The 288358-nt window shown below is 42.9% G+C and overlaps 1 protein-coding gene and 2 long non-coding RNA genes across 10 annotated transcripts; 1 reads left to right on the top strand and 2 right to left on the bottom strand.

Annotated features, from left to right (window-relative positions):
• Window positions 1–26087: 26087 nt before the first annotated feature.
• Window positions 26088–46385, bottom strand: LOC143686493 (uncharacterized). 4 transcript variants are annotated; one of them, XR_013177193.1, is made up of 4 exons: window positions 46278–46385; window positions 38564–38750; window positions 37106–37303; window positions 26088–26268 (listed from the first exon to the last, which is right to left on the bottom strand). It is a non-coding gene; the product is annotated as an uncharacterized LOC143686493 (long non-coding RNA). The 4 variants fall into 4 exon arrangements; XR_013177195.1 differs by lacking the exon at window positions 26088–26268 and adding an exon at window positions 34292–34487; XR_013177194.1 differs by lacking the exon at window positions 26088–26268 and adding an exon at window positions 35579–35815.
• A 14829-nt stretch (window positions 46386–61214) lies between these two features.
• Window positions 61215–117040, top strand: LOC143689024 (uncharacterized). 5 transcript variants are annotated; one of them, XR_013178473.1, is made up of 5 exons: window positions 61215–61298; window positions 61516–61653; window positions 64712–64786; window positions 97162–97259; window positions 98042–98167. It is a non-coding gene; the product is annotated as an uncharacterized LOC143689024 (long non-coding RNA). The 5 variants fall into 5 exon arrangements; XR_013178475.1 differs by lacking the exons at window positions 97162–97259; window positions 98042–98167 and adding an exon at window positions 116963–117040; XR_013178472.1 differs by lacking the exon at window positions 98042–98167 and having other exon boundaries at window positions 97162–97361.
• On the bottom strand, window positions 100974–279812 carry FER1L6 (fer-1 like family member 6). Its single transcript, XM_077167599.1, has 41 exons — window positions 279716–279812; window positions 238877–238959; window positions 233635–233755; window positions 228962–229016; window positions 228735–228866; window positions 225574–225636; window positions 222199–222277; window positions 219744–219900; window positions 218995–219181; window positions 217833–218025; window positions 213824–214176; window positions 208380–208488; window positions 205736–205916; window positions 202519–202639; window positions 200158–200258; window positions 191874–191964; window positions 188841–188960; window positions 187154–187306; window positions 176510–176687; window positions 172259–172383; window positions 167334–167468; window positions 164303–164452; window positions 156443–156553; window positions 156015–156176; window positions 154546–154726; window positions 151844–152070; window positions 150192–150314; window positions 145747–145786; window positions 144585–144700; window positions 143439–143570; window positions 142484–142609; window positions 139268–139395; window positions 133521–133691; window positions 130991–131151; window positions 129005–129147; window positions 126811–126899; window positions 126276–126374; window positions 122819–123060; window positions 121333–121496; window positions 109072–109172; window positions 100974–107715 (listed from the first exon to the last, which is right to left on the bottom strand). Exons 1-41 carry the CDS (start codon window positions 279736–279738, stop codon window positions 107532–107534), a joined length of 5610 nt encoding a protein of 1869 aa, XP_077023714.1. The 5' UTR covers window positions 279739–279812; the 3' UTR covers window positions 100974–107531.
• Window positions 279813–288358: the final 8546 nt, after the last annotated feature.

Here is a 288358-nt window from a genome sequence, read left to right as displayed (position 1 = left end):
CAAACCAATGAATTGAGGGAGGATATAAAGAAGGCAAGGAAAGAACAAAAAGAAGAAACTGAAAGTCTGAAAAAACAAATCACAGAACTTATGGAAATGAAAGACACAGTAGAAGAGATGAAAAAAACAATGGAAACCTACAATGGTAGATTTCGAGAGACAGAACATAGGATTTCAAAACTGGAGGACGGAACATCTGAAATCCGACAAGAAACAGAAAGTATAGGGAAAAAAATGGAAAAATATGAGCAGGGACTCAGGGAATTGAAAGACAATATGAAGCGCACGAATATACGTGTTGTGGCTATCCCAGAAGGAGAAGAGAAGGGAAAAGGAGGAGAAAAACTAATGGAGGAAATTATCACTGAAAATTTCCCAACTCTTATGAAAGACTTAAAATTACAGATCCAAGAAGTGCAGCGTACCCCAAAGAGAATAGATCCAAATAGACATACTCCAAGACATTTAATAATCAGAATGTCAGAGGTTAAAGAGAAAGAGAGGATCTTGAAAGCAGCAAGAGAAAAGCAATCCATCACATACAAGGGAAGCCCAATAAGACTATGTGTAGATTTCTCAGCAGAAACCATGGAGGCAAGAAGACAGTGGGATAATATATTTAAATTATTAAAAGAGAAAAACTGCCAACCAAGAATCCTATATCCAGCAAAACTGTCCTTCAAAAATGAGGGAGAAATTTAAACATTTTCAGACAAAAAAATTGCTGAGAGAATTTGTGACCAAGAGACCAGCTCTGCAAGAAATACTAAAAGGAACACTAGAGACAGATACGAAGACAGAAGAGAGAGGTGTGGAGAAGAGTGTAGAAAGGAACACTATGAGTAAAGGTAAAAAGAAGGAAAATTAGATATGACATATAAAATCCAGAAGGCAAAATAGTAGAAGAAAGTACTACCCATGCAGTAATAACACTGAATGTTAATGGATTAAACTCTCCAATCAAAAGATATAGTCTGGCAGAATGGATTAAAAAACAGGACCCATCTATATGCTGTCTCTACTCAAAGGACTCAAGGCCAAGGACACAAATGGACATTTACACACCAATATTTATAGCAGCATTATTAACAATTACCAAGAGATGGAAACAGCCAAAATGTCCATCAACAGACAGTTGACTAAACAAACTGTAACATTTACATAAGATGGAATATTATGCAGCTTTAAGACAGAATAAAGTTATGAAGCATGTAACAACATGAATGGACCTTAAGGACATTATGGTGAGTGTGATTAGCCAGAAACAAAAGGACAAATACTGTATGGTCTCACTGATATGAACTGACATTAGTGAATAAACTTGGAATATCTCCTTGGTAACAGAGACCATCAGGAGATAGAAATAGGGTAAGATGTTGGGTAATTGGAGCTGAAGGGATACAGACTATGCAACAGAACTGGATACAAAAACTCAGAAATGGACAGCACAATATTACCTAACTGTAATACAATTATGTTAAACACTGAATGAAACTGTATATGAGAATGATAGAGGGAGGAGGGCTGGGGACATAAATGAAATCAGAAAGAAAGATAGATGGTAAAGATCGAGATGGTATAATCTAAGAATGCCTAGAGTGTATAATAATAGTGAAATGTACAATGTACAAATTTTAAAAATGTTTTTGCATGAGAAGGGGCAGAGGAGTGTCATTATTGCAGAGTGCTGAAAATAGATGATAATTGATACTTTAAAATGTCATCTAATGTGTGAGACTAAAGCAAAAAATGTTTATTTGTTACAAAATTTATATTTTGACTAGAGCATTTCCTAATATAACTCTTGTAGATAGTTTGATTGAATGTCATAAGTACTTGGAATCTCAGGTAGCACATGAGATTTTGTTGGTTTGTCCAGAGTGATGCCCCGATGAATCCCAGAGTGATTTGATCAGTGACTGGAAAAGTATTTGCTAGCCCCCTTCAGGGAATGGTGAGAGTGGGGAGAAATTCAACTTCCCCAGGTTGAATTCTTGATGTTCTCACGGGCAGTGTGGACAGCCAAAGCTATAGGCTGAGCCCCCAGTCTTGGGGTTTGTTCATATGAAACTTAACCCCACAAAGGATAGGTCAAGTCTACTTAAAATTTAGGCCTAAGAGTCACCCCCAAGAGAGCCTCTTTTGTTGCTCAGATGTGGCCTCTCTCTCCAGCCAACATGACGAGCAGTCTCACCACCCTCCCCTCTCTGCATGGGACATGACTCCCAGGGGTGTGGACCTTCCTGGCAACGTGGGACAGAGATCCTGGAATGAGCTGAGACTCAGCATCAAGCGACTGAGAAAAACCCTAGAATGAGCTGAGAATTAACATCAAGGGATTGAGAGAACCTTCTCGACCAGAGGGGGAAGAGTGAGATGAGACTAAGTGTCAGTGGCTGAGAGATTCCAAATGGAGTTGAGAGGTTATCCTGGAGGATATTCTTATGCATTGGGTAGATGTCACCTTGTTGTTTGGGGTGTGGTGGAAAGGCTGAGGGAACTGCCTGGAGGTGTGGAGCTGTGTTCCAGTATCCATGTTTCTTGATGATGACTGAACAATGATATAGCTTTCACAATGAGACTCTGTGAATGTGAAAACCTTGTGTCTGATGCTCTTTTTTTTTTTTTTTTTTTTTACATGGGCAGGCACTGGGAATCGAACCCGGGTCCTCGGGCTTGGCAGGCAAGCATTCTTACCTGCTGAGCCACCGTGGCCCACCCTCTGATGCTCCTTTTAGCTACTATATCAACAGAAGAGTGGAACATATGGAATAAAAATAAATAATAGGGGGAACAAATGTTAAAATAAATTTAGTTTGAAATGCTAGTGGTAAATGAAAGCGAGGGGTAAGGGGTGTGTACAATCTTTTTTTTTCTCTGTTATCATTTTATTTCTTTTTCTGTTGTCTTTTTATTTCTTTTTCTAAATCGATGCAAATGTTCTAAGAAATGATGAATATGCAACCATGTGATGATATTAAGAATTACTGATTGTATATGTAGAATGGAATGATATCTTAATGTTTTGTTTGTTAATTGTTTTTTAATTAATAAAAAAGTTAAAAAAAAAAGAGATAGGGGATCCATGTTTTTAATCACTGCATTAATTGCTTTTAAAATTGCCTCTACCTAATTTAAAAAGTTGGGAACTTCTTCTGAGAAGGAGTCTTTACATTAATAATTTATATATTCTTCCCAGCGTCAGGCACAGTGTGGATGCTAAAAAAAATAATATTTGTTATGCATATAAGAGACTAATTGACAGTGCTGCCAATTCAGATTTGCTGCCCTGGGCACAGTGACCAATCTTGTGACACTAGGCTTTCAAAGAGAGAAAGAGCTTTTATTGCAAAGTGCAATGCGAGGAGAACAGGAGGCTTGTGAGCCTCAGAGCTGTCTCCATGAGCTGGAGAGACTCTGAGTTTTATAGTATTCTAAAGGCAGGCAGGCTTAGGATAATGAGTGTAGTGGCTTGAGATGACAAAGTTAGAGATAATCTAGTTGTTGAGCATGCACAGATAGTTTACATACTTGGCCATAGGACATATATAGAGAAAATGGTCCTTTAACATGATTAGAGGCGTGATCTCTAGAGGTATAGGTCACTTAAAGTTTAAGGTTCGGACTATTGCACATTTCAGGAAGGCCAATTCTGGTTGAACTGGCTCTTTCTAGCAAGATATCCTAGGAATTAGGGTGAGTTAGCTGTGGGTTGACTTAGTTTCCTCATTAATAAACATGGAGGGGCTGCCTGTGTAATCACAAGATGGCAAAGTTGCAAAACAGGATAAAGGTATACAAGTGGGGCCAGTCGTGAGTTATCATGAAGCTTTACAGTTACAAAGTAAAGATTATACAGCCATGCAATAAAGCATCATCATCAAAGCGTCAATGCACCAGAGAAACAGGTAAGATATGGTAGTTACAGATATTTGCTTCTGGCGACATCAAAATGTTAACAGGCATCTGGGTTACAGTTCAGTGAGTTTCAGTAGTTTCAGGTATTTACTTTCAGCTATTCTACAATATATTAGAAAGTAAGAAAGCATGTATATAATGTTTCAATAACTATAATCACTTGCTAACTCAAGTTTCGGTTACAACAGGGAGGGTAGAACAATAGGAGGTTCTAATAGGGAATATGGAAATTCTCAGCCTGCACAGGGATTTGCTATGTGGTCCTCTTTGGAAGGATGCCTTACCTCTTTTACACCCATTTGATTAAATCCTCAAGGTCCCAGAGAATGTCTTCCTGGTCGCCCCAGAGGAAGAGGGCTGAGATTTATTGTACTTTTCTTATTTTGCTGTAGTAAAATCTTACCGTTTACAGCCTGATACCAAATCCAGAATAGTTTCTTCTCTGACATTTATTTTGGAGACTGCAGACATCTAAATGCCATCCAAGCTCTGCAGCCACACTGCGTTTTCTCGTAGGACACGTGTGCATTTATTAATGCCCTAAAAACATTATGCGCTGATGCAAATCTCATCCCCCTTCCTCCTTCCTCAACTCTCTGAATCCCATTTGATCCTTACAACCCCCTAATCAGGGATTAGGAGACAGTGAGAAAGGCTTCTGTGTGGTTAGCGAGCTGCGTGCAAGATAAAATAATTACTTACCAGGCCATGCTGTCCCCAAACCACCCTCTGAAATTCTGTTTCTATGACTGCCATAATTAGTTTGTTTTTTTTTAATCAGTCATCTTGAAATGAAAAGAGTAATGGCTTCCTGAAGGATTGTAAATAATGAGGGAATGGCTGACCTCGATCAGAAATCACTGCTATGTGTCTAATGTAAAATGTCAGGAGGAATGCACTGGGAAAGAGATAAACAGCCAGGCATAAAAGAGGATGTTCAGATGTTCATGAAAATTCTCAGAGAGGTTTTGGAAGGTTCTGAATACCCTATGGGAACCCTGATAAAAATCACTTCCTCTTTATTTTCCCTCCCAGGTATTAATCTAGGATGCTGGGGGCACGGGTTCAGAATTTCAGTGAAAAGAGAGGCTAACAGGAATTTGAGAGCTAGCCTTACCTCTTCTATGGCACCCATTAAGATGATAGGTTTAGATAGGTTTGGTGTTTGGAAAGGGGCATGGATTCTTAGAGCTAGAGGGTCCCTTTTGGCTAGTCATTTCCATTCACATCACCTTAAGGCACTTTGAGGCAATCTTCTTTCCTTCCCTGAGGCCCAGTTTCCCTTTGATCTCTTACACCTGGCTGTCTGGCAACTCAGCTCTAGGAACTAACAGCAAGTTCAAAGAAAGGGGAACAGCCAAGCACAGCGATTTCTTCTCCTCCAAGTCATCGCCTCAGGTTAACGTGCTTAGGGATGCCCTGGAAGGAAAGGATGGACTTGCTGGAAGGGATGAGTTTTAGGAGATTACTGAGTTTTGCTATCGTTACACTAATTGTGTTTGGAGCAGAGGAGGGACCCACTGGGGACTAGACCTTTGCATGTAATTATTTGGGATGAGGTATTTGTAGCAGAAATAGGCTAAGGATGAACAGGCTCCAGCAACAATCCATTGTTATAAGTTAGGGAACGACTCTCAATCTTTTCATACAGCCTATAGCTAAGGCTACTGATGAGGAAAAACCATCAAGGGAAAGAGAGAAACAATTCCTGAACAATACTGTATTCTGGGTGTTTCACATGTATCCTGTTTTTTTCAGATGAAGAAAAAGAAGCTCATCCGTTCGGGTCATTTATTGCCAAATAGGGCTAGCAAAGGAGCGGAACCAGGATTCCAACATAGGGCCACAATGCATACCCTTTTCACCCTAACAGGCAAATTAAACCCATACACGCTATGACTGAACAATGTCACTACAGCGTGCACAACAAGGATGGGTCAGGGTCTTGAAAACATCTGATTTAAATACACACACATTCACATAATTATATCTGTGCACCTGGTATGAAATGGTTAATTTCATGTGCCAACTTGGCTAGCTTATGTGTCCAGTCATTTGGTCAAGCAAGCACTGGCCTGATGGTTACTCTGAGGGTATTTCATAGATAGATTTGCATATATGGTCACTTGATTTCATCTGCAGCTGACTGCATCTACAATCAACAAAGAAAATTACCCTCAATAACAAGAGGAGTCTTCTCATCTAATCAGTTGCAGGTCTTAAAAGCCAGAACCGAGGAGTTCAGAAGTCAGAAAGAAGAATTTCTGCCTTAATTTCAGCCAAATTTCCCTGTGGAATTGGGACTAACTTTTATCAGAGTTTCCAGCTTGCAGCCTACCCTACGGAATTTGGACTGGCCAGCCCCCACAACCATGTGAGCCAATGTTTGTAATAAATCTCTTTATATATGATATACTGTCAGTTCAGTTTCTCTGGAGAACCCTAACTAATATTATATGTATGTCATTTATTTTGGGAAGGTCAAGGGGCATAAAATGAATTCCAAGCCACAGTATCCCCAAACACCATTCCACAACCTACTGAAGGAGGAGCTGGCATTGGTTATTAAAGAATAACAAAATTCCTGCAGGATCACATCCATTTGCTTTGGGGAATGCCCATTCTTCAGGTGAACAAATATGTTTTTAGCAAAACTTAATTGAGTTTAATGGAAGTGTTCTCATATAGATTGTCGTGGTGAATGCATAACTGTGTGTTTATGCCATAGGGAAGTAGAATGGTACAGCCCCTCTGGAAGGCAGTGAAGCAGTTTCCCTCTAGTATTATAGATGTAGGATGATACTGTAACATACCTCTGTGAATGTAAAATATCCTGTACCTGCTTTATGATACGTAGTAGTGACTGTAACATATCAGACGTGTTTTTAATGGCATTATTCTAGAATGTTTTCTTTCCAGATGATGATTGAGAAACTAATAAAAATGGTGCCAGGTATCATAACAGTAACAGAAAAAGATGAAAAAAAGCTTAATTGACGCTGTGCGTGACTCCATTCTCTCAGTGGCAGAAGGGCGGTGGGGAAGTAGGTGTCTGTAGGGGGCAGAAGAGAATGGACAGTTGGTGATGTGATTACCCACTGGGCTGCCTTTTGCTTGGACCTTTCTAGATGGTCTTGACAACACTGAGCTTTACCCTACCCTGTGGTCCTGGAAACAGTGTTATTCTAGTTTGCTAGTTGCCAGAATGCAGTATACCAGAAACGGAATGGCTTTTAACAAGGGGAATTTAATGAGTTGCTAGTTTACAGTTCTAAGGCTGAGAAAATGTCCCAATTAAAACAAGTGTATAGAAATGTCGAATTTAAGGCATCCGGGGAAAGATACCTTGGTTCAAGAAGGCCAACGACGTTCAACGTTTCTCTCTCAGCTGGAAGGGCACATGGCGAACATGGCGGCGTCTGCTGGCTTTCACATGGCTCTACCAGAAAGGGACTCTCTCCAAAATGTTTCCTCTTTTAAAGGATTCCAGCAAGCAACTCCACCTTCAGTGGGTGGAGACACACCTCCATGGAAATCATCTAATCAAAAGTTACCATCCCCCAATTGGGTGGGTCACATCTTCATGGAAACAATCAAAATGCTCCCACCCAGCAATATTGAATGAGGATCAAAGGGCATGGCTTTTCTGGGGCCACCACAGAGTCAGACCAGCACAAGTGTATTCCAGTAAACAGATTACTGCAAAGAATCCCCCTTCCCCAAGGGACTTATATTGCACTCCTGGATGCCCCTTTTTTTACTTACAACAAGGCCAAATATGGACCCACCACATTCCTATTCCCCCAGGGTCCTGGGCTTCAGCCACCCTCAGCCTCAGCCAGTGTGGAGTGAACTGCTACACGGCGTGTTGTGGGAACAGAAGCTCAAGAAACTCAGGAACTGTTAGCAGATTGCATGGTGCAAAGAAAGGGCGCAAAGAATGAGGAAGTGATCCCATCATGGCCAGTCTCTTAGGGCGGCCCAGAGCTGCCCAGGCTGGGTCAGTAGATGGCAGCTTTGCATGCCCCACTTCGTGTTGGAGAAGAGAGACAAATCTATGCTGTTTGAGTGTGGTTTATAATTCTCCCTGGAGAGAGGGGCCCTGCCACTGAGAATTCTTGTTCCGAAAGCCTCCGGGGCTGCTTGGTCCCAGTTTCTGGGCTTATGGTCTGCGAGGGCCTTTTCGTTAGCCCTAACATCTCCCCCCGGTTGTGGCATGGAAGCAGACCGAAGCATCATTGCGCAATGGAAGAGGAAACAGGATGCAGGCGAGGGCTGGGAGGTGGCTGCTGAAGCGTGTGTCGGTGACTTCCCCAGCATCTAGTGTGGTAGAATTCAAAGCGTGGTTGACAAATCGGAGCTGGTTCACAGATGTTTGTCACCAGACTTGGAGGAAGTAAGTGTAGAAATTGAGAGTAAGCACTTAGAAATATTTATAGCAATTTGACTTTACCATGACATTTTGCTGTATTTTACAACAGTGTCTGTCACAGTGGATTGGAAATTAAAATATCTGGTCCTTCAATCATAGATAATCTGAGGAGCTCATCTGTTATGGTCAGAGTAAACTTTCTTGCATGTAAATCTGGCCATGCATAAAGCTTTGGTGAGTGCCTGCTTTTCTCAGGAGAAAACCCAACATCCTCCGCAGAGCAAGCCTAGCCCTTGACAATTCTCCTCCAGCGACCCTCTGCAGCCTCCTTCCCACCATTCTCATTCACAGCTGCATGCCTTTGTCTGGGATGTTGGTGCTGCTGGAAATGCCTCTTCCTTTACTTTGCCTAGTGAACTCTTCTTCAGCCTTTAAGGCTCAGCTCAGGGGTCACTTGCTTTTTGCAGCCTTCCCCCAACTCCCTACTCTGCTTTAAGCATCCCCTATTCTGTGCTCTCCTAGAGCTCTATGCAGGCCTGGGTGATAAGACTCTGTGGTGTTGTAGTTATGCATCTGATCCCCATTCCATGTCCTTTCCCACCTGTGTATCTGACCTGAAACCTCTCAAGCTTCACGACTCAAGTCAAAGGTCACCTCCTCCAAGAAGCCTTACCACACCACAAGTAGATTTAACAGAAACTTCCTTGTGTTCCTATTGTGTATTGTACACAGTTCACTCTTTTATTCAATACAAATTTACAGATGTGTACAGATCTAGGCTCCAGAGAAAGGTCAGGACCCAAAAGGGCAAATAGCCCACATTCTAGAGGAAAGAGATTTTTTAAAAAAAGAAACAAAAATCAACACAATAATTTCCAGTGGTGGTAAGTTCTGTAAAGGGCATAAAACCAGGTGATATAATGAGCATGGAGGAGCCAGGGAAGCCTGTCCAAGAGGATGACACAGAAGCTGAGGTCTAAAGGGTGAGAAGGAGCCAGCCATTGCTAGAGCAAGGACAAGCATGTTTCAGGCCGAGGGAAGAGCAAGTGCAAAGGCTGTTGGGTAGGAACACATTTGCCATGTCCTAGGTATGGTAGGAAGGCCAGTAGGTCCGAGGCAGAGTGGGCAAGGAGGAAATTGGGAATAGATGAGGTCAGACAGGGAGGCAAAGGCCACGCCTGTAGGATTTTGTAAGCCACGCAAGATAAGATTTTATTTAAAATGTGGTGGGAATGCACTTGAGGGTTAAGCAAAGCAGCGAAGCAATTTGGTTTCCATCTGTCAAAGCCAGTGGTGAGGCTGAAGGAAACACCCCTAGGAGGCTATTGCAGGGGTCCAGGTGAGAGGTGGTGCTGGCCTGCACTGGATGGCAGTGCTGGAAATGGGGAGAAGAGAGAGGATTCAGGATTTGTTCTGCAGGTTGAAGTGACCCAGGACTGGGTGATGGCTTGGATGTCCTTTTAGAATATTTTAACATTTGATTGTAGGACTCTTTCAGCTATTTTCAGCTTTGAATCTGGGATTTCCTGAATGGCCCAAACAGAAAATATCCCAATTACAAAAATTTCCTGTAGGAAGGTTTTGGTTATGGATTGCGGGGATATTAACAAAACCTTATGAACGTAATTAACACCACTGAGTTGTATATTTGAGGAAGGTTAAAATGGGAAATTTTAGTTTGTATATATGTTGCCAGAATTAACATTTTAAAAAAACACATTAACCATGCAATACAAACAATGAACCCTAGTAGAAACTATGGACTACTTATTAACTATTATACTATTATCATTATCATCAATTGTAACGGAAGTACCACACTAACTCAAAATGTTAATAATAGGGGAAACTGCCCATATGAGGTATGTTTATAGAAAAACTATTTTCTGCATGACTTTTCTATAAACCTATAACTTCTCTAATAAAAAAGACTGCAATGTTGTAGGGACTTAATAAATAAGAAGTATTAACTGAGATATACATGCACAGAGAAAAAAATTCTACTAGGGAAACAATGAGAATTCGGTTCAGTGCTAGCAGGAGCTTAGGTGTTGGCATTTTCTGATCCAGAACAGCCTTTATGTCCGAGAAACCAAACACTGGCCCTCCTTGGCAGAAAAGAGTCCAAATTCTTAACCTCACTTGGAAACTGCTGTTTTGATTGACAATAAACCAATCAGTAACCTCATTTAAGTTCCATAGCTCTACCCAGATATTGATCAAGCAAATACGTCCAGAACGCAAAACAGCAAGTCTCTGGACAAAGGAAGGTTTTCCCTTGCTGTTTGTTCGTGTCTTTTCCCCAGTGTTCTGCAACCCCTTAGGAAAATGGGGGAATCGGGATTTGGATTTGCCTGGGTCCAGAGGCTGCACAGAGAACTTCAGGGACCACAGTGATTGTGGCTATGCTCATTAATCAGTGTGATGGACTTGGCCGCAAACCAGCAGCTGTGCCAGGCAGACACGAGGCCATCACACTTCGCCTTCCTGCGCTGAGTCTGCACCCAGGGAAGGGTCTGGCCGTAGCTCGAGCAACAGTGTCAGTTCAAAAATATAAGCCATCTCAAGACAGCAGATGCTATTTTAAAAATGAGGGCAGGAAAACAAAGAGGCTTAGCTGATGATGCACATAATGGAGAGTATGACCAATGCCAATTTTCTTTCTTAAAATGAGATTTTTAAAAATGCTTCTTGACTTCTTTCATCAAAATTCATCAGCATAGTATTCATTGCAGAGGACTTTTCTGGACTGTTGATGTAACTAGGTCTGGTGAGGGAAAAGAGAGGTGAAAAATATGTGGTAAGTGCCCTTGAAAAGGTCAGTTGTTCAACTGATGTATCAACCATTGGGTGAAACAAATTTGGAGTAAATGAATATAATCTAGGTGCAGGTCAAACCTTGAATGCTTTGGTATAAGCAAAGGTCTCTGGAGTAAAGACGGACACCCATAGTTTGTATGATATGCAGTGAAGTGTATCCTAGGGATCTGTGTGAATATTTGTGCTTAAATACACTAGACAACCATACTCATGTAATGTAAAGGGGCCATGACTCATTAGCAAAGATTCTGGGCCTGGAAAAGAATCATTAGATTCCAAACAACCAGAAGATAAAAGGAAAACAGTTTGGGTTTCAAGACTTGAAGCCCAGGAGAATTAGCTAGAGGTCTGCATTGTAAGGGAGGAGGGGACCATTGAAATAATCTAATTCAAACTTCTTGTAGGACAGTCAAGGGTATGGAGGCCTGAAGAGGTTGAGTAATCCAAGGCCTTTGCAGGCAGAGCTGAGGCTGCAACCCTAGTCCGTGGATTCCATTGCTCTTCCTTTTCCTGTTCTTTGTTTCCTGGAGGACCCAGTGGCATATGGCAATGGAAGAGTCAGAAATCCTGAGCTTGGAAAGTCAGAGAAGAATTTAGCTTCTGAGCCCAGCTCTTCTACTTACATGTGGGAAACCACCACTTATATTCCACTTGAGAAAAACTCTGTAGCATTCGGAGATCACTTGTTAGGTCCCAAGGCAGAAAGAAGGAAGCATTGGTCAGAAACTCTCAATTAAATGTGCCAGTTTGAGTATCTTTGAGTGATTCTATTCGTTGGTTAATTGTCTGACAAACCTGGTCTCAAAATGAAGTTAAGATGCCAGAGTTCCCTTGGTGTAATTTAGAGAAAGAAACTAAAATCATAAACATAGAAAAATGTTGGTGTGTAGTTATTATAAATAAACTACCTAACCATATTTGTGAGAGTACCAAAAGGAAATCTCTTTCACCAAGCATTGAGTGATACTTTGATGAAGAAAGAACCAGTATCTTTGAAAAATGGTTTAGTGGCTACTTTTGAAGACACTGCATGGATGAATATCTTGATTTCAGCAAGGATTTAGGGACAGCAGTGGCCACGTAAGAGCACTTAACCACCAGAGGTGAGAGGTGTGGCCACGGTACTCAGCTGCCTTGCAGAGGTGGGTCCCCAAGTGGTCTGACGTTCAGTGGTGGTGAATTGATCACAGTCCCTAGGGCCAAAATAAACAAGCAGATCACTAAGGTCCTATTTGATTTGTAAAACTGGGAAAACAAAACCAAAACAATGTATGTATCTCCTCTCCATGAATGTGGGCTGGACATAATGACTCACTTTGAAACAACAGAACATGGCAGAAGTTATGGGAGGTCCCTTCCAGGAATAGGTTACAGAAAGACAGGGCTTCCATCTTGGGCAGTTCCACTGGATTCCTCTGGCTCACCCTGGGGGATACCATGTTGTGAGGGATGGAGAAGCCCACGTGGTAAGGGGCCAAGCCTGCCAACAACCATTTGCTTGAGCTTGGAAAAGGACCCTTCCCTGTCCAGCTATGCAATGACGGTGGCCCTGGCTAACACCTTGGCTGAAGACTCATGAGAGGCGCTAAATTGGAACCACCCAGCTTAGCTGCTCCCAGATCCCTGACCCACAGGCGTTGGGAAATAATAGATGCTTGTTGTTTTTAGCTGCTAAGTTTTTGGTGATTTGATAGGCAGCAATAGATAACTAATATGTAGTACCAGGAAATCAATTCAATTCTGACTATAAGCTGCCTGAGAATTGACACACTGGAGCCTTGAGCTCATCCTGCAGTTTTGTCCCCAGTTCCCTAGTACATAATTGGAATATATAGGCTCAGTCACTACCAGAATCCCACTGGCTCCTGTGAAATGAAGGCTTTATTGTAGGAAAGATAAAATGGAAGCTCCTGGAACTCTTTTCCCTTGCCAGAATAGTAAATCAAAAGCAATAACGTATTGCAAAATTGCAGAGAATGACATTACCAAAGTCTTGAAATATACATGGGTGGTTATTTCTGTCATATTAACATTTAACACACCTGTTTAGAAGGGCTAGCCAGACACTTGGAAGTTGAAAAGTAGCAATCACTTATCAGAAAACTTTATCAGGAGGAGACTCCTATTCAATCACTGATCCAGATGTGTTTTTCTTATTGCAGCAAATCAGCATTGCCCTTGTCCGTGATAAGCAGTTGTGTATTTGGCAAATGCTTTTTTTCTCTACCCCTGGTAAGAAGAGAAAACTAGAAGTACTTTTAAGAACCCTTGAGATTAAATTAGGCCCACCCAGATAATTCCAGATAATCTCCCTAGTGTAAGGTGAGCTGATTAGCAACTTTAATGCCATCTGCATCTTTAATCACCATTTGCCGTGGAAGGTGACATATTCATAGGTTCTGGGGACTTGGGGCACCTTTGGCGGGGTGTGGGGTGTGTGTGTGTATTATTCTGTTACCACACCTGCCTTTTAGGTGGATTACTTTAGGCATATTGTTTAATCCCTTAATCCTTGGTTTCTTCCTTTGTAAAGTAGGAGTGATAGGCATGATAATGAGGTGCTGTAAGGATTAAAGGAGATAAATGTGTGTAAAGCACTTAGCACAGCATCGAAGACATACTAAACGCTTGCCTCTGTAGTGCTCTCTTTCCTTTCTCAAAATTAAACAAATACACAATGTAGAACTCTAAAGCCTGTGCCTTGAACCATAAAGTCCTTGAAGGACCTTAGCACTACCTGCGGACATGCGGAGCACAAAGGCCAGGCAAAGGCTGGGAGTTTGGTTTCACCGCCTGCTTTGTGGCTGGGCCATGTGGCTCCTCTACTGCCCTCTGGACACCCCAGGCACTTGGCAGCGATTGTCCTGGGAAGGCAGTGCTCCCCTGGTGTCTGCAGTGGGACAAATGGGTCCCTGAGTCTGTGCCAGCAAATGGTTCATTCCTCTATGGGTGTCCATGGCTATTCTAAAGGAAGCAGCGCTCAGAGCCCAGAGGCTCACTTTAGATGCAAAAACAGCAGTGCTATTTACTGTTGCAGGTGCTCCCGGATTCCTGTCGCCACTTGAACCTTGCAACTCTGGAGAGTGGGTGGGAAGGATTCACCATTAAGCCTCTGGGAAAATCAAGGGATGGACAGCATCTTTGTTGTTTAAGGCTGATGTAACAAATTACCACAAATTTGGTGACTTGAAACAGCAGAAGTGTATTAGCTCACTGTCTGGAGGCCGTCAGGCAGAAGTTAAGGTGCTGGGAGGGCCACGCTCCCTTGGAAGCCGGAAGGGGAGAGTCCTGCCGGCCTCCTCTGGCCTCCGGTGGTTTGCCCACACTCCTTGGCATTTCTTGGCTTGCAGCTGTAGCACTCCAATTTCTGTTCCCGTCATCACATGCCCTTCTTCTCTTGTGTCTCTGCGCATCCAGATTTCTCTCTTATAAGGACAGCAGGCACAGTGGATTGGAGCCTGCCCTAATCCAATTTGACTTCAAAGACCCTATTTCCAAATAAGATCACATCTATGGGACCAAGGGTTAGGAGTTGAATGCATCTTTTTGGGGGGCACAATTCAACCCATAACAAAGGGTCAATCACTTTGTTGAAGTGACACAGCTTCTCAGTGCCCTAACTTCCACCCATGGGGTCTCTCCACTACTCCCTGCCCTTGCCCTAGGCTTCTCTTACCATCAGGATGGCAGAGGGGGAGGGAAGTGGCCTGATTTAAGTATCATCTTCTCTTTCCCAGGTCCCTCCATCCAGTGAGGAGAATTGCCATAGTGCAGTTCGTGAACACACACGCGGGCTGGGCCTCTCCCTCCTCCCGCAGGGCTCCTAATGCCTGTTGCTACCACTCCAATTGTGTTCTATGGTGCTCAGTCTCATCCTCTTGGCTGTCTTGGATTTGAGTCTTATTTCTCCCACCTCTTTGGGTTTGGGGATCTCTGTCTTCTTCCCTTACATTGCTTGATAAATATTAGCAGAATTGGATTAGTGAACAGAGGAGAAGGAAGTAGGCACACCTCTGTATCAGTAGTGCTTACCCAAGGCAGAATCCTACCCTTTGGCTGGAAAACACTTGAAAGTGGTGTAGGCCATTTGGGTAGAATACAGCGGCTTGGGGGAGCCGTTGGCATATCCATGGGTGGCGAGGCTAGTCTCCCTGAAAGTGCAAGAAAGTCCCTGCAACGAGGAACTGTCCCATCCCAAGTGCCAACAGCGCTCCCACTGAGAAAGACAGCTCTGACTGGATAATCAGTTCCTACAAAGTTAGAGCTACTTTCCAGTCAATGAGCTCTGCGACTTATCTTGTAACTCTCCCTTGGGTGAAAAAAACATCTGTTAAAGGTAAAGAGCTTTTGAGATGGTCAACTCCGTGGCTCATTAGCAGGTAGCATTGGGAAGTAGACATAGTTAGGGTTGGGGACTCAGGTGTGAGCCCTCTGCCTGGGTTGATGCTGTGTCTCTGTCACTGGTGAGCCTTATGAACTATTATCTATTCTCTGTGCCTCAGTTTTCACTGTTTGTAAAGCAAAAGCAATAGTATCAGCTACCCAATTTTGCTCTGCTTGACATATAATAAGAGTCTAATAAATGTTAGATGTCATTATATTACTGTCATCACAGGGACCTTGAACAAGGTGATTCTTAGCTCTCTGCCTCAGCTTCTTCACAGGCTAAAATCCTGATGCATGCAACATGTGCATGAACCTTGCAGACATCCTGTGGAATGAAATAAACCAACACAGAGGACAAATATTGTATAATCTCACAGAAATGAAATTGTTCAAATAAGCGAATTCATAGTCAGAAACTAGAGTACAGGTTACCAGGGGCCAGGGTGGAAGGAGGGAATGGGGAGTTAATGCTTAAATTGAACAGAGTTTCTATCTCAGATGATGGGAAAGTTTGGGTAATGGATGTTGGTGATGGCACAACATTGTGAATGTAATTAACAGCACTGAAGTATATATTTGAATATGGTTAAAAGGGGAAAATTTAGGTTATATATGTTACCGAATAGAAATTTAAAAAACAGCAACAAGATAGGAGCTTACAACACACACAGGGAACCCCAATAAACCATGGACTATAGTTGATAGTAAAATTGTAGCAATATTCTTTCATTTATAACAATGTACCACACTTTTGCAAGGCGTTAATAACAGGGAGCATAGATGGGTACTATGTATTTTCTGCATGATTTTTCTGTAAACCTACAACTTCTCTAATAAAAGAGAAGGGGGTAATCATAGCGACTTCAAGTGTTTTTGCAGCATTAAATGAGAACCATGCAATGCTTACTACAACCTTATGAAGGTGTTACTTCCATTTCCACAGACGAAGAGGCACAAAGAGGTTGAATAATTTGGCCAAAGGTGCCACGTTAGTAAACAGGAGAGCTGGGATTCGCACGAAGCTGCCTGGCCCTGGATTCCCAGCTCCCAGTCTCACAATCCTTTCTGTTAGGAAGCAACTAGAACAACCCTTGGCAGCTCCTGAGCAGCCAGACAAACACTGGCTGTCACCGATGGGTAGCAGACGCTACTCTCTTGGCCCAGCACCCGCCTCTGGGGACCACAGCCAACCCACAACGGTGGACAGACAGCCGCCCCCGGCTGTGCAGGGACGACCCTGCCCTCCGCGGTCAGGGCGGGGGCCCCAGGCTGCCTCCCCGGAGAGACGGGGCCGGGAGGAGCGGCGTGCGGCCTGGGGGTCTCGTCACCCCTGCGGGACCACGGGCGGCTCAGGGACAGTGCCGGGCCCCGGCTTCCCCCGGGGGGAAGGAGATGGAGCCCGGTTTCACCCTGCCTCTCCCGGGTTGTACCCGGTTTCACCCTGCCTCTCCGGGGTTGTACCGCGACGATGGGAGACGGAAGGGGGGTCGGTGCCTCGGTGCCCCCCGCCCCGGCTCTCTGAATGGGCGCAGCACCCCGGGATGCTGTCGGCGCGACTGAGGGCAGAGCCCGCGTGGGGCAAAGCCGCGGACTGGTCCTGGGACTCTGTCCTGCAGTGACAAGGGGCTGGGCCCGGCGCAGGGGCGCCCTCAGAAGATCCAGGCAGCAGGGACAGAGCGCGGGGAGGACCCCCAGCAGGGTGCCCGGCCCCCACTCCCAGCAGGGTCGTCCCCCCCCACCCCACCCCCACCCCATCCCCCGCTAAACCACTCGGCCTCCCTGAGCCTTATTTCTCTGACTGTAAAATGCTGAGGAACCTGCCTGACCTGCCTCCTCACACACTTACTGTTAGGCCCGGTAACAGCAATTTCGTAATTACTCTTTATTCAGTCCTTATTATGTGCCAAGTACTGAGCCCTTCACAGCACAAGCTTGTTAAACCCCGGCTCCATCCCTGTTCTCAGAGGGGTCAGAACCTGACCCGGGCCAGGCAGCCCAGCGGTGCCACCCCACAGAACCGGGGGAGCAGCGTGGAAAGGACAGAGGCTGCGGGAGGATCTCAGGGTGATAATGAAGACTTTTGGGAAGTGCTGAGGGGTGGGGAGGACGGTAGTTAGTGGAACAAGACAAGTCCATGGTCAAGAGAGGGGGATGAGGGCCAGGCAGACCTAGGACTGGGTCCCAACTCTGACATTTGCTGCGAGTGGAGCATTTGCCAACAAGACAGCTAAACTCGCCAAGCCTCAGTTTCTTCTTTTGTAAAGGGTGTTGCTGGATGAAGGCCATGGGTTCTTTTGCCCCCCACACTCAATAACAATTCCTGAGAGAAAGAGTTTATTTCTAGGAACGTAGTAGGAGAGCTGATGGCCTAGCGGCCCAAAATCTGTCTCCCTGAGTTTAGGGGGTTCAAGGTTTTTATGGATTTTAGCAAGAGGAGATGACATCATTACAATGTCAAATAGCAAGTTTTAAGCAGAAAAGGAGGCAATGTTAGCAATTCAATAGGAGAAAATAAGTGGAGAGGAGGGAAGGCCAAGCTATCATTTCAATACTAAAGGCATAAGCCAAAAGGGAGACAAGTTATCTTTCACTAGCAGAGTCTAGCTAAAATGATTTGCAAATGTCTGGGGCTGGAACCAGTTAATGTCTGACTTCAGATTCTCCATGAGCATAAGGGCCTTTGCCCTGCAAGAAAATAGCTAGATAAGGGGGTAACAGTTCTTACAACCACAGAGGCACAAGATAAGGGCTTTTATACTCATTTCAGACATCAGGGAAGCTGAATTATAGTTTAGGGATTTCAGATATTTCCCTCTGTCTACTCCAATATACTAAAAAAGCAAAAAGGAATATCTATGTAATGATTCAGCAATCAAAATCATCCTTTAAATCCTAATTTCCTTAAAATGTCAATGGCTGAGAGATGTCAAACAGAGTCAAGGGGTTATCCTAGAGGGTATTCTTTACGCATTGTATAGATATCACCCTTTTAGTTAAGATATGTTGGAGAGGCTGGAGGGAAGTGCCTGAAACTGTAGAGCTGTGTTCCAGTAGCCATGTTTCTTGAAGATAATTGTATAATGATATAGCTTTCACAATGTGACTGTGTGATTGTGAAAACCTTGTGTCTGATGATCCTTTCATGTATGTTTAGGGATTAAAAATAAATAAATAATAGGGGGAACAAATGTTAAATTTAGTAGATTGAAATGCTAGTGATCAATGAAAGAGAGTGATAAGGGTTATAGAAAAAAACAGGGGAAACAAAGCCTAAACTATATTGGGTAGATGCGAATATTAGCAGTCAATAAGAGGGAGGGGTAAGGGGTATGGTAGGTATGAGGTTTTTTTCTTTTTCTTTTTATTCCTTTTTCTGAATGGATGCAAATGTTCTAAGAAATGATCATGGTGATGAATATACAACTATGTGATGATATTGTGAGTTATTGATTATATACCAAGAATGGAATGATCATATAGTAAGAATGTTCGTTTTTGTCTGTTATGTTATAAAAAAGTTAAAAAAAAGAAAAGCAGAAAAAAAATCCTAATTTCTTGGTTACAATTGCATATGATAAAGCTGCATCCTTCAAAAGTTGCTGAGATGTTATGTATGAAGTACTTACCACAGTGCTCAGCTCGGAGATAATGGTAGCTATTATTAGCTATAATTATGAGTTTCTAGGGGCAGTACATTAAGGAGATTAGGTGGAGGTTTATTATTCCCCTCCAGTCCCTCTCTCAATACTGGTCTTGCATGGCATTTAAGGTCATCAGTAAGCCCCGGGCTCAACGACCTGTCATCACAATTCCAGGGCTGACAAGGTCAGGGGTCAGTCCCTTTGACACCCATGATGGGCCAGGACTGGCTCACTGCCTGGGAATTTCAATAGCCAAGTGGGATTGGGTGGAGGGATGGGGGCGTGTTCCCTCTCTCCCAGGGGGGTGACTTGTTAAACTCGATCGGTGGTTCCCCACCTCCAGGGGGTGTCTGAATCAGCTGGGAGACTGGGGGGTTGGGGGCCCCAGGGGCTGGGAGGCCTGGGGGTTGGGGGGATGGAGGGGGCTGGGTTGCCTAGAGGCCAGAAGGCTGGGGGGCTGGGGGCTGGGGGCTGAGGAGCTGGGAGGCTGGCTTAAACAGATTGCTGGGCCCCACCCCACAGTCTCCAATTCACTAGGTCTGGGGTAGGGGCTGAAGATTTGCATTTCCAACAAATTCCAAAACTCTGCTCTTCTCATTAAGCTGTGTTGACTCTTAAAAGAATGGTAGTATATTGAGTTAACTTCAGTCAGGTGACAGAATGGGAAAACAAATACTGACCGGGGAAGCACATTTCAAGAATTCCTGAGTAGAGAAGTGGGAAGGACTGAGCTGGATCCCTCTGGTGACTTTCCCTCTCTTGGAGAAAGTGTTTGTTTTCCCTCTGAGTCACCTACTGGATCTCCAGGGTCTCAACTCCTGGGATAGTTGGGCTGTCAACTTGACCAGGTGATGGTTGCCAGCTGTCTGCTCAGGCAAGCGCTGGCCTCACTGTTGCTGCAAGGATATTTCCTGGCCGACTGATAAACCAGAAGGCCGGTGTATTAAATCATCAGTCAGCTGACTGCAGCTGTGGCTGATTACATCTGTTATAACTAAGGGCACAGCTCCTATAAATGAGGTAAATCCAATCAGCTGCATTTGATCCAGGCTGTTGAACACTTTTAAGGGAGAAGAGGCAATTTTCACTGCTTCTTCAGCCAGAGAGCCTCTCCTGTGGAGTTTGTCCAGACCCCTCATTGGAGCCGCCAGCTTCACAGCCTGCCCTGTGCATTTTGGACTCTTGCATTCCCACGGCTGTGTGACACACCTTTATAAATCTCATATTTACAGATCTCTTCTGTTGGTTCTGCTTCTCTAGAGTACCCTAACACAGCCTCTAAACCCGGCTGGGAAGCAGCCCCTGATACGGAGCCCTGTCTGAAGCGAGGCGGGGTGGGGGTCCCGGGGCCCCTTGAAGAGAGGGTCCTCCTGGCCCTCCTGCCCCCGTGGCATGTCGCCCTTGGAGCCAGGCTTTCTTCCGAGCTGGGCTACCGCACCCTGGGGCAGAGCAAGGGCTGCGGGCACTTGCCATCTGAGAGGGTTGGCACTGGACTCAAATAGGCCCCTTGAAGAATTGGCCACTTTTTTTTTTCCTTTTTCCATGGTGGCTGTTGGCAAGACACAGTGACATGTGCCCGCTATGGGCAGGGCTGGGTCATGCTGACTTTTGGACATCAGCAGCCTGACACGCTGGGAGGGGCTGGGGACCCAGCGCCCCTGATCCGCACTTCCCCGCAGCCCATCTGCCCAGGGTCTGAGTCCAGGGTGGGTCTGGTTTTCTGCTCCCAGCTCCTGGCCTGGCGCAGTTTGTGTCTCTGGACCTATTCTCTGCACCTAGCTCTGACCGCGCACCCCTTCCTGCGGCCTGTGAGCCCAGCAGGGCGTGAGGACTGGGTTGCTTTCCCATAGACCCCTTCAGCTGCCTGAGTGTGGAAATTAAGCCGCTGCAGCAATAGAGAGTCATTTCATGAGAGGACCCATGGTACACCAGTCTATGTCGGGTGAGGGAAGGTCTCCATCTGGTGGGGCAGGGTTAGGGAAGAAAAGGGAAGGGAGTTCAGGCCCCTTCTCATTTGTGGCAGAGCCCCCCCCCCCCCACCTCGTGATCAGCCAAGAGGACAGGGACTCTGCAGCAAGCAGGATTGTGTTCTGCGGAATCACAGATAAGCTGTTCCCATTTTTCTTCCAGCACTATAGAGAAATACCAAAATCCATGGCCAGAATTTGCACAGGCCAACTAGATTTGGAATGGAGCTGAGGGGTGCAAACTCAAGGGGTGGGAAATTGGTTGTAATTCATGCCACCTGCTGCAACTGGGCGTGCTGCCTGAAGCTCTGCAGCAGAAGCCCACTTTGAGCTCAGGGGAAAGGGTGGTCTCCACTCATAGTCACGTCTGCCTGGTGTGTAGGCTGGGGCGGGACTGCTTGTGGGCCATGTAGTGACCGTCCTGTCTTAGAGCACTAGGGCTGCCTTAACAAAGTGCCATGAACTTGATGGCTTAAAGCAACAGAAACTTATTCTTTCGCAGTGCTGGAGGCTGCAAGTCTAAACCCAAGAGTCACCAGGGCTCTGCTCCCTCGGCAGTCTGTAGGGAAGAATCTGTTCCATGCCTCTCTCCTGGCTTCTGTTGGTGGCTGACAATCCTTGGTGTTCCTTGGCTTCTGGCAGCATAGCTCTGATGTCTGCCCTGCTTCCACCTGGCCATCTTCCCTCTGCGTCTTTGCCCCTGATTATAAGGACACCAGTAGAGTGGATTAAGGGCCCACCCTACTTCCAGTATCTCCTCATTTTAACCAATCACATCTTCAAAGACCCGATTTCCAAATAAGGTCACATTTATGGGTCCAAGGGACATGAACATATCTTTTGGGGGGACACAACTCAACCTATAAAACTGCCCCAGTTTGACCCTCTTTGTTTTTGGCCCCAGGGGAAACAAAACACCTGTCCCAGTTCACATGACTTGTGAATGGTAGATTTAAGATTAGAACCCAGGTTTTCTGTCACCATTTCAGTAATGTTAACTCAACACATTTCCAGCCTCATTAGAGGGAGAAGAACAAAGGCTGAGTTTAGGTTCCCAATCAGCTGTGTGATTTATGGGCTGTGTGACCTTGAATGTGTCACTTAACCTCTCTGTGCTTCATTTCCTCGTCTGTAAACTGGAATAAAAACACCCATTTTTATTATTGGGAGTATTGGATAATTTTGATAATGGTAGTTGTAGCACAGGGCCAAATATATTCAATTTCTTTCCTTTTTTTTCCAACAGAAAAAAGAGATGACATCTGCATTGAGATGACAGCTCCAGGACCAGTGTGGATACCAGGTCAGTGATTTAATTACATAGTTGTAGATCTGGGAACTCCCTTGGGAACTATGGGTTTCTGACCAGATCATCTTTAAGTTTCCTCCAGCTCTTATGCTTCTTCTGACAATAAGTGATTTTAAAGGATTTGTATTTAGTTGTTTCTATGAGCCGGTACTTGGTCAGTGAGCCCTGGAAATTTTTCTCGAGTCAAACCAAGGTTTTTCCAGGTACAAAGACCAGTTTCGGCATTCTAACGTCTTGAATGCTGCACAGCTCACAGCCTGAGACCTTGGGAAGTCTCACTCCATTGTGCGTAATGGATTCTCTTCTTAGCACATGCGGTGGAGGAGAGATTCTCCAGGGCAGGAAGTGGTCTGAGTCATTGCGGGGTCCCAGTACTTTGCAGAGGGCCTGGGGTCTGAGGAAAGGTCTCCAAGGTTTAGCCAAAGCCCAGGGATTTGGAGCTCACAAGGCCCAGGACTGCATTAGTCTGTGACTCTGGAACCCTGACCCAGTCACTTCCTTCAGGTCTTGACTTTTCCCTGCATTAGATGTGGAAGCTGCTAAGTGACCCTTCTGTCCTTGAGGCAGCAGCTACATAGACAGTCGAGAAAGGCTGCAGCTTCCTTGGTCGGGAGCTGGTGGCAACCATAATACATTTATATGAACAGCTTTACCCCCTCTGAAAGCAATTCCAGGTCAACCAAAGTGGTCTGCCTCTAGGAGGAAGGAAGGGAGGAGAAAAGTAGCCCAAAGATCTGGGCTCAAGTGAAATTTATAAATAGGGACCTGGAAAGCCATGGAAGAAGCCAAGCGAGGCAAAGGAGAGTGGGCAAGTCTCAAAGAGCATGCTAAGACGTAAATAACTAATGAGAGAGAAGCCAAATTTCTTGGAGACTCTTTGAAGGCCATGAGGTAACTGTTTCCGATGACCAGGATGACAGTGACAGTTTGTTGTTGGAAAGAGACTCACCAGCAGGAATAAAAGAAGGCTTTGGTGCTTATAGTTGTTCATTTATTGATTCAGGCAACAAATGCTTCTTCATTACCTCGTGTGCACCTGACTCTATACTAAGTGTAGGGGAAATGACCTTAATTAAGTCATTGTCTCTGTTTCAAGATGCCAGACATTTAACCAGGAACAAGGACACATAAATCACTTAGAGGCAGCTGCTGTCACTATCACAGTGTCATGGCTTGCACTGCTTTGTACCATAGGCCATTCCCCATGTTGGCATCCATGATTGTGTCTGCCTGGTACTGTTCTCCTTTTGGAAATGCACCCCACTTTTATGGGGCATTGTCCCCCAGCTCCCAGTCTGAATAGGAATTGTATGTCTCTACCTCCCTGATCCCAGGGGGTGACACAAGTCAGGACAATCAGAGTTCTGCCTTGGGGTTTCTCTAGCTGAGAGAAAGCCCCATTTCCTTGTTGGAGGTGCAGCTATGATGGGAGCTTTGATGCTGCTGAGAGCCAAGCTTCTTGCCTCAGGAAGACAGTAGTTCAGAGAATAAAAGCAACATGTACGGAAAGGTAGAGATAAGATACACACACACACATACACGCACGCACTGCAAATGGGGAGAATGAGAGGGAGAAAGAAATGCATAGTTTTGGTCATTTGAGTCCCTGGTTTCAGCTTCTGCCCAGCCTTTCCTGTAGTTTAGAAACACCAGCTGATAGCTTCCCTTTTCCGTTGTCGCTTGTTCAAATTCAGTTTCTGTCACTTACGAGCAAGGGTCCTAATATACTTCCCCAGATAGAAAAAGAAGGGAACTGGCATTAAATGCCTGCTGTGAGCCAAGCAGTATTCTAGGCACTTTGCAAACAAACTTAACTCTCAAAATAACCTGTAAAATAGCAATCAATAATCCCATTTTACAGTTAAAAGGTTGACCTCAGAGAGAGGTTGAATAACTTCTCTAAATCACAGCGCTAATTAGAGCTAGTAAGCAGGGAATGGCGCTAAACCCTCAAGACAGAGGCTTTCCTCAGGGAGTTCATGGGGTTAAATGCATAATCCCACAAAAATCTTAACAAATTATGGTGAGCATTTTTGAAAATAAAGACAGGGGTTGTCCTCCTGTCCCAGGGCTGCCATGACAAAACACTGCAAACTGAGTGGCTTAAAACAACAGAAATTTATTGTCCCACAGTTCTGGAGGCCAGAAGTGCCGAGTCAGGGTGTCGGCAGGGCCGTGCCGCCTATGAGGTCCTGGCGGCACGGCCAACAATCCAAGGCCATCCTCCCCTCTGCTCCTCCTGTGCCCGGGCTTTTTCTTCACGAAAAGACACCAGTCAGATTGGATTAAAGGCCCACCTTGCTCCAGTTGGAGCTCATTTTAACCTCCCTGATTCCATCTGTAATGACCCTATTTTCAACTAAGCTCACATTCTGAAGTACTGGGGGCTGGAACTTCAGCATTTATTTTTGGAGGGACATTCAATCCCTAGGAGCAGTGAGGAAAAGATCAACCTTAACTGAAAGCTAAATGGTGGAAGGAGCTGCCTGCAGATGGGACAGGGAAGGACACAGGTAGAAAGAGCAGTGAGATGGGAGGAGGGAAAGGGTTGGTGTTTGGGCCAGGGACAACGGGACCAATTAGGAGGCAGATGTTGAGACTGGAGAGGAAAATGGCCGACTTGATGTTGGAGGTGGTGGAGACCCCGAGCAATAGAAGGATTTGAGGGAAACGTCAGAGTTGGATTCGGTAGGACTCGCTCATGGATTGGACATGGCAAGGAGGAGGGTTTTGGGTTCAGAGAAGTCAAAACAGACCTCTCCCTGCCTGGGAGGGCACAGGGGGACAAAGAAGGGAAGTCATGCCAGGGGTGCTTGCAGCAAGGAAGGGTGAGATAGAAGGAGGAAAGGAGATTCACTTGGCATTTTGATTGCTGTTTTGGGGTTGGCACCATGGGAAAAGGACCAAAAATAAATGTAGTGAAAATGGGACTTGTTGGCAGGTTAGGTGGCCCTGTTCCAACAGCAATGGTGGTGATATCTCAACATTTCACATAAGACCTGCCTTTGAGCACAATACTTCACACACACCTAAGACCCTGGGTGATTTTCTAAATAAGGGCGAGCAGAAGGGAAATGGGACAAAAATTAGTTTTCAAACTATACCTCAGTCAGTCAGCTGCCTACACTGAGAGCTTCACCATTTGTAGAAGATCAAAGCTTCTACTTGTCCCTTCTCAAAACCTCCTTGAAAGCTATGGAATTATTTTACTGCCTTCAAATAATAGAAAACACTTCACTCATCTGTTCTGCTCACAGGCATCTTTATCATGGTCTCAGCCAAGCTTTGAAAGACCATGCCTTTTGCTGGTAAAAGTGTGAATCAGTGTTCTGGGCCCTGCACAACTCTAGGGGGCACCATTCAGTGAAGTGACAATGTGCCTGGTGTCCCTAGAGTTTATTTGCAAAACTTGTGTCACTATACAACCTTGTGGTATGAGAGCACCTCAACTTGTGTTGTAGTTTGGTCGTTATGATTGCCTGATTCTCTGAAGGAATCTCTTCATCCCTGTGGGCCCTACTTCTATCAGCTGCAGAATGGGGAATGGAAAATAGGCCAGATCACTGTTTCAAGAAGTGTTTTTATTGGAACACTCACTTCTATAGACTGTCAATAGGTCTTCTGTGGAAAAAGGGCTTCAAGGCAAAAAAAGAAAACACTGGGTTAAAAAAAAATTAATATGGATTTTTAATTTTTTAATTTTTATTTTTAAGAGTCTATCATTATAAGATATTCATATACAATATGAGTAGCTAAAAGTCAGATTAAAAATGCAGAGTTTGGGGTGGGCCACGGTGGCTCAGCAGGCAGAGTTCTTGCCTGTCATGCTGGAGAACTGGGTTCGATTCCTGGTGCCTGCCAAACAAAAAAAAAAAAATGTAGAGTTTTCTGGGCAGAAAGAACTTTTTTTTGATAGAGAACCATTTCATTTTTCAGGGAATAATTGGTCCTTCACTAGCTAGAAGGTTCTATGTCACTCACGGAACACAGGGAGGCTCCCAGCAGACGGGAAGGAAGAATGAGTGAGTGTAGAAAAGTGGAATTCTGCCCCTCAGCAGTGGTCACCTTTTCCTTGGGTCATTTATGCTGATGGTGGAAGGGTAAATGCTGTGCGTCTTTTAAGGCATTGGTCTATGGCCTCTGAGAGCGGCTTCCTTGGAGGACCTCAGAGACCCTAGAAATGTCAAGGTTAACAGCAGTCGATGAAAGGGCTTTTTGGAAGATCTTTCTTTCACTCTATGAGCAAAGGTGGAGGTGGGAAGTTGGCTGGAGGAGACAGACAGATGGGGACTGGGCTGGTATCTGAGGGTCTACTGGACATGGTGGACAGTCTCTTTGAAGGCTAGAAGGACCTCCCTCCCTTTAACCCAGTGTTGCTCCAAATACAGAAAGCACGCTCTATTTCTGCTCATGATGATTTTAGATCATCTCTAGGCAAGGCGTGAAATAACATTGTACCAGAGTGAGGGAGCAATTCCCTTTTCCATTTTCATTCAGGCCTTCCAATTATGTGTAGACGAGGCAGGCCTCAGGCCACAGTGTCTTTAGCAAGCAGTACTATCTAGTTAGAATCTATTAATATTGCTCAGTTTTCATAATATCGTTTTGAGTTAACTCTGAGCTAGAAATTGGGAGACCTCTTGAGTAGCTGCAAGTATGGTAACTGAAAAATCTCCTCAATATTGGCTTTATATTTCTGATAGTCATATGAAGTTTCCTTTCAAAGTGAATCTAAATAAGCTAAAAAGTGACTAGATTTAAAGAAAACTATTGAATAAATAATGCTGTAGGTAGTACACAAATGTGACAAAAATCATGAAGGTCAAATAAAAATGACTGAAGGTGAGGAAAGAGAAATTTGGCAGTGAACATGGCCAGGAGTTGCAAACTGGAACTGCTCAAGCAGGAATGCTTCTTTTTGCTTACTTCTCAGACAGGTTTTTGCAGAAAAATAATGATGCATCTTGGGACCATGTTTCCTGACTGCTATGTACCCCAGAAAAGCCATGTCGTTTTTTCCTGATCCAATGTTGTGGGGGCAGCCATATTCCTTTTAATCTAGATTCAATATTGTACAAAGGGAACCTTTTTATTAGTTTATCTCCATGGAGATATGGCATTCCCACTTGTGGGTGGGACCCTTTGATTGGATTGTTTCCGTGGAGATGCGATACATTCAGTTGTGGGTGTGGCCCATTCAAGGTGGGCCTTGATTAGTTTACTCAAGTTCTTTAAAAGGGGAAACACTTTGGAGAAAGCTCAGAGCCAACACGAGATTCAGATATTTGGAGATGCAGAAAGAAAATGCCTCCAGGGAAGCTGTTTGAAAGGAGAAGCCAAAGGACCAGCAGATACCAGCCATGTGCCTTCCCAGCTGCCAGAGGTATTCCAGACCCATGAGCCTTTCTTGTGTCAAGGTATGTTTTCCTGGATGCCTTACTTTGGACATTTTTATGGCCTTAGAAACTTGTAAACCTGTAACTTAATAAATTCCCTTTTTCAAAGCTGTTCCATCTCTGGTTTACTGCATCCCAGCAGCATTAACAAACCAAAACAGAGGAAAAGACACTTCTCTGTGATTCTCAGGTACCGTGAGACAGGAGAGTTAAAACGGACCTGGGGCATGGGGGTGGAAGGAGAAAAGGGAGGTGAGGCAGCTGGCAGGGCAGTGGTAGAGCTATTTATGATGCCTCCTTGGGGAGATCAAGGGCTCTGAGTCAAAGCCTCCTGGTGCCTGTGTCCTTGCGTCTGTCCTGGAGAAGGGTGTAATAACCTCGGTAGAAGCTTGGTGGTGGATTCTGCTGGTTAATGCTGACATCATTATGGGCAAACCATCAGGTCTATGAAACGCTTTGAGGAGAGGGGAGCGAGCCTTATGGAGCAGAGCATCTTGAGGTTCCCTTTGGGTTGTCCACCATGTTTTCCCTGGAGTCCCAGCTGCTGCGTGGAGAAGTGAGAGCCCAGATGGTCCATCACTGGCAGGACCAAGGTAGTCCATCACTGGGCCCCTTTCAAGGTGGCCCATGAAAAAACAGAGCAGCCCAGCCAAGCCTGTGACATTTCAGTTTGGCCATAAAAGCTTGAAGTAAGTAAAATCTCTTTTCCCATTTTCAGATTGCATTCATTTACCTTAGCTCACATTTCTGAAAACCACGGAAAACAGTGCCTGAGGCATATTAAGCATCATTTAAATGTCAGTTTTGTTGCTGCTATTCTTATTATTATCTTCATTTTCATCCTCACCCTGGGAGGTGGACTTGGGCAGCGGCCACATTTATGGATGAAGAAAGAAACTCAGAGAGATGTAATAAATTGTCTAAATTCATAGGGAAACATATGGCAGAGCCAGACTTGATGCCAGGTTTGGGGGGTATAAATCTCAGATTTCAAAATCTGATGGAAGCCCTGAGCTCATCAAGTGCTCTCACACATGACTTCTTTGTCCCCTGACAACCCCCTTGGGCAGGTAGGTGCCAGTGGCAGTGACAGGTCAATGGCCAGACATGGATGTGATTCTGTTGCTTCTGGCATTGTGGTTTTGGCAGTTTCTGAGCCTCTCTGAGCCCCCAGGTTTTCCATGGTGAATAATATAACAGTAGTGCCAGCCTCAGGGTCATGAGTGAGGATTGAGAGACCTGAGGTCTAGTGTTCGCACACAATGGTAACTTGTGTGCATCACAGCAATGTCATTTTTCAAATGAGAAAACCAAGGCCCAGAGAACAAGTGGTTTTGGGTTTCCCAATTCCTAGTTCAGCATCCTTTTTTGCCACCACTGGCATCAGGACAGTAGATTTTACTCTCTGGTTGAACCGTTAGCTTAGATCTACATTGACAATAGCCAAGCAAAGATGCCCCCACCCCACCCCCCGCCCCATGCCTCCAAATATACTAACCTTGTATGGAGCAGTGTTACCAGCTCAGTGTTACCAGCTCAATGAGTTTTTTGGACACTTACGCAGTATGGTAGAGTTCTTTTATTTCTTCCTCATGAGAAACAGCACTCACAGGAACAAAAGGCAAGTGAGTTCAGAGTCGGGAGTGCTCAGTCTCCTTTCATCTTGGTCCCCAAGGCAAAGGAGTCCCTCAATGCCCCTTGTTCACCATTGGCTGACTACTTAGGCATGGCAATCTAGTCTCAGAAACTAGCAAAGTCATAGGTGAGTTTTCTAGACCTTATTATCATAATTATTCATTTAGTTTTTAACTAATCACAGATTAGGGTAGGTTACATCCTTCATTTGCATATCTGACTGCCCTTAGAGGGGATCAATTGAATAAGCTTTCTGCCCAAAGCACCTATCATATTCTAGTAAACTTAATCCTTCATATACTGATGTGATTTGGGGGGAATGTGGGCCAGGTTAGGAGGACGAGACTTAAATAAAGGGGCTTTCATACTGCCTTATTTGAGTGGGAAGAGCCTACCCATCCCTTACAACTTCCCACAGAAAACACAGAACCGTCACTCAGAAGGCTTTCCTGACTAACCCTAATCTTATTCTAGTGTCATCTCTGTTTGGGTTTAAGTTCTACCAATTATTTCTGTCTTCACCTGGATTCAAAATTTCCCATGTTCACACATATGTTTCCATGCACATGTATCTTGTTTCTATAGTTATTGCAAAATAAGTGAACATGTGATGGCTAGTTGGACCACACTTCTCCCACGCTGCCTCCCACGATGCTTGCCTCATTCTTGGGTGTGTGTTTAGTGGCCACCATCTTCCCCTGTGGCCCAAGCAACAAGTCTTTATTGCCTCCCTTTACTTCTTTGTTGGTTAAAGTTTGCAGTTGTAGACAAGAGACTCCACTCCAGTTTCGGAAAGAAAGTTGTTTTTTCTTCTCTCTTTCTCTCACCCCCACCATTAGGTATCTCACAGAATTATTGGGAGGAGGTAAAAGCTGTAGGCTAAGCTCCCAGATCCACACTGCAGAGTTGTCCATTCACGAAGCTGCTGGGGACCCTAGCCTGAGACTCCACCCTTTGTGGCCTCCTGTACCAGCAAAGTGGCTGTCCATGCCCAACACAGCTCACTGCTGAATCACAGACTCAAGGCGGTGCAGCTGATTAGTAGAGACAGGTGAATATCTGCAAGAGAGGTGGGCATGCATATAGGTTGTCTTCTTAGTTCTCCCCTAGTAAGAGGAGATTCCTGCTCCTGCTGTGAGGGGAACACCAAAGGGTAAATGGAGCACTTACAATATTTTGAGAACACAAGGCAAAGATAAGCTGTTTACTGTGTCTCCAGTGTCCATGTCAGCAGTGTCAGCAGTTTGAAATATTAGCATCTCTAGCACTACCCACTTCTCTCCACCCCTTTGCCCTCCCTTGGCCAAGTGATTCTTGCCTGGACCATGACGACGTGGATTGGATTTCCCTGGCTTCAGTCCCCTCCTTCCAGGCTCATTCCTTCTTGGTCATTCATGACATTGACATTTTTGAGGAGTACAGGATATTTTGTACAATGCCGCTCCTGGTAGAATGGAATACCAACAGAAGTGTGCTCTGTTCTTTTTAGTAGATAATCTCAGAAGGCATTCAAAGTCTGTTTCTCCCATTCCTGATGATGCTAGCTTTAGTTAAGATGGTGTCATTTTCTCCATTATAAACTTCCTGTTTTCCCTTTCATAATTAATTATCTTTTGGGGAAATTCTTTGAGACTATAAATACCCTCTTTCTCATCAAATTTTCAGTCACTGATTTGAACATCCATGTCAACCTCACTTCCATAAAAATCAATTATTATTATGATAGTTGCCAAATGGTGGTTTTATATTTTTACCATGTCTTCTACTTTTATTGGTTGGCTTTCTAATTTGAGAAAAAGCTTTCCCTGCCCCCTATTTATTTTTTTTATATCAGTATGGACTCATGGGTTCCTACTTTATTTGATGGTTTGATCCCATTCTCATTATTTATTGTGATGCTCAAATGATCCCAGATTTGGCTGGTGGGAACCTCTTCAAGCTGGTTCTTAATGTCTTCTTTACAGATTCCAATCATTCTTTGAGGATTTCCTCACTTTCTGGCAAATAAAGATGTTCTGACCTGACGGCAGCAGCAACATGGTGGTGTATCCAGTATAGCTGTAAATTTCTCAAAACTCTTCTTGGCATCTGTCCCTCTCCCTGTTCCCTCCCACCCTGCCCCAGAGCAGAATGTTCTGGGGCACTTGACCATAGAGTACACAAAATGGGGCTCAAGATTCCTGGCTTTGGGACTGGTAACCTACCAACCAGCTCTCTGTGTCGTTCATGGGCCCTCGCTCCTGGCTGAGGTCATTGCCACTGCTTCAGTGATCATGTCACCTCCCCTGCCCTCTCCTCCCCTGCTGCCTGGGTGGGTGTTCAAAAGCCCTGACCTGGCCTCTACTCCCAACCTCTCTTCCCTGAGATGGTTCCCATGCCCCAGACTTGGGTTGGATATTGATATGAATTGAATTTAAAGAAATTAATTGATGAAATACTAAAAAGTGAGGCTTACTGTAGCGATGATTGTATCCTGAGCCACAGAATGGGGAGGGTGTTTGGATTGTGGAATTCTGGCTCTGCCATGTTCTAGTTTTTGTGTCTCTGGGCGAGGTGCTTTCCCTCCCCGAGCCAAGATTCCCCTCATCTGTAAAATGGGAACAATAAACACTCATCTTTCAGGTGCCTCATCAGGATGAGTCTCCAATAATGCATTTACCTGGTAATAGCATTGTTAAATATGATTTCTCCTCCTTCCCATCTTCCTACTTCCTCCTCCCTCTTTCCTCCACTTTCACCTCCTCCCTCTTCCAGCTCCTCTTCTCCTCCCTCTCCTTCTGTCACCACTGTCACCTTTTCAGATTAGCAGGAAGTATTTGTAAAGAAGGAGGATGAAAGTGTGACTGTCCATTTCCCCAGATTCAGAATGTTGAAAGGAGTGATTGTGTAGACGGGGCACTTCCCAACTCTGGGTTCGTTGTCTGGCTGGGCTAAGACAGGTGACACTGAGGAGGCCTGGGGATTTCCCCACTCGGCCTCCCTGAAGTGATTGCTTAGTTGGGTTTTTATGCACATCAAAGACAGAGAGATAATCATTTTAGCTAACAGATATTCTAGATTGCTGGCTGCCAGATTGCAATATACCAGAAATGGAATGGTTTTTAAAGAGGGGAATTTAGTAAGTTGCAAGCTGACAGTTCTAAGACTGTGAAAACATCCAAATTAAAGCAAGTCTATAGAAATGTCCAATCTAAGGCACCCAGGGAAAGATTCCTTGGTTCAAGAAGGCCGATGACATTCAAGGTTTCTCTCTGAACTGGAAAGGCACATGGTGAACATGATGATGTCTGCTAGATTTCTCTCCCAAGCTTCTTGTTCTTGAAGCTCCCCCAGGGGTATTTCCCTTCTTGTCTCCAAAGGTCTCTGGCTGCATGGGTTCTGTGGTTCTCAGGGTGCTTAACTTGTTCCACTCTCCCGGAATCTCAAGCCTTTTACCAAAATGCTTCTTCTTTTAAAGGATTCCAGTAAAGTGATCAAGACCCCCCTGGAATGTGTGAAGTCACATCTCCCTCTAATCCAGGGTTAATTCCCACAATTGGGTGAGTTACATCTCTGTGGAGATAATCTAACTGAATTTTCAACGTATAGTACTGAATAGGGATTAAATGAAACAGTTGCTCTCACAAGTTTGGATCAGATTTAAAACGTGGCTTTTCTAGGGTACATAACTCCTTTCAAACTGGCCTAATAGGTAACACAGAGGTCTGAAGAATTTCAGTAGTTTCTCTTAGTTATTTCCTATTTCCTTCAGGATTTGCATCCTGTGACAAAGGTTCCTGGGAGCCTGGGGAGATAGATGAAAAGCTTGTTCATATCTGGGAGGTCTGGGCCAACAAAGCTTATTCAGGTCTGAGGGCAGACTTGACATTTACATACTGCTGCTGATGTCACATTTACATACTACTCCTTTGTGAGGCTATGGCTGCATTAACAGCCTGCTTCCAGCTTTCAAGTAATATTCAAAAGTTTCAAAGGTTACAGTCTAAGGCTACTTTACAATTTCCAGCTTGCTTACAATTTTAAGATTATATTTGAAAGTTATTCTCACAATTGTCCTAAGCCTGGCAGTCCCTGAGAAGGACTTTGGGGCCAGGAGGGGACAAGGGTGCAATCTCATAGCAGCCCACCCGCCACCCCCAATAAGGTTAGGGGATCGAGGTCCCTCAGAATATATGTTTCTGTTTTATGACTTTTCTCTTTGAGGGTGACTTTTTTCCGTTTAAACCAGTGTTTCTCAACTAGAGGCCATATCAACCTCCGGGACATCTGGCAATGTCCAGAGACATTTTTGGTGGTCAAGATGGAGGGTGCTACTGGCATCTAGTGGGTAGAGGCCAGGGGTGCTGCTGAATATCCTACAATGCCCAGGTCAAAGAATTATACAGCCCCAGAGGTCAGTATAGTGCCACTGTTGTGAAACCCTACTTTAAACTGATTTCCACTCCAGTATTACACTTTCCCATAAAAACGTGCAATGACTGAAGAGGGAAGCTACAAAGTTTTAGCACCTATTGTGTGGCAGGCTACCAGTTTTCCATCTCATTCAACACTGGCCACAAAATTACGAGGTGGAAATTAACTCTATTTTACCATAATTTACCTAAGGTCTTCCAGGTGCAAAGGCTGGTGAGGTGGGGGGTGGGGGACGGGGGCAGGGGTATTTGGTCATGAGGGGACCTGGATTCGAACCCTGGGCTCTTTAACCCCCTTTCATACCATGGGGGTCATCCCGTGTGGTTTGTCCCAGTCCTGTGTTCTTGGACACTCTCAGGCTGTAGAGACACATTCAGAGGCAGCAAACCCCAAGGAAAAAGGCTCACCTTTATTTTCAATCCCTGGAGGCCCAGAGCACACGGCGTTTCTCAGACAGCCACCCAGGATGTTTTTACAATTTCCCTTAATCCATCTCCCTTGAGAAGACTATAAACACGGCCTAGCTTGGGTTTTCATCCATGAGGGGTCTGGGAGTCGGGGAGTAGGAAGTGAATTAGACTAGAGGCTGGCAGTGGTGGTTCAAGTAGGACTTTCTTAGGAGACACAGACCTGAGAAGAGGTGGAGCAGATATCATTGGCATACTATCGTGTCCATCTTGTTGAAATAACTCCTTAAAATTCAACCTGACTGCTCTGGCTTTAACTGGAGACTCTCTGTACAGCCTAGAGCTGACCTACAAGGAGCCACTAAAGTGCTGTCTGCTGCTAGCCGCAGCCATTTTGCAGAATGCTCAGATGACAAAGATAGCATGCTTTGAAAGCGAGGGCAGAGGTGAGGAGTGGACGAGCGGAGAGTATCTCAACTTCCTGCTACTTCTCTGGCTGCCCACTGCACCCAGCCAATATGTCCAACTTCTTGTTTTTAAAAGCTTCCTACTGAGGTCTCGATTTAGTTGACCCCCATGAGGACGTTAGACTGGATTTATGTAAGTTTTAGGCTCAGGACCTTAGGAAACTGCAGCCCTCTGGCTGGGGTCAGAGACAAAGACGCTTTCCATCAGCCCTGCTCGGTGGGGATACCTCTTCTGCTCTTTCTGAGGTGGGTTTGGTTATGTTTAGGCAAGGGAACACTGGATCCGAGAGACACACAGACTTCCCTGGGCATATAAGTCTGAAAAATAGAGGTGTTCAGGTACTAACCCCAAATTTGCTGCTGGATGCATTTGAGAATAAAAACACTAGTAGTCAACTGAAAATGCTCAGTGCCAAGCATTGTTCTAAGGGCTTTGTCATAATTATTTACTCCTTACAATAGCCCTATGACATAGAAATGGCAAATATGCCCCCTTTACAAAGGTCATCATTGAGGCTCAGAGGAGTTCAGTGACGTGCCTGAGGTTGCCCAGCTAGGAAAGGCTGGAGCTGGCCTCCTGAGTGATTCTGTCCTAATCAAGTTTAATACCCATAATTGATTGAGTCACATCTCCATGGAGATAAGCTAATTGAAGTTTCAACGTACAGTACTGAATAGGGATTAGAAGAAACTGTTGCTCCCACATGGTTGATTAGGATTAAAACGTGGCTTTTCTAGGGTACATAAACCTTTTCAAACCAGCACATAAGGTTACTGGAATACAGCTCAATAGTTTAGATATTTCCCTCCAGCCCCTCTAATACACCATAAATTAGAAAGGGATAGCTATATAATGCATAAGAATAACCTCCAGGAGAGTCTCTCGACTCTAATAACTCCCAGCCCCTGGAACTTTATTTTGTCTCATTTCTCTTCCCTGTTTTGGTCAAGAAGGCTTTCTCAGTCCCATGATGCCTGGCCTCAGCTCATCCCTGGAAGTCCTGTCCCATGTTGCCAGGGAGATTTACAGCCTGGAGTCAGTCCCACGTAGTGCGGAGGGCAGTGAGTTCACCTGCTGAATTGGCTTAGAGAGAGAGAGGCCATATCTGAGCTACAAAAGAGATTCTGTGGGGGTGACTCTTAGGCCTAATTTTAAGAAGGTTTAGCTTTTTCTTTGCAGGAATAAACTTCCTAGGGGCAAACCCCAAGATTGAGGTTGATTGTCCCCACTGGTTGCAAAAATATCAGGTATTCCCTAGCTGGGGAACTTTAATATTTCCTCCTTTCTCCCCAGTCTCCCAAGGGAACTTTGCGAATACTTTTTATTCACTGCCCAGATTACTCTGGGATGTATCAGGACATCACTCTAATCTACAGAAACAAAAAAGATCTCATACCCTCTTCAAGATTCTATGTGATTATAAACCCATCCATTCTTAACTTGGTCTGCCGTCTTGCGCCTCTACCATGCATTAGCCTTTTAACTAGTCATACTTGCCCCCCTCCGACCTGTACCCTGGGTGATTTTTTAAAAAATATTTATCAGATCACATCCCTGCCCCTGTCATTTTAGGCAGGGCTTCCCTGCAGATTAAAGCCCAAAATCCTTCTTGGGTCTTCAAGACCCTTCTGGATCTGCCCCTACTGGCCTGGCAATAGGGAGGAGCTGCCTGGTTCCTCCTCCCTTCCTCCCGCCAGCTCTCAGTGATGCCCTTACGAAGCCACATGCAAGTCCTAGGCACTTTGACCTGTTCTTCCTCCCTGGCCTTTTGTAATGATGTCCCCACTGCCTCCTCCCCACCCCTCCTCCACTGGAGCAATTTCTAGAGCATCCTTCAGGGCCCTGCTTGGAAGCAACTTCTAGAAAACCTTTATGACCCCCCAGGTGAATGAGGTGCCCCTCCATGGTCTCCACAGCCCCTACGTGCCTCTTATCCCAGCACTCAGCACTCTTAGGATTGAACTGCTTATACTCATTGTCCCTCATGGGGCGATGAACCCATCTGTGCTGACCTCCCCTCCTAAGCCCCGTATGTCCTGAACTCCCCTCCTGAGTTCCATCTGTCCTGACCTTCCTGTCTGAGGTCCATCTGTCCTGGCCTCCCCATCTGAGGCCTGTCTGTCCTGACCTCCCCTCCTGAGTTCCATCTGTCCTGACCTTCCTGTCTGAGGTCCATCTGTCCTGGCCTCCCCATCTGAGGCCTGTCTGTCCTGGCCTCCCTGTCTACTAGAGCCTGGCACAGTGCTGTTCTGAGGAGCTGCTCAGTTCCTATCATCTGAGTGGATGAACAATGGATGTGGGCTGTGAGGTGCAGTCAGGCCTGGTGGTTCTCCAAACCTTCCAGCCTCCTGCCCAAGGCCCCCATCTACTCACTTGCAACCTGGGCCTGTGACACCCTATTCAGCAGCCCAGCAATATGCATTTCCAGCAAGTTCTGTCAGTTGATATGGATGTAGGTGATTCACAGATCCCACTTGGGGAAATGCTGCTGGCCCACGTTCATGCAGAGCTGGGGGAGGGCCTTGTCCTCTCTGTGGAATGGGGACAAGCTTCTGACAATAGGCCATGGAACTGCAGAAGAGAAGAGGAAAGGATAAAAGGGCATAGGTGGTTCCTGTGGCTTGTCCTGATGTTGACACTGAGACAATAATAATAGCTCAGGATACAGAATGCGGGGCTATACCCTGGGCTGCTGGTGGATGATATCCTTGGGTAATATAATCCCTTTTTACAGATGATGAAACAGAGAAGATTTAAGTAACTTGCCCAAGCTTCTAGTGAGTAGCTGATCTCAAATTCAATCTTCCCAAGACACATTTCAGAATGGCAGCATTGGGGGGGGTTGGGGGGTGAAATGGTACTTTGGGAGTAGAGTACAGGTCCAAAGAGTAGAAAGGTCCAGGGCGAGGTGAAAGGCAGAAAAAGAGTTGGGTGGGAAGAGAACTAAGAGGTAACATCCCTGTGCATCAAAGGTATCCTTCTGGAGTTCTCAACTGTAGGATTCCATTACCGCATAATAAGTCCTGGGACTCAAGCTGGATAGGACTCACCCCACCAACCTTAGACCACAAAGAATAAACCTGCAGTGTGGCAGTCAGGTTTCCCAACCTATTGCAGTGAGGGATAGCACATGTCAGAGGAACCATGGAGTGGCTCACCAAAGGAAACGATAGAGTTTTATAGGATTTGGGGGGAAATGCGAGAATTGAGGGTGAGCATATACCAGCAGGGTCCAGCACAGAACCTGGCATGGGTAAATGCAAAATGAAGGGTGACTGATGACACGGGGTTGGGTCCAGCTTCGGAGGCAAGGAAGCTGGAAAGGGCAGGCCAGCTCATTCAGTCATTTCTTTATTCATTCAACATTTGGCACCCACTATATGCCAGACACTGTACTAGGCACCAGGAGCACAAAGAGGAGTAAGTCCTCCAGGAGATCACGACCAAACGGTGGAGGCAGGTTTCTAGGGCACTGGCAGTGCAGGCCGAAGCAGAACTTCTCTTGGTTGAGCCTGATGGGGACCAAGTGGGACCCTCCAGAGCCCCAGTTTGCAGCAGGCACTAATTCCAGACCTGGTTTCACATTCTCCACCATCTTCCTTCTCATTAATCTGCTTCAGAAAAATGGTGCACCTGAGGCTAGAGCTGACAGATTTAGTGACTCTACCAGGTTAACAGCAGCCACAACCCACCTTCAATTTTGGGCAGCTCATCATACGCCAGGTATTATGTCAACCTCGGTCTGAATCCAGGGTGACTTTGGCAAGCTACTTCACCTCTCTGAACCCGAGTTTCTTCCTCATGTTTCAACAGGACGATAATGGAACCTACCTGAGTGCTTTGCACAGAAACCTTAGGTTTCTGTCGGATTGAAGTGAATTTTTTAAGTGTCACTGGCAAGGAGACTTCTAGCCGTATTTCCCTTTGGGAGAGTGCCCCCACTCCAAAAGATGTACCCCCAGTTCTCAGATGTACGCTGGACGTGAAAGAGCTCTTGCAGTGCTGTGGCATTCAATCGCTGGATTGCGGGAGAGAAAGAAGAAACGAGCCTTTCATTTCAGAGTTATGAGCAAATTGACATTTCTCAGCATTGTTTCTAAGCCTTTGCAAAGACTCAATGATGTGTGCTAATGAAGGGAAATGAACACCACGTGGGAATGACTTTGGGCTCTATCTTCAAACTGATCCTGAATTTGGGCTCAGGAACTAATCCAATTGGCTGACAGAATTTGTCTCATTTTTCTTTGTTTCCACCTGCTTTCCCACGGAGGGGCTAAAAATGTCTAGAATGAGAGGAGGAGGGAGACCCAAGTTGTGATAAAAGCAATTTGAAGACTCTCCATTGCCCTGCATTAGTTTTTTTTTTTTTTTTTTTTTTTTTTTTTTTTTTTTTTTTAAAGGAAAGACAGAGAGAAGGAAGGAAGGAAGAAAGGGAAACATCTTTAAACACTTTCTTGTTTTATTGTATTTTGTTTTTCCGTTTTTTGTTACATGGGCTGGGGCCGGGAATCGAACCGAGGTCCTCCGGCATAGCAGGCAAGCACTTTGCCCGCTGAGCCACCGCGGCCCGCCGCCCTGCATTAGTTTTTGTCAGCCCTTCTCACTTTCTGGAAATCACAGTTTATTTTCTGCCTCTGCCCCTCCCCCTGCTATACTCTAAGCTCCATGAGAAAGCAGCTTCGTTTGTCCACTGCTGTATCCCTGGCACCAAGCACAGTACCTGGCACATACAGGCACATACTGTATAAAGATGTCACATGAGTGACATGCTAAAGCATTGTTCTGGATGCTGTCTGGGTTTTTTTATTTTTTAAACAATCCAATTTCCCAGATTCTCCATCCTGGACATTCTGATTCAAAAAGTTTGTCTTGGGACCCTAGAAAAGACTCTTTAAATATCTGCCCATGTGATATCTATGGAAGGATCCTCCCAGAATTGGGAATGTTTGTTGCTGGGCAAAGACGGTGGATTCTTTTGCCCAATGCACTCAAATGACCAATTCCTGAGACATCAGGATTTCAAAGAGAGAAAAAGTTTCTCACGAGGTACCTGGTAGGAGATCAGATGGCCTGTCAGCCCCAAAATCTGTCTTTTTTTTTTTACACTGCAAACATCTTAATGATTATTGTTGAGCATACATTTTGGAAATTTTTTTTATTTCAAACTGCAACAAGTTAAATAAATGTTTATAATACACAAAGAAAATACAACCAAAAGTAAAACTTAAGCTTTAAGTGTGTCTTGCATCTAGACCAGTGTTGTTTTTTTTTCCTTAATATATCTTTATTTTTGAGCTGCACAAACACACTTAAGAATTTGATCTTTATAGTATGCATTTAGGAAATAAAAATATACTCCCACCTCAAAGAAATAAAAAGGTTGTGCATGATTATATGCCAAACAAAAGAGAGAATGCTAGAATACTCTGATAGTGCAGGCATCATTAAAAAGGAAAAGAAAAGGCTTGAGATGCTCATCAACTCTCTAGGTTTTAAGGAAGCAGGATTTTTGACCAAGTAACCTAAAAGCCAGAAAAACAGGGATCAGTGATGGCAACTGCATGAACTGCAATAATTTTGATAGTTTTATAGCATCAAATGACAGGCAGGAAAAAAAAATGGGCAGGGTTTAAGATATTGGGCACAATGGCCCCAGATGATGTAATTAGAGCTGATCTAATTATTCAGCACATGCGGGTTGATTACGACGTGCTTAGTCACAGAACATATGTAAGAAAATGGCGGCCTTAATATGATGATGGGCATGATTTTTTAAATATGATAATGAGGTATAAGTGACTTGTAGGTTAAAGTCTAAGCTATAGCCCATTTTAGTTAGATCCAATTTTGGTTATCAAGATAACTTTGGACTGGGAGTGGGTTAGTTCTGGGCGGACTCAGGACCTTTCATTCATAAATATTAGGGGCTGTCTTTAGTAATCACAAATTGTAAAGTTGAAAAGCTGGATAAATGGGTACAGGTGAAAGTTAGTCACAAGTTTTTTACAATCATGAGGGCACAAGATAAAGGCTATGCAATCATTATCAGAGATCAAGGCAGCTGGGTTACAATTCAAAGATTACAGGTATTTCCTTCTGTCTACTCCAGTATCCCAGAAAGCATAAATATACCTATATAATAATTCAACAATCAAAATCATCCCTTAAATCCTAATTTCTTAGTTACAAATCCTCCCTCTCAAATGATAATTCTCTCTCAATTTTGAGGGATATCCGGGCAGCCACTCATCTAATGTCTTCCTGGCTGAAAAGAGATATTGTCATTAAGGGGTGGGGGATAAAATGATGAAACTTGTTGTTGTTCTTGGATAGTCCAATATTTCTGGGTTTCAGAGCTTGTCTGGCATTGGAACAATCTGGATTTTGTTGTTGTTGTTTGTATGGGCAGGCGCGGGGAATCAAACCCCGGCCTCCAGCATGGCAGGTGAGAATTTTGCCATTGAGCCACTATCACACAGCCCAATCTGGGGGTTTTAAGTCTTTGAAAAACAAACATAATAAGTAAAATTTTATAAAGCCCAGGATATTTTTCAGGGTTTCTAGGAATGCTGTTCATTGGGGTTTGCCATACTGTGGCAGATTGCAATATCTGACTGAAATCAAGTCAAGAGGTCGTTCTGGTGGTTACTCGTAACCACCAGAACAACCTCTTGACTTGATTTGAAATCTCTTAGCTATTGAAACTCTATTTCTTTGCACCCTTTTGGTCAAAACTAATCCCACGATGCCAGGGCTAGGCTCATCCCTGGGAGTCATATCTTACAATTCTAGGGCCAGAACTTATCCCTGAGATTCATGTCCCATGATGCCAGGGCCAGGCTTATACCCCCAGAAATCATGTCCTACATAGGAGGGAAAGTCAAAGTTTACCTTAGAGAGAGACCACATTTGAGTAACAGTAGAGGTTTTCTGGAGATGACTCTTAGGCTGTAATTATAAGTCAGTTCAGTTTGCTATTATAGAAATGCATTTCATAAGGGAAAGCCCCATGATTGAGGCCTTGGCTTATTAAATCAGGAGTCCCTATTGCTTAAGAAAATATCAGGAACTTCCCAGATGGGGAAGTTTAATAGGTCCATGTTTTTCTCCAGTTTCTCAAGGGACTTTGCACATACTTTATTTCCTGTCCAAAATACTCTGAAATGCATCAGGTATAATATTAACTTGTACAGAATATTAAGATTTTATTCTTTATGCTAGGTTTCATATAAAATAAAGTTGGGTTAAATTGTTTAAATAAACTGACCAGACATGTTAAATTAGATAGTGTGCTACAGAAAATTTATATTTTGGACAAATATTTTCTTTTTTGGTCTCACACAAAAGTTAAAGTTTTAAAATTCAAACAATATTATTTTTTACTTTGTTGATTTTCCTTAGTTTTAACTAGATCAATTTCAATCACATCTTTAATTGGAGTTTGATCTTTTTCAGTTTTTTGTTTTTAATGGTTGCTGTATGGAGTAGTGCTGACTTTCAGAGCTGAAGAACTAAGTCTGAGTCTCAGGTGTCATACAGATACTTAAAGTTCTAGGGAGCTACTAGGTTATATAAAGAGCAAAACATTTCAAAATTTAAAGATACCAGTTAAAGCCTATTATCTTAGCTTCATAGCATAGGTTTGTTCTGTTTTACTTTTACACATTTATTAGTTATGTTACTTAACAGATAAAATATAATTTGTACATTTGTCCTGCCTCTTTTTTAAAATCTCTGTTGCAGATGAAGCTCTTACCTATAGCTGACAATGTATACTTTTAGAGATGCATTAGAGCAAAGCAGTGTGACTGACATGGAAATTTGGTTCTTTCTATGTTCTGTAGACTTTTCCTAAGAAAAACTAAAACTATGACCAACAACATTATACTACTGTTTAACATCATGCAGATTAGTATCAGAAACCTCCCATGCAATATGTTAACTAAGTTAGCACCTTATTTTTATGTGGTACAAGAACAAAATTCTTTGCAGAAGTTTTTCCCTTAACAGCAAGTCTTATCTTCTGAAATAAAGAATGATAAGGCCAACATGAACACTGACAAGGATGTCATTCTGATGTAAAATGTTTGTTTTCTGGGCAGAGTACTCAGACAATTAAGAAAAACTTTTTAAAACTTTACATTAAGAGCAGACTAACAATCCACATTATTTTAACAGGGAAAACTAAACTTTAATTTTGTAAGAATAGCTGGTTTGACACAAAAGCTTTCTATTTTGAGTATGATAGACAGGCTTATTAAATTTTTGGTCAGCATTGACTATGACAGACAGAATTCACTTTTATAAACTGCTGGTTTGAAAGGATGTATGTACCCTAGAAAAGCCATGTTTTAATCCTAATCCCATTTTGTAAAGGCAGCCATTTCTTCTAATCCCTATTCAGTATTGTATGTTTGAAACTGTAATTAGATCTTCTCCCTGGAGATGTGATTTAATCAAGAGTGGTTGTTAAACTGGATTAGGGGAGATGTGTCTCCACCCATTTGGGTGGGTCTTGATTAGTTTGTCAGAATTCTACAAAAGAGGAAACATTTTGGAGAAAGCTGGAGACTCAGAGGGAAATTCTGAGAGAGCAGAATGACAAAGTCATGAGAAGCAGAGTCCACCAGCCTGAGATCTTTGGAAATGAAGAACAAAAACGCCTCCTGGGGAGCTTCATGAAACAGGAAGCCAGGAGAGGAAGCTAGCAGAGGACACCATGTTTACCACGTGCTTTTCCAGATGAGAGAGGAACCCTGAGCCTGTTCGCCATGTGCCTTCTCACTTGAGAGAGAAACCCTGAACTTCATCAGCCTTCTTGAACCAAGGTATCTTTCCCTGGATGCCTTTGATTGGACATTTCTATAGAGTTGCTTTAACTGGGACATTTTCTCTGCCTTAGAACTGTAAACTAGCAACTTATTAAATTCCCCTTTTTAAAAGCTGTTCCATTTCTGGTATATTGCATTCCCGCAGCTAGCAAACTAGAACATAAACCTGTAACTTTCTATATTCTTTCAGGGCTTATAGTCAGTATAAAAACAGAATTCACTTTTAATCAGAGAATATGATCTTCCTAGTTGGGACATAATAAAGATACTCTTTATCCCACCTATAGTTTTTATTTATCTAGACTGCACATAATCAGAAATAAATTTGATAACAAATTTACAAAGCTTTTTGAATATGCATACTTCCTTCCAATAGCAGTATTCATGAAGGGAGGAAGAGACCGTGATACTACAAAATAATAGAAGAAAGAAGAAATTTATTCTTGGGTTTAGATCACAGCCAGGCATTTATGTACTTTATACTTACAACACACAAATGGTTACTTTACAGTATACGTATAATCTCTCAGCACAATTCAGCAGTACCTTCAAAGGTCAGAGAGATCCAAGTGGAAATACAGTCAGCTTCTTAATATTTAAGAAGATAAAAAGGGTTTATATCCAGAAAACAACCTCAAAGTTTTTCAACATTATTTTTAAGTGCTAAATAATACCAGGAATATGTTGGTTTATAAAATTAAATTATGGCTTAAAAAAATTAGTTCAGAGCTCTATTCATTCAAATGCTATTTCCTTATTTAAAGGTCTTATAGGTATAATTTTAAAATTATACGCATTTAAAATTCTTCCAGCATTTTTATTCCTTTATTATTATTGTCTTACACTACCCTGATATGAGTGTATTTTAAGTGGAACATAAACTCTCTGAAGCTCACAGTTAATAGTGAAAAGTTTGGTCTTCACTACTCATGACAGCATTTACTAACAGCAATATGCTGATTGACATTAACAGAGCCACTACAAATTCATATTCTTCTACATATTGAGATAACAAATGGTAAAGTAACTAAAAAGCCAGATTCTTTGAAATCCAGGTAATCAAGGTTATAAAGATCTCATTTGCATTTCCTACTAGACTTAACTGATCTCTTAAAAAGAACATGTTTGAAGCATTAGCATAATTTTCTATTTTATTATACTTGATATATGTTATTATTACCAGGCATGTTGCTCAGTTTATGTAACTTAACCTGTCCAGTTAGGATATTTTTAAGAGGAATTTTGAGAATGTACATATAATATTAGCTTATTTTATCAGTAAGTTAGTATAAATTTAGAGAGAACATGTCCAAGCAGAATGAAATTGCATTTGTTCCATTCAAATTTTCATCATAAAATTCCTTTTATCAGAAGTTGAGAAAATCTTTGTTTTCATAATATCTTAAAATTACAAACACTTTTAAAGGTACATTGGCTATCAAGTTCTGGAAAATATACTGCAATTGTTTAATTTGTCCCAAATCTAAATCCAGGAAAACTTCCATATTTCTCAGAGACCTTTCATTATCCTTCCTGAAATTTGGTAATTAGATTTTATTCAGTTGCTCCTATCCCAAGGCTTTTCAATTTTAATAATGATCTAATTACTATGATTACCATTGCAAAGGTATCATTGGAAAAAAAAAAACAAACAACAAACGTGGCTTATTCTATAGCATTTTCTATGTTTAGCAATTCTAATCTCCAGACCCAGTAACAAAGAATTCAAAACCACATCTCTCCATCTTCCTTCAAGACTGCCTTGGGTGCTCAAGCCTGAAGGCAGGAGTGGGTGGGATAGAAGGAAACCTGGTTTCTTCAACTTGGATTTGAAAGTTTTAGGTGAGGGTGGGGTGGAATTTGAGAGTTCCTATCCCCTTCTTTGAACTATTTCTAATTATTAGATCCATCTCACTAAAAGCTGTGACTGGGACAATTGCAAAAGGTCTTTGCCTTTCCCAGAGGCAGCTCTCCCGCGAACTTGTGGAGTTAGGGAAATTCCAGGACCATTTCTTTCTAATGCCAAGGTTTGTTTATAGGAATCATAAAACTAGGCTTTTGAATCTTGCCACCCCAAGGGTTTTTCGTTTTTTACTTCAGAAGTACCAATTTATATATATTTATATAAAGATACCTATTTATTTCTAAGCAGTTCAAATAGAGCTCATTAAGAATTATTTGTTAATTTTCTATTATCATCTGGTGGTATAAAAATATACATTGAACAGGCAGACAGACACAAGTAGAAAGTTAGTCATACAGGAACACAGAAATATTTTTGAGAGGGACAAATAAAAGATTGAATGTTATCTCATTCCATTTCCACCTTTTTGCAAAACAATATTCACTGTAAAATTTCTAACTTTAACTATTATGGTAGCATTTTTCATTTTAAGTCATATTGAGGCCAGATTATGTTACAGAAATAAGCCTTTTTCCCATAGATGCATAAGTAAAATCTTTCCCCTTTTTCAATACGGCCCAGAGGTTCCCTTTTCAAATAATTTCTGTAATCAGCAACCAATTAGGAACACTTGACCCATACAAATGCAGTAAGACACTAATTAGCAAATTTAACAGACACTTAACACTTATTATATTCAAATAAAACACCAATTAATAACTAGAATGAACACACCAACTAACAATTAAATGGGTATTAAATGCTTCCCCCATGGATTAACAATTAAACAAGCATTAAACATTTACTATACCTACGTAGCACACCAGCTAGCAGTTGAACAGGCCTGCTTAATTTCATGGAACACAGATTACTTATTTTCCAGAAGTACACGCAACAGAAAAACCCAGACGAGGGCTCCACACCTCGTGCAGAACGGTGTCCAGCAAGCAGAGGGTGCAGAGGTCAGAGCATGGGCATCATTCCAGGGCAGGACCAGGCCTCAGTCTGGCGACTTGAAATGCTGTGTTAACTCCCTGATCCCCTTTTACTCCTTGTTGGCCCACTCACCCACTCAGATGTCCGGACTTGCAACTAGAAACAGTTTCTCTTTATGAAACTTTTTAAGGGGCCCAAAGTCTCCAGAGTGCTGGCAGAACACAGACAGCCCAGCTGCCCACTAAACACATCCCAGCAGCCACAAAAGGCTCAGTTACCGTGCTGGCCTGCTCTGCTGGGGCTCCACAGTCTGCAGCATCATCCCTTCTGGAGGGTCACCAAATTGTTACCAGAATAAGGTGGTGGATTCCTTCGCCCAATGTACTCAAATGACCAATTCCTGAGACACCAGGTTTCAAAGAGAAAAAGTATTGCTAGGTATGTAGTAGAAGATCAGATGGCCTGTTGGCCCAAAATCTGCCTCCCTGAACTGCAGCAATTCTGATAGTTTTATAGCATCAAAAGATGTGCAGGTTTTAGGATAATGGCACAGTAGCCTCAGGTGATGTAATTAGAAGGGATTTAATTATTAAGCACATGCAGATTGATTACATGCTTATGTAAGAGAGAAAATGGCAGCCTTAATAGGATGATGGGCATGGTTTTTAGTATTGCAGGGAGGTCTAGGTGACTTATAGGTTAGTCTAAGCTGTCGTGCATGTCAGGTGGGCCCATTTTGGTTAGACCCAGCTTCATTTATCAAGATAACTTTGGACTTGGAGTGGGTTAGTTCTGACCCAGGACTCTTCATTAATAAACATTAGGGCCTGTCTTTAGTGATCACAAGACTCTAAAGTCAAAACACTGGATAAATGGGTACAAGTGAAGGTTAGTCACAAGCTTTTCATAATTACAAGGGTACAGAATAAAATCTAGGCTATCATTATCAGACATTAAGGCAACTAGACTACAATTCAGAGATTTCAGGTATTTCCCTCTGTCTACTCTAACATACCAGAAAGCAAAAATGAATATCTGTGTAATGATTCAGCAATCAAAATCATCCCTTAAATCCTGATTTCTTAGTTACATGTTGGTTGCTTCTGAGGGGGATGGGGGGAATTGGGTGTCTTGGACCAGAGATAAGAGAGAAATTTTGAACTGAATACCCTGTGCATTTTTATTGTGAATCATATAAGAAAATAAAATTTAAAATAAAACCCAAAAACTGCCTAAGTGATTCTGTTGTGTTGTCAGGATTGAAAATAAACCATTGAAGACAGGATGTGTTTTGGTCTTCTCTAGAGAAAGAGAACTTTCTCTCTCTCTCTCTCTCTCTCTCTCTCTCTCTCTCTCTCTCTCTCTCTCTCTCACACACACACACACACACACACACACACACGCTTATGTATCTGTCAGGGCTGGCAAGTCTGAATGTCCAAATTTCATAGACAGGCTGTAGGCTGGAACCTGTGGTATTGCTGGAGTTGAATGTCCAAGGGGAAGAGGCTGGCTGGCTTCTTTTTGATTTCAGGAATCTTGAGTTTTAACCTTTAAGATCTCCAGCTGATTGGATGAAGATACTCCCCTCCCTCTGAAGGCAATCTTCTTTGTTGATTGTAGATGCATTCAGCCATAGATACGATCAAATGACCATAGATGTAAATCCATCAACGAAATACCCTCAATGTAAAAACCAGGCCAGTGCTTGCTTGTCCAAACAACTGGACACCATAACCTAGCCAAGTTGTCATCTGAAATTAACCATCACAGATTATTTCAGAAAAAGAGCTGAAGGGATCAATAATGGGGTGAGGGAGTGTAGAAGGGGTACAGGATGTTTTGGGTGTTCTCTTTTTATCTTTTTGTATGTTTGTTAAGCTGCCAGAATGCAATATACCAGAAATGGAACAGCTTTTAGAAGTAGAATTTATTAAGTTGCCAGTTTGCAGTTCTAAGGCCATACATATGTCCTAACTAAGGCATCCATTGGCTCAAGAAAGGCTAATCTGGGAATGTACATGATGTCTGCTGGTCCTTGTTCCCAGTTCTGTTGCTTCCATCTTCTGATGCCGGTAGTTTCCTCTCTAAGTGTCTGTGGGTCTTTACTTAGCTCCCCTGGGACACAACTCTGGGTTCTAGCTTGCTTAGCGTCTCATGGGAAGGCACAATAGCGATATCTGCTGGACTTGACCTATGTCTAGGCATCTGCTCTCTCTGTCGACACTCCAAGCATCTCCAAACATCCATGTCTCTGTCAGCTCTGAAGCAACTGTTCTCCAAGTGTCTGCATCTCCAAGCTTCTCTGTTGGCTCCAAACTTTCTCCAAAATGTTTCCTCTTTTAAAGGATTCCTGTAAACTAACCAAGACCTACCTGGAATGGGTGGAGTCACATCCCACCTAATTAAAAGGTCACACTCACAATTGGGTACACTACATCTCCGTGGTGATAACCTAATCAAACATTTCCACCTTACAAATTGGATCAGGATTAAAGGAAATGCCTGCCCCCACAAGGTTGAATCAGGATTAAAACATGGCTTTTCTGGGGTACATAATACTCTCAAACTGGCATATTTTTATTTTTCTTCCTTCCTGGAGTAATGAAAATATTCTAAAATGATTGTGGTGGTAAATGGTAAATGCACAACCATGTGATGATTCTATGAACCACTGATTGTATACTTTGGATGGATTTTATGATGGTGTGAATATCTCAATAATATTGCATTAAAAATAGTTAGTAAGTGTCCATATCTTAAAATTTCAACTTCTGTGTGGGACTAAAGGGAGAGACGTTTATTTGGTGCAAAATTTATATTTTGGGTAGTGCATTTCCTAATTTAACTTTAATGGTCAGTTTAGTTGAACACCACAAGTATAGGGAATCTTGAATAGGGCATGAGTTTGTTGGTTTGTCTAGGTCAGTGTGATGCCTAATAGATGGCTTTTCAGGGGTCCACAAGAGATTCAAACCAGCACACCACCCTTATTTGGTAACCAAAGGCTTACAAATGAGATGTTTTCCTTTTTGGCTTGTCAGATTGGCAAAGATTAAAAGAATAATATCCAGCTCTTGGGTGGCATAGAAAAACTGGGGACATCAAGCCCTGTGGGTGAGAGCACCCAGTGCTGCAACCTTCCTGGACAGCGATCTTGCAATTCAACCTAAAATCCTTAAAGGCATTTACATGTAACTTTTAACCCAACAATTCCACTTTTAGTTTATCCTATAGAAGTATTCAGTGAGGTGAACAAATTCATATACATAAAGATGTTTGTTATGGTATTTATAATAGTGGTAATATGGGTTAAAAACTATAAACAATATAGAAGTCACCAACATCAGGTGACTTAAATGATGGAATATTCACACAATGGAATGCCTTGCCACCATAAAAAGAAAATGAAAAGAACATCATGATAAAATATTAGGCTAGCATGCTCACAAATACAAAACAGATTACAAAATAAGGAAAGGAGTATGATGCCAGTTTTGTAAAATAAATATCCATATATATCCTGGGGAAAATATCTGGTAGGCTATAAACTGGAATATGAAAAATAACTATATGGTGGACCTATTGAAGATTAATTTATAAATACAATTTTAGTTTTGCTTATGACTCTATAATGAACATGTGTTAGTTGCTAATTTTCAAATAACCATTAGCATTTTAAAACATATAACCTGGAGTCTTTTCCTCATACCAGGTAAGAGGGTTTGTGTTGCCAGTAACAGCAACCCTGATTAAAAGGGGCCCAAGAAGTTGAACATTTAGTGTTTCACTGGGTAAGTTGAGGCAGGTGGTTCCAGTTCGGTGCCCTATGAGAGCTCTGGGTCAGCTTCTCAAGGGCGTGTCTTCTTACCTGTGTCACAAGATGGCAGCCATAATTCCGACCATTGCATGTACAACTCACCATGAACTAAGCAGATAGGAAGGGGCTTCTCTTTCATAGTCTATCCTACCAGGAAGGAAGAGTCTTTCCTAGAAATTCCATAACAGGTTTCCTCTGTGTTTCCCTTGACCAGAATTTAGTCACATGTCCATGGAGAATAGAGGGAGCCACTCTTCCTAATTACCCTGACACAGGTGTAATTGGGGACCGTCCCAGACCTCTAGGACCTGCCGTCTGTTAACTGAAGCCAGAGCCATGTAACTGCATAAGTCACTTACCCCTTCTGAAGAGGAGAGGAGAGGGGTGATGGTCCACCGGCAACACTAGAACATATCCCTAAACCCTTTTAACAACCCCTCCAAAGTCCCATTCATCATGATATCCCCTTCCCGGATTTCTCATTCATCATGAAGTGGCTTCTCCCTGACTGTGTTTCTGTTGCACTCCCATACTCTGCCTGAATGTAACCCTACTTTCTGCTTTCAGTATTGATCCTTTCTTCTGAGCATAATTCTGAGATATTTCTTCTGCTTATCCTTTCATCCTATTCTACAAAAAGAGCTCAAACAAAGACTCCTCCTTAGAGAGCAGGGATGTAAGAAAAGCTTTGAATAGCTATTGTAGTTTTTTTTCTCTAGCAATGTTTACAAAGTGGCAGTATTGTGCCTGGAACAAAGTCATTCTCCATAAATGTGAATTTCCTTCCCTTTTTCTTCCTGATGCTCCTTTGCTCTCCACTAGTCCCTCTGTTTCCTCTCGTGGGGTCCAGTGCCCTCAATTTTCCTGTGTTACCCCACTCCAGGTGGTCCTTTCTGGCCAGGTCCCAGGGTCCAAGGTTCTCTTTTAGTTACTTAGTTAATAAGGTGTGAGTTTAAATGTAATACCTGACTGTGGAGAGAGGAAAAGAGCTCTGATTTTGGAATCAGAAATCCTGGGCTCCAGTTAAGATTGGTTTTTAGTTGCAAACAACAAAACCAACTTGTGCTATTTTAAGCAAAAAAAGGAATTTATTAAAAGGTATTAGGTAGGTCACAACATCTTGGGAGGCTCAGAGAACTTTCAAGCTACACAGCCACTTTCAGTGTGTGGCAATACCAGGAGCTGCTGTGTCACCATCACCATCACCATCACCACCGTTGCTGGACACCACACCACTGGTGCCAGTCCCCAGAGCCCCCACCACTGTAGTGCTCATGGGACTGGGCATCTCTGGCAGCATACTTCCCAGCACGAGGATGCCTCCTTGCAGTGCTCACTTCTGAAGCCTGCCTTTGTGCACATCTAATGGGCAGGAGGGACCTTGGATGTTGTTTGCAATGTAGTTGCAAGGGATTCTGGGAATGTGAGAGTTTGGGGGTTTTATCTGGGACTGGCAGGACTCATTATGTAAAAAATTATCAAGGGGTAAGACAAGGGGTTCAGAGAGTTGGAGAGTCGCAAATGACAAATGCTTAGCAACAGTCTCTCCCCTGATATTCACGGGTGGTGCCATTGTGGACCAGATCCCCCCGAACTTTAGTGTCATCTGTAAAACAATTTAAATAAAACCTAGTGAATGTGGATGTTGTGGGATGAATAATTCACTTCCTCTGCTTCCGGGTTCTAACCATTACAGCTCAGTGAAAGAAGCCAGACAAGGATCTGTCAACTTTGGAAATGACAGCTGGCAAATGATCAATAGCCCCAAGTTCCAAGCTCTCTCTGGTAACTTCTGAATTATGATCGGGCTGCTTCTCTCTCTTGCAGAAATGAATACCGACCCACTCACAGGTGGAGGATGTCGGGCTTTATTGAACCACAATCAGGAAATGTGAGCTCCCATCATACCTGGACACCAGAAGCTCAAAGGGCTGAAGAAAGCAAGGGGGGCACCATGAAAGTGGCAGCTCTCATTCAGAGAATTAGACCCCAGGGGCTGGAATATCAGCAACAGTTTCAACCTACAAAAAGTAGAGACCAGCCTGTCTCCAACATGCAACAGTTTCAGACTACAAAACGTGGAACACTGCCTGTTTCCAACACACCCCTGGCAGGGGGAACTGCGGACTGCTGGATAGACCTGTAACATGTCCAGCCTTCAGGGAAGTGCTAAGGAGTGACTCTTCTTCCCCAAAATAAGAGTAAGGGCAAGGCCCAGCACAGGTGGTTGACTGTTATTTACAGAATTCAGATTGCACTTGCTAGAAAACAGAAACAGTTTAAGCCTGCCTTCAGTCTCAGCCTCTGTCTCAACCATGCCCCTGGCAGGGACGGTCTGCTGAGAATTAGAGGCACTTCTTTACACCAGTGGGGAGCAGTGGACTGACAAGCTCCATCTGCTGGGCAGGACAGGAAAAGGACAGGGTAAAGAGGCTTCACAGGAAAGATTGGCAACCCACTGGGTCTCATCCTCAGAGGCGCCTGATACTGATTACACTCTCCTCCTGAAACCTGGGCCTGCCTTGTCTGGGAAAATCTGATTTGCATCAATCCTATGTGGAGAGAACTTCCTAAGAGCCAGATTTCCAGGTAAAAGTTGCTAGAGGCAATGAAATGAGTGTTAAAAACATACAGAGGCAAAAACAAAAACAAAACAAACATCAGATCAATATTCCCTAAGGAGGAAGAAGATAGAGAGAGCATTTTCCTTGCGGTGAAAAAACTGCACACATACACAAAAAGGGCAAATCTCTCAAAACTTCCATATAGGCATGGGAAGAACTAGAAAAGCAAGAACTTAAAATTGTGATCAGTTAAACAGAAGCTATGCTAGAGGTCTAGAATAAGTTGAACCAAGTGTCAAAGAACAGATAGAGAACAAAGTCAACTAACAAGAAAACTCTAGGCAAAAGAGAGAAAATTACCTTAAGAATAAACTAATCAAGAAGATCAAATCCCTAGACCCCAGCAAGAAATCACGAATCATACTAGAAAGCACAAAGATATGGCTCAAAGGAGCAAATTAACACTTCAAATGAGATGCAGGAGTTGAAAAACTAATTAAAGATGTTCACACAAATCTTCTAAATCAAGTGAATGAGTTGAAGGAAAATGTAGCAGAAGATATGAAAGATATGAAGAAAACACTAGGTAAGCATACAGAAGAACTTGAAAGCTTGAAACAACAAATGGCAGAACTTATGGGAATGAAAGATGGAATAAAAGAAATGAAAAACACAATGGAAACCTACAACAGCAAATCTGAAGAGGCAGAAGAAAGGACCAGTGAACTGGAGGGCATGACATCTGAAATACTACATGCAAAAGAACAGATAGGGAAAAGAATGGAAAAATATGAGCAAGGTGTCAGAGAATTGAATGGTAACATAAAGCACATAGATATTCATGTTATGGGTATCCCAGAAGGAGAAGAGAAGTAAAAAGAGGCAGAAAGAATAATAAAGGAAATAATCACTGAAAATTTCCTACCTCTTATGAAAGGTATAAAATTACAGATCCAAGACATGCAGTGTACCCCAAATAGTATAGATCCAAATAGACTTACTCCAAGATACTTATTAATCAGATTATCAAATATCAAAGACAGAATTCTGAAAGAAGCAAGAGGAAAGCAATCCATCACATACAAGGAAAGCTCAGTAAGACTATGTGTGGATTTCTCAGCAGAAACCATGGAGGCAAGATGGCACTGGTGTAATATATTTCAGATACTGAAAGAGCAAAAAGGCTGACCAAGAATTCTAGACCCAGCAAAACTGTCCTTCAAAAATGAGGGAGAGTTTAAAATATTTTCAGACAAACAGACATGGGAATAATATGTGAACAAGAGACCTGCTCTACAAGCAATACTAAAGGGAACGCTACAGGCTGATAGTAAAAGACAAGAGAGAGAGATTTGGAGAAGAGTATAGAAATGAAAATTATCAGTATGGGTTCAGAATAAAGTCATGAAGCATGCAACCATGTGGATGAAACTTGATGACATTATGTTGAGTGAAACAAAAGGACAAATACTGTATGGTCTCACTCATGTAAACTGACATTAATGAGTGAACTTGGAGAGTTAAAGTTGAGAACACAGGTTATCAGGAGATAGAAAGAGAGTAGAGTTAGGCATTTGATGCTGAAGTAGGACAGAATGTTTGTAAAGATCCAGGAATGATTGTAACGATCCAGAAATGGAAAGCACAATACTATCTGATGGTAGCACAATATTGTATGTACACTGAACAAAGCTGAGTGTGAGTATGGTTGAAAGAGGAAGGCTAGAGGCATGTATGACACCAGAAGGAAAGATAGAAGATAAAGACTAGGACTGTACAACTTAGCAAAATCTAGGGTAGACAATGATGGTGATTAAATGTACAAATTTAAGTGTGTTTTTGTATGAGGGAGAACAAATGAATGTCAGCATTGCAACGTGTTGAAAATAGGATGGTATATGGAAAAAATACAGTCAATGCAAAGTAGGGTCTGTAGTTAACAGTAATATTGTAATATGCTTCATTAAATGTAACAAAGGCAATATACCAAAGCTAAATGTGAATAAGAGGGGGATATAAGGGAGAGGGATGGGGTTCCCGGTTGGTCATATTGTGTCTCCATTTACTTTATTTTATTTTTTATTCTTCATTATTCCCCCCTCTTCTTTCTTTGTGGAAGAAATGGAAATGTCCATATAAGATAATGATGGTGAATGCATAAATAAGTCATTATATTGGTAACCATCGTTTACTTAGGATGGAGTGTATGGTGTGTGAATAAAACTGTTTAAAAAATAAACAGAAAAATACAAGATACTTAGCTACTTGGATATTCACTTCAGTGTTATTCATAATAGACGAAATCTTCTGGGGCAAATAAAAAAGCCCTGTGTGTCTGCAGTAGTTAGGTTCAGATTTCAACTTGGCCAGATGACAGTGTCCAGTTGCTCTGTTGCTGTGGACTTAAATCATCAGCATGTGAATTTCATCCAGGGCTGATTACATCTGGGGTCAGCTAAGGGTAATGCCTTCTGCAGTAAGTTAGGCTTAAAAGGAGGAGTCATAAGAGAGGAGCGCAGAGCCAGCTAAAACCCAGATATTTGAAGATGCAGAAAGGAATTACCTTGGGGAAAGCTGTTTGCACCAGAAGCCAGGAGAGAAGCCCAGCAGACGCTGCCATGTGCCTTCCCATGTGAGAACACCAGAGGAAGGCCAGCTGCCTTTCCTCTGAGGAACTGTTAATTTGTAATTAGACAAATCCCCTTTATAAAAGCCAGTCTATTTCTAGTGTATTGCATTCTGGCAGCATTAGCAAACTAAAACAGATTTTGGTACCAGAGGGGTAGGTGCTGCTGCATTTTCAAATACCAAACAAGTTGAAACAGCTTGTCTGGTGTGTGTCCTCCCTGACACACCAGAGTAGGATCACTCTATGCTGTTTTCCTGTACCTTCCTTTTTGTCTTCTCCCAACATTATCAGGGACATCCTTCCATTCAGATTGACCTGCCATTCAGGTGGAGGGATTTGGGGACACTTGGTCTTGGGATATTCCCTGAGAACAGTAGTGATGACGTGTGGAGAAAAACAGCTTGAGGGAGACAGAAATAAGCAATGACAGGGTTAGTGCCCTGTTGACAGCTCAGGGCTGCCAGGGTGGTGAGGACTTCATTTGGGCAATGCACCTCGGTGCAAGCCAATTCATTTCTCTAAGTTTCACTGAAGAGGTAACCAGCACCCTGTGCACAAATCCCCTGGGATGCTTAAATGGTAACTTCTATACGTACCATCTGCTTTAAGTGATGCACCTGCCTTTGCTTGAGCCCTGGACACTTTCAGGGTTCCCTGGACAGCAGTGGAAAACTGAGAGTCTCAACAGGGGTTCAGCAAGTCATCTCCACTATTGGTTGCAGGGTCGGGTGACACTGTACAGAGCTGTGAGGACAAGAGCAGCAGAAGGAAGGCTGCCAGCTGCAGTGGCAAGGAGCAGGGAGTAACACAGCGGGGTGGAAGAGAGGGAGGTGGCTGGGGGGAGATGGGTTTCAGAGCCAGATAACCTAAGGAGATACAAAAGGTTCTTGCTCAGAGAAAAAAGCCTTTGGGTCCCGTTTCCCTTGGGTGGACCAAAGCTCCCTCCAGCTTTGGAAAAGGTGCTGTTTTCCGTGGGAGTCAGCCAAATTATAGTGGGTTGAAAGCAGTTGTGAATCCATGACGTTGCCAGGAGAAGAACAAAACTTGCAGCATTCCCAGCAGGGAACCTGACGCCCACAGCATCACAGACGGACAGGAGGCAAACATACCACGCACATGCTAAGTGCGCAAACACGGCGTCTGAGTAATTAGCAGTGTCAGGTTTCCTGGAAGGCTCATGCTTTGGGGTTGAGTTGGTTGTCAGGAAAATAGTCTAGAGGTGGTAGAACCAGAATTAGCATGCTGATCTGCATTTTCCAAATAGCTGTTGGGAGCAGATTTCCACTGAGATTTCTGAACCATTTTTTTAAATGTGTATTTTAGACTTTCACATAGAACTGCTGAATAAATGCATTCAGTGTGGAGAAAGTGGCACTTTTTTTTTTTCTTTTTCGTAAGGAGCCTCAACCCCCCCAGGAGTCTCTTATTTTAATTCTGATTCTGGAATATCACCAACAACCACTGCATGTGTCAACAGCAGGGTGCTTTTGAACAGTTTGTACTTCTAGAGTTTGTGATTTTACTTGTGGCATATCTAAATAATTAATAAGAATTTGGCTTTGGGAAATCTGAATTTGTTGCCCACTATTAGCGCAGTTTTAGAAAAGGTTTCTGATGTATTTAAACAGGCCCCTGATGTTTTCTTTTTTTCCATAAAGTCCCCCATGTATATCAGTTGGAAGGGAAAAACAAGCCTTTTAGTGGTGATAATACACAAGACAATATTCATTGAGTACCTATTATAAGCTAAGTGCCTGAGATAAATGATTTCTAACCTTTATATGACCAGATACTGGCAGGAGACTCTTCCTAACGCAGTTTTCACAGGGGCATCAGTGCGTTGGAGGTGTGGATGCCAAGGGAAGTGGGAGAGAGGCCTCCCCACGCGGGGTTTACAATGGAACGAGGAAGAAACTGCCCCGTGTTTAATGACTCCCTTGTCCAGTGTGAGGCTGAGAGAATTGATAAAGAGAAGTCCAGGGACCCCCTCACGGACTTTAGCTCGTGCTTTCCCTGCAGTCTTGCCTTCCTGCCAGGGCCTGAAATTTCAAAGTCACCCTCTAAACAAAACTGTCCTCTGAGCTTACCATCGCCCCACCTCATGTCCTCTGAAACTGCAGCTCAGAAGCAGGAGAGGGGAGATGAGGGAGCAGAGACACGAGACCAGCCAACCCAGCCCCACTGCCCTTCTCCTTGCAGAAGGGAAGATTGAAAGTTAAACCAAGTTCAGAAGTTTGGATTCCTAAAAGGGTTTTAAAAGAGGTTTTAATTGCTGAATTGGGACTTATCTGTCGCCTTACCACTGTCCCCTGCTGGGGTGAGCAGAAGAGGCATTGGGTGAGAGACTTGTCACTCACAGGCTCTGGGAGACACCTCCCCTCCCCCAGCCTCCAGCCCAGGAATGGAATTTCTTTGATCACAATGTACCATCAACTAGGTGGGGATTATTTTCCTTGTTGTATAATTGGGAAAATAAAGGCCAGGAGGTTCAAAGAGTGAAGCTAGGAATCAGATTCAGGTTTCACTGTTTTTTAAAGAGGAAAATTAAGTTTCCTTTAATAATTGATTTTAAATACTTTCTATTACTTTTAACTCACTATGGAAAAGCTCACTGTTAAAAAGGTAGACTTGATTTAAAAATAAATCTAGGGGTGTTTCATTTACTTTATTTTGGTCTGTGTGAAGCTGCATACAGGTATATCTTTTCCTCTCCTTCCTCAGCCTCCAGGATAGCGTGGAGTTACTTTCCAACCTGAGGCTCTGTTTTCTTTGCAAAAACCTGAATTTACAAATCAGAGAAATGGCAAGCTGAGTCTTTTCTTTACAAAGTAATTCACTGTAGGTTTCTTTCCTTCCTTCCTCTTTCCCTCCCTGCAACCTTTCTCTCTCTCTCTTTCTTATTTCTTCCTGAATAGCAAGGATACCAAGTATATTTTGCAGTTCATCTGATTTACACAAGTTGGAAATGAGGAGGACTTTTCAGGAATCCATCCACCTCACAACCTCAGGCTGATGCTGTAATCTACGTCACACAGTTTCCTGGTGAGGCCAGGCCCCAAGTCCTCTACTGCTAAATTGAAAACAGGGGAGTTAAATGAAGTCCCCCTCCTGTCCTGCAGTCCTATTTTCCTGTGCCCGGGGCAGAACACGCACGCTCACTGAATGAACACCTTCCCAGTATCCGGCACAGATGCGCCTTGCTTTGCTGCTGTGTGGTTTTCAGTCGGGGAGAAGGGTCTCTAATCTGGATTTGGCCCAAGTCCCTGTCCAAGGGCAGCTCTTGTCCACCCACTGCCTCTGCCCACCCACCTCAGGCTGAAACCCTCCTCCACCCCGACTTGAGTTGCATGCCCTGAAATCCTGTGCTTCCTGCTCTCATTGCCCCTTTCAGCATGAAACATTTCCCTGTCCCTCCCCTGCAATAAAAACAAACCCTGTCTCACGCAGAGCCCCTGTGCAGGGTACTCCCCGCTCCTGCTTGTACTAGAGTCAGCTGTCAACTCTCGGCCTCCCCCACAAGAAGGGGCCGTTGTGGCTCCATCTCCTCTGCTGTGCCAGCATCACGTACGAATGAATGTTGAATGAATGAATGAAATCCTGCATGAGTGAATGAATGCATGGGTGGAGAGATGAATGGCAGAGAAGATGAGTGGCGCTGAGTCACCCTAACAGTAATAGCTGCCCTTCTGCATGTCTACTTGGTGCCAGGTGCTCTAGCTACATGATTACCTGGAATCCTAATAGGAATCTCAAATAGCTCCCATTGCCCAGAGAAGGTTGGGAGGCCCAGAGGCTCGGGCTTGCCCAAGGCAAGGGTTTACTCTCCCTCGGTCCACTGCATCATGCTGTCTCTTGTGACTCCTTGGGGATTCAAGTCAAAGCTTGGCTGGCCAGGTGAGAGGGACGCACTCTGCCGGCATCCCATATGACCAAAAGCACACCCCTTCCTCCCCAACCTAAAGGACCCAAACACACCCTGTTATGCACAGAGTAAGCATTAGCCCGACTTGCTCTTCCAGCCCCCCTTTAAGATGTGTAAATGGGCCAGCCTCTCCTCTCCACCCCAAATTGAAGTGAAGGTTCTAGAAATGCAAATTGAGCTAAAATTAGTTTAGCTTCATTCTCCAAAGGGCATCTTTTCTCCTCCCTGCTGTGAATGAATTTACATAATTTTATTCTGAGAGAAAGAGTCACTTGCCCTTTTTAAAAATGAGCTTCTCTTAATATATATTTTTACCCTCTTCTGTCACCTTTTGCTAGCTGAACAGCTATTCTGTTTTATGTTCTTTGTTCTCATTTAAACATTGGTAGACACAACAAATCTCAGCAAAATGGAGTAGTAGGTAAAGCAAGAATGATCAGGGGAACTGGGATGTAAAAGCAAAGGAAAAGGGGGTACGCGGGTCTTCAGTGATAGAATTCTCACCTGCCATGCAGGAGATTCGGGTTCGATTCCCAGTCCATGCATTTCCCAAAAAACAAACAAATAAGAATTCAACAAATGGTGCTGCAATAATGGGATATTCACATGGAAAAATAATGAAATATGACCCCCCATACAGGATACAAAGAAAAAAAGCAAAGGAAAAGCAGAAGCCCTTTTGCAAATGACTGCCCTTCCTGCTTGTTAATCCAGTTGGCACTGGAATTAGACCAACTGAAGTAATAGTTGATCCCAAGCTATTTTTTTCAAAAGTAGGAAAACAGTGTAGGCAGGTGTCATACAATATCAGGCAGCCTGGGCATGGTAGGTTGAATTATGTACCTGTGAGAAAAAACACGTTCTTAATCTTAACCCCAGTCCCCCACCATTTGAAGATGTTCTTTTTAGTTAAGATGTGGCCAACTGACTCAGAATGGGTCTTAAATCTTATTACTGAGAATCTGATAAAAGAAAAACCACAGGGAGGAGCAGAAGCTGGAAACTGAGGGAACCTGGAAGAGAAAGGAGAGAACATTGCCACGTGATGGAAAAACCAAGGAATGCAAGGATCGTCAGTCAGCCAGCCAGGATACTACCAACCCTGGGAGGAAGCAAGCTATCCTGTCTCTGGAATTGTGAGATAATAAATTTCCATCATTTAATTCAATCCATTGTGCAGTAATTTGTCATAGCAGTTGGAAAACTAAGACACTAAATGGACTTGGACAAGTCACAGAACCTCTGAGTCTGTGAGTTTTCCTATCTTGAATATGGGAATATTAATATAGAGCATGTTCTAGTGACCTCAAAAAGGGTGTTTTTGTTTGTTTGATTTTCAGATGGCTTCAGTTTGGGGACACGGCAGAGCTTTGTCAAGTGTTAATACTACATGATGACGGATCTGGCTCTACTGACCAAGGATGGCTCACCCAACTCACAGGCTGCACTTGCTGGGTTTGTACACTGGTTGATCTCAGTATGTTATTAGATCCACATCATTTATTTTGTTGTACATTAAACCTCATGGCGACTTGGAAATTTAGGACTGGTTCTCTATGTGAGCCAGACAACAACATTGTGAGTGCATAGGGAGTTTTTCTTCCCACATGCAACCAGTTGCAGAAGTTGAATGATTCTGGGACTGTTCTCTGGATGGAGTGGTAGGTGCTTCTGGGGTGATTGCCTGGCATGTGCTGCTTCTCTGGGAGCCCCCTCCAGTCTTCAGGCACAGGTCCCTGTGTGCGGTCAGAGCTGTGTTACTGCCCACCCACTCCATACCCTACTGGCCATGGATGGTTAGATTTTTCCAGAATTTTCTACCTGACCCTTGCTGGGCTGATGGAATGGGCTTCTGGAATTTAGAATTTGGAGTTGAGGGGCAGAGGCTGGGAGTCACGTGAATGGTCATGCCACCCAGGAAGGCCAGTGTATTGCTGCTGAGTCCATTTAACCGACACATGGTGAGGGTTCAGTGAGAGCTGCCTTATTATTATTATTGATATTATTATTTATAATCCATCCCCAAATCCTGCTATATAATTATTATTTTCTCATTCTGAAGATGAGGTGATGAGCCAAGAGAGATTTAAAATCTAGCCACATGCCAGAATAGTAGAGCTGGAACTCAAATCCAGCTCAGACTGTTTGCAAAGTCATCCTCTTTCCATTTTACACCAGGGCCACATTTGGCAGCCTTAGGATCACCTGCCTTTACGCCGCTACCAAAAACAGGACGCAAGCTCACCAACGTAATGTTGAGTGAGAGAAGCCAGACATGAAAGTGTTCATACTGTATGCTTTGCAGTTCAAAACCAGGTAAAACTTAACGACAGTGATAGAACTTGGAATACGGATTGCCTTTGGTGGGGGGTGGGTATGAATGGAAAGAGCACAAGAGAAGCTTCTGGAATGCTGATAACATTCTGTTCCTTGATCTGATTGCTAGTCACACAGGCATATTCACTTGGTAAGAATTTATTGTGCTGTATGCTTAAGGCTTGTGCATGATGTTGTATACTATATATACAAATTCATCAATACAAAATGAATCCTAAGGAAATAGGGAGAAATAAATACATAAATGAACTGAATTTGGGAAACAAAACCCTTTCCACTCCATAGCTTACAGTAATAAGTCAGACTGTTTTGACTCATGATAAACACTTTTACTAATTTCAAAAGAAAATCTTAACTTGATTCATTTTTCTGTATTTTTATTCAGACGCCATTCTCGAGCATATATACTTTTATACAGTTGCAGTCATAAGCTAGGCGTGTCTTTTTATTTCACTGTTTCCATTTCATAGTAATCATAAGACACGTATTACGATGTACTGATCAGCTGAGTGGTTTACATTATCCCATCCACATACTGGCAATGATCCAATTTGTCTTCTTTTATCTCATAAATCAGACCAGAAAGTGGTAATGACAGTGAATACTTCAGAAATCATCATTGTTATTACTATTTTACTCTTTGTTCATTATTTAATGCAGTTTAAGGAACTTTTGATTGAAGTGTACTGTACCTAAAGAAAACAGCACAAACCATGAGTGACAGCTTGATGGATGATCACAAAGTGAGCATACCTGTCTAACCACTACTCAGGTCGAGAAACAGAACATTCCCCGCTGCCCAGGAGCTCCCCTTGTATCATCATTACCCAATCACACCCCTTCTTTCTCCCCAGGGCACCACCATCCTGGCTTCCAACACCACAGATTCGTTCAGGTTGTTGGAACTTCATGTTGAGAACTGAAAGCTCCCGCAACCATAGAGCTCACAAGTTACATTTCTATGATTTTATTGTTCTGGGAAACTCTTGTTCAAGAAGATGAAGTTTTAAGTAATTTTATTATTTGGCTCAGGTTTTTTCAAAAATCCACTTATTCAGACAATAGACCACTCAAGGCAAAAACTAGGCTCATCAAAGGAAGAGGCTTTGTAAGTGTGATGGAATTTACCAGTAGAATTGTCTGTTCTTTGTGAGAACATTTTTTACTATGAATTCAATTTCTCTAGTAGATATAGCAGTATTTGAGTCACCCACTTCTTCTCTCATTAGTTTCGATCAGTTGTGTTTTCAAGTAATTTGTTCAGTTGCTATCATTGTTGTTATAAACTTGTCTCTGATGCTGTCTTGTGAAAATCCCTGAAGTTCTATTCACCCTCTCAGGCTCAGCTTTTGCTTTTAGAATCAGTAACCAAATTGAGCAGTAAGGGAGCTCCACTCTCTAGCCTCATTTCCCCTGGCTTTTCTGGGTCTTAGACCTTCAAAATCTCTTTGCCTATTGGCTTTGTGATGCCTTTCAATAGGCATTCTTTATATTTTTCTGGGTTTTCTTAACGTCCTCAGAAGGATGGCTGACCCAATACAGCCTTGGTTGTCCAATACTGAAAGCAAAATCGCATATATATTATTATTTATAGAAAAACTAATTCACAGCTCTCGTGGCCTTATCTGGAAATCTAGCTTATACACCTTACTTCTGTGTGACTTAGGTAAATCATTTATCCTGCCCTGAAAGTTGGCTTCCACTACTGGCTAAACACTCAGAAATGTCTTATCCTTCATATGCTTTTGAGGCCTTGCAAAGGGTAACCCTGAAAGGGTTTTGTTGTTGCTTGTTTGTTTGATTTTTATTTCAATTCTACAAGATTCATCAATCATTATTTAATTAAGCTTCAGAGGCAGTTCATTTTTGCCATCAGGAAGGGTCAGTTCATTTTGGTTGAATTACACTGTGTTATCAACAACAAAACTTAATTTTGTTCTATGCCCATATCTCTCCATAACTATTTTTATTTCAATTTATTTTACCAGAATAGAGATTAACCCAAGCCTCTAGTGACATGAATAGGACATAATCTTAAATGTCACCTGCAAGCAAGTTCCATCAGCTTGTCATATTTATGTTATTGTGTTTTTTTTTTTTCAGGGTTGGAAGGAATGACATGCCATGATTTGTTTATTTACTTATTTTTAAAGAGTTTGGTTTGGGGAGCATGACACTGGAAATAAAGAAGTAATTTTTGGTTTCAAGCAAACAAATGTGAAAATTGAAATTTTCAGGGGTGGCATGGGAGTGCTCTGCCCCACCCAAATTGGTTTATCAGTTTATGAAATAAAATTTTAATTCCTTTTTAAAGGAGGGAAGGTATGGGAGACACCCAGAGCAAGGCTGGGAAGAAAGAAGTTAGACTCTAACAGGCTGGCTGGCAGAGTGGAGGGAGTGGTTTAAAGAGAACTTAGGGGTAAAATTTGTCCTGGAAACAGCAATGGGCTGGGAGTCAGGTGGCCTGGGTGCAGGTCTCAGAGCTGCTGCTGACTAGCTGGGAGGCGTTGGGCGCTCACCTGTGCCTACAGGATGCTCAGGAGGACAAGCATAGGGAGGAGAAGTTCTGAGCAAGGCTCATGCTCAAGAGAGGTGGGGTGTCCTTTCCCCAGCTAATTCTGAGGGAGACCTCCAAACAGTAGGTGTCCCATGCCTTCTCTGCATGTACTGCAAAATCAGTTATTCAGTAACTTCCCTCTTTGGTCTTTTGTCTACGTAACTGTGAGATGAGGAAGTTGGAATCAATGAGGTTTAAGGCCTCTTCTAAATTTCAAGATTTTAAATGGGAGTTTTAAGTTTGAACTCAAGAAAGATTTTTAGGAGCTCTGGGAACCCTTTGAAATTGATGCAAAATTGTGCATGTGAGTGTGTATATGCAGAGACATGCATTTTTTTTTTCTGGGAAGAGGGTCCAAATGCTGTTGTTTGATTCTAGGATGTTTCATGAAGGCAGTAATATTAAGAAACAAAAGGATAATTAAAGTAATGATGGTAATCTAACATAGTATTCTTTTAAACACCTTCTTTATGTTCCTAGGAGCACAGAGATGAGTAAAAGGCACCGTGGCTTTGGGCAATGTGTTGTCCCTGGATCACTAACAGAAGGTTAATGGTATGTGTTGAGTTGGGACAAGTGTCAGAAGACTGGGTTCTCGAGCTAGCTCTGTCATACCTGTGACTGTGACTCTGACCCGCCGTTTCCTTAACCAAAAAATAACTGCAATAAAATACACCCTGCTTGCTTCTCAGGTTTATTCATGTGGTTGATAAACTGATCAGATACAGCTGCTGTGTGGTAGATGCTGTGTTAGGTACAAGGGACATCTGTGAATGGTACTGAGCCTGCCTCCATGAAACACACAGGCCAGTTGACAAACTCATGAATTTGCCTTCCCTGGGGTAAACATGCTACAGGGGGGATGAGAGGTGGAGGCCATTACAGTTATTCATCTCAGATGGGAACCTGAATGAATGCTTACTTCCCCCCTCGTTTTCTTGCATATATGTTATTAATTCGAAACCAGGGAATTGGCATGCTTCCTGAATACACAGAGAGAATGGAAATCATAACTGCTGGATTTTTCCAAAAATAAAGAGCTATGTGAGTTTTGCAAATTGATCTCTGGACTTATGGAGCTGCTGTGAGGCCGCTGGAGGCAGCTGCTGGGAATTGAAACAGATTGAGAATTCTGGTTCTCTATGGCAGGCTGAGCATGGAGAAATGCCTCATTTCAAAAATACATAGAAATAATAAAAACATTACTAAATATGTAAAACTATTCTAAAATAAGATAGGGAAATTTCTATATGGCATGAGCAGAGTTGAATCTCAGAGTAGTAAATAGTAGGTTCATGTGTGTGAGGCACGAATGAATATATTTAATAGACTAAGAGTTAAAGAAAGGAATACAGTGGTTATTGAACAAGAGCAGTGGCTATTATGAAGCAAGAACAGGAAATTAATTCATTCTCAACAAGTACAGCATTCTGGAGATTGTCAAAGAGTAAATCAGTGAACTGTGAGATTAAGCGTGAAGTGATAAAGAGGTAAAAAAAGATGAGAGGAAAGATAAGAAATAGAGAAGACTGAACAAGAAGCTACAACACACCTCTAATAGGAGTTCAAAAGGATAAGTTGAAGTGTGGAGAGGTGACATTTGAAGATTTATTACCTGAGATATTCCCCAGTTCTGAAAAAGGCTTGAGTCCTAGGAGTGAAAAACCTCTCCTGAGTGGACTAGAAAACAAACAAAAACCCATAAAACAAAACAAAATAGCTCGTCAGTGCGTAGCTGTGTTTCAAATAACAAGGAAATAAAGGGAAACCCCTGAGCTACCGAGAGGCAGGGCAGATGACTTCCACTGGGGTGCAAATCAGCCCCTCAGTAGCATCACCGGATGGCAGGACACAATGGACCCCAAGGTTCAATGGGCCGAGCATATGTACCATTGAAACTGAAATCCTTTCTCTAGCCAAGAGGAAGCTGGGCAAGGGGATGGGGCATTGGGCAGCAATCTGTTTCCACATGGCCCCCCCGGCGATTCTGAGGTGTGCTGAAGTTTGAGAACCAAGGGCTAGAGCGTTCTCTCGATAGACATCTAGGAAGGGGCTTCTCTATTCTGACTACCTCAGTGTCAACTCCTCTTCCCTCCTGCAAATGCCTGGGATTTGGTTTGCTGAATTTTGCTCCCTTTCCCCAACATCAGGACTGGGTTAGATAATAGGGCAATGTCTTAACCTAAAAGAATGAAATGCAATGGGATTGGGATTCAGACACTCATAAGGCAGGCTGCAGTGGGAAAGGAGGGGCCACGGTGGATGTGGGGGCCGGGCTGGCTTTCTAGCACCCACCTCTGTGTACCACATGGGATGTTGCTGCTTGTGAGGCAAAGTTGGTCCCTGGGGAGGTGAGCATCCTTGCCTGCCCTCAGCCTCTGTTTGCTAGGAGGGATGGGCCCTTTGCCCGAGTGTTCTTCTGTCTTCATATGTTTAATGATTTCTTTGCTCCAGGACACAGCTTGAAGCAGAGTTTGCTCTAAACTTAAGTGAAGGAGACCAGACTCTTTGTGTGTTCTTCAAAGGGGTTTATTTTCAGCCTCCTCAGTGGAGACCTTGTAGAAGCTCTTTAGAGAAGACATTTTCTCTCTGCTACTTTGAGTGTTTACTGTCTGGCTTTTCTAGACTGAGGCCAGTTTCCCACCTGACAGGAAGGCCTTTTGCCATTCTCCAAGTATTTCTCTTCCCTTCGAGTAAAAGGAAAGAAAAATGAAAGTTTCTATGAGCTACCAGTGGAGCAGTGGTTGCTATCTAACCCTGGCAGTGATCACACTTCCTTAAATGGTCCTGGGTCCTGGAACTAAGGGGAGTGGATGGAAGATGGTTTCTGTCCCTAAAGCTTCTCAATATACTATACCCCCTAGACTCAGTCCCCAGTGAGAGCCTGTCTTATTTATCTCCGTTCGCTCCAAGCACAGAACCTGGCATATCACGGTGACCAGGGAATGGTTTTTGAGTAAATGAATGGACGAATGAATGAATGAGTTCCTTTATTTTCTAGCTGAATGTGTTTCTGTGTTTCCTGGCACCTAAGGCAAAAGGGGCACTCCCTTGTTGTTGTAGTTTACAACCTTTGGACACATCCTCCAGCGTACAAGCACTTCTACCATCATCGTTTTTGACCGAACCTCCCAAGGGCACTCTGAGGCTTGGCAGGAAGTGCTGCCCAGCTCTGCTTTCAGGAAGAAGAACCTGAATCTTGTGGTATTTAAGGTCATACATTCAGAAAGTGGTCCAATCTCACCAAATATCCAGTTAGATTTCCCTTCAGTTAGATGGGCTAGAGAACAAATTTTATCTTCAATCATGCTTGCTCAAAAGGTACAAAATGCTATGTAAATGGAGCATAGCATTAAATCTGAATTCCAATTCACTGAAGGTCTCTGGAGAGGAAGAGGATAATATAATCTGTGTTTGACATGATCTGGAGAATCCAGATAAATGCTCAGAGTTGATTTTGACTCAGGAGAAGAGAGTAGCAAAACAGATACTTCGTAGAAATTGGGGTATTATCACCAGACAATCCAAAGGCCATCCAGGGTAAATTTGGAACGCATTCTCACTTTTTTTATTCATTGTTCTCTATCAGATAATTAATATAACTTTGCCTTTCAGAGTATACTCCACCCAGGGTATAGGAGAAATGATCCAAGGATCACATTTTTTTTTCTGCAATTTTTTTCTGCTTTATTTCCTATATGGTGGAATGCAAAGAAACATAGCTATTTTTCAATTATTCCATAGTATTCCATAGTATGAATACATACCATTCTTTATCCAACCATTTCCTTATTGACAAGCAGCCAGACTGCTTGCAGTTTTGCAATTACAAATAATGCTACAAGTATCCTCCTATATATATCCTTTTTTTGTTTTGTTTTTAAACAGTTTTATTTACACATCAGACAATCCGACCTACGTAAAATATCACTGGTTCCCAGTATAGTCACACAGCCATGACTTCACCATCACAATCCATATTAGGATATTTCCTTTTCTTCCACAAAGACTCCCATATCCCTTTCCCATATCGCCTATGAATTGACATTTAGTTTTGGCATAATGCCTTTGTTACATTCAGTGGAAGCATATTACAATGTTACCGAAAGCTGTAGACCATAGTTTGCATTGATTGTATTTTTTCCTGTATACCATCCCATTTTCAACACCTTGTAATGTTGACATTCATTTATTTTCCCTCATGCAAAAACATTCTTATATCTGTACATTTTAATCACCGTCACTGCCCACTCTAGGTTTCGCTAAGTTATACTGTCTCAGTCTCCTCTGTCTTTCCTTCTGGTGTCATACATGTTCCCAGCCCTCCTTCCTCAACCATACTCACACTTAGCTTCATTAACTGAGTTTATGTTATTGTGCTACCATCAGATAATATTGTGCTATTTCTGGATTTTTACAGTCAGTCCTGTTGAACATTCTGTACCCCTTCAGCACCAAATGTCCAATCTCTACCTTCTTTCTATCTCCTGAGTTCTTAACTTCAACTCTCAAAGTTCATCATTAATGTTGGTTCATATTAATGAGACCATTCAGTATTTGTCCTTTTGTTTCTGGCTAATTACATTCAGCATAATGTCTTCAAGTTTCACCTATGTTATTACATACTTCATGACCTTATTCTGTATTACAGAATATAATATATATGTTTATATATATGTGATGGAATATTAAGCTTGTTTAGCCTTAGCATTGCTCATCTGTTGATGGACATTTGGACTGTTTCTATCTCTTGGCAATCAATGCTGCTATAAACATCGGTGTACAAATTTGTGTACTTGCCTTCAGTTCCTCCAAATAATATATCTAGTAATGAGATTGCTGAATCATATGGGAATTCTATACTTTAGCTTCCCAAGGAACTGCCAAGCTGCCTTCCAGAGAAGTTGCACCATTCTACATTCCCACCAACAGAGGATAAGTGTGCCCCTTTTCCACATCCTCTTTAGCACCTGTTGCTTTCTGGCTTTTTTTATAATGGACATTCTAGTTGATGTGAGATGATTTCTCATTGAGGTTTTGATTTGCATTTCCCTAATAGCCAGTGAACTTGAGCATCTTTTAGCTATTTGCATTTTCCCTTCTGAGAAGTGTCTGTCCATGTCTTTTGCCCATTTTTAAATTGGGTTGTTTGTCTTTTTTATCCTTAAGCTGTAGAATCTCTTTATATATACTGATTATTAAACCATTATCTGATATGTGGTTTCCAATTATTGTCACCCATTGCAAAGCCTACCTTTTTACTTTCCTGAAAAAGTTCTTTGATGCACAAAAGCATTTAATTTTGAGGAGATCCCACTTATCTATTTCTTTCAATTGCTCATGCTTTGGGTATAAGGTCTAGGAAATCGTTTCCTAATTCAAGATCTATAAAATATCCCCCTACATTTTCTTCTAAAGTTTTAAGGTTTTAGATCTAGTGTTTAGGTCTTTGATCCATTTTGAGTTTAATTTTTGTATAAGATGTGAGATTTTTGTCCTCTTTCATTCATTTGCATGGGGATATCCAGTTCTCCAAACACTGTTTATTGAAGAGGCTCTGACCCAGGTGAACTGGCTTGACTGCCTTATCAAAATCAATTGTCCACAGATGAGAGGGTATATTTCTGAACACTCAATTTGATTCCATTGGTCAGTATATCTATCTTTATGCCAGTACCATGCTGTTTTGACCACTGTAGCTTTGTAATATGCTTTAAAGTCATATAGTGTGAGACCTCCCTCTCCATTTTTCTTTCTCAAGATATTTTTAGCCATTTGGGGCACCTGCCCTTTCAAATAAGTTTGGTTATTAGTTTTCCTATTTCTGCAAAGTAATTGTTGGAACTTTAATTGGTATTGCATTGAATCTATAATCAATTTGGGTAGACTTGACATGTTAACTATATTTAGTCCTCCAATCTATGAACATGGTATACCCTTCTATTTATTTAGGTCTTCTATATTTCTTTTATCAATTTCTTGTAGTTTTCTTTTTAACTTTTTTTATTGCACAGTATAACATATATGCAAAGCAAAGAAGCAAAAAAAGCAATAGTTTTCAAAGCATTCTTCAACAAGTGGTTACAGGACAGATCCCAGAGTTTCTCATGGTGTTCTAGTTTGCTAGCTGCTGGAATGCAAAATACCAGAACGGAATGGCTTTTAAAAAGGGAAATTTAATAAGTTGCTAGTTTACAGTTCTAAGACCGAGAAAATGTCCCAATTAAAACAAGTCTATAGAAATGTCCAATCAAAGGCATCCAGGGAAAGATACCTTGATTCAAGAAAGCCGATGAAGTTCAGGGTTTCTCTCTCAAGTGAGAAGGCACGTGGTGAACACAGTCGCAGTTTCTCTCTCAGCTGGAAGGGCACATGGTGAGCATGGCGTCATCTGCTAGCTTTCTTTCCTGGCTTCCTTTTTCATGAAGCTCCCCAGAAGGTGTTTTCCTTCTTCATTTCCAAAGCGCTGGCTGGTGGACTCTCTGCTTTGTGGTGCTGCAGCATTCTCTACTCTCTCTGAATCTCCTGGCTTTCTCTTTTGTTCTCTTTTATAGGATTCCAGTAAACTAATGTAGACCCACCCAAATGGGTGGTGACACGTTTCCACCTAATCCAGTTTAACAACCACTCTTGATTGAGTCACATCTCCTGGGGGATGATCTAATTACATTTCAAATATACAATACTGAATAGGAATTAGAAGAAACAGCTTCCTTTACAAAATGGGATTAGGATTAAAACATGGCTTTTCTAGGGTACATACATCCTTTCAAACCGGCACACATGGGCTACCTCTCATATTTTTCCTTCTAGCTGCTCAAGGACATAGGAGGCTAGAGGGCTTAAATACTTTTTTATCATCACAATCAACTTTTTTTTCCTTCTTTTTTTGGTGAACAATAATATATATACAAAAAAGTTATAGAATTCAAAGCACAGGACCACACTTAGTTATAGAACATATTTCAGACTTTGACGTGGGTTATAATTTCACAACTTTAGGTTTTTACTTTTAGCTGCTCTAAAACACTGGAGACTAAAAGAGATATCAATTTAATAATTCAGCATTCATATTCATTTGTTAAGTCCTATCTTCTATGTATAATTCCACCATCACCTTTGATCTTTCCATAACTCTCTTTAGGGTTGTTTGGGCTATGGCAATTCTAAATTTTTGATGTTGGAAGGGTCTGTTACTAATATGGGGTAGGGAGATGGAACTATCTGATGTTCCAGAGAGGCTGGGCTAGGTTTCAGGCCTTATCCGGACCAGGGACCCATCTGGAGGTTGTAGGCTTCTGGAAAGTTACTCTAGTGCCTGGAACCCTTGTAGAATCTTATTTATTGCCCTAGGTCCTGGAACCCTTGTAGAATCTTATACATTGCCCTAGGTGTTTTTTAAGATTGGCTAGAATGGTCCTGGTTGGGGGTTGGCAAGTTATGATTGGTAGCAAGGTTTATCTGAAACTTGTGTAAGAGCAACCTCCAGGGTAGCCTCTTGACTCTATTTGAACTCTCTCTGCCATTGATACTTTACTAATTATACTACTTTTCCCCCTTTTGGTCAGGATGGAATTGTTGAACCCACAGTGCCAGGTCTGGATACATCCCTGGGAGTCATCTCATGTTGCCAGGAGGACTTTCACCCCTGGATGTCAGGTCTCTTATTAGGGGGAGGACAATTATTTCACTTGCAGAGTTGGGCTTAGAGAGACTGAGGCCACATCTGAGCAACAACAGAGGTCCTCCAGAAGTAACTCTTGGGCATGCCTATATGTAGTCTAAGCTTCTCTGCTACTTACAGAAGCTTCATAAGAGTAAGCCTCATGATTGAGGGCATGTCCTATTGATTTGGGTGTTCCTAAAGTTTGACACAGTATCAGGGGATTCCCTGATGGTAAGGTTTAATAGTTCCATATTCTTTCTCCCCTCCCTTAGGGGTCTTTGCCAATACTTTTTGATTATCTGCTTACTATCCTCTAGGATGTTTCCAGGTATTACAATAAGCTATCCAGGCTTAAAGGACCTCTTTCTTATTCTGTGCTTCCTGTGTTTCAGTTGTTCAAATGAGCTATACAAATAGGTTGAATTAGATTATGCACAACAGAAAATTTCACTTCCAGATCAAATAAACCTTTCTTCCTTTGGTCTCAAAGCGTATGTGTGGTTCTAAAATACAGATACTGTCTTCCTTACCCCTGTGTTCTGAATCACTTTAACCCCAACCTGTTTGGCTTCGTTCTTATCTCTAAATATCAGGTTATATATGTAAAACAGCCTCTCAAAATCCAGAAATAATAATCACCACTCCAAACTTAATGTGTCCACTCAAAGCTTACAATCTAGGCCCCTGTTTTCTTATAAGCATTTTCTAAAGGTGCCCATACCATTGTTGTTTTTTTTGTTTCTGGCTTATTTTGTCTCACCAAATATCCCACATGTTCATTCACATCGTTGTATGTCTCACGACATTGCTCCTTCTGTAGCATTCCAGCCTTCGTTCATAAGCATACACCATCGTTCACCAATCTACTTCTCCATCAGTGCGTCCTTCAGCCACCTGCATTCATTGGGCATCATGTTTAGGGCCCAAAGCCCGCAGTCCATCAACATTCTCAATTTTAGATGATTTCATTGTTCCCAAGAGACAGAAAACCAATAAACACACCCTTGCCAAATAGGAAATCTAAACCTCCTCTTAACTCTTGTCCCTCACTCCATTATTTACCTCTGTTGTTGCTGTGGTAGTGCTGATGGTTTCCTTTTGAGCATACCACATAGCATGCAATAGCAGTTTTCGTCCTGTACCTTGAACTTAAACACTCTTTATACAAGAATCATATCTTTGAAGTAATTCTTACAAGAACTCATTCATATTTCTAGTGTGAGTCAGTGGGATACGTAGGTCTATACAACCCCTTTCAATCTTGTTCATCATCCGTATGGTAATATTACTTCTAGACCCACTAGAGAATCACCTTCGCTCCTATCTATTCCCTTGCATTGGAGTTCAGCCTCATTAGCTAACGATTCAACCATCTCTAGCTTCTATATATCTCTAAGTCCCCTATATTCTGTATTATAAGAATTATAATATTCTTCTCTGATTATACCTTTATGCTGGTCATAAAAGTAGATTCATACAGTATCTATCTTTTTGTGTCTGACTAACTTTACTCAGCATTATGACCTCAAGGCTCATTCATCTTGTCATGTGGTTCAGGATGTCATTTTGTCTTACTGCTGCATAATATTCCATCATATGTACATACTACATTTTGTTGATCCACATGTCTGTTGATGGGCATTTGGTTTGTTTCCATCTTTTGGCAATTGTGCATAATGCTGCTATGAACATTGGTGTGAAAATGTCTGTCATTGCTTTCAGCTCTTCTGGGTATATATCAAGTAGTGCTATTGATGGGTCATAGAGCAACTCAATATTTAGTTTCCTAAGGAACCGCCAAATAGTCTTCCATAATAGCTGCACCATTATACATTCCCACCAGCAGTGCATAAGTGTCTGAGTTTCTCCACATCCTCTCCAACATTTATAGTTTCTTGTTTGCTTAATAGCAGCCGTTCTTATAGGTGTGAGGTGGTATCTCGTAGTTTTGATCTGCATTTCCCTTATAGCTAGTGAAAATGAGCATCTCTTCATGTGCTTTTGAGCCATCTGCATTTGTTCTTCAGAAAAATGCCTATTCATATCTTTATCCCATTTTATAATTGGCATGTTTGTTCTTTTGTTGTTGAGTTGTATGATTTCTTTGTATATACAGGAAATCAAACCTTTGTCTGATATGTGATTTCCAAATATTTTCTCCCATTGAGTTGGCTGCCTCTTCACCTTTTTGACAAAGTCTTTTGAGGTGCAGAAGCATTTGATTTAAAGGAGTTTCCATTCATCTGTTATTTCTTTTGTTGCACGTGGTTTGGGTATAAAGTTTAGGAAGCCACCTCCTATTACTAGGTCTTGAATATGTTTCCCTAGTTTTATTCTAAAAGCTTTATGGTGCTACTTCTTACATTTAGAAGAAGTAAGTGATCCACTTTGAGTTAATTTTTGTGTAGGATGTAAGATGGGGTCCTCTTTCAATCTCTTGGCTATTGATATCCAGTTCTTCCATACCCAATTATTGAAAAGATTATTTTGCCCAGTTCAGAGGATTTGGGGGCCTTGTCAAAAATCAGTTGACCATAGATTTGGTGGTCTATTTCTACACTCTCAATTCGATTACATTGGTTGATGTGTCTGTCTGTGTCAAAACCATGCTGTTTTGAGCACTGTTGCTTTATAATAGGTTTTAAAGTCAGGAAGTGCTAATCCTACCACTTCATCTTTCTTTTGTAGGGTGTGTTTAGCTATTTGGGGTCTCTTTCCCTTCCAGATGAATTTGGTAGTTAGCTTTTCCAAATCTTCAAAGTAAGTTGTTGGAATTTTTTTGGAACTGTGTTGAATCTATAGATCAACCTGGGGAGAACTGACATCTTAACTATATTTAGCCTTCTAAGCCATGAGCAGAGAATGTCTTTCCACCTATTTAGATTTCCTTTGATTTCTTTTAACAATGTTATATGTAGTTTTCTGTGTACAAGTCCTCTACATCCCTAGTTAAGTTCATTCCTAAGTGTTTGATTCTTTTTTTTTTTTTTTTTTTTTTTAACATGGGCAGACACCGGAAATCGAATCCGGGTCCTCGGGCATGGCAGGCAAGCACTCTTACCTGCTGAGCCACCATGGCCCAGTGTTTGATTCTTTTAGTTGTTGTTTTGAATGGAATTTTTTCCTTAACTGGCTCCTTAGCTAGCTCATTGCTTGTGTATAGAAATGTTACTGATTTTTGCACATTAATTTTATATGCCACCACCTTCCTGAATTTATTAGCTCAAATAACTTTGCTTTAGATTTCTCAGGATCTTCCAAGTATAGTATCATATCATCTGCAAATAATGAGAGTTTTACTTCTTCCTTTCCAGTTTAGATGCTTTTTATATCTTTGTCCTGCCTAATTGCTCTAGATAGAACTTCTAGCACAATGTTGAACAATAGTGGTGACAGTGGGCATCCATGTCTTGTACCTGATCTTAGGGGGAAGGCCTTCAGTCTCTCTCCATTGAGCACAGTGCTAGCTATTGGTTTTTTATATATTCCCCTTATCATATTGAGGTAGTTATTTTGATTCATATCTTTTGGAGTGTTTTTTATCAGAGAAGGATGCTGAATTTTGTTGAATGCTTTTTCAGCATCAATCAAGATGATCATGTGATTTGTCCTGTTTGATTTGTTAATGTGCTATATTACATTAATTGATTTTCTTGTGTTGAACCATCCTTACATTCCTGGTATAAACCCCACTAGGTCATGGTGTATAATTCTTTTAATGTGCTGTTGGATTTGATTTGCTAATATTTTATTGAGAATTTTTGCATCTATGTTCAGTAGGGAGATTGGCCTATAGTTTTTCTTTCTTATAGCATCTTTACCAGGTTGGGTATTTAAATGATATTAGCTTCATAAAATGAGTTAGGTAGAATTCCTTTTTCCTCAATTTTTTGGAAAAGTTTGAGCAGGAATGGTGTTAGTTTTTTCTGGAATGTTTAATAAAATTCCCCTATGAAGCCATCTGGCCCTGAGCTTTTCTTTGTAGGAACATTTTTGATGATCAATGAATCTCTTTACTTGTGATTGGTTTGTTGAGATATTCTATTTCTTCCTGAGTCAGTGTAGCTTGTTTGTGTGTCCCCAGGAATTTGTCCATTTCATCTAAGTTGTCTAATTTGTTGGTGTATAGTTATTCATAGTAGCCTCTTATGATTTCTTTTATTTCTTCAGAGTCTGTGGTAAAACTCCCCTTCTCATTTCTGATTTTGTTTATTTGCATTCTCTCTCTTTTTTTCTTTGTCAGTCTTGCTAGTGGCCCATCAATTTTATTGATTTTCTCAAAGAGCCAACTTTTGGTTTTATTGATTCTTTCCATTGTTCTTTTGTTCTCCCATTCATTTATCTCTGCTTTAATCTCTGTTATTTTTCTTCTCCTATTTGCTTTGGTGTTAGTTGGCAGGTCTTTCTCAAGTTCCTCCCAGTTTGCTGTTAAATCCTCAATTTTTGCTCTTTCTTGTTTTTTAATATAGGCATTTAAGGCAATAAATTTCCCTCTCAGCACAACCTTTGCCGCATCCCACAAGTTCTGATAAGTTGTATTCTCATTTTCACTGATGTCCAGATAGCTATTGATTTCTCTAGCAATTTCTTCTTTGACCCACTGGTTATTTAAGACTGTGTTATTTAATCTCCATGTATTTGTGAATGTTCTCATTCTTTGGTGATTATTGAGATCCCATTGTGATCAGAGAAAGTACTTTGAATAATTTCAATACTTTTATATTTATAAAGACTGGTTTTGTGCCACAGCATATGATCTAAACTAGAGAATGTTCGTGAGCACTAGAGAAGAATGTATAACCTTGTGCTTTGGGTGTGTGCTGGTTTAAAAGGATGCATGTCCCCTAGAAAAGCCATGTTTAATCTAAATCCCATTTCATAAAGGCAGAATGATCCCTATTCAATACTGTATGTTTGAAACTGTAGTCAGATCATCTCCCTGGGCGGTGATTTAATCAAGAATGGTTATTAAGCTAGATTAGGTGACGACATGTCTCCACCCATTTGGGTGGGTCTTGATAAGTTTCTGGAGTCCTATAAAAGAGGAAACATTTTGGAGAATGAGAGATTTGGAGACAGCAGAGAATGCTGCAGCACCATGAAGCAGAGAGTCCATCAGGCAGTGACCTTTGGAGATGAAGAAGAAAAATACCTCCTGGGGAGCCTCATAAAACAGGAAGCCAAGAGAGAAAGCTAGCAGATGATGCCGTGTTTGCCATATGCCCCTCCAGCTGAGACAGAAGCTCTGACTATGTTCACCATGTGCCTTCTTACTTGAGAGAGAAACCCTGAACTTCATTGGCCTTATTGAACCAACGTGTCTTTCCCTAGATGCCTTAGATTGGACATTTCTATAGACTTGTTTTAATTGGGATATTTTCTCGGCCTTAGAACTATAAATTAGCAACTTATTAAATTCCCCTTTTTAAAAGCCATTCTGTTTCTGGTATATTGCATTCTGGCAGCTAGCAAACTAGAACAGGGTGCAATGATGTATATGTCTGTTAGGTCTAATTCATTTATCAAGTTATTTAACTTCTCTATTTCTTTGTTGATCTTCTGTCTGGTTGTTCTGTCTATAAAGGAGAGTGGTATCTTAAGTCTCCTACTATTATTTTTTAAACATTTATCACTCCCTTCAGTTTTGCCAATGTCTGTCTCATGTACTTTGGAGCTCCTTGATTGGGAGCATAAACATTTATGATTGTTATATCTTCTTGGTGAATTGACCCTTTTTTTAGTATATAGTGTCCTTCTTTGTCTCTTATGTTGTCTTTACATTTAAAGTCTATTTTGTCCAATATTAGTATTGCTACTCCTGCTTTCTTGTGGTTATAACTTGTGTGGAAAATCTTTTTCCATCCTTTCACTTTCAATCTATTTGTATCCTTGTGTTTAAGATGAGTGCCTTGTAAGCAGCATATAATTGGATTATGTTTCTTAATCCATTCTGCCAATCTGTATCTTTTAATTGGTAAATTTAGTCCATTAACGTTCAAAGTTATTATTGAAAATTTGTTTCTTGATTCCACCATCTTATCTTTTTTATTCTGTTTGTCAGATCTATATATGCTTTTCCCTCTTTCTCTTTGTATCCTTTAAATTACCCTTAGTGGTACTCTTCAATTCTGTGCCTACCTCCAGACCTCCCTCTCCTGTCTGTTTTTTTCAGCTGGCAGAACTCCTTTTAGTATTTCTTGTAGCACCAGTCTCTTGTTGACAAATTCTTTCAGGACTTCTTTGTCTGTGAAAACTCTAACCTCTCCATCAATTTTGAAGGACAATTTGGCTGGGTACAGAATTCTTGGCTGGAAGTCCTTCTCTTTCAGGATCTTGACTATATCATACCACTGCCTTCTCTCCTCCAGAGTGCTAGTTGAGTAGTCTGAACTCAGTCTTATTTGATTTCTGTTGTATGTAGGAGATTGTTTTTCTCTTGCCACTTTCAGGATTTTCTGCTTCTCTTCAACATTTGACAGACTGATTACTATGTGCCTTTGGGAAGGCCTATTTGGATTTATTCTGGTTGGAGTATTTGGGCTTCTTTCACTTGAATGTTCATGTCCTTTATGAGGGTTGGGAAGTTTCCCCCATTATATCCTCAACTACTCTTCCTAGCCCTTTACTCCTCTCTTCTCCTTCTGGGACACCAGTGATTCTTATATTTGTGCATTTTGTTTTATCTATCATTCCCCTGAGTTCCCATTCAATTTTTTCCATCTTTTTTGTCATTTGCTGTTTTGAGTCTTCGAAGTCAATTATCCTGTCCTCTATATCACTTATTCTTTCATCTGTCTCTTCATATCTGGTGTTGCATGCCTCTAATATGTTCTTCATTTGGTCAACAGAGTTTTTAATCTTTGTGATTTCCACTATTTTTCTATTTATTCTTTCAAATTCCTCTTTGTGTTCATCTACTGTCTTCTTGATCTCCTTTATGTCATATGCTATCCCACTTATTTTATTAAGTAGAGTTGTACAACATCTTTGATAATTTGTTCCAGCATCTGTGTCTCCTCTGGTATTTTAATTTGGTCATTAGGCAGGGCTACATCTGTCTGCATTGTGATATGCTTAATGATCTTCTGCTATCTTTGTGGCATGTAAATATCTTGATTGATTTACTTTGGGAGTTGATTTCTTTCAGTAGTCTAAGGACTTGTGTTTGCGGGATGGTTGTACAGCAGGGCATGGGGTAAACACTCAGTATGGTAATTTGTTTCAGGGCAGGTATGGGCACAGGTTGGGTATGTTACACTTGTGAATATGGGCACCCAGAGGTCAGGGAGGATGCAGCTGTGCAGGTGCACTGGTCTGGGGGGCATAACTCTGGTATGCGCTGGTCTAAGGCATGGGGTCCTTCATGTGCATGCATAGATCTGTGGCAGCAGGTCGGCATTACACCTTTGTGGATTAGGGCAGATGTGACCTGGCTGTGCAGATTGGCACTTTCTCAGAGCTGGGAAGTGTGGCTGAAGGCCATGCACATGTGTGGTTCTAGAACTGCTGTAATGTGTGGTTCCCAGAGCTGAATGATATGATTGGGGGCCTGTGCACATTCTTGGGCCTGGGAGTGCCATAAAGGGCTGTGCTGAGCTCAGGGAGGGTGGGGTGAGGCTGTGCAACACTATGGATGGGGGTTGGGGGTAGCCTAAGGTATGGAAGTCAGTGCCCAAAACCTTTATGTGCTGGTAACAGCCTGCAGGGAACAGGGAGGGGGAAGTAGTGCTTGGGAGGGGTACAGGAGAGGTGGGTTGGGCTGCACTTGGGGTGGGGGTGTGGGGCAGGTACATGCACTGGGGGCTGGTGGGAGTGGGGGTGCCTGGATCATGGGGAATGGGAGTCAGACTTCAGGTACATGGGGTATGCAGTGAGTCACCAGTCATGGGGCTGCGCTGGTGAGGGTAGTGCGCCCAAGGAACGCGACCTGGCTTACTTCCTAGTCCTGTGTTCCTGTTCATGTACTCCCACAGGCTCTGCGGCTCCACGCCAGGCTCCAGCTTTCTGCCTCTCAGTTCCTCAGGCTCTGCAGCCAGGGCTGTTGCATGTGGTGCAGAAGGCTCTCCCAGGTCAGCTACACTCTGGAATCACCACCTCAGTAGCCCTTCTGTCCCTTCTCTAACTTTTCCATGGAGCAGGGCTGGTCTCATCCTACTTTAATCAGCCATCTTCCCAGAAGTCCTCTTGTAGTTTTCTGTGTATAGGTGTTTTGTGTCCTTTGTTAAATTTATTCCTAAATATTTCATTCTTTCGGTTGCTATTGTAAATGGATTTCTTTTCTTGATTTCCTCCTCAGATTGCTCATTACTAGTGTATAGAAACACTACTGATCTTGTACCTTGCCACTTTGGCCATAGTAGCTTTGCTGTGGAATTTTATTTTATTTTTTTTGCATGGGCAGGCACTGGGAATTGAACCTGGGATTCCAGCATGACAGGTGAGAACTCTGCCTGCTGAGTCACTGTGGCCCACTCTGCTGTGGATTTTGACATATGTAGTCATGTCATCTACAAACAGTTTGAGTTTTACTTCTTCTTTTCCAGCTTGGGTGCCTTTTATTTCTTTTTCTTGTCTAGTTGCTTCAGCTAGAATTTCCAGCACAATGTTGAATAATAACAATGGTGACAGTGAGCCACCTTGTCTTGTTCCTGATCTTAGAGGGGGAGTGCTCACCCTTTCTCCATTGAATATGTGAGCTGTGGATTTTTCATATATTCCCTTTATCATGGTGATAATAAAAATTCCCTTCTATTCCTATCCTTTGAAGTATTTTTGTCAAGAACGGATGTTGAATTTTCTCAAATGCATTTTCTGCACAATGATCACGTGGTCTTTCTGCTTTAATTTATTAATTTGGTGTATTACATTAATTGATTTTTTGTGTTGAACTAGCCTTGCACACCTGGAATAAATCCCACTTGGGCACAGTGTACAGTTCCCTTAATGTGCTGCTGGATTCAGTTTGCAAGTATTTTGTTGAGGGTTTTTGCATCTATATTAATTAAAGAGAGATAACTTTATTTTCTTGTAGTATCTCTTTGTCTGGCTTTGGTATTAGGGTGATACTGGCTTCGTGGAATGAGTTAGGTAGCTTTCCCTCCTCTTTAATTTTTTTGAAGAGTGTGAGAAGGATTGGGACTAACTCTTGAATGTTTGGTAGAATTCACGTGTGAAGCCACTCTACCCTGGACTTTTCTTTTGGGGGAACTTCTTCATGACTGAGTCAATCTCTTTACTCATGATTGCTTTGCTGATGTTGCTTATTTTCTCTTTAGTTGTTCATGCTTTTCTAGGGAGTTGCCCATTTCAACTACGTTGGCTAGTTTATTAGCATATAGCACTCATAGTGTCCTCTCATTATCTCTTTTATTTCTGCAAGGTTAGTAGTTATATCCTTTCTCTCATTTCTGATTTTACTTATTTGCATTTTATTTTGTCAGCTTAGCCAAGGGTCCATCAATTTTATTGATTTTCTCAAAGAACCAACTTCTGGTTTTGTTGATTTTCTTTACTGTTTTCATGTCCTCAATTTCATTTATTTCTCTTCTAATCTTCATTATTTCTTTTCTTCTGCTTGCTTTGGGGTTAATTAGCTGTTCCTTTCTCTAGTTCTTCTGGGTGAACAGTTAATTTGCTCTATTTTTGCTGTTTTCATTTTCATTTGCCTTGAGATATTTACTGATTTCTTTTGTAATTTCTTCCTCGACCCACTGGTTGTTTAAGAGTGTGTTGTTTAGCCTCCATGTATTTGTGGATTTTCTGGTCTTCCACCTGTTGTTGATTTCCAACTTCATTCCATTATGAGCTGAGAAAATGTTTTGTATAATTTCAATCTTTTAAAATTTATTAAGCCTTGCTTTATGACTGAACATATGGTCTACCCTTGAAAGTGATCCATGATCACTTAAGAAAAATGTGCATCCTGCTGTTGTGGGATGAAATTTTCTGTAAATGTTGGTTAAGTCTACTCCATTTATTGTATTATTCAAAATCTCTGCTTCCTTATTGATCCGTTGTCTACATTCTATCCAATGATTAAGGCGGTGTATTGAAGTCTCAAACTTTTATTGTAGAGGTGTTTACTTCAGTACTGTCAGTTTTTGCCTCATGTATTTTGGGGCACTCTGGCTCAGTGCATAAATATTTATGATTGTTATATCTTCTTGATGAATTGTTCCTTTTATTAACACAAAGCATCCTTCTTTGTCTCTTTCAATTGTTCTACATTTGAAGTCTAATTTATCAGATATTATTATAGCTACTCCCAGTGTTTTTCTGGTTGTTGTTTGTATGAAATATTTTTTCCAATCTTTCACATTTATTCTGTTTTTGTCCTTGAGTCTAAAGCGAGTCTATAGTAATCAGCTTATAGATGGGTCCTGTTTTTTAATCCATTTTGCCAGTTTATGTCTTTTGACTGGGGAGTTTAATCCATTAGCATGTTATGTTATTACTGTAAAAGCAGTATTTTCTTTCTTCATTTTGTCTTTTGGATTTTTATATGCCATTTCTATTTTTTTTTCTCATTTTACCTTTACTGATAGACTTCATTTCTGTGCTGTTCTTCAGACCTCTCTCTCCTGACTTTTCCTATCTGCCTATAGTGCTCCCTTTAGTATTTCTTATAGAGCTAATCTGTTAGTCACAAACTCTCAGTCACTGTCTGAAAATATTTTAAACTCACCGTCATTTTTGAAGGAGAGTTTTGCCAGGTGTAGAATTCTTGGTTGGCAGTTTTACTCTTTCAAAATCTTAAATATATCACTGCCATCTTGCCTCCATGGTTTCTGCTGAGAAATCTGCACATAGTCTTATTGAGCTTTCCTTAAATGTGATGGATTACTTTTCTCTTGTTGCTTTCAGAATTCTCTCTTTGTGTTTGATATTTGGCAATCTGATTAGTAAATGTCTTGGAGTAGGTCTTTTTGGATCTATTCTGTTTGGGTACACTGCACTTCTTGGATCTGTAATTTAATGTCTTTCATAAGAGATGAGGAATTTTCAGTGATGATTTCCTCTATTAGCCTTTCTGCCCCCTTTCCCTTCTCTTCTCCTTCTGGGAACCACAACATGAATATTTGTGTGCTTCATGTTGTCATTCAATTCCCTGAGACCCTGCTCATATTTCTCCATTCTTTCCCCATCTGTTCATTTGTGTATAGGATTTCAGGTGTTCTGTCCTCTAGTTCACTAATCCTTTCTTCTGCCTTTCAAATCTGCTATTATAGGTCTCCACCATATAGTGCCTTTCATTCCTATAAGTTCTGCCATTTGGTTTTTCAAGCTTCCGAGTTCTTCTTTATGTTCATCCAGTGTCTTATTTTATCTTTCATCTCTTTTTTCATATCTTCCCCCAACTCGTTGATTTGATTTTTGATGTGATTTTGCATGTCTGTTCAAATACCCTGAATTAGTTGTTTCAACTCCTGTGTCTTGTTTAAAATGTTAGTTTGTTCCTTTGAATGACTCATTATTTTTGCTGGTGCCTAGGTATCTGATCGCCTTGATTAATTCATTCTGGAGGTCATTTTCACTATTTTACCTAGAATTTTCTTTTTGGTGGGCTTTGTTTTCAATCATTCTTTGGCATTCAGTTCAACTAATTCTAGCATAGCTTCTGTTTAACTGATCAGAATTTTTCAGCTCTTGTTTTTCTTGTTCTTGCCCTGTCTACATGAAAACCTTTTTTTTTTTAGGAGGGTCTTCTCAGATATGATTGACCCCAGTCAGATTTTCCCAGACCAGAAAGACCCTTTAATGCAAGGTGTAATCAGTATCAAGTTTCCTTGAGGGTGAGACCCAGCAGGTTGTCAGACTTTTCTATGAAGCCTCTAGACTTTGTGCTTTTCCTGTCATTTCCAGCACGTGGTACTTGTTGGCCTGCAGCTTCCCACTGGCATAAAGTGGCGTGGAGCCTTTACTTTGCAGCAAGGCTCTCTGCCAGGGCTGTAGTTGAGACAGAGGCTGAAGTAGAATGCAGGTGTAGGTTGCTTCTGATGCCCTATCTCTGCCCTTTTCTGGGGATTGATACACCCTTTAGGGAATTACCTCCCCCACATGGCTCATTAGTTTGTCTCTCAGGCCTATCTTAACTCAACCCTTGCCTGGGTCCTGCTGACAATTGAGAATTCCTGGGGCTTTCTCTAGTGAGCTACTTGGAATAGTTTTAAATAAAATGAAAAGAAAAGAAAAGAAATGAAATAAAATTCCCTTTTCAGAATCAGTCCTCTGGCCCCCAAAGTTCTACTACTATGAGCTTGGCCAACTCCAAAATGCTCCGTCTTTATTCTATTTTACTCTACTTCACTTTTTTATTTATTTATTTATTTCTGTTAGTCCTGCCTCCTCTCTGCTGGGATTAAAGCCATAATTGGAGCTTGATTGATCTACCTTCCCCTGCTCCAATAGAAATCACTTGCAGATATACTCTTTAGGGAATTGTCTCCACTCACCTGACTAGTTATTTTGTCTCTCAGACAAACAAAGGCTTTTCAGAGCCAGGCCCCATCCCCTGGCGTTTGCCAATCAAGAGCCAGAGTTGGTACAGGGCTCTATGTGCCCCTTTTCTGGGGGCCTAGCCCTTTTCCAATATTTTGTGCTCTTCCAATTCAAAAAGCCTCCGGTTTGTTTTTTGTTTGTTTGTTTTTGCTTTTTTTTGTTTTTTCTGTCAGCCCTGCCTCCTTTGCTGGGGTGAAAACTCCTTTAGTGCTTACTCTAGGTTTATCTGTGTTGGGCGTTGTTTTCAGCAGTCTGCATTTGTTAATTAATTTGGCAATTGGAGCATGGTTGAGCTACCTTCCTTTCTCCTAGTATAATCTTCTTTTTCCCTCAGGGAACCAGTCTCCTTAGCAGCACCTAAGGCAAAAAGGCAAAGCAGTGGACTGGTTGATAAATTAGCCCTGCTATGCTGGCTCAGCTGCCTTCCATTCAGGGTAGGGCTAGGGCACTGGAAAATCAGGACCTTGAGCATTATGGGGCATTTGCTGCTATTGATACAATTGCTTTCTGGTCCCCATTTGGTTCCTTATGACCATTGCCAACTGGTTACCACCTGAAGGGTAGGGGAATGAGTAATTGGTTATCCTGTTCTCCAACGAGCAGTGCCTTGGTGGGTGACCTTTGGAAGCAATGTGGAGGTCAAGGTTCTTGGTGGGTGTGAGGATAGGCTTTGGCATAATTTCGTTTATCATGTTCTGTCATGGTTAGGGACACATGTCAACTTGGCCAAGTTGTGGTACCTGTTTATCTGATTGGGCAAGCACTGGCCTGTCTGTTGCAATGAGGACATTTCATAGGATTAGGTCATGATCACGTCAGCTGCATCCACAGCTGATTCCATTTGTAATCAGCCAAAGGGGAGTGTCTTCTGCAATTAGTGATGCTAAATCTAATCATGGGAAGCCTTTTAAGGAGGACTCAGAGGAGACAGGTTCCATTCCTGCTTTGGCTGGTGAGCCTCTCCTGTGGAGTTCATCCAGGCCATCCATCGGAGTCGTCAGCTTCGCAGCCTGCCCTGTGGATTTTGGACTCTGCATTCCTGCGGTCACATGAGACACTTTTATAAATTTTATGTTTGCAAGTGTTCCCTGTTGATTCTGTTTCTCTAGAGAACCCTAACTAATACATCTTGGTACCAGGAGTGATTCTTAAGAAACGGAATCTTAAAAATGAGTTTTTATAAATGGTTTTCTACTTTGACTGGACTCAGAGACATGAAGGACTCTGATTCCCATAATCAGAATGACACTCCCAATCCATGAAGTGAGTTGGCAAAGGAGATAGTCAAAATATCATCATTCGATTCTCCTAATGCTTCGCTTGTATGAAGCCAGACTTTGGGGGATAATGTTTTTGACACCTTTACAGAGTTTTGTAGAAATAAGAGTTATAGAGATGTTGGTTGGTTGTTGTTAGATACACTGTCTACATTAAGGGGTGAAAGGGATGAGTTTAAGGCTTCAAACAAGAAGCTTAAGCGCCGTCTGAAAGATGTAGACATTTCTATGAGTATCCTGAAGGAAAATCTTATTTCCTGTAGCCGTAGACTTGAGATCTCTGAAAATCAGACTCAGAATCTTATTGTTAGAGTAGCAACTTTACAACATAAACTGAAATCTCAGTCTTGCATGGTGTCTGCCGTTAAAGTGAGGGCATTGATTGGAAAGGAGTGGGACCCTGAAACATGGGATGGTGACATATGGATTGATAATGATGTTGGGGGCGAGGTTGAAACCCTAGGCCATGCTGAGTCTTCTCTAGATAACCCTGTAATAGTCTGCCCTGAGGACATAGCTGCCCCACCTCCAGCCTGCCTTGAGGAATTGGCCACCCAACCTCCTCCTGAAGGGATTAGCCCTAGAGTGATTAATCCTGTTTCACCAGATGAAACTGCAAATGAAGGCCCTGAAGCAAATGGCTTGGAAGATATTTCTAATTCTTTTCATGACCCACCCCCACCACCCCTCATTTCTTCTAGACCTATAACTAGACTAAAGTCCCAACAGGCCCTTAAAGGTGAGGTACAAAGTATCACACATGAGGAGGTACGTTATACTCCAAAAGAACTGTGTGAGTTTTCCAATTTATATAGACAGAAATCCGGGGAATATGTGTGGCAATGGATTTTAGGAGTGTGGGATAATGGTGGGAGGAATATAAGGCTGGATCAGGCTGAATTTATTGATATGGGCCCACTAAGCAGAGATTCTGCATTCAATGTTATAGCTAGAGCAGTTAGAAAAGGTGTTAACAGCTTGTTTGGGTGGTTGGTTGAAACATGGATCAAAAGGTGGCCAACATTACCTGAGGTTGAAATGCCAGAACTGCCCTGGTATAATGTAGATGAGGGGATCCAGAGGCTTAGAGAGATTGGGATGTTAGAGTGGATTTATCATGCAAAGCCTGCTCTTACAGCCCAGGAATGTCCAGAGGCTGCACCTTTTACCAGAACAGTGAGAAATAAATTTGTGAGACTAGCACCATCATCCCTCAAGAGCTCTGTGGTTGCACTTCTCTGTAGGTCAGATATTACTGTAGGAACTGCTGTCACTGAGCTGGAATCCTTAAACACAATGGGGATGACAGGATCCCGAGTTGGCAGAAGCCAGGTGGCAGCACTTAATCACCAAAGACAGGGTAGATGCGGCTATTATAATAGACAGCAAACTCAAAGAAGGTGTCAAAATTATATGACACGCAGAGATTTGTGGCATTGGCTAGTAAATCATGGGGTACCTAGAAATACAATAGAAGGGCAGTCTACTAAATTCTTGTTGGAGCTGTATAAACAAAAGAGTTCTAGGTCAAGGGAACAGAAGTCTAACCTGAATTACAAAAATACAGAGTCACGGCCCCTTAATCAATTTCCAGACTTGAAACAGTTTACAGACCCTGAGCCCCTTGAATGAAGGGGACGCCAGGTCCCTATTGGGGAGAAACCTGTTACACTGCCACAAATTTATACTGTTAATCTTCCTCTAAGTCTTCCCCAAGGAGACCGGTGGCCTTTTACCAGGGTAACTGTGCATTGGGGAAAAGGAAATGATCAGATATTTTGGGGATTATTAGACACTGGTTCAGAAGTGACATTAATTCCAGGGGACCCAAAACGTCACTCTGGACCACCAGTCAGAGTGGGGACTTATGGAGGCCAGGTGATCAATGGAGTTTTAGCTCAGGTCCGTCTCACAGTGGGTCCAGTGGGCCCCCAGACCCATCCTGTATTTATTTCCCCAGTTCTGGAATGTATAATTGGCATAGACATACTGAGCAACTGGCAGAATCCCCACGTTGGTTCTCTAACTCATGCAGTGAGGGCTATTATGGTGGGAAAGGCCAAGTGGAAGCCATTAGAACTGCCCCTACCAAGCAAAATTGTAAATCAGAAGCAATACCGTATTCCTGGAGGGATTGCAGAGATTACTGCCACTCATAAGGCCTTGAAAGATGCAGGGGTGGTGATTCCCACCACATCCCCATTCAACTCTCCTATTTGGCATGTGCAGAAAACAGATGGGTCTTGGAGAATGACAGCGGATTATGGTAAATTCAACCAGGTGGTAACTCCATTTGCAGCTGCTATTCCAGATGTAGTATCATTGCTTGAGCAAATCAATACATCCCCTGGTACCTGGTATGCAGCTATTGATCTGAAAAATGCTTTTTTCTCAATAGCTATTAGTAAGGACCACCAGAAACAGTTTGCTTTCAGCTGGCAAGGTCAGCAATATACTTTCACTGTCCTACCTCGGGGGTATATCAACTCTCCAGCCCTATGTCATAATCTTGTTCGCAGAGAACTTGATTGTTTCTGCCTCCCACAAGACATCACACTGGTCCATTATATTGATGATATCATGTTGATTGGACCTAGTGAGCAAGAAGTAGCAACTACTCTAGATTTACTGGTAAGGCATTTGCGTATCAGAGGATGGGAGCTAAATCCAACAAAAATACAGGGGACTTCTACCTCAGTAAAATTTCTAGGTGTCCAGTGCTGTGGGGCATGTCGAGATGTTCCTTCTAAGGTGAAGGATAAGTTGCTGCATCTGGCCCCTCCCACAACCAAAAAAGAGGCACAACGCCTAGTTGGTCTTTTTGGATTTTGGCAACAACATATTCCTCATTTGGGTGTGCTACTCCAGCCCATTTATCGAGTGACTAGAAAAGCTGCTAATTTTGAGTGGGGACCTGAACAAGAAGAGGCTCTGCGACAGGTCCAGGCTGCTGTGCAAGCTGCTCTGCCACTTGGGCCGTATGATCCAGCAGATCCAATGGTGCTGGAAGTGTCAGTGGCAAATAGAGATGCTGTTTGGAGCCTTTGGTAGGCCCCTATAGGAGAATCACAATGCAGACGCTTAGAATTTTGGAGCAAAGCCTTACCATCTGCTGCAGATAACTACTCTCCTTTTGAGAAACAGCTTTTGGCCTGCTACTGGGCCTTAGTAGAGACTGAACGCTTGACCATGGGCCACCAAGTTACCATGAGACCTGAGTTGCCTATCATGAGTTGGGTGTTGTCTGACCCACCAAGCCATAAAGTTGGGCGTGCACAGCAGCACTCTATTGTAAAATGGAAATGGTATATACGAGATAGAGCCAGAGCAGGCCCTGAAGGCACAAGTAAGTTACATGAAGAAGTGGCACAAATGCCCATGGTTTCCACTCCTGCTGCCACATTACCTTCTCTTTCCCAGACCAGAGCTATGGCCTCTTGGGGAGTTCCTTACAGTGAATTGACTGAGGAAGAGAAAACTCGGGCCTGGTTTATAGATGGTTCAGCACAATATGCAGGTACCACCCAAAAGTGGACAGCTGCAGCATTACAACCCCTTTCTGGGGTGTCCTTGAAGGACAGTGGTGAGGGGAAATCCTCCCAGTGGGCAGAACTTCGAGCAGTGCACCTGGTTGTTCATTTTGCTTGGAAGGAAAACTGGCCAGAGGTGCGTTTGTATACTGACTCATGGGCTGTTGCTAATGGTTTGGCTGGATGGTCAGGGACTTGGAAAGACCATAATTGGAAAATTGGTGACAAAGAGGTCTGGGGAAGAGGTATGTGGATAGACCTTTCTGAGTGGGCTAAAAACATGAAGATATTTGTGTCCCATGTGAATGCACACCAGAGGGTGACTTCAGCAGAGGAAGATTTTAATAATCAAGTGGATAAGATGACCCGTTCTGTGGATACCAGTCAGCCTCTTTTCCCAGCAACTCCTGTTATTGCCCAAAGGGCTCATGAACAAAGTGGTCATGGTGGTAGGGATGGAGGTTATGCATGGGCTCAGCAACATGGACTTCCACTCACCAAGGCTGACCTGGCTACAGCCACTGCTGAGTGCCCAGTCTGCCAGCAGCAGAGATCCACACTCAGCCCCCGATATGGCACCATTCCCCGAGGTGACCAGCCAGCTACATGGTGGCAGGTTGATTACATTGGACCACTTCCTTCATGGAAGGGGCAGTGATTTGTTCTAACTGGAATAGACACATACTCTGGATATGGGTTTGCTTTCCCTGCACACAGTGCTTCTGCCAAAACTACCATCCGTGGGCTTACAGAATGCCTTATCCATCGTCATGGTATTCCACATAGCATTGCTTCGGATCAAGGAACACACTTCACAGCAAATGAAGTGCAGGAATGGGCACATGCTCATGGAATTCTCTGGTCTTACCATGTTCCCCATCATCCATAAGCAGCTGGATTGATAGAACGGTGGAATGGCCTTTTGAAAACTCAATTACGGTGCCAACTAGGTGGCAAACACTTGAAAGGCTGGGGTAATGTTCTCCAGGAAGCTGTGTATGCTCTGAATCAGCATCTGCTGTATGGTGCTGTTTCTCCCATAGCCAGGATCTATGGGTCCAGGAACCAAGGGGTGGAAATGGGTGTGGTACCACTCACTATTACCCCTAGTGATCCACTAGGAAAATTTTTGCTTCCTGTCCCTGCTACCCTGAGTTCTGCTGGTCTACAGGTTTTAGTTCCAAAACGGGGTGTGCTTCCTCCAGGAGAAACAACAGTGATACCACTGAACTGGAAGTTAAGATTGCCACCTGGTCACTTTGGGCTACTTATGCCTCTGGATCAACAAGCCAAGAAGGGGATTACATTATTGTCTGGGGTAACTGACCCTGACTATCAGAAGGAAGTAGGACTGCAACTACATAATGGAGGTAAAGAAGAGTTTTCTTGGAATATAGGAGATCCCCTAGGGCATCTATTAGTACTACCATGCCCTGTGATTAAAATCAATGGAAAACTGCAACACAATCCAGGCAGGACCACTAATGGCTCTGAAACTTCAGGAATGAAGGTTTGGGTCACCCCACCAGGCAAAGAACCACGGCCAGCTGAAGTGCTTGCTGAGGGGAAAGGGAACATGGAATGGGTAGTGGAAGAAGGAAGTGATAAATATGAACTTCGACCACGTGATCAGTTACAGAAGCGAGGACTGTAATGCTGTATTGTTCATGTTATACTATTTAAGTTGTAAGATATCAGGTTTAAGAATTATTGTTGCCCAAGGATTTGCACCCTATTCTGGAGAGATTTAATGTGTTTCCGGTTATATGCAGGACAGTTGAGTATTGTCAGGTAAAAGAAAAAAATGTGTGCTTATTTGTTTTTATTTGGAAATTAAGTATGGTTTAAGGTGATATATATATAGATGCCAAGTTGACAAGGGATGGATTGTCATGGTTAGTGTCACTTGGCCAAATTGTGGTACCTGTTTATCTGATTGGGCAAGCGCTGGCCTGTCTGTTGCAATGAGGACATTTCATAGGATTAGGTCATGATCACGTCAGCTGCATCCACAGCTGATTCCATTTGTAATCAGCCAAAGGGGAGTGTCTTCTGCAATTAGTGATGCTAAATCTAATCATGGGAAGCCTTTTAAGGAGGACTCAGAGGAGACAGGTTCCATTCCTGCTTTGGCTGGTGAGCCTCTCCTGTGGAGTTCATCCAGGCCATCCATCGGAGTTGTCAGCTTCGCAGCCTGCCCTATGGATTTTGGACTCTGCGTTCCTGTGGTCCCGTGAGACACTTTTATAAATTTTATATTTGCAAGTGTTCCCTGTTGATTCTGTTTCTCTAGAGAATCCTAACTAATACATGTTCCTACTACAGCTAGAAATTCTGAGCATAGACACTATGAAGGGAAGACATGAGAAATATTCTTTTTTGTCTTTTATGGAGAGGCCAATTGGAAAATCAGTGAATTGGACTAGTAATGACCTGCGATTCCTGTAACCACTTAGTGAAATCCCTGGGGGCAGGACCTGACACCTGTAGGTAGCTCTGGCTCAGTGAAGGTGGAACCAAGATCAAATGAAGATGAGGCTTCTAACTAGACCCAGCCTTGGAAACTGTGAAGCAAGTATGCCGATCTTTACTGTCTTCCCTCTCCAAGTGCTTTGCCATCCTTTGGCTCTACCCTTCAACTCTACTCTTCTTTCCCTACCCTACTCTTTATCTAAACACCAAGCACCATCTTTTGAGGTGCTCTTTTGTGTCCCAGCAACCCACCCCATCAAAACTGACCCAACCTGAGGGTTTCCTGTTGGGGAACAAAAGGCCATGATGGACTAGACCCACCCATCTGAGTGGATTCACTGCCTGGGTTTTCTGCCCTCTTTTAAAAGCCCCTGCATTGACATCTCTGTGTAGGCATCTCTGAGTTCTGACTCTCATCCTCCCTCCACTTTGGCTCTTCCACATTCTGTTCTCCCCAAACTTTACCTTCCCTGCCTGGAATCTTCAGATTCAAACTAGTTGGATGGTCTTCCTAAGTTTTGTTTTGGTCTTTACCCCACTTTCCATGGGCTTTTTACCAAAGCACCTCTTGGTTTCTACCCAACGTCCTAGAAGCTGCCCAAGATGAATAGCTCCTGGCACCACTGAATCCAGTAGAGCCCATTTCCATCAGCCGCACGAGCCTGCCTGTCCTCGAACAAAGCGTGGATTTTGCCTGGTACCCAAAGCAGCCATCTCCAGGTCCAGCAGGGGAAGCTGCTCAGGAATAGGACAGCAGGTTTGCTGGCTCTTTCCTTCCGTGAAGATGTGGCAGGTGGAGAGGCAGGTCCTAAAGGGAGGGCAGATAAGGAACCAACACCTGAGATCAAAGAATATCTGACATATTCTCTGACTCTTTCCAGGGAAGAAAGCAGTTTCCTACCCATAGTCTCTATGTTCATACCAAAGCCCTGTGGGAGGGACAATATTGTTAGCCCTATAGGGAAGAGTGTGACACACAAAAGAGCATTTGCTTTGAAGCCCAGCAGTGCAGTTAGAATTTGGCCCAGCTAGTCACCAGCTGAGCAAAGTTGGTCAGTTATTAAACCTCTTTAAGACTAATTTTATTCGTTGTGTAAAATGGGGGAAATGCTTCTTCATGGGATTAAGAAGATCAGATCATATATTATATTAATACTCCCTAAAAGAGTGTATGGTCCATTAGATAACTACTATATTTCATATAAAAAAAAGCCTGACTCTTTAAGAGGTAAAGTCACTCATCCAAGGTCACATAGTTAGATGGCAGCTAAACTGGAACGCAAACCCTTGTATACTGATGTCTCATATTTTGAGAGGGGGAGAGAGGGAGGGAGAGAGAGAAAGGAAGGAAGGAAGGAAAGAAAGAGTTAAGAAAAGGAGAAAGACAGTAATAAAATAAGAAAATGCAAAAAAGAATATAAAAAATCAAAAAAGAAATTAAAAATAAGAAAGAAAGGCAATAGTAAATAACAAAGACACATGGGTTTTCAATTCCTGGACAAACCAGTGAACACTGAGAAGATTACCCTGTAGGACTCAAGTCACAGGTCTAGGGGATCTTGTCCTTTATGAGCCCTGCGCTGGGCCAGCAGTTTGACTTTAGCCTCACATTTATCTTCATGGATGTCCTATGAGTTTGGGACTATTCTTCCCACTTCCTGTGTTTGACCCTGGACTTAAATCAGGTTTCTTTGGTATTGGTGCTGTTTTCCTTCCTGTTGGGGCCCCAGTGCCTGTGCTCCAGGTCCCAGCACTTCCCCTGACCCAGGGCTCGGCCTCTCCTGCCCTTGCTCGGCCTCTCCTGCCCTTGCTCTCAACTTGATCTTCAGCCCTTCGGTCACTGGCCCTCCCACCCATTAGTTTCCAAAGACGTTTGAGTCATCTTTTAAGGTCCTGCCTTGACCCTGTGTCCTCTCCACCCGTGGCTCCGATTGTCCCCTCCCTTCACAGCCAACCTTGTAGCACATGCTGCCTCTAGTCTCTGTGTCCCCTCACTTCTCACCCAGTCCTCAGTTTCCTTTTGCCACAGTCACCAAGACCTCTCTGTGGCTCAAAGCAGCAGACACTTCACTTTGCATTTCCCTTGACCCCTCTGCAGCTTTTGACAGTGCTGCCACCTTTCTCTTTGAAAACGCCTTCTTCCCTTGCATGCCCTTCCTCCTACTCCTTGACACCCGCTCAGCCTTCTGTGCAGGCTGTTGGCCCTCTCTCCTTGAGGCGCAGTCCCTACCCTCTCTGCTGCTGCTGCTGCTATGCTTTTCCCAGGTGGACTCCTTTCTCCTACAACTTCATTTCCCATCTGGCTGCTACTGCTTCTAAACTTGCATCACCAGTTGAGCTCACTCCCAAGTACCACATTCACACTTTGACTAGATTTTGCATACATCCAAAGGAAGGTCATGTAGACACCCAAACCTCAATACATCCAGAAGTGAATTTGCAATGTACTCTGAAAGCCCCAAAGTGCTTTTCTCCTAGTGTTTCCTCACTCACTCAATGTCCCCATCCAGGGGCCTAAACCAAGAACTTACCATCATCTGTGTCTCTGAGGAATTTGGGAGACAAATACATTTGGAGATGGAGGGCAGGAAAATCAATGCTTCTGTGTGATATATGTTAAGCATAGAGATGACTCTGCCAGTGGGACCAGAATATGTAAAATCAGTCAGCCAATCTTCTCTCTGGAGAGCTCTCTCAATGCTCTGGTCAGATCTACTCACCATTTTCTGTGGCAATCTCAGCTACCTCCTGGTGACAATTCCTATTTTTTGTCTCTATTTCTGCACTAGTCTGGACTCCTTTTGTTACATTTCAACTCGATGAGCTGAACACAAAAGAAAATATATTGGCTAGCTACCCATGAAGCTTGTGAGTAGGTGCGTATTTCAGTTTTAGGCATGGCAGGATCCAATTTTCTCTGTGTCTCTTGTCTTTGTCTCTCTCTCTCTGACTCAATTCTCAAGTTTGCTTTCTTCCATGCTCAGGCAGGCATTTACATAGCTTGTCATCCTAAAATTAGTCCCAGGAGGATTCTAATCAACATGGGGCACGTGAGTCATGGTGCCCTTGGGGCTGGACGCTCACTGACGGCATCTGGACCCGTGTCTGCTCCAGGAGCTGCTGGGAGAGAAATAAAGTCATCTCTGCCTCAAACCATGTGGACTGAAGGTGGGAGGGAGGTGGCCCCCAAGGGAAAGATTCAGAGCAGATAAAAGCAATAGCAGATGATTTTGACGATGTTACTCTCATGCCCTAGCTAAGATCGATTTTATTTTGCTTCAGCCCCATTCCCACCTGTTTTGAAGCTGTTGGTGAGGCTGACCAGCCTCTGATGGACCAGTTTCCCCCAGTGAATGTTATCCTAATTTAATTCTCAAAGGGCAATTTTATTTGCCTTGTTCCTGCTTTCTAGGGTAGGGGGTGGGGTGGTTTACTCTAGACTCAGGTGACTGCCTAGAGTTGATAACTTCTAGGTAAATAAAGCATCTGGCTCAGTGCAGGGAACTCAGTGCTTGTTTTAATCATTTATTCAGCAAATGTCTGTTGACCTGTGGCCACCTTCGAGTGCTTCCTGGATGCACAGGCCCTGTGTATTCAGCCTGAACCTCAGCTGGGGTCGGTCAGAGCAATTTCTGAGTAAAAGTGGCTCAGGCCACATGTGGTTCTTTCTTAGGGGCCCTGGGAGCCTCCTGGGAGAGAACTCAAGCTGGGGGAGGAGGGGACACACCCCGAGAGCTTGACCTGGCCCTAGAATTCAGCTCTCAGAGGGGAGGGTCAGGTGTGGGGAAGGCCAGGCATCCCCGCGGATTTGCCTCTGTGCTTGGCTCCCGTGACTGACTCATGCCACAACCCTTCAGAGAGGGTGGAATGCAGTCTGAATTCCCAGCCCTCGCCTGGAGCCAGCAGCAAATGGGGAGAAAGGCAGGGCCCTGCCTGGCCAGGCCCCCGCCCAGCTTTGGCAGGAGGAGCTGCTCAGCTCCCTTAGGAGCTGTGGTGGCCCCGGGAAGTGACAGTGGTTCCAGCTGCACACAGGCTCTCGTCTTTTGCTGAAAGCTAATTTACTAAAAACCAATTACCAAATGACCAAGCCACTGAATCATGGAGGAGTTTTTATGACATCCTAGTTTGACTCCTGTGCTGGTCCTGTCCTTGCCTCTGCCTTGCTGTGTGATGTGTGTGTTGTGTGTGTGGGGGTGTGTGTGATGTGTGTTGTGTGTGGGGGGGTGTGTGTGATGTGTGTTGTGTGTGGGGGTGTGTGTGTGATGTGTGTGTTGTGTGTGTGTGTGTGGGGTGTGTGTGATGTGTGTTGTGTGTGGGGGTGTGTGTGTGATGTGTGTGTTGTGTGTGGGGGTGTGTGTGTGTGATGTGTGTTGTGTGTGGGGGTGTGTGTGTGATGTGTGTGTGGAGGGGGGTGGGAAGGGGTCCAGTGTGAGGTTTTTTTCTTATTGTGAGAATAACATATATACAAAAAAAGCAATAAACTTCAACGCACACTGCACAATTAGCTGTAGAGCAGATTATAGAGTTTGGTATGGGTTACAGTTCCACAATTTTAGGTTTTTCCTTCTAGCTGCTCCAAGACATTGGAGACTAAAAGGAATATCAATGTAATGATTCAGCAGTCATACTCTTTTGTTAAATCCTATCTTTTCTGTTATAACTCCTTCTTTCTCCCAATCTTTAGGGGTATTTGGGCTTTGCCCATTCTAATTTTTTCATGTTGGAAAGAGCTGTCTATAACACTGGATAGGGTTGTTCTTAAAGGGAGTTGCTATAATCTATATATTTTTGGGCTTCTGTCTTCCCCTTGTACCCCAATCTGGCCAGTCCCTACATTTTGCTCTGCCTTTTACCTGCCATTTTGATTCAAATAAGTGTATTTTCCCTAACAGCAGATTAATAACTTCTGTATTTTTATGTAGACATGCCTTGCCTCTGTGTACCAGTTAGGATCACAGTTGGCTGCAAACCACAGAAAAGCTAACTGACATTGGCTTAGGCAACAGAAAGGGGCGGTTTCCTCCATGTGATAGGTGGTCTGAAGGGAGGCAGTACAGAGCTAAGGCTCCTTCACACTTTTTGGTGCACTCGTATTAGCCCTGGCTTTAGGCCTCATTTGGAAAGGTGGCTGCTGAACCTCCATACATCACATCCACATTCCAGGCAAGAATCAGGAGAAAGAATAGAGGGCAAGAACTGTGGCACACTTTTAATCAGTGAACCGGAGCTTTTCAAAAGCCCCAGCCAGCAGAGTTCTTATTACTTATCATTGGCCAAAACTTGTCACGTGACAACCTCAGTCTCTACCTCTGCCCACATGTTTGGAGGTGAAATGATTGTGGGAAACTGTTCTAGGCTTAGTTTAAGGTTTTATTTAAAAGCTTCTGGGGCTAAGTGATGAGGCCAAGGTCCTCTGGATCAATTTGGGTCAAGAGAGTCCATGAATTTGGGTTAATATATTACTGTAATTCCATTTTTACCCACCAGCTAACAAGAACTGAAGAAACTCTGTGTACAGAGATGAATAAGGCACATCCATGTTAAATTCTAGCAGCAGATAAATTGTGTCCTGGATCATAGGAGAGGTATGAAAAAAGTGCATTGGGGTTTGGAAGGAAGGAAAGGAAGCACCCCGGTCATGGGCTTCTAATACTTATTTTTGAAATGGACATTGATGCATTTTAAATATATATTTATGCATATTTACTTCTACTTAATGCTTCTACCTCCCTGGGTCCTAAACATTAAGATTCCAGCTGAGCCTCTGGAATGACAAAGAAAGAAAAAGGCTGCTGGGGTATTTTTTGGAAACCCCAGGGAGGCTTTTAGGAACAGTAGATGATTCTGGTGAGGGAGCTCAAGAAAATCATTAAAATGATTCACCACAATCTGATTTCAATTATTTTATTGAAAACCAGTTGGATTACAGTTAGGCAAGCAGTTTCAATGAATCATCGTAAACATCCAAAGGCTGGTCCTTGCAAAAAATTGAATAATTCCTTAGGGAGGAATAGTCTATAGCTAGTAATACATAATGCAACAAATACTGTGTTGGGAATAAGGAGAGAAGGTGATTTAAAAACCAAACAACTTCCTTCTAATTAGCTCTGGGGCCCTAATGTTTTGATCTGTCAATTGGGAATAATCATACCCACACATAGAAAGCTTTACTGTTATTCACCAACATTGGTTCTCCCCTACGTCTGAGCACATGGCAGGATTCCATTTCCCTGCTCCTGTGAAGTTGGGCATGTCCAGGTAACTTATTTTAACCAATGAAATGTAAATGAAAGAATTGTGTGTTGCTTCAAGTGGAAGCATTTAATAGCCACTGTGGAGACTCAAAACTTTGTTTTCCCTGCCCCAGTAATTGTAGAATTAGTGTTGAGATGGAGGGGCCATAGGATCAAAGAAGCCTGCAATCCTGGGCCCCCACAAGGAGAGTTGCACAGACCTACAGTCAATTCTGCAAGTGAGAAATAAATAAACTTTAGTTAAGCCTCTAAGACTTGGAGATTGTTCGTTACTACAGCAAATCCTAGCCTATGCTGACTATGGACTGTTCATAGGGTCATAATGGGGATTAAAAAAGATAATGTATTAAACTAGCTAGTGTACTTGCTGACAATAAGGAGCTGCTAATAATAATAAAGAGCTGTGGTATGTGTTAATGAAGTACAGGAAATGTTTAAAAGGTGAGGTTTAAGAGAAGCTCAGGAAGGAAAAGGGGAACTTTCATTTAAAGATTTTAACTGCTTGATTTGTACCTCACAGACAGAGTTATCTCAGGATATGACATTTTCACTGGGTCTGGGTCTCAGCTCCGACTTCAAGGAAGATAGGATGTCTTCACAAAGAAAGTAATATCTTGTCCCTTCTTAGTCTGAGGTGAATTGACCCAGAGAACGTACTGGAAGAAACTGACTCCACTTCTGTAAGGTCAAAGCAAACGTCTCTGTAGCAGTTAGAATTCAATGTGGCTGCATATAACAATCCCAAGTACCGTGGCTTTAGAAAGACAGAAATTTGTTTTGCTTTCATGTAGAAAGTCCAGAGATAAGCCCGTCTGGGAATGGTTTTGTGACTCCAGAATCAACAGGGACTGAGGCGCCTTCTGTCTTTCTGCTCCACCATTCTTTCTGGTGGTTTCCATACTCAGGTAAATCTCATAAACCAAGATAACAGATGGAGTTCCAGCTATCACACCTACAGTTCAGGTGGGATGAAGGAGAAAGAGGAAAAGGTACAAGGAATCTAACAGCTCAGTGATCCTCCTTTAATGAGATTTCCTGTAAGCCCCACTCAGTAACTTGTACATATATATTCTTGGCTAACCCTAATAGCAAGAGAGATTGAAAAGTGTACTCTTTTAGCTAAGCACATTGTTGCTACCCATACGGCTGAGGTTTTTTTACCAAGGAGGAAGGAGAAAATATTCAGCACACAGTTAGGAGTTTCTGAGATAATTGAACGCCTTCCATTCTGGTCCCTCACATACCTAATTTCCAAATTAAAGTTCTACGCCGGCCTATGGGGAGCTAAGTTAAATGTCTGCACTCCAGTGGCTGAGGCAGCTGGGAAACAGAGGTTTATTTCTACATTGGGGATGCAGGGATTCCCCCTACAAGAAGTGGTAAAATGTGAAAGGAATAGTTAAAAGATGTGGGGTAGCACAAATAAGAGGTGCCCACCACATTCTGGACACGTCAAGCACAATAGTTAAGTTTAAAAAAAAAAGAAAAGAAAAGAAGAGAGTCTTCAAACATGCATCCACAGCGTTGTGGAAAACACACTCAAAATGTTTCAGGAGTTCTAGAATCCTAAGGGCAGGAGTAAACCTTAAAAATAAAACCATTGAGAAATTTTCTGACTGGAGATAGCCCCACCCACCTTACATCAAGCTTTAGACAGGCTCTTATGGAGCAGAGCGGTGGGTGGAGAGGGCACAGGCTTGCACCTTAGGTCTCTTACAAAGGAGCTGAGTGATCTTGGAAGTCCCTGAAGCTGTTTCCTTGTCCATAAAATGAGGTTGTTGGGAGAATTTGGGAGAAACTATATGTGTTACTTTGTAATCTATAACAGCACTCAATAAACATTAGTTGTTTGTTACATTGTCAGTGATACTTAATTCGAATACCCATACTATAATGACAGTATTCTAGATGCACTATAAATGCTCCTTTCCCTTCATCTCCTCTTAGCACAACTGCGGCACTGTGCATATTGAAGCACATGTCATCCCACTTTATAGATCAGCAAATGAGATTCAGAGTTGTTAAGTACCTTGCTTAAGCTCACACAGGTACTAAGTGGTTATGCCCACATTTCAGTGCTGTTGTCTCAGTCTCCCAAGCCCGTTTTCTTTCTAATAGTACAGCAATTCAGAGACCACACTGTGCTTCAGAAAAATAGTGCTCTTTTCTCAAATTGCTCTTTAAAAACTAAAGAGAGCAGGGACGTATGTTTTCTCTTAATTTGGAAGGAAAGCTACTGACGGGTTTAACGGAAAGCTGAGCCAAAGTGGTTTCTTTGGAAACTCCTGAGGCAGCGATTGAGGCGGACATGGAAGCTCTTTTACACCCAGGGGGGAAAGCACATCCTCTTATTCCTGAAAACTTTAATTGGTCAGGGAAGGCTGGAATGGATCTTCTTTTTCTTTTTTCTCAGAGAGGGAATTGTCTCCTCAGAGGCTTCCAGAGAAAAATGTGTCTGCCACGCCCCTTCCTTTCATGTAGCAGAATCACACCACTCACTTTCAAAGCTCTACTGAAATGACTTCCCAGTGGGGCTGAATCACGAGGGCTGGCTGACAGTGTGGGAGGCAGAATATCCACCCTGCACCCCAAGGTCTGCATTCTCAGAACCTACAGATGCCTGACTTTGCATGGGAAAAGGATCTATACTTGAGTTACAGACCTTGAGATTGGGAGCCGATTCTGGATTATCTAGGGGGACACACCTATTCACATGGATCCTTAAAAATCAAGACCCTTTCCCAGCGGTGCTCAGAGGGAAACACGATGATGGAGAATAGTTAGAGAGAAGCAGCCCTGCTGGCTTTGAAGATGGAGGAAGGCCCCAGGAGCCAAGGAATGTGGGTGGTCTCTGGAAGCTGGAAAAGGCAAAGAAACAAATTCTCTCCTGGAGCTCCCAGAAGGGAGTGCAGGCCTGCTCACAGTTCAGCTTTAGCTCAGTGAGACCAGTATCAGACTTCTGACCAATGGAATTATAAGATAATAATTTTTAAATTTTTTTATTGATATATATTACATATTCACATACCATGTAATCATCCAGAGTGTACAATCAATGGTTCTCAATATCATCATATAGCAATGCGTTTATCATCACAGTTGACTTTTTTTTTAGTGAAAAATAGCATGTATGTACAAAAAAGCAATAAACTTCAAAGCACTTTGTAACAATTAATTGTAGAACAGATTTCAGAGTTTGGTATGGGTGACAATTCCACAATTTTAGGTTTTTACCTCTAGTTGTTCTAAGATACTGGAGACTAAAAGAAATATCAATTTAATGATTCAGCAATCATACATGTTTGCTAAACCCTACCTTCTCTGTATAACTCCGCCGTCACCTTTGATCTTTCCCCCACTCTTTGGGGTATTTGGGCGATGCCCGTTCTAACTTTTTCATGTTGGAAGAGACCTTTCATAACATGGGAGTAAGATAGTATATTTGTATTGTTTTTATTTCTAAATTTGTGATAATTTGCCACAGCAGTGACAGAAAACCAATATACTTGGGAGTATTATTGGTTATAAAGTTTCTAAGTCTCTGTGCTGGAACATTTCTAAAACACAGGTCTCATCCCTTTTCCTCATTCCCCAACCCAGCTGGGCTCCTCCTTGTGTTGACTGTACCCATGGAAATGATCCTTGTGACACCAGCTGCTGTCGTTTAGGACTGTCTTCGTGCCCGGCACATGCTATGCACTTTTTCCTCTTCTCTAGTCTTCACAATCACTCCTGCCAAGTAGGTATCACCTCCTTTTAATCAGATGAGGAAGCTGAGATCCTGAGAGGGGAAGTGAAGGGCCCAGATAGAAAGGATGGAGTGGGAGGGACACGCCCCTTTCCTCTCTGGCAGGCACCTTCAGAAGTGAACCTCACCGGCATCCTGGAATATGGCTCTTGCTCTCCATCCCGTGGCCTGGCCCTGGCACAGGCTCCCATCTCCAGCCGGGGTGTGGTCACTGCCCCCCCCAAGCTGTCTCCTCTGGATCGCCTCCCTGTCAAGTCCACCATGCTTGGCAGGAGAGCAACTTCTCGAATGTACAGATGGGTTCTTGCTTCACCCCCTCAGGAATCCCAGGCTCTGCTGCAGAAAGCCGGACCCCCTTAGCCTGGGATTCAAAGTCCTTCATGTCCCGAGTCTAATCTCTCCCTCAAACTCTCCATGCTCCAGACCTGTCAGCACATCACTTTGCACCAGTGTGCTAGTTTGCTAGCTGCCGGAATGCAATATACCAGAAACAGAATGGCTTTTAAGAAGGGGAATTTAATCAGATGCTAGTTTGCAGTTCTAAAGCCGAGAAAATGTCCCAATTAAAACAAGTCTATAGAAATGTCCAATTTAAGGCATCCAGGGAAAGATACCTTGGTTCAAGAAGACCAATGAAGTTCAGGGTTTCTCTCGCAAGTGGAAGGGCACATGGCAAACACAGTCATAGTTTCTCTGGAAAGGCACATATGGTGAACACGGTGTCATCTGCTAGCTTCTTCTCCTGGCTTCCTGTTTTCATGAAGCTCCCCGGGAAACCTTCTCCTTCTTCATCTCCAAAGGTCACTGGCTGGAGGACTCTGCTTCTCATGGCTATGTCATTCTGCTCTGCTCTCTGAATCTGCTCTGCTTTCTTTCTCCAAAATGTTTCCTCTTTTGTAGGACTCCAGAAATTTATCAAGACCCACCCAAATGGGTGGAGACATGTCGTCACCTAATCCAGCTTAACAACCACTCTTGATTAAATCGCATCTCCAGGGATATGATCTGATTACAATTTCAAACATACAGTATTGAATACGGATTATTCTGTCTTTATGAAATGGGATTTAGATTGAAACCTGGCTTTTCTAGGGGACATGCATCCTTTCAAACCAGCACAACCAGTATATGCCATAGACTTTTCTTCACCCTCTCCAAATCCTCCTTATATGACAGGGAAACTGCAGCTCAGAGATGTGAAGTCAGCTGCCCCAAGTCACCCAGATTGCATGAAGCACACTTAAGCTAGATGCCAAGTGCCCCATTAGCCCACTCGGGAGCCTTAAAGAAATTATCTCTGGACCTTCCACTTCCCTCTGCCACCATTACTCAGTGAAAAAGAGCATCGTCTCTTGTGATGAGGATTCTAGTAGCTCCAATCTGCTTTCCACATGGAATGGAAATCTAAATATCCACTCCATTGCTTGAAATCCTTCAATAGCCATCTACTGCCATATAATAAAGACTCACAGCCTTAAGGGTGTGGCCCGTACATGACTGACCAGCCCCATCTCAGGGACCTCTGCTCTCACTGTGACACTTGCCCTCTTTCAGATCCCTCCCTTCCTCCCCACCTCAGGGCCTTAGCACATGCTACCTTCTCTGCCTAGAGCACTCTTCCTTCTCTTCATCTCTCTTCCTCATGCTTCATCTCCTTTCAGCCACCACTTCCCAGGGAGCCATCCTTGACTGCCAGACCGAGTGTGGGCTCTCCATGAGATGCTGTCTCAGACCCTGTACTTTGTCCCTGTCCAATCCATCAGTTCGTAATTGTCTATTTATGTAGTTAGTTGATAAATGTATTTTCTCCAACAAACTATGCTCCATCAGAACAGGGACTTTATTTAGTTGTGCACTTTTGTGACCCCAGGGCTGATTACAGCACCTGGAATGAAGATAGATATCAATCATTAGCTGTTGAATAAGTAAATACTAAATGGTCCCAGCTATGAATTCTTTAATTCCCCTTTTATGTGTCTTATAAAGAAAAGAGAAAGAACGTTAACCAAATGCTTCAATTGGAGGGTTGAAACATTTGATCTATGTCTCTTCTGGAGACATAGAATGGCATAGCTTATTCCTTGGGCTGTTTGTTTATTTTTGTGGTGGTGGTTTTTATTGTTGCTGGTATTAATTTTGTTTTGCTTTGATTGGGAGCAAGAATTCAAGTATGGTAAAAAATACAAACAACCCCACTCTGAAACGAGATTTAAACAAATAGGAAAACTCTGAGCTGTCAAGTGAATAAATTTAAATTCATCTTATCTAAGAATGGACGACTCATGATAACTTCTTGGGAAATGGCATCTCTGCTTTTTTACTTTAAAACTGTAACATCTTTAGGGCCAGGGCTGCACAATTAGACCTAGAGATAGATACATAAATGTATTTATATTTTATTTCACATGCAGGATGGGCCATAAGTGATAACATATGTATAGAACATCAGACATAGCTGATCCCAAAATTATCTTTGATTACCACTTTTTCTCTCACATTTTTTATGATACCATCTGATCTGAAAGTGTTTCAAATATTTCTGGTAAAGATTTCAAAATCTTTGACATCAAAGGAAAATTGATGCATTTTATTTAATCTAGGAGGATTTTAAATTTTTCATATTTTTTATTATGGATTTGAACAATAAGCATTATTTTGTTAAAAGTTTAGATTTTTGTTCTAGTTTGCTAGCTGCCGGAATGCAATATACCAGAAATGGAATGGCTTTTAAAAAGGGGGAATTTAATGAGTTGCTGGTTTACAGTTCTAAGGCCGAGAAAATGTCCCAATTAAAACAAGTCTAAAGAAATGTCCAATCAAAGGCATCCAGGGAAAGATACCTTGGTTCAAGAAGGCCGATGAAGTTCAGGGTTTCTCTCTCAAGTGAGAAGGTACATGGCGAACACAGTCAGGGCTTCTCTCTCAGCTGGAAGGATACATGGCGAATACAGTGTCATCAGCTAGCTTTCTCTCCTGGCTTCCGGTTTCATGAAGCTCCCTGGGAGGCGTTTTCCTTCTTTATCACCGAAAGTCCCTAGCTGGCGGACTCTCTGCTTTGTGATGCTGCAGCATTCTCTGCTCTCTCTTAATCTCTCGTTCTCCAAAATATTTCCTCTTTTATAGGACTCCAATAAACCAATCAAGACCCACCCAAATGGGTGGAGACATGTCTTCCCTTAATCCAGTTTAACAACCACTCTTGACTAAATCACATCAACCAGGGAGATGATCTCATTACAGTTTCAAATATACAGTATTGAATAGGGAGTATTCTACCTTTAAGAAATGGGATTTATATCAAAACATGGCTTTTCTTAGGGGGCATACTTCCTTTCAAACCAGCACAATGTTGTTTTCCTGTCCAGAACCCAACAGAGAGTTTAATACCTTAATTCCAAATTTATCCTGGAATAATGCTGCTGTTTTCCTTTTCAACAGTGCCATATATGTAAGTTGTGTTTATTCTTAAACCTCATCCATGAAACCCATTCCTTAACTGGTGCCCTTCTTGAAGACCCATAATTTAAAGCTAAAACAACATTTTAGGGTGCTACTAGAATGCAAAACCCATGACAACAGGGCTGTGTTAGTCTTAGCTCTGCTACTCTCACTGCCTAGCACATAGGAGACACTCAAATATTTTTTGACTCTATGAATGAACACATTGCAATAATATTTATTAAGAACATTTTACATTAAAAATACATGTTTATTTTAGACATTTAGGAAAATAGAAAAATAAGAATGAAAATAAAAGATATTACTACTTATAGATAATCACTATTAACACTTTGGAATAGTCCTCCAGACACTTTTTCCCTGCCTATAGATATTTTTTTTTCTTTTTACTTCCTGCTATCTATTGCCATTTTTAAATATAAGTGTATAATTATATCTAATGTATATTTTCCAAGCCATCAAGTATTTTTCTGCTGTGTCATTATAGGCTGTGTGTTATTGCAGAATAAGAATGAACCATAGTTTATTTAACCAGTCCCGCAAGGAAACATCGCTGGTGGAGCAAATGGCTGTTCTTCAGCCCTTGGGGAAAAGCGGGCATTATGCCCTATCATGGTCAGGTTCAAGTGTCAGCTTGGCCAAGTGGTGGTACCTGTTTGGTTGGGCAAGTGCTGGCCTGTCTGTTGTGATGAGGACATTTCATAGAATTAAATCGTGAGCATGTCAGCTGCATCCACAGATGACTCCACTTGAAATCAGCCAAAGGGGAGTGTCTTCTGCTATGAGTGAAGCTTAATATAATGACTGGAAGCCTTTTAAGGAGGATTCAGAAGAGACAGGCTCTATCACTGCTTTGGCTGGCGAGCCTCTCCTGTGGAGTTCATCCAGACCCTCCGATTGGAGTCATCGGCTTCACAACCTGCCCTGCAGATTTTGGACTCTGCGTTCCTGTGCTCATGTGATACACTTTTATAAATTTTATATTTGCGAATGTTCCCTGTTGGTTCCGTTTCTCTAGAGTACCCTAATACAGGCCCCTAGGCAGGGAGCAACGCTGACATCTAAAACCACAAAGAACACGCTTCAGTCTTTCTCTGATCACCCGGGAACATGCACGTGGAAGCACACACCCTTTGCTCTAGAAGAGTCGCCCTGCACAAGGCCTTCCAAAGGAAGCAGCACACCTGGGCCTTGTGGTGTTGAGACAGGGTTGCCCCGCTTGGTCTCCCCACCTCCACCCAAAGGGCCCCTGATGATACAAAGAGGAAATGGTTGCCGCATTTCTTATGATGATCCCAAAATTCCACCTTGGAATTGAGGCCCACATCCTGAAATTCTTTTGTTTTCTTATTTAAACTGAGAAAACAGCCCCTCACTTCAAAAGATCTGGACTGTGTCATTTTGAAGATCAGCAGGTTTGCTTCTACGAAATACCAGCTCCATCTGACAGGTGCAGAGGGTACTGTTTCAAGACTGCCTTTGAAATGAATTTGTGCTTGAAGTGAAGGTCATGAGGGAGCATGCCACGTCGGAGGGTCAGGCTGAGGGACGGGCAGCCCGGCCACTGGCGTCATCTTCCATGGGTGCACTGCACTTGGTGGGGCCTGTGTATGTGGCTATAGAGAATTACTACTAGTAGTGAGGACACACACACACTCACATGCATGTGTGATCATATTTCATATCTCTCACAACATTTTGTCAAATTTAGAAATTGCCATACAGCATAAATCAAAACGCATTTTTCCAGAATTCACCTCTCCTGCTGAATCTGCTCTACAAGTGTGGATGTTAATGAAAAACCAGCAACAGTTCATCTCTCTCCATGGGAATTTTAGCAGTGGCATATTCTAGGTGATTGCCACCAGTGTCACAGCCTGGATAAGTGAATGTGTTCTGTAAACTGTAAGGATTAAACGAGGTTAAGCTATGGGGGAGCAGGTTCAATATTTAGACATGCGCTAAAATGCTTTCAGTCTATTTGCTATAAAATCTTATTTTTAAAAAGTACTTCTAAGAAAATCTCAGACCTAGAATTAAATCTCTCAGAATAAAACCAACAGCATTAAAAAAAAACCAAGCAAGTCAATTTAGGTCATTATTGATCGTCTGGAAGCGAAGGAGTTATTATTTCCCGCTGCCACAGGCAAAAGCATGACTTGAGGTTTCCAGGTTTGAAAGCTGGCGTCAAGGTGGGGCTAGGAGGGCATGCGCCTTTTCCATCTCTTCCGGGAAGCGCTGACCTGTCCGCGGACATAAGAGGCCGGCGCCTAAGCCCTCTGGCCCATCCTCTTGGCTCCCAGGGCGGCGCCTGCCTACAGCGTGAGTTTTCAGGTGTTGCAGGAGAGGGAGAGTGAGGACTAGCGGAGAGCGAGAGCCGGGTCCTCGGCCGCCCTCTATGAGCCCACGACGATCCTCCGGCTGATGGCTCCGGGCAGCGTGTAGACGAAGAGGACCAGAAAGACAACGAGGGCGATCAGAAAGAAGCCGATGATGATGTACTTCTTGTAATTCTTCCAGATGAGATGGTACAGGCACTTGAAGGGGCTCAGAAACCAGGAGAAGGAGGTGTTGGGGCGGCTGGGAGGGAAGTGAGAGAAACAGGGAAGGGGGCCATGTGAGCAACCCTCCTGATTCTCAGGAAGTATTTCTGGCTCCCACCTTGTGGGGGGCCACACTGTCAAGGTGAATGTGGGGAGAGGCCTGAGAAGGGGAGAGGAGGGCCATGTTGCTTGAAGCAGGAGCTAGCGAACAGGTTAGATGGCATGAGTCCTGCATCATGTGAAGGGTTGGGCTGGAGGAAGGCAGGAGGCTGGTTGTGACCCAGCCGAGGCCTGCCCCTGCCATCTGCCCACCCCTCGCCAGCTCCAGCACAGCCTCTTCCATGAAGCCTCCCTGACCACCCCGCCCATAATGACTCATCTTGCTCCGAATCCCGATCCCACTTCCCACTGGACTTTTCCCCTTCTGGAACCTAACATATTTGTCTTCCAGGCTCTAATAACTATTTTGTGAGTCTGTATGGTTTTTTTTTCTCCCTAATAAGCTCCTGGGAAGCAGAGGCTATGTCTTCTATTTCTTCTGTGTTCCTCAGACTGCCTGTGTGCTAGGGGTACACGGCAGGAGATCAATAAATGATCGAATTCATGAATAAGCACCCATCGTGTTCCTTACACTCTGGTAGATACAATGTAGGGACAGGTAAGACTGCTCATGCTGAGTCCCTTCAAGTCTGCAGAAGGACAGGACAAATGCAATTTGAAAAAGTAGTTTTGTATGCTTATTTCCCATCTATCTATTTATATTCATGTTTTATTTGATATATAGACATGGATCAAATTGAATAGGGTAACCCTTTCTCCAAGTAATTCTATTTCTGGTGATGTATTTTAATATAATAATTTAAAAAGAGAAAATGTCTTCATCATATTAAAATAATGGGAAAAAATTAGAAGTTAATTAAATATACGATGATGGGGTAGGGAAACCAAATATGGGACATCAAGTTTATGGACTATTCCAAAGCCATTAATAATTCTAATTATGACAAGCTGGCAGCAAAGCAAAACTCTTCAGGAAGGGATAAATGAAGCATTAAGGCAATTTTATATGTGTGGTTAAAGATTGAAAAATAATTATGTGAAATTCATATTCACATGAAAAATGAGTGGAAAAGAATATATATGAAATTATTCTAAAAATGCTTATGTGGCAGAATAATAGACAAGCCCTTCCTCCTTCATTTGCCAAACATTCTGGAATGTTTTCAATGATAGAAACAAAAGACCATATAAACTAGCTGGTAGCTATTGGTGGCCTCCTTGATTCTCAGATCCCTCCCCACAGAACCCCGAGACAAATGCCCTGCATCCCCTGCTGTGTGGGCCATAGAGGGTCACCCCCATTTCCAGTGCTCCCATCCATGACTCCACTCACTTGGGTTTGGCCAGGGGCTCTGGCTCCTTTCGGGCTTTTCCAACAGGATTTTTCTCAGCTTCTTCTGCTGTAACCAGGTGAAACTCAGCTTCAACCTTGCCCTGTATAAAGATTAGAGCTTTAATTTCTAGTCACAAAGACATCGTGGGGAAATGCCAACCACCTCGAAGTGTTATCATGTTGGAGGATGCTAGCAAGTATTTTGACCTCTCTGCTATTTTAATTTTGAGAAATCTTATTGCCTGTTTGGTCCCAGGGGAAGTATTATTTTTATTCATTTATTTTTATGAACAACAAACCCTCTGAAATGATATTACTGTTAAGTTTTGTGAAAGAAAAGGGACCCACATATACAGACACATGTATATTCAGTCACATGTACTATTTTGCATGTAATCATTTAATATCTGAAGAAATAATATTATAGAAATGTAGTATAATTAGAAAGGGGACTAATTACTTGAGTGGCAGAACCCTTTTGAATTTGCTTTCTTCCTTCTCTGTCAAGGATTCTCAACAGGAAATTGGTGGACATGGCCCCACCTGTGTCAAATGGCTTTTCTGTCATTACTTCATTCGTTTTGTTGTCCCCACTAATTGTTTTAGAATTATCTTTTTTTTTCATAGAATTATCTTTTTATCCTACCGTTCCCTCCCATGTCTTCTCCCCTCAATAGGAAAGAGTGCTCTGATTTGAAATTATGTAATGTATTTCTTCAGAGCACTAAGCCAAAGTTATTGGCAGTTGTGTAAGTCTTGGATTATCAAAGCATGAGTCAAGACCCTCCAGAGAAGGTAAAAGTCATTCTTTGTTTTCCTTCATTCATTTGCTCACTATGTTTTGAGGGCCCCTTGTATGCCAGGCTCTGTTCTAGGCTCTGGAGATTTAACAATGATTAAGAAAAACAGGCTCCCTGATCTTCTGGTGTTTACCTTCTTGGTGGAGGAGACCTCTCTCCTCTGGTCTGTTTTGGTTTTGTGGGTTGAGATTCAAGATGACAGGAGGGAGACAGAACTGACAGAAGGCTGGAGGATCACCAAAGTGTTTAAGCATGTGTATGATCACTGTTAAAGCTCCTCCCCGACTCACACACAGATGGGGACATTATCTGACTCCATCTCATTCCAGTAAATAGGTCTACGGTTCCAAAGAACCAATGGTCTTGTGTTAACTTACCCAATCAGCCTGAACAGGCCAGGGCTTCTTAACAAGAAGGTCTGGTTGCTGGGAGCCGTAACAATGTAGTCACAGGAGAAATTAGAGAGAAGTGGAGTATTTTCAGGGAGAACTAGTGGGGTAGGGAGATGCAGAGAAGAGAGAACGTGGCATCGCTGCCTGAATTTCTAATGAAGCTATGAGTTCACATATAGGTAGTCACATCCATTCTTTGGACTGGAACCCTGGCCCAACTCAGAAGAGCATGTAATGTCCTAGGATTCAGAAATGTTCCTAAAAAAACATCTATTTATGTAGTCTCTTATGCTCCTTGAGAAATCATAGGTGATGACTTGCACATTTAGGCACTCAGGAGATATTTGACAGCTATGGGAAGAGAAGGAATATGGAGTTTCTGGCTATCATAGTCGCTCCTGTACACATCTGTAAACAGTAATAATAAAACTGTGACTAACCACAATCCTTATTGAATTCCTACTTTTTCTATTGTATTTATCTGTCTACATATCATCTATCATCTATCTATTATAAAAATAAGAAAGGCAGGTCTCCCTTTTATAGAGAGAGAAATGAAGTCATAGAGGTCAAATAACCTTCTAAAGGACACAGACAATAAGCCAACCCACTGGAATTTGAACCTAGGTCTGTATGTCAAAGCTCATGCTCTTTCCATCCCAGCACACTGCCTCCTCTTATTTATTCACATTTCAGATGATAGACGAGAAGCTTTACAAGGCCCTTCCTAACGCTAACATGAGTTGACTCTATGGTTATCTGCATAACCACATCTTGAGGCACTTGTCATCTTGGTCCTCGGTTTTCTCATCTTCCAACTGGCCATATGCTCTCTAAGGCTACTTCTGGCTCTAACTTCTAGAATTTATGAAAGGCATAGTTAAAATCCAAGGAATCCCAGCAAGACGTGGTGGCTGGAAGAAATCCAAGAAGCCAGCCCAAAATTCATGGTCGAGGGGCTTATTTCCAGAGGACTTTCAGAGGTGACGTCAGCTCCACTGAGCAGTATATATATATATACACACACATACACACACATATACACACACACATACACACACACATATACACACACACACATTAGGAGTTTCATCTAATTCTTCTCTACTTCAGAAAGATGCCCATTTGCTCACTGGTCAGTTTAAATGCATCTATTTAAAAACTTTGCAAAAGAGAGCACGTATTCATTCCCATTTACAGTCAAGGAAACCATGAGGTTTGTTAACTTGTGTTACAAACCAGGATTTGCACCCAGGCTCTCTGACACAAAATTCCATTTCTCTGCTACTTTATGTGCTCAAGTGGACCTTTTTGTAGAAGTAGGCTGTTTACTTAACAATGAATAAATATGCCTTTTCTGAAATATTCTAGAAGAACCCCATACTTGTTGCCATTGGCTTATGTTTTTAACTTCCATCTAAGGTCTGGCTTTGGGTAGCTTAAGGAAGATTATAGCTAGCACAGCACAGCACAGCACAGCACAACACAGCATGATGGTGCAGCAAGAGTAGAATGAACAGGATTTGTGCAGACAGATCTACCATTTACCAGCTGTGTGACCTTGGGTAAGTTACTTGTCCTCTAAGTCTCACTATCCTGGGACTATTAATAGCATGAATTGCAGAAGGTTCCTTTGATATATATATATATATATATATATATAGTGCTTAGCCTAGTACCTGATGGTAATAAGTCCTCAAAAAATGGAAGTTGTTATCCTTCAATGCTATTTCATGGACAAAACACATAGTTTAATAGGAAACATCATCTGCCATGGACTCAGATTTCCTCTGAGCAAAAAAAAAAAAAGTATGCAAACAAAAGAGAAAGAATACAAAATGAATTTTCCCTAGGCATAGGAGTCGTCGATTATTATCATGAAGGGGCCCCTTGCTGTGTCACCTCCCTGCCTGGGTGATTGCAAAGGTTTTATGGTGTCCAGAAGGCGGCAAGTGGAATGCTGCTTACTGACTCATCCTGATACACGCAGGCTGCTCATCTGCATCTCTCCACCCAGAGGCTTCCAGGTCCCATTTCAATCATTAGTACTCAGCCTAGCACCAAGTGGAGATCTTAAGCTAATAATATCCTCCAAACATAATTTTAAATCGGAGCTAGAAAATAATCAACCACTTCAGCTGCTATTCATCAAATGAAATCTGTGCATGGAAGGAAATGAAAGTGGAACGCCACAAAAATTTTCCAGGTTTGTTCAACTGCACATATTCTTTATGGGCTTCAAACTTTAAAAATAGATGTCTGGGGGAAGCTGTGAAGTGATTGGGTTCAGAATGGACACACTTTCATCAGCAATAAATATTGCTTATTAAAACGCAACCCTCACTATAGAGATGAGACATTCTTACACATTATTGGTGGAATGTATTCTAGCAAAATACTTTAGGAAAAGGAATATTGTATAAAATCTCATGTAGCCATATGCTGAACCTAGGAATCCCACTTCTGAGTATGTAAATTGAGGAAATAACCTAAAAACACAGAAAAAACTATGCACAAACACAGTTATTATTCTTTTGGATGCTCAAATTGTCCTATTTGTCAAAATGAGATGTCCAGACTTATCTTGTATTTTCTCTGCCCTAGACCTGGAGTAAGGCATTTCTCTAAAGTTTTCTGGTTTCTTTCAGTAAGAAATAGTATTGAGACACCAGGAACTGGGTGCTAAGTGTATTCTTTGCTACTGGGGTGATTTTCATTTCTAGGTCCTTTCAATGCAAAGAGCTAGTAAATATATTTTTGAAAATCCATGGGTCCATAGTGATACCAAGAAAAAAGGGGGGAAATTTTATTGGAGGTGATTCTTACACTAATTTTTTATTAGAAAACTTGGTAATTAAGAGAATTAAATATTTATCCTGTCCTTTTTGGTGGGGGGCACTGAAATTTACTTCCACTTGGTGAGGAAATACTCTTCTTCATCAATAACTGCCAACTAATAAATGGGGAAAGAATGATAGAAGCAATAATAGATGATAATAGATAGGCAGACAGACAGATGAAGGAAGGAAGGGAGGGAAGAAAGGAAAGAGGGAAGGGAGGAATGAAGGAGGGGGAGGAAAGAAGGGAGGAGGGAAGAGTGGGTTAGAAAAACCATTTTGCAATCCCAATGTAATAATTAAATTAATCAAGATCACAAGTGGTTGCTAAAACCACTGTGTGAAGGTGGAGGCAGAACAGGGGTTTCCCACAGCACCAAAGTGTCACCCCACAGGTTACCTGCTAATTGTGAAGACAAAAGTATAGCCTTATAATAAAGACATCTCATGGTCACTGATGTAATCCAGCAAACAAAGCATCACTGTTGGTGAGCCCGTCTGATAACACGCGCTTCCTGACATGCGCATTGCAGTATGAAATAAACTGTATCACATATTAAATATTCTTGCCAAAAACGTTTAGCCTGCACCTGATAAAGCTATGGTACCTAACTTCCAGCTTACAGGAAATCCAGAGGATGAGGGAATAAGACAGGCAACGTCATGAGAAAACCACCAGAGAAGTCAAGTCTGATCTCTTTAAATAATCGGTGTCATGGGAAAGAAAGAGTGGGCAACTGTTCTAAACAGACCAAAGAGATAGAGTTATCAAAAGCACATGTGGGGGTTGCAAGGGTAGTTCCGTGGTAGAATTCTTGCCAGCCGTGTAGGAGACCCGGGTTCAATTTCTGGTCCACGCGCTTCCAAAAACACAAACAGACAAAATTCAACAAATGGTGCTGCAATAACGGGATACTCACATGGAAAAATAGTGAAATGTGACCCTGCCATACAGCATTCAAAAAAAACAAAAGCACATGTGAACCTTACTGGACTCTGTTTTGGGAAAAGAAACAGCTATAAAAGACATTTTGGGAACAGTAGGGTCTCCCTTTCGTAGCTGGAGAAATGAATAAGCTGTGGATGTCAGATTATGTTAGGCAATCATTATTAACTTTCTTATGTGTGATGATGGCACTGTGGCTATGTAGGAGAATGTCCATATTCTTAAGAGACAAATGCTGATGTATTTAGGGGTGAGGTGTCAGGATGTCTACAACTTATTCTTAGATGGTTTGGCCAAAAGACCCAACATTGATATACATATATATACACAAATATATATACATATATATGTCTATGTGTTGTGTATGGGTGTGTATGTGTGTGTATATATATACACACACATCCATACACTCAAATATATAGACAAAATAAACGTGGCAAAACTTTAACAAGTGTTGAATCTAGGTGGTAGATATATGGCCCATCGTTTATTCTTTCAAGTTTTCTATGTGCTTAAATTTTAACAAATAAATTTTAAGGAAAAATACAATGATTAAACCATTTTGAGATTACGAAGACTTAATAATTGTGTATGAATAATTAATTAACCACAATTATTGACTAGTAATGGTGATGAGGATGATGTAGGGAAATGTTCCTTGTCATTCTGAGTGAAACAAGGAGAAGATGCCATTTTAAATACAGAATGACCACTACTAGGCAAAGTTAAAATCTATACACGGAAAAAAATACTAGTCTTTCAAATTTCCTATAAAAGATTATTTTTCCATAAAGGCATATTACATACCCTATCTTAAAAATGATCTTCACATGAAAAGCCTCTGCTTTTCATGCCTTAGGAGCACGTCTCTGCTCCTAGAGAATCTTAATTTGGCACATACTGTTTGGATCATCTGTCTGTTTCTGCCAGCTCCTCAATTAAGCTGTAAACTCCTGGATGCCAGGAATTCATCTTATTCCTTGTTGAGCCTTTAGCACCCAGCTATGGGAATACAGCTACAGCAGATCTGGCAACTTTTTCACACTAATCTCCCTTTTAATTTCAGTCGTTGATATCCCCGACTTCTCTGGACTAGGCAACTGTCAATTTGAAGGATTAATCCCAAAGTCAAATCCCGATTTCCATCTCCTAAAAGAGCAATCCCCCTAAAAGCTTGCTTTTAGGAGTCAGAGTAATTGGGATAAGGCCTATAAAATGTGTAACACAATGTTCTAATGGTGGGCCACGGTGGCTCAGCAGGCAGAGTTCTCGCCTGCCATGCCAGAGGCCAGGGTTTGATTCCCGGTGCCTGCCCATGCAAATAAATAAATTTAAAAAATAAGGAAAAATGTGTTCTATGAAAACATAGTCAATACATATATCCTTTCTTTCCCCCAAGTGTACATGTTCCTTGGCAATGTTTTTCACTTACTATGAGGACAGCTTCTGTCCACACCAGACCTGTGTGATCCAAATGTCTAAATGACACTGCCTGAGGGTACAAATAAACAGCTTTAAAAATAAACCTGGCAGGTAGCAGTCCCCACAAACAAACCTCTTCTGGCCTGCTGGAGACTGAAACAAGAGGTCAGTGGCATTCCTATGACTGATTTCAAAGGACGGCAGGAAAGGCACTTGGAGGCCCCAAGTCCAACCTACCCATTTTACAGATAAAGAAATTGAGACTTGGAGACTTGAAGCATCCCAAGGAGGGGCAGAACCTTGGCACAGGTTTTTCATCACATCTAATTTCTATGGGACCAACTTTCTACCACATTGGGAAGAAAGTTACTGATGGTTTAGCATCTTCCATGTGGTTACTGGTTTCTTAAGGAGCAGAGAGGACCGGGGGCCAGAGAGGGCTGCCTGGGCCACACATCATGCTAAGGCCAGCCCAGGCTCTAACCGTGGGCTGAGGATGTGGGCTAGCACGAAGTTAATCCTTATTTTCCTTTAGCATGTCAGCTCAGACTTCACCTCCATGGGGAAGCTTTCCAATGCCTCCAGGACCAGGGTGGATGTCCCTTCTATCTATTCCCCCAACTCTCTGCCAGAAAAAGTGCTGGGCTTGAATCCTGCCCTCCCCTGACTAGCTGTGTGACCTTGGGCGAGTTCCTTAACCTCCCTGTGCCTTAGCCTCCTGAATTATAAAATGGGGTTGATAACATATACCTAGCTTATGGGGTTTCAGTAGATGAATGAATTAATATACCTTTAGCAGATAAATGAGAGTTTAGAGCCATGCCTGGCCGAGTCAGGACATGTTAGCAGTCCTTGCTATTGTCATGGTTAGAGCACTGTCAGAGCCCTGGCCACTCTGCAAAGTGGTGGCTGCTGCTCTTGCTTGTCTTCTCATTGAGGGCAGGGGCTGCAACCCACCCACTGGTCTCTGTATTGTGGACATGCCTCCCAACGCCCACCCCAAGGGCTCCCTAATTGTTGAAAAAATGAGTAGCTGAATGAGCAACCTGATAACCTGTTCTCAGAGGAGGCAACTATACATTGAATGGAGACAAGGAGCATTTAATTCAGAGCTCCTATACTTCCTAAAGAAAGAGCCTTTAAAACAATTTTCTGTGGAAGTCAACCATCCTGGCCAATTCACCTAGAGATTCATTTGTGAAGTGATTTCAAGTATACTGATAGAAGTTCTACCTTTCTCCTTCCCCTTTTCTTGTATTTACCAAAAGTTTAATCCTTAAAGACTAGAGGCTGTTTATTAACTAAGGTATTTCTGTTCTGAGGCATTTCTCTCTTTGGGAAATCAGAAGGAGGTGGGAATGGGCGAGAGCACAATCAGAATTCTGACATTTATTGAACACTTACTGTGTTCCGCGTATAGAGATTGTCTCTCATTTAAGCATCACAAGAGCTCCATGGAGTGCATACTTTTTCTTTTTTCTCTCTCTTTCACAGATAAGGAACCTGCGGTTCAGACAGGTGGAATATGTTGCCCAAGGTCACACAGTTGGTAAAGAATGAGGATGAAGCCAGGCTTTGAACCTAAATTACTGCTAAATGGAGGCCATTCCAGGCTGCCCCCCCCCCCCCCATTGTTACTGATCACACTACCTAGGAAGAGTCAGAAAGCTTCTGAAACTCTTAACACAAAAGTGGTGGGGTTTTTTTTTTTTTTCCCCTGATGCACAGAAACCCTCTGGGGGATTCTAAATTATTCAAAATAAGCACGTCTTCATGAAGAAGGTTCCTCTCTTCCGATAGGACTGTGAGAGGCCAGCTGGCCTGGGGGATTCGTGAGACCCAAGGCAGAGGGGACTCTAATGGACTCTCCAAAGCCCAAGGGCAGAGAAACTCTGCATCAAGTTCATCAAACTGGGAAGTGAATTTCCCACATAAATGTCTCCCTGAAGACCCAGCCATTATGAAGCTATTAGCCATATGCATTTAAATCACAATAATGAGCTGACATGGCCACCTATGGTGATCAAGGCCCAGTGATGACAGCAGGAGAGAAGGGGACGCTCCTGGAGATGACCCCTGCTCTGGGACCAGCGGGTGGGTTGGGATTATAAACTCAGATGCTCCCACAGTCTTCATCTGGCCTAAGAAAACAGAGTCACAGCCTAATGGGCCTTCATGCATTCGTCACTGCCCCTGAACAGCCTGTATGCATCTTTGATCCTCCCTCCATCAAAACCCACCTGTCCTCTGTCCTATTTCTTTAAGACACTTCTAAAGTAACACTTGGAAACTCTTATCAACCACTGTGTCCTAATGTATTCATTCATTCAAAGGAAATGTACTAAGCATTTACTATGTGCTCAGTTCACCAAACGTACAAAGACGGAAGCCATCTAAGCACTTTAGTGTTAGTGTCAATTTCTTAATTTTTTATGAATTTATTGATTCATTCAATAAATATGAATTATTTATGTAAAGGCACCAGTGAGACACCAAAAATTCCGCAAGAGAACAACAAAAAGAGAAAGCACACTTTTTGGTCTCAAGTTTCTCCCAGTGGGAGAGCCGTGAAGTTCAGACCAAGTAGCCCCTCAGTGTGATGACGGCAGGCCCACCGCAGGCTGAGGGTGGAGAGGGCCTCCCAGAAGGGTGACTGAAAAGAATCTCAAAACCCTGAAGGAGTAAGAGTTCTCCTGGAGGGGAAGGGGGCTAGGGCATTCCAAGCAGGAGAACCAGTCCACAGATCAGCAAGCCCCTGGGGAGACCAGGGAGTGGCTGGGAATATCGGAAGTTCAGAAGGCTGGCCGGGCACGAGGGAGGAACCTGTGGAGATTTCCTAAGCGTCTGCACAAACTGTCTCCGCCAATTTCCTTCCCATTCCTTCTGTAATCCATGTCAATGTGTTGCTGCCCTTTTTTTCCACGAATATCACTTTTTTTAAAAATTTAAGATACAATTTACATACCATGAAATTCACCCTTCTCAGGTTTACAATTTAGTGAATTTTAGTACATTCACAAAGTCATGCAGTCTCTACCATTTTCATCACTCCAGAAAGGAAATCCTATACCCTTTAAGCAGTTGCTTCCCATCTCCCCTCCCTAGGCCTGGAAACCGACAATCTACTTTGTATCTTAATGGCGTGGCCTGGTGTGGACATCTCATCTAAAGGGAATGATGCAATAAATATGTGGTCTCTTGTGTCTGGTTTCTTTCACTGAACATAGTGTTCTCAAGGTTTATCTATCTTGCAGCATGTATTAGGACTTCATTCATTGTTATTGCCAAGTAGGATTCCATTCTGTGGATATGTCACATTTTGTTGATGGACACACCAGTCGGTGGACATCTGCACATTTCCACTTTTTGGCTCCTATGAACAATAGCTGCTATGAACATTCATAAGATGTTTTCTAAGGTGGCCAATAACCTCCTTGTTGCTAAATCCAATGGACACGTCTCATTTCTCCATTCAGGAGCACTGACACAGTCACCCAGCGGCCCTTCTCAAAAGAGTCTCCTCTCTGGGTTTCTGTTTCAGTGCACTTTCTACCGATTCCTTCCCACCTCTCTGTCTAGTCTTTCTCTGTCTTTCTTTCTCCATTTGTGACCTTCTCTTATCCACTCACCACAGAGACATGCACCAGGTCCCCTCACGTCCCTGCAGACATCCCATGCTCTGAGAATGAAATCCAAACCCTTCGGTGTGGCCTCTGAGGCCTCTGGTTTCCTCTCCACTTCACAGGCCCTGTCCTCACTCACTTGGCTCCTGAAGGAAGCTTTTGTTTCTCTGAAGCACCAAACCCATTCATCTATTTTCTGATGGCTCCTTTTCCTTCCTCAGGCCTTGATTTAGAGGTCAGAGGCACAGAAAGGCCTTCCCCTACCACCATGTCAAATGGAAGGCCCACACAAGAAGAGCTCTACTTCAGCATTTTTGGTTCCTTCCAGCCCCTTGTTTTAAATATTTGCTTTCTGATGTGTGTGGCACAGCTATGGGTGCCTTTGTGTGTGTGTGTCTGTCTATGACATCAGACTGTAACTCCATGTGGGCAAAGACTATCCCCATGTTACTCACACTTTATTCCAAGGCCTATCATTTAGTAGGTGCTGAGTACCTGCGTGTTGAATGAAATGAAGAAATAAATAAATGACATGGAAAATAAAAAGTCAACAAGAATCAAATGAAATAACAAATGGGGTCTGAATGTACACACTTAGCCAACTCAGAAGGGCTATAAAGGGTGAGCCACAGTGGCTCACTGGCAGAGTTCTTACCTGCCATGCCAAAGACCCGGGTTCAATTCCCAGTCCCTGCCCATGCCAAAAAAAAAGTTTCTAAAAATGTGATAGATGACTGCCAATTTTATAACCATGCACATAGAATTACCTACTGCCTATTATTTTACAGAAACAGATCTTCTGCCAAAAGATAAGCATTTGGATTTCTGGCTCAGCCATCTCCAGCTCCCTACATCAGCCCTGACGTTTTTTGACAGTTCTGGCCTGTGGACAGCATGCCTCCACCTGAAGCTGTTCCGGGCCTCCTCACTTTGCTCGCCTTGGCTCCTCTGCATGGCATACATGCCTGCCTCTTCTTCACCTAGAACATGGCTTTTCACCTCCCATCGTTCCTTAGAAGTCATGCTCTGACCTGCTCAATCCTGTGTCCCTCAGAGGGAACTGGGTCCCTCCCTCCTCTCTGTCCCTTCTTGCATCACTGACACTTCCATTACTGGATGCCCTACACATTTGTACCTCTCACTCACTGACCAGGAACATGTTGAGGGTAGAGGCTATGCCTAAATCATTTCTAAATTCATTCTTTCACCCAAGACATACTTTTTGTGCAGCCATTAGGTGCTTGGCACAGACGCCCAGGACCTAGCACCGAGGCTGGCACATAGTCAACCTTTGGCAGGTACTTGGGAAGACCTGGAAGAATGAGCCTGCCTGGAGCCTCAATATCGTCTTCTAATCTCACCAAATCAGAGGGGATTAAATTAAGAAGGGAGAGGAAGAGAAATACTCCCAGATAAAATAATAAAGCTGGGCACCAGCAAGTTGGGCTAGCAGCCGTCATCTATCTAGTCAGGTTCAAAGGGAATCTTTGGCTCGCACCCCTGGGCCCCTAGAGCAGGGAAAGGGATAAAAGGGTCTCCATCCAGACCTGCTCCCTGAAGCTCCTGACTGGGATGTGTTTGCACAAGTCACCAGGGGCAGAGATAAGGCCCTGCTTGCCCCAGGGGAATCTGGCTGCAAAAGCCCCTCTGCGCAGTCTCAGGCCCTCCTCTCAATCTCCCCCTACCACAGGAGTCTGCTCCTACCTTCAGGAAGAGGGATGGAGGGGCTAGAAGAAAAGGCAGGAGACACTTTCCTCCCAGTATAGGGAAAGGGCAGAAATTCCACAGCATAGGCCAGTTTGGACCAAGCTCAACTTGGGGAAGGGATAAATGGCTCTTCCTGCTAACACTCTCAAAGTTTTAAAAAGATGGATCATTTTGTAAATTAAGTCTTCCATTTGAGGAAGAAGGGAAAAGGTGGTTACAGTGAAATTGCACATGAGTTAGGACCTCATGCACAATTTCAAGAAATGTTGAGAAAAATAACACTTAGGGCATGAGTTCAAGCCAAGAGGTTAGAAAACCACCCAACACAGATAGCTACAAAATGAGTATGCTGAAATATGGGAGGCTTAATGCATTTAGAAAGCTTTTAAAATTCTTGTTTCTCAGCAGAACCTTTGCTTTAAGGCGTTTGACTTGTCAGTTCAAGGCATTTGATTTTACATTCACAAAACAACTCATTTAAAGAGAATGATGCCCCGACTGCCCCCTCCTCACCGCCTATAGCCTCCCACTTACTGTGAGTTCTTTGCTTTTAGCAAGAGGCCACCAGCCCCGGACACGTTTTTGCTGGAATATGGAGATTTTGCTTTCCTCACTTGCATTTTCAAACTTGGAAAGCTCGCAGGCTTTGGCAGACTTAGCTGCTCGAGGGAAACTATTGAGATTCATTTCCAGGGAGCCTGTGAAGAGATGTCCAGATATCTGGAGCAGTTATGGAAAGGCTTTAAAAATCAATCACTTTCTTCATTTATTCACCCAGTCATCCGCTCATCATTCAATCAGGACCATTTGGATTATCATTATGTGTTAGATATTAGAGGTACAATACAAATATGATTGACACGTTTGGGGCCCTCAAAGAATTAATAATGTGGTAAGAGGTAGAAGACAGGGCAGAAATACAAGACTTAGCTTTCAAGCCTGAGTTTGGTGTCACCACTGACCAGGTACTATCTGCTCTATGAAAGCAGTCTAGAATATGCTGTTCTGAGAAATTTCTTCTGGCTTAGCACTATCACTCTATGAGATTCCCACACACACACCCCCCTCCCGCCCCCGACACACACACCTCACTTCCAACTTTGAGGCCAATAAACGACTCCAGGTCAAAGAACAAGTCTTATTGTCTTTGCATCTACTCTCCAGGACAGAGAGAGAACCTTGGTGGGCTCTCAAAAATGTTTCTTGAGCACTTAAATACAAAGCAGGGTAAGATACATGCCATGAGAAAGTTACATGTCCCTTTCTTTAATAACTTTTTTCCTATTACAAAGGAAATATTTTCACTTGTAAAAAATTTAGGCCATATACAGAAGCAAAAAATAATAAGTTTCCATAATCCCACCCCCCAGAAAGCTGACCACTGCTATATGTATTTGGTGTTCATCCATTAGTCTCTCTCTCTCTCTCTCTCTGTGGCTTAGCCTATCCCTGACTCTCCCATTCTCCTATACATATTAATAAATAATGTAGAGAACTGGAATTTTCCCCACACTGCTTTTTCACCGAATGCATGAAATGGACTTCACAATGTCCCGAGTCATTAAATACCCTAATATTTTTAATGCCCATAAGTTATCACTCACCGAATGCCTATCTTGTGCGAGGCATTGTGTTCTTTAATTCTTTAACGATATTATCACACTCATAGTTCCAAACACCCCCTGAGATAGTAATATTACTCCCCCCATTTTACCACTGAAGAAAACTGAGGCACAGAGTAGACAAGCAATTAGTTCAAAGTTTAACAGTTTCTTTAGTGGGAGAGCAAAGATCAACTTAAGTCTGTTTGATTATGTAGTGTTCCACCACATGGACGCACAATAACTCACGTAGACAATCATTTATTAACGGCCATTTTGTCTGTTTCCATTTTTTAGCTATCATAAGTAGCACTGAAATTATTATCCTTGTAGCTAATCAGACCAAACTCTCTGAGAGCTGGAAACAACACCTTACATTAACATGTGCCACGAAGTGTTCGATGAAGCCAAGGGCTTACCCAGGAAATCATCTGAGGACAGCCTTTCAAAGTCCCAAACCTGCAGCACCAAAACAGCTGGAGTTTTACACTCCATCTTCTCCAAGGAAAAGATATTCTCCCTTTTGGTAATGACCATTTGCTTCTCAGCTGGGAGATACTGAAATGGAAATAGGAAGCGCCAATTGAAGTTTCCTTCTCCAGTCAGGGAATTGTAATGCACATCTGTCTCTTGCTTATCATCTTCCAAACCCTTTATCCACCTGAGTAAAGACAGGAAAAAATTCAACACTCAGTGTAAATTATTCATGCATCAGTATTACCAAGATTGAGTTAAGTTGTTTCAATGTGGTCACAGCTTACAGTTTAATGATTATTAGATTCCAATGGAAATTTCCACTGAATCTGTAAAAATATGGAGTCAAAAGATCTAGAACAGAAATATGACTCTCATTCCAAGTTAGGTTGGGGAAGTGTTCCCAATTGTTCTTGGGTAGACCAGAAGCCCCCTGCAATAAAGAGGGAAAATTCAGGAAATGTGAAGGAATTTTGTATCCAAGAGCCTCTGAGAACACAGTTCCATTCTATCCTTTTTCTCCTAAGTATGCAATGAAAGTATAATCTCTTTCCTTTCACCCTAAGAGCTCCTTTTGTAAGGGGTTGAATGTTAGAGCAAGATGATGCCCTACACTAACGGTGAGTGAGGCCTCTAAATTTGGGTTAGTTTAGGCCTTTTTCTAGTCAGGACCTATTAATTGGCTCCCTCCTCTCTTCTCCCTAGTTGGTTACGATCTTTGGTTCTGAACCCCACATTCCCAGCAACCCTGGACCAGCGTAGCATGGAAGCTAGGAGTGCTGACTCTATAGGTAGCAGAACACCTGGGTCACAATCCAGGGGTTTACTAACTATGCAGCTATAGGTAAGTTATCTAACCACTCTGTAGCTTTGTTTCATCTGTAAAATAGAAATAATTTTAGAACAGATGTCATAGAGTTGTTCTGAGGGATCACATGAGATGATATCTGTAAAGTACTTTGGGTATTACTAGACTTTCTATACCATTGTCTTATCATACTATTTGGTCTTCCTTCTCCATCCTCAGCATAAAGTAAGCTACAATGAACCCATTTTCCTCTAGTATTTTATCCATTGTGAAATAATTATTGAGAAAGTAGACACTTTTTATCTAAACTAACTGATAATTCCAAACCACTTGCTTTCTGGAATCAATATTCCTCTTCCCCAGGGGGTAGAAGACAACCCTACTCTTCACAGAGAAGTGGTACCACTTGGAGCAAGGACCCAATAATTTAGCTAAAAATGGTGCTCACTCAACCAATATATATGTGGTATCTGTTATGAGACAAGGAACAAACTAAATGCCTTGGGAAATGATGGGAAGCAAACACACATGATCCCTGTCCTCATGGAGCTAAAATCATGGGGATAGAGGGGTGTTGGTCAGTGGGAGAGGTCATCAGAAGGACATGTACAAAGGCTGTATGGAAGAAGGGGTAACAGAACATTAATAAGAACGGAGAAAGCCAGGGTGAATAGAGAGCAGAAAGCAAGGGGGAATATGATGTGAGATGAAGACAGACAGAGGCAAGTCAGACGGGATATTTTAGGTCACATTAGGGTTTTGTCCAAAGAAAATAGACTGGCATTGAAGGGTGTTAAGTACAGGACTGTCATGATTAGATTGTATTTTGAAAAGCTAACCAAGTTATTAGAGAGCAAGAATAAATGTGGAGAGCCCAAAGCAAATGACATTGCAGAGGTCCCAGCAAACGATGACAGATGAGACTATGGTAGGGTAATGATGGGGAAGATGCTCACGGCCATTTAGGAGGTAAGACAGATAAGATTTGATAGTATATTAGAAATGGGGGAGTTAATGAGGAAGAAGTTTCTGTAGACCTGTAGTTAATGATAAAGAAGTTCTGACACTGAGTGGATGGTAGTGCCAGTCATTGAGACAAGGAACTCTGGAGCTGAAACAACTTCGGGGTGTAATATCATCATTTTGGTTTTAGACTTATTTCGTCTGAGGAACTGCTTTTGGGAAATCCAAGTATACATGTCAGGAACAGGAGTTGTCAAGACTGAATAAGATGGTTATTGAAGCCATTGGCTATTCAAACCATTTTATTTAAGTGAAACATTAGATGAAAATTATAGAGAGACAAAAGTATGTAAGATGAGAAGAGGGCCTAAGACAGCACATGAGCTAGTTAACAGTGGAGGGAGGGAAATGAGCCTTCAAAGGATACTAAGAAGTCATCAAAGGGCTAAGAAAAAAACCAGAAGAGTGTGCTGCCACAGAACTTAAGGCAAAACAAATGACAAATTCTCCTGAGAGGGCAATTTGATAAGGACTAACTCTAAAAATTCCAGGACCATTGGATTTAGTAACATAAAGGACTCTGTCAACTTTAGCAAGAGCTGCTTTAGTGGATGTTGGGAGCAAACACCAAAATGGAGTTGGGAGACAAGTAAGTGGGACGAGAAGAAATTTAATAATATGATATGATATGATATGATATAATATAATATAATATAATAATAATATAACATAATAAACCTCTTTCCATACATTTAGTGAACCAGAGCTCTGGAAGTCCCAACCTGAACTCTTCCAGAATCCTCCCATGTCTTGAACCACGGTAAAAAACTCTCTTCACAGGATGAATTAGTCTTTCCTGAGTTAGTCATAAGACAGCAATTTTAGAAGATCTTAATTCTACCTTTAAAAAAGGGTTTATTTGGGATCCTTCTCCATTGTAACAGTTTAACTCACTCTGATATTCTTACCCTGAGAATTGATCATTTTGAACCACTGGACATGCTCTGACTGCCAAATGTGTTGTTAATATGGATTTTGAAGAAAAGCTGTTTTTTGTTTGGAGAAGCAGCATGAGGTTTAGATAAGTTTTCTACTTCTGTATCTTAGGGAACAGGCTTAAATTACTTTTGATCCTGATTCTCCACCACCTTACTTCCCTCTCTAACTAGAGTCTAAAAGGAAGCATACAAAAGCACTCTGTGCAGAGCCAAGATGTAAGAGAGGGATCTAAAATGCTAGTTCTCTAGACCTAGATTGGCATCTGTTTTTATCAACAGAATGAGCAAAAGGGAGGGTCTGAATTTTAACTTTTGGTTTAACATTATAATGTACTAAATATAATCTTTCATCAATAGCACCTTATCTCTCTACTTTCTTCAGATTTAAAAGGTGGATGCATTTTGAATGACACTCAAAACGTTTAGATATCCAACATTTAACTAAGGAAAACATGAATAGGATTTGCCAACAGGAAATATTTTCATAAGATAGTAATTCTAGAAGAATGACCAAATAAGAAAAAATGCTTCACAAAGAGATAAGGTGGACCCTTGTGGGACTTAGATTTGGTCAGGCATTAAACAGTTGAGGAAGTTAAGGAAAGGGAGGGTGGAATTTGTTGATGATCTTACCCTTTAACATAAATATCACTTGATTTTTGTCCTGTGAATATATTCTCATCCTCTAAAATGACATCTTCAGTGTTCCAAATGGTCACCCTCAATTCATACCTGGGTAAGGGGTGGCAGCATTAGTTCTTGAAAGCTGAGTCAGCTGGTGCCTATGCAATCCCAGTATTGCCTTAGAGTCTAAAAACTTCTCCAAGTTCGCCAAGCTCAAAAATATCAACACTCAAAGTCTTGGTTCCATTGGCACCAAGTGTTCCAGCTGGAGACCCCATAATCACTAAGGACCCAGATTACTTTAAGTAGATCCTCCATCCATTAACCAACATTGTTTTCAGATAAGGAACTTTAAATTCAGAAGCCTCTACTATAAAACAGGGGCCACCATCCCCACCACCCCTGTTATAATTGGGCAGGTGAAAGTAGGATTATTAGGTGCCTACTGACCAATGTAACCAGTCAGGCACCATATTAAATGTCATGATGGTTGAGTGTGCCACCAGGCTCTCTTCCCCTAAAGATGGGGTATTAGCTGACTTACCCTTTGGGTTGTCTAGGCGAAATGTCAACAGGTGGTCCAGGCTGAGCCATATCCTTGGGAAACATGTCCACCCACATCTGTAGGCGGCCCTTGTTAAGAAAAGAAAACTTCCTTTGGCTTTGGGAAGGGTAAGGGAAGAACCATGGGCAATTAGCCAGGCATAGTTTTAAAAGATCCCTTTACTAAAAATGGGAGCTTGGGAGCTTTATAAATGTTTAGCATATTTGTTGTCAAAGACAGAACTTAAATTTTATTATGAATTAATAAGAGCATAAATTAAGGGCATGAGAAGGAAGAACAAACCCTCGTTAAGCACCAACCATGTGGTAGAAAAAGTGCTATACACTTGGCATACGTTATCTCATTAACTCTTGCAACATTCCCACTGGGTAGATGTTATTATTCCTACCACAGATGAGAAAACATCTTGCCCATCCTAACACAGCTAATACGTAGCAGAGTCTGGATTCAACCCTTGTATGTTGACTTCAGAGACCATGCTTTTGCTACATACTGTCAAGGATTAAAAAGATAATACTATCTGACAAATAATCACACTGATGGTTCTCAGTGTAGCTTAACATTCATTACGACTTTCAGTGCTCACCCCAACCATATTTCTGTTTTACATATAAAGAAACTGAGACTGAAAGACGGCAACAAAGTTGCTGAGGTTCTATGGCCAATTAGTGGCAGATGAGTGTCACCCATGGCCTTGAACTCCACACATCAGACTTTACCCAGTTGCAAAGGACTTTAAGGTCTCATGCTGGGAGAAGGCCAGTGGACTCTGTGCTCTGTGGTGTATATTCTAAGAGTGATTCATGACAGCTGGGATGGTTAGGGAAGATTTTATACAAAGGAGGGGGAGCTTCCACCAGGACATGCAAGATATGCCCTATTTGGATGAGGGAGGGGCTTTGGCTAGAAAGAAAGGCTTTCCAGGAAAAGGGACAATACAAACAAAGATTTAACATTTGGGAAGAGGAAACCTACTCAATGGAGAATTACATTTCCAGGAAAAAATGGAAATGATCTATTCTCTAAAGAAACATTTATATTCACCCTTAATGAAAAAGCCACATCTTACAGGCAAAACAAAGGATCCCAGTAACCAAACTACTTCAGGTTTTCGGTAACACATTCCAAGGAACAATCATATGCTTTGACATTGGACAATGGTTTAGCCTTCCAAGGTCCTTCCGCACAACACTATCGGTAGGTCCACATCCAACACTGAGCCCATAGGCTCTGCTAAGTTATACAGTGAATGAGTGCAGAGCTGGAGCAGGCCTTGCTGGGAGTTGAATTCAGATCATGGGCTATGGACTCAAAGCCCAGCTCTACTTCTTACTTCTCACCAATAACCTTGGGTGAATTACTTAAGCTCTCTGGAATTCAATTTCATCTTCTTACAGTGAGGACCATAATAACTACATCATGAGCTATATTAAGAAATAAGGGCAAGGTGACCCAAACACTCTGTTTGACTAAGAATTTCTGGCATATGCCCTCGTACCAGCATAATTATTAATAGTACCTTCTTTCACTCTCAAAATAGCTCCAGTTTGGTAAACAACTATATGGCCATCCTACTTAGGTGAGATAGTTTATGTAAAGGCCTGTTATATAGAAGGTTTTTAATAAAGTTTCTCTTCTCTTCTCCTCTCTTTTGACTCCTAGTCATTTTGCCCAAGCAGTCTCCTCTTGCCAGTTTATGGTAAGCCTCAATCTGTTACTCCACTGGGAAAACCAATGGGCCATGTGGTTAATGTTCGTGATTGGATAAAGTCTTGGGCATATCAGGTGGGTTTTGAAGTTTCTCAAAAGAGTTTGATAACTCAAATCCAAAAAAGGAAGAAGCACTAAGTCCCACTCTGACTCCAGAGTCTAGCCTTGGCCCTGCTCATATTGGGGGCCAGGTAGTTCTGTGTCATGGGGGCAGCCCTCTGCCTGGTAAGATGTTTACAGTGTCCTTGGCATCTACCCACTAGACGTCAGTAGCACCCCCCACCCCCACCCCTTAATTGTGATAACCAAAATGTCTCTAGACATTGCCAAGTGTCCCTTGGGGGAAAGTTCAACCCTGGCTGAGAAAATCTACTCTAGGGCACACAAGATTTGTTTTTATAGGAAAGGCTCATTCCTTGGCGTTGAGTATTCTTACTGGGGCCGGAACCATCTTGCCCGCTACCTGCTCCATTCCTGGTTTATCTTTGTGGAACAAGGGCCGAGTCTCTATGTGCTCAGGAACCAGTCGACACCCGATCTCTGGGATGTCCTCCCAAGAGTGCAAAACCTTCAGGGCCAAGTGCTCATAAGACTCCACTGCCTCATCTGAATGGAAGGGGAGAAATAGAAACTTGTCAGATGGCAGGGGTGGGGGGGGTTGGGGTGGGGGGAATGGGGTGCTGCATGCATATTTGCAAGGAGACAGTGAAGGGGCTGTCAGATGCATTTGTAAAGGCTCCTTCAAGGGTGATTTTAAAATGCTGAGGTACAGGAAGAGGGAAAAGACATCAAAGAGAAAAAGGAAAAAGAGAGACTGGAAAGAGGTGGGGTTTGAGTGATGGTAGAGGTAGACGGAAAGTTCAGAGGGAGGAAAATGACTGGGGTCCACAGGAGGACCTATACTGGGCTCCCTTCATCCCCTGAACCAGATTCACCAGCGTCTACAGTCACAAGCTTGGCTTCAGTGTACTAACAGGGTACGTTTCTGCGAGATCTGAGAGTGTTTGCTAATGCCTGAAGGGCCGAGGAACCAGGCATGGCACGAAGCAAGGTGGAGAATTGTGCAAAATATGTGTTTATTCTCTCCTTTGGCACCTGCTCTCAGGAAAGGTTCTATGACCTGTCATATCACCAAAGCAGGGCACTTTGACTGGCCATTTTGATTCAAAGGCTATTTCAATATGACCTTTAAATCAATAGTTCAGAAAATCTCCAGCCTCCTTAGTCCTCTTGCTCCATTCCTTTCTCTCTCTCTCTCTCTCTCTTTCTCTCTCTTGCTCACTCATTCTTTCATTATTTCAGTTTTTAATCTTTGCATCTTATAAAACTGCTCATGGTTTTCTCATGGATTTGCTAAGAAATAAGCACAAACTGGGATTTTTTCTATAAATCATAATGAAAATTACTGGTAGAAACAATGCATACAAACTAAGATAAAAACTGTTGGAAGAATAAAATCTTCCTGACAAAATTTAGGAGGACCAAAGTCAATGTAGGGAAACTAAATTTAGTTTAAAAGTGAAGGTGATGGCAATCAAAAGCGGTGGGTTCACTGCCCAATGAGTTCAAATGACCAATTCCTGAGACACTGGGACTTCCAAGAGAGAGTTTATTGCTAAACTCTAAGTCCCATCTTGCATTAAGTCCTTAACTGGGTTCTTTGCATTGTAAGCACTGCACCATATACAGGGTATTTTAAGCATCAAACGGAGAGGAGAGTACAAAAATTATTCTGCATCACTGAGTAAATGTAGCTTTTTTCTTATCCCAAGTTTATGGGAAGCCTGCCTGGCATCTTTGGGGTCTATATCTCATGATGCTCATGTGAAAAATTTCTTGATGTTGAAAAAGGAAAGTTAAAATTGACATAACATTTATAGGGATAATTTGGTCATGTCCAATTATTTACCTTATATAATATTCCTTTTAAGGTTTTTGCTCTCTGAAAAAATAATTTTACTTCTAAGATCCATACCATAGAAATATCAGAAATGTGCAAAACTATGTATACGGAAGTTGTCACTACAAAAAGTGGGCACAGTGTAAACATGTACAGATAGGGAATTAGTTAATCAAATAATGGCATAGCCATAAAATGGAATACTATCAATGATCTTTTCAAAGAACAAAGGAATATTGTTATAAACAACTGGAAATAGAAAAACCAGGTTGCAAAACTGTGTATATGACACATTTATGATTCTGTAAAAACGTGACACATCACACACACACACCATAAAGACTGTAGGAAAACATACCAGCATGGTTATCTTTGATTTTTTTGGATTATAACTGATTTTCAGTACTTACTTTATTTTTCCATATTTCCTACAGTGAGCATATATTACTTTTTTATAATTAGATGAGCCACTGTCTCCTTGCCACAAATACCACTAGAAGAAAGTTTTTCAGAAAAAGAACATCATCAGGACATTTTGTGGGGAGTTACCAGTGTCCTCTTCAGTGAAAACTGTTTTTCCAGAAAAGATCTTGTTTCCTATCTGGATTTTCCCGGGGCGAAAATAGGGTCCATCCAGCTTGTTGTCTTTGCAGAGCTTGGTGAGAATTTCCGTGGGTTTGGATGTGTCTCTCCAGGCATTGTATCCTTCTCTGAAGGATGAGAAAGGACAGATGCAGTGAGGGCAGGTTTCCTACCTGGAGAGGACACAGTGTGTGCTCCCTGTTAAGGGCTGCGCAGACACGACCTGTGTGGTTTCCACCAGATGTGAGCTGGTCATGTTCTACTGTTTTTTTCTTTCATGGGCAGGCACCAGGAATCAAACCTGGGTCTCCGGCATGGCAGGTGAGAACCCTGCCTGCTGAGCCACCGTGGCCGGCCCTGTTTTTGTTTTTAACTTGTTTCTTCTCTTCGGGAGAGAAGAGTATACCGCAGTATAGTCCAGGTAAATGCTCCTCACATGCCCAGCTTGCCTGTAAGGCAGGACTTCATCAGAAACAACCTTTGCGGCAGTATTTGCTTACTGTTTGTTCTGTCCCAAGCAGGAGCGCTAACCATTGGTTTCTACTTATTCTAAGATGGAAGCCAAACTCCTTCTTTGAATTTCTCTGCTTCTCTCCGTCCTTCTCTGCCCTCCCTCCAAATCATACTATAGGCTGATGTCACGGGCAAAAAGTCTTGATGTGATATTTCTCTAAATACTGATTTTCCTGGTGGTGGGTTTCTAAATCTTTCCAATTAGCTATTGGTTGAAAATCACTGATTTACAATGAAATCCTCCCTAAGAGCCAATGACCAAGACAAGTTTGGATGACTGTGCTCATAGGCACACTGGATTCATCAGAACTTAAATTGATGCAGCATTTAAATAAGTCAAAACATGGCTCATAAAGCAAAGCAATAAAGCTGTTTTTTCTACATCGTTCTCAAGAGATAGAGATGCTGTCTCATCCTCCGTCACCAGGTAAGTCACACACAGGCCTCCCCAAAATAGGGATTTTTTTTAACTTTCCAGTGAAATAAGGGTGCAACTTCCCTGACTAAGCTGTTCTACTCACTGGCAATTCCGCTGGCAGTAAATATTTCTGAACAAGGGATGTACCAGGCTTGCCTGTGGCTTCCTTCCCAGACTTCAATACAAGACCAGCTGATCATTGCCTGAACAGCCCCCTCTCAGGACCCTAGAGAGGATGAAATTCCCCACGAGGCTTTTAGGTTATCTAGACTCCCGACCCTGAACTGGATTTATAGGCTCAGAGAGGATCAGGCCAGAAATAGAGACTTGTCTAAACTCACGCCATGGGTGAAAGCCATGCTCACACTAGTTAGTGAGAGTGTGAATTGGCGCAAGCCTTTTGGGGGGCCATTGCAACGTACATATATTAAAAGTCTTTACAACGTGCATTCCTTTCAATTCATCCACGCCTGTGGATGAATACCAGGTGAATTATCAGAGAGGTGGGCAATGCTTTTGACATAAGAATGCTCATAACGGCATTATTTATAATAGAAAAAAGAAGAAATAATATGAGTCCTCAAGTTCAGGAAGGCAAATTGGTTAAATCATTTTTTAATAAATTTAAATGAGGAATACAATAAAGCTATAAAAATAAAATTTTCAAAGAATATTTAATAGCATGATAAAATGCTTTTGATATAAGGGTAAGGACAGTAAGCAGGTCACAAAACTGCATGGACCATGTTGGGGGAACATGGCATAGAAAAAAATACAAGAGAAAATACACAGGAATGTTTGTATAAATTATTTCTGGGCAGAATAACCTGAGCATTTTTTTGTATTTTCTGGATTCCCTAGATTTTCTACAATGAATCTGTATTATTTTATATTGAAGAAAAATATTTTTAAAATTATACCATGGGACTCTAATGAGTGTCTTTATATTGTTCTGGCTGATATTTGAAAGAATTGGGGTTTTTTTTTCCTCTTAAGATATCAGATACAACATTCTTTAAAAAAAATAAAGCTGGTATCATATTTGTTAAAATTAAGCAGAATTCAAAATCTTTCTAAAGAGTGAGAATTGGGGCCCACTCTTCCCTCATTTGTAAGATGGGGGGCAGGGAGCACCTCAATAGATTGCTGAGAGAAATGAATGAGATAATCCACATACAGCTCTTAGGACAGTGCATGATATCTAGTAAACACTCATGAGTGTTAGCTATAATTAGCTGAGATGTTGGCATTTGAATTAAATTAATCATTGTCCTTCTAGCATCATTCCCACCTGGGAATCCTGCCCACTGGGCCCAGCTGATGGAGCAAAAACAAACAGTTCAGTCTTGACTCTTGAAGAACCTGTCTTTGGTTCTTAATCAGAGCTGTCTTCCCAGCCCCAACTACCCTCAAAGCCCTGAAATGAGCTTCTGCAAACAAGCCCTGCTGGCATGAAGCCCACATGGGACATGAGAGCTGAGCCTTACCTGGCCTTCCTGGAGCATGGGCAATGGGGTCACATCGTTCAGAGACACCCACAGCGTCTCCATGGGGGGAAGGACTTACATCTCGTACCGGCTCTGCAAGCCGCAGACGGCTCGGTGTTTGCTGTAGAAGCGGTTCTCCAGGTCTATCTTTGTCTCGCCAATGAGGTCATCTGTCCCAATCATGTCGTGGTCATAGATGAGGATGGACAGCAGAGACTCCTTGGGGAACGTAGCCTGGATCTCAAATGACCTGCAGCCCAAGCAGAGGCTTCAGGAGTCAAAAATGATCAATGACAGAGGGAACCTCTTTCCCACTTTGCTTTTAGCTAGCCTATGGGTCATAGGAACTCACTAACTTCTCAGCAACTCAGTTAACACCTAGTGTACATTTGTTTCATTTAATTTTGCAAGATAGCATTAATTTTCCTTTGCCAACTTCCAAATAGCCCATAATCTCCCCTTCCAAGGACCATGTCTTGCAGTCTTCACCTAGGGGTGACAACATGAGCGGAAAATCCTTGCATTTTGATTTCAAACAGGACTGATTAGCAATTTTGGTTTTGAATATTCAATTCTCTGGCTATATAACTTTGGGGAAGTTACTGCCTCTCTCGGCCTCTTATGTGCAAATAGGAATAAATCTGTCTTCTTTATAATACAGTACAGTGGGCAAATGTGATACTGTTTATATAAAGCACACATTTTGTTGCTGGGCATTGAACACCCACTCAATTTTCACTCCCTTTCCCATCCATTGTTGTTTTATCAGAGAAAGCCAGAAATGAAAATCTTATTGAGGCTGGAAAAATATAGAATTGTAGGACTAGAGTGTTGTCTTTACAAGATTTTGGACTCCTTGAAAACAGGGGCCTGCCTTGTAATCTCTGCATTGATGGAGGCTGCAGCGGGTCTGCCAAAAATAGACACTTAATACGCGATTACTTAAATTATAAAGGATCTCAGGACCTGCTTGTTTTACAGATAAGGAAACTGAAATCCAGAAAGTGCCAGTGACTTGCTCGGGATCATAAATCAGGCCAGACTGGGATAAATCCCCATTGCCTGACTTCTAGTTGGGTGCACTTTCCATGCTGTCACATCAATGCAAGGTGTCTCGGGGGAAGAAATGTCATTGGATTTCCGGTGACAGTGGGTTATGCTGCATTCCTGCATTAGAGCGGATACCTGAGAATGAACTAATGAGCAGAACCCTGTGAGTAGGGAATTATCTCCCTGAAAACAAAAACAAGGACGCACCAGTGTTTTCCCAGCTGTTTAGGATTCTGGTAGCCCTGGGACAGGGTAGGGAAGGTGACCTGGGAGCAAGGGATTGAGACGAAGGGGGGAGGACGGGAGGATGGTGGGCCTGTTATTTCCCAGCATGTCCACAGTGTCTGGGCAGCTGCCCCGTGGGTGCATCCACTTAGCTCTGACACTCGCTCTCCAGCGAGGCAGGGACTATGACAGTCGCATTATCTGGAGCCATTGGAACCTCCCCAGAAAGGAAAAAGCAGAGATGCTCGACAGACCACAGCCAGACAGAGCTACAGCTGTGGGACGTAGCAATGTGTGTCATTCCACCCGAAGGCATTACATCGCCTCCCTGGGGCGCCAAGATTTGGACTCCAGGCTGTAACTGAGGTGTCTCCAGAGCCATAGCAGTCATGGGGGAAGGATTTATTAAGTGCTTCACTGCCCCTGGTGACCATGGCAGAGGACTCTGTTGCTCTAGTCCAGCTTTTTGGGGTGCACAGCTTAACTTTTCCAGAGTTTTCAGTGGAACTGACATTAAAAGAATTATCAAAATCAGCCCACCATGATTAGACTTCCAGTGACCAGGGGCAAAACTAGGTTTATCCCCACCACTTGTCAAGGAGATGTTATCGGTAGAGGCAATGATAGTTTGCGACAAGATAATGCTTCCTGAAAAGAGGCAAACTCTGAGCCTTGGTGAAAGCATGAGGCAACGGTCAGCTTCAGAGCAGAGCAGTTTCCCCCTGGTTCCTTTGTTCATTCATTTGACGTTTATTACACATCCATTATGTACCAGGCATTGCTGTTTTAAAAATTTCCTCATTTTAAAAATGAGGAAAATGGTTTTTATGTTTGTTTTTAATTTATTATTCTTATGAACTAGAGGCTTGATTGGCTCTCTGGATCAGCTACCTTATTGGAGATTTTAAATTTCAATAGAGGAAACTCAAGCAAATTCAAAGGGAAAGAAAGGCATGGGTTTGGGGTTTTTTTTTTTTAAGCACTGAGGGATCCCCAAGGCTTTCTCTGTACAATTTTATCTATTTCTCTCCTTTTGTTCATTTCCTCAGTTAAGAGGACTTGACCAAATATGTGGCTAGTCTCTCATTCACCACTAAAAGTCTGTCGTGTTTCATCGCCAATTTCAAGGGTTAGCTAAAGTTTGAGATTTTCATCATCCATCCACTCAGGTTTTGTGTCCTCGTTGTATCATTTATTGAGTTAGTGGCTGTGTAACAGTATTTAAAAGTAGAGAGATCCGACAACCACAGAGGGACATTATAAATCTGGTTAAGAAGATAACAAGTGCTCCTGCAGGACGTCTCTGAGCCAAGATCACCATGACTCTAGAAGTCAACCGAGGAGACTCAGACCAATCATATTTGGGAGGTGTGTAAGACGATTTCTCTAGCATGGGCTTCTGCTGCCACTACCTCATGGTAAACATCCTCTCAACTGTCTCTTACAAATACACAGCACTTGGTCCCCACCAGTGCACACATGTCCTTGGGAAGCCAGAATATAGTCTGATGTTAATCAATCTTGTAGAGTCATTCTATGACGTTCCAATATTTCATCAGCTAGTGAGCTGATGGCCTGCCTAGGTTGGAGATAGATTTCTCTAACTCTAAAGCTACCACTTTAATAGAAGAGGTAATTTGTAATCTTATCATATATCTTCCAATACAGGAGATACCTGCCCCAGTGACAAGGAGAACAATATCTAAAAAGTGGCAAAGACAGATAAGAAAATGGCTAAAGAGAGGTGACAGGTGCTCAGACAAAGTTATGGACAGGGTGTTATAAATAATCCTGTTTGGGAAAAGGTGAGTGAAAAAGCTGTCCCAAAGATGACACTGTAGCTGGGATGTGAGCATAGACAGGAATTTTTCCTGCCTTAGATACAGGGAATTTCTAATCTTAGCCATCCCTGACCAGGTCAAGTTCCTTCATTATACATGCTCAAAGACCATGCGCCTCTCCTTCATTGTTCATCACACAAGCAATTTATAGTTCAATTTATTTGGATAATGCCTGCCTTCTGTATGAGTCTCTAGGTTCCATAAAAACAGGGCTGTGTCATTTCTGTACCTGTCCAGTACCTGGCAGTCTCTCACTGAAGGGCTACCTGATTATAAGAAACTAGCGTTAGCCAGCTACTCACAGTCCAGCCACTTCACATCCACTCTGGACTTTGCACCTGCTGCTCTCAGAGAACCCCCACCCTTTGCCAACCCCAACCTGCCCAGGATGGTCCCATGTGTTCTTATAGGAACTGCCACCCTCTGGTAATTGCCCAACTAGTTGATTTTCTTTCTCAATATTCACAGGACCCTTAAAGGTACAGACTGTGGCTTGGTGACAGCTGTGTTCCAGAACCCAGCAGAGTATCTGACAGATGGTAACTCTGAGAAACTGCAAGTAATGAATGAAGTTCTCCAGGTAAACGAGGAAAGGAAGGCCATGACACGGCACAGCAAGGGTGAATGAAGGCCCTAGGTGTGAATGAGCAAGGGATGTGCTATAACTGTTTAATAATCCTTAGAACAGTTCCTTGGGATTTCATTATTTTTCTTTATGGCTAATTATCAAGGCAATGGAGAGGGTAGGGAACATTCTGGGAAACAATAAGAGCTATGAGGAGCTGCCAAGGCCCACAAATATCTGTACCACCTCAGAACTATGCATAATGGTACGGTCCCATTGAATCCCACTGACAACTGACTGAAGGTCCATTCATCTGTCTATCCATGCATCTGCCCGTTCATCCATCCACCATTCATGCATCCTACAGATACTGAGCATCTACCCTCTTCCAGGCCCTGTCATAGGTGCTGGAGATGTGGCAGTGAACAGACTAGGACCAAGTCCCCACTGGAATGGAGCTTCCATTTCAGTGAGGAGACCGGAGTCAGGCAATAAATATGTACATATGTCACCACATATCAAAGTCTCTGGTAAAAAGTAAAGCGGAGCAAGGTGTCAGGGCAACAGGATAGAGCCTGTGACATCCCCATACGAATATCAAGTTGATGAGGTCTGCAAAGGAGGATTCCCAAGACCCCGGGCCGGGTAAGGCACAAGAGCACTGCAGGACTTAGCAGGGAACTTTTGTTCCTGAGTAACAATCAAGTACACCCAACAAATGTGAATCCCACACATGAAGGGCTTCTGGGAACAGCTCTGAAATACCAGAGGTGGGAGGGAATATTACATCATTCTCTTCTTTTGTTTTCCATCGCCATAACATGGGGGTAATAAAACCAGTCGAATTCATGGTACTGTGAAAATAGCTAATAAAAAGTGACTGCAAAGAACTTGGCAAAATGAAGTGCTAGTTGCATAAACAGTAGGTGATGAGAAAGGTCATCTCTAGATGCAGGGAAGCAAGGGTAAGTTTCCCTGGCAATATCATTTTAATCATTCTCATTAATTTGAACAAGCAAGATCATTTATTGCTCCATTTCCTCAGGAGCAATAAAATGTAAGAGGCTGGTGCTGATCAAATGTCAGAAGGTCCAAAGTGATCACCAACTTGTAAATGGATTTAAATGAGGCTGATGGAGATTACATCCCATGCTCCTAGTTATTCAGAAAAAATATTAAATACACTCTAATGTATCCATTGTTAAAATGATGATCTAGGGAGTAGAGAATGAAGCCAACATGTTTTGAGTATCTACTCTGGGCTAGCATGGACAATGTACTAATTGCCATACATAGCCAATCTTCAAAAGGATTCTGAGAGTCAAATGTCACTCTTCGTTGCTTTTCAAATGAGGAAACCAAGGATCAGAGAGGTCAAGCCACCTGCATAAGGTTACACAGCTTGTATGTGGCAAAGCCAAAATGAAACCCAGGTCTGCTTAGCTCCAAGTGGATGGTAGCAAGGATAGAAACTCAGAACTCTTCAGGGTCAAGCAGGGACCACAAATGTATGACACACTCTGATATATGACACATGGGGTTGGTAGGATAGCTGTGAACTAGAGAAAGCCCAGCCCACCTAAGCACATACACATGCAATGGTCACAAGCATTTTAAAACCACCCTGCAGAAAAACAAAACCCTAGTGACCTCAGGGTCAGCTCTACTGAGCTTCAGGATCTTATAGTAGAAGAATTCTTTGGCAGAAGAAAAAAGACCAAACTTCTGACCCCTTTTTGTCCACTTAATGAGCTGTGTGAACTTGAAAGGACCTTGGATGCCTTGCCTGTAAGAGAAGGTCTTTGGAAGGTGTCCTACCTTTCCAAAGGCGGGAAACTGAAGCTGATGGCCCTTCAAGATGCTTCTTAAATCTAAGAACTAGGAAATCATTATTGGAAACTATGGGCCTAAAAACCATCATAATACCATGAGATTCCTGTGGGAACCAAGGAAAGGATTCCACTCTTCTCAATAAATGTAGGTTTGGTTGGCTATTATCAAGTTTAGAAATAAGCATTTATCCTCCTGCCATCGTTTACCCAGAAACACACAACATACAACACATACACACACACACGCATCTCAGAAACACAGCAGGAGTAGACACCAAGAGGATGACACAATAGAGCCCAGGTGGTCACTGACCTTCCAAACACTGGGTTCAGTTGTTTGGGGATGTATTTGTCCCGGTCTTTGATTTCGGTTTTGCCAAGCTTGACCACAATGTAGGGATCTGATTTGCCATCTGGGTCAGCTGGGCTGAGATTAAATGCCTGGGCAGGAAAAAGAAAATCCCTTTAGTCCAGTGGTTCTCAACGCTGAGTGCACATGGGACTTACCAGGGAACTTTAAAAAATACCAAGGCCTGAGTCCCTTCCCCAGATATTCTGATTTACTTGACCCTGGCACTGGGAATTTTAAATGCTCCCTAGATGATGCCAATGTGGAACCATAGTTAAGAACCACTGCTTTAGCCTCCCCATTTTTCTGTTAAAAGAAAAATTATCAGCTTTTTCCAATTCAACTTTCTCTGAAGTCATCTCCCCAGTGAAAAGCACAGTGCAATGAGGAATGTGCTGGGTGAGAAGGCGGAAGCCAAGAGTTTGAGTTCTAGTCTAGACCTAACTAGTCATGTGATCTGAGAATTCATGGGTGGGCCTTGAAGACTCCTTCCAGAATGAATGGTCTTGGAACCCATAACGCTTTTGGTCTTGCATGTAGTTCAGGCCAGTTGAGTGGAGATCTGTTTCTGAGAGTAAAGTCTGATTCCAGAGAAACGGGGCCTTAAACTCTCCATCAGAAGCAAACACTGTCTAAGGAAAGGCTGGGACAGAGGGCTGGTCAGGGATGGTGTTGAAAAGATGGAGAAACGCTACAGAAATAAAGCTGAGTGAGAAGCAATCCTGTTTCTATTCTTCAGAAAGACTAGCATAAACATATAAAGATATATATGTGTGTATATATAATATACACATATTTTTTTTTTACATGGGCAGGCACCGAGAATTGAACCTGGGTCCTCTGGCATGGCAGGCAAGCATTCTTGCCTGCTGAGCCACCGTGGCCCGCCCATAAAGCTATATTTTTAAGGATGTTCATTAAAGTATCATTTGATAGCCAAAAATTGTAAACAACATACATGTCAACTGCTTGGGAAGAAATGCAATCCAAAGTAGATTGATCTGTTCCCCTTTTTACTCTTTACCACATCACCCAATTTTAATGATCTGCATAGTACTTATCTCTGACATTCATCCCGTTAGTTTCTTTGTTTATTTTCATATTTATTTTCATTGATGTGTTTGCATAAGCAGAGGAAAAGTAATTTGTTTCTGGGAATGGAATTGCAGAGGTAGGAAGATTTGATTTCTTTCTTTATGCAACTTTTATGTAGTATGATTTTCTTTTTTTTTTTTTAATTTAAAAGATTTTTTAATTAACTTATCATTTAGCCAATTAATTAAATCCTAGTGAGAGGGAAAAAATACACGTTAGAGCCCTATTAATAATGCCAATGAAAAATACTGGCTGTGCATAACCTGGTGAATTTACCCAAGCACACCACCCTTTTGGTTAAGTCTTTCCAGTCCTCAAGTTTCAGCCCAAACTCTCCCACCTCCCCACTGCTTTGTAATCAGGGACCTGATTTACATCCTTGGCCTTTGTCTAGGGGGTACTGGAAACATAAAAGGGGCACAGCCGAGATTTGCTGAATGAATAAGTGAGTAAAGGACAAACCTTCCCCAAGCTCTGCAATCCCAGGAAATTTCTCCTTCTTCTTCTTACTGTTCATGTTCTATTTCTGAGTTCCCTAAATTGTGTCCCATCAAACATTAGTTCTGCAGAGGCCAGCAGGTTTAGAAAATACTATTAAGGATTCAATAGTTAAATATGTCTCTTTGCTTCAGGAATTCTCAGAGCCCTGAATATGCTAATGAGCTTTGTGAATCTCAGTGTTCAGAGAAGAGAACTGGACATAACATGCACCATTTCCCGAACTTATATAAACACACAGACCTTTTCCTGAAGAATGTCTATTAACTGTCACCCAAGAAAAGAGTGTCCTCTAGAACAAATTTTTGGAACATCTGGTCTCAATTATTCTGCGGACAGGTGTTTAATATAGACTACATGGCATTGCCACTGATTCTTTACAAGTGCCTCTAACCTTTCCAACTAGACTGTGACTCCTGGAGGGCAGAAGCTGTGTCCACTCATCACAGCATCTCTCATGATTAGAACACACTTGGAACATGGTAATTGGTGAGGATGATGATGTTGATGGTGGCGAGGAAACACAAGTACTGCATGATGGAAAGAGAACATTCAGTTCTCCCTTGAGTATTAGAGAATAATTCATTTTTGTTTAATGTTATTTAATTTATGTTTCTAAAAGTGGATGTAAGCTATTTATGCAAAGAGCAAAATAATCTTACTACAATCAGCTATGACTATTAAAATCAAGACCAAGGTCAGGAGATGGAAACAAATACATGACTGCTAAAGTTTACTTAAGTTGCTTTGATTGAGCATCTCAGCCCTGAACTTCCAGGCAATCAGGCAAAAAAATTCTAATTAAGGTTTCATAATCTTATTATAGGATAGAGGAAAGCTTAATGGAGATGAAGTTTTGCTTGGCAATACATTTGAAATGAAATTTCTCACTGCAACAGTGCAGAGGGTGGTGGATTGAACTGTGTACCCCAGTTTGGACATATTCTTGGTCTTAATCTACATTTTGGTGGGTGTGGACCCCCGAGTCAGGTCAGGCTTTAATTGAGACTATTGGAGTCCTTTATAGGCAGAGTGAGAGTCAGACAGAGAGAGAAGCCAGGCGAGGCTGCCCTGTGCACTGCCACATCAGAGAAAAGCCAAGGACCAAGGATCACCAGCAGCCAGCCCCAGAGCACCCATCGTTGGGAAAAAACATTGCCTTTCTGATGCCTCAGTTTTGGATTTCTAGCTTAAAAATTGTGAGCCAAGAAATTTCCATTTAAGCAAACCCATTGTATGTTTTTTTTTTTTGTCTTTGTTTGTTTGTTTGTTTGCATGGGCAGGCACCAGAAACCACTGCATAGTATTTGTTTTAGCAGCTGGGAAACTAAGCAAGAGGTACGGCCGTGAGGGAGGGGGTTCACAGTGGTCACTGCCCTGAACTTACTCTGTCTTTTCCCTTTCACTGTTTTGCCTGTGAGCTTCCTCCTGCAATCCTATTATTTTCCTTCCCATCCCACAAGCAATTGCAGAGGACAAATAAAGCTACCTGGGAAGTATTTTCCCTGCCAGCCTGGGTAAAAACCAAGAAATGTTCATGTTACCATCTAAACTTCCTGCCCCTTCAGAGTAAAAAGGACGGCTCACCGCGACGATGTACACCCTGATGAGGACCTTGATGGGGTGGTTGGGCGGAATCCCTTGCTGGATTCTCAGCTGCCTGCCGTCCTCAGTGCTGGAATCCTCCGGGGTTTTATAGATGCAGAAAGAGCCCTAGAACAACCCAGAGCAACCCACTGAAACATGATGGTTATATGCCCCACCAAAACCATGTAGGACATAGTGTTGGGAAAATGCGCACAGGCTAGAACCCAACCTGGACTGGTGCCACACTTTTCAGCTAATTGTCCTTGACAATTCATGTAACATGCTTGCATCTGGGCTTCTTCATGAACTGTTATATGAGGGGCATGGCCAGGAGCCTTAGAAGGGATATTGAGTGGCTTTTACATGGCCAGATGCTGTGCTAGTGCTTTCCCCCATTATCTCATTCAATCCTAATAGCAGTATCCCTATCTCCAGATGTGGCACAAGTAAGCATTAAAGCTAGGATTTAAATCCAGAAGGGTGAAACTGCAATGTCCGTGCTATTTCCAACACAATCCATTGCATCCAAAGGGCCCTGCATGCAGTAGGTTCACAGTAGATGTTAGGCTGATACCCTAAGCCTGCCAGTTGACCAGTTTGTGTTGTTTAGTTAATCATCCAAAAGAGATATTTGCATAAATTGTACATTTGGGATAGCAGGGGCAGGAGTAAGGGCAGTCTGCATGGGGAGAGCAAAGTGAAATTCAGTGTTCCTTTTAGGTAATGACTGCCTCATTGTATTTCACCAGACTGAGTCCCAACCCACTCTACTGGCCCCAAACCAAAAATATCTCAAAAGACTAGAGCTAGGTCTTGTGGAGTTCCAGAAACGATCTTGAGTAAAGATGAGTTTCTTTATGCCCACCACACCTCATAATCCCATAAACAGAATTGAGCCATGGCTGACATTTAGGGTCAGGGAGAGACAAACGAAAGGGTTCATAATGGAACTGACCTTAAACTTCCCAATGACTCGCCCTCCGTCAAGGCCTTGGTCATCTTCCATAGATTTGCCTCTGAAGAGCTCAAAGGTTTTTACCCAGTCTTGGAAATCGTTGAATTCACTCTCGAGATCCCCATCATATATCTTTAGGAAGAAGGGACAAGATTGAGATAATATGAAGGGAAGCTGAGGATTGATTCAAGGAGAAATGCTGAGATTCTCCAAAAACAGTCTTGACATATGCCCCTGGGAGAAATCTAAGAGGCTGCTGTTAATTTATCTTCAGCAAAATAAGAAACATGATTGGCTCAGCATTCCTAGACCTAACTAGTATTCTGAAATTTATAAAACCTTTTTGATTAACTTCAAAATTCCAAGTATAGTCAAACCAAAAATTGTAAAACATCATATATAGGTATAAATAGGATAAGTTTCTTTGTCATTCATTGATGACATTGATTGTTGGCTATAGACTAAAATATTTTGAGGAAATTCAAATCAATAAATGCGCATGAAGCATCTAATTCTTTACATATATAAAGTGATGGGATATGCGTTCTTATTTTTATGCAGATAGACATGAATTTTCCAAGTGGGAAATTATATTACTTTAGTAATATAAAAGTGAATTCAGTTTGAGGTTTAGTAATATAATTGAATTACTTATTCAAATTTCTTATCCAAATTACTTATCCAATTTGCTTATCTAGATACACAATTGTCATACTCCTAATTCTCATATCCATAACTATGCCTCTAGCTAATAGCCTGTGGCTAATGTTAAGATTGGTCTGACGTAACCGAATGTAGAGTTAAAACTCCTGCTTTTTCTGAGTCAGTGCACATCTGCAGGGCGCTGTCTAGGTCCAAGAAGCAAACCAAGGAGAGTGTACACACTGTAGATTCCCTTACCGGGTCAAGGCTAAACAACTGTAAGCTATTCTTCATAAGAATGTAAAAAACGAAAAATTGGCAAATGCCATTGTCTGTTGACATGCTTGTTAAAGTGCTGTTTATTTCTCTGTATCAATGATTGCAGTGAAGATAAAGTGAGGCTGCTCACTCAAAGGCACTGCTAGGTGGGACGGGAGCACTAACAGGACTCACTCTTTTGAACTTCCCACACCACCCACCACTGAGATGACTGTGTCCACACACCTTCAAGACGGCCAGGTTGGGGATTTCGTCTTCTTTGAGTTTCTTCTTGAGCATTTTGTCTTTCTTCTTTTTGGGGCCCTCTTCTATATTCACCATTACTTCATCTGTTTTAGCCTCTGTGGATATTCAGTTGAAATTGTTAGACTTCTCATGACTGTTGAGATTAGAAGGAATAAAGCCAAGCTCCCTCTTTCCTTTTACTCTGGCATGTGTTGTGACCCTTCTTTTTGAAAAGACATAGCAGCATTTCACTGTAGGGTCGCTCCATACAACCTACAGGCAGTGCATTATACAACCCAAGGAGGTGCCACTCACACAGGCAAAATACATGGATTCCTGGGGTTGGACAATGTGGACCTGCCCCTATACTTGTAAGAACAGGGCAAACCAGGCACAGAGAGGGTGAGCAATTTGACCAAAGTTACCCAACTAGGAAAGAACAGGCCAAGGTTTGATTGAGACCTCAGATCAGACACTGTTCAGGGAGTTGAGAATCATCTAGTTCAACAACCTGAAGTTAAAAGTATGTTAAGGGACATGCACAAAGTCAAAGTTACTGAGATTAACCAGTAAACATTTAGGAGCAGGCTCTGGAGTCAAACTGCCTGAGATGGACTTCTGGCCTGACTATCTTTCTGTGTATTCTTGGGCAAATTTCCTGGCCTGTCCATGGTTTCATTTCATCCCTTACAAAAAATGAGGATAATATTATCTACATCACAGAGTTGATTTTAGAACTAAATATGCTAATTACAAGTGGTCTGAAGAACTGAGCCTGGCTCTCATTTTCCTACTTCTATCAATACCACCTGAGACAGCACTGGTTGCTTGGTATCCCTGTTGTTTTTAGGTCAAGATCTACAGTTAGCTTGAAATGAGTTTACTGTCATTTCAAATCCCAGGTTTCTTTCAAGTTCCAGTATACCTCCCCATGTCTTCCATTTTATAATTTTCTCACAAAAATGGCCTTATTTTTATGCCCAGTTAAAGTAACTGAAAAAGAGATCAGGCCACAGTTAGGGTTAAAAACGAAGCCAATCTGGCTGGGTCTAAAGTAAATCAGAAAATAGGGTAAAAGATGATAGTTTTTATATTCTAGACTATCACCTACTATATGAGACCAAAGGCAGAGTGGTTTATTATGTCTGGAACAGCTACTTACCTGGATTGCCTTTTTTCTCTTTGGAATTGCTCTTCTTTGCCTTTTGAGAAAAGAGGGAGATAAGATTGCTGACATTGTCATGCCTAATTTATTAAACCTGTTTGCTAGCAGTTCTAATTCAATTATCCCAGTCCTCTATATTGAGATGCCATTTTAAAAGAGCATCCAAACTATAAACAAAATGTGGTATATACATACTGTAGAATATTATGCAGCAGTAAGATGAAATGAGGTCCTGAAGCATATGACAACATGGATGAACCTTGAGGACATAATGCTGAGTGAAATAAGTCAGACACAAAAGCTCAGGTACTGGATGATTTCGCTATTGTGAGTCTGGTAAAGGTAATCTCAGAGGTTACACTGTAGAATAGAGCAGAACTAGAAGCACACAGAAGCTGGAGATGGAGGACAGGCTACTCAATGAGGTTGCAACTAAATGCAGGGGACAGATAGAAGCGATAGTAACTAATTAGAGAGTGTGCTGGTTTGAAAGGATGTATGTGCCCTAGAAAAGCCATGTTATAATCCTAATCTCATTTTGTAAAGGCAGCTGTTTCTTCTTATCCCTATTTAGTACTGTATGTTTGAAATTGTAATTAGATCATTTCCTTGGAGATGTGGCGCAATCAAGAGTGGTTGTTAAACTGGATTAGGTGAAGATGTGTCTCCACCCATTCGGGTGGGTCTTGATTAGTTTACTGGAATCCTATAAAAGAGGAAACATTTTGCAGAAAGCTGGAGACTCAGAGAGAGCAGAGAATGCTGCAGCACCATGAAGCAGAGAGCCCACCAGCCAGTGACCTTTGGAGACGAAGAAGGAAAACACCTCCCAGGGAGCCTCATGAAACAGGAAGCCAGGAGAGAAAGCTAGCAGATGATACCATGTTTGCCACATGCCTTTCCAGATGAGAAAGAAACCCTGAACTGTGTTTGCCATGTGCCTTCTCACTTAAGAGAGAAACCCTGAGCTTCACTGACTTCTTGAACCAAGGTGTCTTTCCCTAGATGCCTTTGATTGGACATGTCTATAGACTTGTTTTAATTGGGACATTTCCTTGGCCTTAGAGCTGTAAACTAGCAACTTATTAAATTCCCATTTTTAAAAGCCATTCCATTTCTGGATATTGCATTCTGGCATCTAGCAAACTAGAACAGCGAGGTTATAAGTAACATTGCCATATTGAAGGTGAATATGATTGAAAGGGGATGTATAGTGCCATGTTTCCCACTGATTAAATCTACAATTATAAATAAGTTCTTGCATGAACTATTTCAAAGGTTCTATAGTAGACAAAGAGTCTATAGTAAAGGGTTATGGGGGAAATTCGTGCTATGGCCAATAGTTAAGAGGAAGACATCAATAGTATCACAGCAATACCAGAGGCAACTAAAATGGGTGTGTGTGTGTGTGTGTGTGTGTGTGTGTGTGTGTGCAAGGAACAAGTGATAAGGGATAGTTTTGATTTGATAGTTGGTGATGCTGTGTTTTTCAGTTGCTTGTCACTATAGACCAATGAATATTGCCTATAATTAAGAGTGCTACTGGTTGTACAATCAAGTGAGGATACTGCAAGACATGGTTTGTTTATTTTGGACATTATCTATAATCCCCAATAGCTTGAGGGAGCCGAAGGGTACAATGACTGGAAGCAGAATGGTGAACTGTCATACATTTATGTGATGGAATATAGCACAGTTACAAAAAAGAAGGACATCGAGAGGCACACAACAAACTGAATACACCTTGGGGACAATGTGTTTTGCAAAATAAGCCAGAAACGAAATAACAGCTATGCTAAGGTCTCTTTCAGAAAACACTTAAAGAAAATGGGAGCCTAGATTGTAAGCCCTGATAGCAGCCACACTCAGTCTGAAGTTGTACATGTATATCTGGATTCTGAGACACTGAGCTGTATGTGTATCAGCTGGCATTTCCCTGGGACTTTGAATAACTCTGTGACACCTAGGACCCAGAAATGGAGTGCTACAGCCCTGAAAGTTAGCATAGCTATCTATAATAGCTGTTAAAGTAACTGAAAAAGGAGATCAGGCTTCAAATAGAGTTAAAAATGAAGCCAATCTGGCTGGGTCTAAAGTAAATCAGGATACAGGGTAAAAGATGATCGTTTATGTATTCTAGACAGTCACCTACTATATGAGAACAAAGACAGAGAGGTTTATTATGTCTAGAACCTAAATTTTCAGTGCACATAGTCTAAATCCACCTGTCTGGATAGCTCATTTAAACAAGCCAAACTCTTAGAGTCCAGAATGGGAACAAGGCCTTGTAATTCTTTATAGCTTAATGTGATACTAGGATACATCTCAGTCTATGGTGGGATGATAATTAAAAAGCATTTGTAGGGTCCCTTGGGGGTCCAAAGAGAAATTATATGTATATATGTAACTATTAAACTTTCCCATCTGGGAAACATCAGATGCTCTCTCAACCATTGGAACTCCCAAGAAAACAGATTAAGCCCTTGATTTTGAGGCTTGCCCTTATGAAACTTATTTCTGTAGGGGAGAAGTTAAGATTACCCATAATGATGCCCAAGAGTTGCTTGCAGGAAACCTCTTTTGTTGCTCAGTTGTGGGCCCTCTCTTTCTAAGCCCAACTCTGCAATGAAAAGCATTACCCTCCCCCTTACGTGGAACATGACATTCAGGGGTGAAAATCTCCCTGACAACATGGGGCATGACTTCAGGGGATGAATCTTGTCCTGGCAATGTGGGATCCACAATGCCGTCTGGACCAAAAGGGGGGAAAGATGTGTAATAAAATAAGGCATCAGTGGCCAAGAAAGGTCAAGTAGCATCAAGAAACTATTCTGGAGGCTACTCTTATGTAAGCTTCATTTGGATAGTGCTAATTGCCATGGTTTGCTAAACCCCAACCAACATCACTCTGTTGACTCTTGAGAACACCTAGGGCTCAAACTGAGACTAGTTCATACACTATTTGCTCTCCTGGAATCTATAATTTCCAGAGCATTTCTAGGTCAGATAAATCTTGAAACCCACAGGGACCAGCCTCTCCAAGATTATTGATTGATTACAATCCACCTATCCTTAAGTGTAGACTCCTCTTCTCAACATGAAAAAGTCAGAACGGGCATTGCCTAAAGATCCTTACAAATTGGAAGAGGGATCAGAGAAGAAGGAGGAGGTATACCAGAGAAAATAGATTTAACAAATGAATGTCTGCTAAATCACTATATTAATACTCCTTCTAGCCTCCAGTGTTTCGGAGCAACTAGAAGGAAAAAATTTGAGATGGTGGAATAGTAGCCCATGACATACTCTGGGATCTGTTCCGTAACTACTCGTTGACGTGTACTTTCAAAATTATTGTTTCTTTGCTTTGTACATATGTTATATTTCTTTGTATATATGTTAGATTTTACAATAGAAAAAGGGCATCCACACTCCCCTCCAAGTAGCCCCCAAAATAAAGCCTCAGTGCAAATGCCTCAGACCTAAATGCAGTGAGACAATCCCTGTCACCAAGTGATAGAATTCCTGGACCACTAAGTGCAGGCTGCTCTTAGTCACTGGGAAAGCACACTCTTCCTCCTCCTTCTCCACCCTCACCACCCAGCCTGCACTGTGAGTTTTAGCTACTGGTGTGCTGGGTCAGTACCAGGAGGAAGGGTAAGGTTAGCAGAGAAAGGGTTAAGGACTAAGTGCTCACCAGAAGTGGCTGTGTCTGTCATGGCAAAGGAAAGGAAAACTTGGAAGTTGAGACTAGTATTTTGTTTACTTATTTAACTATACTCCAGTATTTGTGATGCAGCCCCACACGAAGAAACTATAGTCTTCTAAAACTAAAGCATCACATCCTTCTATCCAATTAAATATACTACTCGACTTGTTTTCCTTTTCTTTCTTTACTTGGGCATGAGAAGTCTTGCCAAATCCGGTCACTGAGCTTTCCCCTGAATCTCCAGGCCTGCTCTCCACTGGTTCTCCAGTTTTATAAATTGATCCCTTTCTTGTTCCCTGTGCATGATTCCCTTCCCTGCCGACCTGTCACACACACCCACTTTCTAAATCCAAGACCTTTGCCTTTACTTTGCTAGTTACTCCTTTGAATTGAGAATACTGCAGGAGACCTGAGGTCCCCTCGCTGACGCCCACCTGCCCAGAGATCCCCTCTCTTCTTGCTGGACCTCCTGAGTCTGAATGGTGAGTACATCCTCCAGACACCATGTTGGGCTGAACTTTCTTCCAGCCTTTACTAGATAATCCATGTCCTAGAGCTAGCTCCAGAGCCTTTGTAAGTCCCGGTCCTTAGCCCTCCCAGCCTTTTTGCCCCTCCTCCATGAGCAGAACCACATCTAGGGGCCTTTGTTGAGTAGAATTTAAAAGAAGAGGACTTGGGGATTTGGGGAGGTAGAGGGTGTCTGTTTTCTTATGGAGACCCTTGGCTCTCACACTACCTTCTGTGCTTTCTTCAGGGAGGCATAATACTTAGACCACCAGTCGATGACGTTTTCAGCAGACTCATCAGCTATGGTCCTCTTCCTCCTTTTCGTGGACCTCCGGGAAGGGTTCCTGGTGTCCTGGCAAGGGACAGGATGGGTTATTAGTTAAGGCCTCATGGAGCTTCCTGCTGGTGGCCCATCGGTTTACTGAGGAAGAGAACATATAGGTGCCCCCTGGGAAGTGGGTATTGGCTTTTAGTAGCAGCTCTCTGTAACCTTTAAACAGACGAAAGTGTAACAATCCATTTATTCATCCAGAAAATATTTATTAAGCAGAAGTCAGTATTGCATTTGCATTGGGGATGTAAGGGAGTTAGACACAATCCCCATGTTTGGGAAGCTTATGGTTCAGTAGAGGAAACAGGTGTTCAGACTGGGTACCTGGCTGTATGATGAATGCAATATAGTAGAGAGGGCAGCGGCTTCGGAAAGACCCAGGTTGTTAACGACGGCACCCCGTTAACTGTACATTAAGTGATTAACATAGCTCCTTTGATTCTCACTTTCCTCAAAAAGGACAATGCCTGCCCACTTCACTGTTGTGAGGACTAAGTGACAGAATGTAGGCAAAGCCCTTTAGCGTCCTTCTAATTTTAACAGGTGTAAATTCAACAAATTTTAGCAAGTGATGGGCAGTAGGGCTGGCAGTGGTAGGAGAGGAAGAAATACACATGTGGCAGAAAGGAGACACTCATGGGAGAAGACAGTTGTCTTGTTGAAGGCTGTCCAGGCAAAACTCATCCTGCACTCATCATCTGTTCACTTTCCCAGAATCTGTTGAGTACCTACTATGTGCCAGGCACATAGTGCCTGAGGGCAGGGTGTACAGAGATGTCAAAAAGTCAACCTGGCCTGGTAGAGCTCACAGTTTCATGGGACCAACAAATACCTAAACTGAGAATACCAACATAAAGTGCAGGTATAAAGCTGGAGGGATGGAGAAGAATGTGGCGAGGAGCTATGGTGGGTCATGCTGAGCATGGATGAGGTGGGAACAGGCTGTGCAAATATTCTTTAATTTATCTCACTCTGCTTTTTATTTCAGCCCTTACCATTCTTGGATAAGCAGTTCCTTAGGGTTTTCTTAAAACTGCCTCCTCCAAATTTTAGTCAATTGATAAGCCATGATTCTATATTCAAATATATGAGTTAGAAACATTAATGACATCCTTATTTTATGATTCTTTGCATACTTGTCCAACTCCCCTTCCAGAAGCTCTGCTAACTGAGGATGAAGAGTATTACTCCTCATTAGAATCTAGAAGGCAAATCCTTTTGGTCCCACATGATCTTGTACAAAGTTGGTTCAAATATTTGTAGAATAGTTCTGGATAAAGAAACCATCATCTTCCCAAGTTAAAAAATCAAAAGAATTTCTTTTCAATTAAATATTAGTGCCATATTTGGCTAGCATTTTAACATCATATTAACTGATCCTACAACAATGCTGAGTAGGATTCCTTTTTATAAATAAGGAAAGTGATGCTTGTAAATATGAAGTTGCTTGCCCAAGATCACACAGCTAGTGGGTGGGAGAACTAGTACATAGGGCCCCAGTGTAAGGCCCCAGTGGTCCTTGTCAAATGAAGAAGGAATTACATTCTGACCTTAGCTTTCCCATCTTTTGGTGGCTCAAGAGCTGCTGGTTTGAGTTCGGGCTCCAGCATGGGAGACGAGTCGGGAATGTCAACCAGGTTAGCCGGCTGAGCCTGGTCAGGGTCATGCACTACTGTGGGCGGTGCCTCAATATCCACGTAGATGTGATCCTTCTGGGAGTCCAGGGAGAAGCTGAGGGGCTCGGGGGACTCAGTGGCCATTAGCGAATCTGAAACAGCTGAAACGAAACTAAGTAGGGTCAGGCAATCATGCAACCACGGCTTTGGTGCAGAGTGATCATTCCAGGGGCCCGATATTGGGAATTCGTTCTAAATTCAAATCTGGAAAGTTCCTAATATCTCTGAATCTCACTTTCCTTATTAATAAAAATACCCATCTCATCAGGGGATTAAATGAAACTGTGATAAACGGTGACTGGTGCATAACAGGTAATTATTAAATGGTTGCTCTTATTGGTCTCTCAGCTTAATTTTTATCAATTGTGGTCATCAGGATTATACAATCAAGGTTAAGGGCACAAGTCCTCTGTGTTGGTTGTCTTCTCCTGGTGTGTTGGAGCCTCCAAGGGCTCCAGAGGTCCGTGAACTCACCAAGTACAGGCAGAACTCTAGGCATATGAGTGCATGTGCTTGGCAAGGGGTGGAGGTTATGTTCCTGGTTTCCATGAGCTTCTAACTGGGCTGTGGATCCAACAAACAAGGTCATAAAGATGTCCTTTCTTGACAAGGATCCTCTTCTCTCCATTTCATGCTGTAGAATTCAGTACTTACGGACATCTCCCAAACTGGAGACATCTCCCAAACTGGCTGTTGTTTCATCCAGAGTTTGTCTCCTTCAGCTACTGACTCCTCGACAGTGAATTTTGCCCCAAACCATCTATAGGCATCTACACTGTGCTGAGCACAGAGAAAGTGAGACTAGTGGGACAGAACAGAAAGCTCAGAAAAAAGTTAGGGATGTATGGGAACTAGATTTATGAGAAAGTCAGGAGTACAAATCAATGGGGAAATGAATGGCTGGTTTGTAGAGTCTTTGGAGAAAAATAGTGAACAATATTGAGAAAAATGTAGCTGGATCCCCACATTAAATCAAATCTACATTGAAAGATAAAACCATAAGGCTAAGAGAAGAAAATGTAAGTTAATACCATTGTGACCCATGGGTGAAAAAAGTTTCTCAGACAAGATCCTTAAAGAATAAACCATAAAGTTTAAAACATGGATGGGTTTGATTACATTAAAATTAAGTTCTGCTCAAAGATGGAAACCATAGACAAGGTTAGCAGTCATCAGAATAGGAGAAGATAAGAGCAACATCTACAATCTATAGGGTATTAATCTCTTAGATTCTACAAATAACTTGTGAATCAAAGAGAAAATTAAAGGAAACATAGAACATGGGCAAAGGATATGAACAAGAAAATTAGAGAAGGAAAAATCAAGATTGGCAACCAAGATATGAAGAGTTATGCAAAATCACTAGTAATCAGAGAAATCAAGCTAAAATAAAAATGAGATGCTACTTTACCTACATCAGAGTGGCAAAACCCCAAACCCAAACCAAACGAACAAAAACCCAGAGAGTTAGATAGTAGTAGATGCTATAGCAGGTGACAAAATGGTGCTCTGGAAGCATTGCTGGTAGGAGTGTAGACTGGCTTAGACTTGTACAGACTGAGGTTGACTAGTATAGACTGATTTAGATGGGGTAGAATGATGGTGTAGACTGATGAAGACTGGTATAGACTGGTGCTAACTGGTGTACACTGATGTAGACTGGGTGTAATAGTATAGACTGGTGTAGACACTATAGATGGATGTAAAGCGATGTAGAATGGTATAGACTCGTGTAGGCTAATGTTAAATGGTGTAGACTGGTACAGCCCTTTGGAGCACCCTCTAGCAGTACTTAATGAAATTAAATGCATAGATACCCTGCAAGTCAACAATCTCACCCTGGGTGTATATTCTAGAGAAATCCCCACAAAGGACCCTTCTTTGGGGGAATATACATAAGGATATTCATCCCAGCATCATCTGTGGAAGTGGGAAATAGCGAGTCAGCCTAGGGATCCAAATCTAGGCGAAAGGAAAAGACAATATGGCAGCAATAGCAGGTAGTGATAATAAGCTAACATATAATATAGCAACATGGATAGATGTTAAAACATAACATTGTGTGAAAAGAGAAACTAAATGAAGATTAGAGCACCATACCATTTACACAAACTAAACACACAAGATAGCTCCACATATTTTGCAAGGGTTAGTGGTTCAGGATCTATAGTGGAGAAGGGATTAAGATTAGGCACAGGGAATAAGACATTGGGTGGGGAGGGATGGATATAATGAGAAAGAAGCCTTGAACACATCAGTGTTAACAAGTCAGCATGAACTGAGAAGTGCAATTAACCCAACTCTCTGCAACTGATATGCAAAACAAACCAAAACAAAATGAATTCAAGCACAAAACCAAGTAAAATGTCAAGGAATGGAGGCAGGAGGAGCTTAAGTAATGTTCAGGGAAGTGTTCTTAGAGTAGTTAACCTTGACTTGAGTCTTAAAGTAAGAGTTTGGCAGCTAGAGAAGGCAGAGGGGCCTGGGCCTGTTCCTTGTGCCAGGTTCCACAGCACACAAGGTGTAGGCACCGCTACCTTCCTGTGCAGCTCCAAAATCCAAAAGGATCCTCCTACCTGGCTCAACCTGGATTCCATCCACCTGAGAGATGAGAGTGGGGGGCTCCCTGGGTCTGCACAGAAACTGCTTCAAGCAGTTGATGGTGTAGGTGCCCACGAGTGTGCTCCTGCCGAAAGCTCTCCAGTCCACCACGCAGATGCTCAGGGGTGGGTGCAGAAGCTCATTCTCGGGCAGCTCCTGGGGGCAGAGAAGGAGGAAAGGGAGGGTACTTCTTGGGGTGGTCTGTGCGTCAGGACCAAAGCCTGTCAAGCACCCATCCCCCCTTCGTCCATGCCTTGCCATTCTTTCTAGTTCATCTATTTCAGAGACACATCCTCCCTCCAGGTCATGCCCCCCACCCCCACAGTTTGCAAAACACTTTGGAGAAGTCTTCATTGTCCTCCTGACCCAAGGAGTAATTACCCAAAATATGAGGGATGGCTTATTAACAATTCCACTCAGGTTTAGATTGCAAGTGGCAGCCTTCTAAATTCTCTACGGAAGTATTTTTCAAATCTCTTTTGTTTTCATTATTTACTTCAGAGCCCTTACTTCAAATGATAGTTTGCCCAGGCCTAATATAGGAAACAATGAAAGTCAAGCCACTAAAAATGGAGCTGGGGGTCTGGGCCCTGCCCACTTGCTGAGTGGTCCCTGAGGCTCTGTGAAGCCTGATGTGAGAGGTTTGCAAGCACTGCATGTTCATTAATTCTAGTCTTCGTTAATTTAGAATGTGTCCTTTGCCCCTGAATGGGTTGGACAAAGCAAACTTTGTCTTCATAATTTGTTCCTAATAAAAGCACAAGAAGTATTCCAAGGGAATGTTGAAATGTTGAAGTAAACAAAAGCACAGGTGCTCCCAAAACATCACTTTAGAAGCCCATGTTTATTTGTAAACTACTGCCATGCTAAGTACAAAGGATTTTTTTTACAAATCTAATCATTAAAATAAGTCTCCTTAGGGTAATTGCTAGGCCAATGGGCCCCCAAATTTACAGTGGATGAGAATCACCTCATACAGATCTCAAACAGAGATTCTGGGCCCCACCCCCAGATTTCTCGTTTGGTAGAACTGGAGGGAGCCTAAGGCTTTGCATTTCTTACAAGCTTCCCCAGATGATACTGCTGAACTGGGAACGCATTTTGGGAACCACTGTTCCAGGCATTATTTTGCCAACCTCCTTGGAGTTACAGTGTGTTCTGCACTTGAAACCTTTACAAATGAAGCAAAGCAATGCAAAATAATAATAATAATAATAATAATAATAATAATACAAAACAAAGATTTGTTTGATCCCACTCTGAAATTATGGCCTCTTACTAAATTACACCACTCTTTCGTGCAGGCAGTGGACATCTGAAATTCCCAGACATCTCCCCAAGCCAAGTTAACCAAGGACAGGGCCCCGTGGTGGGAAGAGAAGGGGGTGAGCGGGGGTGGGGGTGGAGGGTCGGGCGGAGGGTGGGGGGGGGTCGCGGCTCCCACCACTTCGAAGGTCTTCGCCTGGCTGCTGAAGTTGGGGTTGCTCCTGTAGCTCTGGATCACGCAGGACTTGACTCCTTGGCCCCCACACTCAATGAGAACCTGAGGTCGGTCCACGGAGAGAAGCTGCACCTTCTTCATCTCTCGGACTCCCCAGAAGAGGACCTGCGGAGACGCCCAGCGGAGCTGCCACTCAAGGGGGAGGTGGGCGAGGGGCGCACAGCCCCATGCCTGCCCGGGCTTCGGCATGGGCAAACGAGACCCGCTGCAGCGAAGAGCCACCCTCCCTGAGGGCTCCCTCCGGTTAAGAGCGAGCTGGGCCGGGGTGGTCTCCGGGTCTCCCGCCCTTCCATCGCACCCCACGTGCAGCGAAGGGAGGAGTGCGGCCCCTTAGCCCTGAAGAGCGACTCGGGGCCTTCTCCGCGCCGTACCTCCACTCGGTATTTACTCAGCACCGGCCGGATGCTGGCAGGAACAGGGTAGATCTGAGCCGCGTCTGGCTGGTCGATGGGAGGCAGCCCTTGCGGCCCGGAGGCAGGGACCTGCCGCACAAAACCAGTCGGTTAGAAGGTGGGAGAGAAGGAGCTAGGAAGACTCACAGGAGCCGGCTGTCACCTCAGCAGTAAGTGTTCACAGTTTGGTTAACAAAGACGTCTCCAGGTTGAAGTGTCACAAGGACCCTGCATTTTACCACATGTACTTATTTATTGTGAACAAATGGATTAGTTCGCCAGTTCAATCAACATTGAGCATTTGTTATGCCCCCAAGACATTAATAAGACACCTTTCTGGAAGCTCGCTGTATAGAGGAGAGAATCACAAAGACATACAGATAAATCTTCATGACCTGATAAGATCGCACAGAACCTGCAGCAGTGGAAGGGAGAAGGAGCTCAGCTCGGACACAGAACCTTTAAGCCTTAGCCGTTCCCCTCTTCTGGCTTGTCAAGATCGCCAGAAAAACTTTAATGAACAACCACAAAAAGAGATTCGTATTTAAAATCACAGCAGAGACTACATCTTAATCAGTGAAACAGAAAATGAAGTCTTTTAAAGGCAGAACTCCAGGGTGAAAGTTATCACTTCATTTGTGATTTGGGTTAACAAAACTGCCAGAAGACAATCGTTCTGCTTTATTAAAATCTCACGCAAAGCATTCAGAGAGTTCCTCTAAGGAAAGGATCTTTCTTACTGTGTGCACAATCCCTCACTGCCTCCAAGACCTGTATCAAGACATCTGTCTTTCAAAGAGCCTTGCCTGGTTTCATCCCAGCCACTGCAGCTATCCCTGCCCCTAAGTCCTGTGAATGCAGAGGCTGAGTGATATATGGTTGAATCAGGAAACTGGGCTCTGCTGTGTGACCCTGCACAAGGCACTTGCCCTCTCTGAGCCTCAGATACTGGACCAGATGATGCCCGAAGCCCCTCTGGAGTCGAACATTCTATTAAACATTGCTTTGAAGCAGGAAGCTCTCCTCACTGGGGTTGTTTTCCAGCCTGAACAATTTCCAGAGACTTCACCAACAGGAAGCCTTTGTTTACTTCATTTTCATTCACTGAGTCCCTCAAGCAATGCTCCATATACAGCATGTTCTTGATAAATGTTTATTGACTGACTGACACATTAACTCCTCCTGTTTCATGTGCTAGAAAAAGCCTAATTGCTCATCAAAATCTGCAAAGCACAAACATATCACCATTTCTCTTTCACAGACATATTCTAGTTGGCAGTAGCAGATGTGGTTAAGCTAATTATAAGAAAACATAGAAGTGAAAAGAACAGGCACTGCAAATGCCAAATAGTCACGAGATAAGCTGCAGATGAGCCCGGTCAGATGAAGGAGCAGAGAAATGATGAGGACACATATTCATTACTGCTTGGCATTGAAGAGGTGAGCAATTTGATCTGCAAAACATCACTTCATTGGGAAAACGAATTGCTCCTCTGTCTTTAAAGGAAAAGCCTCAAAACTGCTGTGATGGGGCCATTGAAGAGGCTGCCTCTGGGTGTGCTTTTAAAAAGCACCACATGTTTCCTTATCCTTATGCTGGAATGTTGGCCTGGGAAATGCCTGGAAAAGGCTTTGCTCCCAAAGTGCTTGAAATCCCACAGAATGGTAGAGGTTGGGTGACTTTGCTCCCAGCCAAGATACAGCTTTTTCATGGGGGACTGGGTTGGCTCTGGACCTATAAAACCACATGACACGGTGGTTCAGTGGTAGAATGCTCGCCGGCCACGCAGGGGACTCAGATTCAATTCCCGGACCATGCACCCCAAAAAACAACAAAAAACCCCCACATGATATGCAGTTACTCCACACCTGGGCCAGGGAAAAATAAAATCATTTTGAAGGTAAAACTGTTAAGAATTGGGGGTGGGCAGAATAAGCAGGTCCAAAAGCCAGACTCCTCTAGTATTCCAGTGGAGAGAAAATAGTAGGCTTTTAACCGAGTCCCAGCTACAGGGCAAGGACTAGGGTGAGGCAGGTGAGGCATCTAAGGTGCAGACATACAGAGGCACCCACAACTCAGGGACACATGGCCCTAGTCCTGCCCATCAAGCTGAAGAAAACCACTGACTCTCAGAAGCCTTCCTCCTTTCTCTATCTCCATCAGTCCATCATCTGTACTTCTTTCACATCTCTTATTCAGCACAGTGGTTAGGGACCAGGCTTGTGCTCCATCACTTAGAAGCTGTGTGAACTTGGAGAAGTCACTCGGTGCCTCTGAGTCTCAGTTCCATCATTTATCATATGAAGATAATGACAGTTCTAATTTATTAGCTGCAGGAACGCAATATACCAGAAACGGAATGGCTTTTAAAAAGGGGAATTTAATAAATTGCTAGTTTATAGTTGTAAGGCCGAGAAAATGCCCCAATTAAAACAAGTCTATAGAAATGTCCAATCTAAGGCATCCAGGGAAAGATACCTTGGTCCAAGAAGGCCGACGAAGTTCAGGGTCTCTCTCTCAAGTGGAAGGGTACATGGTGAACACAGTCAGAGTTTTTCTCTCGTCTGGAAAGGCACATGGCAAACACGGTCAAGGTTCCTCTCTCATCTGGAAGGGCACAAGGTGAACACAGGATCATCTGCTAGCTTCTTCTCCTGGCTTCCTGTTTCATGAAGCTCCCCAGGAGCCATGTTCCTTCTTCATCTCCAAAGGTCGCTGGCTGGTGGACTCTGCTTTTCGTGGCTAGGTCGTTCTGCTCTGCTGTCTCTGAATCTCTCATTCTTCAAAATATTTCCTCTTTTATAGGACCCCAGAAACTTATCAAGACCCACCCAAATGGGTGGAGACATGTCATCACCTAATCCAGCTTAACAACCACTCTTGATTAAATCACAACTCCAGGGAGATGATCTGATTACAGTTTCAAACATACAGTATTGAATAGGGATTATTCTGCCTTTATGAAATGGGATTTAGATTAGAACATGGCTTTTCTAGGGGCATACATCCTTTCAAACCAGCACAACAGTGAACACATAGGGTTGCGGTGAGGAACTGCTGAGACAGCATGCAAAGCACCTTCTGGAACATATTAAGTCACCTAGGAGGAAAGGTGAACTGGAAGCAGACAGATCTTTGCAAAGATCAGAACACAACTTTAAATCATCTTAATTTCTGGTTGATTCAGATTATCTAAGATTGCTAGCACCCCAAGCTTCCTCAGAAGCAAATTTAAATCTTTTCTAGAGAAAAGTAACATCAGGATAGGCTCAAATTTTCTGCATGTGCTTTTACATACCGTGTCAAGCATGCAATGAAACATAACCAGAGAGATAAGACAATATGATAAAAAACCAAGAGAAGCAACAAGTCAAAGAAACACACACATAGGGAATTTATAAACGTAATAATCAGATATGAACTTTAAAAAGAAAAAGCTTAATCTGTTCAAGGAAATAAGTTTCAATGGAGACTGAAAACTATAATAAAAAAAAGAAAAAAATGGAAATTGTATGGCTGGAAATACAGTCACTGGAAAGAAGAACTAAGTAATTGGGTTTAAGAAAAGATCAGGTGCACAGAAGGCAGAGCGAGTGAACTGGAAGATAGATCACTATTTTTTTTTTATCATCACAATTGACTTTTTTTCTTTTTTGTGAAAAATAACATATACAAAAAAGCAATAGGGGCCGCGGTGGCTCAGCGGGCAAAGTGCTTGCCTGCTATGCCGGAGGACCTCGGTTCGATTCCCGGCCCCAGCCCATGTAACAAAAACGGAGAAACAAAATACAATAAAACAAGAAAATGTTTAAAAGATGTTTCCCTTTCTTCCTCCCTTCCTTCCTTCTATCCTTCCTTCCTTCTCTCTGTCTTTCCTTAAAAAAAAAAAAAAAAAAAAAAAAAAAAAAAAAAAAAAAAAAAAAGCAATAAATTTCAAAACAAAGCACCACAATTAGTTGTAGAACATATTTCAGAGTTTGACATGGGTTACAATTCCACAATTTTAGGTTTTTACTTCTAGCTGCTCTAAGATACTGGAGACTAAAAGAGATATCAATTTAACGATTCAACAATTATATTCATTTGTTAAATCCTATCTTCTCTGTATAACTCCACCATCACCTTTGATCTTTCTACCCATCTCTTTAGGGGTGTTTGGGCTATAGCTATTCTAACTTTTTCACGTTGGAAGGGTCTGTCAGTAATTTGGGGTAGGGAGATGGAGCTGCTGATGTCCTGGAGAGACTGGGCTCTCTGGGTTTCAGGACTTATCTGGTCCAGGGACCCACCTGGAGGTTGTAGGTTTCTGGCAAGTTACACTAGTGCATGGAACCATTGAGGCATCTTACATATTGCCCTGGGTGTTCTTTAGGATCGGCTGGAATGGTCCTGGTTGGGGTTTGGCAAGTCATGATAGGTACCAATGTCTAACTAAAGCTTGTATAAGAGTGACCTCCAGAGTAGCCTCTGGACTCTATTTGAACTCTGTCTGCCACTGTTACTTTAATAGTTACACTTCTTTTCCCCCTTTTGGTCAGGATGGAATTGTTGATCCCATGGTGCCAGGGCCGGATTCATCCCTAGAAGTCATCTCCCACACTGCCAGGGAGACTTTCACCTCTGGAGGTCATGTCCCACATAGGGGAGAGGGCAATGATTTCACTTGCAGAGTTGGCTTAGAGAGAGTGAGTAGGCCACTATTAAAGACCTACAGAAAAAGGCTCAGAGAAACAAAAGGGCACAAAACACAGAAAAGACCAAGAGAGGCATAGAGCATACAGCACGAAGGTGTAACATATATGTCATCGGAGTCACAAGAGAGAAGAGGAGAAGAGAGAAGAGAGGAGGAAAGAATGGAACAGAAGCTATATTTGAATAGATACTATCAGGGAATTTCTAAAACTAATTGAAAACCACAGTTTAAGAATCTCTACAAACCCCAAACAGGTTAAAAACAAAGAAATTCCCTTTTTACAGAACATAGTAAAATGGCTAAAAGCCAACAATAAAGAAAAATGTCTTAAAAACAGTAAGAGAATGAGAAAAGACAACACAAAGACAGATCACTCATTAGAGAACAATAATAATGATAACCAACGCTCAGTAGGAACAAGATAAGTCCAAACAATGAACTGATGTCTTCAAAATGCTAAAAGAAAATAATTGCCAACCCAGGCAATCTAATGAGCCAAAGTCAAACAGTGAGATGATGGCGAAGCCAAAGAGGCTGAAGAGCTTCGCTGAGCTCACATTGCAGCAGATACGGCGACTCCAACAGCAGCAGGAATAAAGAACATGCCGACTTGCTGCCCTGAACTACCAGGAGAGATAAGTGACCTCCACGATAAAGTTATTCATCTGCCGAGAGTCTCTTCCAGGATTACGCAGGGTATCTGCTAGAATTCTTAATAATATGTAAGGACAGCCTGCTTTTCTCCACTGGCCCCTGACTGAGATGGTGCCTGAAACTTTCAGTGACCTAATTCACACTCTAATGAGATGATTTAATGAGTGCCAAGCTAGAGGGAAGAATGTCTCAGTTTTTCAAATTAATAGAAACTTTGGTTAAAGACAAAAAGGAAATAGGGTTACCTAAGTCTACACCACAAAGACAGAGAGATTAAAATATGAAAAATCAGAGAGCCCTAATATGATGGTGAAGGAAAGAACCCAAGAAAGGTGAAAGAGAGAGAAGAGCGGGTTCTAAGAAGGCAGGGTTGCCACCTAAGTCCATGAAGGCTGCGTGCTGTACAATTCCAGGGGGTGCCAGGCACAAAGACCAAATGAAAATGGCCCCTTCTGGAGGTGTGTAGTGCATGATCCCTAAGAAACGTAAGGAGACAATTCTAGGAGTCAGCAAGTGTGGTCAGCAGATGTGTAGTTCCCCAAGCACGTCCACGTTGTAATGCCCAGTACCTGTGACAAAGGACTTTGCAGATGTGATTAAGGATCTCAATAAGGAGAGAGGATCCTGGATTATTTGGGTAGGATCAATGTCATCACAAGGGTCCTTATAACAGGGAGGCAGGAGGGTCAGAGTCAGAAGGAAATATGATGGTGGAAGAAAAAGTTCACGAGAAAGAAAAAAATTGATTGACTGGTTGGTTGGTTGATTTGTAAAAGAAGAAGAGGCAAAGTGCTGTGGATGGGGAAAGAACATTTCATTCTGATTAAGAGGGGATGTAGAAAACTTCCTTGAGAAGTCGTCTCTTGTTCTGAGCTTTGATAATCCACATTTTCATGATGGATAAGTAGGGTGGGTTTGGGGGAGGGAAGGTGGAGACATGTCATAATGGGGTAACATCATGACTAAAAGCAGAGGAGTAAATTTGTGTGGTGAGGTCAGAGAACTTGGAGTAGTCTTGCATAAAACAGGGCATATACTGTTTTTAGAGTGATATGCTGAAATGCAAGGCTGAAAAAGTGGTTCGAAGACAAATTTTAGATCTTAAAAGCCAGGCTATGGAAATTTGACATTTTCTTAAGGGCCAGATTTTCTCTTCCTGGAAATATTAACAGTTATCATGCCAAAAAAAAAAAAAAAAGTTCTGTAGTCAAACACATTTAGGAAGTATTGGATTTCAGAAAAGAAGCTAAAAAACTTTCTTTATTGCAGGACTTCTGAGTCTTTACCATGGAAATAAACATTTCAAATCCCCAAGAGAGATGTAAATGCAGCATTTCTCAAACTTTCTTTTCTTTCGGAGGGGTTGGTGTTACACAAAACAGACTTTGGGAAATGTTCTCGCAGATAAAAAGCAGGAGCCACAGATGATTTTTGAGGAGGAGAGTGGTACGGTCCACCTTGGGTCCTGAGAAGGTCACTCTGGTTGGAATGTGGGCCATGATGTGCAAAGGAGGAGGATAGGGGGCAGTGCACCAGCAGAGGTCGATACAAAAACCCAATGAGAAACAGAGCCTGTGGGAACTGAAAAGGTGAGAACTGTTCAAGGAGCCATCAGTGGGAATGGTCTGGCTACAGGGATAGACAGGTGAAGAGTTAAAACTGACTGCATTTTCAAGCCAGAGGAGGACATGGGGCTAAGAACTAGGATGGGTAGGTCAGGAGGAGAGCTAGCGTGGGTAGGGGAAGGAAAGAAAGATAAGGAATTCACTCTGGGGCAGAAAAGAACCAAGGCACTAGATCCTTCTCCCAAGACAGGGAAGTGTTTCCATAATGGAGATGGAGAGTCTGAAGGAAGCCCTCTGCAGATGAAAGCTGAAAGCAGCTGGTGACAAATGAAGGCATTTTCCAGCCCCAGTCTTCTCAGCATGTACGAGACTGAATGCTAAGCAAGTCATGCTGATGATCAAATTACTTTTTGAACAAGTAATCAAATGAGGAGTGTCCTGACGAAACCCTAATGAATTGTATCTCTTAGGCTACATAATGCTTCCTCTATGAAGTCAGCTGTCAGGAAGCAGATGTCGGGAATAATAAGCCTTACCATAGCTGGATCAGGGCAGGTCGGGTGTGAGGAAGAGTAAGTGAGACCGCTTACACAGCGTGGGGCTCCTGGTAAGAGCCCCACAAATGTTTGCTCCCTTCCTCCTTTGTATTCTCTCGTGGTCTGGATAGGTGAAGTTCAGGGAATTAAATGCACATATGGAGGCACAAGCATTGTGGGTCAAATCTGCAATGATTGTTCCTCCTGGGACTCAGATTTGTAACATAGGGGCTCTGGGGATAGTCCAGAACCCCAGAAGAAAACTTCCAGAAGAGGGAAAGCAGAGAGGGGCAAGGCATGGTTTTCATTGAAGTAGCCCCTCTAGCAAGGCCACTTCTCTAACCAGACAGACTGGACAGATGTCTGGGGCAGGTATACCTGAAGACTTACCTGCAGAAGTTCAAATACAGCAAGGAGGTCTCCTCCAGAGAGGTTCCCACAAAAGATGGGGTGATAGGTCAGCCTGGGTGGCTCATAGTCCTGGTCTGCCAGCCTCACAACAGGGGCAGCCACTGTGGCACCCAAATATTCTGGTTTCCCCTAGGGCAGAAAGAAATGAACTTCTGTCCCCTCATTGTTAGTGTACCTGGTTCTGCCCACACAATGTGATTTTGCAAATAATCTTCACAAGAATGCTAACATCAGTGCCTGCCTCTTGCCCACTGTCTCATCCTCTACCTCTGCCAACCCCCTCTTAACCCTTTCCACAGACTTGGGGAGCACTGAAATCCATTCAGGCTCCCAGAGAAAACTCTAAAATGGTCACTGGAGCATTAGGACCTTCCTGGCCCAAGGTTATCTAAGGGGGCATCTCTCTGCTCAACATGTTGGCTCAGCAGGGTAAAGTTAAAATGTCCATCCAAGATAGACATGAACAGGAAAAGGAAAAAAATAGGTGCCATCAACTGTTCTGAAGGAACTCCAAGGTAGGGCATCACTGCAGTTGGAGACATGAGCTTTGGGATCCAGAAAAACTGAATTTTGAGTTCCATTTCTAGCTCTGTGGTCTTAGGGAAGTTACTCAAACATTTGAGCCTCATGGCTGAAAAAAAAAAGGATAAAAATAATACCTGTTCCATAGGGCCATGAGGACCAAATCTAATCATCTATGTGATTTTCAGTGACAGGTATACAATAAGTGCCCAGTACATGGTAGTATGATAATAGTGGTGACCATGATGATTAGGGTCAATATGTTTAAGTAAAGGGGAAGTTTGCCCACTTTTCTTGGTAGCAAAAGAGGATATATAAATATCTTCAGAGGTATGTATATGGGCCTTAAGTTTCTTTAGGAGCCATTTGTTGGAGCCACCTCCTGCCTCTAACCCCAGGCTGGGTCCAAGTTCCCCCAGGAAACATCACTCCACCTTGCTCTTTATTTCTGGGACTGCAGGAGGTCAGCTCCATGCAGGCATGTTACCTGCTTCATTCATTGCTGTGTGCCCTGGCGCATGGCAGGCACTCATTACACACGACTGAGTGAAAGCAGAGGGATGACTGGCCTCTGCAGTCCAAAGACATGCCCATCTCAGCAGCCATGCTGCTTTATTGCCTTTGGACACATGAACCCACTTGCGTTCCCAGCTGCAGGAAGAAGTTGGTGGTGGAAATGTGGTTTAGGTTTAGCTACACTTGCAAACACACAGAGCTGCCCACTGGTATCCACCGGAGAGGTCAGACCTGTTCTGGTCTGGGTGGAGTTAGGGCAGCCGGATAGAAAAAGCTGATGGATCTGCCCAACAATTCTTTCATGGACCCTGCTGGGAATAGTTAAGTCAATTAAGCCTGGAACCAGAAGTGTAAACAGAAACCCAAGCAGCCAATTTGCCAACCATGAATTCCTTTCTGACAGAGCCAGAAGGCCTAATTAGGGAACAAGCCTATAGTCTGGGACCTTGGGGCCAGGAGAGTCAGATGATCTAATCATCTGATCACCACTCTCAGGTGGTGGGCCCCGTTTAGCTGCAGCCACAGGTGTGAAGGAAATCTTTTGCATCTCCACACATATCTTAGGAGGAGAAAAGTACAAATCCAAACCATTCCTATTTTCTTTCTCTCCCACATTTCGTTTTCTCTTTATATGCAAGGATTGTAAGCTTGATTTTTCTACGATGGGTTTGGCTTGGGGTGGAGACTGGGAAACCATCACTGAATGCAGGTCTGGACATGGTTCTGGAAAGCAAAGGGGGCAGCCGAGGGAAATTGGTGCAGTCCAGCCAGTCGGTTTAGCAGGAGCTTTTGGAGATACTTGATTGCTGTGAATGGTTTTCAGTTAACAAATAAATACTTAGGATCGGAAGCAAATTGTTAGGAAAAAAATTGAGAAGGTATTTGTTTTGCGACCTTCTCTACAGAAAATCTGTATTGCATGCAAAACAGTAAAATCATATTCCATAAATACATACATTTAGCCCCAACCAAGACACGGGGACACAGGGTCCACGAGAAGGAGCGACACGGAGAACCACGTATAAGTCTAAGTTGATATGGCCACACGAACCACATATACCCACAGGCACAGGAGACCTGTGTTTGAACCCTTGTTCTGCCTCCAGCTAGCTGGGACCTTGAGCAAGGTATTTGGCCTCTCTGGATTCAATGTGGGCTTAATGCTCCCTTAATGCCCTGTGGGGTCCCTGCTCCTGTTTTATGATTCTTACATCCCATTTCCCAACTGACCCTGGACCAAGGCCTGGGCTCCACGGGTGGCCTGAGTAGGGAAAGTTTCTTGGAAAAACTGTTGTACTTAATATATTTTTGCTTCTATAACCTCCTGTGGTCATAGAGACATCAAAGAAAACAAATAAGGTCTTTGCCATTCCTCTCAGTCTCCTTAATCAAAAGAAGTATATTTGTCTTAGAAAAAGTATTCTACAGTAAGCTACTGAATCTATGCAAGCTTTCAGAACACAAACATCTCTGGAGGAGAAGAGGTTTGGTTTTCATCGTGGCAAAAAAGGGAGATGAATGCATTGTTGCAGGGTTTGGATGCAATTAAAAAAAAAAGTCCCAGTTATAAAGGCTGAGTCAGTGACAGTTCCCAGTCAGATGAGATGACTAAAAACTTCCTGTTCTCAAATGGCATGGGCATTTATATTAAGCAGCGTTAAGACCTAGAACAAGCTGTAGGATGGGGCAGCTGCAGTTGCTGTATATGATGAGGATCACAGACTCAAAGAAGTGTGTGCCCTTTTGTAAACCAGATTCCATTTTAATCGCAATTTAAAGGGGAAATTGAAGTGAAAACTCTTTAGTGAAATAATCACTCATCATCAATTTTCCTGGTTCTGTAAATCATCATTTTCCTAGACCAGATTTGCCTCCAGGCATGTCCAGAGTCCTGACCAGTCCATGCTATAATAAAGTAAGTTAGTTCAATGTGGTGACGAGGTGCAGCCGCACTGCCCTGGGGGACCCTTACCACCGCGTCGCTGTCATAGAGCTCCACCACCACGTGGGGCGGGGACTCCAGCAGCTCTCGCTGGTCTCCGTGCAGCACCAGGTCACTGAATACCAGCATCTGGTTCCAGGTTGGGGAGAGGGTCTGGGAAATGACCTGGAAGGCGGGGCCAAAAGAAAACAAAACATCATTCAATTGGGCTGTAGGGCACCCCACCCCCAGGTGTATTTAACAGATACTTTGGGGTGAGGGGCACAGATGACATCATTGTCATCATGACTCATTCAACATTCAAGCAACAATGTAAACCAAACAGCTACTCTGGGCTAGATGCTAGGGTATGCACGGATTCCCTGCCATCCAGGAACTTACATTTCAGAATGTAAGTTTAACCAGCCTATTTGCATGTTTACCAGTCTATTTGCATGCATAATTTCAACTCAGTTGTCACAATAGTGCTGTGATGATGACACTGGCACTATGCTTTATTGAGCACTTGCCGTATGCCAGCTGCTAAGCTTTACATTCATTGTCTCATTCAAACTTCAAGGTGGGTACGGTTATCTACTCACATTTTACAGACCAGGAAACAGAGGCTCACTTGTCCAGAGCCAGCAAACAACAGAACTGGGATTTGACCCGTGTCACCAAAGCCCAGACTGCTAACCTCAACCACACTCACCAAGTAGATGCTATAGTATCTCCATTTTATGGGACAGCAAGCCAAGGATGGGGTAGATCTAGTGATTCTTCACTTATGAGCAAGCTGCTATTCATCATCAAATCTCCTTCAGTGGGGCTTAAAACTAACATCCCTTCTTTCCAATTCTACTATTTCGTGGATACTTAACTGCCTTGAACCAGGCTCTTCAAAGCACAGTCCTAGACTGTGATATCGGCATTTGGCAGGAGAAATCAAAGGACAGAAAAAGACAATAAGCTGCATGATGGTCCAGAATTACCAGGGGGTCACCCAGAAGTGGCTCCGAGCCACCCCCTCACCAGGCCATTCAAGCCTGCCTTTGGAAGGGAGGACGGGCTTGGACTTGCATCCTTACCCCTCTTTATGCGTGTTTGGAAACATGCCAGTTTCCCAGAGCTAAAGGGCCGAGGTTGTTTGTAGGGTGGTGGAGCCACACCTGAACTGAGGCCCCATTAGCGCGCAGGTCGGACTGCAGGGAGGTCAGCCCTGCAGACCCCAATCACATTTCCCTCTGGTCAGGCTGTGCAGGTGGAAAGGTGATTTCACAGGTGAACACGCCACTGCAGCAGCTCTCTTACCTCTCACTCTTCAAAGTGGGAGGGATCAGGGAGAGATCTGGTTGGACCAATTTTCTAGACTAAAAAACCCAGATAAATCCATCACCATCTTGGAGGATTTTTACATTAAAAGTTATCTCCAATCACACCATTAAATCACTCGCACCGTTACCACAGAAGAACAGTTTTACTGCTTTTCTTTATGTGAGTCATAAAAGTATTGTGCATCTTCGCCTTTTCCTTTCCTTCTTGCCTTTAGAACATTTTATGCCTTAGAAACAATGGGGTTTTTAATATAAGAGTTCAGAGAAAAATCTCTAACTTTTCTGGCAGGTAAAGAAAGCCTTCACCCAACCTACCAGCAAAAATTATGGAGTTGCATTGAAAAGTTACCCCAGGTCAGTGGCTGGCATCATAACGAACTGAGTGCTTTTATGCTATTTTTAAAAACAGAAATGTGATCACTTTGCAGGGTGGACCTGCTACAGATGATACTAACGTAACCCATGACCTTCACCACACCTTTCTTGTTTAGACATTTTGTTGACTTCCTTGGCCCTTTGGGTTGTGAGGTGCCACTTGACAAGCTTCCAGGAGCCTTCATCTATTTGTTTGTTCATTCATTCATTCAACACATTTATTCAGGACCTACAATGTGCTGGGCACAGTATTAGGCACTTGCCCATCCTCACACACTTGGAAGGTATTCAATAAATATTCATGTGAACCAGCGAGTGGGCATTGGCCTGTCCTCAGAGCTGGTCCCATGAATAGAAGGAGCACGGAGTCATCTTCAAGAGGTATAGAAGGGTTTGCTCAACCAAAATACTTCCCCCCAATGCTCTGGAAAGGTGCCTGGGATTTGCCTAATTTAAGGGTTTCCTTAGGAGAGATGCCATATATCTAGGTTAAGTGACACTGTTTGGGGTCACATTATTCATGATAACAGTTGCTAACACTGAAGAGGGAGTGAGATATAGACAGAGCATGGCTTTCAAGTTGGAAACCCCATGGAGTGGAAGCCTACTCTCATCACTTGCTCTATGTGCAATTGGGGCAGGCAATTTAACCTCTCTGCATTTTAGCCTCCCTCCTTTAAATGCAGATAGCACCTACCTTGGAGCATTGTTAGGACAATTGTCTGAGACACAGCATGTAAACGCTTGGCACATAATAGATGCTCAATAAGTGCTTGTTGCCCACCCCACCACACTCCTGCCCATGTTCTTTTATAAGTAAACACACGAAAACTGACTATATGCTCATCTTCGTGGCCTGGGGTAATAGCACCCAACAAGACACTGTCCCTGTCCTCAGGACTGAGCAATCTATCTAAGTGCTTGAAATCTCCAGATCCACGCTTCCTTCCCTCTAAGGTCCCCTCTCCTTCTCTACCACTCCCCACCCACTCTTAGCCATTTATTCCCTCTCCCTTTCTATACCCAAGCCTTTCTCCTTGGGAACTTTCTCCCTTTCCCTTCATCCTTCTGTTGCCATAAGACTTCTAAGTCCCAAATTCCTAGTGTTCTGGAATAACTGGCTCCACCTCCCTGAAATATTTTGTGCCATTAAGTCACTTTATAAAAGGTTGCTCTGCAGAACTAGCCCTTACAGGGGCTTTTCCTTAAGCACCATGTGGTTAATTCAGATGAATGCTACCATGGAAAACAGTGGAGCTCAGATATAACTGCAAGGGTCACCAGGCTCAGCAATCCCCATCTCAAACAGCGAGGCGGGATTGGTGGAAACATCAGACATGGGTCAGTCCCCCATAAGCAGAACAACTCTGAAAAAAGAGAGGGAAACTGGAGCCCTTTCTAACCAAAATGAAAGAATGGTTAAGCCAAGTGGCTTTGGGACCAGAAAAATCTGGGTTTCCACCTCGGCTCCTCCCTCTTCTAGCCACCTGGTCTCTAAGCCCTCCTCACCTGCAGAACAGGGACACTAATTCTCTCCGCCTTTGGGCTACAGTGAAACGCAGCAAACGGGGCACATCGAATTCTTAGCACTGTGCCTGGCACATGGGGAGCTTTTAACAAGTTGCAGTTATTATCATTTATAAAAATAAGGTCCTCTCTTCAAATGATAGAGGCAAAGTCCAGGACTCAACAGAGCCTGCTTTCCCTTTCAAATCATTATTCGATCATTTAAAAAACATCTGTTCCTTTGAGATATGAGTCTAGATTAAACAAAGATCCCATCAGGAGATACAAAGACGAAGGATCATTACACAGCAGCCCAGTGAACTCACTTAACCCCCCACCCCAGCCTGGACCCTGAGATCACTGGGAGGCCCTGGAATTCCACAGTGATTGTGCAGCTGGAGGGTCTCCAGGGTCCAAGCTTTAGGGAATCTGGCTTTGGCCTCAGTGATAAAAAGAACAAGTGCTCACACAGAGGTTGTTGCGAGCGAGGCCCTGTCCTGTGTGTTTCACCTTCCGGGGTGTCTGACAATGTTATTCTCCCTCTCTACAGATGAGGACACTGAGGTACAGAGAGGGTAAGCGACTTGATTAAGGTCACACAGCCAAGAAATGGCAGAGTCCAGATTTGAACCCAGGTAATTTGCCTCCGAAATCTGTAACCTTAGCCTCTATGCTGTACACTAGCCCCAAGACCCAGGAAGAGACAGCAGCCTGGCCACTTCGCATTCAGTCACTGAATGAGGGTGCAGTCACCTTCCCTCTGGGGCCTCTCCCGACTCCCCTCCCAGACAGGACGCCCCTCGCCGCCTGGCTCTTATAGGACTTCGCACAGGCCTGCACCACGGGGCTTACCACCGGATGGTAGAGCCGTCTGTGTAGGGGGACACGTCCCCGCCCCGAGAGAGTGCCACGCAGGGGTAGGGACTGGTCCCCACTTCCCCAGAACCAAACATGGGACCTGCCACAAGCGCCCACGGGGCTGGCTGAAAGGACGTGACAGAGCTGGGCGTCGCAGAGATGAAACCTCAGCCTGACACCATGGCCCGGGTCACAGGCATCACCGGATGTAACGCCGCCATTCGCCGTGCACCCGCCTCAGCCTCCGCTTGGGCACGACGACCCTGTTTTACGATGATGAGCCTCTTCGGTAGGATTGTGCTATCTGCCCCAAAGACCCGCGGCTAGACACGGGATGCGTGTGCGGAGCCCGGGCCTAGACGGCCAAATTCTTTAGGGGGCTTCCCTCCGCGGAGGGGTGGAGCCCGGGAACCCCAGCCGACGTCCCGTCGGGTTTGCAGATGAGCCTGTGCTGGGAGGGAAGGGAGCACGCACGCAGCAAGCATCCCAGCCGCCCAGAGTCCTCAGGCCGGCCCCTTCCAGGGTGGGCGCGGGGCGCTGGGTGCTCTGTCCTCCCAGCCGGCCGCCCAAAGCGGAAAACCCTCCCCCAGGTCCACTCAGAGCCTCCCGAGGGCTGTTTTCCCGGGTGGTCTTCTCCTTTGTTCTTTCCCCATCACCATGGGTGCTGGCTCCGCACTTCAGCGGGCGCTGCGGGAGGGCCAGGCGCCGTTTCCCTCCTCCCGCTTTCCTCCCTCCCTCCCTTCCCCTCGGGCACCCGCGGGGGAAGCCACAGCCCCCCAGCCCTCCCTTGCACGCCGTGCTCTGAGTCTGACACGCCCTCACTCCCAGGGCTACGGCATTTGCAACGGGCCGGTTTCTCTTCGCGGCTTCGGGTGGGGGCGCGGGCCGGCGGGTCCCCGTTACCTTGGTGGTCTGGCAGTGCGAGAGGAACGAGACTTTGGCGAAGGGGTCGGAAAGCCCGGAGCTGTCGGCCGCGATGAGGCCCCGGGCTTGGTACATGTGAGCTCTCAGCTGAAACACATGCCGGGCTGCGCACAGACATAGATTAATTAATACACTTAGCCCCACTTTACAGATGAGGAAAATGGGCAAAACGCTCAAAATACCTGGCCCGAGTTTGCAGTTAACCAATGCCAGAGCCTGGATTTGGACTGACTGCTGTCTGATTCCACAGTCTGCTTCTCTTTCTAAAATACCAGACTTTCCTCCCTACTAACTCAGAGTATGTCTCCCGGTTCCACTGATGCGTGTATGTGTGTTGTGTACTGTGCGTGTATGGTAAAAGGGGGTCCTACCCAAATAGTTTTTACGTCAACAAACTCAATGAATATATGAAGCCATCATTCATCCATTCTTCCATTCACCCAGCCAACACCATTTTGAGTGCCTGCTGTACACCAGGTACAGTCCCGGTCCCTAGAATTCCAAGATAACTGAGTCATGGTCCCTGCCTTCCGGAGCTCTGGGGAGAGGGTTCCAACTAAAGAGGCAAGCACCCAAATCACAGTGACAGAAGCCAAGGATGACAAGTGTCCTGCGAGAGATGCAGGCAAAGGACATGGGAGGCTAAAGGCAGGGGCGAGCACAGCTGTTTAAAGGGATGGGAGGAAGGAGGGAGGGGCTCAGGTTGGGCCAGGTAAGGGCTCAGTAGGGGAACCTCATCATAGTCCTTAGTTTGTGATATTTTATGATTGTTGGCTGTTGTAAGGCTCTCCTTGATTTGTATATTCATTTATTCCCTGATACCTATTTCCCTCCCCCTCTGAAAGGCCGCCATTGAACTGCGTTCATTGTGTATCCACATGTGAGTGTTGACATGGGGACTGGTCTACGGCACCCTTGTGCGCTGATCTGAACAGCTCTACTCAGTGAAAATTAAGTGCACGGATACTCTGTGGTCCACAAAACCACTCCCAGGCGTACATTACACATGTCATAAGTGGACTCCTACAAGGTTACCAAGCCTCTCTTTGCCTTGGCTTCCTTATCTGTAATATGGGGGCAATAATAGTTCCCCCGTCATAGGATTGTTGTGGGGATTGCAGGGCTGGGAACGGCGCCAGGCACCTGGGAAGAGCTTTACAAGTGGTTGTGAAGATGTTGGGTGCCACCGTCCCCAGCGTCCTTGGCAGCGTTACTGGTAGTGGTGGGCAGTGGGGAGAACCGGTGCCCACTGCAGGAGAGAGCGGTGGATGTACGTTAGGAGCAGGTCCGGTGGTTAGAAACAGTGGATTAGAGGTTTACAGAGCAAAATGGACAGCACTCAGTGAGAAATGACAGGAGCAGCATGGGCTACATAAGACACCACTCTTCACATACAATGTATGAATATCTACCCACAAAACAAAAATCCACATTTTGCCAAAACACACTGAAACGAAAAGGTTTTGGCTCTCGGGGAGGAGGCACTGACCCTCAAGGATGGCGGCATTTGATAAACAGGGTTGGAGGGTAGTGGATACAGGAGACCTGAGGAGACCTTTCTCGGCATCTGGAGCATGGTGGGTCAAGACGAGGACAAAAGGGTCAAACAGAATCTGGTTCGGTTCGGTAGAGTACAGAGTCCTAGATAATTATGGTCACACAGCCCAGGGCTTTGCAGGCCGAAATGTACCTAGGCTAATGGGCAATAGGGAGCACAGGGACAGAGGATACCAGAGCAAAGCCTTAGGAAGAAGACACTGTGAGTCAAGTGTGCAAGGGAGACAAAGAAGAGATGCCAGGTAAACTCCTGGGAGGGAAGTCTTAACACCCAGCCTCTATCCTTCAAAGGTAGAAATGAGAAGGAGTGGGAGAAAGCTTGTGGAGGACTTATGGGACTTGGCTCTCCGACTGGCAGGGCAAGGGGAAGGAAGGCAGCAGGTGTCAAAGACGACGCCTTGCTTGATGGACAGGAGGCCTGGACATGTTCCTGCCCCTCCACCCTGTGCCTGGCTACATGGGATAAGTATGGAGTCTGAGAATATAGTAACCACCTCAGTCTCCACTCTGATCCTGCAAAGGTTTCAGAAACATGAGTTCTCCACACTCCCAAACCAAGTGTAGATACCTGCAGTGCAAGGTGCTCCAAGATCCCACCAGGTCTCTCAGGAGACCCAGAGAAGTGATTCTTTGGACCCATTCCAAGTCCTCACATCCCCACCACAATCACCAGTAGACACTGAAGTGGGCAGGATGGGCCCTGCTGATAAGGAGCTCCCTAATGATGGCAACAGCAGATGGGCCAGAGTTTGCCGATAGCAGTATGTTTAGAGTTGACTCGTATACCCCTTAACATGTGTCTAGTGAGGCATAGTTCTAAGCTGGGAGTGAACTTGGGAATGTCTCATCCCCTGAGAACATCCGCTAGCTGCTCCTTAAGTAACCAAGCCAAGAACTTCAGCAGGACTCCCAAGTACTGCCACACAGGCAGCACACTGCACAACTCTGGCGGGGATGGCGGTGGGTGCCAGATATTAGTCCAGACTTCTGTTTCTGTGAAACCTTGAGTCTCCCCAGCTCTGTTCCCTGGATTAATGAAGTCATTCTCCTCTGGGCTCTCCTTATACTTTGGTGATTCATCTCACTCTTTACTTTTGGGCAATGGGAGTTCTAATTGCCCCTGCTTGAGGACCAGGGTCGCCTCATACTCATCCCCAGAACTCCTCACTAGATCTTCCACCATGCATTCTACAGAGTCAGTACAAACTAATTATTTGTTAAATGGATGTTTTCCAAAGCATGAAATGGCTAAAGAAACAAAATTGTCCAGGACGTGTGGAAGGCAGCCATTGGCAGGCCATAGCAAAGGAGGTTTATTAGAACATTCCATGAAAACAATATGCTGAAGAGGATCAGAAAACTTTGGGAAAAGGCCTTCCCCTCCTCTGAATTATTAGTAGCTGGAACAGCAAACATGTTCAGGTCCCTAGGATCTACAAAGATCATGTCTGTAGAAATAGTAAGATAACTCAGTGTAGGTATACTCTAACTGAAGATGAGAAGTCTCTAAAGGCAGAATGGAATGCAGTAGAAAGAAAGCAGGATTTGGAGATAGCTCACTCCACCATTTACTAGATCTGTGATCTTGGACTGTTTCTGAGCATCTCTGAAACTTTCTCCAGCTGTAAAATGAAGAAAACTCCCAGAGCTGATGGGAGAAGCAGACGAGATCTTATGTATAAAGTACAGGGCACAATACTTGGCATGTGATAGGGGCTATGCACTTTCCAAAAAGAAACAAGACTTGGAGCAGAAACTATGAGCTAAGCCATTGGATAAATATTTCCAGGACCTTGTCTTTGCTAACTATTAAGCCTCTTAGATTTCAATGGCAGTCAAGGGCACCAGTATCAGAGAAGCCTTGTGCAACACATTCCTGGGTATGTAGACAGTTCCCCAGTTATTCCAACACTGGCTTGATTCAAAGCTCAACCTCAGGAGAAATAAAGGTAAAGTAGCAGTCTGCTTCACTTGGATTCAGCAGCAACAGATCATATAAATTGAAGTAATTTGGAAATGAGGCAAAAGGCAACTGCAAGTCATTTATATTTATGATAAAATTTTAAAATGCATGAAAATTTAAACATGGGGCATTCCTAGAAGATAACTCCATAGGAGAAAAGATTACACAAAGCATTTTGTATTTATACAAGCAGACAAACCAAGAAACAAGCTGGAGAAATATGTGTGATCCCATAATATCCTTTTCAATTGGGGCATTACTGGGAAATTAAAATGCCTGCTATTTGTAGATCAAAACCCCAATGCCAAAACCAAAAGGAAAAAGAAAAAAACCCAATGCCATATTAAAAGAAAATCTGCTTCAGTTTCACCCAGGTGACATCAGCACAGGAACTTACTGACATTTCACTAAAAACATTTTTTGCTTAAAATGAAAACTCAACCTGTAGAGTCTGCCAACAAAGAAACACACATGGCTTTCTCATGATAAACATAAAAACAAAAGTTTTTATTCCAGAGTTTTTAAGGACTTCATCTCATTCTTTTTTAGCTGAGACATTGAAAGAGAATTTAGAAACTGTATTAAAAGAAGGCAAATAAGTTGATCCTAAGAGAGCATGCAGACAACTCATCCCAGGCTGCCCTCCTCCCTGTTTTCTCACAAGCCCACCAGTGATGTCTAATGACCCTCTTGCCCAGTGGGCTTCATACCTTGGTAGAGCAGGCTGGCTGGGGGGTGGTTGGCGCCAGTCACTTTGGAGGGCATTTCTACCTCATATCCTGCTGGCAAGTTGTCCAAAATGGCGCCCGAGTATTTGGTGGAGCCCAACCACAGGTACACGTCGACTTTGGCTTGTACCGACCAACCAGCTGGCCGTTTTCCAGGAAGCTGAGGAAAGGAAACAGGAAGTCTACCTGGTTAGCAGGAGCCAATATTGGGCCTCACTCTTTGAGGAAAGACGGCCTCTCTGGGCACAGGGCCTGGAGGGGGTGTTTGGAGAGCAGGTCTCAGGGATGTGTCTTATCCCAAGATGAGAATTATGACCCCATGTGGCCATGATGCAGGAGTTGACAGGAATGTCCAGAGTCAGTGGGGCCTGAATCTTAAACAGGCCCTGTGAAAAGCCCTCTTAAGCACTGGACCATTGTATCTAATCAGGGTAACAGGATTATCCCTGTTTTACGGATGAGGAAACTCAAGGTCAGAGAGATTAAATAAGTTGCTTATGCTCACTGAGCTTTTAGGTGACAGACTCGGGACTCAAACTCAGTAAAGATGATTCCTAATTCGGACTCTAGACTCTGAGCCCTCATATTCTGCCTCCTTCTCTTTCTCACACCAAGCTGAAGTCTCCTTCCCTGGAGCCAATCACAGTTCTGCCTCTTTGGTTCATTCAGAAAAACTCAAATGCTTCTTCCACATATCTTCACGTACCTGAAGAAACCTACCACATGCCCACCACCTCATCCTTTCTGCCTTAGTTAAAAACCTTGAGTTGCTTTATTCCTTCTTCGTGCAACATGGTTTCAAATTCCCTTACTAATCACCTTTCTCTCCTTTGAATGTGCTCTGACTTGTATGCATATCTATGTTTGTTTGAAGTTCTATGTTTATGTATGTAATAGTATGCGGGGGTGTGAGTGTGTGCATGGGGGAGTGTGTGTATGTACATATGTCTGTGTGTACACATATGTATCCTTGTATATACATGTATCCTCAAGATGTGAAGGACACAACTCAATACAGAGAGTGTGACTACTTTATTTCTCAGTTGCTAGGACTAGGGAACCCCCTGCTTCCATTAAGGAGTCCCAGGTCTGTGGTCGTATTCAGGATTGCCGACAAGGCCATCACTCTGAGAGTGGCCTGTGGCACTTGAGACTCTCCAAATTTTGTTGACGCTTCTAAGTGCCTCTTCACAGTTACTTAGGATTGCCTCTCAGTAATTTCCCCCTTTCTCCTGCACCACTCCTCTCCCAGAAAGAATCACAAAATCCTTACTGTGAAAGGCTAGAACTTGCTCTGATGATTTCCAAGGCTTCCATGGAGACCCCCTGAATTTGAAATGGGGCAAAGTTTCTTTGTCTTTCTAAATTGTTCTGTGGATTTCATAAATGGACTTTGAGCCACTCAATTCAGCAACTACTACGAGTGTTGCTGGGCCCTTGCTGAGGGAGTGAGGCCAAGAAGGCATCAGGATGACGGAGACACAGTCCTTGCCCTTCCTAGGACCAAACCTGTGTTCACGAAATGCAGTGTCAGGTTTAAGAGATAAAATGCTAACGGAGCAGTGAAGAAGTGGCCACTATTTCTATTCTTTCTTAGCTGGGCTAAACTTAAAAGATACTTTGGAGATGGACCAGTCAAAAGGGATCCCAGAAACATGAATAAAGATACAGGGGCAGGAATAATAGTGATAACATGAACTAGCATTTAGCGAGTTCTTCCCATGTGCCAGAAATAATGATCAGAGCTTCCAGAAAAGAAGGAGTTGTAACCAGCGAGTATGAGAGTCATGATGGATAAAGGCACAGATGAGATTGAAAAGTCGAGCTTCCAGAAAAGAAGGAGTTGTAACCAGAGAGTATGAGAGTCATGATGGATAAAGGCACAGATGAGATTGAAAAGTCTTGCTTGTTACATGGAGGAGTTTAGGTTTTACTTTTTAGGGAGGAGGATGCCATTATTTATTCAACTCAAGAAAGCAAATAATGATTGAGAACTTAAGTCACGTTGTTGATAAAAGCTAACACTCTGCAACCTGTCATTTTTAAAACTATAATAAGGCAGGTTATCCTCAATTCATCATTTCTACAACAATAATAGTAGTACTAGTAATAGATAAAATGTACTGAGCAGTTTTTCAATAAGACAAATATTTATTAAGAGTCTAAGATTAGGAGCTATAGACATATCATCAGTGACAGTGGGAGACTTCAATACACCAGTCTCTGCTATAGATAGAGCAACCACACAGAAGATCAACAAGGAAACAGAGAACCTAAAAAAAGATAAATGAATTAGAGCTAACAGACATATAGATCATTACATCCCAAACACCAGGACACATTCTTCTCTAGTGCATATGGAACGTTCTCCACGAAGGATGATATACTGGGACATAACTAAGTCTCTATAAATTTAACAAGATTGAAATTATTCAAAGCATTTTCTCTGATCACAATGGAATACAGTTGGAAACTAATAATCACCAAAGAACCAGCGCTTTCACAAATATATGGAGATTAAACAACACACTCTTAAATAATCAGTGGGTCAAGGAAGAAATTGCTAGAGAAATCAGTAAATATCTGGAGATGAACACTAATGAGAATACAACATATCAAAACTTATGGGATGTGGCAAAGGCAGTGCCAAGAGAGAAATTTATTGACCTAAATGCCTATATTTAAAAAAATCAAGAATGAGCTAAACTTGAGGATGTAAACTGCTCACCTGGAAAATTTAGAGAAAGAACAGCAAACCGACCCCAAAGCAAATAGAAGAGAAATAATAAAGACTAAAGCAGAAAGAAACAAACTATAGAACAATAAAACAACAGAAAGAATCAACAAAAATAAAAGTTGTTTTTTTGAGAAAATTAACAAAACTGACGGTCCCCTAGCTAGACTAACAAAGAAGCAAAGAGAGAGGACATACATAAATAAAATCAGATGAGAGGGGGTTGTTTCTTGAAGATGACTGTATAATGACATAGGTTTTACAATGTAACTGTGTGATTGTGAAAACCTTGAGTCTGATGCTCTTTTTAACTAGGGTATTGACAGATGAGTAAAAAATATGGATAAAAAATAAACAAATAATAGGGGGAAGAAAGGTTAAAATAAATTGGGTAGAGGGAAATACTAGTGGTCAATCAGAGGGAGGGGTGAGGGGTACAGTAGTATGAGTTTTTTCTTTTTTACATCTTTTTCTGGAGTGATGCAAATGTTCAAAAAAATGATCATGGCAATGAATACACAGCTATGTGATGATATTGTGGGCCACTGATTGTATACATTGTATGAAATATTTGTATGTTAAGAATGTTTGTATGTTGTTTTATTAATAAAAATATTTTTAAAAAAGAAATGAGAGGGGGGTTGCTACCACAGATCACGAAGAAATTAAAAAAAAATCATTAGAGATATTATGAACAACTATATGACAACAAACTAGATAACTTAGATGAAATGGAAAAATTCACAGAAACACACAAATTACCTTTAAGGTAGAAGAAGTAGAAGATCTCAACAAACCAATTAAAAGTAAAGAGATCCAATCAGTCATTAAAATCTTCCCACAAAAAAGCCCAAGACCTGATGGCTTCACAGGAGAATTTTCGCAAACTTTTCAAAAAGAACTGACACCAATCCTGCTCAAACTCTTCCAAAATATTGAAGAAAAAGGAACATTACCTAACTCATTTTATGAAGTTAACATCACTCTAATACCAAAATCGGATAAAGACAATACAAGAAAAGAAAATTACAGACCAATTTCCCTAATGAACATAGGTGGAAAAATTCTTAACAAAATATTAGCAAATCATAGCAACACCACATTAAAATAATGATACATCATGATCAAGTGGGATTCATACCAGGAATGCAAGGGTGGTTCATCATAAGAAAATCAATCAATGTAATATACCACATTAACAAATGGAAAGGGAAAAATTCCAACAACCTACTTTGGAGATTCAGAAAACTGGTTATCAAATTTGTATGGAAGGAAAAGAGACCTTGAAGAACTAAAGATATCCTAAAAGAGAAGAGTAAACTAGGAGATCTACCATTTCCTGACTTTAAAGCTTATTATAGTGGTGGTCAAAATAGCATAGTACTAGCACAAAGACAGAAGGACTGACCAGTGGAATAGAATAGAGATACAGAGATTGACCACCAAATTTATGGACATTTGATCTTCTTTAAGGCTCCCAAATCCACTGAACTGAGACAGAATAGTCTTTTCAATAAATGGGCATGGGAGAACTGGATTTCAATAGTCAAAAGAATGAAAGAAGACCTCTACTTTACACTCCATGCAAAAATTAATTCAAAATGGATCAAAGACCTAAATGTAACAGCCAGTACTATAAAACTTCTTGAAATAAATGTAGGAAAATATCTTCAAGATCTAGTAATAGGAGGTAGCTTCTTAAACTTTACACCTAAAGTACAAGCTGTGAAAGAAAAAATAGACAAATGGAAACTCCTTAAGATCAAGAGCTTCTGTGCCTTAAAGAACTTTGTTAAAAAGATGAAGAGGCAGCCAGCTCAATGGGAGAAAATATTTGGAAACCACATATCGGAAAAAGGCTTAATATCCTGTGTACATAAAGAAATTATACAGCTCACCAACAAAGAACAAACAACCTAATCATAAAATGGGCAGAGAAAATGAATAGGCACTTTCTGAAGAGCAAATACAGATAGCTAAAAAGCACAAGAAGAGATGCTCGTCTTCATTGGCTATAAAGGAAATATAAAATTAAGATGACAATGAGATATCACCTCATACCTATAAGAATGGCTCTATTAAACAGACAGGAAACTATAAATGTTGGAGAGAATGTGGAGAAACTGAAACACTTATTCACCATTGGTGAGAGTGTAAAATGGTTCAGGCGCTGTGGAAATCAGTCTGGTGATTGCTCAGAAAACTAAATACTGAGTTGCCCTAAGGCCCAGCAATACCAATACTCAGTATATACCCAGAAGAGCCGAGGACAGTGACACAAACAGACATTTGCACACCGATGTTCATAGCGGCACTATGCACAATTGCCAAGAGATGGAAACAATCCAGGTGCCCATAAACAGATGAATGCATGAACAACATGTGGTATATACATATGATGGAAATTATGCAGCATTTAGATAAAACGATGTCCCGAAACATATGACAACGTGGATGAACCTTGAGGACACAATGTTGAGTGAAAAAATCAGATACAAAAGGACAGATACTATAGGAGTCCATTATTATGATTCTGATAAAGCCACTGGTGTTTTGGAGCAGCTAGAAGGAAAAATCCAAGTTGAGGGCATGGTAGCCCATGACAAACTCTGGGAGCTGTTCTGTAGCTGCCTGTTGACGTGTGCTTTGAAAATTCTTGCTTTTTTTCTTTCTTTTCTTTGTATATAAATATGATATATTTTACAAAAAAATGGTTAAAAAAACTATAGGTAGTTTTAGCAATATGAGATAAAATAAATTCCTGAAATAAAAAATTTGAAAATATTTAGTAACATAACTCACTACTATAGCAAAGTTGATATTTGTAATAAGTTTTTACTTGATATTTTGAGAATACACACAGTTTTGATAGTTAATCAAATGGTATTTAAGATACTGTTAATATTTAGAATTCAAGTAACTCTCATATCTGTATTTATAGATTTTTTTCCTTCCTTGCTTTAATTTTAAATTGGTTTGTGAAACATATTATACAAACAGGCTTCATGATGATTACTTAGATTTTTTTAAATATGCCTATGGATAAGCTAACTTAGATATTCATTTTAGAAGGTTAAGATTTCCATATGTTAACTGTAAAAATATTTGTATCTTCATATATAGTAACATAGGTCATTACTATAGCAATGCAGGTATTTGTAAGAACTTTCTACTTGATATTTTGAGAACATTCACAGTTTTAACAGCTGACCAAATGGTATCTAAGTTACTGTTTAATACTCAGAATTGAAGAGCTTTGCTATCTGAATATACAGATTCTCTCTTTGTTGCCTTAATTTTAAATTGGTTTATGAAACATTGCGCAAACACAAGCTTTACAATGATTATATGGATACTTTATTTAAATATGCCTATGTTTAAGCTAACTAAGATATCCATTGCTGGTGGTTCTGAGTGTATTGTTTGTTTTCGTAAATAAAAAAAAACTAACAACAACAAAAGGGTCTAAGTTTATTTTGTTGTAATCAAAGCAACCCCTCTGCCATTTGTAGCTGTGACTAGGGCATCAGTTTAGAAGGGCAAGGATTTCTGTCCTGTCCCCAGTGCTGTCCCAATGCCTAAAAGAGTGCTTGGTGCCCAGGAAGCACTAGATGAATATCTGTTGAGTGAATAATCCCTTTTTTCCCCTAATAGTGATACTATTGAACACATGTTGAGCACTGCCATCACTCCAGGCCCTGGCCCAAGTTTCCTCCCTTCAGACAAAATGTTCTATCATCTGAAACTATTAACAAGTTCTGACTTATCATCAATCCTCATAATGACTCTATAAGGTATATCGTTTTATCATGTGCATTTGAAAGGAGAAACAGAGGTGTGGAGAGGCTGAAACAATTGCTCAAGGTCACAGCCAAGGCAGAGAGAGACAGAGCCAAGCCGCAACCCCAGCTCTGCCCGGCTCTCAGCCAGTGCTGCCCACACACTCATCAGTGCCTATAATTGCCCAAGCACCTGGCTGAACTGCAGATTCTAATCCAGCAGGTGTGGAGTGGGGTGTGATCTTCATTTCTACCCATCGACGCTGATCCTGCTGGCTTAAGGATGACAGTTTTAAGTACTTGAGCATCAAGACTCTTAACTTACTATGCTACACTGCTCCAAGAGAGTCTCAGGTTCTTTGCCTCTTGAAGTAAAATAAAAGCAGCAACAAACAGAACCATCCATTTCTGCTACTAAGAAAGCAAAGTATGTGTGTGAACTCATGGCTCGACCTGGAACTCAGCTAACATCTCCTCAAAGTGTTAGACAAGGACCACGCCCCCAACCCTAAAGTTAGCAGCTTATGCATATTTTTATAAAGACACAAATTTAAATTGCTTGCAAGACAATGCAGAATCTCTCACTTAAGTGTTCTGATTGGGATTTGACCACCATTATTGAGAACCTTCCTAGGTGCTTTCAGAAACAGATTCCCACTTACAATTTCATGTGCACTTCTAGACGGGTATGTGTCTCCCCCTGCTTTCCTCTACCTCTCCCCACTCTCCTTTCTCTCTCATGTGTTCCTGCAGCCTGATCAATCATAGGAAATTCTTTTCTTTTAAGAAGAGCACAATAAGGTAGCTTTAGAAAAAAAATTAATGACAAAATGCAAAAGTTTATTGAAACTATGCACACTGATATATAGAAATTATCTGAAGCAGAAGGCTGAAGTCTTAGCCTCTTCCACCTTCCATCCACCTTCCCCGGGGGTCCTGGTCCATGCCAACTAGCTTAAAAGGAAGGGACAATAAAGGTTTCCTTGCCGTGTAGATTATCACCCCTGTGGAAGGACTCCGAATGGTGCTTTTCAGCCACCACTTTCTGCTGTATGTTAGGGAAGGCTGGATGGAACCAATTTAATGACTGGATGGGACCAACTAATGGAATCAATAGAAGACCTGGGGTGGACTCAGTTGAGCCGTGACTCAAGGAAAGAGAAAATTAAGTGCCACCCTCTGGACTCCAAGTGTATCTGGCTCCTTCTTCAGGAAGGTTTTCCTTTTGGTAATGAATGTTCTTTTCCATCTTCCAGCTATTAGAGGCACACCAGGGATAAGATTAAGAGAGGATAACTCTAAATTTTTTAGATGATGAGACTGGGCTGAATTCTGCAAATTCTGTTCCAATATTTTTAGCAGCATTATAAATATATTTAAGTTAGAATAAAAGAAAGATCAGGGAGCCAAGGAGCATGAAACCCCAGGTACAATCAAAGATTTCCCATCATTGAGCCATGTGCCTTCAAAGGTAAATAAAGGAAACAACTCTAGATTAATATTCCCCAAACTGGACCCTTCGGAACAGCCAGTTCCTAAAACTTGTAAATAGCTGTTCTGGGTGAATATGCTTGGAAAACCTGGGAATAAAAAAATTAAAGGTGTTTCTTGACTGTAGCATTTCTCTGAGTCTTAACGGACAATGTGGAACTCCAAGGAAGAGAGACAATCGCAACCTCCTACCTGTGTTTGAATGGGGAAAGTTTTATCCAGCCACCTAAAGGACAGCTGTTCCATAAGAAACTAGAGATTTGCATCCTTGCTCTGCCTTAATCCACTTCCTAATTCCTACCTAAGAAACCCAAGTTGATGTGTGAAGACACGTGGATGCAGCCCTGGCCCTTTTCAGACTTACCAATACAGTGAGGAGAAAAAAGAGATAAGGGGAGGAGGTGAGTGAGGGCTAAAAGCAGGGGTGACAATAAAAAAGAAATGAAATTAATTTCATTGAATCATCTTATCAAGAAGTTTCATCACATCAGTGCAATTGAATTCAACAGGATTTAGAAAGCCATCACTCAAAGCAATCCCGATGGCAAAAGGAAAACACAGATAAAACAGTAATTCAAAGCTTACAGGCCAAGTGCTAAGAAATAATATACACATGATGAAAGCCACAGGGCAAAGGTTCTGTATTCTCAGTCTATCCTCAGGCTTTTTTTTTTTTTTTGACAGTTGTTCTTTGTTCTAACTTTAAATAATGCACCGATCCATTAAAATATTTAGAGGGAGTAACGTTATACCAATGTTCTAGAATTTTTAGCACAGGCTCCTCTGATATGAATTGCTATTTTTAAGAAAATTTTTCTTGCAATTCTAGCATTCGTTGGATAAGGAGTTGAAGAAAAACCTTGATATGTGTGGTAAATGACTTGGGTGATTTTCTATTTTTCAGTTATAGTTTTACAGGGATGGGTTTAAAAAACATTTTAGTATGGTATGTATGAATTTTTTTCTGTTATCTTTTTATTTCTTTTTCTGAACTGATGCGAATGTTCTAAGAAATGAGCATGATGATGAATGTGCAACTATGTGATGATATTGTGAATTACTGATTATATATGTAGAATGGAATGATCATAAAAAAAACACTTTAAATAGATGAAAGAAAATAACATACAGAGCCATGAACAACTCAGAAATGTCCTCTGGGAAGTTGGATGCCCACTTTTCTTAACGCTAACAGTTGCTGAGCAATTACATTGCAGGGTACACAATTCTGTGTACTTTATATGCATTTATTCACTTAATCCTCACAACCATGTCTGTTTGACAGATGATGCTTGGATGGCATAGGGATGCTAAGTTATTTGTCCAAGGTGATATTGCTAGTAAATATTAGCCCTGGAATTTGTCCTATGTCAAAGCCCATGCTCTAAACCATTACTCCATACTGCTGCATATGCTCAATAATCTGCACCCTCTGTCTGCAACATTTGACAATCACATCTGTAGCAGACTCTGGAAGCTGGACAGCCCTTAGAGCCATCTAATCTAGTTGCTTTCCATCATTGTTATTTTAAGAAGATGTCCAGCCTCAGTCAACACTTCAAGGAATGGGGAACCCATTATGGGTTTCCCATTAGGGAACTATTTCTTTATGTTCGATGTTCATGGTGGCGCCTGGTTCTATCTTCCGGAAACACACACACTCACACACACACAAACACTCAAATATTCCTCCATTTGACAGCCCTACTTAAAGGTCTCTACCATGTGGTCAAGTCTTCTCTTCTAGGCTAAGCATTGCTATCCCTTCACCCATTCCTCAGATAGTTCAGTTTTACATATTCCTCCTCTCCCTTTGAGTCAGTAGAGGAATAATTATGTTTTAGCAAGAAACCAGAAGTGAGGACAGTCTACCATGAGGTGGAAAAAGTTAATCAATTAAACTATACAGTTGTTGCCAGTCCTGGGGCGTATTAAACCTTGGACTGCTTTTCCCCCACATTGCTCATGTCTACTTGATGGGATAGGAATTTCTTTATAGCATAAGTAAAATACCCAGGATCTCCAAGAAAGGCTCAAATCTGCATTAGAGACAGAAGAATCCATCCAGAGAGAAGGTCTATGAGGGGCCATTCATCCCTTCATCGGGGAATTGGGGACCCTGTCTGCATGGAAGCTGAGGGACCCCAGGTCGAAAGGACTGTCATATTTTTTCACACTTCAAAGTTGCCAAGAAACCTGAGCTAGCATCTCTGTGGAATATAAACCTCTCCTCTTATAATTTTCTTTGAAATCTATAAAACAGATAGCTATTAACTCATTTGAAATGATGCCGTGGCAAATCACACAAGAAGAAAGATGGTGAGAAAACTAATAGAAAAAATGTTCATTCTTATTAGTAAGAAAGAAATAAAAATTAAAGTAACCTTGTGGTACACTGACTAGATGAAAAAGGGACTTGTATGTATCTGGTAATGTGGTCATTAGAAAATAGCCTCAAGAGAGTGCACTGAATTACAATTTGAATCGAAAAGAGGCAAGGTCTTCCAGTTGTCTACACGACTTTGAAAGTGCTGGGGGAGAGTCAGGGATATAGACACATACTAGAAATATGGAGCATCTCAGAGAGGACCCTTCTTTTAGTCTAATCTAGTGCGGACTTACTTTGAGGAAATGGGTTTTGATCTTCCCACAGTGTTTGCCCATCTGTGCCTTGATGGGTGAATAGAGCAGGTCTTTGGCGGTGATGCGGGCATAAGCCACTCTCTTGTTATTGCTGAGCATCCAAATGAAGACATCAGGGATGGTGTGCTGTGGCTGCAGAAATGAAGGGGAATAGGGTTTGGTAGGCTGGTATTAACAAGCGTGGTTCCAGAGTTTCCCATTCCTGGAACAGTCCTTCCTCCCCTGCACAACAAATTCTGTGATATAAAGCATCGATGTAACTAAATATCTATGTAATCAAGCAAGTAAGTGTAGCTTTCTTGAGAAGAGAACGCTTTAGGTCATGAACCAGTAGTGCATTTAACTTCCTTATGTCAAATAGCTCTTACTCTTTGCGGATATGCAAGTTGGACCCATGATCTGGCACTCCTGGTGACTAACTTTTCTCCATCTGTAAAACAGATATTAACTCTACCTCTCCATGGATTTATTTTGTGCATGTCTGCAGGGTGGGTACTCTTATAATAATGATCTAGCCTCAAGAATTAGACCTTCTCAGAACCAGGTACATTTCCAGAACATTCAAATTTAAAAAAGGAAAATCCATGATTGTCTTTCCATCTGCTCTTTAACAGCTAGAAAACAACTCTGTGAGGGACTTTATATGTAAAATATGATTGCCAAGGATTGTAGCTCCGTTTTAGGTAGTTATTTAGGAGAAACTCAACTAAGTTGAATGGAAGATAGGACTTTAAAGTTCAGCTAAACAATATGGGAATTGCAGAATTTCCTGCCAAGTTGTTGATTATGTTGTGCGTGTTTGAAATGCACATTTCTATACCAACATAATTGCCAAAACAAAAAGGAGATATATTATCATAAACTAGGCTTTGTCATTCCTGGACAAGAAGCAGATGCTTTGTCTTTCTAACCCCATAACACTGGTGCCCAAATAGGGTCTTCCTTTCTCTCATGATATGGAAACAGAGACGCTGGTATGGAGGTGTCCCTGGCCGCAGGGCCCACTGGTCTCAGACCTGTGGCACCATGCCTGGTGTAAACTTCCTGAGTGTATATTAAAATTCCAGTGACTGCCTGCCTGACTCACTGCTCAGTACGCCTCCGGAGATGACTGATATGTGACAAGAAGTACAATTTACGAGAACAGCAATAGCAATAAATCTGTACCTCTCCCTGAAGCCTTCCCCCTAAAACCCAATTTAAGAAGTTTGTATGCATTTTCAGGATTCAGGCTTCAGTACCTGACAGACGCAAACATGATTGCCTTTTTTTAGATCATTCTAGTAGTCACCAGAAGGCACTGCTTACAACTAACTTTAAAAAGAAAGGCTGTTTTAGCCTTTGCTGGACATGGGTTAAAATCTTCTTATAGTTACAGTGCTTATGACTTTTCTTGAGTCCACCAGGGAAAATGCTTTATATTTCTGCTGAACACTCATGCTTGCAAATAAAAATCAATAATGTAAGAGCACATGTTTGGCTTCATTTAAAAATCTCCTTTCTCATCCCCTAAACTAAGTGTCTTCCCAGCTCAGCAGGACTTGGGGGAGTGGGGGGAAGCAACAAAACAATGCTCCCTCCTTCATCCTTACTGAAAACATCAGGCCTCACTAGGAAGACACTTAGCCTGGTTTTGTGAATGAGGTTGGCCTTTAGAGTAGATTACCTCATCGACAAGAAAGCGAATTTTGTCCACAAAGTTTTGGGTTTCGTGGATCATTTCATTGAGGGAGAACTTCTTCTGCTGCTGCTGAATGATGCCCGTGGCCTCCTGGGCCATCACCTCCTAAAACAAGAAAAGAGCCAGTGAGGACTTTTCTGTGGCTGTAGACAAAGAACACTGCTGTGGCTGGAGGGTCCTGAGTGCTGGTGAGCGCCACATGGCACCACCCATGTTGGCTGGTCAGAGCCCGTGGGACACCCGCTGCCCATCGCATAGAAACGTCCTGGGAATGTGCTGCAGGGAGTACCACCTCACCTTCGCTTGGCATCTGAGAAACTGAGATACCCAGTTTTGTTAACTCAGACTGAAATCCAGGCTTTAACAAGAACAATGATAATATTTCATTATTATGAAGAAGCAAGAGGGATAACACAGAGGTATACTTGACGCCAAGCTGAATCCCGAGTCCCTTCCCTTCATCATTGCACCAACACCTCTTTGTAGAGGCATGGCAGATGCTTCCAGAACAAGGGTCATCATTTGACGAACACCACCAGGTAGCTCAGAATGGGTAGTTGGAACATCCAAAAGTATTTCTTTTGATTGGTTCATTCAGCTTACATTTATAAGCATGGGGGGAAAAAGCAACCAAACTCTTGACAGTGACTTCCAGGCCCTGTGTGAGCTTGTCCCTATATACTCTCCACTTTAAATCATAGCCTTCCTCCTCACTCATGGTGCCCCAGGCACACTGGTCCTCAGTAAGTCCTGGATTGTGGCAAGCTCTGTTCATCCTAAGACTAGTAGGCTTGGTGTTTTTTCTTGCTCAAATATCTTGCTAGACTCCACGTGGCTGGTACCTTCTCATCCTTCAGGTGTCAGCTTTAATGTCACCAGTGCCTTATAGTCCCCTAAAATTTCCCTTCAAATCATAACCTGTAATCATTTTATTTTATTTTATTTTTTTTACCTGTTTATCTTCTGTCTTTTCCACTAAAACTTAAACTTCATAGGGCAGGGACCTCTTCTGTCTTGTTCTTACCTTATGTTCTCCAGGTCTGGTAGAGTTTCTGGCACATGTGTCAAATGTTTGTGGAATGAATGAACCAATCAGTGTTACTAAGTTCCTCAAAGACAGGGACAAAGTGTTTTCAGCTTTGTGTCTCTAGCATCGAGCACAGTACCTGACACATAGGAAGCATTCTATGAATGTTTATCAGAAGAGCTAAAAAGCTGCTACACATCAGACACTATACTAGGAGCCAAGGCCTAGGACGGGGAGAGGGCACAAGGCTTCTTCCTCCTGAGACGCTGACATTATGTTAAAGTGAAAGAAATATAGGCAGATAATTTAAGTGTACAGAGCATCATGGAATTAGAGGGGGCAATGCCAGGTTTCTCAGAGGACATGATCTTGGAGCTGAAACTTTAAAAATTAATAGAATTCATCAGGAAGTAAGAAGGAAAAGAACAGATCAGCCAAAGAGCACAATTACATGTGAAGGCATGTAATCAGTGAGGCTTCAAAATGGTTGAAGCATATAAATATGGGAAGACAGTTATGGGAGATAAGACTGGGATGTTAACATGGAGTCAGATGGTGAATAGGCATTCTAGACTTTATGCTATGAATGATTTAAACAGTCCAATGTTTTTTTTTTTTTTTGCATAGTCAGGCACCAGGTATTGAACCCAACATGGCAGGTGAGAACTCTGCCACTGTGCCACCATTGTCCGCCCAAGTCCAATGATTTTTAAGCAGTTAAGTAACCAGGTCAGATTTGTGTTTTAGAAAAACAATACTGGTTGTAGTGTGGAAGATGTTAGAGGAAGGCTATTGCAATATTCAAGGCCAGAGATGCCAAGGAACTAAGTGGAGGCAGTGATTCTGGGGACAAAATGGAATAAAAGTTCCAGAGTCTTTAAGGGGGCAGAATTGACAGGACCTGGGGTCCAACTGGCTGTTTAAGATGAAGGATAGGAAGGATTCAAAGCTGATTCTTTCGCTGCTGATTGGAACAATAAATGCAGTTGGCTGTGCCAATGCAGGATGTGGGACAAGTTTAGGTGGAAAGATGCTGGGGTCAGAAAGATATATTGTGTTTCAGGTGCTATGAGACAAACAAGTGAGAAGTTCACCAACAATTTGGACATACAGATGCAGACATGGGCCGACAGAGCGGAGTCACTGCAAAGCTATTAATGATTGTTGAAATCATGGACTTGTTCTCATAAACAGAAAACAGTTCTCATAAATGGTGAGAATCTAGCCCCTACATGTCCTGGGGGAAAGAGGAGAGGATTCTGGTCTAGTGGAAAGAAGGACAAACCAGGAACTAGCAGACTTGGATCTTGGTTTCTGGACGACCATTAATGAGCTGTCACCTTTAGAAAATCACTGTCTGGGGTCCCTCTTACATCTTTAACATGTCCGTTACAACTCAAATACTGCATGATTTTCCCTTGCAGTGGAAAGCCTCACCCCAAATGTCCCTTGGTGCCATTGCTGGAGCTGAAGTTTCAGGGCAAGATAAAATCCAGGATCTGACCTGGTCTGATGCTTCTGGGCCACCACTCATTCAACAAGGAATGAGCATCTACAAGGCACTACAGGGGCTCAGGACACAGAAAGGCATTCCAGGAGCTCAAAAGCGCATATAAGCATGGCTTTTCCACTTTTCACATGATCCTTAGAGGGAAAAGAGCAGAGAGGGGGAAGATAGAATTATTTCCTTGGGTCGCTCAGCTTTGGGGGCAGGTGGCCAAGTGAAAGAGTCTGCAGTGTTTGACAAATTACAAATTCGAAGAAAATAAACAAGGGGGAAAGCCATTAGAATAAGAAGTAGGATCCTGCAAGCATTCAATAAATGCTAGTTCTTTTCTAATTCACCCTTTTCACTCATGCATCCAAATGGCACAAGCGGACAACCTTCAGAACTTTATCCCCATCTGGTCTGTGACCTATGCCTCATCCTTGATGTTTATTTTTAAAGCACATTTTAACTCTGTTCAAAGTATAAATAGATTTTCACATACCAGCTCCTGCCGACAGAGTGTAAGCCGTTTCTTATCTAAAGAGGTTTGATTCAACATCTTGGGCTTTTTTTCTGCTTCAGAGATAAAGGCACTATAAGAGAAAAAAACAATTTCGTAGCTGACTTAGGTAATAATTCATTCATATAATTAAAGAGGATTACAAATACACTTTTTTGCAGTATATTGGGAAAACTGATGAAGCCACAGAGGCAAGATTTTTAATTTAGGATTAAGCAATGTTACACTAACTTTTCTAAGAAAGAAAATGAGAATTGGAAATGATGCTTAGGCCCCAGGTTAGTTTCGAAGAATGAATTTTCTTTTTCCATTTTCTTTCCATTTATAACTATAGTGATTACTGCTAAAATTCATAACAAGAAAGACAAAATAATATATTTAGCTTTATTTGAAAAATTTAATATATACCAAAAGTTTCCTGAAAAGTATGTAAAGCAAATATTTTAGAATCAATACTAAGATATGTTTCCACATTTTAAAAATATACAAAGGGGAGGACAGATGTCCATCCACAAGTGAAAAAAATATATATATACAAAGGACTGAGTAATAGCATTTGGGGATAAAGTTAAAAATGTACTCAACAGGAAAATGGTAAAAGTTATTAATGCAGTCCCTAGAAGAAGAAATATAAATGGCCAAAAAAACTCGGGGATAAAGAGTATTGTCCTCCTTAGTAAAAACTTAAAGGCAAATTAACATCAATATTATTTTCCTCTATCAGTTAGAAAAATGTTTAAAAAGGGATAGTATCTCTAGGGTATGGACAGATGAGTAAAATTATAGATAAAAAATAAACAAATAATAGGGGAAACAAAGGTTAAAATAAATTGGGTAGATGGAAATACTAGTGGTCAATGAGAGGGAGGGGAAAAGGGTATGGTATGTATAAGTTTTTTCTTTAATTTTTTAATTTCTTTTTCAGGAATGACACAAATGTTCTAAAAAATGATCATGGTGATGAATCCACAACCATGTGATGATATTGTGAGCCATTGCTTGTACACATGGAATGTGTACAAATATGGAATGTTTGCATGTTAAGAATATTTGTGCTTGTATGTTGTTTCATCAATAAAAATATAAAAAAGGGAAGGGGGAGATTGTATCCAAGGTTGGTGAAGATGTCAGGAAATATTCTATCTTCTTTTGGAGAAGAGTGTAGAGGATTACAGTGTTTTAGAGGCTGTTTGACAGCACCTATCAAAACTTAAATGTGTATATTTTACCCCACATGACACTAGAATTCTAATCTTCAAAAATACCTGAACAAGTTCGCAAGAATACGTTTGCACAGCAGTGTTTGTGGTAGCGTTGCCTGTCCTGCAAAGCGTGCGGAAACAATTTGAACACCGTTAGGGACCAGTCAAGTATATCGTGGTCCAGCCACGCAATTGAATATTGAGGATGACTGTGATGTCCTACGGTAGAAGGTGCCTGTGATAGAAAGTTGAGGGAAAAGGCACCCTGGTGGACAAAATGCAAAATATGATGTCATTTTTGAAGAAACGTAATATTTTTAAGTGTGTGTATATAAATGAATGAGTGTTTACAAACGCACAAAAAAAGGCCCAGGGGGGTAAAGGAGACTGTTCTTTCTGGAGAGTAAGGTCAGAGAGAATAGAGTTATCCTTTTCTGCATTCATTTTTACTCTGAGCATGTACTACTTTTTTAAGGAAAAAAATTAATTTTAAAAAAAGGAAGTCTGGAAAAAAGCCAGCCAAGATGGCAGCTTGGCATTGTGTGCGTTTTAGTTCATCCTCCAGAACAGCTACTAAATAACCAGATACAGTACAGAACAGCTCCTGGGGCCACATCAGTGACTGGACACACAGCGTACCCCAGTCTGGACCAGCTGGCCTGGCTGCGAGCCTCCCCAGAATCCCGAGTTCCCCAAGCTGCTGCAGCTGGTGCCCCTCCCCCACAGGCTGCTTCCCAGAGGGGAAAGAAAAGAGACTTTACCAGCAGCAGGGGCTGAGCCCAACCAAACACCAATTGTGGCATTAATTAACAAATTCTGACTACTAAAAATAGGCCCCCAGCTCAGGTGAACCTGGTCAAAGTGAAGGTTGCTCATTTTTGCCCCAGTGCCAAGGGGGCAAGGCTGATAGAAAAAGAAAAGAAACAGAGGTTTTTGTGGCTGTGTTTCTACAAAGGCTTGACTGCCTCTGGATTCAGCGGCAAGGCTTCTCAGGCTGCAGTTACCCCAGAAATAGGCAGAAACAAGCTTGTTTGAGGGCTTGTCTGGAGCCTGTGCCTTCCCCAGGGGAGGGATGAAGCCCAACTCAGGTGGAATCCCTCCATCAAGAGATTCAGACACCAGAGCTTGGTAATTTGAAGCCATTAAAACCAGCCTACAACCTCTCCTCTGTCTCCACCATGTCCCCAGCAGGGAGAGTCTGCCAAAGTTAAAGGTACCACATCACCTTATGCTGGTGGGACCTGCAGGCAGACAAGCCCCACATACTGGGCAGGATAAGAAAAACAGAGTCCAGAGACTTCACAGGAAAGTCTTTCAACCTGCTGGGTCTCACTCTCAGGGAAAACCGAAGCAGGTGACTCCTTCCCCCTGATAGGAGGCCAGTTTGGTCTGGGAAAATACAGCTGGGGTCTATAATACTTATGTAGGCCCTCCTAGGTGGGGGTGGGGCGGTGGAACACGACACCATGCAAGCAGGGCAAGAAACAAGAAAACAAGAACTGAAAAATTCTCCTCTGTTAAAACCGAAGCTAGAGGCCCAGAAAAAGCTGAACTGAATGTCAAAGAACAGATAGACAACAAATTCATCCAGCAAGAAAACCCTAGGTAAAAGAAGTGAAAACAATCTCCAGAATAATCTAGTTAAGGTAATTAAATGTCTAGACACCAGCAAAAAATAACAAATCACACAATGATTGTTGAAGATATGGCCCAGTCAAAGGAACAAATCAACAATTCAAGTGAGATACAGGAGCTGAAATAATTAATTGCTAAAAGAGAAAAACTGCCAACCAAGAATTCTATGTCCAGCAAAATTGTCCTTCAAAAATGAGGGAGAAATTAAAATACTTTCAGACAAAAAATCACTGAGAGAATTTGTGACCAAGAGACCAGCTCTGCAAGAAACACTAAAGGGAGCATTAGAGACAGATATGAAAAGACAAAAGAGAGAGGTGTGGAGAAGAGTGTAGAAAGGAAGACTATGAGTAAAGGTAAAAAGAAGGAAAATTGGATATGACATATAAAATCCAAAAGGCAAAATGATAGAAGAAAGTCCTATCTGTACAGTAATAATACTAAATGTTAATGGATTAAACTCCCCAATCAAAGGACATAGACTGGCAGAATGGATTAAAAAACAGGTCCCATTTATATACTGTCTACAGAAAACACATCTTAGACCCAAAGATAAACATAGGTTGAAAGTGAAAGGTTGGGAAAAGATATTTCATGCAAATAACAACCAGAAAAGAGCAGGAGTAGCTATACTAATATCCAACAAATTAGACTTCAAATGTAAAACAGTTAAGAGAAACAAAGAAGGATACTATCTAAAAATAAAAGGAACAATTCAGCATGAAGACATAACAATCATAAATATTTATGCACCAAACCAGAATGCTCCAAAATACATGTGGCAAGCACTGAAAACACTGAAAAGAGAAATAGACACATCTACCATAATAGTTGGAGACTTCAATTCCCCACTCTCATCAATGGACAGAACGTCTAGACAGAGGATCAATAAAGAAGCAGAGAATTTGAATAATACAATAAATGAGCTAGACTTAACAGACATTTATAGAACATTATACCCCACAACAGCAGGATACACCTTTTTCTCAAGTGCTCATGGATCATTCTCAAAGATAGACCATATGCTGGGTCACAAAGCAAGTCTCAATAAATTTAAAAAGATTGAAATCATACAAAACACTTTCTCAGATCATAAAGGAATGAAGTTGGAAATCAATAATAGACAGAGTGCCAGAAAATTCACAAATATGTGGAGGCTCAACAACACATTCTTAAACAACCAGTGGGTCAAGGAAGAAATTACAAGAGAAATCAGTAAATATCTTGAGGCAAATGAAAATGAAAACACAACATATCAAAACTTATGGGATGCAGCAAAGGCAGTGCTAAGAGGGAAATTTATTGCCCTAAATGCCTATATCAAAAAAGAAGAAAGGGCAAAAATCGAGGAATTAACTGTCCACTTGGAAGATCTGGAGAAAGAACAGCAAACTAACCCCAAAGCAAGCAAATGGAAAGAAATAACAAAGATTAGAGCAGGAATAAATGAAATTGAGAACATGAAAACAATTGAGAAAATCAATAAAACCAGAGGCTGGTTCTATGAGAAAATCAATAAGATTGATGGATCATTAGCAAGATTGATAAAAAGAGGAAGAGGGAGGATGCAAATAAATAAGATCAGAAATGGAAGAGGAGACATAACCACTGACCCCACAGGAATAAAAGAAGTAATAACAGGATACTAGGAACAACTTTATGCTAATAAATACAACAATGTAGATGAAATGGACAACTTCCTAGAAAGGCATGAACAACCAACTTTGACTCGAGAAGAAACAGACGACCTCAACAAACCAATCACAAGTAAAGAAATTGAAGCAGTCATTAAGAAGCTCCCCCAAAAGAAAAGTCCAGGACCAGATGGCTTCACATGTGAATTCTACCAAACATTCCAGAAAGAATTAGTATCAATCCTGCTCAAACTCTTCAAAAAAATTGAAGAGGAGGGAAAGCCACCTAATTCATTCTACGAAGTCAACATCACCCTCATACCAAAGCCAAACAAAGATATTACAAAAAAAGAAAACTACAGACCAATCTCTCTAATGAATATAGATGCAAAAACCTCAAAAAAATTCTAGCAAATCGAATCCAGCAACACATTAAAAGAATTATACATCATGACCAAGTAGGATTCATCCCAGGTATGCAAGGATGGTTCAACATAAGAAAATCAATTAATGTAATACAACAGATCAACAAATCAAAGCAGAAAAACCACATAATCATCTCGATTGATGCAGAAAAGGCATTTGACAAAATCCAACATCCTTTCCTGTTGAAAACACTTCAAAGGACAAGAATAGAAGGGAACTTCCTTAAAATGATAAAGGGAATATATGAAAAACCCACAGCTAATATCATCCTCAATGGGGAAAAACTGAAAACTTTCCCCCTAAGATCAGGAACAAGACAAGGATGTCCACTATCATCACTGTTATTCAACATTGTGTTGGAAGTTCTAGTCAGAGCAATTAGACAAGAAAAAGAAATATGAGGCATTAAAATTGGAAAATAAGAAGTAAAACTCTCACTGTTTGCAGATGATATGATGCTATATGTTGAAAACCCTGAAAAATCCACAGCAAAACTACTAGAGCTATTAAACGAGTACAGCAAAGTGGCAGGTTACAAGATCAACACTCAAAAATCTGTAGTGTTTCTATACACTAGTAATGAACAATCTGAGGGGGAAATCAAGAAACGAATTCCATTTACAATTGCAACCAAAAGAATAAAATATTTAGGAATAAATTTAATTAAAGAGACAAAAGACCTATATAAAGAAAACTACAAGAAATTGTTAAAAGAAATCACAGAAGACCTAAATAGATGAAAGGGCATTCCCCGTGTTCATGGATTGGAAGACTAAATATAGTTAAGATGTCAATTCTACCTAAATGGATTTACAGAGTCAATGCAATACCAATCAAAATCCCAACAACTTATTTTTCAGAAATAGAAAAAACAATAAGCAAATTTATCTGGAAGGGCAGGGTGCCCCGAATTGCCAAAAGTATCCTGAGGAAAAAAAATTAAGTCGGAGGTCTCACGCTGCCTGACTTTAAGGCATATTATGAAGCTACAGTGGTCAAAACAGCATGGTATTGGCATCAAGATAGATATATTGACCAATGGAATCGAATAGAGTGCTCAGATATAGACCCTCTCATCTATGGGCATTTGATCTTTGATAAGGCAGTCAAGCCAACTCCACTGGGACAGAACAGTCTTTTCAATAAATGGTGTCTAGAGAACTGGATATCCATATGCAAAAGAATGAAAGAGGACCCATATCTCATACCCTATACAAAAGTTATCTCAAAATGGATCAAAGACCTAAACATTAGGTCTAAGCAGTTAGAGGAAAATGTAGGGAAATATCTTATAAATCTTATACTTGGAGGCAGTTTTATAGACATTACACCCAAAGCAAGAGCACTGAAGAAATAAATAAATAAATGGGAACTCCTCAAAATTAAACACTTTTGTGCATCAAAGAACTTCATCAAGAAAGTAAAAAGGCAGCCTACACAATGGGAGACAATATTTGGAAACGACATATCAGATAAAGGTATAGTATCCAGAATTTATAAAAAGATTGTTCAACTCAACAACAAAAAGACAGCCAATCCAATTAAAAAATGGGGAAAAGACTTGAACAGACACTTCTCAGAAGAGGAAATACAAATGGCCAAAAAGCACATGAAGAGATGCTCAACTTCCCTGGCCATTAGAGAAATGCAAATCAAAACCACAATGAGATATCATCTCACACCCACCAGAATGGCCATTATCAACAAAACAGAAAATGACAAGTGCTGGAGAGGATGTGGAGAAAGAGGCACACTTATTCACTGTTGGTGGGAATGTCAAATGGTGCAACTGCTGTGGAAGGCAGTTTGGCAGTTCCTCAAAACACTGAATATAGAATTGCCATATGACCCAGCAATACCATTGCTAGGTATCTACTCAAAGGACATAAGGGCAAAGATACAAACGGACATTTGCATACCAATATTTATAGCAGCATTATTTAAATTGCAAAGAGATGGAAACAGCCAAAATGTCCATCAACAGACGAGTGGCTAAACAAACTGTGGTATATGCACACGATGGAATAAATTAGTATCTTTTAACATCTCATAAAAAAAAAAAGTCCAAGACGCCATACACTTCCATCAGAAGTTCCACATCAGGACTCAGCCTGCTGGCACATGGAAGCTTCAGGGGTTCTCTTTGGGTATACAGAGTAGAGTTACACTGTATCTTAATTTTTAAAAGTAAAAATTTTAAATGTTATATTTTGAATAGGGAGTCCAATTGCCCCAATCCTGCCTTTCTAGAGGCACAAGGAATTCCATTCCACTCCCGGATGGATCAGCTTGGGAGACACAGTGGAACTTTCCATTTCTGAGAGTGAGTGGCCCCTGCATGCTTCTGTTCATTCTCCAGCTTTAGACCCAGCTGCCTGCGGGCTGTGAGCAGCCCCTCACTCCACCTGCTCAGTGGCCTCACCTTGCTCGTGGAAGCCCCAGGAGCCCAGCTGCTCAGCCATGAGCAGGAAACCTACTTTGACCTCTGGTCCAAGGTGCCTTCTTAAATCCACATTTTCCAAATATAAAACTAACGTTCTGATCTCTGTCTGACCCTCATGAATATTTTTTCATTGGTTGTAAACTTGGAGGAGAAAGGGGCATGATTTATTGTCACCCCGAGCAGCACCTAATACAGAAAAATTATTCAGCTATTCATTTTTTAATACATAAAGAGATTATGAAGTGTCAAAAAGATGCCTAAAGAGAATTAGAGGTGGCACTTTCGGCCCACATAGAAGTAGCGTGATGTTGATGTATTTGCATATATCTTTTAAAATGAAAAACAAAAAGGAAAAAAGAAACTACACATTTTTCTTTTTCTACTTTCTTTTTAAATAAAAATGGTTGAATAGTTGAGACTAAATTCTAAGACGGAACTTAGAAAGCAGAACTGTTTTTTTTAAACCAGCTAAGTTTTGGGTAATTTGTTACTCAGTAATAGGTAATTAATATGCCCTATTTTTTTTATCCTCTTATCCTAATATTTATCACCTGGAATAGAGTTATTAATTGATGCTTACCATATGCTCTATGAAAATTTATATGAAGTAATATTTGATATAACTTATCCATCTAATTGTCAAATATTTGTTGAGTGCCAAACACCATACTGGGTGCTGACACTTCTCTTATTTCATAAAGAGTCTCATAAGTGAGTCATTCTTTGCTTTGCTTTTCTGTTTCCTTTGATTTACGTTTTAGCTGTTTAAAGCCATAGTAGCTAGCACCACCAAACAAATTCGAGATAGATACAACACCCTAAAATGTCCATCTGAACGCATGTGAAATTGACTATTTTTTCAAGGTAATTTAAAGCTGATTTCATATAAGCTCAGGCCCCCATAAGCCAGCCGTATTTCCTGATACCTGCTTTGACTGATAAAGTCGCTGAGTGTCAGTTTCATTTTCTGTTCTGATGTGTCCTCTGAAATCTTGATCAATTCTCTCACTTCTTCTATACTTTCTTCCTGGAAACAAACCACAGAGGTGGAGGGATAGGTAGTCGGGGTCAGACGTTGTAATAGAGCTACTGATTGTAAGAATGCAGAAATGGCATTTGGCTATTTTTTTGTTTTCAAAGTGGAGGAAAATCTCCCTCATTTTCTGGTGCCTGAACCAGGAAGGCCTTCTGCATCCTCAGCAGACAAAGGATTCGAACTGTGAAACTTCCTTTTCTTAACTGGAATCGATCATGCATTGCCCAAACTCTTCTATTCTGTCATAGATCCATTTCCCATCTGGGCTCCATTTATTTAGCATCTACCCTGTGGAGAGACCTAATGCAGTGGGGGAATAGCTAATAAAGTAGAGTAAATTAGATCTAATTATCAAAAACTTCAAAAGCAATTTTCAAGGCAATTTGCTATATAGGAGCATAAACATATTGAATAATCCCTGAAATTAATTCTTTTGATTACATGTGCTTTTGGCTGGGGATGGCGGTGGGTGGGGCGGTAGCTGCATGCTGCTTTATCTAACAATTGCACTTTTCCTTTTGGGCCTAAATGCCTGGGTGTCATTCAGTGGCTTGAAGGAAAATGGTGCCCAGAGGCAACGGACACAGTGTTGCTGCTTTGCAAGAACTTACAAAAGCAACTTCCTCTACCACTTGCCGAAGCCTGGCGCCTGGGGACCTACATACCCTCTTCCCCTCCTCACTATAAGAACAGCCAACAGGATGGAACTGTTAAGAATTTGTGCCCTGGGATCAGACTGACTGGTCAGGGTTCACATCCAAGCTCAGCTACTGAACCCTTTAATGCCCAGTTTCCTCAGCTGCAAAATGGGATACAACAGCGCCCACCTCCCACAGCGCTGGGGGTGTGGGCTTCTTCAAACAGTGCTTGGTACCCAGCAAACATTCAACCATTTTAGCTATGAGTGCTGCAATGCCAAGCATGAGGGGTTCCTGGCACTGAGAAAGGAACTAGAGACGAGTGCCAAGGGCTACTATGGCCCTAGGAAGTTCTGATTTGTTTTGTCCAGTCTGTTAGAAACAAGTGATCTTTTTGGTCTGGAGAAGAAGCAAAACCAGCCTCACAAAGACTAGCCCCGCCCGTGGCCTCCGCTATGACGTCAGCGCAGCCCTCCCTGCCTCCTTTCAGATTCCCTGGGAATGCCCAGGCGAGAGGACAAAACACTTTGCTTCACACAATTAGAGACAAGGATTATACAGCAAACAAGGGAGAGAAATGTGTTCTTCCCTTAGGGTAGGGTTTAGTGGAAGGGGGGAGAGAAAATAAAAGTCATCTGGTATAGCATGATGGTGTGATGGAGAGTAGAGGACGCTGCCACTGAGATGGGTGGGGTAGAAAGGGAAATCTGAGAATAGGAGGAAAGGGATTCACAAAGTGAAGGAAGACAATGCCAAAGAAAGGAGTTCCCAGGTTTTCTTTCCCCCTGGAGGTTGGGTGGGACAACCTAGTGTTAATTGCACATTGGCAGTGTTCAATACTCTCACATATTCAACTTCACAAATAATTTAGTCTCTACCAGATGCCAGGCATTATATACCACCACATCAGTGGGGATTAGATATTGAACGAATGAACACACAAGTAAGTAGTAAATTAAGTAGGAGCTCAGGGGAAAATAAAGAATAGGGCATCATAGGAGAGGATAAGAGAGAGGGGGAGGCTTTAGAAAGTTTCTCTGAAGACATGCATTGAAGTGGAGTCACGGAGGCCGTCTGGGCCCTGCAGGAGAAGAATGGAGAGCGAAGCCTGCCCAGGAAGGGGCACATGCTGGTGGTTTGGAGGCTTAAAAGAACTCGGGTTCCTCAAGAAAGCAAAAGGAGACCAGTGTGATTGGAACAAAACAAGGGAGGAAGTGTGTATAAGATGCTGAGTTAGTGAAGCGGACAGGAGCGCAATCATTTGGGGACTTAGGATTTTATTTTAGGTGCACCGGGATCTATCCATTTTATGAGGAGTTTGTCATCACCCCGCCCTTTGGAGATGAGGAACCCGGCTTAACTCTAAGTCCTATAATAGTAAGAAGCTGAACAGGGATTTGAATTAGAATAATTTAAAGTCCAGGGATTTTGAAAAACGTGTTCTCATTCTCCTGGGTCCACCTGTGAGGGTTCAATTGTCCTCCAAATGCGATGGCCTCAATTCATTTCAATTTATATTGAGGTCAAAACCCTCTCCTGGGTGGGCAAAAAAAAAATCCATTTTATCCCCAGCTTCCCGATCTTCAAATCTATCACCTACCATACTCACTTACCAGGAGGTCTGCCATTTTCTCCAGCATGTTGGACCAGTGCAGTCTGAAGATCTGGTCTCCCCAAGAACTGATGAAGTAGACACAGGGCTTCCTGGACTCAATGGGCAAGTAGTTGTAATTCCTATGAGAACATATTAGGCCTGAATGTTAGTTGTCAGTTGGTGTTTTTCAGCCAATCCAGCCACATGTTCACGTTTGTGCATTCTGGGAGACATATGGGGGGTGGCGGTGCCAAAACCATCAAACAGTTAACTCTTCGATTTAGCCTCTAATGAATAGGCTGCAATAGAGATAATAACAGCTAATAATATAACAGCTAATAATAACAGCTAATAATAATCAGACCTAAGGCAAAGTTTGCAAATTATCACTAGAGGGCAGAATTTATCTGGCAAACCTTCCTCAAAGAGGAAGGTCTTAAACTGAGAGGAATGGGAAGAAAACTTAACGTTTAAAAAAAATTGTCTCTTGCCCAAGCACTGTATAAGGATCAATGGAAATAGCAGGCATGGGTACATTTTGTAAATTGAAATTGCTAGAGAAATGTAAGAGGGTAATAACATTATTAATAAAGGTGAAAGCCCTGAGATAAATGCTTCCATCATCACCAAACACATCTTCAGTGTTCCATGTTTTGTCCACCCATCCACCTATCCTTCCATCCATCCATCCATCCATCTACCCAGCTTCCATCTGTCCTTCCTTCCTTCTATCCATCCATCCTTCTTTCCTTACATCCACCCTTCCTTCAATCCATCCATCCATCTATCCTTACATCCTTACACACATACATCCACCCACACACCCATCCATCCATCCATCCTTCCTTCCTTCCTCTATCCATCCATCCATCCATCCGCCCATCCTTCCTTCCTTCCTCTATCCATCCATCCATCCGCCCATCCTTCCTTCCTCCATCTACCATTCCTTCTGTCCATCAGTTCTTTCTTATATCCAGCCTTCCTTCCATCCATCCATCCATCCAACATATATTTATTGTTTCCAGATACTGGTGCTAATTATGTAGGTGGCTGTCTTAACTAGGAAGAGAGATAATGAAGTAGATAGAAGGAAGAATGTGGAGTCAAAGGAAATCTTTGAGGATTACAGATGGATATATTTAAACATTGATGAGAAAGAGGCAGTTAAAATGGGAAAACTAAAGACAGAAAATGAGAAGCTTATTTGTAGATTTTGATTCCCAAAAAGGAGGTGAGGATGGAGACAGGTAAGATAGAAGGTATAGCAAAAAGTTGAAGAGGTTTCCTGCCTAATGGCAGCTATTTTCTTGACTAGTTACTTGGGACGTTCCTACAAACACTGGGGCAGCATGTAGAAAACTGGAAAGAAAGCCAAGGCAAAACCTTGTAATGAGCATGGTGATACATGTAGGCAGGGTTTAAAACAGTGTTGTATGATACGGAGAGAGAAAAGAGAGCAAACTTTGATTCCATTCCGAAAAACTAAAGAGAACTTCAATCTGAAAAAGTAAACAGTTATTTTTAGCTCTCTAACACAAATTCCTTCTGAAGGAGACAATAACGTTAGCAAAGGTGTCCTATCGCCTGTTCTGCAGAAAATAAACCAGCAGGTGTCCATTCAGAAGGGAAGACAAATAGGTTCTTGGCAGAAACTGAGGTTGTTATTGCAGCAGAAGTACAAAAAAAGGTTTGAAACCAAACTTCTCTTTGTTTTCCCTCTTTTAATATGACTGGGAATTCTGCAACCACATCAATTTTCAGCCCATACTGAACTTTGTTCCAAGGTTTCTTTGGTTTGGATGATTTTGTGCTAATTATGTTCAAGACCTCTGTGTGTGTGTGTGTGTGTGTGTGTGTGTGTGTGTGTGTGTGTGTGTGGTTTTTTTTCTCAGGGTCCTCCTTGTCTTACTGTGTTTATGAGGACCAGAATTCTGTGGCTGCTCAGGCACATGGCACTGCAGATGGAGGCCAGCAGATGGGAGGTGCCACATGCCCATGGAGAGAGAAGACTGCCAGCTTGAATGGATGCCCTGACACAGAGCCAGGCTTGTGACTTTGCACACAGGTAGGTTTGCAGCCTTAAGAATTAAATGATGACCCTCTGCTCCAAATGTGTCTTCAGCTCCAATCTCATTCTTGAACTCCAGGCCAATACGTAAATGATTGCAAACGTACATGCTTTGGAGACTGGGAAGTGCAGAACAAATACAAGGCAATATCTGAATGGAGGCAAAAGAGCAATGCTGGCGTTGAAGACAATGAGTCTGGAGAATCATTTGTGGGACACCCAAGTGGAGGTATCTGGTTCTGCTTCTCAGGCAGGAAGGCTGACTAGGGACATAGATTGGGAAGGGAAAGGGTCCGTCTCCTAGGAGAGTGTCTAGAGTGAGAAGAACTGAAAGAATAAAGAACACAAGCAATGTGACACCGTCGGGGTTACATCCTGTCTCTGGACCTCAGTCTCTGCACGTGTGAAATGGGGAGAGCCATGTGCTATTATGAGCACCCAGTGAGACCACAAGCTTTTAACTCACAGCACAAGTCGCAGCACATGGAAACCTCCTACTGAGTGCGGCTTGACGGTGTGCCTTGCCCGTCCTCTGCAAATCACTCGGAAACCTTGACACTACTTCCCTAAAACAGAATGCTATAATGTCACAAAGCAGAATTCTATAATGTTACTTCTTTTTGCAGGTTGAAAATTTACAAGGATTAAAGTGAGGATCCAGTGAGAATGCATGTAGGAGCCTGGTTGTTTGCTGAAATGGTCTTTCCTTGATGACTATCATTTTCTGAGTTCTTCAATTTGCAAATGACTGTGGCAAAAATAAGACATGATGTACTCAATAACCCCACCAAATGGAGTTTGCATAATAGTCCAGCGCATAGATGAATATGTTAATAGGATTTGGACTGAAGCTTTAAATTCTGACCTTCCTTACCTTGTTACATCTCAGAGTTATAGAAACAAGGGGGCCTCCAATATGACAATAATAATTGTCTGTGTGCTGCCCTTAAATGAATTCCCTGGTTGTGCCATTTGGAGAGCTGCCAAAGTGTTTCTGAGGTTTCAGTGAGAGGCACTTATTAGGCTGCCTGTTTGCACCTTGTACCCACAGCTGAGATAAAAAATGATGTTTCTTATTTTAGGGAAGAACCGAATCATATGGTCCCAGAAATTGGACAAAAATTCCACTGCAGATCTACTGGCTGTTCTCCCCTGCCCTGTCCCCTACCTGTTCCCTTCTGTCACCAGGGGCTTCTCAGGGTGAGTGGTGGAGACCATGGGGATGGCAGCATCGTGCGCCGGGTCCCCTCCCTCCTGCAGCAGCGGGAGCATGTCCTCTTCAGCTGGCTCAGCTGACTTCTTCTTACTCCCGTGATGGGACCCTCCATCAATCAAGTTTCCAAAATTCCCTGCGGAAGCGGGAGCAGAGGGAGAGGGACGAGGTGTCAGCAAGCAGAAGCAGGCTGCCTGGCATCGGGGATCCAAGTTCACGTCCTCCCAGGGCAGGGCATTAGGTCTCAGCATGGAGGTGGCAAGGGCGACCATCAGACCAAAGCAATGGCATCAACAGTGACGATGAGCCATTGACTGCATTTACCTTACTTTCTCTTTTGTAAAAATGACATAAATTATATATTAGAAAATATAGTGGAGGAAAAAGGAAAAAGATCATTTGAAATCTCAAAACCCAGTTATAAGCATTTTTAATATTTTAGTGTATATCCTTCCAAAACTTTTCATGTAAACATTGATGAGAGATTACTAGTAGATAAGTCATTTTGTAACTTGCCTTTTTCATTCAATAATATACCATGACATGCCTCAGAATTCCTACAGTAGATGCTGTTGGTGCCCCACCCGGATCCCCTTTATCAGACAGGGGCACCCAATCCCCAGGGGCTGAGATGGCTGTTAACAGCACACAGCTACCAGATTCTCTGGGGAATTGCCCTCCCCTGATGGATACTGCCTCTCCCTGGAGCACATAATGCCCCTTATCCTTGCGGGAGGCCACTGACTGACTGATAAGGGGATGCAGAAGCCCAGCCCCATGCCTCAAGGCAGGACCAAGACTGTTGTGCCTCCTATGCCTGAGCTCCCGTGGGATCAGGCTGATTCTGGAAAGCAGTTCCGAGTGGGGCCATCCCCACTCTTCTAGGAAGACCTGCCCTCTCCTCCTTGCACTCCCCATCTCCCAAGAGCACAGCACCAAAAACTCACACAAAACCCCAGCCTCAGGCTCTGCTTCTTGACCCAGTGCAGGTTCCAAAGTATCAAAAGTATATTCCTACCATTCCTCTACTCTCTTGTTTTTAATTAATTTATTTAGATGTCTGTAAACTTTCTGAGGATGGAAATGGCATCCTGTTAGTGTTTGTATCTTCGGTGCTGTCTGCAGGTCATGGCACAAATGCAGGTTCTCGATACATGGTTGGCCAATCCATGACCTCGGTGTGCTGCCACGCCCACAAGCCTTTCTTCCCAATCTCATTCCAGTTCCCTCCTCCTCCTCTTCTCCACTACTCCCACCTTAGCTTAGAGCCTAACAGGAGACACAACGGTGTCCTAGGAGGAGGAGGGAACTTACACTTTGAAGACCTGGTCTGAGTCCTCTTTCTAATGTTCACCAGCTGGGTAAATTCAGATGATTGTTCAACCTCTTTGGATATCCATTATGGTTGAAAGCATTAGGTTTGTGGTAAACGAATCTCAGCCCCAGACAGTGTGAGCCCAGGAGGGTAACTGGGTGGATCAGGGTTAGGGTTGTTTAGTCATATAACAGGGAAAATAATTGAGGCAACTTGGAGGAGAGCAGGTGAAGGGAAGCGCCACATGGTCTGAGATGGACAGAGAAGGAAGTGAAACGGGAAAGGAGACAGAGGAAAGGACAGGATGCCTCCATGAGTCAAGGGAAAGATTTCATACTAAAAGGAAAGGAGAGGGCTAGAGGTCAGATTAGAGAATGGGATTCTGGAAAGTAGGAGTTTAGAGGTGGGGACACCCCCACTTAGGCAGCTCACTGCCCTCCTGCATAGCCAGGTCCACTAAGAGACCAGCCTGCCTAGAGGAAACGTCTTCCTTGGAGACACCCCAGATCATCCCACTTGTCACATCTGCCCACACATCCTTGATCTCTGCCTTGGAGCCCCCACTCTCAGCCTCCTTTCTATTCCTCAGTTTTTGGATACCTGAAGCCAGCTGTCAAGTCTCTCTCAGCCCCCAACCAACCTCTTTTCTCAGAACTAGCCTCCTAGGTCCTTCTACTTTCCTTATAAAGGCGCACGTCCCAAAACACATCAGCCACAGAGTCACCCTCTGGACTCGCAGCTTGGAAGACTTGGGCTCCATCTCCATGTCTTCTGCTCTGTTGAAAGAGAGCTGCTCAGCTGTGACCCAACACCTTCTCAGACGGAACCTTCTTTCTTGGAGTGGTTTTCCCAGCTGCACAGGAGCCCAGGAAGATGGCTGGGAGTTCTAATAATAGCACCTACAAAATGCCTGGTATTTTGAATGCATTAACTCAAACCCTTGCCACAATTCCATGAGGAGCTAGTCATCTTTTTTTATAAGTGAGAAACTGACACCCAGAGAAGTCAAGTGAGCCCAGGGTCACAGAGCCAGGATTATTCATCCAAGCCTGTCTAAATCCAAACCTACACTCTTAATAATTATTTTGCTCATTTTAAAAAGTATATGCATATAAATCTATCCCTTACATATTGCTGAGAGTGGACAAGGTGTAGTTAATTTCTTCTGTGGTGCCCCCTTCCTACAGAGTACTGTTTTCTTCATAGAAGACACACATTCACTTACTCAATAAAGAGTTACTAAATCCACTATTTATGCGAGGAGCCAGGCTTGTCTGCACTTACCAACAGAAACTTCAAAGCTAATGGGCTTATCTCCTATCTTCCGGTCAATCATGGTAGCTTCGAAAAATGTTCCAAAGAGTAAAAATTCCTCATATCTTTCTGGCACGAGCTATAGAAAGAAAAAATTGTTAGCTAGGACTGGCTTTTTCTTCATTGTCTCCACAGGAAATTAAATTAGTGATATTAACCTGATCAGATTTCTATTCCTGGACACTATTTGGGCATTTGTATCCCACTTTCAGCCTGACACAGCACATTTCTCTCCTAACCAGACCGGCAGGGATCAGGGCCAACAGATTGCAAATCCAAATGCAGCCATGTATCTAGAATGATGCAGCCTCAACCTTCTGATTTTCTACCTTACAATAAATCGCTTAATTTTAAAGGCTAAGTTTGGCCTCTGTACCTTTGTAAGATGCTGTTGGGGAAGCAAAGGCCCGGGATCTCCTTCTGGTGATCAGGCATTTAGAAAACAAAATCAGAGACCAGATATGCAGAGTCAAAGATTCAACCCTCGCATTTGAATGGGGCTCTATGGTCACATGCATTATGTTACTCGGTCCTCTTAACCTTGAGACATGAAAATTAGCATCATCCCCTTTTGCAAAGAGGAAAACTGAGAAAATTTGGTTGTCGAGTAACTTTCCCAGGTTTCTGGTATTTTTAGATGCTAAGATCCAGTGCTCTTTAAATTCTAACGTGTTAATCCAGTGCCTTGGTGCTGACATAGTCAACCTGTACTCCCCGAAAAAAGAGAAACCTGGATAAAACGAGAAGGGTGGGGAGGCATCCGCCTGAACATCAGGCAGTCACCACGCATCTAGGACGCGCTAACTACTACGCTGGCAGGGCGCCGTGGCTGACGCAGACAGGGTCACCTAGGCCCTGGAATTACTTGGGCTATGGCCTTTGAAAAGCCCTAGAGGGCATCTACTGCAACCGCCACCTTTCAATTGAACAAACCAAAGCCCAGAGAGATGCAGGGACTTCCCAAGGCCACACAGCAAGATAAAGTCAGTTGAGATTTGAGAGCTGATCTCAGGCAAAGCTGCCGTCTCAAGGAGCCTGTGGTCTGGAAAACAGGATGTGACAGATCCCAAGACAGGAGCCATCACAAGGTAATTCACAAGTATTTGCCAAATGATGCTGGGAGGCGGGGATGCAGCCTCGCATGTCCAGCAAAGGGGCCAAATGAGCCTCACCACGCAGGCTGTGCGCCCCGGTTTTGCAGCTGGATTTGTCAAATTCCACGGAAAGGGCAATGCGAATAATCTAAGGCAATAAAGCAGCTGTGGGCCTTGGTGGACCTGCTACCCATTCAGTCAGGACTGAACTCTGCCCCTCAGAAAGCCAAAGGGTTTCCACGCCCTTAGAGCAAAGTGAACCCTCCGCTCTCCTGAACAGCAGGAAACATTCCTATTGACCAGGAAATGTCAGGAGGGGTGGCAGCCCGGGGCTGGGGCTCAGTCACAGCGCAAACACCTCCCGCCTGCTGCCACCCCATCCACTGGCTGTGAATTACCCTCTTGTCTGGCCTTCCGGAAGCTGAGTTAACTATCTGGGAGAAGGTGGAAAACTATTTGGAGACCTGGAGGAGATGTGAGCTGGTGAGCAAGGAAGAGGGGCCACAGGCCCCACAGCCAGACAAACCTTCTTCAGATCCCAACTCCACTGCTTCCCAGCTCATTGACTTTAGGCAAGTCAAGCCACTCACTGGGTGTCACTTTTCTTATCTGTGAAATAAACGTCAAAATTGGGCATGCGAGGGAGAAGTGAGCTCTTCCACCCAGAGTACCTCGTCCAAAGCCTGTACATAAGAAGCCCAATAAAGGGGAGCCATGATAACTCGTCTCTCAACAGGTCAGAATGTCTGTCTTAATCCTACCCATCCTTCAAGGTCCAACTCAAATGTCTCTTCCTTCTGGAAGCACACCGTGATTTCCCAAGCTGGAAGAATGATGATGGGTTCTATTTATTGAGTTCTTATCATGTGTCAGATGAGGTACTAAGAATTTTACCTACATTATCTCATGTCACCCTTACCACTCCCATAGGAAGTTGTTTTTGTTATGCTCATTTATAGATGAGGACACACAGACCAAAAGAATTGTCCAAAGTTACTAATCGCGGCTAATATTTATTGAGCACTTACTCTGTGCCAGGCTATGTATTAAGCACTTGGCATGTATTAATTCATTAAATCCTTACCTTGAGCATGTGAGGTCAGGGTTATTATTGGAAATAAGCATAAAGAAGTTGAGTCACTTGCCCAAACATTCAAATGGAGACTACGTTAATCCGTAGCCTAACCAGGAACCACGGTTTAAAAACAGGTGGCTTATTTGAGGGCCCAGCTTTTTAGTCATTATGTTTCACTTCCTCTGGGAAATAAGAGCACTTCATGTGTACCTTCTTAAAGTCCTTTTCTCCTTCTATGTCCTGTTACATTTATTTGCATGTCCACTCCATTCTACGTCATCCATTCTACTCCATGCATTCAGATTCAATTTTCTTTCCTACTAATCTAAGGATGATGTTTAAACAAGAAGCAACTCAGTAGATGTCCACAGAATTTTAAAATTAAGCACACTTATTTGATTACCTTCGCTTTACAGAAGTTTGGCTCAGGGTGACTAAGCTGTGCTGGTGGTGAGGTAGGAGCAAAGAAGGCCTGGCTGCAGCTGGGGAGACTGGAGCATGAGGGCGCTGGGAAGCCCCAACAAAAGATGCTGCAAGAAGGGACCTTGCCATTTTGGTGAGGGCAAGCTCTGAGCTGCTCGGACTCTGCAGAAGGTTGAAGTCTGATGTAGTGGTTTTAAAATAGGCCCACAAATTCTTGAACAATCCTCTCCTTAAAAGTTAAGCCTCATTCCTCTTCCTTTGAGTGTGGGCTGGACTTGGCTCATTTCTAACAACTAGAGCATGGCAGAAGTGAACAGTGGCTTCTGAGGCCAGGTCAGGAAAAACACCATAGCTGCCTTCCTGCCCCCTTTTGGGTCCCCCATTGTGGGGAAGGCAGCCGCAGGACCATGAGGCCACACCTGCAGCCTGTGGCGGGGGGTGGGAGGTCCACGTGGTGAAGAAGAGCCGTATGGAGTGAGCCACCCTAGAAGCAGATCCTCCAGCCCCAGTGACACCCCAACCAATGTCTGCACTAAACCTCTGCAGAGATCCCCAGCCAGAAACTGAACTGAGCTATTCCCAATTCCTGATCCATATAGAAAATAAAGTGTTTGTTGTGTTAAGCTCTAAATGTTGGGGTAATTTGTTATGCAGCAGTAGATAGCTTATCAACCCAGAAAGAAACTGATCACAAACAAGGAGCCAAGACAAAAAGAGAAGGCAGGAGAAGTAAGGTGTTGAATGATGTCTGGATTTCCCTCTGCTACTGCCTTTTACAAATAGTCAGGATGGCTCCCTGACCTTGTAGACAAATGCACTCTGTACCCCACGTGAGTTCATAGTCACCTTGGTGTCTGCTAGAATTTAGTTCACAGATGGCCTCAGCAAAGCATCTGAGAGCTAGGTATTGACTTGGCCTCAGAAGATCTTCTTCTAGACCCTTTTTTACTTGCAATCCCTGTTCAGGAAAGAATGGCCAGCCTGAAGTCTCAGCAGGGAAGACTGCCAGGTGGACAGATACCCAGGATATTAGCACAGTGGCTGCTAAGCTACCCGCTATCTGGCAAAGTCCAAAGTCAAGTTTCAAAAGTTGGTTATCTTTTCTTTTGTTTCGGATTTGCTATTTGGTGAGGGTGTGTTTATCCGTTATTTTTCTCTTTGGACTAATGGAAATTGTCCAAAATTGAGAGTGTGGACAATTGTACGACTAAGTGAGGATGCTGTAAGACATGGATTGTTTATTTTGGACATTATCCGTGATGCCCAATGGACAGAGGAGGCCAAAGGGTACATTGGCTGAGAAGCAGAAAAGCAAACTGAGGTGTGTACATATGATGGAATATTGTGCAGCTACAGGAAAGAACGAAGTCATGAGGCATACAACAAAGTGAATGCGCCTTGGGGATGTTATGTTGTGCAAAAAAGGCCAGGAAAAAAAAAAAAGAACAAATATTGTATGACCTCTTTTAGAAAATACTTAAAGAAAATCAGGGCCTAGATTATAAGCTCTTATAGCCATCACATTTAGTCTAGAGTTGTAAGTGTTAATTTCTAGAAAATTAAATTTATTTTTAAAAGTTGGCATCTATCCTGAAGAAATATGAACACATGCACGCTCACACAAAATCATATAAGGACGACGTCAACTCTAACCACAACACATATATCCAGAGAGAATATTTCCAACATCGGGTTCAGCACAGAATACTGAGCAGGGCCACAAATCCGAAGTCAGCCACCAGGAATGAGGACAAGAGCTCTAAACAGCTGCCCACTGGTGGTGAAAGCGAACCAGAGTCACAACCTGACTAGTAGGAAAAAAATAAATTGCACGCTTACTACGTGTGTGCCGGGGGTTAAGCTGAAACTTTTACATGCATCCCCTCAGTAAGGCTCCCGAAAAAATTTATAGCAGAGAGACACCATTGCCCCATTCTGTTGATGGGCAAGCAGAAACACAGACAGGGGTTCGGGTGAGGGCCATGAATAGAACCAAAGTCCTCAGGTTTCCTACCCGGTGGGCCAACCTCTCCCCAACACTGTTCCTTAGGCTGGATCAGATTCCAGCAGTGAAAAAAATATGGCTCTTCTAAGGCGAATTGACCCCCCATGTTATAATCCTTTTACCAGCCTAGTCCCCCAGGAATGGACAGATCCGGAAAAACAACCATCATCATCTTCCGACCAGAAAGTATGGTCTGGCTGATCCTAGAAGCAGAATTAACCAAACTGGGTTGGAATCTACCCACTTCTACTATTAACACAACAGGAAGCTCTCTCATCTGTTTAATTATGACTAAACTAAACTCTTGAGAGGTCATTTACAGCTTATATTCATCCTGGAGCCCAAGATGTCCTTCTCATAATATGTAACTGGGCTGGGGAAAACTGTGAATGTGCTTTATGGTGAATAATAAGGGAGGATAAGAGTTCCCTTGGGTTGTCATGTCCCACGGGCTTGGGGCAGGGGAATAGATTTCTCCACTTTTCAAGTTCCACCTTGCACCTACTCTCATTATCTGGCATCTGAGCATACACTAAACTGACAAAGCCAAACCAAACCAGGCACGGTATAGTTTAGTCCTTTGCCCCACCACCCACTCCCACCTGGCCCCCAGAATAGGAAACATTTACAGGATAGTTTCAGTTTTTGGTTTCCATGGGAATCTGGGATGGAGGGGGGGATGCAGAAGGAATTTATCCTGAGCAGGCAGCTGGGATGTGTACAAGGAGATGGAGACCGGCTGCAAAGGGCAGGTCTGGGCCAGTGCAGATTCTGCCAGGGGGGTTCAGGCCAGTGCTCACAAACCGGGGCCACCTACCTCGGGCCGCACATCAAAAGGCTCCACCTCGACCTCGGTCGAGTTCATTTTGCCGGAAGCCTGCTGGGATTTTCCGTCGTCCGTTTTGTCTGCCTTGTCCTTACTCAAGCCTTTGGAAGATTTGGAGTCTTTGTCCTTGGAAAGCAACTTGAGATCCTTCTGGGCCTTGGAAAATTTAGACTCCTGGGCCCCTCCGGCGAGGATTTCCACAGCGATTTCCACCAGGATCCTGCCCCTGAAGGACACGCCTTCCCCAAAGCCTTCGTTCAGTTCCTGATAATCGTCCATCAGACTCTGGTTCCTGGGGGCGCCGTACAGGTGGATCCAGGCAGGCCCAAAGGTGGGGAGGAAACCTAGGGAGACCCAAGCTGCTGTCATATGATTGTGGCTTCAAAGCCTCTTATTTTTTGCTTTATGAGAGTTGGGCACAGTCATTTCAAAATATCGGATACCAAGAAAAGGCAGAAAGCAAACATTTACAGGATAGGCCATCACCCAAAGACAGCCACTGTTGTCTTCCTGCTCTATTTTCTTCCAGCTTTTCTTCTCTGCCATGCTCACACTTGCTCACAGTTGCAATAATACTGGAATGCCAGTGGGCATCCTTTTCTGTTTTTACCCTTCACCAACTGTTTAGTGACTCCTGATAAGATCTAAGTTTACCAGGCTGACACTAAGCACAGCGCAGTGGAGAACTGAGCAGGAATGAACCTGGGACAAACAAATACATATTTCCACTACGAATGTCATGAAGGAGATGTACTTTGTGCTCTAAGAACAAACAGACTGATGGAGTAAGGAGAGGGATTAGCCAGACAAAAGGAGAGAGCAAAAGTGTTCTCAGCAGAGGGAACACCACCTGCCAGGTGGAGAGAGCTTGGAGATAGAAGGGGCTGAGAGAAAAGTTCCTGTGGTGGCAGTTCAGGGAGCAGGCTGTGTGTGAGGAGTTTGGGCAAGTGGGCAAGAGCTCGCTTTAGCAGAGTCTTGAAGCCTTTGATGTGGATTTTGGACTTTATCCTAAAAATGGTGGGGAGATTTAAAAAGGGATTTAAGCCAAGATGTGACTTGAGCATTTCTGTTTTAAGATCACTCTGGCTGCTGTGTGAAAGTTACAAGAGAAAATGTGGGTAAATTGGTTAGGGGACATTTCATCGTCAAAATGGAAGCTATCAGTGGCTTGGACTACGATGAAGGTAATGGAGACTGAGAGAACTGAGTGTTCTGAGAGCAGCTTTGAATTTAGACCTGAAAAGACTTGATGATTTGAACCCATTTTTGGATACGGATTTTTCCTTTGTTACTCTATGCCATCTACATATAGAGAGTGTCTATAGAACATTCTGTTTACGTTCTATGTTCAGGCAGCTCAGGATGGCGGAGCTGAAGCAGGGCTGCCTGGGCTCGGATCTCAGCTCTGCCACTTTCAGGCTGTGTGACCTCAGGCAAGTTTCTTAACTGCCCTATGCCTCGGTTTCCTCCTCTGTAAAATGGAGATAGTAATAATATCTTTGTCATCTATCAGGATTAAAAGAGATAATATCTATTAAGTGCTTCACACAGGACTTTAGAATATGCTAAAAAATATTAGCGATTACAATGAATAGGTGTATGTATCATAACTTGTTTACATCCCGTTGGTGGACAATTACATTTCCATATTTTTAATTGTTATCAATATTTTTATGTCTACATTCTTTTTTTGCTGTGGATTGAATTTTATCCCTCCTTTATTCAAGAAATGGAAATATTATGTTAAAAGAGATAGAAAGGTTTAATGGTCCCTGGTATCTACTTTTTAGCCCACTACACATCTTCCTAAATACCATCAAGAGATTTCCGATTGTGTAAAGCTTGTTTACATCTTGTTGAGAAATCGTGTAGAAGGGCTGAGTGTGCTTTCTGTGCAAAGCAATCCCACGGTAAACACTTCTGTAAAGGAAGAATTAGACAATAGATATTATTGAGGTCTGTCTAGGGTCATCACCCTATAAAGAACTGTAAGTCTTGCTCTCTGTTCTAGTTTAACTGGGGAAGAAAAATAAAGTAATTATATATCATGCTAATTACATATATAAGATATATATGATGCATATGTATATGTGTGTGTATATATGTGTATATATATATACACACACGTATACATATACACACACATATAATCAATTAGTGCAAATTTATAGTTCAGAGAAAGATTGCCTTGAGATTTAAAGGCAGGAGGACTTGTTGCATTATGTCGGGAATTATTACCTACAATTCAGATTTTGCAAATAAAGAACTATATACTGAGTGGATGCTCATTTGCCTGTCTCCACCTAACTGACAGTTTATTAGCTGGGACTCCCCTTTCGCTTCCATGGCCCCCGAGTGTGCTGTCAGCAGCACCTCTCTGCTGTACTCGTGTTCTTTCTATGATCATTTGGAAATGTGTAGTTCTATGTATTTTCCAATCTGGTTATGCCCGATGTTCCTATTATTTTCATTATGTAATGTATTTAAATATTATAGAAACTTGTAGATACAAGAATTTCTCTCTCCATAAAGTAAGTTGAATATTTTGGAATCATTTAACTGAGTCAAGTTGCTAAAAAACTACTACTGAATAAGATATAGGCAGGACAAATATAAAAGACTGGGGAAAAAAAGAAAACCTAGAAGGATTCCACTTTTAATTACCTTTGCAGGTTTTTGGTTTGTTAGTTTTTGCAAGCAAGATAACATGGAACTCTAATCAGGAAACCCAGGAACAAAGAAAAGCACTTGGCCTAACGTCAAATGATTAGAGAACGGATTCAAATTTAGATTAAGTTAAGGGGAAATACATAAAAAGTATATTTATCATTTCTATGAGCTCCTTCTTTAATCATTTTTAAAAAATTAACTCACCATACTGTAGGAGAAAGTGTCTCCCCCTAAACAAGAATCATCTCTACTATAAACCTAAAATTTATATTAACTACCATTTGCTAAAAATTGCTTTTCTTGTCCCCAGTGCTATAAAATTATAAGAATGTCCTAATGGTACAGGAATCTAAAAGAATTGGCTCAGCATGAAAACTATCACACTCTCTCCTTTCAGCTTTTCATGGCACTAGCAAATAAGGGTAGGCAAGATTTTTTTTAAGTCCCTCATTTATGCTAAACTTGAATGTTACATGTTTCGGGAGAACCAGAAATCACATAGATAACCGGTAAATGGGAAGGATCCACATGCCCAAATCATACAGGACATGATGCTTGCATCTTTGGATTGGGGAGAAAAGAGAAAGAAAGGTGGAATGAGAAGGGTGATGTGAGTTTTCTGAAAAGGATGGAAGTTTTCCCTGAAAACATTCCGTCTCTGAAAGGGAGACTTTGCTAAGTTCCAACCAAAAACTGTAACTGCTAGAGATATTACTAACCATGGTAGCTTCTGTATTTTTCTCCTCCTCTGGGAATGCTTTGTATTTATCTCAGTGCATCATATAATCCTAACACTAAAAGAGACCCTAGAGTTCATCTAATCCAGAGATCAGCAAATGTTTTCTGAAATGAGCCAGATGATAAATAGTTTAGAATTTGTGGGCTAAAAGGCAAAATTAAGGGTATTATATAGGTATTTATATACCAAGAGAGAAAACAAATGTCCACACACTTTTTTAGACCATTTATATGCATAAAACCCATTCTTAGCTTTTGGACCATGCAAAAATATGTAGCATGATGGATTTGGCCCATGGACTATAGTTTTGCCAATCCTGGAGCTCTTCTAAACTCCTCATTTTTCATTTAAGAAACCTAAGGCCCAGAGAGAGGAATTGACATCCCCAAGGCCACACAGCAATATCTGAGGAAGACCTGGGACAAAACCCCCTGGCTCCCAGAGCTCCGTTCTCCCTGCTGGTCTGCACCTAGCCCAAACCACAGGCAGCACAGCGGCACAGAAGACGCCTAGCACATGCTGGCTTAAGGCCTCCTGTTTCAAAGTGAGGGCTCTAAATCAACAATCTCCAAGTCAGACGTCTGACTTCACCTTTGTCTCCATCCTGTTCATTGGAGATTTTCTTCAGGTCGATGAAATGGGTTGCCAGCGCCACGTCATTCATGCTGCCTTCGTCCCACACCTGGATTTTCACCCTCCGACACAAGGGAGGGAACATTTCCTTGAAGATCACCTGCTCGTGCCACGCGGGGTCAGCGCAGTTCTTCTGCACGGTGGTCCGCCCCTAAGAGCACAGCCGGGAGGGGGGGAGCCGTGGGAGGGGGAGAGACACTTTAAACCAGCTGGAAACGTCAAGTGAGCTGCTGAAGTAGATAGAAAACCTGCTTCCCACCCCCGTGAAAATCGGATGAACGTTACTGACAGCTACTCAGTGCCAGGCACGGTGGATGAAGCTGAATAACACACGGGCCTGTCCTCAGGAGGATTTCATCCTCCTAACGGGATTGGGGTGCAACTAAACCCATGGTACAAACAGGAGCTTTTCCATGCACTTCTGGGAGTGCAGAGTATACGATGAGACCCTTAGTTCGTGTTTTATGAAAGTGTGATCTTATGTGAATCACTTCCCTACTCTGAACCTCAGTTTCCTCATCATAAAATGAAGTTGATATTCATATGTCCTCCAAAGTACTCCCAAATCCAAAATACTACAGTGTTCACATCTGCCAAGGGAGAGGTCAACTAAGCAGATGTGTTGAGGAAAGGGAACAACGTGTGTGTTGGCTGAAGCGTCACCATCTAGCCAACAAAGACGAAGCTCTGATCGTGGACCCAGGCCTGGAACTTCGATGACTCTTGAGCAGGGAACAGCAGGGAACAGAGACATCCAGGTCTACACTGGACGAAGACTAACCGGGGAAGGCTGTGGAGCTGATTGGGAGGGAGGGAGGCAGTGTCTACAGGGCCTGGGGACGGGGTCACAGCTTTAGACAAGTAACCAGAGATGGGAGAGGCGGCCTCTCTGCCTGGGTCCAGCAATCACCCGTGGCTTCTCTTCATCAACTCCACTGGAGAGGGGATGGGCAGCCCCCCCCCCCCGATTCCCCCATCCATGGGAGTCCCTGCCGCTTTCTGACAAGCTCTCTTTCTCGAGGCACTTCCCATTTTTTAATTTAAACTGAGCTCCAAATGCCCTGGGTAAAGGGAAGGCCTCCGGCCCAGGCCTGCCATGGGGGTGACAATGGTTCCTTACCATCTGCCCCGCGAAGGAGACCTCCACAAAGGGATCCACAAGGTCCTTGCTGTCACCCACAAACGCTTTGGTGACATTTGCCATGATGCTGGAGTTCATCTTGGGCAGTCCCTCAGCTTTGTAGAGCCTCACATAGAACCTGGCCCAGGGTCTCTCTGAGGGAAACCCCTGAGGAATCAAAAGGTTCCTTAGAGGGGAACAAAAATAAGAAAATTAAAAGCTCACTTCAATAGACTAGAAGCAATTTAGAGGTTGAAAGGAAGATCTGAATAGATGAGAAAATATACAGAAAGATTAGGATTCGTCCCTGAAAGTAGCTTTCTTCCTGGGGTAAATGGCTGCAGAGCCTCTGAACGGGGAGAATGCAACCACGTTCAGGTCCTGGGGTCATGGAACGAACGCTGTCTCTACTCTGGACCTGAAAGGAGGTGCATTGAGACCTCCCACCACACCAGTCAGTCTTGAAATTATAATCCCTTCTAAGAAAGGTCAGCTAAGCTCAGGAATAGCTCTCTATGGTGGCTTATTACAGGAGGACAGACTACTCATGTCCTACGAGCTGGTCCCCTGAAGAATACAGCTTTGATGAGACCCATCTTGGTGCCTCTGATAGAGCAGAAGCCCAGGTGGACGTGCCATGGACTTGGCAGTCTAGAGTGCCCATGAGGAAAGAGGTGGAGAGAAGGAAAGACATACTAAAATCGAAACACATGATTCTTCTTGTATGGCCCTGGAAGGACCTGTCTCACTTTTCAATCTGCTCCTCGGCATCGGAGGTTTTAGGGCTGGTCTTTAAGACGTCACCTTTCCCGACCACGCTAATGTCACACTTCAGGTACCCCTTGGTGCCAGTCCTGATGTCAGCAGGGTCGGTGAGCAGGGCCCACTTGTCACAGAACTGGTGGCCTGCAAGAGTGTCCTGACACTCAGGTGTCCTGCACAGATGGGCTGGGCAGCTCCACGCCAATGCTCCCCCACACCCCAGGGTTCCCCCACACCCCAAGGCTCCCACACCCCGGGGCTCCCACACACCCTCCTCCCTCCTCTGTCCAAGATCATAGCTCTCCTTGGGTCTCAGGCCCGCCTCCCCCTCTTCTGCCCTCCTTTCCCTTTGCCGCCTGCTCAGTCCTCTGACTCTTTCCCAACCTCCCATATGTCTTTGAGAAGCCTTCAAATCAGCAGGAATCACCTAAGCAGGATTCTAGCTTGGACCAGATAGGGAGATACTAAAGGAGTGTAAAAGTCACACAAAATTTTCCCTCGGGCCATAAATGTGGCTGATGGATATTGTTTTTTTTCTGATGGATATTTTTGTTTGACCTATACTGTGTATCAAAATTTCAAAAGTTTTTACAAAAATCTAGGCTTCAGGCTGACCTTAAAAAAAAAAAAAAAAAAAGGAAGATCTGACAATGCCGAGTCCACATTTCCAGATGACAGCAAGTGGCAGAGGGAGCTGAGAAGCCACCCCTCCTTTCCTCTGGGGATAAGCCTGCCGTTTCCCACAGACTCCCTCACTCAGTGATAACCACTGCTTGTGGTCCATGAGCTGGGACTCACTGGTGAAGAAACGGAGCCTTCCCAAGGGGAGATAAGTTTGTGCTGATGCTGTTACTTATTAGCTCTTGACTTTGGACAAATGACCTACCTCTTTGTTTTTCAATTTCCTATTTATCATGAACAATAACAATCATTATAGCAAACACTTCCATGGCATTCCATAGTCATCATTATGTGCTAGTTCTGTACTAAGCACTTTATACATATTTGTTATTTTACTTAATCCTCCTACAACCCTGTGAAGTAGGAACTATTTTCTCTCTGAAGACAAAGCACAGAGAAATTAAGTCATTTGCCTAAGGTTGCATAGCTAGAGAGCAGCAGAGTGGGATCTGAACCAAGGCAGTCTGGTTTGAGTCCATAGTCTTTTTTTTTTTTTTTTTTTTTATCACTCTGGGATTCATCAGGGCATCACTCTGGACAAACCAGCAAAATCTCATGTCCTACCTGAGATTCGAAGTACTTATGGTGTTCAATCAAACTATCTACATAAGTTATATTAGGAAATGCACGAGTCAAAATATAAACTTTGTAACAAATCATTTTTTGCTTTAGTCTCACACAGAAGGTGACATTTTAAAATATTAATCACCATCTATTTTCAGCACCCTGCAATAATGACATTCCTTTGTTCTTCCTCATGCAAAAACATTTTTAAAATTGTATCTTGTACATTTCACTATTATTATACACTCTAGGCATTCCTAGATTATACCATCTCAATCTTTAACATCTATCTTTCTTTCTGATTTCATTTATGTCCCCAGCCCTCCTCCCTCTATCATTCTCACATGCAGCTTCATTCAGTGTTTTAACATAACTGTATTACAGTTAGGTATTATTGTGCTGTCCATTTCTGAGTTTTTGTATCCAGTCCTGTTGCACAGTCTGTATCCCTTCAGCTTCAATTACCCAATATCTTACCCTATTTCTATCTCCTGATGGTCTCTGTTACCAACGACATATGCCAAGTTTATTCAATAATGTTAGTTCATAGCAATGAGACCATACAGTATTTGTCCTTTAGTTTTTGGCTAGTCTCACTCAGCATAATGTTCTCAAGGTCCATCCATGTTATTACATACTTCATAAGTTTATTCTGTCTTAAAGCTGCATAATATTCCATCGTATGTATATACCACAGTTTGTTTAGCCACTCGTCTGTTGATGGACATTTTGGCTGTTTCCATTTCCTTGCAATTGTAAATAATGCTGCTATAAACATTGGTGTGCAAATGTCCGTTTGTGTCTTTGTCCTTATGTCCTCTGAGTAGATACCTAGCAATGGTATTGCTGGGTCATATGGCAATTCTATATTCAGCTTTTTGAGGAACCGCCAAACTGCCTTCCACAGCGGTTGCACCATTTGACAACTGACTTAACTTCTACACTGCACTATCCGTGCTGCACATCCTCTCTCACAACACAAAATGAGATGGAATTTATATGCTCAGAACATATAAAATAATTTTATCATTAGATTGTAAACTGTTGCAGGCAAGAGCCACGTATCATTTAAGTTTGTCTAACTGGTGTTCAATGTTATTGAATGAATGGTTAAGCGGATGGATGGATGGATGAGATGACCACTGGGTGCCATAAACCCAGGAAAGAGAAAGAAATTGGGAGGCAATGCTCTCTTACCAGGTTGGCTGTACACAGTCCCCAGGTCTACTTTGAAAGAGCCAATCAGAATGCTTCCTATCAGTTTGTGATGAAACACCTGAGGAGAGATGGAGCGGTGAGTCCCACTAGCTGTACCTTTGAGGATGAATCTGTGAAATGGGTACTGCAGAGAAGATTCTAGGCCTTGAGCCTTATCTGGAGAACAACGGATTTTGGTCATCAAACCTGAGAGATGTAAAAGGCCTCCAGAAGTATCTTACCTGTACCTCTTCCTCCCAGCAGGTGTCCTCTCTATTGAGTGACACACAACAATTCTGCTGCCTGGAAGTTTACTTTAACTGAAATGAACCCTAGTGCACGCAGCCCACACTTTGACACCCATCTCTGCCCACTGAAACTCTACCCATTCTTCAATGCCCAGAGCAAATGTCACCTCCTCTAAGCAGTCCTCCCTAACCCCCTGCAGCCTTTTTCCTTGAGTTCCCACAGCACTTTGCTCAAAACTCTCTTGGAGAGCTCATCATGTATTGCTTTAAGAAGATTTGGACACAAGCTATATTGAGAAGAAGGGAGGTGGTCATCCTCCACACTCTGTGTGGTCAGAAGGCAGTGGAGTGCCAGGGTCGGCTCTGACAGCACATCTGAATGCCAATGTCGTAAAGATGAGGAAGGACGAAAGGGAGGTGGCAGAGCTGGTGCTGTGCCCAGAAATCACCAGGAGTAGATTAACCTTTAACCCAGAAAAGAGAAATCCTGAGTATGTGGAGAGAGGGCAATGGTTATTTGTGTCTCCAAATCTTGGGGCTGTGGAGAGAGGGAGTAGGTTCTCTGTGTGAAGATAGATTTCAGCTCAATATAAGGACATTTGATAACAATTAAAACTTCCTAGCAATGGATGGATTTTCCTAGTGGTAGTGAGCTCCCCAACATTGGATGTAATCAAGGTGTGCCCCAAGAACCCAAGGTGGTGAATTTCTACATGAGCTGAACATAGATAGCCTCTGAGCTTCCTTCTAACCATAAAATTCTATGTGTTTCTTGAATCAAGGACAGTTTCCTATGTCTTCTACCTTCCATAAGATATTGTTCATAATAGGTGTTCAATAAATATTTAGTGCATTACGGATAATTAATTGAATGACGGATGAATGGAAGACTTTTGTGGGTTCTAAACAGCTCCTTTTGGCAGAGACAATAAGAAACAATAAATTTGACTGCCTTCAAGAAATGACAACCCTTCCCATTTCCCTTTCCACTCTTTCCCATGTCCAAACGTTCCAGATATTAGAGAACCTAGGGGAAGTAAGGACAGCCTTACTGAGGAGCTACGAAGGCCACACACACAGAGCTCACACCAACCCCTCCTGCTTGCAATTGCCAGGGCAGTTCCCGAAGGCCCAAGCACGAATGGAAGCCTGTCTCAGGCTCTGTCTCGGGTCACAAGCCTCTAGATCCCATGGGCAAGACAGGAAGCAAGAGCCCCAAATGAATCTTTAAATAACACGAGGCCTCCCCAAGTCAGTCACCCAGTGGTCGAGATCCAGTCAATCTTGCGTGGCCAAGCATCATGTCACACGAGCTCCAGGACACCTTGCATGGAGGGCTGGGGGTCCTGCATGTCAAGGGAAGCTGTTCTTTGGCAACTCCAGAGTCTGCTAGAGCCTGGCTGTCCCTAAAGCATCTGCTTACAGCCCTCTCCCCTTTTCCTCCCACATCAAATTTATTCTGGGCATGGTGACTTTCAGCTCGTGAACCAGCAGAAAACTTGTCTCAAATGCCCCTCTCTGAAGAGGAGTTTTCTCTTTAAAAGCTCTGGTCTCTGGCCCTACAGATCATTTAGGGACACCAGAGTCTCATCTTCTTCCAAGTTGGAGGAACAGCGATAGGAAACTCCAGCTTCAAGCCTTTGTCTGCAAACCCACATGCCCCAGAGACAGGCATGACCCTTTACTGGCTACTAACTGCTCATCTGAAATCCAGCAAGTGCCTTGGGAGCCCACTGTAAAGCCAGCCTTATGAATAGGCAGTGGCCTGTGTGACGCAACTTAAAGTCCTGGACAATGCCTCAGGTCCTAAAATATCTTCTGCACCACTTGTCATCATGCTTGAAATTCAAACATTAAGAATGTTTTGCTCTGGATGTTTTATTGCATGCTTCAAGAGTCACATTCTTCAAGTGCTTCTGGCAAGGATAATGTCATAAGTCTACTATCAGCTAAGCTTTTAATCCAGGACCTTGCTGACGGCCAGCTGTGGCTAAAGCGAACTAACTGCTGAGATTGAATGAGTAACAAAAATAGGCAAAGGGGTCTCTAAGACAAATTTTGCCATCTTCACAATTCTGATTAAAGGTGGTGCTTCAGTTGAGGAAACCATTTCCTTATTCTCTACACATCTTGCATTGGCACATAAAGTAGCAATTCTTCCCTTTCAGAACTGTTTGGAAGAAAGCACTTACCCTTCCGCCCCCACCCTCACCCCCCCCCCCCCCCCCCCCGTCCCTGCTTTCAGGCATATACACTCTGAAACCCCTCTCCCGGGCAGAAGCAGTGATTGATTGGACTGGTAGATAGAAACGACCTGTCATTCACTGGGCTCTGTCTTTACAGAGAGGCGTGCAGTTGGTAACAACTTTACTTGGCCTGCCCTTCCCTCTATTTGGGGGCTAGTAGAGCTTCAACATGGACATTTTCCCTTCCCATCTCTGTTCTCTATGCAGTGGCAAGACAAAGCAGCTGGCTAGACCCGGAAGCTCTCTCTGTTTCCACTCTCCAGATGTGATCTGAGGAAGGCAGCAATTCCCCTGGGAGGGCTGAGGAAGGGTCTACCCAGCAGATCCAACCCCCCTGGGCAGACACTAAGGTCTACACTCAGAGCCTTCCATTATGAAGCCCAGGGATTGCTGCTGATCACTGCTTGCTTCAAATCACTCTCCGGTCCACATTACCATTGATGAGGCGGATATATTTGTTTCCTTCCTGATTCTTGTTTTGATTGCTCTATTTATCACCAACTATGAGGGGGAAGGGATGTGATTAATTACCACTGATGTGCATATCATCCCAAGAGAAACACTAACATTCCCTTGATAAAAGGAAGGAAACCAACTGAATGGCAATCCATTAAGATGTCACCTGAAAGTATATGTTTCACATCCACATATCAGGAGGCTGCACAATTCAATTCATAATTGCTTCATAGTAGCTTACAAAAAGCATAGATTTTTCTTGAGACGCTTTTCTTTCCCAAACTTCTTTGTACTCATTATTTCAAGTTCTAGCCTGTTGATTTCAGACTCACCAACCCACACTCACCCTCCTGAGTCTATTCTTCCCTTGCTGAGCTGTCCCAGCTCCCTCCTACCTTTCCCCACCCCTCCAATGGAATACTTACTGAGATTTTAATGATCTTATCAAAAAGATGCACTTGGGGTCCAATGAAGTCGAAGACAAAGTACTGTAAAACACAAAGTTTACTCTGAGCATCAACTCCAAGTTGGCATCTAGAACCTGGGTCCTATTCCTGGAGAGGACTTAGATCATATGTGTGTCTGCAAAGGACACAATGATATGAATGGATTGACTCCCCTGTCGAAGATCACTTAGGCTGTTTTCAATTTTTTTTCACTTAAAAAAAATGCCACTATCCATATCTTTGGGCAGATATGTATAAGTAGTCTCCTGACATGGACATCATAAGTAGAGTTTTTGAGTCAAGGGTTATGTGCATGCAAAATTTTAGTAGACAGTATGAAATCTCTTTCCAAAGGAGCTAAGCCATTTTACATTCCCATGGGCAGCATATGAAAATAGCCACTTCTCCATACCTTTGTCAACCCTTCGTATTGTCACTTCTTTTCATTTTTTGCCTACAATGATCAGTGAAAATGGCATCTCGATGTGTTTTTAATTTGGAGTGAATATGAGTAAAATCTAATTGTCTCAGAATTTTTCATACATCCCTGTGAAATTCCAAAGAATGAGCAGGGAGAAAATGAAAACAACTTATAGACATGGAAGATCTCAAATATTGAGAAAGTCATTAAACTTTAGAGTTGGAGAAATTAGCTAGACCAGTCATTGTATTTTATAGTTGAGAAGCCTGCAGACCAAAGAATTTAAAAAGACATGCCTAGGTTTACAGAGCTTGTTATTACTGGACTTGGGACCAAACCTCAGTTCCCCTGAAGTTGCCTCACAGGAGTTCAAGTACATCACACCATCTGACCTTTAAGTCTAGTTCTTACCAATTGAGAGCTTGGAAGGCTTTTTCCTAGAAACTGACTACCAGGTTTCCCCCAGGTTTCTGCTGACCAGGACTGAGTCACACAGCCATGCTGTGGCTACATAAGAGGTCTCCTGCCTTTGTGATTGGAGGTCATCTCCATCAGGAAGAAAGATCAGGAATGGAGTTTTGTTGTGAGCTGGGTGTTCTGAGAGCCAAAGGGGTGGGGGCTTAGGGTGGGAGGACCCTGGCTTGTCCTGTCTCTGAGCAGCATGGTGGAGGAATGACGTAAGGATAGGATTGGGTGTATCGGCAATAGGGAAGGGGGAAGTGATGACTCATAGCCTGCTTTCAAAGGGGTAGATAGTAAAACCAAAATGTACATCCTTTAGATATCATCATCCACTATAATAAGAGATCTTCAAAAATGGAGGTGCTTAGATATCAAGGAAAAGTTACATTATATTCAGTGTCTTGCCTTTAAGAAAATAGGAAAATACATATTTTAGGAAATTTTTTCACTATGTATGTTCAAACTCTTTAAGAATTTTAGAGTTCAAAATTTCTTTTAGGAGGAAAAATCAGCAATATTAACTTCCTTGTTCTCTGATAAGGCTAAAATGTATGCGATGCTACAGGTTGCTTTGGGCCTAATAAATTGGTTCCAACATCATATTTATTGCCGTACACTGAGTTTCACATTTCCAAGCATCTGCCTCAGGTTTCCTAGAGCACTGGACAACCCCTATCCCATTTTCCTAATGGGAAACGATCCCTTAGAGCTCTTCCAAACTGGTGCCTGTAGTATTTGGTGGACTTTGGACATAACAGTTAGGCTTAAAAGCTGTAACAAAGGGTTTTTAGTTCATTTTCTATGCTTTTATTTGATTTCCTACTGATTTCACTCTGGCCCAATCTAATATCATTTAGATTCAGAACTTGTATGCCTAAATAAATACTAATTATAATAATTAACAAATCTGTAGGGCTTTCCAGTTTCAAAGCATTTTCACACACAGGATCTTATTTGCTCTTTCTCAATGTCAAAAGGTTTTTAGCAGGCGGGAGGAACTGCCACCTTCCCCTCTGGGTAAAAGGCTTAGAGGCAGGAGTGATAAAGAGGTAAGGCGTTAGCAGCCCAAATGGAATTTGGGTATTTTTCTCTTGATTTCATCATCCACGATGTCCCTGCCTTCCCCTCTAATTATCGTTCCACATTAGGAAATAATTAAGAGTTACTGCACTTTTGGTAATTCACGGTGTCCAAGTGCCTGTAGGGAAACAGCACTTTCCTGCACTGATAGTACGAATCTAAACTGTCACCTCTTTGAATGGCAATTATGCCATATTAATCAGAACTTTAAATGTGCATACCCTCTGCCCCAGTTATACCATGTAAAGGTTATTTACATAGCAAAAGGCTGGAAAAATTATGATATCCATCAACAAGGGACTGAGTGGTAAATTATTTGTCTAGTGGAAGACTCTCCAGCTGTAAGGGAAAAAAAATGAGATTGACCTCTATGTTTTGATAAGGATTAAGCTCCGCTCCAAGATACATTGTTTTGTGAAAAGAGCCAGGTCTAGACAGTGCGTATAAAGTGCTACCATTTTTTATTTGTATTCTTGCACATGCTTGAAATATCTCTGGAAAGATACACAAACACCAGGTGAGAGGGGATGTCTCTAGGGAAGGGGCAGAGGCAATCAGGGGACCAGAGCTAGGAGGGAGGCAGTTTCCATTATGTCGTCCTTTATACACCTGGTATCTTTAACCATGTTTGTTTGTTTGTTTGCCATGTGATATCATTTTGATTTTAAAATGTGAGTTTAGTGTGATTAATATTTGGAAGCTTTGTGTCTCTCTTCAATGTTTTCCCTCCCATTTCTACAAAGTTTTAAAAAAATACAAATGGTTTCCTTTCCAACCCTATCTCCCTATTTCAAAATTCCTAACTAACTTTCAAAGAACAACCTGTATCTTCCATCCAACCTTTTTTCTTTTTTTTTTTAAAGGATGGGACCCAAATTTATATCAGATGAAGATAGGCTTAGAAGAAATCAGATAATGGGGTCTACCGGGATTTTGGAAGAGAAAAAAAAAAGCAATGAGTTTAAAATCAGGAGCTGTTCCTTGCCTCCCCTTCGCATGATCTTGTCGTTAAAACGTGCGAGGCTGCGATCCTAAGGGGAGCCTGGTGTTACATGAGCGAGCGCGTGGGCAGCAGTGGACCGGACGCTGCCCTTCCACTTGGCTGCAGAGAACCCGGCAATGAATGGCCGTGAACTGGGTGTGGCTGAAGAGAATGCTGGTGGCCGCTGTGACTCACCTCGTTGTAAAATGGGCTGTTGGTCCCTTCCTTCACCGAGCTTTGCTTCTTCTCATCCCCAACCTCAACGATCACGACGGGGTCGATATTCTCGCCCACCAGCTGGCGGGCCTCGGTGACGGTGACGGCAATCTGCAGCGCGGGGCAGGGTCAGGGTGGTCGCCGCGCCGGAGCACGCGCGCAGGGGGAGTGGGGGCAGGCCGAGGGCCCAGGGGTCGCTCACTTACTTGGTAGTTCTGAGATTTGGCCTCCCCATCATGGATCTTAGCCACCAGTTTTGACCTATCAAAAAAAAAAAATAGATCAGTTTTCTATCAGTTGCCTGTTTGACCAAGCAAGTATACACTCTAGATTCCATAAGCCTCAATAATATTCTCCCAGGTAACTCCAAGTGCTTGATGTACCTGATCAAGTGTACATCAAGTGATGTACCTGATCACTGATATCATGCAACATATTCTCTCTGCATTTCCCGGGGAGCCACACGTTGAGTGGACAAGTGACTCTCAAGGCCTCAGTTTCCTCAACCCAATGGAGCTAATGGACAGCACCTACCACCTTAGGGACAGCTAGAGTCAAGTGCATGCAATGCATGTGAAGGTTTGACCCAAGAATGAATTATAGCTCTTATTACCAATATGATCATCAGTACTGCTTATTTTTTACTTGCTGAAGGAGAGACGGTGGTGGCTCAGTAGTTCAGTGGCACAGCTGGGTCTACATAAGGATCTCCCAGTCTCCTGCCTGACCCTAGCTACAGGACTATTTTGCCATTTCTAATAGATGTGACAATTCTGAGTGTCATGGTTGCTTTTTTTTTAATGGTTATATGATAGGCATTTTAATTATTTAAATATGGAAGTTACTTTTGCTCCTTGTTAATACATGGTGAAAAAAAAATTCCAATTGTATAAAAGAATTTACAGTGGAAGATGAGTCTCTCTCCTCCCACAGATCCCTATGCCCCTTTTTAAATAGTTTCTTAGTTGGGCATTAAATATTTGAACACCCCCACCCCACCATGGCCTGTTTTTTTTTTAAAACTCCTTAGAGAGAGATCCTCTAGTAGTGTTCAAATTTTGCACAGCTTGATATTTGTGAAATGTCAGGATCTGAGCCCTTATCTCAGTCTCCAAATATTTGGGGATTTTCTAAATCTCTTATTAATTTCTCATTTAATTTCTTTATAGTTAACAAACATTTTTAATGATTACAGTTTTTTAAGAATTTATGAAGACTTGTTTTCTGGCTCAGCATACAGTCTAACTTGGTGACTAGTACATGTGCATTTGAAAAGAATCTGTAATTTGCAGTTGTTGAGTGTAGTGTTTTGTAAATGTCAATTAGACCAATTAAGTTGATGATTTCAAATCTATATCCTTTCTGATTATTCTCCTCCACCTTTTCTTTCTTTTTTGATCAACTTGTTCTTTCCATCACTGAGAGAGAAGTGTTAAGATCCTTAGCTACGATTTTTAATTTGTCCTTTTATCCCTTTACTTTTGACAGTTTTTGCTTCATGTGTGTTGAAGCACATTATTAGGTGTACACATGCTTAGAAATGCTATGTGTTTATGTTAAATTAACTCATATTATCTCTGGTGATACTTCTTGATTTGACATTTTGTCTGGAATGTTAATGCAACTATACAAACTTTTTTGGGGGACTTCCTTTCAAACTATCTGTGTCTCTATGTTTGAAGAGAGTATCTTATAAATCACATAAAGTTGCTTCTTAAATTAAAAAAAAAATCCAGTCTGACAATATTTACCTTTTAATAGGGGTATTTTCTCTTACAGGTAATTTAATTATTGATACAGTTTTCTTCTGGCTTTGTTGTTGCTTATGAGAAGTCAGTCAACATTCTTATTGTTTCCCTATGTAATATGTCTTTTTAAGAGATGTCTTTTTTTTTTTTACATGGGCAGGCACTGGGAATCGAACCCGGGTCCTCGGGCATGGCAGGCAAGCATTCTTACCTGCTGAGCCACCGTGGCCCAAAAGATGTTGTCTTTACTCTCGATTTTCAGCGGTTTGAGTATGATGTGCCTAATGGTGATGTGTTGTGTGTTTTTTTTTAAACTTTTTTTATTGTATAGTATAACATGTATACAAAGCAAAGAAATAAAAAAGCAACAGTTTTCAAAGCACTCTTCAACAAGTAGTTACAGGATAGAACCCAGAGTTTGTCATGGGCTACCATACCATCGTCTCAGACTTTTCCTTCTAGCTGCTCCAGAACATAGGAGGCTAGAGGGCTTAATATTATTTGTCATCACAATCAACTTTGTTCCCTTCTTTTTTTGTGAAAAATAACATATATACAAAAAAGCTATAATTTCAAAGCAGAGCACCTAAATTAGTTGTAGAACATATTTGAGAGTTTGACATGGGTTACAATTCCACAGTTTTAGGTTTTACTTCTAGCTGCTCTAAAATACTGGAGACTAAAAGCGGTATCAATTTAATGATTCAGGATTCCTATTCATTTGTTAAATCCTATCTTCTCTGTACAACTCCACCATCACCTTTGATTTTCCATCCCTCTCTTTAGGGGTGTTTGGGCTATGGCCATTCTAAATTTTTCATATTGGAAGGGCCTGACACTAATATGGGGTAGGGAGATGGAACTATCTGATGTTCTGGAGAAGCTGGGCTAGGTTTCAGGACTTATCATGATTGCTTTTGAAAGAACTGGCAAAGGAGAAAATTGGAAGGAGCAACAAAGATGTCATCTCAGGGAGATTTTATATTCCAGGGGATTTAATTTATTTGGACTGTCACAGGTCATTGAAACCAGATGTATAACACCTGGGCAGTTAGAGATTGGATAATAGCATAAAGAAACGAAGAATCCCTGCTGTCACAGATGCAGCAATGACACAGGAAATGAAGTGAGCTTGAGTGAATTTTGTGGTCCGGGTTTCTAACAATGCGGTCTTGCATTTGCCTTCATTTCATTTCTGCTGATTGTAATCGAGTCCAGCAGAGAATAGAGTAGAATAGTCAGAATCTCAAGATATTTGGAGTCAGACTGATCTATGTTAGAATATTTGTTCCCCCCAAGTTGTATACTTTGAGATGGTTTTTAGCCTTATTTTCCTCATCTGAAATTGGAAATAATAATTTCTACTATATAGGGTTGCTTTAAGTATTAAAAGGGGCAGTGCATGTAGGAGAGGGTAGATGTCATTTACTACGCTCATCAATAAAATGACAAATTCATATTGATCATTTGCTGTCTTAAAACCCTGTGCTAGGATCGTTTAGGGCAAAAACAAAGATGAATACACTTGGTCTTGGCCCTTGCAGCACTAACAGTCTATCCAGGAGAGAAAGAACCAAATTTAAAGAGAAAAACAGTATGAAGGTTAAAACAGGACACCGAAAACATATGCTAGGACTTCAGAGGAGAGAAAAAATGCCTGAGGGCTGAGGTGGGCAACAAAGTTTTTCCTGCAAAGGTTAGAGTTATGTTGAGCATTGGTGGGTGGGGAGAATTTCTTTTGTGGAGAAGGTGCTATTCCTTTTGCTGACTTCTCTTTCTCCGGCCCTCCTCCGCTTGGCGCTGTTATTGTTGTGAAGTAAATGTCAAGGGATCCATTGAAGGATATTAAAAAATAATCAAAATCTTCATTCTGTGGCTGGGGGGAGGGATCATCATGGCACAGCACAAGGAGAAAGAATTGTGGTTTGTGCATACACACTGCATGTCTTTCAAGTATCAATCTCTAAGCTGCAGCCTTCTCTGATTTACACCTGTCCCCCTACGCCCCTCTGCCCCCAACATGCATACATTGTCATCCTGTTACAGCCCAGTACCAGGGCTCAGCATCTGCCACTTAGAAAAACATTCATTCCTTTTATTACTAGAAACAACCCTAAGTGGGAAGATAAGGGAAGGGCATGATGGATTATCATGAATAAAAAGCTGGCATGAATAAATATGGTAGACTGATAGCATTGCTAGCCCTACATTATTGGTTACTCTGTAGGCAGATTCCCCCATAACGTTGTAGCCTGCTTTGACAAGGACTGGCCTTATGACTTCTGTTAGCCTATGGAATGCAGCAGGAGTATCTTTTGCTAGTTCCAAGACTAGACCTACTGAGGCCCTGTGCACTCTCCCTCTCGAGCGCTGCCTCTGCCTCCATTGGAACAATCTCCAGCTGACCTGCCGAAGGATCTGAGACCAGGTGGTAGCAAGCCCAGTGGTCCCAGCTGCAGTAATCCTGGACCAGCCTACAACCAGATGACCCCAAAATAAAATCAGCAGGGCTGCCCATCTGACCCATAGCTGACCAAAGACATGTGAATGGTGAATCTGCAACTAGCTGGGAGCAGCAAAACAATCAAACTGATCTGCAGACTTGTGAGCAATAATAAATACTTATTATATTAAGCCTCTTGATTTGGGAACAAGCCATTACACATCAATAGCTAATGGACACAGCAAATCTTGTGCAGAGGGCCCATTTGTTTTGACATCTTGTGGGGTAGTAGAAGAACCATCTTCTCATTTGGGACAAATGACCCATTAACACCTTGCTAAAACTTTTTGAAGAGTAGATAAGGGGAAGTTCTTGAATCTGTCTTCTGCTGTGCTGGCATTCCTGAACTAGGAGGGACATGAGGACCTTACTCAAGGCACGTAAGACCACTAGCTGATTGAGTCAGGACCCTGGCCTGCTGAAGGCTGACCAGTGCCGAGAAAACAGGGCCCTGCATTGCCATAGAGAAAACTGAGCCAACAAAGAACCTGTCTTCCTGCCTTAGACCTTTGGCTCTTAGAAGACAGTGACGAGTCTTATTCTCCTCTGTTCTCCCAGTGCCTGCAGGGTCCACGGCACATGGCATGCAGGGTAAATGTTTGTTGACTGCCTCCATCCAACACTGTACCTTCTCTTCAGAGGAGCTGAGGGGACAGGAGTGGTAGACGTGTCATCAGAAATCAAATCTCCTCCCAGTCCTTCCAGGTGGGAAGACCCCTCCTGGGGGGCTTGTGCTCCTCCCTGTCCATCTGGAGATGTAAAGAAACAAAGAAAATCCTGTTAAATATGAAACACGGTGGCAGTCTGAGTCCCTACTCTGTCCAGCACCCTAAGGGTGCAGGAAAGTACAAAACAGCCCTTGCCTGCATGAAACTTAACATCTCATTGCAAGAAAAGCCAGACACATCTTTAACAAAAAATAGCAATGCATCTTCTGTTTTCAAAATAAGAAATGGTGCAGATTTATATGCACGGCATTGCGGAAAGAAAATTGGATTATAAGCTTAAGGACATCCTGTCAAATCATAAACCCAGCCACTTACTAGAACTGGAACTTAAAACAAGTAATTTAATCTCCCTGAGCCTCATCAGCAAAATCTAATGTGCATAGGAATCACTGGAGAGCCTGTTAAAATGCAGATTCTGATTCATTAGGTTGGGGATGGGGTCCTAGATTCTTATTTCTAACAACAAGCTACCAGATGATGCTATGGCTGGTGGTTTGAGGATCTCTTTTTTTTGTTTTATATTTTTATTGATAAATCTTCACACACATACATTCCAACTATGATGTACAATCAGTGGCTCACAATATCATCACATAGTTGTGTATTCATCACCAGGATCATTTTTTAGAACATTTGCATCACTCCAGAAAAAAAAGAAATAAGAAAAAAGAAGAAACCCCTCCCTCTCATTGACCACTAGTATTTCCCTCTATCCATTTTATTTTACCATTTGTCCCCCCTATTATTTGTTTATTTTTTATCCATATTTTTTATCCATATTTTTTACTCATCTGCAAGAACCTCTTTTGAGTAGCAAGGTGTTTATAAAACTTAAATGAATGGACAGGAAACACTGTTCACTGCCGCCAGCACCCCTCTCCCTGCTGGGATTCTCACTGAGTGGATCTGGGATGCTGCCTGGATAGCAAGAAATTATAAATTCCCACAAGTGATTCCAACATATGGCAAAGATTGAGAACATTTTCCCACCAAGTGTTTGGCAAAAACTAAAGAGTGGATGGAACTTTCTACAACAATAAGAGGCTTTCACAGTGCAGCTCAAAGATGTGAATCCAAAAAATTGGGGTTTAAATCCCAGCCCTGCTACTTTCTAGCTCTGTGACTAGGGGCAAGTTACGTAACTTCTCTGAGCCCTGTTTTCTTCATCTATAAACAAGGCCCATGTTATTTATTCCAGAGGGTTTCTATGAAAATCAAATGAAACGAAATCTCTAAAGCCCCTAGCCCAGGGCCTGCCTGGCCCACGGGTATGGTGGGTGTGGGGAGGGGGGAGGGGTGTGGAAAGGGGGAGGGGTGTGTGGGGGGGAAGAGTGTGGGGAGGGGGGAGGGGCAGAAGGGCTCAAGCCGTGTTGGACAACTGGAGCACGTCACCCAGAATTCCCTGGCATTGTTTTCTTCACCTATAAAATGAAAGAACTGGATGATAAAAGTGGTCTTCAAACTTTTTAAAGCAACACGGCCCTTTTATAAATGCAATTTCATACTGAGCCTCAATAGGTGACCCAAGTCTATTCACAGCAGGCCTGTTTGTCACGGGTGGAACCGGTGGCAGGAGCCTCCCCGGGGCCCCCTGCCAGCTTCTTCAGGCACCTCTGAGGCCATTTCTCAGAATCCCAAGACTCCATGGGGCTCAAGTGGTAAACCAGTCAACTGAATAATCTCTAAGATACCTCCCCACTGTGGCATATGTTGGTTCTCTAACTTTACTTGGAAAGCCATGCAAAACTGTGCCCGATTATAAGACGGGCTAAGGTCCCAGGAGCTCAGGGGAAGGAGGATCGCGTGACCGGAACTCTGTTTTTACCATTCGCTCATTCAGCAAACAAAAGACAAGCCCAGCGCCCATGCCGCAGAGCCACAGGAGTGCCTGGGCCCTAACTGCGCCCCAGGACTCGGCAGGAGGAAGTGGATCCTTGCTCCCCGCCTTGACTTTCAGGGGCCTCTAGGATAAGGTTTTCAGTAGGCGGGATTGCGATGTCTACACGACAAAAGCTGTGCGCAGCTGGGTGCTAAGGAGAGAGGAATTAACCGAGCAGGAGCCTCTCCCCCAAGGGGAGGGTGAGACAGGCCCCGGGGCAGAAAAGCAGCCAGCTTCTTCAGTAGCATTCATTCATTCATTCATTCCATCATTCACTGAGTTCCTATTGTGTTCTCTCCAATCCACTCACCCCACACACAGCATCTCTAGTCACCCTTTTGAAAAATACAAACTGGGGCATATCCCTTCTCTTCTTAAAACCCCTCAATGACTTTCCTTTACACTCAGAATAAATCTGAAGCTCAGCTGGCTAACAACGCCCTGCTTTCTGTCTGTTCCAGGCCCCCTGGCTCTCCTGGCCCCAGCTCTCTGCCAGCAGGCCCCTCCATCCCGCTGCCCTGACAAGCTCCCTCCTGCCTGGCATGTTGCTTTCCCTGCATCTCTCCCCTGCCATACCCTGCTCAACTCCCTCTCCTGCTTGAACTTTTAAATGTTACCTCCTCGGAGACCCCCTGTGTGACCCCAGTAAAAGAGACACCCTGACAACCTCCATTTCAGCAGGTGATTTTCTCTACAGCACTTTTCTCAGCTTGTGAAAAGTGCACGTTTGGAAGCGACTCCTGTCAGGGCCGCACAGATAACGGACGGCACATTCAGAACAGGGTGATTTGAGGAGCGTTTATTTCCAAAGAGACTTTTTACAAAGGTGCGGCTGCAGGGCAACCTCCACGGGGAGTGCAGTGTCTGGGGCGCTTACACTCTTGGGCCACCAAAACCAAGGCGCGCGAGCAGCCACCTGAGCCTGGAAGTTGTGTTGCATCAGCTCTCCGAGGAGGAACACACCTGCCCAGGGTCTGACCGCTCCCTTCTCTGTCCCTCAGGCCCCCCTGCCAGGGCACCACGCGGCCAGGCCCGCCCTGACGCCAGAGGGCGAGGAGCCTGGGCCCTCTGTCCTCAGAGGTCAGGGCCGGGCTGTGGGTGGAGACCAGCGTGGGAGGGGCCGGCAGACGAGTCCCACCCAGACTGCCCTCCCACTCGATGGCCCAACATCCGCCTTTATACTCCCAGGACCTAGCACAGGACCCGGCACTTAGCAGACACTCCACCAATATTTGTTGAATAAACAAATAAACGAGTGAATGAATGATCCTGGGAAGCACCCAGTAAACATATGTTGGGATAACTAATTAATGGATGGATGGGTTGAGGGTAACTGGAATGTTAAGAAATGAAGACATAGCTACTGTGACTCAAAATACACAGATAAAAGAGCCAGACACTTTGAGAATCTCCAGATATTCCACCCAGAAAATCCCTAGCCTCCCGGGCCACACCAAGAAGGAAAGGCCAAAGTATCCCCTGTTCTAGCAACTTCGATTTGTCACTCTCCTACAGGGCCCGCCCCTGGCCAGCAGGCTGGGTGCTATTTGCTTTCTAGGAGGGGCCTGATTCCTCCTTGCTCTGTTTGCTTTGTGGGCTGGAGACGTGAATTGGAATGAGCCACAGGAGTCCATGTTTCTGAAGAAGACTGTGGTTGACGGGTTGTTCTCTTCTCCACCAGTTTGTCCTCTTCTCCCTTGTGCTGTCAGTAAGGACTCTTAGCTGGAAGCAGCCCAGACGAGAGGAGAGCCCAGGTCAAGACTGAGGTGGGCTCAGGAGCCAGCTTCTCCACTTATTAGCTGTGTGGCTTTGGGCAAGCTGCCTACCCTCTCTGAACCTCAGTTGTAAAATGGGGGCGACAGAATCCAGGTTTCAGAGTTGCACATGATGTCTATCAAGTTAGTAAGCAGCAGGAACTTATGCAATGTGGCAATATTATTATTTTCCATGTGGTCTTATTCAGCCCAGCATCCCCCTGTGCCGTCATTTCAAGGACACCAGAAAGGACCCCGAAGCCTTTTCCACCCACTCCCTGATGTCTTCAATTTGATTGAATAAACAACTACACCTAAATGGCTTTAAGCCTTTTCCACACTTAAATTGTAATGTCCCTCCCTTCCCGTTCTAATCATTATTAGTTGTCAACGGCTTAGCATGCATGAGCTTCTAAACTTTTCTACTGTGGGAAGAGATTTTACCTGAGGGCAAGGAGTGGCGGTAGGGGGCACAAGGACGCTGCAATAGGGGGCACAGTGAAGGTGTCTCCCCAAGCAGATGAGGGAGGCAAAGATAAAGCATACCCCCGACCCCACTTTAGTGTAGGTGAAAGGTCTAGAAAACTAACCCTGCATGGGTCACAGTCAATCCCTGGTCTCCAGCAGGACAAGTCTCTAGGGGACTGCCCAGACCTGTCCCCTCACACACACTTGATGCTACTTGAGTTGATAAGCACCAGGCGTCTGTCTGACGCTGGGCCTGGCCTGCACGGCCCTCCCTGTCCCCTGGGCCTTTCGTCCTCAGGGTGTCGGTTCTCGGGCCACCTGGGCTTCCTCCCCGGGCCTCGCGCCTCCGCAGTCAGGGCCACTTCGCGGCCGGTGGCCCTGGGCAGGTGCCGGGGGTGGGCCCACGCAAGGACCCCTCAACTGGCTTCAGGTTCTGCCATCCCCATCTCGAAATTCCTAATAATTTTTGAATAAGGGTCCCCACATTTTCATCCTGCACTGGCCCCTTCAAATTATACATCTGGCCCTGCCCACCCTTGATTTCATCTCTCTGAGCCTCTGTGCCCTCGCTGGAGAGACTGAGCTGACACCAACCCGGGAGGCCCCGGGAGAAAGTGAGGCGCCGTCCGCACAGGGTCCAGCAAGGCCTCCTGCGGGGCAGCCGCTAGCCTCGCTCTTCCTCTCAAGGTGTCGCTCGATCCTCCCCTGGCTGTGTGTGGCCAGCCCAGCAAGCCATGTCAGGTCCAGCTGACAGAGGGAGGAACTGAGGCTCAGAGCCACCGAGAACGTCAGAGCCCAAACCAGAGCCGACTCCTGTCGCTGCTCCCCCGTGGCCCTTGCCACTGGCCCCAGCCCACCCTGTTTGACCCAGTGACCAGGGGCAGGTGGCTTCGGGCCTCCACCTGTGAAGGGCCCAGTGTCTGAGGACCGGCAGGGGCACATTTCCTGCCTCGGTCCTTCTCGGGCAAGGAGGGTCCACTCTGCCAAGGGCGGGCCCACTCGCTCAGGCCCAGGGGAGCCGTGGCCCCCGGGAAAGCCCACCTTGTGCAGACTTGTTGGCTAGGATTAACCCCTTCTCTGCTTTCTTCTTCTTCTTCTTCAGCTTCAGCCCAAACATCCCCTTTCTGAAAGAAAAAAGAAAAGCAAACAGTAATGGTGACTTGTTTAGCCACAGCAGGGAGAAGTAAGTGCAGACACATGCACAGGGTTCCAGGCCCTCCCAGGACCGGGGTCAAAAGGCAAGTGTTAGGAGGATCCGCCAAGCTCTCCAGACAGCTCAGCTTTTGCAGAAGCTAGGAAAACTTAATGAGGTGTGACACAAATCCTATGACAATACATTTAACTTCTCTCTTCACCTCTCCTGCGCCAGGCACTGTGTCAGCACACAACAGGGTGACTTTATTTAATCATCACAGCTCCCCTCTCATGCCTATCTTACAGATGAGAACCCAAGGCCCAGAGAGGGTGGGTAATGTTTCTACAGTCGCACAGCTCTGGGCAAGCAGAGCCATTGCTGGGACATGGTGCTATTTGATAGTTGCCAGTGGGCGGTACTGAGTCTACTGTTTCCCCCAAGCAGAGGGAATGAGCTCGCCACAGCTAGCTCCCAGATCTTTCCCAAGGTCAGGAGGCCCTTGGACTTAATGAAGCCACACACTACAAGCTCACGGCTCAGCTGACCCACGGTATATGCCCACATGTCAACTGCTCTTCTCATTGGCCATGAGCAGGAAGCCACTCTGAGCCTCCCTCTCACCCCGGGAGAAGGCCTCCGTCCACTCTGGCAGTCAGCCTGAGCATGCCCAACCCCGTGCCAGCCTCCCGAGGAAACCCCTTTCTGGAGTTGAGGGGCAGGAGATCCTGTGTGGAAGGACAGACGGACATGGGTCGGAGGCAGTCCCAAGCCCTGCATCAGGCCGGCTCAGGGGCTGGCCCATTTGAGGAAGGGAAGGAGGACAAGGACATGTGTTTTTGGAGAAGTGAGGAGGGCGCAGCAAAGGCTCGAAGCCTTTTCAGTGAAGAGCAGTGGAAGGACTTAAGGTTTCTTCTTTGCTCACATATTTAGGCCTCGTGAGGTAGTGCAGTGGGTAAGAACAGGGACTCTGCAGTGAGGACGCCTGCATTCTAATCCCAGCACTGTCCACCTGGAACAGGTCACTTAACCACTTTAAACCTCGGGGTCCCCATCTGTACAACGAGAATGGTGATCCTATGCACTTCCTGGGAAGATAAGTTGAGATGATAGGTGCAAAGCAATCAGCATGGTACCTGGCCCATAGTAATTGCTCAATAAATGTTAGTCATCCTTGTTAATATTCTAAGGGTTAGGACTAGGACCCATGAGTGGAAGCAGCCAGGGGACAGATGTCCACTCAGTTCATTCAATCATTTATTTACTTATTTATCCTTCATTCTGTTTATGTTCTGTCTTGATCAGAATGAAGAATTGAGGGGCTGTGTGAGTGATGGGATGGGCCCCACTGGGAGGTGGTGAGTTCCCTGTTCCCGGGAGTGTGCCAGCAGAGGCCCGAGGACCCCAGTAGAGGATGTGAGGGAGGTGACAAGCACAAGAAGGGAGGCTGGCCGAGGGGAACCCCACCACACAGGCTTGGATCGGACTCGTGGCTCCTCGGGCAAGGCGTGGTCTCTTGCTGAGCCTCAGTTTCCTCATGGGTATAGTGGCGATAATAACCCAGTATCTGCTTTACAGAGTTGTAGTGAGAGTAAAATGAGATAAAGGAATTGAAGCACCTGAGACAATGTCTGGCATATGGAAAATAAGTTCCCAGGATCCTCCCCAGAGGCAGCATTTATTCCTCATGACTCATCATCCTCCTACGGTAAGAATATCATCCTAAGTCCCCCAGGAAGCTCCGGGATGCACAAAGGGCATTCTCCCTTTCCAAAATGTCCAAAAGGGAACTTTCAGCCCCAGCTCCTGCTATCCTGTTTTCAAAGGAATTCAGCAGAGGAATCATAGGACAGAGGCCAGAAGCTACCAAACCCTGGGTCAGGGTTTGCTGTCCCCAAGCGCTCAGCACCATGAGCACTTTCAAGAGGCAGAATCTGATGGTCCCCAAAACAAGCTCTGCAGATGCGCAACGGCTATCTGAAAAGGCCGAGTTACTTCCATATCCACAAATAGAAGTTGCTACTAATAATGACAAAATCTCCCAGAAAGATGCAACTTTCCTTTAGGAAGCTGGCATCCTCATGGTGGAGGGGCCAAGCACTCCAAATTCACCCCATAAGAACACTAGTGACTGAGAGGATGGGGTATGGCCAAAGTTGCTGCTGTGAGCTGGAGAGGAGAGACACATGCCCCACCTCTTAGAAAGAGGCACACCTGCTCCTCTGAAACTCAGAGTTCTGGAGCCTGGCTGCATACTACGGCCCCCAAGGGAGCTTAAAAAGGACTGGCGTCCAGGTCCCATCTTCAGGGATTCTGAATGATTTGATCCAGGCAGAGTCAGGGCTCAGAAGGCCTGGTCTGGGCATAGCTTAGACCCTTCCAAAGAGTAAGCCAATAAACTTTCCAGTAGCACCCAAAGGATTTACAATCAGCTCAGCCCTCTTGGGCGGTGGGTGTTTGTTTCACAAGCACACAAGGTTGTTTGCCTGGAACTGTGAGTCAGTGCTCAGGGGCACTCCCAGCTCGGCACCCAGGATGAAAAGGCTTCTTCATAAAATCCGTTTCTCCCCCATGCCCCGCGACATGGGGCCATGGCCAGGCCATGGACAGACTGGACAGCAGAGAGTCAACGGGTGACACAAGACTCAGCTCCGGGGGACCCAGACCCAGGATATTTTACTCAGATGAGCAGGTTTCTTCACTTGTGACACAAGGACATTTCTTACCCAATTCACGGAACGAGGTTAAAATATGGAATAACACTTATAAAGTCTAAAACTATTACACTGTTGATGACAAGGAAATGTGCTACAACAGTCCCCTGAGTGAGTTGAAATATTTTTACACAACTGTAGAGCACTCACTATGTGCTGGAACCCTGTTTTACATGCATTCTCTCTTAGGATCCTCACAGCACCCACGAGGTAAATGCTAACATTATCTCCATTTTACAAATGAGAGGTGGTCAGATGTTTCCAACGAGCAGATTGGCATCTGCCAGTACATTGGGGGGACTTCCCTGGTAAGTCTCCCAGGCAGCAGGTATCACGCAAACCCTTCTCCAGTTTGCTGAGAATGCCAGCTCGGGTACTCCTCCAGGTTCTCTGGTTTAGGATCTATTTACTCTCTTCCCAGGGCCACCCCAGGATAAGGCAAAAGACACACGGAAACCCACATACCAACCTGGTCTCCTCAGGATGAAAGCTACCATAGCTCTGATATCTGTATCCAAATGATAAGAACATTGAACACGGCATGCATTAGATTTGCTGCAGCACATCAGTTTAAGGTGGTCCCGTGTGGAGCCATGGGTCCTGAGATGCCAGGGGGACACACAGAAAGAGGAGCTGGACAGCTGGAATTTGGGCCTCATCCAGACCACTTTCAAACCATGCCACTGGGGGCTGGCCACCTGACTTCTCTGAGCTTCAGCTTTTTCTTCTTTGCGAAGTGGCAATAAGGTTAACTGCTTTCCCCACTGGGATATAATATCAAGCCCTCATTTAGTCCTCATGCTAAACTGCAAAGAGTTCTACAAATAGCTAATTTGATGTCACATCCAGGGCTCAGTGGAGCCAGATAAAGAAATGGCCCACAGCCGGTCTCCCACTCATGTCACCAGATTTCCTTTCTGGAATCACCTTTTCTACCTCCAGGGCAGACTAGAAGCAGCTCAGGCCAATGGGCCAAATAGTAAGTTAATTCTGCTAATGGAGTGTCCAGTACTGGCCTCTGCTGTTTCATCCCCACCTATGAGGACTATAAGATACAGATTACGTGTGCACCTTACCTTCCAAACCCAAGCCACAATACCCAGTAGGGAAAAAAAATGGTCTGATATGCAAATTTATGTTTATGAAAACTTTCAGCTACTTAAAAAATTAAATCATATTCAATATATTTTTAATTAAAATCCTTTATCAAAAAAATTTGTTTGCATGCCATCAAGTCCATCTTGAAAAAAAAATCCATTCCAAATGTTAGCACATTCTAAGGTTATCCAAGAGTTTTATATAAAACCCCAGTGGCCTGCTAGGAAACTATTTTGTGGGCATATCCCACCAATGTACTCATCTTACTCCTAACACTGGGATACATTCATTAAAGGCAAACCATTAAATATATAAACAGCTGTAATGTGGGCTTTGATAAAAGATTGTTAAATATAAAAAACGATGTAACATTCCACCTTGTCAATGCTCTGAAATTTTTCTTGCTTTCTCCCTATGTTCTTCCTATAAAACTTGTAAGTTTTGTGTCCAGCCTTGGCTGCCCATCAGAATCATATGAGGAAGCTTTCTAAAAATGTCCCACACATCATGTCTAGATCCCATCCCAGAAATGCTAATTCTGTCGGTCAGTGATGTCTCAGCAATTTCTAGAACTCCCTAAGTGATTCTCATTTCAAACAGGGTTGCAGACCCCTGTGTTAACTAATCATCAGTGTTGCCTTCTCAAAACAAAGGTTTCTATTTTGAAAAAGAAATTTAAAAGATAATTTCGAAACCAAAGGAGCAATGAAGTTTAGGAAATTCAGAACAGTTGGTAGATATTTTTGAGCAAGCTGGACTTTGTAACCCAACCTCCACTCTGCTCCCACTCAATCCCCATCCCTGCAGTTCGCCCACAGAGTTGGCTGCCTCTTCTTCTTAGGCTTAGGATCAGCCCAAAGTTGGAGCATTTCAGGTTGAGAGAGAAAAAGCAGTCCCCTGTTGGGTCCAAAATGTCCCAGGCAATGCTAATAGGCTAAACAGATCGGGTAGTTCCTCCCCATCTCAGGGGAGCCAATTTGTTCTTGTATGCTGTGATTTGGAGTCTCTAGCCTCACTGAAATGGTGAATGGCTGCTTCTCTTCTAGGTCCTCATTTTGTATTCCGGCCATCATAATAAGATTCAAATGTCACCAACTATTGTTGGGAAACTTGATATTGCAAGAGTCAGCCAAGCCTAGGAAATGCACCTCCAAGAATTCTAATTTACTAATCCCTCCTCCCATAGTTTCTCTGAACCAACAAAGACTGAAGAACAATTTGAAGCCACATCATGCAGATCCAGTCCTGCTTTAGCCAGCTTCTGACAACCCTGCTGAGATCTTTGCCAAATGTTCCAAGGTGAGGTGGTTGGAGGGTGTTGCCCCAGGAAAATGGAAGCTTTTTCCTTGCATGCTTCTGTCTCACCCCGTGGCACCCTCAACAATGCCTCCTACTGTTGCCATTGTCCAAGGTTTGGGGGCACCATCCACTCTTGCTCCTCTTCCTCTATAGCTAAGCTCAGCACATGACTCATGACTCCTAGTTAGAGAGCAAGGAAAACAACGAGGCAAATAGTGGCAGGTGAGACAATGACCCAGCACAGTGAAGGTGGCTGGATCTCTGCTGCCCCAAAGCTTTCTCTCGCCTGGGCCCCTGATAAGATGGTTCATTGTGTCCTATTCCATCTTCTTTATATCCTAGCTAATCAGAGCCCTGATCTCCTAAACACCAAGGAAGCAAGGTCCTCTTATCAGCCTTTAAGCCAAACACTGATGATAGGCATCTTCCCAACAAGTGGAATAAGCAGTACCCTTTCCCTCAATCCCAGCATAAGCAAGTCTCCAAACTCCCAACCTTTTTAGGCTTCCTTCCTCTCCTCACTCCCCAAACCCTCCTTCTCCCATATATTTCTTGATTATCTCTTGGTGGGATGGTGAGATTATGGCATCTGTTGGTTGGTATTTTTTCTCTTGGGTGGAGTTCAGGTTCAAGGCTCCTACTCCGATATGGCCTTACCTTCTTCGTGCCAACCTGCCCACAGAGCATTTGTATTCTACCCTTTGCTCCTACTGCCAAGTGAAAGTAAGTCATCGAAGCAGGGCTTCTCCTGTCTGCAACTGGGTGGGTGGGTCTAGCTGATTCACAGTGAAGTATTTGAAAATCAATCTGGACTCTGTTTCATACAGCTTCCTCCATTCTAACTTTACCCACAATAAAAGTGATGATTTCCACCTCTGTTTAATGCTTAGGTCTATTCCTCAATGGTTGTTGAATCTATGGGGAAGGGAGGTGTACGGTTACATCCAGGACACCAGTACACTGACATATAACAGATTTTGTTGCATACAAAAATCATTAAATTCCATAATTGCTAAAGAGAGGATCTATGAAATTCCTCTGAATCTCATTTGGTGTCATGGGCATTGAAGATAGGAGGGTTAATTAAAATATTCAGTTTAATAGCTACTTTTACAGTAGGACTCTCAGAGCCTTGAATATGCTGAGTGCCTTATTCAGGCACATATTCATTCAGAATATGCTGAGCCTTGAATATGCTTGAATATGCCGATGCCCATTGTGACTCTGGAAAAGTATGTCGATTTTCCCAAATGGATTTCACCGCAGAGGTCTTTATATAAAACATCTATGAAACTCACAAAGAACACTGTGTGGGAAACCCATGGAAAGAGAACACTGGGAACTTTTAGTGCTCTTTTCTCTTTTGAGACTTCTATGAGATGAGCAGGGATCGAGAAAGAACCACAGATGAAATAAAGATCCTGGGGCATCTCTCGCCTGCACCCCGTCTCAGCTCGCGCTCAGCTCGCGGCTCCTGATGGAGCTTAGAACACTGAGCTGGTCTCTCTGCTTCCATTCTCCTTCCTGCACTCTGTCCTCCATTCTGTAGCCATATTTACAAACTAAAGAGGGGCAGAGAATTTCCCTAATCTGATAAAAAACGTCTAAAAAAAACCCTAGAGTCAATATCATACTCAGGAGTAAATACTGAAAAGATTTCCCAGAAATTTCTTTTAAAAAAAGAGGAGTCAAGGATGTTTGCCATCACCCCTGCTATTGAGCATTGTGCCGGAGAGCCTCACCAGTGCAATAAAGGTTGACTGTTGATTTAAAAAGTGAATTTACCAAGGGACCTACAGGGAAAAAAAGTTGTATACAAAAATCAATTGTACCTCTCCATACTGAAAACAAAGAATTAGGAATTATAATTGTAAATAAGTTATGTTATAATAGCATCATAAAGATGAAAAACTTAGGAAATGAGTCTAAGAGACATGTGCAAGATCTTACAATTAAAATACGAAATAACATAAGAGGAGGACCACACCATGTTCATGATTGGAAAATGCAATATTAGAAATCTGTCATATTTCATCAAATTGATTTGGAGATTCAATTCAAACCAAATAAAATCTCAACAGATTTTTTTTTGTAAAAACTGACCATCTGATTTTAAAATTTATATAAAAATCTTGAAGAAGATTTACAAAGTGTTGGACTTCCCCTAAAAGGGAAATCTATATAAAGTAAGACTGTGGGGTATTATGCAAGGACAGACAAATAGACCAATGGAACAGAAAAGAGAGTGCAGATAAACACTGTCACCTAGTTTATGACAAAGATGACACTTTTCAATCTTTCAACAATTGATGCTGCCTAAGTGGGCTATCCATATGGAAAATAATTACGTTTTGACCCCTACCTCTTACCATATGCAAAAGTTAATTCCAGATGGATTGTAGAAAACATGGGAGATACCTCCATAACCTTGTAATAGGCACAAAATACATTAGCTATAATGGAAGAGATTGATACATTGAACTTGTTCATCAACAGATATCACTAAGCAAATGAACATATTAGTTACAGAATGGACAAAATACTTAAAATACGTACAACTGATAAAGGACTAATATTCAAAATGCATCAGAAACTCCCGCATAGACAGGCTGATAGAAAAATGGACAAGAACTTTGAACAAATTCTTCACAATAGAGATATCCAAAGGGCAAAAACAAACAAACTTAAAAATGTATTCAACCTCTTTAGCCTCCAAGGAAAGGCCTAATCAGAAGCCACCATCACCACCAGAATGCCTAAAATTACTACGACAGACAATGCTAAGTGTTGACAAGGATGCTGGATCCAGGAATGCTCATACACTGACGGTGGGAACGTGCGTGGGTGCAGCCTCTTTGGAGTTTTCCAGTTTCTACTAATACCAAATGTGCACATACCCAGTGTCTCAAGGATTTCATTTCTATGAATATGCCCAACAGAAATGCATACATATAAACACAAAAGGATATGGACAAGAACAATCACGGCAACATATTAACAATAGTAAAATATGGAAACAATCCAAATATCCATTAATAGTAGAATTGGTAAATTATGGCACCTACACGTAACGGAATCCTTTACACAAATGTGAAAGGATGAACTATTGCTATGCACAACCAAAGGGGAAAAATCTCAATATCATGTTGAGCAAAAGAAGCCAGTCACAAGAATACATTGTGTGTGGTTCCACTTAAATGCAGCTCAAAAACAGGTAAATCAAGTCGAAGGCTGTGGATGTTAGAACAGTGATTATCTTTGTAGAGGAGTGGCGGCTAGCGAGGAACATGAAGAGGCGTCTATAATTCTGGTATTGTTATATATTCTGATCTGGATGGTTGTAACATGGAAATATTCGTTTTGTGAAAAATTTTCAAGTCATACACATAACAATGTGTGTGTGTGTGTGTGTTTTCCTGTGTATGCATTATGCTTCAATTAAAAGCTTAAATTTTTAAAAGCATAGATTTAGGGATCAAACATCCTGTCTTCATAAATCAGCTCAACCACTCTCTAATTACGCACCCTTGTGCAAATCCCTGACACTTACATCTGTTCCTCAGTTTCCTTATCTATAAAATGGGAGATACATGCCTCTCCCATGGGGCTGTGGTGAAGATTAAATGATACAATAGAGGCAAACTTCTGTTTGTAAACACTGAAGTGCTATATCCCACACATGTTAAATGTTAAAAAAAAAAACAGGATCAACATTCTGTGAACGTAGGACTCTCTACAGTAGAGCCCAAGCCCACCCAAAACCCCACCCTCCAGGCACTGGACAGCTCCTCCCTGAACTCATCCTACTCCCTTGCCTTTGAAACTTCTCACTCTCCATGAAAAGTATGGGACTTCCCCCATCTCCCCCTGACAACCTCCAAATCTTTCTTTCATGCCCATGTCCACTATGACAGTATTCTCCAGTTTGGGAAGGATGAACAAGCCACTCATTCCTCCAGACTCCTGGACTTCATTCCATCTCTGTTATAGCACTTATCACAGGGTTATAATGGTTACTTGAAAAATCATCCCCCTCCTCTATTAGATTCTGCTTTTGAAAGCAGAAACCATGCTGCGTTTATATCTGTGTCCTCAGCATCCAGCACAGCGCCATCTGGGCTCAGTGAGAGCTGTATGGATGGATAGACAGACGGACAGGTGAAGCATAATGATAGAAAGCACCACAAGAGCTCAGTGGTGGTTCTTTGATCCTATTTTAAAATGTATCATATCAGAAAGAAAGGATTTAAGGCCGTTCCAAGACTGAAAGCACAGACAAAAAAGAATAATCTAAAATGTCAGTTGCTGAGCTTTGCGCTAATATTCACCGTGGAGCTTGGAAGAAAGAGAAAAGCATTCACTCTGGGGCCTGGTAAACCATTTGTGCCCTGCTAAATGGTGATCAGTTCTACTTAACCCAGTCTTGATTTCTATCCATTTCTACCCTTAAAATCACTCCCTTCTCTGATGCAGTCTCCTCTTTCTCTTTCTTATGTCTAAATATCTGTTATCAGTTGAGGATTTCTCTACCACCAGTCCCTTAAGTGGTCATTCAACAAAAGTACGTGGAAATAGTGGTGCTTCCCTGCCCTAGCCATCAGAGAAATGATACTAATATCTCTCAAAAAATAAGTGGGCCGACATGGCAGCCAAAGCCACAGCCCGAACAATCAAGTCCCCTCTAAACCTCATTCCTGTACCCCTGAACTTGCCTCCTGTACCCCTGAACTTGCCACATGCACCCTCTTATTCCCTAGTTAAGCAGAAATGAGCTTCCCAGCCCAATTGAGTCTAGTACTTGAAGAATGGTTATTTTCTTCCCTCTTCCCCAGTCTCACCTGGCTAATGCCTCTCCTAGGCCTGGTCGCTTCTATCCTCCAATTGCTATTAATCGGCCTTGCATTTTTAAACTTCTCACCAACTTTATTTCATCCATACTAGAAGCCTTTCACACCAAACCAATGTAGATGTGAGGGATTTTAGCCATTAAAACCGCCCCCTGGTCTCCATCCCTCTTGACCTAAATGAGATTCCCAAAAAGTTCTACAGCCCGTCAGCAAGGCCTACACCCCCTGACAAGCAAGAAGCAGCTACAGAAGACAGACCCTCATCCCTCAGCTACCTTTAAGATTAGGGGGTGAGAGGGGAGAAAGACTATGAACTATTAAACCTTACCATCAGGGAGTCCCCTGATACTGTGTCAAACTTTAGGGACACCCAAATTAAGAGGCCATGCCCTCGATCTTGAGGTTTACTCTTGTGAAGCTTATGTAGATAGTAGAGAAGCTTAGACTGCCTATAGGCATGCATAAGAGTTACTTCTGGAGGACCTCTGTTGTTGCTCAGATGTGTCCTCAATCTCTCTAAGCCCAACTCTGCAAGTGAAATTATTGCCCTCCCCACTACATGGGACGTGACATTCAGGGGTGAAAGGCTCCCTGGCGACGTGGGAGATGACTCCCAGGGATGACTCTGGACCTGGTACCATGGGATCAACAACTACATCCTGACCAAAAGTGGGGAAAGAAGTGTAATTAATAAAGTGTCAGTGGCAGAGAGAGTTTAAATAGAGTCGTGAGGCTACTCTGGAGGTTGCTCTTTGCAAGCTTCAGGTAGACCTTGCTACCTATCATCACCTGCCAGCCCCCAGGCAGGACCATTCCAGCCAATCCTAAAGAACACCTAGGGCAATATATAAGATTCCACAAGGGTTCCAGGCACTAGAGTAACTTTCCAGAAACCTACAACCTCCAAATGGGTCCCTGGTCCCGATAAGTCCTGAAACCTAGCCCAGCCTCTCCAGAACATCAGATAGTTTCATCTCCCTACCCCATATTAGTGACAGATCCTTCCAATATCAAAAATTTAGATTTGCCATAGCCCAAACAACCCCAAAGAGAGGTATGGAAAGATCAAAGGTGATGGTGGAATTATAAGAAGATAGGACTTACCAAATGAATATGAAAATGCTGAATCATTAAATTGATATCTCTTTTATTCTCCAGTATTTTAGAGCAGCTCAAAGTAAAAACCTCAAATTGCGAAATTGTAACCCATGTGAAAGTTTGAAATATGTTCCACAACTAATTCTGATGTTATGCTTTGAAATTTATAGCTTTTTTGTATATGTGTTATTGTTCTCAAAAAAGAAGGAAAAAAATTCAACTGTGATGATAAAAAAGTATTTAAGCCCTCTAGCCTCCTATATTCTGGAGCAGCTAGAAGGAAAATTCTGAAAGGATCATATGATAGCCCATGACAAACTCTGGATCTGTCTTGTAACCACTTTTTGAAGAATGCTTTAAAAACCATTGCTTTTTTATTTCTTTGCTTTGTATATATATTATACAATTGAAAAAGTTAAAAAAAAAAAAAAAAGATCAAGGGGTGGGATCTCTCTGAGGGGGAAGTTGAGGCAGGCTAGCCCGGGGACTGGAAAGGGGAGAGAAGCCCTTGAACAAGGACAGTTACTCAAGGTCAGGAGGACAATGTCCCCGCAGACACCCTGGGGCGGCCAACCCATCTGAAGCCCCATGAGCCCCACCTGAATGAGTCATCTACGGAGAAAGGCGGAGCCACAGACCCACCCAAATGTGCTATTTACCACCAGACGCTGCCCTGGAGAGAAGGGAGGGGGCGTATGTAAAGCTGGGCTATAAAAACAAACGGCTCCACGTTGCCTCTCGCCTCTTGCCTTTCTCACCTCTGTCTGTGCAAGAGTGCCCACGTCCTCTCACGTGTGTTCTCAATAAATTTTCTTCCTGCTTTAAGAAAAAAATAAGTATATGGAGCCCCTGGTAGGTTGCAGGCACTGTGCTGAGCTCGAGAATACAGAGATAAATGCAGCAGGGTCCTTACCCTGGAGACGGTCCCGCGTGGCTGGGAAGGCAGCTGCCCACACCATTACGAGCACCATATGAGAAGGTCTATCGTGCGGGGGAACCTGGGACACTGGGCCAGTTGAGGAAAGAACAACTTACATGGGAACAGAGCGGTCAAGAAAAGCGTCTCAGAGGAGGGAAGATTAGCATCTTAAACGAGGAGTAAGATTTCGACAAGCAGAGAAGAGATGGGGGAGTGGGTGGAACACTTACTGAATACCCACTATGTGTCTTTTACATTTGATAATTCATTTAGTCATCATCACAACCTTAAGAGGAGATCATATTAACCTTGGTTTAAAGAGGGAAACTGACCGGGGAGGCCAGGCTGCTCAGGATAAACAGAGGATGCAGACAGAGCTCAGGTCCAGGCCTGTCTGGCTAGAAAGGAGCCCAAGAAAGGAGGCTGTCTGTGCAGAAATGCCTCAGAAGCCTCCATCTCGACAGCTGTCGGGGGAGGAGGGGTCAGAGAGCCCTCCCCTTTCGCCGACTCTTGGCCAAGCACTCTTGCAGTGCCTTTACTGGTGCTCCCCTGTGAATACTTCAGACCAGCACCTCATGCCTGTCCTCAATAATACCCAGTCCATAAACAGAGGTCCCACTAAAGGCTGCCATCGTATTAACCATTTACCAAGCCACACCCCAAGCCCTTCTCCCCACCTTCGCAATATAAGAGATTCCTTAAGGGCCTCTCCCAGTATTAAAATATCCAAATATCCTATTGAGAAGTGTAAAGTGAGATTTGAGAAATAACCTCTCTGACTACAATAGATGCTCTGACTTCAACTCTAGTAGGGTTGGTTTTTGTCTGTCTGTTCTTTTTTTTGGCCCCACATCTGTCTGGCTTGAGGCTCCAAAACAGGACAGCAAAATAAACAACTACATTGTAAAAGTTCATGCATTCTGCCTAATCTTCTGGAAATTCATAGCATCTCAGAGCTGGGAGGGTTATTTAAGGCCCTCCATAAATTCCGCTGTTCAAATCCCTTTACACCATCCCCATTAAGTCCAGCCTAGTATATGCCTTGAATATCTCTAGGAATGAGGAAGTCACTACCTTCCTAGCAACCAATGATTGTGGTCACAGTTTTTTCAAAGTACATAGAGATTCAGGAGTAACTTTGGTTGGATACTTGCCACTCCACCAAGAGAAAGATCTAAAGTCTCAGGGTGGGGGTGGGGGTACTTTAGAGCTTTGCACGTAATAGTATTTAAGATTATTTGTCTTCTAAAACCCTGTCAACTGAAAAGCCAGCCCATGCTTGGTATCTCCACTGATGAAGAACTTACTCCCTCATAATGCAAAAAGCTGATGATCACAAATACTCCCAAAGCATGCAAAGAGGGGGAAATAGGAATTTATATGAGTTTCTCTGAAAGACCAAAAATAAAACAGTTCAGAGTGCATTGTAACAGGACTATGTTATTTTCATCAAGAAGACATGAAATAATAAGGTCATTCCCACATCTACCTTTGAGGAGAGCGATTAGCATGAAGAGGCTGAGCTAAAGGTAGGATTGGAAAAAGGCTATTAGATATTTGAACTTGGATGTATCAGGTCCAGGAGTCTGGGTTTGGGGGAGTGAGGAAGTGAGGGAATCTGTCCACCCCCTCCTCCCACAGTCTCAACATGAGATCTATTTTGTATCTGTTTCACATACTGATGAGTTTGAATAACCATCAAGACCAATCAATCAAGACCAATCAATGCATTTAACAAGTAGGAAAATGGAAGCCCAGGAAAAAAAAAGGAAGAATCAGCTCATGGATCTGTTTCTTGAAAGAGTGGGAAATTCCACATGGCCACGTATCCAGTACTTTAGCTCCAGGAAGGCTAAGACCTCAGCAAGCATGGCCCCCACAGCACTTCTACTCCAAATCCAGGCCAGGCTAAGGCTGATTACAAATGCACCTTGAATTCCATTCATTCAAAAATTGATTTTACCTTCAGTGGCACTTCACGTCAAGATTCCTATGCATTACATAAAATGTTCCAGGGGATTAAAATGATGGCTTAATTACTTTTCTCCATATATTCAAAAAAGAAAACGAAAGGAAATCCACATTTGTAAAAGCACAAGCAGTTCAACGCTGAATGAAAGACTATGGTATTTCAAATACGAACCTCCTCTGTATGTTTGAATTCCTAATGGGTTCTACAGCCAAGAGGAGGGAAAATCTACTTCACTCAAACTGATTTGTTCCAAGGGTAAAAACTTTAATTACAGCAATCAAATGGAGATCTCCAATCAGTTAAAACTTGAAATATAATGAAGCAACTCATTGCAATTATTCACAAATAGCTTCCAGTCATCTATAATCCAGGCACGATCTCAGAGGGAAAAAAGTCCCCTCAGAAATGATTGTCACAATTCTCGTTAATGTTCTGCATAGAAGGAAACAAAACCCAAAAGCTCATCCATCAAGCCTGCACAATCAAACAGCATGCTGGCTGCACTGTAGAGTGGCTTGATAAAACAACTTGTCTCCAGTGAGCCTCCCTGTGAGATTTACAGAGTCTCAAAAACAACAGAAGCTCATCAAACCTTCTCTCCCTTGCTTACGTGGACACTGCTCAATTTTCTTTTAAATGATTTTGTGAAAGCTGAAGTTTGAGATTCTGGAGCAGGAGAAGGAAGCTCTTGGTCCCACGAACTTCTCCCAAGAAATCGTCCTTAAAGAGTTTCCCCTCAGCTCAGGGACAAACTGACCAAGTCCCAAACGCCCAGAGGCTTCACCGCTGCTGACCCCCCAGGCTCAACTTGGAAACATCCCAGCGAAGGGCTCTAAAGGCCTGCCTTGTCCACGGCCTCAGACCCAGGAGCCTCTCAGTAAATATCTGCTGCTGAAAATGCTGATTGTAAACTCACAAACCTCACAAGGAGGAAGGACTCATTGACGCCCGATCCATTACGATGGGAGCAAAATCAGCAGCGGAGAAAGTTTACATGTCAAGCTTATATACAAACAGGATGCATCGCTCCCTGCACCTGCTTAAAATTCCCAGTTCACACAGTGGCAAGTGCCACATGCATAAAACCAGGAGAGGGGAGGAGCCAAGATCCCGAGGAGGTCAACAGTGGCCACAGGTCTGGTGTTTTTTCCTTATATAAGTTTCCCTCGATTTCTAGTTTTTTTCCTGAGTGGGTGTTAAATTTTGTCACATGCTTTTTCTGTATCTATTGATACAATTATAGGATTTTCTTCTTTATCCTGTTAATGTGATAAATCAATTACTTGATTTTAGAATGTTGAACCAGCTTTGCATACGTGGAATTAAAGCTCACTTGGCTGCAGTATATAATTCTTTTTATACATTGTTGGATTCTACTTGGATAATATTTTATTGAGGATTTCTGTATTTATGTTCATGAGAGATACTGTTCTGGTATCTTCACAGGTCCTATTTGCATGATGCTTTGCCCTTCTCCTAGCACTTTACCATACACACAGGGCCCTCACAGAAGCCCTGCTAAGGCAGGGAGAAGCGTTGCATTTGCACAGCCCCCTGGATAAGACACAGATCAAGTCTGACTTTGATATTTACCTACCATCTGTATGACCTGGAGCATCCTGCAAAACCTTTTTGTACCTCTATTTCCCCCTCTGCAAAGTCGTACAAAATAGTGCCTACCTCCTAGAGTGGTGAGGATTCAGTGAGTTCATATGTGTAAAGCACATGAAAGGAAATAACTTCTATTTTTCTTATTTCAGGATGAGAAACTGAAGGTCAGTGAGGTTAGACAACTGGCAAAGTTACCTGAGTACAAACCAGCCAAGCTGAGAACAGAGTAGGATCTTTAGATGGCTGATTGCCTTTCCTTCTAGACACACCAGGATTAAGTCAGCATATAGCAATCCATTAGGCAATTTATTATATATACTCATCCATTTTATTGTCATTTTTCAACGTGCTCTGGACAGTCATAATAGCTGCCCTCCACTGACCACATTGGGCCACACGCTCTATATACATTTTTCATTTAGTCTTTCCAATGCCCATCTAAGGAAATTGGGATCTAAAATGTCAAACAATCTCCCTAAGGTCCCACAATCATAAGCAGCCGAACTGGAGTCAAACCCTAGCCAGTCAGATCTCCATCCTGAAATGGTGCCTCCCTAAGACCAGTCAGAGCCACCATTTTTCAAGCACCTAAAAAGTGGTGCTGTACAAACTTTATGTCTCCGATGATTAATGCCCTGGCTCAGAGAGGTTAGGGAACCTGCCCATGGCCACACAGCAGTCTGAGACCAAAGTCCATCCTCTTTGCATTCTGCCTGGGGCCTCACACAGGATAGTGCAGGTCTCCAACGACAAGCATGGAAGCAGCATCCCCAAGGGCTTGGCAGACATACAGACTGCAGCCGAAAGTGGGTTAGAACTCAGTAATGAGTCACACAGCAATGGGCCTCCCCTTGACCAGCAAGGCTCCCTGGCCCCAGAAGCCCTCAGACTCACCAACTTCTTGGACCAGGCAGAGGTCAGCAGGCAGCAGGTGCAGCATCCAGGAAGAAGGAGGAAAGCTCCCATCGGGAATCCACCAGCCCAGGCTGCCTCCCAGGAAAGGCCCTTCCTGTGTGTATCTACCTGGCAGCTGCCTATCTTTGGGTGAAACTGAGCACCCTCTGCTCAGCTTGGCCTCCGGAGCCCAAGACTCTGATCAGCAAACACAGAAGCTCAGAGCACGTTCTAAGAGGAGGGGCTGCCAAGGTGCTGTTATTCCACCTCAAGTAGCCACAGGCAGATCAAGACTCAAGGGCCCTGGCTCCAACCTTTTGTCGCAGCCCTGATCACCTTCCAACACCATCTAGCCTTCAAACCTGGATTTTTAACCACTGTCACCATCCCTGCTCATTTGTAATACTTTTTTGTTCACCTAATAATAATAATAAAGCATATTTGTTGATTGCACCACTATGTCATGGAGAAATACCAAACAGACCACCTTACAGGTTTATTTCTCTGCTTCACCTCAGGCTGCGTCCATGTGGCTCTCTCTGCACCAGCCCCATGTTCTGCCTTCAGCGACTTGATGGGGACGTGGCCCCTCCCTGCAGGTCCGTGCACATGCTCTTCTCTGCACCTGGTGTCCACCTGCCCCTGACGCCTGCTAACACCGTCCATCTTTCAGGGTCGGGTCGCATCCCATTTCCAGAAGGGCCTTCCCCGACCCCCAAGAGCCCTCAGGCCCCAGGCTCTGTGCTCTCCTGGTCTCCGGTGCTCTTTCTTTTCAACGTTTCTCAGAATTTGTCATTTTATGCTTATGTGATTTTTTTTCATCACTAGACAAAAGTCCCATTGGGTAGGAAGTTCATCTGGTTGACCCACTGTTATCTCCCCAGCACAGAATAACGCAGAGTAGGCACTTCTACATCATTAATTTATTCAACAAATGTTTATTGAGTTTGTAACTCTGTACGAAATGCTGAAGTAGGTGCAAAGGGAAGCACAAAGTTGAGAGACAAAACCACCGTCCATCAGGAGATTGGAGCCAAATAGACAAGCCACAGTCAACTCTTTGAGAAATTATCCAGTTATTAATTACCTTTGCTTCTTTATGTTCCTTCTTTCTCTTGCTGTGCTTGCCCCTTAACCATCGTCCCTGATTGGTACTTGCCCCAAAGGGAAGAAAGGGTGAGCTGGCAAAACTCAAAGAGGCAATTATGTAACTGGGAAACAGCTCTGGAAAATGAACCTGGGGGCTGATGCTGTACAAGTGTCTAAAGTGAGGTTTGAGAACTGTCCTAATTGTTTTAGGAATTCAAAAAGAGAGAGAATTTGCAAAGCAAGGAGTTTGTGAAACCTTTCTCGAGCCCTCTTCACTCCAGGCCTGACAATGAGGATGCAGCTGCAAGTTGGATGCAAATTCAAATGCAGACCTTCCCAACGAGCCGCCCACCTGCCCCCATGCTCTGCCTCCTGCCTGGTGGTCTCCTGCGGGACAGAATGCATTTCAGTGTCTGCACTCATTCCTCCACGTGCAGCATTAGTTATGGGGTTGCCTTGGAGAACTCACAGCAATCCCATCATCATTCAACAAACACTGAGTGTCAGTTAGCTCCCAGCACTATGCTAGGGCTGTGGACAATCCAGGACAACGATGACTAAGACACTGTGTGGTGGTCAAGAAGCACAGCGTCCTGCTAGCAGATGATGTGCTTGCAAAGGCTTCAGCCACCCCAGAATTACAATCCTTTATATTTCTAGTATAATTTATAGATTACAAAGAGTGCTCTACCGGCCGCATGTGATGCAGAAAAAATAGATGCTCTTCCTCCATTTGTTGGATTAACTATTTGGGTTCCAGAAGGCTTGGATGATTTAATGTTGCATGGCTGCATAACAAAGAGCAAAACTGGAAATTCCAGCAGCCAGGATGGATCTCTGGCTGTGGGGAGCTTAGGCAGCCGACAAACCCAGCACCCCCACCCCCACCCCCGTGCTTCCTTTAGACCCACCTCTGTGTCACGCTGAGGCCACACTTCCCGGAGGCTGCCCCCAGCCAATGGCACAGCACAGTAAGCAAACAAATTTGTCCCCCTCCTGAGAGACCCGGGACTCCTCGAATGGGTGGTTTGCGCTCTAAACCTTCCCATCAACCTGGGTGAAACTTCCTTAGAAGATTCTTCCGTTCAATTTCCCTTCCTTCCCCCCTCCCCACAGATGTCAGACCAGCGATGTCTGAAGGTGCCCCTTCCCTTCCCCACCTCCCTCTTTATCCTTCCCAGGCATGTCTCCCAATCAATCTCCCACAGCTGCTTTTTTGGAGGATCCCACCTAACACAGAACTCAAATCCAGGTCTCGTGATTCACAAACAAGCGTGCCACTGATAAAGAGGTTCCATTTTGAAATACATTTGTAAAATGCTAGTTTAACCAGACTTAGATTTTCCAATATGCGATTGTGTAATAAGACTCTTCAAAAGTATGAGAAACTCAGAATGTGATGGTTGCCAAACTGATGAGGTGACAAAATCGTTTATTCAGTTCAATTACTCTCAGAATATTGTTTTAGTTTGTTTGTATGCTGTATGTTAGGGGTCACGTTTCATTCCTTTTCCATGTGAGTATCCCATTATTGCAGCACCATTTGTTGAAATTCTTTGTTTTTGTTTTGCTTGTTTGTTTTGTTTTGGGGGAAGTGCATGGACTGGACCTCGATCCCGGGTCTCCTGCATGGCAGGCAAGAATTCTACCACTGAACTTCCCTTGCAGCCCAGAACATTGTGTTTTAAACAAAACACAATTTGAGAAACCTGCTAAGCCCCACCCTCCTTGCTTCTAGCACACATTTATCCTTTCATGGCATTGCTCAAGAGTCCTAAAACTGACAGTTTGATATTCTCTTCTCTTGCCACACTCAAATGGATGTGCTATTGAGCAGTGAAATTGCCCAAAAAATATGGCGGAGAGAACAAGTGAAGCAGACCACTCTTAAACAGTGTCAGCTTTCTTCTAAGGACAGGAAAGTAATTATCTTTTACATTAAAGCTTTGTTCCTATGTTTAGTAAATGGGATACTTTTCAACATTTAAAAATATGGGTCATCTTCAAGAAATGGCAAAGTAAGTAAGACATTTAAACGCAAGAAATTGATTCTAACTTGTCTACATGTTTTAATGCTGGATCTATTATTGGTAGCAGTACAGGGTGAGTTAATATTAAAATGATCCCAATGAATATCAAAAGTCAGCGACTATATTCAACTCGTGTTCTTGATTCAACACCTGAATGAAAAGGGAAAAATTCCCATGATATAGATTGTTCTGAAAATGTAGAATTTTTTGAAAATATTTTGGAGATTCAAAAACTCAGCCTGTTTAAGGTGTCATGGGGAAAAAAAGTTCCCCGTACCAAAGAGGTGTTCTTTGTGCAAACACAGTTAGGGGAGAAACATCTGGAATAGCAAAAAAGGGTCACTTTAGGGGCAGGAGACCTCAAACGAGTCTGTGTGGGACTCAGTATCCTTGCATGCCCTGGGTTTCCTTTCTTCTGTGTCCTGGAGACATGCAGTAATGAAAAGAAAGTCTTCTTGGTAAGGTGGAGGGGGGGTTAATTGTTTTTCACTCACTGTACAAAAAGCACTTAACAGGTACTTTACAAATCTTGTGCAAATCGAAATGACCTTCATTATCCGGAAGATGTTTAGTCCTACTTACCCATTTCTTTTTAGATGAAGACATGGAGGACTCAAGCAAAAAAGTTACTTGCACAAGATCACAGAGATTACAAGTGACATTTCATAGTATTCCTTAGTACTATGTGTGATTCTGTCAGCTGCAATCTCTTGGTTGTAGAATTATCCTTTTTTTTCTCTCTCTCTCTCTCTCTCCTGGACTTCTCTGTACATTGCAATGTTTCAGTGAGGAATTTTAATTAGTTTAACATCTGAAAAAAATATTTTTTTCTAAGACAGAAAAAGAAGTAGAGCAAATTTATTGCCACTAAGTATTTGTTGAAAAGCAGACATATCAATCTTGTATTACCAACTGATTGTCTATATTAGGCCACAAGTAGAAACAAAAGAACTAGAAAAAATAAAGTTCCTTTCTTAAAGCTGCTAATATTGTAGAAATGTTAGAAATATAAAGTTACCGACCAGGGAAAAACAAAGTTATAATTATTATGGTAGATGTGAATGGTCTCCTGTCTCCTTCCCAAACTGCACCATGTTTGGCATCTTCTACTCGTCCCTGCACCGCCCAGGGTAATGGGGGAGACCAGGCTTAGATGCTGGGGGCCCTCCTGGCCCCCCTCAGGTGTTCTGGTGCCATGTGCCCCCCCACCTTGGCCCACAGGCCAAGCAGCAACATGGCGGGCAGCCTGGTGTGACAGCTGTGCTCAGCACTGGTGACCGCATCTGGTGGATGAAAGAATTCAAATTCAGCTGAGAACCTGGTTGCAGGGGCCAAAGAGGAAACACCACACAGAGAAAGGTGGCCTGCGGAGGTCCCGAGAAAGAGATAGCAGCAGGGCTGTCATCAACAGAAGCCACGGGGTAGAGAAGGAGTAGAAAGGAGTGTATCGGTGGCAGTGGAGGCCACGGAGACAGAGACAGAGTGGCTGGGTCTCCCGAGGGAGCAGGCAATAAGGAGTCTAGGGGAGCCTGGTTTACAGGGGGCCCTGGGACAGTTGGGCCTCGGGAGCAGGTGTGAATCCTGAACAACCTTCCTGAGCTGTTCTGAGCGAGGCTCCCATTCCTGAGAGGCTTCGCTGAGGTTCCTGCTTCTCCACGAGGCAGTCCCAGAACAGGTGCCCCAGGCAAAAATAGTGATGATAATAATAATAATGGTGATTATTTAGCTGAGCACTTATGCCAGGAACTGTGACCAACACCTTTATATTCATTATCTCATTTCATCATCAAAACAAATCTATAAGGTAGATGCTGTTATTCCTATTTTACAGATGAGGCAACAGACACACAAAGAGTTTAAGTGACTGGTTCAACCAGTCTGCAGATGGTGGAGCCACAAGTTGACCCCCAAAACCTTTGCTCTAACTTCACTGCCTCGTTATCACACATTCAATGTATCCCTAGTACAAACTTCCACTGCTTGAGGTCTCTTGCATGTTATTCTGCTCTGGGAGAGCTAAAGCAAACCAACCAACCGTCAAAAAGCAAAACCAACTAACAACACTGAACTGCACAAGGAAATCATCAACACACCTGGCTATAGGACAGACCTCTTTCTAGAAAGTAGAGTCATACTGTACAAGGTCTAGGATAAACAGTCCATTCTCATTCAACTATTGTTGTGCAGTGTTAAGTGGATGATTTAGATTCTTATCAACTGAGAATTCATCAAAAAGCCAATGCCATCACCATCACCCTTGATTTTCTCTCAAACACGCTGAAAGCTCTTAGAGGACAGAGACAAGATATATTATATTCCATTTTTTTTCTCAGCATCCCATCCAGTATAGGCATCAATAAATATTTTATAGCAGGTGCTACAAAATTTTAAGTACAGAATGTACATGGGAGAAAGCCTAGCAATTAATCCAGTTCCTTCACTTTGCCAATAAACCGAGGGCCAGACTGCAAAAAATGGCCAATGCTTAGGTCACGCAGATCAATGATCAAACTTGGAAACCAAGATCACTCCTTCTCAATCTCAATGTCCATGGTAACAGGAAGCAGATGGTGCATGGGAATTAATAGCACTGGTAAAACTATTCTATCCACTGATTTTAATTCTTGCTTCATGAAAAATATTAGGAGAGCAGCAAACCAATTATACAAGTATCTGTCTAATTTATACTGAGTTTAATGTCTTCTGCCTTTATATCTATAATGGTGAGAATGTACAATAAAAAGGCTCCAACGAAAGGAAAATGGAGATATTGGGGTTTAAAATCCCTTGTACTGTGCCAATGAAAACTAGAAAAAATTCTTCAAAGCAGAGATTCCTAAGGTCAAGGATTTCTGGATGGTTTGTTTTTTGCTGGGCAAGTACCCCTTGAGCAACTGTCCAATGCCAACTGAGTGTATGGAAAATAGGTAAATATGCCTGTATATTAGGATGGGAAGAACAAACCACCTCTTAGTCAGAGGTGACCATTAATCTCAGGGATCTAGGCTTGTACTCAATTGAATGCCAACAGGAGAAGATTGCCCCCCTACTCAGGGGGCAAGTTCAATGGGAGGCTGGCTGTTGGGGAAGAAGGGAAGAGCAGTGGCTTCCTTTTCCCACCATCTGGTGTCCTAATTTTTTACCTTCACTTTTCAAGGCCCTTTAGTGTATTTACTGAGTTAACTGAAATGCTGTCCTCTGAACTGAGGAAGTGTTTTGACATTTTAGATAGAAGGTAATTGCAGCCTGATCTTTGTAATAAGCAGTGGTGATTTTCCTAAGGCACAATAAGGGTACTGTGACATCTTGTTTACTTGAATTCAACCACTAGTTTTTAAGAGGGTGCCTATTAATAAAATAAGCCACATAATGTTCAAGCCTAAGAAAGTCAGCTTCCAGGGTATAGTCTGTGGTTGAATCTTTTCCTTGCCCATGACAGACATGACTAATCTATCTCACCTTCAAAAACTTCTGAATCAATTTCCCAGAGAGCCACCACCAATTGATAAGGACTTACATTCATTTGCTTTCCAGATCAGAGACATGTCCCATCCCATTCTGTAGCCCCTTCTTATACCTGCCCATTGTTGGTTAAAATCATGATCCTATTGCAAGACTCTTAATTTCTAAAATAACATTTGCTAATGTTCACTCTATCCTAATTTTCTATGCCAATGAAATAGACTAATCCAACTAAATAAATATTTGTAACACTATTCCATTCATTAAAAAAGCCAACATGCTAAAATAGAAGCAAAACTTCATTGGCACAGTACAAGGGATTTTAAACCCCAATATCTCCATTTTCCTTTTGTTGGAGCCTTTTTATTGTGCATTCTCATCGTTATAGATATAAAGGCAGAAGACACTAAACTCAGTATAAATCAGACAGATACTTGTATAATTGGTTTGCTGCTCTCCTAATATTTTTCATGAAGCAAGAATTAAAATCAGTGGATAAAATAGTTTTACCAGAGCTATTAATTCCCATGCACCATCTGCTTCCTGTTACCATGGACACGTGCCAGGGAGTGTTCAAGACAACGGAAGGAGAGCCTGCACCTGAGAAAGCCCATCACGTCTGCCTGTCACCAGCACTGGGGCTGGCAGTCTATCACGGGCGACAGTGACTTTTACGTGGCCCATTTCTGGGAGCTTCAGTGATCAAAGGGGCCAGTCCAGAATCTGCTGTTTTTGTCAAAGTTCAATACAGTGAACTAACTTGAGCATGGATTCCCACCTTCCCATTTTTTTCTGACATTGTAATCATAAGAAGTCATATATTGAGCTCAACTCCTCTTATAATAGATCTAGATTATCTTATTATGCCAGAAAGTAAGGAAGCGGTCTAACTCTGGTGAGGGTATATCAAGAGTGGTTCCCTCTTGCATAATATGAGACAATTTGAGTATCAAAATAAGCAATGACCAGGACAGATTACAGCACATTAAGTTAATAATTCTTCAGCCTATATTGATTCTTAAAAAGGTAGAGTTGTGAAAGGGGAGGAAAAGGGAAAATCACCATTCTACAAACTCTATAGTAGGCTAAAACCATTGAATGAAAAATTGTTCAGGAGCGACCTGGGGCACATCACCTAATCAAACGACCAAACTCATCAACAGTAATGAGCCAACTGTCTCCTCAACTGAAGCCCTGAATTCATGTCACTTATGTGGTTCTCAGGGGAAATATAAGCCAAGCAAGCAGGAACCAACCAAACAAACAAAAATAAGTTTAATTAAGAAGAAATAATAAAAAAATATAAATTGAGAAAAATTCTGCAAAATAACTAGCTTTGACTCCTTTAAAAAGTCAATTTCATTGAAGACAAAAATGAAAACCAAAAAATCTAAGGAACTGTACATTATTAAAGGACACTAGAGACAACCTGACTAAATGCAATGTGCCATCCTCATTTGGCTCCTAAAGCAAACTTTTTTAATAGCCATAAAGGACATTGTTAGAACAACTGAAATCAGAACATGCATCGTATGTCAGATAATAGCATTGCATCAGCAGTATTGATAGTCTTGCTTCCATTTCCTGAGCAATGAGTGTACTGGGATCGAGTATGAGAAGGCCTTGCTCTCAGGGCTCAGTGACTAATGAATTATTTGGTGGCTGTGTGTCATGATGCCTGTGACTAACTCCAGTCATTAGGGGGAAAAGTGTACAGAGAAACAGAGATGAACAAATGGCAAAGTATTACCAACTACCATATGAGAGTACAAACGTCTATAAATTTTTATTTTATTGTCCTTGAAATTTTTGGTAGATCTGAAACTTTTCAAAATAAAAAGTATGGAGAAAAATTGCAAACAAGAAGTGAGAAAAGTGGTTTTATTTGGACAGGAGTGGGGGTGGGTGTCAAAGTGCTAGCAATTTCTTAATTCTGAGGTCTGAGTGGTATTTATGTGATTTCATTTTGTAATAATTTATTGAGCTGTTCTTTTTTGTTTTATGCACTTTTCCATATTATATTATTCAATAAAACTCAATGTAAAAATATTCCCTTATTCAATCACCTTCCCAATGTTTGACATCCCCCCTTTTCACCACCAACACAGACACTCACATGTACACACTCAAGCAGATATGATATGATATTACAGAGTCATCAAAATACAGGGGAGGGAGCCGGTTTCTCCAAGGAAGTGGCAATTTGCCAGGCATTGAAGAATAAGAATTTTGGCAAGAGGAGGAGTTTCCAACCAGTTTGGAACACTGTGTTTACGGGATCCTGGTTGCACTGGGACTTCCCTTGGTGATGGGTGGATGCTCCTTTTCCCTCTGGAGAAGCAATGCCCTGATGGAGATGAGCAGGAGGGACATCGTTTCCCTCAAGCAGAGTCTGAAGTTCAGAGAAGTTGAACGACTTCTGCAAAGTAAAGCCATTAGCGGCCAAACGAGGGACAAGACTCAGCCACACTCTGCTTCGTCTGATAGTTGGCTGACTCTCTGCTCAAAAGAGTACACCACCTTTGGTCTGGTTTCAGTCTGCAAAGTTTGGAGGGCAGGAGTCATACCATGTCATTGTAGCCTCACACCAATGAGCATAACGTCTTGCAAATGTTCAGTGAACGTGGTTAATAGACCCCAACCCACTGATCTTACAGAAAAAAATAAGGGATGGACATCCAATGAAGCTGTAAGTTGCACAGGTTCCTATGATATTTGTTGAAGATCTAACACTAGAAACCAGTTCTCCTTTCTCCTGGTTCAAGCTTCTTTTCCTTACATCACTGCTTTCCCAATTCTGTTATTTGAATGCCATGGCCCAAGTTCACCAGGGCTACTGTGATAATTAACACACAACGGATTGGTTTAAACAGGAATTTTTCGACTCACAGTTATGAGGTTAGCAGAAGTCCAAAATTGAGTCATCAGCAAGGGAATGCTTTCTCCCCAAATTGTCTCCACATCTCACTTACCAGACAGGTCTTTCCTGGGTGGCCCCCTGCAGCGGGTTTGATGTTGACAGAGGGATCTGTGAAGTCTCTGAACCCGGATTCTGCCCTACTGACTGCCCTTTATCTCTGTGACCCAAGGGCACTTATTTTCTCACCACAGGTGTGTACACAGTAAGAGAATTTCAGTGGAACTGAGAGAGGTGCAGGTATACTAATCCCAGAGCAGACTTGCCACAGTAAACACCCCTCCTCGATCCCACGAAGGGGGAGTAGAAGAGAGAGAGAGCTGAAACACACACATGGCCTCCTGAGAACTTCCTAGGAAGGAGCTCAGGCTGGGATGAGACGCATCCCCTGACCCTGCAAAGTCTTAGTGGGGCTTTCAGCGTGGTTGACCTTGTCCATCAGAGGAGAACTTCCTAGGATGCTTCCACACCTCCAGACTCACCACTGCGTGTTGGCGCATCATTTTCCCCATGGTGCCATGAAAGGTATGAGAAAGACTCCTTGAGGGAAATGAGCCTGGGGACAAGAGCAGCAGAGCTCCAGCGGGGGCCAGGTGGGGAGTCAGCTGCTCCACCCTCTGGCTGAGTGGTCCCCTCCCACCTCAGCCTCGAGGCTGAGGCCCAGGCCAGGCCTCCCCATCGGCAGGTTTACTCATGACCTCTAGTCTAGGATGCCGGAGGCCCTTCTCAAATAATTAAAACCAGGACGATGAACAGCCATCTTTACGTGCTGAGTTAAATCTCATGACATGCCAGGCACTGTGCCAAGTGCTCTTCACGCACCATCGCATTTTGTCCTACAGCAACCCCTGAAATAGGAACTAGTGTCATCCCTATTTTAACCAGAAGAAAACCGAGGCGGCCTCCAGAGGTGAGATCACTTCTCTGGGACCACTCAGAAAGGACATGGTGGAAAGGGAATTTAAACCCAAGCAGACCCTCTCAGAGTACATGAGATTTGTCACTGCGCTTTCTAGGCACGTCCCAGCTCTGGTGGGGCTCTCCCTCTAGTGCCGCTGCTCCATGCCCAGCCCCAGTGAACAGCTCCTTCCTCTGCCCTCCACTTCCCTGAGTATTACTATTCACACTGTATATTACTCCTCTCTCTCTCTCCCCCTCCCTGTCTCCCTCTTACCTTCTTCCTTCCCTCCCTGCTTTCCTCTCTTTCTCAACCTCTCTCTCTCTCTCTCCTTTCTCTGTATACAGAGAAAGACATATTATAAAGAGGGCTCCAGATACACTAATCCCCTAAATTACATATGTTCCATTTATACAATATATTAATGTAGGCTAAATAAACATCACTGTGAGTTCATTTATTCAAAAGTACAAATTTAAGTATCTTTGTAGGTGCCACGGACACATGAGACAGAAAATAAAAATCAGAGAGGAGGGGGTGTGGTTATAAAAGTACAAAAGTGGAACACAAGGGATCCCTGAGGTAATGGAACTATTTTGTATCTTGACTACAGTGAAGGATACAAAACCTTAAATATTTGATAAAATTGCACACAATCAATTGCACACATACACACAAATGAGTATAAGTAAAGCTTGGGAAAGCTGAATAGGACCCGTGCATTGTAACCACGTCAATATTCTGGTTGTGATGTTGTGTTATGGTTTGGCGAGTTGTTGCCACTGGGAGAAGCTGAATGAAGAGTGACAGGTCCCTCTGCATCACTTATTACAACTGTATGTGAATTACACCTCAGTGCAAATTTCAATTAAAAAAGAAAGCAAGCAAGCAATGCTATCCGGTAAATATTAATACACAAGGCACAGGCTTGGAGATAGGAACCACACAGCTGTGTATGAGCCTGTCTTGCCCACTAGATTGTATAAAAAGGACCTCCCCTTTTACAGTGCCACAGCCCAGGGGAAAAGTGCCGAAGTGGTAGGGTTTCCTTTCTCTCTCCTCTTCCTTTCCCCTTTCTCTCTCTCTAGTTGTCACAGTTTGGGACACTGTCCCTGCATCTCTTCCGTCAAGGGCAGCTCTCAGCATGAGGTTTCCAATCAAGTTACAAATGACAGAGAGCAGCCTTGGGGAATGGAGTTGCAGGGTAGTAGAAAGACCACCAGACCCCACCTCATCTTAGGCATCCCTGTTAGTAAAGGCAAAAAAAAAGTAATATTTTGACATCTATTTCTCAGGATTCACTTGAGCTCTGGGCTGTAAGGGGGGTTGGTCCCCTGGAAAGAATATGGGAACCAGAGCAGAATTGAATTGGAGTCTCAGTTTTACAGCTTAACTGGCTGTGTGACTGAGGATGAATCACTTAATCTTTCCGATTTTTGGTGTCTTCAAAAAGTTATGAAACCTTTTATCCGTCGTCACGTGTCTGTGAAAGCGCTTTCAGCTCCAGAGCACCAAACAAAAGCAGAACTAGCCCTGACTTGTTCACTGCTGGCCCCTAACACCGTGCATGCACATGGACCGGGGTAGGCACACAACCACGCTCAGCACCTCGCACACTGAGGATCTAGAAGTGCCCAAGACCTTTATCCAGGTCTTCTTCGTGGCTCATCTTTTAATGCCCAGGAGATCCCTCTCCCAAGGCTATTGACGAGTTCCAAATTCACAGCCATTCATATATCTGCATTAAGTCACCCTCCATTTCCCTGAGAATCACCCCCATCTGGGTGTGCACCACTCTCTCATGATCGCTGCTCCCAGCAACTAATCAGTTTAAATAAATGATGACCCCTGGAAGGATGGCCTGGCAGGCAGTCTCGTTCTATGGATATCTTTCAACAAGCGAAAGGAGGCACATAGGAAAGAAACCCATTTCCTGGTCATTGTTCCCATATGCCAGCTATTTCAGTTAGGTTTCTTTGTTGCAAAGAAAACCCTTCTAGGTAGATCAAGTAGAGAATGAATGCATTCAAGGATAGGAGGCAAGTGACAGATTTTTGGAGACCCAGAGAATCAGGTGTGACGACTACAGAGCCAGGAGCTACCACGATCCATCCCCCAGACGGCCCCAGGGCAGACTTCACCTTTGTACACAGACAGGGAACCTCTGCACTGCCCTCTAGGAAGCAGGCTATCTGACCCCCTCCCCATACACATCAGGATAGTTCTGTTTTGCACCTGCCTATTTGTGTTACTAGCTTTTACCCAATTGGTGAAGCCTGGGTCGCGTGCCAACATCCTAGCTGCAAGGAAAGGTGGAAAAGTATGTTTCTGGCTTTTATCTTGGGAATAATATACAAATTGGAAAGGGTATGTAAAGGTGAAAAGCAACCAAAAAGCAATGTAAACTTCCAACTTCAGTAAACTACCACCTTGCAGTATTAGTTCATTTAAGTATCATGTTTGCTCCAAGAAAAAGTCAATATATAATTCATCTATGTTGTTTATGTATGCAAACATAAACACTCATTAAAATTTTGCAGTGATAATAGGATGACAAAGTTTTTTTCAAATTTCTCTATAATTTATAGCATAATGTAACCCTTTGATAGAGAAATTAATATTCTTATGTAGCCCTTAGAATAATTTGTACCAATTTTATTAGTAAAGCCAGCCGTTATTCATGAGACACACACTGCTTCCATTTCTAGAAAAAAATCGGTAGAGAGAAATCATCAGACAACTTTAGAAACACTGTGATCAATAGAGGTATAGGATGGCAGTCAGTAAAGCTTCATAAAGAACACATCTCATCAAACCGATCTAATTCAGCTCTCTAAGCAAGACAAGGGTAGAACATGGAAAAGAAGCAATAGATGTAAACCATTTTTATTTTGGCAGGGTTTGGGATTGTCCCATGAACAATGCCAGTATCAACTAAGATAGCATCAGCCAGCCCATCCAGCTATTAACCAAAAGTACAACTTTTGAGAAAAGCATTAAAGTAAGATTTCTACTAAGATAAATAGTGCTTCCACAAAAGCCAAAGCTAAGATTTTCAAAGTTTAGTATATGCCTTATTATCAATGTACAATAAACTGAAAATCCAATTTAATAAATGAAAATTGGGCTGCCCCTTAAATTTTTTCATAAAGAAGCATGACCCCATCAATGAGTCATTGTCACTCAAAGGTCACAGAGTTTTCCCAAAGGGTTAGCAGAGGCTCTACGGTTGCTGAATGGTTTCATTAGAGACCTGGAAAACAGGAAGAATAGTTTTTTTCTTTAAGCCTCTTACCTCACCCAACAACAGGATTCATTATGAGAATGATTTGCCCGACCATTTCAATCAAACCATCAGTTTGAATAATTTTTTTTTACTCAAAATGAGATTGATTTTTTTTTTGAGATTGACTTTTGATGCTTCTTAAGCTGCCTGGCTCATTGCCATTTCAAACTAGACTCTTCAGACCTCGCCTTCTTCACTGTCTGTCATCTACCACCCATCTAGGCAAATTACACAACTTCTCCGGATTCCAGCTTTCCACCAGTAAAATAGGGTCAATATTGGCACCTGTCTCATAGGATATCATGAGTATTAAGTTAACCCATGTAAAGTCTTACAGTAGTGCCTGGTCCATAACAAATGTTCAATAAATATTCTATATTATGGGCTCACATTTTTTATCCAAAGTCTTTGGAGCTCAATGCATTATGGAATTTTTTCTGATTTTAGAAAGGGAGAGAGTAATAATTAATCTCCCATTAAGGTCTAGAATAGCACCCCACAATCAAATGTAGTAATATTTCTACAGCAAAATATGTGAACATTCACAATTAGCAGGGAAAAGAAACATTGGCTCATGTCAGGATCCAAAGAGTTTATACAAAACTTAGAAAACTTTCAGTCTTCAGAGCTGTCTGGATTTAGGAATTGTGAACAATGGATTGTGAGCCTGTGTTGCAGCCGTTCACAGTTTACTTTCTGTACCATTTACCACATTTCACATGCATTCTACTCCCTGCAGTCCTCCAGAGCTCCTGAGCCTTCTGGTCCATCATTGCATTGTTGGCTTACAGCCTTAGCCTACCAGTCAGTGAGACGTCCCTCCTCAACTCCAACAGTAACTCACGTCCTGCCCCATCTAGCCCCTCTTTCCATGATGACCAGCTCTGGTCGCCAGCTCGATGTTCCCCAGAAGCACACTTTGGTCCCCATGAACAAGGACAGACCATCTGGCCGCGTGAATGGGATGGGTCAGCTATTCCCAGCACATAGGGACATAACTATTGTCCCAGAATGCAGAGAAAAGCAGGTTGTCTAGATGACCAAACAGAATCATAACAGCAAAGAGGGAAGTATAGGTGCCTGCAGTACCTAGCAGCTTTTCTTGCTCAGAGTTCCTCATCTGAACTTCAGAACACAGAAAATAAATTGCAAGGCTCTTTTCTCAATTCTCTCAGAGGCTGTACATAATGGCACCATTCTTGATGAGTAGAAGAGAAAACGCATTTCTTACAATGCATGTTTCTGAGCATTAGGACTTAATCGTCCCATGGAACCATGGCTGAGAATGACACGGGGGTGGGCGGGTCATGATTAATTGAATATTTTGACTAATTGAATGGTTTCACTTCAACTTAAATTCAGGTTTCCTCCTCTGTAAAATGGGGGTGATGATAGTATGTACCTCACAGGGTAGTTGGGAGGATTACGTGAAATGACCTGTGGGCAGGGCCGAGCACGGGACCCAGGACATAGTAATATTCCATAAAAGTCGGCTGCTGTGATTGGTGTCAATGCCATCATCATCATCACACCTAAATTACTGATTTTAAAGAGTACAAAATAGTAAATTTGGTTGATCACAATTCACCCTTTTCTGAGCGTTCAGGAGTATTTTCAGCATGTGGTCATTTCTTGGGGAAGCAGCAGAGTACTAAGCTGAATGATGTGAAATTGTCAAATGGCAGTTTCACTTGGCTCAACTGAGTAAATGGAGAAAGCTCAGTCATCAAACCAAATGGCTCCTGGTTATCTCCATCTGTAGGTGACATTGAGTAAGTTGCTTCACCTCTCTGGCCCTCAGTTTCTTCCCGTGGGAAACGGGGTTAGTTTCCCTTCCCTTCAGGATCATTGCTGGAATACCCATCTTCATCAGGGAGTGTCATGGCCCAGTGGCTGGTGCTTTCCTACCCAGACATTTTCTCTCCTTTTGCTTTTGATTCCTGGGATAACAAAACATCTGCTTGGGCCTCTGGTTCAGATCATTTTCCCTCTGTGACCATGCTGCGTATTGCATCTTAGGGCAGAAATGAACTGAGCAGGAATTCCTCCATGGGACAGAGACAGAGGTGGCCACACTAAGAGCAGAGGCTACAAGACAGAATTGTGGGAGATTCCGTAACGCTCAGCTCTTACGGTTTGGAAACAAGGGCCAGGCAATGGGTTTAATGGAAAGGAGTCTTTGGATTAGTGAGTCTCAGTTCAAATTCCAGCTCCACTGCTTATTAGGTACAAAGTGTTCGTCCAGTTCCATTAATATCTAGCCCTGTGAGAGTCAATGATCTCAAATTCAAAAGTCTAAGGTGTACCATCAACTTACAGATCGTAGAGCACACTACCGCACTACTTGGATATGTTATAAGACACAACCCAAGTTCAGCGGATGGACCAAAATGTGCGCCTTGATATCAAGACACATCTCAATTTCTCTTGGCAGTGGGGAATGGAATGGAGGAGGGGCCAAAAGGAAAGGATTTCCAGGCTGGTAGCGCTTTCCAGACCCTGTGTCTCTGTTCCATTTCCTTTGGCACCAGGAGGACGAGCTGTCTCTGCCCCCCCCCCCCGCCCCCATCCCCACCTGTCACACCCTGGGTTCTCCTCTGGGTCCCGGGCTCAAACATTCTAGTCCCCTCACCAAGGGCCGCTAACCCCCAGCGCAAAGGCTAGGCTCCGCCAGTATTCAGAGAGCCTAAAGGTGCTTCCGAGCAGGTTTAGGCCAAAGCATGGCCCACCTGCAGCACTTGGGGCAACCTGAGGATCCTTTCCTCAGTTTGAGGGTTTCCTCTTTCTTCTGGGCCCATCAAGCACAGCTGCCCTCCTGTGACTCAGACAGAAACCTGGCCTTATCCTTCCAGCCACAGAGGCTGCCTTCTGTCATGCCTAACACAGGTCTACTGCCCCCGGTTGGCAGCCCCCACTGAGAGATGGAAGCCAGAAGCTTCCTACAGCTGCTAGCTGCAGGTGATGTAAAGTGAGCCGCCAGCCATTGTGCACAGGTGGCAACTGCTAGGAGCAGGGCCAAGGAGCTGGCGGGTGCACAGGATGGGCAGAGAGAGGAACTAGTCTATTTTGGGTCAGCTATGAAAAAGCTTCCATGCCAGAGAGCTGGAAGGACCAGATTTGAGGGATTTATGTAAAAAACAACTCCTGACTTTACCCAGAAGTCAAGCAAAGAGAGGGAAATAAACTGGCCAGACGGTTTTTCATGACTCAGGTCTTCCTTATTCTGCTGCCTGGCCCAGCTCATCTTGTCAGAAATGGAGACACTGAGGCTCAAAGAGATGAATTGACTTGCCCAAGGTCAGAGCAAATCAACAGCATATCGCAAGAGGCTTGGTTGTGGGCTCACCTTTCAAGTCTCAGCCCAAGGTTTACCTTGGGCTTCATCATCCCCAGTTGGGTCTGACCTACTCCTCTGTGCCCATGGCTCCGGATACACCCAAGTCTTGTATTTGGTCGACCTGCCTGGTTCTTCTACAAGGGTACAGCCCCTTAGAGCAGACACCAGGCCTCTTCTGTTCAAAAAGAAATCAAACGTTCCCGGTGCCTGCCCATGTAAAAAAAAATAATAATAAAATAAAAACAGAACTACTATGGCTGAGAGATTTATAAGTGGAGTCCGGAGATTATTCCGGAGGTTACTCTTAGGAAAATATCAGCCAGATATCACAAGTTGCCAAAGTAGGCAAAGCCTCAAGCTACAATGTTCCTCAAAACCCTGAAGATGTCCACACACCAGAAACCATAAGATAACTCAGTAAACTATCTAACTTGAAGGACAATTGGAGTACCCCAAATACCCACCAACCACAAACAACTTAGCTAATCTTCTCTCTTTAAAAACCCTTGCCAGGAAATGCCAAGACAAGGGGATGATTTGGGTTGTTACTTGAATCTGGTCTCCCCAAATTGCAATTCTAAAACCCCAAATAAATACCATTGTTGCCTTGCAGCTCAGTTTATTTCTTGGTTCCCGTTACATGGTGTCAGAAACAGGAGCCCGAATGACCACTGGCCTGACTCCGGAGTGGCCCTTAGGGTCAAGCATGGTACCCACGAGAGCCCCTCGTGCTCTGCTCTCTCCTGCTGGCCCCGGGGTTCCTGTCAGTGAGTCGCTCAGCTCCCAACCTCTCTCTTTTTTTGGTGGAGGTTCTGACCTTTCTTTGGGTGTCTTCTGGTAAAGGCATTTGAACTTTGAGTCTTTTGGTTTGGGCTGCCAACAGTAGTCCTTTTGTGTTTGCCCGTTTTGGTTTTCCTTGTCTGATGAGCGCTCGGATGGGACTTTAAAGACTCCCACTATGGTATTGAGCTATTTTCGGTGGAGGGATGTCTCCCTGATAATCTCTTCGACCTATGTTCTGACCATGAGCAATCAAATAATTATTTTGTTGGACACGGATAGGGCACTTATATGCTATTAGAGTGCAAGCCACCTTTTGATGGGACGTCTCGGCTGGAGGAGAACAAGACTCCTGTGAAAGGATGAGGTGGCAGAGACACCTGATCACATGTGGGACGACTAGCACACAGGTTGTCTACCAGGTACAACAAGAACCCCATGAAAGGCACATTGTAAAACATTCCCTTGTCCAAACCCAGACAATTCCTCTCAGGCTTAGGCTCTCAGACTACTCACAACCAGAACTAACTAACCGAAAGAAGAGGCTCCAATCCATCTAAGAACTGTCATGGTGCCACACCATGTAGCACACCAGCTGGTCTCATGTACAAAGATTATGGTTCTGCCTCATGTAAATTTTTATCCTGCTGGACCTGGCACTTAAGAGAAAATCTCAAATGACAATGGCCACAATGGTGATCTTTTGATATGACTAAATTTGTGCGCTCAGCTAGAAAACAGAGGCTCTAAAACTAAGCGCTCAGAATGGGATACCTAGTTTGATTGGTTCTTGGAAGGCTCCAAATGTATAACTAATTCTAAAATTGCCCTTCTTCAAGAAGCACATACTAAATTAACAAAGACTAACAGAGATTTGTCTAAGCAATTATCAAGCTTGAAAAATTATCCAGAACTCCTGACACTGGCTGTTCTAACCCCCCTTTAAGCCCCTCCTGCTCTCCTCCTCTATATCCAATCTTAGCTGAACTCCTCTTTTATGATTCCTTTGAATCGCTTATTTTCTTGCTCCCTTCAGAACTAAGGCAAATGAAGGAGGATCCGGGATTTCAACTGTTACACATGTTCCTGGACAAAGGCCGAATTGAGGGCAATAATTAAAGATTCCCCAAATCCTACCAAAGACCCAGCAGGTTTTACAAAAGGATTCAATCTTATCAGTCAGACTTATGAGCCTGGGTACTCAGATCTTTACCAATAAATTCACATGACTACTGCTGAAGGTCATGCTAAAAGCCGGATAGACAAAGCTCATTGGAAAGATCCCTTAAATGACTTTTCAAAACGAAGAGCTACTGAAAAAACTGAAGCATTTAAGCTAGCTAAGGAGCTTTATAAGGTCATAAGATCCGAAGATTTTCCCGAAATTACTGATTGGGGGGAAAATCCAACAATGTCCCCAGAAACCTAGTGAGCCCATATATGAATATTATAACAGGCTCAAAGAAACCTTTAAACAACTCTCAGGTCCTGACCATATTATGTATGAAACCCCTATCCTATTTAACTCTGGTTGTTAACAGCCTTTCAGAAGAAGTTAACATAGCTCTAAAATGGAAACAACTAACTTGGGCCACCATGGGACCTAATGATTGAGTCAATCTTACAGAGCAATTAGATTGTGCCTTTTAAAAGGCTGAGAAAAAGAAATCCTCCCAGGCAAAAATAGCACAAATACAATTAGCACCAACCATGAGTTTCCAATTATAGCAGCTAAACAAGCCCCCAGTGGACCTTCTTAAGCACCACGGCTCAGGGCTGGGACTTCAAATTACTGTAAACAACCTGGACATTGGGAAAGCGACTGCCCCCCAAAAAACAGCAGCGCACCCCCCCTCTACCTCCCCAAAGCTCTTTGCCCTCTAAGAGAGCAAGCAGCCTTTCAATGTGACCATTAGGGCTGCCCTGAGAAAAGGCAGAAGTTTTTCCAATTGGCTCTACCACGTTTTCAGGTGAAATGGATCTGATCATTGGAAACAAGTTTATACGGCTCTAATAGATCCAGGGGCCCCTTCTCTATCTTAAATCCCACCACCCTCATTAGCCCCCCTCCCCAGGCTGGAAAAACAGTTGAAGTGGTGGAAGTGTCCAACAGACCCATGACATCTTTAATTCCCTCCCCCAATTCCCTTATCAGTTAGGAGCTTTACAAGGCACTCATCAAATTCTATTGGCCGCCTCTGCCCCAATTCACTTTCTTACAAGGGATTTCCTTGGATTCCAAGGATGCGTATCTTTCTCCCAAAAGAGAGAAATTAATCTGGAATTCTTCGAATCAAGTTCAACAGACCAGCGTAAGGAAATAAATCCCATATGTATTCCGGTCCCATCAGTCACAGAAAGGAAATGTGGACAGCACCCTCTTTTAGTTAGTATTCCAACCCATTTATGGCCCTTCGCCTGCTTAGGTGGCTGCACTCCCTGCCTCTCCCCATCTCGGCCCTCAGGGCCACCGCCTAGCCCTTGGCAGAATCCACAGCATTCTAAATTTCCCTCCTGCCAAGACTGAGCATCAATTAAAAGGATTTTTAGGCCTTGTAGGATATTGTAGTTGGATTCCTAATTTTTCTTGGATGGCTAAACCTTTATATGCCTTGTTGACAGCTGAACGAATGGACCCCCTTATTTGGGATAAAGCTAGCCAAAATTCCTCTAAGGAAATGCAGCCAAGATCTTTCCTTCCATCTCTTGGAGCTGCAGACCCAGTCTAATCTCAGCTCTTCATTATAGCCCTATACAACATATGCTCAGAAGTCTCTGTCTCCTCCAGCCACTGGGGCATTGGGGCACTGGGGCAGACCCCAGCTGTGAGCATTGGCTGCACCTGCAGGAGCTTGGCAAGGAGGCTCCCGCTCAGTTGAAGGCTCTGCAGCTCCTAGACATTTAGCACGTCTAGGACCATTAGCACATCCCCTAGATATTCCTACTTTACCTAAAGAGTCACTGCAAAGCAAGTGCTCACTGCCAGGAAGCCCAGCCTGGACCAGTAAAGGAAATACTGAAGTCCAGAGGATGAGAAGAACCACATGGCCCCAGGTGTGGGAGACAATCTCCAAGGACCAATTCCCCCTTCTACTCTGCCTTATGACCCAACAAGACTGACCTCAGCACCCCACACTGTCTCACAGCCCAGGGCTCGGTGCTGCTGCAATTTGGGGGTTCCCTCCCTGGCATCCCGAGGGCTTCCTGCTCATTCTTTAAGACCAAGCTCCACTGTGTTCTCTCTGCCCGCTGGCGCTCTCCGTCCACCCAGCATCGTCTGTGCCGCCGGCTCCTTGAGCAGAGCTCCGTGGAGCACGTCCTGCTCTCAATTGTGGCTCCTCCTTGACCACAGGGTGTTCCCACTGGGATGAGACCTCTTGAGCTCAGGTGCCGGTGTAGTGATTATCACTGTATCCCATGCCTGGCACCGAAGGGCACTCAATTCAATATTTGTTGAATTGAAAAAAGCCAAGTCCCTCCCTCTGCCATTAGGTGGGACTCACCCCAGAGATACCCCAATGATGAGGAACCAAGCTATTATTAAGATCTTCAAAGCAAGATCATGTCACACTTTCCTGAAACTGCTTCCAGTGCCTGCTGACCCTTTCCACGCAACATCCATCTCTCTGCTAACTGCTCTCTGCACTGTTCTATGGCTGTGCCATGCTCTGTGCATACTGCTATACGACTTAGCCCCAGCTAAACCTCAAGCTCCCACAACGTCCACTTCTCTTATCCCTTAATGGCCCCTAAAACAAATATCAATTAAAATATTAAAAAACATTTGACTCAGACTTCTTATTTCTAGGAATTTATCCTAAAGTGTGATTGCATATGTGGGCAAAATTGAATACACGAGGATATTCATTATGGAATTATTACATTAGCCTAAGATGGGAAATAAATTAAATATTCATCAGCTCAAAACTACTTAATTAAAAAATGAATTATGTACTCATAATGAAATACTATGTGCTCATTAACAAAAGTAGTACAAGGATGTATTTATAGAATTTAAAGGTGCCTACCACATACGACCTAACACAAACATTGTTAGTTCAAGAAGAAAATGCAAGAAAAGGATTCTACATGCACAAAATCCTAAAACGCTGGGGTGAGAGAAACCATTGAGATCTTTCCCATACCTCCCAAACCTTCCTGAAGTTAAACAATTCTTTCCAGTCACCCACCTGATAATAGAGCCTTCAGTGTATGTTAATAATGTTCAGAGCAAAAATGGGTTACAGAGCAGAATACATACAATAATTTATGTAAAAACTGTATACCTACAGAGAAAGATATCTGAAGGGCTTGTTCATCAAAAAGATGAGTATTCATCTCTGGACAGTGGGATTTGGGATTGATTTTACTTTCATCTTTTTTTTTTCTGAATTGCTTACCTTTTTATAAAGATTACGGATTATTTTTATATTCAGTGAAAATGGGGGAAGTTTTTTGGGTTTGCAGGGAACAATGCTGGGTCCATGGGACACTCTCATCAAACTTAGATCAGAGAGCCCTCGGTGGGTTCAAGGTGGGAGCTAGTCACCTACTGCATGAAGTTATTTCATTATTTTAACAGCTACTCCAGCCATACAAGTGCCTGCTGGCTGGACGGCAGCCCTGCTAAAAACCCTCCGCAATGCCAAAGGGTTGCTACCCATGGGAGAAATTCTGCCTTCTCTCCACTCATGGCAGAGTCCTTACTCCAGGAACATTTATAATGCCACTTAAAATCTTCATCCTAATGACTCCAATTTGCATGAATAAATGAAATCAAATGCCATTATCCTTTTCTGAGCATTATCCCGAGGATGGCTTTGGCACAGGATCACAGCAGGAACGTGGAGGGAAAGAACAATATGCAATGAGGCAGAGAATGCGCTAACATCTCAGAAAATGCATAAAAGCAGTAGCACAGGAAACAGGTTCTTACCACAAATCCTACATTTCCCGAACACACATGTGTAGCCACATGCATCTTTGGTTTGGACACCACGGGAGATTCTCTTGATCTCCAGGAAGGCAGAGGGAGGCATCCACAAATGACTGTTCTGTAGAGTAGAAAGTTCTGAGAAAGCAAGAGCACCATGGGAATTCAGAGGAGGGAGAGTTTACTTCCACCAGAAGAAATCTAAGAAGCCTGCCTTGTCCTGGGTCTTCTATAGAAACAGGTAGCATGTACACTTGGGAAGGAAAGGAAATGTACCATCAGAGATCTGCACAGGCCAGCCTTGAGCAAATGTCATTGCCCAAGGCATTCATCAGCAACCATTCCTGTGCAAAACAGACACAGTATATGCTTTAGTGAACTACTTGTCATTCTCAAAACATCATGCTTTGGCCTCTCCAGACTTTACCCATGTTGTACCTTCTGCCTGGAACATTCTCCCCCATCCCAACTCCCACCCCCACATTGAGGAAGCTATTTCCCACGTATCCTTCAGGTCTCAGCTTGGAGGCCCTTTGTATCGGAAGTCTTCTTTGATACCGAAGGTGGACTAACTGTCCTTTCTGCCTGGGCCACCACAGTCCCTGAGCATACACCTCTAAAACACCCAAATCATAACCATCAATGTCCTTTTTCATCAACACCACTCAGCTGTAAGTGCTCTGTAAGAAGAATCCGGAATGATTCGTTTTTGTGGACACAGTGTGTAGTAAAATGCCTTACTCAATAAATGCTTAATAAACAATTGATTGACTCTCTTAAAAAATGATTCAGCAGCCCAGTCGCCAGTTGGGAACCCCAATCCTGTCCCCAACCTGAGCTGGTGATGTATACACCTAATTCCACCAAACCACTCTGCAAATGAAAAAATTCAAATGTGTCCAGACCCTTTTTATCCAGCCCCAGCCAAGATGAAAAACCAAGACTTGCTCCCAGTCTCCCAACTTGCTCTCCGCGGCCATCACAGTCACCAGGGGGCAGTTTTAACCCCGGGGAGCTGACCAAGCAGGTCTGGGGGTGAGGCCAAAAGACAGCAACCTGCCTAAGGGCCGGACACGCCTCGGCTCTCACTCAGACAATCAGAGAAGAGACTTTGAAGCAGGAGGAGAGAGCCAGAGGAAGAAAAATCACAGATGTAGGTTGGCTTTACAATTTTGTGCAGTTAAATAAGGAGAAACCCTGGTTTCAGACCAAAAAAAAAAAAAAAAAAAAACACTCTATATAGCCCAGTTAAAGGAATGAAAAGAAATCCAACTAAATGTGCCAAATAGTAACAGTGGTTATCTCTGATAATATTAGGAGTGATTTTTAAAAATCCTCATAGTTTCTATATTCTCCACAACAAATATTTATTTTTTCACCAGAAGAGGGAAAGCGTGCATGGCCAGGCCCAACCGTCCCTCCTATGCTATGAGCTTTCCCTGCTAAGCCTTATGTCCTCGTGCACCCTCGCAGCCTCCTGAAAGGAGACCCTGCTCCCCACTCCCAGCCCTTTGGCTCTGGCCATACCCAGAAGCCTTCCTGTAAGGAAAAGGAAATATGTTACTTGGCTTTGGATGGCTTCTCCATCTTTCTCTTCTTGGTATCTCCTCTGGACCTGGAACCAGCAAAATCCTGGCGTCTGGCTTTATCCAGAGCCTGGGCACAGGATTCCACCTCCCAGAGTCATCTGGTGGGAGAGGTTATCTCGGGGGTGTGGCTGAATCAACACGCACTGGAGAGCATGGCTGTTCTCAAGCATCATGTTTCCCAGGGCAATCAAAGTGCAAAAGCAAACTCTCTCATGAAAAGTGGATTCATCTGCCAGGTTTCTTAACTACTCCTGCCCAGTGGCATGTTTCTTCAGCTCCTTCAATAGATTTCAATAGAAACAAAGGCTAAATGCCTTCAAATTAAACTCATATTCCTTTAAGAATTACGTGATAAAGTTATGTAAACTCAAGGTAAACACACTAAGAGCTCTCAGTACTCCTAGAGCAGGGTTGACTAATAGAACTTTCTGCAGTGATGGAAATGTCTGATATCCATGCTGTCCAATATGGCAGCCATAAATACATGTGACTATTAAGCATTTGAAACATGGCCAGTGTGACTGAGTGAAATTTTATTTTATTTTATTTTATTTTCATTAATTTAAATTTACATAGCCATATGTGACTAGTGACTACAGTTTTGGACATTTCGATTTAGAATCCTAAAATGTTAGGTCTAGAAAAAACTCAATAAATCGTTTGGACCTGTGATTCTCAACTGAGCATTTGTGAGACCCATCTTAACACCAAAGACGCAGGCAGAGCTTTTGCCTATTAACAGAATGGGAGTAAGAACATCATAATGACCAAAATTAGTAGAACTTCAGTCACACTTATAATTGCATTTTAATTAAGAAAATCATAGTGACCAAAGTTAGTAAAAGTTAAATAACATTTAAATGCATTTTATTAATTACAAAGCACCCTCATACAAATACGCACTAGATGGGTACAAGACATTATTTTATTCAGTCTTCAGACTTGTCCAATGTATGGATTCCTAGGTTCCCCACCACTCTACACCCCAATCACCATTCCCAGGAGTGCAGAGCTCAATGTGGAAACCAATGGCTTAGCCCAACTCCTAGTTTTTGAGAGAATAAAGACACCAGAAAGGGAAGAGACTTGCCCATCCATGCAACTCATATACAGAGGAGCTGGCCTGGGAGCCAGACCAACACCCTTTTACTCTGCCTCCCTCCCCACCAAAAACAAACAAACAACAAAACAGCTAGAAACCCATGAGAGAGACAGCTAGCTCAAATCAAAAACACCTCTCTTTTACGTTCTCTCTCTTGGAAATTGCAAGGGATAAAATAAGCATAATTTTGCAATAGAAAAAAATATGTATTTATTGATGAATAAATGATTACATGATTAAACCCATGAAGGGGCTATGAGCAAAATAGAACTGGCTCCATTTGTGAGTCAGTGAAATTCAATAACTGAGATTTTTGGGGGGATGATTTTGTAACTTCCTCAGTCTTTGTGGGTTTTGTTATCCTTCCAGAGACTAGCAATAAAATAACCATCTCTTAAAATTAAACCAGGTTTATGTGACATCACACCAGAGACAGAAGAGTGAGCCAATGTGTCCTCCTCAATTAGGATGTTGCACAAGCTCAGAGGAGGAACGGGGGGTCCCACATCTGGGAGTCTGCCTCTCATTCTCCCCTACTCTGATCACACCCTTTTCATAGCAAACACTGCACACTTCTAGATCACTGGACTTGGCAGAGACTTTATCAGGACAGTGCCATCAGACTCAACTCTAAAGCCCTCTGCCTTTGGATTCCCATAGCATTGGGTTTTTCACTGTTCTTGTTTTTAACCTTGACCACAGCAGCTATGCCCCTGGACTCTGGAGTTAAACTACTGAGGCTTGAATCAAGGCTCCAAAACTCACTAACTACCAAGATGTTTGAAATTGACTTCACCTCTCCCAGTCTCAGCGTCCTCATCTGTAAATTGGGGACAAATATTCACTTGTAGCCATGTTGAGAAATTAAAGGTGATTCTCATAAACTTCTTAGAACACTCCTTGTTGAAATAAAATCTCTGAGATAGCTGAAATTCTAGCTATTTAATGTGTGTGCACATGTATGTGCCCCATGGTAGGCTGTGTACTTCCTAAGGATAAAGACTTTGCCTTCCTTTCCCAACCACCCCACACCCCATAGATGGAAAACTCCACAGTTGCTGTGTGAGCGCATGGAGGGGTTAAAAATAAGAAGCCGTAGTGATGATAGCACAACATTGTGAACGTAAGAACGTAATTAATAACACTGAATTATATATTTGAATGTAGTTTTAAAAGGAGAAATTTTAGCTTACATGTACATTATTAGAATCAAAAGTTTTTAAAAATCCATGCAACTGCTCAACACCAACAGTGAGCCCTAAATTAAACCATGGACTATATTTAATGGCACGATTATAAAAACGTGTTTTCATCAATTGTAGCAATAGTGTGTTAATAATAAGGTGATATATGGGAATCTTGTGTTTTATGTATACATGATTGTTCTGTAAACTCATAACTTCTCCAATAAATAAAATATACATCAGCTTTGGCACAAACACACAAGGGGTGAAGAGTTTCACCAGGCTGCACCACTTAGTAGGCTTTTTTTTTTAACATTGACAAGTTTCTTGATGTCCCTGGGTCTTTCCTTTCTTGATGCTCCTGGGTATTTGTTCAACTGGTTCCATTAACTTGTAGCTTAATTGTGAAAATTAAATGAACCTGGTATGCATTTAGTTCTCCATAAAGGCTGGCTACTGTGAGTGTTTCAAAGTAACATCCCAGCTCTCACTTGGTGAGATATCATGCAACACTCATGCTAGAAGTTGCTAAGAAACAAGACTTTTGGGGTTGATTTTCAGTCAACTCCCTTATTTGCTCACTCCCTGCCAAACAGCTTTCCCATTGCCAGTAGGAGCCAGAGGCAGCCCCACCATAAACCCAGGGAGTCCTACAATAGCAAACATCAGAACCCATATGCCAGCTGTCCTTCAAGAAGGGTAAATACGCCCTGTAATTCTCTGAAATGAACCCAGTGGCCTGTTCACAGGAACCCTTGGAAATTCAAAAGAGCTGCATTCCAGAGATACAGCCTACTGAGGATGACAAGGTGCAGCTCTGAGGTGAGATTTGATCCCTCAGGGACGAGTTGTATGAGCTCAAGTGGGCTGTTTCTCTGCTTTGGGCCTCAGTTTCCATTCCTCTAAAGAGAAGGGTCTAGATTAGGCAGTCTCCAAGATTGGCGCAGCTCCTCTGTTTCAGCATCCTAGGATGAGCTAAGCAAGCCAACAAGAAGATGCACACAAAATACAGAGCCAAAAAGAACTGCCTTCAAATCCCTAGTTTTGACTTTGGTTGAGGCTCTTAATCTCTCCAAGCCTTGGTTTTCTCATGGGTAAAATGAGGATGATCCACATGGGTATGGGATGATTTGAGGCAGTGAATGCTGAGCACCGCACTGTGCTTGGGCTACTATAGGTGCTCCATATATGAAGCTACTGTTATCATCATCATCATCATAAGCATCATCATAAGCATTGTCATACTTGTTGTTGACATCATTATTACTGCAGTTGTTAGCATTACCTCCCTTTAAAATGCTTTAGGCCCAGTACATTTTATAGCATAGCTATCATGTGACATCTCATAAGAATATAAATTTCTCACCAGTGATTTGTTGGAAATTAGTAAGTTTTCTTCTCCAGTACAATATTGTTGTTTATTTTCAACTTTTTCACCTTAAATTTTTCCTTTCCAACCTTACTTTCTTAATAAAAATTATACTTTCTTAATAATAACAAACAATATAGGCTAGCTTAGTTTATGAAGAATTTCATATACATTATCTCATGGACTCCTGCCCTATCATCATCATCATCACCCTCACCATCAGCATCAGCATCATCAACCTCACCATCACCATCACTATCACCATCATCATCATCATCACCATCACCATCACTGTCACTGTCACTGTCACCGTCATCACCATCACCATCAGCACCAGCATCAGCATCACCCTCACCCTCACCATCACCATCACCGTCATAGTCACCATCACCCTCACTCTCACCCTCACCCTCACAATCATAGTCACCACCACCATCACCATCATCATCATCATCACCCTCACCATCAGCATCAGCATCATCAGCCTCACCATCACCATCACTATCACCATCATCATCATCATCACCATCACCATCACTGTCACTGTCACTGTCACCGTCATCATCACCATCACCATCAGCACCAGCATCAGCATCACCCTCACCCTCACCATCACCATCACCGTCATAGTCACCATCACCCTCACTCTCACCCTCACCCTCACGATCATAGTCACCACCACCATCACCATCATCATCATCATCACCCTCACCATCACCATCACCATCATCACCATCACCATCATCATTACCATCAACCTCACCATCACCATTGTCATTGTCACCATCACCATCATCATCACCAACAACCTCACCATCACCCTTCACCACCATCAACACCATCACCACCATCACCATCATCACCATCACCATCACATCTCCTTTTTGCAATACCCGAGCTGAGCAACTTACCCAAGCTCACATTTGCCACCCTACCAAGAAATATCACAGTGTACAAACCTCAAATTAAGACTTCTAACACTGAAACCCATATTTATTTCACTATACTATTAACTTAATGAATTAATTCAACTTTTTCCTTACTGTCATTGCCTTTACTGGTCTTAAAACATATTCCTTTTTAAAACAATGTCCTTTTATATGTGTGGAATTTGAAATAGAGCATTTCTTAAATGTTAAGTTTCTAACTACTGATTCTCTCCAGTTGAATGAGGTCCAACTCCAATGATAAAACATCTGCCCAGGAACTGCATCTTGGGCTGTAGTACTTCTCATGCCCCCCACTGTGATGTGGCTATCTCCCTGACTTCTCCCCTCCCCTGCTCTGCTCCTGTTCATCCCACAGCTTGTTAGGTGACTTGGCGGGTCCTCTGCTCTGTCCCTAGGACCATTAGGTGAAATAGAGGTTGTAGTGTAGAAAAGTAATGTCTCCCTTTACTCCAGAGGGAGAGGTCGAGACCTTGGAGTAATCCCCCTCAGCAAGGGTTCCTTTAGGCTGATTCAGCGGCCACAACTGTCTTGACTATTTTCTGGTCACTGTTGTCAGACCTAAGCCCCGGCAGTGAGGGGAGCACTTACTAAGCCCATTCACCTTCATGATCATTTGAAGGTTTGACTGGATTAACACGCTAAGTACTTCGCCTCAGCAGAGAGAGCTTGGAGAAATGAAAACCCTAATTCGCAGTCCTGGAGCTTAGGGAAAATTAACCAGTCTTTATAGTGCTTGCCTCACAAGCTCAAAACTATCGCCATGAGCAAATGCCAGGGTAATCTGAATGATCAAAAGCCATGAAGCCATTGCACTGAGCAATAAAAGTAATTTTGCATCTTTGACATCCAGAATTCATAAAAGTCGAGAATAAGAAGGATTTCTGGTAACTTTTCAACTAAATCTTTTTCTTTCTTTCTTTCTTTTTTTTTTTTTACATGGCCAGGCACCAGGAAACAAACCCAGGTCTCTGTCATGGCAGGCAAGAATTCTGTCACTGAGTCACCATCATACCACCCTCAACTAAATCTTTATAGACCATCCTGAATTGTGTCTGTGCCATTTCCTCATATAACTTTGGAAGGAGGGGACCCATTATAACATCATGATATTGACAAGGGCTAATTCTACTATGGTCAGTGCTCAACTATCAGAGGAACAATAATAATTGAAAAAAAAACACTGAGGGTTCATTTGGAATGGACATTCTATTAGAACAACTCAACGAATCAGGTTTATGAACAGTTGGGAAGCTGCCCCCTCTCCAGGTTGCCTCCCTGAGGTGCAGTTCCTGGGGAGGGGGGTGGGTAGTAAAGGATTCTTTTCCAGAATGATTCAAAGAAAAAAACATCTGCCCACTTAGCCACTTTTTCCTCACCAGAAGATACTTAAGCAAATTTTAGATGATCTCTGCTTTTAAATTCAAATGCCTCAGAAAAGGTCTTTTTTTTTTTTTTTTAAGGTGACTAGGGGCAGTGTTTTGGATAAGGTCTTTTGGTTACCAAAAATAAAAATATTTTAAGGATGCCCATTGAATAGGATTAGGTTGAACAAAAAGAACAGAGTTGCCATGGGATAGGCCTCCTGAAAGGTGGAACTGAAGGGTGGTTCTTCATTTGAAGCAATCCCAGCCTGCTGGGTGAAAACACCCTGCATCTCCTAGAGATCTACCAACCACCACTCCTCCATCCCACTGTCCTCAGGCCACGCACTGGCCACCTTTCACTTCAGTTCCCCATTCAAATTCCCTGTAGAAGGAATACCCCCACCTCAGCTAATTATCATTATTCCTGTTTGCATGAGTCTCTTTGATATGAGGCCATGTCCCAGGCCACTGCTCAGCAGGTGAACCTACTGCTATATCAGACATGGCCCAAGAGATCAAAGACGGCTGCCTGAGACAGAGCCCAGGCCTAGGCCAGTGGGTGGGTCCCTTTTACTTGGAAGGGCTCCGGGATTGACACCACTAGCAACAAAAGAAGAAGTTTTGTCTCTCAGATGCTGCTAGCATTTCATATCAATCTAAAAATAAATCTGTCTTCTTTTATAATATGCTTCCATATGTTCATAAAGTCCTAACTGATGTGGAATCCCAGATTCAGCTATAGTAATACCAATAAAGATTACTTCCATCAGCGCAGCCTTTTATGGTTGTGATGGCTCTTTCATGCCCACTGCTTTTTCAATTCTCACAACATCCCCAAATTGACAGAACAGTTATCATTGTCACCATGTGACAGAATTAAAACCAAGGTTTAAGAGGATTGATTGGTCTTGAGTCACACAACTAGGTAGTGGTCTCTCTGTGCCTTAGACCTCAGCTTCGTAAATCAACCTCTGAACAAATAGAAAGCAACCTTTATTTCCCTCAACTCTTATTTTTAACCAATCATGAATATTTTTTTATTCTAAATATATTGCATCTGTCTACTTTGGTCTTGGACCAGACCATCAATTCCCACCGTGGACTCCTGCAATATCTTCCTAACTAGCCTCTCCACCTTCACTCTATGACCTTTTTCAATCTTTCTTCCACAAACAGCCAGGGAAGTCTTTTTTAAAGCAGAGTTTTCAACAGGTCATCTACATGACCACAGGCTTCTCAATGTCCACAGAATAAATCCAAACTCTTTTGGAGACTCTTTAGCATCTTGGGAGATCTAGCTCTGTGCACTTCTTTGTCTTATTGCCCATACTCCTGACCACTCGTGTCCACCTACAGTCCAGCAGTGCTAGTTTCCCAAACATAGCTTACATGTTTTCCTTCTGCATCTTTATGTACATTGCCATCTGCAAACTAGATTTAGCCTGTAGCTGGATTTGGACTGCATGATGTTATAGTGGCAGCTGTTTTATCTGTTTCACTGGCAATGTTTAAGATTTTCAGCTTCTCCTAAAAATTTGGTAGATCTTAATAATAGTCAACTGAGAATTGGCTAATCACTTTAAATGGGTCATGCCCTCTCTAATTAGCACAATCTCCACCTCTATCGTCTTACATCAGTTGATTTCACTGTATTGTGATATGCTTGGTTCCTTAGTTCGCATTTTTTGCTTTAAATTCTCATGACCAGAAATGTGCTTCCCCTATACCCTTCTAAGGAAATGAAAGTCATTTCTCAAATAATACCTCCTCTGTGAAGTTTTTATTGATTCTTTGAGTTGGAATGAATCTATCCCTCCTCTGTCCTCCTTTAAAGATGTTAGTTGATGTCTCTCTATCATGCTTAAAGAACTTCACCATGTCTCTCTCCCCCACTACATGATAAATGATTTGATGGCAAGAACTAATTCTCATGCATCTTTGTGTTCCCCGCCCCAGCATCTGATACCACCCCTTACACTTAGTAAAGGTTCAAAATATATCGGCTGACTTGAACTTAGTTTAATTTACTGCAATTAGCAAACTTATCAATAGAAACCAACTTATCTATGATAATATTTTTCCACTTCACATTCAGACTTTTATTAGCACTAATAGCACCTGCTTCTCACCAACAGCCTTATCTAGTAAGGAAACAGACTATTTTCCAAAGGTCTATTGATTTAAAAGTGAAAGCTCTTAAATAAATCATCCTACAAGGAGAAGCAAGAGTAATAAATTTGCTTTGGGTCTGAGCCAATACCATTCCCAGCCACAGAATATCTTGCAAGTACCTCAGAAGAGGAGAGAAACACCCAATCACCCCTCCCCAAACTTCTGTTTCCTCTAATGGTACGTGTTTCTCACACATAGTATTTGCACATAAGAATTGAATACTCTCTCATTTCAAGCAAATTTTTTAGTTACTTCACCATGTTTTTGGATTTTGCCTTCTTTAACATTACCCTTTAATTTGATTTAAAGTGCATTTTTTTGAGCACATAACAGTTTATCAGGCCCTGCGCCTGATTCTGAGAGAGCAAAAACAGCTGAGCATTGTTCTCAGCTCTTGAATGGTGCACAGCCTAATGGAGACACAAACAAATCCTTTGGGTGCCCTTTGTCATATGTCACACATCGACAAAGCAAATC

This window comes from Tamandua tetradactyla, chromosome 6 (assembly GCF_023851605.1).
Source record: "Tamandua tetradactyla isolate mTamTet1 chromosome 6, mTamTet1.pri, whole genome shotgun sequence".
Lineage (NCBI taxonomy): Eukaryota > Metazoa > Chordata > Mammalia > Pilosa > Myrmecophagidae > Tamandua > Tamandua tetradactyla.
Note: the sequence above shows the minus strand (reverse complement) of the source record. Positions and strands in the feature narration are given on the sequence as shown.

Bases quoted from the DNA above. Each gene is read 5' to 3' on its own strand.
- FER1L6 (XM_077167599.1), bottom strand. From the start codon at position 279,738: ATGGAGAAGCCATCCAAAGCCAA. The intron at 219,901-222,198 runs GTAAGAGAGCAT...ACACTCTTGCAG, and splicing joins GACTGTGTACAGCCAACCTG to GCCACCAGTTCTGTGACAAG. The intron at 131,152-133,520 runs GTAAGTCCTTCC...CTCATCCTTCAG, and splicing joins TTGCAGAGCCGGTACGAGAT to AGAAGGATACAATGCCTGGA.